At 43.8% G+C, this 288,358-nt stretch overlaps 1 protein-coding gene, 1 long non-coding RNA gene, 4 other non-coding genes and 1 pseudogene across 7 annotated transcripts; 2 read left to right on the plus strand and 5 right to left on the minus strand.

Annotated features, from left to right (window-relative positions):
- Nucleotides 1-22,375: 22,375 nt before the first annotated feature.
- On the minus strand, nt 22,376-25,549 carry LOC125996543 (uncharacterized). Its single transcript, XR_007491286.1, has 2 exons — nt 25,445-25,549; nt 22,376-22,666 (listed from the first exon to the last, which is right to left on the minus strand). It is a non-coding gene; the product is annotated as an uncharacterized LOC125996543 (long non-coding RNA).
- Nucleotides 25,550-61,295: 35,746 nt separating this feature from the next.
- SCAF8 (SR-related CTD associated factor 8) lies at nt 61,296-189,025 on the minus strand. Of its 2 annotated transcripts, XM_049765322.1 has the most exons (20): nt 188,982-189,025; nt 182,376-182,420; nt 174,499-174,660; nt 171,177-171,330; nt 169,765-169,895; nt 165,701-165,877; nt 163,037-163,116; nt 161,468-161,585; nt 154,372-154,503; nt 153,851-153,963; nt 150,603-150,796; nt 147,256-147,356; nt 145,490-145,603; nt 143,997-144,153; nt 142,743-142,876; nt 140,659-140,803; nt 136,916-136,984; nt 134,644-134,862; nt 131,704-133,178; nt 61,296-61,347 (listed from the first exon to the last, which is right to left on the minus strand). In XM_049765322.1, exons 1-19 carry the CDS (start codon nt 189,018-189,020, stop codon nt 131,734-131,736), a joined length of 3,729 nt encoding a protein of 1,242 aa, XP_049621279.1. In that variant the 5' UTR covers nt 189,021-189,025; the 3' UTR covers nt 61,296-61,347; nt 131,704-131,733. The 2 variants fall into 2 exon arrangements, with proteins under 2 accessions (XP_049621279.1, XP_049621278.1); XM_049765321.1 differs by lacking the exon at nt 61,296-61,347 and having other exon boundaries at nt 131,063-133,178.
- A 58,599-nt stretch (nt 189,026-247,624) lies between these two features.
- LOC125996507 (39S ribosomal protein L54, mitochondrial-like) lies at nt 247,625-248,021 on the plus strand (annotated as a pseudogene).
- Nucleotides 248,022-253,282: 5,261 nt separating this feature from the next.
- On the minus strand, nt 253,283-253,389 carry LOC125996655 (U6 spliceosomal RNA). The gene has a single exon (XR_007491336.1). It is a non-coding gene; the product is annotated as a U6 spliceosomal RNA (small nuclear RNA).
- A 2,866-nt stretch (nt 253,390-256,255) lies between these two features.
- On the plus strand, nt 256,256-256,419 carry LOC125996714 (U1 spliceosomal RNA). The gene has a single exon (XR_007491396.1). It is a non-coding gene; the product is annotated as a U1 spliceosomal RNA (small nuclear RNA).
- A 1,034-nt stretch (nt 256,420-257,453) lies between these two features.
- Nucleotides 257,454-257,560, minus strand: LOC125996713 (U6 spliceosomal RNA). The gene has a single exon (XR_007491395.1). It is a non-coding gene; the product is annotated as a U6 spliceosomal RNA (small nuclear RNA).
- A 13,220-nt stretch (nt 257,561-270,780) lies between these two features.
- LOC125996862 (small nucleolar RNA SNORA1) lies at nt 270,781-270,914 on the minus strand. Its single transcript, XR_007491525.1, has one exon. It is a non-coding gene; the product is annotated as a small nucleolar RNA SNORA1 (small nucleolar RNA).
- Between the last annotated feature and the right edge of the window lie 17,444 nt (nt 270,915-288,358).

Genomic DNA, 288,358 nt, shown 5'->3' on the forward strand with positions numbered 1-288,358 from the left:
GTGGCCCAAAAACCAAAAAAAAAAAAAAAAAAAAAAAAAAAAAAAAAAAAGAACATGAAGACAGCACAGTCTTGCCAAGCCAAGGGGGCAGGGAGACGACTTCCTGGGCCTGCTCACTTCCACACAGCACACAGCCCCCTCAAGTCCCTTCCTCACACTACATGTGGAAAACCCTGGTTTGTCTTTTGCACAAGTCAAGGTTGACATCTAGGAGCGGCCTCAGACTAGAAGGCTGGTTGTGTTGCTTCTAGCCACCACATTCCTCTGCAGCGTCTCTGAGCACCCAGTGCCCTTGGTAATTCCAAGAATATCGAGCTTGAGTTTGCATTCCCGCAGAAACATCTAAGACATGTCCTGCCTTTTTGGTGCAGGTCTCAGGAACAAGCCTTTAAATTTGTTGAAGCATTAGAGGGAAAACAGAGTGGAAAGATGCTCTGGTTCTAGGCAGTGCCAGTGGCAAGGAACTAGTTAGGATGAAGAGAAGCAATTCCCCAGAATACCAAGATTATCACTTGGGGGAAAAAACAAGGGTTGAGGGGCTGGAGCAATAACACAGCAGGGAGAGCAGGAGGGTATTTGCCTTGCACACAGCTGACCTGGGTTTGATCCCTAGCCCCGGCATCCCATATGGTCTGCCAGGAGTCTGCCAGGAGTGATTTTTGAACACAGAGTCAGAAGTAATCCCTGAGCACCACTGGGTGTGGCCCCAAAACCAACAAATAAAAAATACTTTTTATAAAAGAGTTGAATGAGGGTCCGGAGCGATAGCACAGCAATAGGTAGCCTTGCACTCGGCTACCTAGGATGGATCTGGGTTTGATCCCTGGAGTCCCTGAACCAGAGTGATTTCTGAGTGCATAGCTAGGAGTAACCCATGAGCATCACTGGGTGTGGCCCAAAAACCAAAAGCAAAGAAAAAGTTGAATGAAATGAGTCCTAGTACATTGGGCACAAGGAACATGGTGGCCAGATGTGAGAGCACAACCTCACAGATGACAGCAGTCAGGTGTGAAGTGACAACAGCCAGATGTAGTGCACACAGCTGCACAGGTGGGAGAGCAGCAGCAATGAAAGGGGAGGAGAGTCTAAGAAACAACAGAAACAGTGTTTGCTTTGTATGTGGGACCCAGCACTTCAAATATGCCTGTGAATCGAGTTTCCTTCCTTCCTTCCTTCCTTCCTTCCTTCCTTCCTTCCTTCCTTCCTTCCTTCCTTCCTTCCTTCCTTCCTTCCTTCCTTCCTTCCTTGCTTCCTGCCTGCCTCTCTCTCTCTCTCTCTCTCTCTCTTTCTTTCTTTCTTTCTTTCTTTCTTTCTTTCTTTCTTTCTTTCTTTCTTTCTTTCTTTCTTTCTTTCTTTCTTTCTTTCTCTTTTTTGGGGGGAGATTGGTCCACACCTCACAGCACTCAGGTGTTGTTCCTGGCTCTGTGCTCAAAAATCTCTCCTGGCAGACTAGGGAACCATATGGGATGCCCAGATAGAACCTGGGTCGGTCCCGAGTTGGCCATGTGCAAGGCAAATACTGTGCTATAGCTTGGGCCCCCTCATTTTTTTTTTGTAATGCAATTTCCAGTTCTGTTCATGATTGGATTTCATGCCTACAACAACAATCCAGCTCTATACCCTCCTCAGCTTTCCTCCACCAACCCCACCCCCAGACACCTTCACAGCCCAGTCCACTCGGCTCCATTCTCAAGTCCTGCTGTTACTGGCCATTGTTACGTTCTTATTCTGTTTTGTCATATCCACATTGAGATTGTCTTGTGTCTGTCCCTCACCTTCTGACTGGTTGCTCTCAGCCAAGAGAGTTTTCTCCAGAACCATCCACCCAGGGGTCCTCAAACTTTTTAAACAGGGGACCAGTTGACTGTCCCTCAGACCATTGGAGGGTCTGACTATAGTAAAAACAAAACTTATGAACGAATTCTTATGCACACTGCATATATCTTATTTTGAAATGAAGAAACAAAACAGATACAAATACAATATGTGGCTCGAGGGCCATAGTTTGAGGACCACTGATCCACACAGTGGCAAACCACATTGTTTCTTTTCCTTATAGCCAAGAAGTGTAAATATAAATCTTGAGGCCTTACTTAACAATTTCTTTTTCTTTTTTTAGTTTTGGCTCCACAAACAGCATGTTCAGGCTTGACTCCAGGCTCTGCACTCAGGAATCACTCCTAGTGAATGAGGTTCAGGGAGACCTTATAGGATGCCCGGGATCAAACCCAGGTTGGCCACATGCAAAGCAAACACTCTATCCACTGTTCTATTACTCTGGTCTTCAGTTACATATTTTAAGTGTATCAGATCTTCTAAAACACAGATACATAAAATATGCTCTATTGGAGGCTAGAGTGGTGGCACAAGCTGTAAGGCATCTGCCTTGAGCACGCTAGCCTAGGACAGACCATGGTTCGATTCCCCAGCGTCCCACATATGGTCCCCAAGCCAGGAGCGATTTGAGTGCATAGCCAGAAATAACCCCTGAGTATCACCAGGTGGCCCCCAAATGAACAAACAAAACAAACAATAACAACAAAAAAGTGGGGGACCAGAGAGATAGCATGGAGGTGGGGCATTTGCCTTACATGCAGAAGGATGGTGGTTCAAATCCTGGCATCTCATATGGTCCCCCAAGACTGCCAGGAGCGATTTCTGAGTGAAGAGCCAGAGTAAGCCCTGAGCACTGCTGGGTGTGACCCCAAAACCAAAAAAAAAATGCTCTATTATTCTCAAGCACACCGATATTACTCAAGAATCTTTAACATGCTTTATACATGCCTAAAGGTTTTCTTTTAGACAAAAGAACAATTAATGATGTTTCTCAATCTTGGCATAAAAGCATGTGCCAATCCATTTAGAGAACAAGCCATTTATTTGCTGAAACTGCCAAGTCAGTCCATGCCACTCAATTTTAGTGGTTTTCTGACTACCAAGAACTAGGCCTCCGCCACTCTGCACAGTAGAAGAATTTTCCAGAAGCCCACCCACACCATAACAGCCTCTTCTCAGCAGGCCCAGCTTACAGCACAGGCAAATAACCCACCTCTGGCCTCAATTTCTGCACACAGTCAGAGGTAGGGTGGGGTGGGGCTAAGGTTCTATGCCAGCCCTGATTCTTGAAGACGTGTCATTTGAAACTTCCAGTTATACAAAAAGCAGAAACAAATATCAGTACACACTGCCTATGGTGGAGATTCCTTTATTTAAACAGTGGCCTTTATCGGAAAGAAAGGGTCTTCTTCACTCAGATCACAAAATTGCCCTTTCTGTGTGGCCTGAGAGACAGTACAATGGGGAGAGCACTTGCCTCACATGTAATCAACTGGGTTTTCATCCTCGTCATCCCCTTCAGACCCTCTGTGCCCTGCCAGATTGATTCCTGAGTGATTCCTGAGTGTTTCCTGAGTGCAGAGCCAGGGTAGTAAGGCCTGAGCATTGCTAAGTATGGCATCCTCAAAAAAAAAAGAAGTGAAACCCCTTCTCTCCTCTTTCTCTCTCTCTCCCCCTGCCCATTGAAAGAATACCTAAAAATACCTTATTTAGCCCAACACAACCTGACCATCATTGACAAATTAAGAACTGTTAAGTCAACAAAGAATGAGTGAGTGCAGTTAGGACAGAGAAGGGACCACTGTGACAATAATAGTTGGAAATGATAACTGGAAATAAACTAGGCAATGAAAGAAAGGGAAGTGTTATGCATGATACACAGTCAGTAAAATACTGCAAACCACAGCATCTAAAAGGAGAAAATGAAAAAGGGGGGGATATTGGCCACAAAGTAGGCAAAGGGGAAGGCAAAAGGAAAATTGGAAACATTGGTGGCAGAAAACATGCACCGATGAAGGGATAGGTTAAATACTGCATAATTAAGACTCAATCATGAAAAACATAAATATGTAACTGTATTTCATGGTGACTCAATTAAAAATTTTGTTTTTATTTCAGAAGTTAAAAAATAAACAAGAATTACAAAGTCAGAGAAAGAGACTTTTTTTGTTCAAGATCACGCAGTTATTTTTGGCCAACAGAAAGAAAGAAAAGAAATCCAAACCCAAGATCCAATCTCTTCTTAGGCTGGCACAGGAGACACCTGGCATTCCCCAGAGCAGAACAAACCACAATCACATGGGACCCTGGCACAAACCATGGCTTCAAGGGCGAGGCCCTCACCGTCTATCAGGGTAGAAGAAGGAGGAGGCACTTTGGGAGCCAGGCTCTCGCACATACCCGAAGAGTTGCCTTGGGGGTGCAATGGTGACTGAGGGACCCACTCAGAGGGGAGACAGTGAGTGAGACACAGGCGCATAGTCAAGACTCACCTCTAGGAGCCCACAGGACCTTGGCACTTTCCCAGGACAAGGAGGATGCACAGGACCAGGAATTCAGCACTAATGAATGACAAGGCTCTGACAGAAGGGGACAGCATGAGCTATCTAGGTGCTGGTAGCTATTTCCATCGACGTGGATGTAGAGATCCCCACACAGCACAGCCCCTCATACAGACACACAGACCATTCACTGACCTCTGACCCAACCATGCCTTCCTCCTCTCTGTTCTTAGTTTCAGCATTACATAATTAAACTATAAAAATGACAGACATGCATTAACACCAAATTGAAGGGCTGGGCCAGGAGTGACAATACTGCAGGTGCGATGAACCTGAGTTCAATCCTTGGCATCTTATATGGTCCCCCAAGAACACATTCAGGGAGCAATTCCTGAACATAGAGACAGGAGTTAGCCTAAAACACTACTCAGTGTAAACCTAAAAGCAAATAATGAGGGACCAGAAAGAGCTCAAGTAGGGAAGGTACTTGCCTTGCCTACCACTGATACCCATTCAATCTCTGGCATCCCAGATGGTCTTCCCATACCCCACAGGCAGTGATACCTGAGCAGAGCCAGCAGTAAGCCCTGAGCACCACCAGGAGTGGCCTAGATAAATAAAACAAAGGGAGAGTTCCAGGGAGACTCCTGGCAGAGTGCTGGCTCAGCAGGCAAGAGGCCAAGAGCTCCATGTACTGTATCACCCCTCATACTGGGCGTGAGCCACACGTGCTGCCCACTTAGTATCCCCATCACCACAGCAGAGAGTGGCATCTCAGACACCCCAGAACTGTGGTGAGCACTCCTGGTCCTGCCATGTCTGCAACACAAGGAAAAGGACTCGGCCTTCATGCTACTGGGGGACCCAGTCCATGGACTCTGGCTGTTTCTTGAAGCCAGGAAAAAGGGAGTGGCTTTCTGCAGGGCCCTATTCCCCCACGTCATGGCAGCCCACTGGGTATTTTCACGGATGACCAAAACCCACATCCTGACTCTGGAGAGAAAGTACAGTGGTACGGCATTTGCTGTTCATGCAGACAACCCAGGACCGACGTTGGTTTGAATCCTGGCATCCTATATGGTCCCCTGAGCTTTGCCAGGAGCACAGAGCTGGGAGTACCCCCTGAGGGCCATAGGGTGTGACTCAAAAACAAACAAGCAAATCAAAAAACCACACACATACGCACACTTAGGGACAGTCCACTGCAAGCAGTTCTACTGGACAAGGTGCTGCTTTCTGACTCGGCCACTGCTCGTTGAGGCACCGTGTCTTTCTACTCCAACTCTCAGGGATCCAGCTTTAGGGAGCATGTAACTCATGATCACCTGTCCCTGCTGCATTGTCCTCAGACCCTGGTTAGAGGCATCAAAGGACAATAACTGCCCCTCTGGTTTTGGGAGTCACACCTGGCAGTGTTCAAGGCTTACTCCTGCTGGTAAGGGGATTGGGGGTATCGAAACAGGGTTGGCTGTGTACAAGGCAAATCCCTTCATTCCCAGACCCCAACTCCTCTTCTCTTTTCCAAGTTTTTTCCAGTGGGGAACTGGGACGATTATGAAGGCTTTGGCACAGATCTGGCCCCAGGGATGAAACTTAGGACCTCGTTTGCCCTGGGCACTCGTGCAACTACTGATTCATCATGGGGAGGGAGGCTTCCCTGGGCCTTGAACTGCAGGTAGAAGCTACTGAAGAAAATGGTTCATTGCTGTCTCATAATTTGGGCCCCAATATTGGCTTTTGAAAATAATAATGGGTCTGGGAAGATGACTCAAAAGCTAAAGCATAAATTTTGCAGGTGAAAGTCCCAGATATGATTTCTGGTCCCACATGGTTTCCCCCGCCAAACTCTGCTAGATATAGACATAATCCCCCAAAAAGGTAACAAAATTGGGAACTAGAGAAACAGCTCAAAAGGTTCAGCATGTGCTTTGCCTGCAGGAGGGTCCACCCCAGTATGACTCCCCCAAACCACCATCACCCACCAAGTAAAATAACAAAATGCTGCACACAAACCAGTTGTTCTTAGCAGGTTATTATTATTTGGGCACCACCAATGGCCTCAAGACCTGCAGTACTCCTCCAGGGACCCACACAATGTGAATCTCACTTAACCCCCAAATTCTGTGTCCTGCCATTTGAGCCACACACCCATCACCATGTCACTACATTCTTTTGGCTTTTGAGCCACACCCAGTGGTGCTCAGGGCTTACTCCTGACTCTATACTCAGGAATCATTTCTAGCAAAGTTCAGGGGACGGATGCCAGAGATCAACCCAGATTGGTCATGTAAAAGGCTAGCACTGAACCCCTTTGTCCTATTTCTCTGGTTCCCTGTGCTGTATTCTTGGGGTCCGAAGTGATAGATAGCATAGCAGGTACGGCATTTGCCTTGCACATAGCTGACCTGGGTTCAAGCCCAGACATCCCATATGGTCCCCAAGCCTGCCTGCCAGGAATGATTCTTGAGTGAAGAACCAAGAATAAGCCCTGAGTGCCACTGGGTGAAGTCCAAAAAAAAAAACAAAAACAAAATAAAATAAAGGCACTAGTAAACCTTTGTCTGTTTTGAAGATGTGTATGTTTAGTCCTTCACAAAATCGTTTCTCAAATGACAGAGGAGAGAATCTTGGCAAATTCTCATACACATTCTCTGTCCCAGACAAAGGACTCACTGAGTAATTGGAACTCGGGGCAAAACCATGTCCCAGACTGCCAGAAACCCACCAGAGCTTTTCAACGCAGCCATGTAACCCAACACCAGAAAAGCAGAAAGAGAGCAGTCTGCCAGATTTGGTTACTCACTCTCCAACCTCATCAATGGGAACCCCGCAGCCAACATACTCCTGGCTGCAAGCAGTGCATAGGCACTGGGCAAACACACAGAGGAAGCACATGACGTCCCTGGGAGGGGAGGAACTTTCTCAGGCACGACCTATTTCCAGCTTCACCAGCGGGAGGGTGGGGGGTTGGGGGGGTAGGGGGCAGGGATCAGACAGGGCCCCATTGGAACTGATAGGCACATAAATAAGTGTTCAGATGCTAGGCTGCTCACACGTAAGTCCTGACCTATGAAAGTGCAGATGCGGTAACAGCATCTAGCTAAGAGTTTACCTAGGAGCAGGGAAGTAGCAGCCTGGGCCAGACCTGGCCTATGTCCACCAGTCATTGTGTGACTGTGTCCAGTGTCCACAGCCTGGAGCCCTCAAGAGAAGGTCCTGGACTGGGTTCTCTGTGCCAGCCAGATTCTCTGCACCAGCCTCGTGTTTGAGTCTCCACACTACTCTGTGCACACTGCTGATGTCTCGAGTCCCGTTCCTGACTCATCATTGACCCTACAGCCACGTATATTGCCCTACAAGTAGCACTCATATCTCAGCCAACATAGGATCGTTGAGCATGCATACCGCAACCCCGACACCTACTCCAGGTCAGCTTTGATGTCACTTCCTGTTCTCTTTGAAGTCGATCCACTGAGATTCAGGGATGGAAAGTTTGTGCTACATTCACTCCCCAAGCTCACAAAATCCTGGCTCAAGACTGTGGAGGTCTTATTTAGGCTTTCCTTCCTTCCTTTTCTCCTTTCCTTTCTCCTTTCTTTTCTTCCTCTGTTCCTTCCCTTCTTCCCTCCTTCCTTCCCTCTCTCAATCCTTCTTTCCCCTTCCTCCCTCTCCTTCCTTCCTTCCTTCCTTCCTTCCTTCCTTCCTTCCTTCCTTCCTTCCTTCCTTCCTTCCTCCCTCCCTCCCTCCCTCCCTCCCTCCCTCCCTCCTTCCTTCCTTCCTTCCTTCCTTCCTTCCTTCCTTCCTTCCTTCCTTCCTTCCTTCCTTCCTTCCTTCCTTCCTTCCTTCTCCCTCTGCAGAACCTAGCACAGTGCTAGAGCCAAAGTCACTGTGTGAACTATCGAGAGCTCTAAAATGTGTGGAGAACTCACCTGCACAAGAACAGATTCGTGGTTTTAACAAATCTGAGCCTCACAAGGTTTCAAAGAGACATGGGGCTGTTGGAGTAGGAAGGCTATAAGATCAGAAAAACCCTCCAATTGCAAAGCCTGAACTGGTCTGTCTTTCTATCAGGGGCTTTGTTTTTGCTGTGCTGAGGATGGAATCAAGGTCTCCTGTGCAAGACATGCCCTGCATCACTGAGTCAAATGCCCAATCCTTGACTTCCTTTTTTGTTTGCTTGTTTGGTTTTGAAACCACATCTAGTGGTGCTTGGAGTTACTCCTCCAGGGTGGGAATAGAACACAAGACTCTTGCAAGCAAAGCATATGCATTTGAGTTCTCCCTTTGATCTGTCCCCCATGGCTTCTTTTCATAGAAAATAATTTCTCTGGAGGTATTTCATGAGCTAATTTGGAGTTCTGTTAGAAAGCTCTAATGATCAAAACTGTCTGGTGCTGGAGTAAAGATAGGCTCTCTGATCAATGGAACAAAATCGAACGCCCAAGGACAAAACAGTATAAGTTGGGACAATTAATTTTTGATAAAAAGGAATTGAGACTATGAAATGAAATAAAGTCAGCCTCTTCAGCAAATGGTGCTGGGACTTATAAGAAATTAAAGCTTGGGGCCGGAGAGATAGCACAGCAGTGCTTGCCTTGTAAACAGCCGACCCAGGACCTAAGGTGGTTGGTTCGAATCCCAGCGTCCCATATGGTCCCCCGTGCCTGCCAGGAGCCATTTCTGAGCAGATAACCAGGATTAACCCCTGACCAATGCCAAGTGTAGCCCAACCCCCCCCCAAAAGAAATTAAAGCTCAATCCATATCTCACACCTTACACAAAAGTCAAGTCAAAGTGCATTGAAGACCAAGAGATCCAAATGGAAACTATAAAGTACATTGAGGAAAACAGGCAGAACACTCCAAGATTTGGACCTCAAAGCATCTTCAATGATCAGATACCACTGGCAAAGACAATAAGATAAAAAAAGTAATAAACAAATGGACTACATTAAAGAGTTTCTGCATCGCAAAAGAAACACAGCTAAAACTAAAATTCAACTAACTGTATGGGAAAAAATACTTGCATTCAACATTTCAGATAAAGGGTTGATATCCAGATGTATAACGTACAAAAAAAAAAAAGAACAACAAAAACAAATTCAAAAACCCAATCAATGAATGTGAAGACGATCTGGCTGCAACATCTGTCACCCCATTGATCGCCAGGATTAATTTGCCTGATCTGGCTGGCTATGCGGGTGTCCACTTCCACTGCCCCATGTGCATCCCTTCTGAAGGAAGCTGTGCACTCAGTCAAAGAGGACGATAAATAGAGACAGACCATTCTTCAGTCGAGGGTATACCAGTAGCTGCGTTCCCCTACTAGGACCTCCAAACAAGCTCTCAAAAACTTAATCCAAAAATGAGGAGAAATGAACAAAGGAAGACAATAGGCATATAAAAATGCATGCAAAGTCACTTACTATTAGGGAAATCCAAATCAAGATAACAATGAGATAGTAACTCACATCAGTGAGAGTGAGAATGGCACATATCAAAGATAGTAGGAACAATCTGTGCTTGTGGGTTGTGCTGAAAAAGGAACTCTCACCCACTCCTGGTGAAAATTCATCTGATTCAACCCCTGTGGTGAGTAGTATGGACAGTCCTCAGTAAACTTGGAATTGAGCTGCCATATGACTCAAAATTCCACTTTCGTGTACCTACCCCAGCACTTAAAAACATCCATTCAAAAGGGCATATGCACACCATTATTAATTACTGCAATGAATACAATATCTAATGTATGGAATCAATGTAGGTGTCTGGGTGAATGGATTATGAAGACATACATATACACAATAGAATATGCAGCTGCAAGAAACAATTAAAGTATGCAATTTGTTGCAACCTGATAAGAAATGGAAGATAAAATATTGAGTGAAATAGAAGACAGAAAAACACAGGATGATTGTTCTCACTTATCTGTGATATGTAAAATAATTGTATTAAAAATGTAATGTAGTAAAGGGGGATGCCTGAATCACGCCAGAGCTTAAGGAAGAGAAGGACAGAGAGAAGAAAAAACATCAGGGCAGGAAAGAACAAGGTGAGAAGGGGAAGTAATCGGAGAAACAGGGGTTTGAGCTTTGGTTATATTGTTAATATGGAAGAGTGGTACAGCTCTACATGCAAAGCACAGACTCAACAACATTAAAAAATAGGAGATCTGGGACCAGAGAGATAGCATGGAGGCAAGGTATTTGCCTTGTGTGCAGAAGGATGGTGGTTCAAATTCCGGCATCCCATATGATCCCCAGAGCCTGCCAGGAGCGATTTCTGAGTGCAGAGCCAGGAGTAAACCTTGAGCGCTGCCGGGTGTGACCCCCCTAAAAACAAAACAAAACAAAACAAAAAAAGAAAACAGGAGAGCTAAGCTCCATCCACCATTTTTGATGTACCTGCCATGATGGTAGGCAGGGTGGAGTTGGGAGATGACAGAGTCTGGGAGAACTAGGGATGGGAGTAGACACTGTTAGTGGGTTAGTATTGAGATATTACATGCCTAAACTCAACTATCAAGAACTCTGTAAATCAGATTTAAGAAAAATAAAATATTTATGTGACTATTACATAACATGGATCCAATACATTTTTTTTGGAGGGAGGCATGTTTGCTGGGGATCAGATTGTGCTCAGGGGCTACTTCAGTCATCTACTGTGGGAGTTGCTCCAACAGTGCTCAGGAGACCATTTTTAGCTGGGAGACTCAAACATGCAAAGCATTTGCTTCCGCCTGCTGCATTCTCATAATCCAGCTTCTTTCAATACTTTTTTGGGGGGAAGGTTTTGGGCCACAGCCGGCGCTACTCAGGGGTTACTCCTGGCTCTGTGCTCAGAAATCGCTCCTAGCAGGGTTAGGGGATTATATGGAATGCCTGGAATGGAAGCCAGGTCTGTCCTGGATCAGCTGTATGCAAGGCAAACACCCTACAGCTGTGGTATCACTCTGGCCCCTCTTTCAATATTTTTTTACTGATTTTTAGCAACATAGTTTTTTTGGGGGGAGGGGAAGTATACCTAGTGGCGTTCAGGGCTCACTCCCAGCTCTGTTCTCAGTAATTACTCTTGGCAGGCTTGAGGGACCATATGGGATGCCAGGGATCAAAGTTGAGTGGGCCTTCCCCACTATACTACTATTCTGGCCCCGCAACATTGTGTGTGTGTGTGTGTGTGTGTGTGTGTGTGACACACCCTTGAGCACTCAGGGCTTACTCCTGACTCTGAGCTCAGTGCTCTGTAGACTCTATGGGATGCTGAGGATAAACCCAGGTTAGCCACATGCAAGGCAAGCGCCCTCTTCACTGTACTATCATTCTGGCCCCACTTTATTTAGAAAGGTGTGAGGAGAAATGGGGGAGGGAGACACATGTGTTCAATAAGAGTAAACACAAAATTTTGCAGGGTGGAAAAACGATAAGCAAAGGAACCCAGAGAGAGAGATAAGCAAGCAAGATCCATGTTCAAAAGAGAGCACCATCCAAAAAAAAAAAAAAAAACGGAGAGATAGCACAGCGGCGTTTGCCTTGCAAGCAGCTGATCCAGGACCAAAGGTGGTTGGTTCGAATCCCGGTGTCCCATATGGTCCCCCGTGCCTGCCAGGAGCTATTTCTGAGCAGACAGCCAGGAGTAACCCCTGAGCAACGCTGGGTGTGGCCCAAAAACCAAAAAAAAAAAAAAAAAAAGAGAGAGCACCAGATCCGATACCTTTTATTGCCCACAAAGAACTGAAATGCAGTCCAAATTCCACCCAACTGAATTCCAGAGGACTTTGGTTCATATCAAATGATTCCCTCCAATAAGTCAGCTATCAACGGGTTCATTCATTCAGCAAATATTTATGACGCGCCTCTACTGTGGACACAGCATTGTGTTGGCGGCCCTGCAATCTTCTCTCACCTGAGATAGTAGAAAGAGACTCTACCTTTAGGATTTTCCAACTGAAGTCAGTGATGGAAGAGATGGGAGCTATTCATAGAGGGACTTGAATAGAGAGAGAAATGATGCAGAAGTCGAATGGGCTGAGTAAGTGCCTGCTTCTGCCCCTGGGCTTTCAGACAAGTCCCTGGAAGGAAGTTTCCTGACCCATCAGATGGGTGTGGAGGGGCAGGAGGAGGAGAGAAGTCATGATCACTCAAGCAAATCAATGCTTTAAAATAATATATTCCAGGAGTCTCCAAAACCTAGTAAGTTCTTGTGACATTTGCAAGTCTGAGACAGTGATGTCTGCATTCTGTGAAGAAGCATAGCTCTCCAGAGATGCTGCCAAATTGTTTTGCAAATTGTCAAGATGGCCCAACTCCACACAGGCTGGGAATAGTCTGAGGATTCCTGCAGCCAACTGAGCTTGCAAATTGTCTTGACATGAAAACTGCCATTTGTCATACACAAATTATGTAGTGTTTTTTGTATATTTTTAAAATTTGGATCTTAAATGCTCATCAGATGCAGCAGCCTCAAACTCAAAGCTCCCCCCTTTCCTTCCTGAGTTTAATTCTATAACGTGCTATATTAGGATGCCTGAATTCTTGTCTATGAGATGTCATCTCTAGGTGCTAATAGAAGCAAAGATTTTTCTCCTCTTACTCTCAGGATCCTGGAATCCTGAGCTCTGCCAACCATGACTGTCACCTGTGTAAATTAGGGCAGTACACACTGGTGAACAGTGAAAATTTGCCTGAGTTTTTTTTTTTTTTTGGGGGGGGGGGAGCACACCCGGCAGAACTCAGGGGTTACTCATGGCTCTGCATTCAAAACTCACTTCTGGCAGACTCAGGGGACTATATAGGATACCAGGGATTAAACATGGGTTGGCCATGTGCAAGGCAAATCACCTACCTATTATGCTATACCCCAGCCCTGCCTGAGGTTTCTGGGGGGTTTTTTGTTTGTTTTTGTGTAAGTGAACCTTGTATTCCTAATGTTTAAAGGAATCTTAACTTAGTCCATGCGTTCACTCTTGGGCACTGAGCAGGTGCTGAGTAAATAGTGGGGATAGGCCCAAGAAAGATGAGCTCTGGGTGAACCCCAAAAGGTACCCCTGGCAGGGGCCAGTAGGACAGCTTAAAAGACTGGTGTACATCCTTTGCTAGTGGGAAGCTGGGATGTGTCCCCAGCCAGAGGTACTCCTAGGAGCAAATTCCTGGATTTGTCTCTACCCAGAGAAAACTTAACATTCGGAAAAGGAGCCTTTTCCAGCGGAAACAGGCCAATGGCCTTTGCCCACCTTTGAACACCACTTTTTGGCACCACTTAAAATGTTGCATCGACAGATTTATTTTTTTAATGGCCTGTAGAGGGTGCCGGAGCCTTGATACGGCAGGTTAAGTTGCTTGCCTTGTGTATGGCCCAACAAAGCAAGGCAAGGTTGGATCCCCAGCACCCCCAATACAGTTTCCCTAGTCTCACCAGTAGTGATCCTTGAGCACAGACCCAGGAGTAAGCCCTGATCACCACCAGGTGTGAACCAGAAGCAAAAATATAAAAAGTATATGTAATCAAAATTATCCTTCAAGGGACTGGAGCGATTGTACTGTGGAGAGGGCATTTGTCTTGCACATAGCTGACCCTGATTTGATCCATACCGATGGTTCCTCTGAGCACTGCCAGTAGTGATTCTGTATGCAGAACCAGTAGTAACCCCTAAACACTACCCAGATGTGACCCAAAAACAAACAAACAAAAAAAAAAAAAATCCTGAGAGGACCAGAGAGAGCAACAGAACAGCAGGTAAAGCACTTGACTCCACTTCAATCCCCCACAGCACCCTATAAACACACGAAAAAATAAACAACCACAATATGCCCTGCAGGAGCTGAAACAATAGTATAATACTTGCCTTGCACACAGCCTACCTATGTTCTATACCTGGAACCCAATATGATCCCCCAAACCAGGCCACGGGTGATCCCTGAGCAAAGAGACGGGGTAAGCCTTGAACAAAGAACTGGGCATGACCCCTGCTCAAAGAAAAACAATGAGCTCCAGAAAACATAAATGCTGGAAGAATTGATCTCCTAGTGATGAGGGAGAAGCCTCGGAGACTAGAAGGCATTGCAGAGGAATGGAGCCTGCCCGCTGATCAGCAGATGGATCAGAGGAAGGAGAAGAGCAGCAAAGCAGGCCTGGAGGCGGGGCTGCGGGCATCACACGTGCACGGCATGTGTGAGGGCATGTGTGAGGGCCTGGGTTCGGTTCCCGGACCAACAGCCCAGCCCGCCCACTCGCCCCGGTTCTGCAGGGGTAAGCACAATGTTGATTCATTCCAGACAGCGCAGTGGGAAGGCAGGACGGCTTGGAAGCGACCGACTGGCTCCCTATGCCAGCTGTGGGTCGTGCATGTGTGTGCTGCGGGGAGGGAGGACTCAAGGGCAGCACCCGGTGGAAAGTCTAGGGGATGCCAAGTCCCCTAGCGCTGGTGCCAAAGATGGAGAATAAACTCGAGTCTGGGCCCACGCTCGAGGCTTGTCTGCACTGCAGGGAGAGAATTCCTCAGTTAGGCTTTTCTGACTTGACTTCTCCAATCGCCAAGATCTCCCACAGCCTGGAGTCTCAAGTCGGACTTCAGAGGCCGAGGAGAGGCTGGAAAGTCCAGTGGGGAAAGCAGTATCTGCGTGTGTGACTGGGCCATGCAGAAATGTAGGAATCTTGAAGAAGCAGAGAATTTGCCTGGCATGGGTGAGGTCCTGGTCTCTCTCTCTCTCTCTCTCTCTCTCTCTCTCTCTCTCTCTCTCTCTCTCTCTCTCTCTCTCTCTCTCTCTCTCTCTCTCTCTGGCTCTCTCACACACATACCATCACTACCACCCACAACAACAACAACAACAATAAAAACAACAGCATACATACTCATACGTACATACATACATACATAAGCACACAAAAGACACACCTTCAAGAATACTGGCCAAGATTTTTAAGCGTGTAGACACACAGTGAGACACAACTCACTTTTTTTTTTTTTTTGAGTTTTTGGGCCACACCCCGGTTATGCTCAGGGCTTGCTCCTGGCTCTGCGCTCAGAAATCGCTCCTGGCAGGCTCTGTGTTGGGGGGACCAGATGGAATGTCGGGGGATCAAACTCGGGTCTTTAGCCTGCAAGGCAAACTGCCCTCCCCGCTATGCTACCTACTGCTCCAGGCCCAACTCACTTTTTAAGTCAAGGCTTAAACCCCACTTGCAGCATATGTTTCACACCTGTAAGAAACTCCCAACATGTACCCGGCCTTCCCCTGTACCCCAAAACGCTGCGAATCCCTCCAGCGCTCAGAGCCGGGTTTAACCCAGCAGAGGGTCTGGAATCTTGTGCGTGACTGTGCTCGCTGGTAAAGACACAGCAGGGCTGGGGTGTGGGGTCCCCGCACAGAAGCGCCCCTTCCTCGCCCGTCCTACGTGTGTTGGGGTGCAGGAAGCCTCCCCGGGGTGGGGCGTGCCCGGGCCCCGCTCCCTCCGCACCAAGCGCTCGAGTCGCACCGAGTTTCTCGATTGCTGTCTTTTTCTAAAAGTGGGGTGCGCGCGGGCTTGGGGGCGTCGCCTCGTTGGAGACTGGGGCGCGCGGCTCCGCAGGCCGTGGGGGTGCGGGGACCCGTCTGGGGCCGCCCAGGACCGGGGGGGGCCTCCGATCCCTTCCCGGGGCGCCGCGGAGCCAGGAGGTCGGAGAGGGGCGCGCGGGTGGGCGGGAGGTGCCCGACGCGCTGGCGCCGCGCGGGGGACCCGGGGCTGCGTCTCGGGAGGCCTGGGAGTCGGGGACGCCGGCGGACCGAGCCGCCCCCCAATCCGCCTCGGGCCCCCCCAAAAGGAGAAGCGCGATGCTGAACAAAGCGCGCAGAATCCGGCTCAGTCCCCGCGCCCGGCTTACCTCGTTCGGCCGCCGCCTCCCGGGGACCCGGCCCGGGAGAGTTGGCGAAGTTCGGGGCGTCCCTGGCCGGCGAGTCCCGAGCGGCACCGACGCCCCCGGCCCGAGCGCGGCGCTGTGGCTGCGGGAGCGGCCGCGCCTTCTCGGGGAGCGGGACCCGCCCCCGGCCTGCCTCCAGCTCCCCCCGCGCCCCTCGGCCAATCCCCCCGCTGCGCCCGCGCAGCCCGGCCTGGCTGCCACCGCCGCCGGCCCCCGGGCGCGTTCCGGCTCCCGACGCCCCAGTTCTGGACTCGGCTCCCCGGCGCCTTCGGAGCGCAGCGGGAGCTCAGGGAGCCCGCACCTCGGCCCCCGCCCGGAGAGGCGGGGTGACCCCCCCACGGGGCCCGCAGGACCCCCTCCGGAGCAGAAGCAGCGGGGACTGGGTCCCTGGAACGGTGCGCTCGCGAGCAGGAGCAGCGGGGACCCCGGGCGGACTCGCCTTGGCCCCGGTTTGGGAGGGCAGGAAAGTGGATCGGGGCTCTCTGAAAGAACTGGGTGCCAAGTGGGTGCCACAAGGAGAAGTGGCTGTGGAATTCAGGGCGAGGGGCCAGACGCACTGCCAAACTGGTTCCCCAAAAGCAGACATCCTGAAAGAGCGCTAAGACAGACAGACAGACAGACAGGCAGGCAGGCAGGCAGGCAGGCAGGCAGGCAGGCAGACAGACAGACAGACACACACACACACACACACACACACACACAAACACACACACACACACACCCCCACACGGCCTCGCTGGATCAGACTCAACTTCCCCCACACCCCCACACTCTGTCCTCACTGAGCAAGCGGGTGGCGGGTCTAAACAAGCACCCAGGAAAACGGCCCCCACCTCCACCTCGCCTTTCTTTTATTATTGGCGGAGAGAGGTTGTTTGGTTCAAAGCTTCTACTCCAGCATCAGTTTGGGAAGAGTGGTTCCCCTTTAGCCTGCGTGTTAGCCCCTAAATCCATCCCACTAGAGACACACCCAGAGACGCGCGGGGCTGTTCCTGGCTGTGCTGGGGAGTGATCTCTGGTGGTGCTCCGCAGGGCCGCCTGAAGTGCAGGGAATCGAATCTGAGTCCACCAAGGCCATAAGCCCTGAACTATCTCCCTGGCCATATGCTGGGACTTTTTTTTTTTCTTTTCCGGTTTCTGTGTTTTTTGTTTTGTTTTGTTTTGCTTTTTCCAGAGATGCTCAGGGTTTACACCTGGCTCTGTCTTGGAAATCACTCCTGGTGGAGCTTGGGGAAATCATATGGGATGATGGGGATTGAACCCGGGTTGCCCCATTGCAAGGTCAGTGCCTTACATGTTCTGGCCCCTTTTGGGACCTTCTTGTATGTTTGTCCTACATCTCCCCTTTGCTTCTTGTATTCTACACCCTCACCTACCTCTCCTTTACCTGCCAGGGATTGAACCCAGAACTTCCTCCATTGAAATCCCAGCACCAGACCTTGCAGATTCTTGACAGCTCGCATTTTATCACATTCAACTTTGTTTTCCTGGTGGCGCAATATAGTTATGGCAAGACCTGAGGAAACATACGCAACTAAAATGTCTTCAGCCCTTCCCCTGGGAGCCTGGCAATGAACACCCGAGGGTATTCCCGGGACCTATGAGCAGAGAGCAACCACAGGGCAATTAAAGAATGAAAGTTTAACAACTGCAACACAACTTGGAGTTACCAGGGACTGTCCAGGACAGAGGTAAACAACTCAAAACAAAGGAGGAATCTCAGATAAGTACTTAAGAAACAGCCCTGGCACCCAATCATGCATCCCTCACCTTAGGAAACTGAGCCCCAAACCCCCACCCAGCTGAGACCCAGAGTCTTGATTCAGCCTGCAATTCTCACTGCCATTATTACACTGTGCCTATGGAAGTTGCTGGAAACCCAACCTAGAAAACTGGCTAAGCCCACTTGCTAAACTACCATATTTGCTGGCGTATAAAATGATTGGGCGTATAAGACGATCCCCTAATTTTGCAGTTAAAACATAGGTTTAGGCCTATATTCGCTGTATCAGACAGAACGTTCCTGTGCTGCAACTGTATGTACCACAGTGAGCCAATCACAACAAGCAAAGGTTCAAAGGTTATACTGTCATCGACTTCCTCTCTGACTCTGGCCGATCTGAGCAGGCTTTTGACAGTGTAGATTCGGGTCCAGAACATTGTCTAATTTGCATGCATCAAAAGCCTGCTTGGATTGGCTGAGTCTGAGAGGCAGTCCGAGCAGCCTTGCAGTGATTGGTGCAGGATCGAGTTGGAAAATTCGTTTTGTGGCAATATTCGGACAGTTTTCGTTTAGCGGCATACTGAAACATTTTTCGGGATATACTCAGCGTGTAAGAAGACCCCCGATTTCGGTTGACTTTTTTTTTGTTTCAAAAGTCGTCTTATATGCCGGAAAATACGGTATTCTTGAGGACTAAAGGGACTAAAGGTTCCCCAGGAGATATCTGGTGGGAGCATTTCACTACCAAGCCACCAGGAAAAGGGGCACTGCGAGAAGACCCCAGTGGGTTCTGGCATGCAGGATATGGTGCATTCTTGAACATACATAGACCAATCTCTGAGGGTCTGCAGAGGCTCCCCTGCGCCCTCTTTCGGCAATGCTAAACAGAAAGCACTTGACAGAGAAAGTAATTTAAAGGGCCGAGATCTGTTTCCACAACGAAGGTGAGGCTGCATATTTGAGGTTTCCAGACTATGCTGGCTCATAGCCAGCATACTCTGGAACCCAGAAAATTTAGGCTTTGTCCAGTGCTCCCTTCCAGACATTTCTGTTCATTCCAGGTGAATGCTGCCAGCTTTGCCCACTGCTGACAACTATCCATTTGTTCTTGTTGGGTTAATTTTGTTTGCTTCTGTTTGGACCACACCCGGAGGCACTGAGGTTGTACATTCAGAAATTACTCTTGGCAGGCTCGGGGGACCATATGGGATGTCTGAATCAAACCTGGGTCAGCTGCATAAAAGGCAAGCATCCTACCAGCTGTACCAGTTATTGTAGGTAAGTACCATCTTACCAGCTATCACCCATTTTTTTTATTTTTTATTTTATTTTATTTTTGTTTTTTTGTTTTGTTTTGTATTTTGGGTTACACCCAAGCAGCGCTCAGTGGTTACTCCTGAATTTCCTGCTCAGAAATTGCTCCTGGCAGGCTCAGGGGGACCATATGGAATGCCGGGACTCGAACCACCGCCCTTCATGGACCACCCTACCTCCATGCTATCTCTTCGGCCCCATTTTTTTTTCAGATTCTTTTTTTTTGGGGGGGGGGCACACCCGGCAATCGCCCCTGGCAGGCACAGGGGACCATATGGGATACCGGGATTCAAACCACCGTCCTTCTGCATGAGAGGCAAACGCCTTACCTCCATTCTATCTCTCTAGCCCCTTTTTTCAGATTCTTAAGCTCTGCTTAGGAATCACTTTTGATGGTGTTCAGGGAACTATATTCAATGCCAGAAACTAAACCTGGGTCAGCTGTGTGCAAGGCAAGTGCCCATTCCCCTGTACTATATCTCTCTGATCCCTCCCTGTGCTCACTCTAAGCCCTGTCTGTGAAATAAGAAGTGCTCTGGAGGGGTCAGATAATAGCATAGAGGGCTGGGCGTTTGCCTTGCTTGCAGCCAACCCAGGTTTGATTCTCACATCCCATATAGTTTCCCCAAGCCACCAGAAGTGAGTGGAGTAACCAACCCCTGAGCACTGCCAGTTTTGGTGGCCCAGAAACCAAAAAGAAAAAAAAGTGCTCCAAAGAGATATGACTACAGAAAAGAGGTTCGTGTTATGTTTGGAAGAGAAATTGATATTCCCCCAGCTGCTGGCACAGTACTAGGCAGTGAAGGGTCAAGTCTGTGTGATTATTACAACTTGAGTGACAGAACAAGCTGTTTGAAAGAGTTTTTCTTCATCCCCCTGCTACAGATGTAGAACACAGAGCTAGAGAGATAGAGCAGGCTCTTGCCTTTCAATTGACCAACCTAGTTTTGATCCATGGGCCCACATATGGTCCCGTAAGTACCACTCTGGGCACAGAGCCAGGAGTAAATCTTGCTGGGTATAGTCCAACTCTCATCTTCCCAAAAATAAAAGGGAGGAAAAGGAAGCAAAACATATAATCCTGAACACTAGTCCAGCCCTAAAAATAAAAGGGGTCCCCTGGAGAAAGTCATGTCTGAACTAAGCAAAAGGGAAGAAAGCCAGAGGAGAGGAGAGGAAGGGGAGGAGAGAAAAAAGAAGAGAAGAGTGGAGAGGAGAGGGGGAGGTAGAAGAGGGGAAGAGAGGAAGAGAGAGAGGAAGTGAAGGGAGAGGAAAGGAGAGGAAGGAGAGAAGGGGGAGGAAGGGGAAAAAGAGGAGAGGAGCCAGAGACCCAGCTAAGAGTCAATGATGCATGTCCTATAGACACTGAGGGAACTTGGGGTTCATCCTTCCAACAACCATAAATGCCGGAAGCGGTAGGCTGGAGTGGCAGACTGGTGTTCAGAAGAGTGCCAGTGCAAATGGGAAATGAGGAAAGAGCCCACATGGAGAAGGCTGATAGCACAGGTGAGAAGAGCCTGAGAGCCTCTAGACCACGGACAGGGCAAGACTAATTGGGCATCTGGGCCAGGTGGGTCATCTTTATCATAGGCAGCCCAGACACCTTGGAGACAGCGGAGACCTAGAAAAAGCTCAGACACCAGGGCTGGAGTCACAGTGCAGCAGGGAGGTTCTTTTGCTTTGCACACCACCAACCTGGGTTTGATCCCCAGCATTTGATATGTTCTCTCCAACTCTCCCCAGGAGTGATCCCTGAGCTTGGAGCCAGGAGGAAGGCCTGAGCATCTCCAGGTATAGCCCCAAAATAAATAAAGCAGACTCCCAAAATGCTCCAGTTTCCTCATGGCACAGAGAAGAGCCTTGTGGAAGATTTCCAAAGGTAGTTTGGGGCCACAGAGATGGTTAAGGCTCAAAAGCTCATACCTGCTTGAGGTTGTCCTGGTTTAATCCCTGGCACCACCTGCTGTGGTTCTGAGGAACACTGAGCTGCCAGCCTGCATGGATGATGCTCTTGATGAGGAGCACTGAGCACTCCTTGGAAGTCTTTCTTCCAAAAGATAAAATAAACTAACCTGTATTCCTCACTTCCCACAACCTTCATCATCATCATCACCATTAAAGCTAGTGAACCCTATAAGGGCCACAAAGTTCAAAACAAAGCCAGGGAGGAGATGCGAGTGGTAGGTTAGAGCACACATGTTTGATTCTCAGTCCTGCATGTTCCTTTGATAGGAATTCCCCATAGCTTTCCAGATATAGCTACCACTAGTCCCTCAAAGATTAGAAACAGTAGCTAGAATCCTGCTCTCTAGGAAGAACCAAGTTCAAGTCTTTAGAGCAAGTTTTGAAGAACATACATGATGTCAGGATCTGTGTTCCCAGCTGGCTACTGCCTCATTCATCTATGCCTCAGGCCCTTCATCTCTCCTCCTGCTCCCTTCATCTACACTGTGGTGCCTTGCCATGTTGGCATACTTGAATCTTGTCTACCAGATTCTTCTGGGCATGTCATAGTTCGAAGAACCTTGTAGAGGCAGGTCACAGAGACAATAGTATCAATAAACAGTCTTTTTCCCCAAGCTCCACCCAAAAATGGTTGCCTTGGTGATCTCCAGCACCCCACGTGGTCCCTCTGAGCCCCACCAGGAACGATCCCTGAGTGCAGAGCCAGGAGCGAGCCCTGAGCACTGCCAGATGTGGCCCAGAAACAAAAACAAAAGCCAATGTCTTGAAATGCTTTTCTCATTTATGAGAGATTTTGGGGTTGGAGGGAAAGCTCCAAGAGTTGGAGACCGTGTTCTCAACACAACACTCCCTCCTATTCCATCCTGAGAGGCTCTGGGGGCACTCCCCTGCACAAGATTTATGCTTATGGGTTGACATTGCCCCATACCACATCATGTGGCTATTGCTCAGTTAACATATGGCAACATGAGCATTTTAAAGGCATGAACTTAGGTCTTTTTCCATTCTCAGCATCAATGGAATGTGTGTTAATTAAGCCACATTCTGTGTGAGCCACCAGTGGTACACACTGCCATCAATGTATCAAGCCCCTGCCTCTGCCTGCCCTGCTCCAAGACAAGATTCACAGAAACACAAACACAGCCCCAGGAAAGAGTGACTTTAATTCCCAGTGTGGCTTCATGGCCTGTCCAGGGCAGAAAAGGAAGCGCCAGCCAGGCATCTGCCCCAGAGGGCAACCCCCTGACTTCATGCCTCAGCAGTAACCCCCATTTGTCCCAGGACCCACTGGGTAGGTGGCAGTAGAGGTATCTGGAGGAAGGCAGGTCAGGGAAGGTCACAGCTTCTTTCGTTGGTGTTCTGGGTATACTGGTAACCCAGTTCAGCCCAGCCCAGCTCCGAGTTTCTGCCAGTCCATCACACCTTTTGCAAACTCCTAGAATGAAGAAACAAGGGTCTGGATAAGGGATCCCCAGAGCTGCAGATATTCTTTTTTGTCTTTTTTTGTTTTTTTGGGTCACACCCAGAGCCGCTCAGGGGTTACTCCTGGCTCTGCACTCAGAAATTGCTCCTGGCTGGCTTGGGGACCATATGGGATGCCGGGATTCCAACCATCGTCCGTCCGGAATCAGCTGCATTCAAGGCAAATACACTACAGCTTTGCTATCACTCTGGCCCCAGCATCAAAGATTCTTATCTTGCCTTCCAACCACCTGTGCAGAGGGCTGGAGCCATAGCACCATGGGAAAGGCATTGGCCTTGCACACAGCAGACCTGGGTTCAATCCCTAGCATCCCATATGGTCTCTCGAGCACTACCAGGAGTGATCCCTGAATGCAGAGACAGGCATAAGTTCTGAACACTGCCAAGTGTGGTCCAAAAACCAATGAAACAAACCATCAGCATAGGAGTATGACAGGCAGAGTTGTGGGAGGGATATGTGTGTGTGTGTGTATGTGTGTGTCAGTGTGAGTTTGTGTATATGTGTGAATGTATATGAGTCTATATATGTGAGTTTGAGAGTCTGTGACTGCATGTTTGCTTGTAAGTATCCTCTGTGTGTATGTGTGTATGGGAGTCTGAGTGTATTTGATGTGTGTGTATTTGTGATATATAGTTTGAGAAGCTAAGTTGTGAGTGTCTGTTGCCCATGCTTCTTTCTCACTGACAAGTTACTACAATTTAATCCAGAGGTTTCTGAATTTATTTAACCTTGGGTCCCCTTTTCAAAAAAAAAAAATCTTAGGGTCAGGAATTGATAGGTAGGACTTTTTCACTTTTGCACACAGCTGCCCCAGATTCAATCCCCAACATTCTGTGTGGTCCCCGGATCCTGAAGAGCAGAGTCAGGAGTATACTGCTGAGCAATGACTGATGGGACCTAACCACCCCTACTCAAACAACAACAAGAACAACAACAAATTATTCTAACCATTTTTGTTTGTTGTTTGTTGTTTTATTTGTTGGGCCATACCTGGCAGCACTCATGGTTACTCTTGGCTCTGTGTCAGAAATCGCTCCTGGCAGGCACGGGGGACCATATGGAATGTCAGGAATCAAACCAGGGTACATCGTGGGTTGGCCGCATGCAAGGCAAAAGCCCTATCGTTATCTCTCTGGCCCCTATTCCAGCCTTTTATGAAGGGAAAGTAAAAGAAGTGCAATTGTTCTTGATTCTCTAAGCCTCTAGAGCAGTGCTTCTCAAATAGGGAGGGGGCTCGAGGCTCCATAAAACGGGGTGCGTTTGACTTCGGCAAACACTGTCATAACATGCTAAGCCCCATGTTTATGTCTCTGTATGTCTCTGGAACTGAGAGTTCCTGTGTCCTGCTTCAAACCCGTTTCAAAAAACTATGCATTGCAAAACGTTATTGTAGCCATTAATCCAGACATCACCTCTGATTAAAAAAATCAGCTCAAATTATTTTATATATTTTTGTTTTGCAGGTTAAAGTTTTTTTTTAATAAAGATACTATTTACAGTCGTGCGGGGGGGGGGGAGGCACGAAAAATGTTTTCTTCTTCCTAGGGGGGCATGACAGAAAATAATTGAGAAGCACTTCGAGTAACCAACTTCCCACCCCACCTGACTGCCCAGCCCAAGAAGGGATGAGGAACTGTGCTTGCATATTCATTGATCCTCTGTCACTGAAATTAGATTGAAGCCTGCCCTAAGGGAAGCATCCAGAGTGCTTCAAATAAGCAACCACAGTAGGTGGAGCAAGGGGAGCTATGTGCAGTCAGGGCTGCTACTTTCTGCTCCCAACTTTCTTGCTGTCCTTTGGGGTTATAGAGGTGGTTGGGACATTCAGAGATAATCAGGATATTCCAATGGGGGCTTGGGGTATGGAATGCCAGAGCTCAAACCCAGGTCAGTCACATGCAAAGTCAACCCCTTGCCCTATCACTCACTATCACTATTACTCCAGCCCCAAGAACTTTATTATTTTTTGTTTATTTGTTTGTTTTAGTTTTGGGCCCCACCCAGGGGTGCTCAAGAATTACTCCTGACTCTGAGTTTAGAAATTACTCCTGGGGGGCCCAGAGAGATAGCACAGCGGCATTTGCCTTGCAAGCAGTCGATCCAGGACCAAAGGTGGTTGGTTCGAATCCCAGTGTCCCACATGGTCCCCCGTGCCTGCCAGGAGCTATTTCTGAGCAGATAGCCAGGAGTAACCCCTGAGCACCGCCGGGTGTGGCCCAAAAACCAAAAAAAAAAAAAAAAAAAAGAAATTACTCCTGGGGCTGGAGTGATAGCGCAGCAGTACGGCATTTGCGTTGCATGAGGCTGACCTAGGTTCGATCCCCAGTGTCCCATATGGTCCCCAAGTTAGAACTGATTTCTGAGCACATATCCAGGAGTGACCCCTGAGTGTCAACAGGTGTACACCCCCCCCCCCCAGAAAAAGAAATTACTTCTGGAAGGCTCATAGTACCATATGGGATGCTGGAAATCGAACCCAGGTTGGCTGTGTCAAGGCAAATGCCCTACCTACTATGATATCACTCCAAACAGCAGTCTTTTTTTTTTTAATAAAGAAATTCTTTAATTGCATCAATGTGAGATACACAGTTCCAGAATTGTCTTTATCCTTCATTTGTCCTGCCCTTTGAGCCCTGAGAAACCTATTTCACATCCTCAGCTAGCAACCACATTGGTCACAGGGTTTAGGAAACCTCTGTCCAAATATTAGTTCTGATGATGGGCAGTTACCCAATGGTGCAGTCTCTGGGATAAAAACGAGGAGCTGGATTCTGAATTCACAGTCCTCTGCAGAACTTCTGCTGTGCACAGCGGGAGACCTGGCATAGTAGGTTCCTGTTCTCTGTTCTTGGAAGATGCTAGAGGTGCTTCTGAGTTTTCCTCAAAAGGCGAGGAACTGGATGACTGTGGTCCTGCTGAAAATGAGAAGAAAAAAAAAGCTCACTAAGGCTGCAAGTTGGTCATGTGCCCCAACAGAATCCCATTTTCTTCTTCTTTTGTTTAATTTTGGACTACACCCAAAGGTGTTCAGCATACTCCTGGCTCTGTGCTCAGGGAACATTTCTAGCAGTGCTCAGGAGACCTAATATGATGCTGGCTGGGGATTGAACCAGAGCCAGTCACCTTGTGAGACATATCTCAAACTTCTATGCTTTCTTTCTGGACCCCCAACTAATTTCTTCCTAGTGGGGAAAGCCAAAATTAATCCATGAGTAAGACCTCCTCTACCTCCTCTTCCTCTTCTACTCCACTTCTTCCTCCTCTTCTACTTTCTACTCTTATTTCTCCTCCTCCTCTTCACCCTCTTCTTCCTCCTCCATTTCCTCCTCCTCTTCTCTTTTCTTCCTCCTCCTTTCCTTCTCTACCTCTTCTCTATCTTTTCCTTCTCCTCCTCCTTCTTTTAACCCATTGAGTTCTATCTCTGACCCAGGCAGGGTGTTCTTAAGAAGCAGAACTGGGGCCAGAAAGATAATACAATGCATAGAGCACTTGCCTTGCCTACAAGCCCACCGGGGTTTGATCCCTAACCTCCCATATGTTCCCCAAGCTTCAGTAGGAATGATCCCTGAGCTCAGACCCAGGAATAGTCCTAAGTACCTCCAGGTATGACCCAAAATGCAGGGTCAATCCTTTGTGGGCCCCAGTAGGGGCTGCTAAGTGTACCTGGCCCACCCCAGACTGCCCAAAGGAAATTTTTAGCCTCTGTAAACAGGGTTTCAGCTCCCAAGAGGCGCCTCCAGCCTGCCCTCCGGTTTTCAGCCTAGCTTTGGGCCTTGATTTTTAGGGACCTGAGAGGTTTGGGAGCAGCTCCCTCCACCCTCCACTGCAGACAGGAAACACTGGCCTTGAGAACCACCTCCACCTTGGCTCTTAGTCTAGCACCAGCGTCTTCAATTCTCTTCTCACTGGATGGGCACAGGGCCCCCCACCTCGGGATCTCCACACAGGCCTCTCCTCTCTAGTGCCGTCCATAGAGAGAAGACACAGACTGCACAGCATAGCACTTGACTTCCCATCCCTGGGCTCTACAAAAAGTGCTTATCCCCACTTCTGGGGGACAGCATATATGCTTGGGGAGACTGGGGGTTGTTCTCAGGATAACACACACATGCTTCTTCATTCTCCACTTCTCCTTAGAAACTTCACAGACAGAGGTTGAAGAGATAGTACAGCAAGTAAGGCACTTGTCTTGCACACAGCTGACCCAAATTCAATCCCAGGCATCCCATATGGTCCCCCGAATACCACCAGGAGTGATTTCTGAGTGCAGAGCCAAGAATAATCCCTGAACACTGCTGGGTGTGTTCCCTCAAATTAAAATATAAACAAACAAACATCTCAAATAGTCTTGCTCTTGAAATTATACTTTGAAGATTTCCTTTCATTAATTTTTATATTATTGTTATTATTATTTGGGATTTGGGCAACTCCCAGCAATGTTTAGGGCTTATCTCTGGGCTCAGAGATCTGAACTCAGGGATCACTTCTGATAGTACTCAGAGGATCATATGGGTGCCAGAGACTGAACTCAAGTTGACCATGTGCATTGCAAGCATGCAACCTGCTGAACTATTTCTTTGTTCCCCTTTCAGAGATATTTCTTTCAGATCAATAGTTCTGCTGCAGAAATCAAATATTAGACTCACACACTGATACTTTAGGGAAACACCTAAAGTCACCTAGACATAGGATCTGGCACTCAAATCCTTGAGGAAAGGAAAATTTGAAGAGGGGACTCCCCTCACCCAGCATCATTTCTCCCTTGAGGCATTGGCTAGTTCCTTAGCTGCTAAGACAGAGAAGATATTTGAGAAACATCCACAATACCAAGATAGTGTAAACACACGGCAAATCAATATTCTTTCATCATAGAATGAGAGCAGATCACTTAATAAAGACTAGCCATTGCCTTTTACTAACAGCAGTGGCAATAAGGGATGGACAGTTACATGCAAATGCTAGTATGCAAATTGTTAATAACCATCTGAAAAGATGTTCAAACTCAGACATCAAAACTAAGACCTATGGGGCCGGGCGGTGGCGCTGGAGGTAAGGTGCCTGCCTTGCCTGCGCTAGCCTAGGACGGACCGAGGTTCGATCCCCCGGCGTCCCATATGGTCCCCCAAGAAGCCAGAAGCAACTTCTGAGCACATAGCCAGGAGTAACCCCTGAGCGTCACAGGGTGTGGCCCAAAAACCACAAAAAAAAAAAAACAAAAAAAAAACAAAACTAAGACCTGGGTTCAGAGTGATGGTGCAAATGGTAGGATGTTTGTCTTGCATGTGGCTAACCTAGGACAGACCACAGTTTGATCCCCAGGCATCCCATATATGTCCCCAAGCTAGGAGCGATTTCTGAGCACATAGTCAGGAGTAACCCCTGAGCATCACCAGGTATGACCCAAAAACAAAAACGAAAACAAAAAAAATACCAAGACCTGAAAAGATCCCCTTCTGTCCTTGCCAGTGGCTAAAACTCAAAAGGCCATAATACCAAGTGTTGTCAAGGATGTGTGCCTCAGAAACTGTCAGTGGTCCCATGAATGCCTAACAGCTCTTTGGAAGAGCTCTCTGACTATAGCTGTTAAAATGGAATGGATGCATGGAGACACTGGGCCCCAGTCCCAGAGTAGAATGCAGGTAAGTGAGTGCAGTGTAGGTGTGAGAACGATTTTTTAGCAACATGACTCAGAGTAGTTCCAACAGGCATAGAGCCAAATGCGACTCTGCAACAGAACAGATGCATGCAATCAGGTACTTTCACTCCATGGAATGCTAGACCACAAATAAATTCACTCCTGGATGCATTTCACAGATACAATGTGGAAGAGCCAGTTGTAAGTGCATATGAGCTTCATGCTTCCCTAGTGTCAAGGTCAAAGGTAGTGGAATTGAATATTGTGCAGGAGTGAGAGGTAACTCGCTCTGGTTTTAATTTTTTGTTTTGGGGCCACACACAGTAGTGCTCAAAGGTTACTCCTGTCTCTGCACTCAGGAATCACTCCTGGAAGTGCTCAAAGGACCATGTGGGGTGCTGGGGATCAAACCAGGTCAGCCATATTTGCAAGGCAAAATGCCTACCCACTGTACTGTATTACTCCAGCTCCTCTGAGGAAATGTTCCTTCTGGATCAGTACCATCAGTACAATGCTGTGACTTATGATGAGTGCATATATCTATAGACCTATCATTTTATTTTTAATTCATTAAGTTTAAGGTTCTGAGACAGCCTTGACTGGCTTTACTCAAGGCTCACTCCTGATTTTGTGCTCAGGTATCAGTTCTGGCAATACCGAGAAAACCATATGGAGTGTTGGAGATTGAATATAGGTGTGTTTCATAAAAAGCAAGAGCCCTACCCACTGTACTATCGCTCCTATATCAGCTCCTATAAGTTTAAAATTATAATCAAACAGCCCAGAACAATAGTACAAGGGATAAGACACTTGTCTTAAAAATGTGTGACCCATGGGGCCGGAGAGATAGCATGGAGGTAGGGCATTTGCCTTGCATGCAGAAGGTCGGTGGTTCGAATGCCGGCATCCTATGTGTTTCCCCAAGCCTGCCAGGAGCGATTTCTGAGCATAGAGCCAGGAGTAACCCCTGACCACTGCTGGGTGTGACCCAAAAATAAACAAAAACAAAAACAAAGTGTGAACCAGGTTTAATTCCTGGTATATGGTGCCTGCTGGGTGAGACCCTAAAATAACAGCAGCAACAACAATACTATTTAAACAAACATTTCTTAACCAGAACCATGTATCAAAACCCAGAATTTGAGAGGCTGGAGTGATCATACAGCATGTAGGGAGTTTGTGTTGCATACAGCTGGCCTGGGTTCAATCCCCGGCATCTCATTCCTGAGTGCAGTTTCCCTAAGCACTGACAGGAGTAATTCCTGAGTGCAGATCCAGTAGCAACCCCTGAACACTGCCAGGTGTGGCCCAGAAACCAAAACCAAACCAACAAAAACCTTCAGAGTTTGACTGAGCCCGGTGCTTGCACAAAACAGGATGGAGCACCATCACTGGCCACAACATGCAGATGGGGATACTCCATTGTGAAGATTTAGACCCAAGACTGAGAATGGGGTCACAGGGATAGGTTCATTGCATGTGGTGGTGCTAGGAAACAGGCTTGCACCCCGGGCCTGCCAGCAGGGAGCCATCCCAACCAATCCAGGCCTCATTGCTCTGACCCTTATGTCCTTTGCTGTCCTGTTACCACTGAACCCCTCCTGGTGCTGTCTCATGTCTCAACACTGCACTCACTCACCTCAGGAGACTTTGAGGCACACGGCAGCTACTGAACTCACTTTCATTTTTATCTTTATCATTTTTGTGTTTTCTTTGGAGGACAGAGGCAAGTTTTCTTTTGTGAAAATTTTTTTTAATTTAAGCACCATAACTTACAGTAATGATATAATAGTAGGTTTTGTGCATCAACCATTTTCTGATACTACACACACCCACAGTGTCAACTTTCCCCCATGGCTGTACCAGTTCCGCCCCTTTCTTCCCCCCATTCAATCTCCTGTACCCTCTACACTGATGTGCTTCCTACTACAGACCAAATCCCACTTTCTGTTGCCTTTGAGTATTTGTTGTTTTCTTACTATCACTCACATATGAGGAATTTTGACCACACCCAATAGGGTTCAGGGCTTAATACTGGCTCGGTACTCAGGAATCATTCCTGGCAGTTCCCAGGGGACCTAATAAGATGCTGGGGACTGATTCAGTCACCTGTGAAAGAAATGCTGAATCTCTATACTCTCTATTCTCTCTCTCTCTCTCTCTCTCTCTCTCTCTCTCTCTCTCTCTCTCTCTCTCTCTCTCTCTCTCCCATTTTCTCTCTTTCTCTCTCTCTCTCTCTCTCTCTCTCTCTCTCTCTCTCTCTCCCTTTCTCTCTCCCATTTTCTCTCTCTCTCTCTCTCTCTCTCTCTCTCTCTCTCTCTCTCTCTCTCTCTCTCTCTCTCTCTCTCTCTGCAGCACCCAACTAATTTCTTCCTAGTGGAGAAAATAAAAAAATAAAAATTAATCTGAGAGTAATTCATCTCCTCTTCCTCCTCCTCCTCCTCTTCCTCTTTCTCTTCCTCTTCTAATGCCCAGGGAACCATATGTGGTGCTGGAGATCAAACTGAGGAGGGTTGTGTGTAAGACAACAGCACTATGTCTCCAGCACTCACACACCCTTTTATTTTATTTATTTATTTTCTTAAATTTTGGGTCACACCCAACAGTGCTCAGAAGTCACTCCTGATGTACACTCAGGAAACACTCCTGAAGGACCATAAAGGATGCCAGGGATTGAACTCAGGTCAGCTGCATATGAGGCCTGTACCCTCCCTGCTGTACTATCACTCTGGCCTGCCTACACGCCCTTTAATATGCCAGGACCTTGATATGAGCATTACTCATAAATATTTACTGTCAACAATTTTCCTTCCTCGCTTCCTGGAAGGGGATGCTGGAGGAGGGACAGCCTGGAAGGGGATGCTGGAGGAGGGACAGGAACAGGCGGAAGTCACAGTTCCGCCTTTTTCATTTACAAACCAGTCACACACAAGGTGCTGATGGAGTAAAATCTCACAGCAGGTCACCCTGGCTCTGTAATGTGGGAAAGGGCCTGGGTAGGTGACACAGTAGCAAAGCTGTCCTTGGCAGAGCAGACCTTGCAGAAAGGACTCGAACTTACAGAGGCCTCAGCAGAGCCTGGAAGGAGGCCTCAAAATTCCTCATCAGATAAGAGAGGAGCAAGGATCAAACTCTGGTTCAAACACTTCAGCTAGTAAGAACCTCTGTTTCTTATCAAGAATTCATGGGCATGTTAAGCATTTGCAGGCACAATCTCCACAAGATCGGAATTCTCTTGGGAAGAAACATTGACGAAGCCAGTATTTAAATCCGTATTTCCTAGAGCCAGAGAGATAATACAGCAGGGAGTGTGTGTGTATACCTTGTGTGCAGTCAACCCTAGTTTGATCCCCAGCATCCCACCTACATAGTCCCTTGAGCATAACAGAGTGAATCCTGAATGCAGCTGGGTATGACCCCTAAACAATACAAGAGTGGGACTAGAGCAATAGAACAGTAGGGAGGGCACTTGCTTTGTGGTCTACCCAGTTTCAATCTCTGGCATCCCATCTGATCTCCTAAGCTTGTCAGGAGTGATTCTTTAGTGCAGAGCCAGGAGTATGCCTTGACCATTAGATTTAGCAGAGGAACAGTGATAATTGGGCTAATTGTAATGGAATTACAATTAATGGAATTCTCCTGTTTTAGTAATACCCCACTCCCCAAAATTCTGGCAAATGGGAACTATTGACTGACTTACAAAATGTTAATGTTACTATGGTTCCAATAGGCAACAGGAGCGTAGAACATACTTTTATTTATTCCTTCTACCCCCAATTTTTTCTATGGAAAAGGGAGAAGATATAAGGAAACAGAGACACTAATGGACCCTGGTCAGTCACAAGAGTTTACTGTCACTTTGAAGATGAAGGCATCAGTTACCAGAAGCTCTCCCCTTGTAATTGCCCATAGGATGACAGTTGGCCCAGGAGTATAAAAAGCCCTTGGCTGAAGTGCTAGGTGGAGAGGGCGAGGAGACTCTGCCACTGCCAACTCAGCCAATTGCTGGATGGTCATTGCTGAATTGCTGGGGAAACTGTTTATCAGACGCCCAGCTCGCCCAGCTCCTGTTGCCTTTTGCTGAACCTCTCCTACTATTTGGGCCTAACAGCTGGGTGTGGCCCAAAACATAAACAAACAGGAAGGTCTGAGTCTTCTGCCTTTCAAAGCCCAGGGACTGGGCAAATACCTTCATCTAAATGTTCTTAGAGACACACACACAGCTTTCTCAGCAGATGGGTTGTGATGAGGCCACAGAAAGAGGCCACAGAAAGTGTTAGAATTTCTGGCCTCAAAGACTTAACAGGAGCACTGGGGGAGTGGGGAAATTTTATCTGCAGAGTTATTTATGAAAATCAGCAAGAATTTTCACATTTCCCCAGAGCTGGATGACAGCAGAGGCTTCTAGAATTCCTTCCTAAAGATTTGGACCTAGTTCTACCAGATTGGTTTTTTTTGTGTGTTTGTCTGTTTGTTTTTACTCAGTTGGGTAAGAGCTTTTACTCTGTGCTCTGTGGCTGCTTCTGGCTCTGTGCACAGGGGACTGAACTTGGGTCTCTTGCAGGAAGCTTGTGCTCCAGCCCTTTATGCTCTCTTTCTAGTCCAGTGGAATATAACCTGAAAGTTAAAAGTCTACTCGGGAAACTGCTGCTGGGCCAGAAGCCCCACCAGGCATTGCCCGTAAGACCTCAAAGAGAATAATGACAGAATAAGAAAGGTTGAGAGGGGGAACCTCTTCATGACTCAGGGGCTTGGGTTCTTTTTTATTGAGACACCAACAAAGCCAAATAATGTGCCAAGATCCTTTTCCAACACTGACCTGCTGGAAAGAAAGACACTATGGGAAAGAGGCTATTGATGGGTCAATGAGGAAATGTTATTATAATTTACAGGAAAATAAATTTTATTTGGGGGGAGGGTTGGGTGGGCTGTACTCAATTTTATTTGGGGGGAGGGTTGGGTAGGCTGTACTCAGGGCTCGCTCCTGGCTCTGTGCACAGGGATCACTGGTAGGACTTGGGATTAGATATGGTCGCAGCATATACAAAGCAGTGCCTTACTTGTATTATCTCTCTGGCTCCAAGTAACATTCTTCTTTTTGGTTTTTGGGCCACACCCGGTGACGCTCAGGGATTACTCCTGGCTATGCACTCAGAAGTCACTCCTGGCTTGGGGGACCATATGGAATGCCGGGGGATCGAACCAAGGTCCATCCAAGGCTAGCGCAGGCAAGGCAGGCACCTTACCTCTAGCGCCACTGCCCGGCCCCTCCACGTAACATTCTTTAAAAAAAAAAAAGGCTTCAATATACCTCTATAAAAGAGGTAAATAGCATTAAATGGATAAGGGAAAGTCATCCTGGGTATTGGGAAATCTGGTCAACAACATGAAAAAGAATGAATTGGATCCACTTTTAGAAACTGTGCATAAAAATCAACTCAAAGCAGAGGAAAAATTTACATGTGAGGGGGTCAGAGACATACCACAGCGATTTTACCATTTGCCTTTCCTTACATATGGCTTGAACCAGGCTTGATCTCTGGCAACCCATATGGTTCCCCAAGTCCCACCAGGAATGATCTATGAGCACAGAACCAGGAATAAGCCCTGAGTATAAACAGGCATGTGCCCTCCCTATCCCCAGAATAAAAAAAGATGGGTGCGTTAGATTCAAATCCACCAAAAACTCATTGAAAACATTGGTAAAACTTGCTACAATATTGGCTTTCATTAAATCTTCAGGGCTCCAGCCCCATCAATTGAGAAACAAAAGCCAAAACCAACAACTGAATGATAGCAACCCCAAAAGATTCTGCCTTAGAAAAATAAATCAGTAAACAAAGACATCTGACTGAATAGGAGAAAATGTACACCGTACAAAGCACTAATGCCTCAAATTCATATGAAATTAATAAAAATTTACCACAATAAAAAACAAACTGAGTAGTTCCATTAAAAAATGGGAAGAAGGACTAAACTATATGACAAGAAGATGTCAGAGAGCCAAGAGAGGCTTACGGAAAAGGCTGATCATCTGAGTCCCAGGGAAATGCCAATCAAAGCTACAGTGAAATACCCCACCCACACCAGTGAGAATGTTGTATATCAAAAAGTCCAGCCAGGAACACAGGCCAGAGAAATACTACAGCAGGGAGGGTGTTTGTTTGCACAAAGCCAACCTGAGCTCTATACCCAGCATTCCATATGGTCCCCTGGGCTTGCCAGGAGCGATTTCTAAGTGCAGAGCCAGGATTAGCCCCTGAGCACCACTGCGTGTGGCCCAAAGGAAAAAAAAAAAGTCCAGAAACGGGAATTGAAGTGATAGTACAGTAGGGAGGTCACTTGCATGTGTCTGACCCACCTTCAATCCCTGTCACCATATATGTTCCCAAGCCCCACCCCTGAGCACAGAGTCAGGAGTAAGCCCTGAGTAACACTGAGAATTAGTCTCCCAAAAGACAAAACAGAAATAATAAGTTGAGTCTGGGGAGATAGTCTAATAGACCAGATTCATGATTTGCAAGTATGAGCCCTGGATTTGATTCCCATTACCACATGATCCCCCAACACCCCAGGAATATCCTTTAAGCCCAGAGTCAGCAGTACTCCCTGAACATCACTGTGTGTGTGGCTCAAAATCAAGAGGAAAAAAAAAGAAAGAAAGAACAGAAAAGAAAATAAATAAAAAATAAAGATAAACCAAAAATGAATTGTTGTTTTGTTTTGTTTTGGGGCCACACCTGTCATTGCTCAGGCTCTGTGCTCAGGGGTCACTCCTGCAGGGCACAGGGGACCATATGGGATGCCAGCAGTAGAACCCCAGTCTGTTGCATGCAAGGTAAACACCCTTCCCACTGTGCTATCACTCCAGCTCCCCAAAAGTGAACTTTGTACTATAGACCACTTAGTGGTGACCAGAAGAGCCAAGTGAACATATGGGGGCCACAGGAACAATGATAACATAAAGGAGAAAAATGGGCCTTCATATATACCGTGGAGATACACAAGTGGTCAATCTACACCTGGTGGTCCCACTGATGCACACCTGCTCTACACAAGTAAGCACGAAGTTGTCTCAACTGAAAAAACAGTTTAGAAAAATAAAAAATGTTTGTAGTATCACTGCCACCATATTTACTGTCATAACCATTTCTTTTTGTGGCCCCAACAGTTTCAATACTCCTGTAGTTGGCATTTCTGTTTAGGTCCTGTCATTTCCCTGATTAGCACACATCTTGGTGTGTGTGTCTCTTTGGGGGACCCCAAAGTTTAGAGTTAAGGTGACAGATTTAGGAGCAGTTTCTGGCGCCAAGAATTTGGTGGCAGGAGAAAGCTGGCAAGGACTTCAGTGTCTGCAGCCTCTCTCATTGAAGAGTGCAGAGGAACAGTTGGGCCTGGGAAATATCCACAAATCTGCTGCTTCCAGGGAACCTTTGCTGAAAAGCCTGGCATGGAAAGCCTCTGAGCAGAAAGATTGTCTTTGTTTGGCCGGCTTGTGTGTGTGCATGCATGCGTGCTTGTATGTGTGTACTTGCGTGTTTTGTTTGGTTGATTGGTTGATTGAATGGTTTGTGGCCATACCTGGTGGCACTCGGGAATTACTCATTGCTCTGCACTTAGAAATCATTCCAAACAGGCTCAGAGTACCATGTAGGATGCCAGGGATAGAACCTGAGCAGCTTTGTGCAAGGCTTTGTGCTATCTCTCTGACACCCTCACTTCCACCTCCTGAGCAAAAATGTTCTTTTCTTGCAATGTTGGCACAAAATGATTGGCTCCAATAGCAATCATGGCTTCCTCTACTGAGTACTTCCTCCACTGAAAAGTATATTCCCTGAACTGGGTAAAACACTGGAAATCTAAATGTGGTACCTACCCACTTTATGGGAAGTTGCATTCTTGAGTATGATGAGGCATGAGTGGAACTGACCCCACATTCAGGTGTACTTCACCTCCAGTGGTATGTCCCTATCTGCAGAGCAGCTGAAGTGACCATGAAAAATGACCTGGGCATACTCCGGGGTTCCTCTAACTGGCCCCTCCTAGGGGTAATGGGGGAAGTGCATTGCTTTTCGGATTCTGAATTAATTCTGCAGCATCATTGCCACCATTCACATTCTCATATCCTCAGTCCTTGTTCTTCTGTTTGGTTTGAGGGTGGGGGAGCTGGTTCACATCCGGCTGTGCTTAGTTTTGCTCCTGGCTTAGTGCTCAGGGGTCACTCCTAGCAGGGATTGTGGGGGAGACCCCTTGTGTTTCTGGGATCACACTCTGGGTTGGCTGTGTGCAAGGCTACTGCCTCAACCCGATGTCCAGAGACATTCACAAAAAGTCAAGGTCATGTCACCTGATTAGGCAGATGGAAAGTTAAGGTGCAGATTTCCCCAGAGCAGCAGGGGGCCCTGAAGCTGCTGAGCTTACTCAGCTCCCACTTTCTGGCCTCACCATGGACTGAACAAACTTCCCCTGTAGTTAACGAGTGGCTGCAGCCAGGGTACATCCCCTGCGTCCACAGAACACAGTCCAGGTGTGAGTTTCGATAAGCACTTTTATGGGTCCCAGGCAACAAGGGCCGAGGTTCCCCTCAGTGAGGAGGGAGGAGCCAAAAGGAGGCAGTCTGTAAACTTTGTTTTGTTTGGGGACTTCACCTGGCTATGCTCAGGCCTTATTCCTGGCTTTGTTCTCAGGAATCACTTTTGACGGTGCTTTCATTAATCATATGTGATGCCAGGAATCAAACCCAGGTTGACCGCATGCAAGGCAAGTGCTTTCCCTCCTATGTCATCACAATGGCCCCTGTCTACAAGTTCTTGGAAAGCTTCTTTGCATCTAATTTCCTTGGTATTTCCACAACAGAATTGACCATGACCTTAGTCCTTTTTGTTCTGCTTTTAGAGGAGTCAGGAAACAGCCCTGTGAATTCAAAAGCAAAGTGGCATTGAGTGGGGGTGGGGTGCTGTCCTGGGGCTATAATGGGCCACTTTTCAGTATTACCCTGGATCACCATAGTTCCACATTGTAAGCAAAACAAAAATAAAAAATGACCAGAATAGTTGTACAGCAGGTAAGGTACTTGCCTTACACTTGGTTAACCCAGGTTCTATCCCCAGTATCCCATTTGGTATTCTGAGTCCCATTAGGAGTGATTTTAGAGCAGAGAGGCAGGAGTAAGCCCTGAGTAACTCCAGGTGTGAACCTAAACAAGCAACAGCAACAACAACATGGCCATTATTATGGTTTAGGTAGTAAGTGTTCCAAAATGACTGCATAACCTCTAATCTACCCTCTGTGCTGGACTATGTATGCAGTCTTCCCAGCAGGCTTTTGGAAAAGTTCATAGAGATCTGCAGAAACTCCAGAGCTTTTCTTCAAACCAGGTAAAATGAGCCCGACAGACACAACAAGGCTAAGGCATTTACCCTACACTCAGCAGACCCTGGTTGCATACCCTGGCCCTAAAAAGTTTCTCAAAACTGCCAGGATGAGAAACCCCAGTAATCCCCAGCACCACGGGACCTGAGCAGCCTTGCTTTCTCAGGCTGGCCATTGTTGGCCACGAATGGCTGAAAGTGATCACCTCCCGCTCCAGGACCTTTGCTCATCAGCTGGGTGGATAACCATTGTTAGACATTAAATTTTCAGAGTGGGTAGAGCTATCAATAATATAGCATGAGGGCATTTGCCTTGCATGTGGCTGATCCAGGATGAATTTCTGAAATCCATAAGGTCTCCCAAGTGCTGTCAGTAGTGATTCCTGAGTGCAGAGAAAGGGTTAACTCATGAGCAATGATAGGCATGACCCCAAAATGAAAATATAAATAATAAAATAAAATATCAGATGCAACTGAATCCTAAATATCAAGTTCAGGACTGTAGACATAGTTCAGGGCTTAAGGCACTTGCTTTGCACACAGACAATTGGGTTCAATCCCAGTACCACATAAAGTTCCTGAAGAACTGCCAAGAGCGATCCATGATCACAGAGCCAGGAGTCAGCCCTAAGCACTGCCAAGTATCTCCCAAAGATGACAGCAACAGCTACAAGTTATGAATGTCTCCCCACACCCCCAGGCTGGGGAATCTTTGGAAGTAACTGCTTGAGTGGTATGAAATGATCATTTCTATGAGGGTGAGGGGAGCTTTGGGGAGGGACCAGGAGAGAAGCTACTTAAGAACTTTGCAGAAAGGGCATGAGCAGGAAAGTGAGGGGCACTCCCAGTGTACCCTGTGAGGGGTCCAGGACCAGGGAGGCAGTGCCACACCTCTGATGTCTACTGATGTCTACTGATGTCATCAAGGGTCAAACCCAGGATCTCATACATGCCAGACGAGCTCTGCGCTATTGGGTCACAGCCCAGTCAACACCATACCTGGCTCCTACCATGGGACACCAGGCACCCAGGAATACCCCATGTTCCTGAAGAAGCAGTTCTAGTTCCTGCTTCCATAGACATGCTAGGTGAGATCCCTAAGCGCCCTCAAATAAACAAAACATAAATCAAGAAAGAAAATATACTGCACAAGTATGACTTTGGTTTGCTTATACAGGTGGAAAAGATGGATGCGGACAGGCCATATTTTGCACAAAGGAGGCTTAAATTGGAAACCTGGAAGCCCCATGGCTGCACAACCTAACTCTGCTAGGAGCAAAACAGGAGCTCTCAGCAGGTGTAGCCCCTGAGCACCATGAAAGGCAGCTTCATAATAAAGCAGAACTATAAGAATGATGTAGAACTGAGCAAGAATTTATCTCCCAAGATTTGGGTGTGCAGTGGCCAGAGTGATAGCACAGCAGTAGGGCGTTTGCCTTGCATGATGACAATTCGGGACCGACCCAGATTTGAACCCTGGCATCCTATATGGTCCCCTGAGCCTGACAGGTGCAATTTCTGAGTACAGAGCCAGAAGTAACTCCTGAGCACTGCCGGGTGTGACCCAAACAAACAAACAAAAAAGATTTGGGTGTACAGGAGAAGAAACCAGATGCTGTCAAAGCAAAGACCAAATCTGATCTTATTTCACTTAGTCTTCAGATACTTTGTTGATTTGTTCGATATTGATCTTCTTTATGTGGGGGCATGTCCGTTAGTGTGGGGGTGAGAGGCTAGACACAGATCCAAGCCTTGAAAAGGCATTTGCGATGCCAGCCCAGTGGGGCCTGACTGTGAAAACCTGTGAATGCTGCCCATGTGTGTTTGTCTCCTGTCCTGTCTCCTAAATCTCTTGGGAGTGGGCCAAAAAGGACCCAGAAAATTCGCTCTCCCAGAGGCTCATTCAAGGGGCCAAAACGCCAAGGAACTGCTTCCTAAAGTAAAAACTGGCTATAAGCAGTACTTCACAGAAGGCAGGTCCCCTGTTTGTGACGTCAGGCTGGGAAAATCTGTGCTGGCCCAGTGGGGCTAGACTGTGAGAACCTGTGAGTGCTGCCTGTGTGTGTTTGTCTCCTGTCCTGTCTCCTAAACCTCTTGGGAGTGGGCCGAAAAGGGTCCAGAAAATTTGCTCTCCCAGAGGCTCCAGAAGAGCAAAGCTTCACTTCGCTACATGGCTGTGCGCTCTTTCTAAGGAAAGAACGCCACTGCAACAAGAAGAAAAAAATCACACTGAGAACTGAGCTGGATCACTGAAGCCCAGCATTTCTCCCCGGACTGTCTTCTCTGCTGTGTGCTCGGGCCTAAGATTTGATCCTGCGTGAGGCTTCATCCACAGAGGGCTCCCCTTCCGTGGAGGCAAGTCGACCCACCCAGAAAGGGCGGAACCAGAGGAGCGTGGTCGCGTACATCATTTAGCAAATGACTACCACCACAACACGTAAAAAAAACGACAATACAAGTCTGACAATGGGAAAACAACGCAAACCAGCATCAGGCATAGAGAATGAAGATGACAACTCTGATGACCAGAAAACGGCCAACCAACTAATCAATCTCTCAGATAAGGAGTTAGACAAGGAAAAAGAACTCAAAGAAACCATGCATCGAGTTGAACTGAACACTAATAAGAACCAAGAAAATATGAAGACAGAAATCACAAAACTCCAAACTGAAAAAACAGGTCAAATAACAGACCTGAAAAACTCAGTAAACGAATTGAATGACAAAATGGATGAGCTCTCCAACAGGCTAACAGAAGCTAGAATAAGTGCTGTGGAAGATGAGATAAATAACAACTCCATACAGCGGGAGAGATTGGGAAAAAAAACTTAAAACAAATGAACAGACAATGGAAAAATTAGTCAAAGAATGGGAACAGATGGAAATAGAAGTCTATGATAAGCTCAACAGAAACAACTTAAGAATCATTGGAGTCTCAGACCCAGAAAGAAAATTTCCAGGAAGAATCAACAGTCTGACGTGGAGAGATAGCACAGCGGTGTTTGCCTTGCAAGCAGCTGATCCAGGACCTAAGGTGGTTGGTTCGAATCCCGGTGTCCCATATGGTCCCCCGTGCCTGCCAGGAGCTATTTCTGAGCAGACAGCCAGGAGTAACCCCTGAGCACTGCCGGGTGTGGCCCAAAAACCAAAAAAAAAAAAAAAAAAAAAAAAGACTTCTGGCAGAATCATATAAACCAAAAAAAAAAAAAAAAAAAAAGAATCAATGGTCAAGAACATCATTGAAGAGAAACTTCCAAAGCTAAAGAATATATGCGATCAAGCCCTGCATGCCTGAAGAGTACCAACCAAATGAGACCCCAGAAAAAATACCCCAAGACACATCCTAGTCACAATGACAAATTCCACAGATAGAGACAGAATTCTGAAAACAGCAAAATCAAAAAGAGAAATTACATTCAAGGGTACATCCTTGAGATTTACTGCAGACCTGTCACCAGAAACACTCAAGGCCAAAAAGCAGTGGTGGAACATAGTGACAAAACTCAATGAAATAAATGATTCACTTAGAATACTGTACCCAGCAAAACTCACTTTCAAGTTTGAAAGAAAAATACATGGTTTCACAAACAAACAACAGCTCAGAAACTTTACAGTCTCAAAACCAGTCTTAAGAGAAAAACTTAAAGACCTAATTTAAGACAAGACTGACCAAAAGACACACCAAATTTCAAAATAAAGATGGCATTAAATCCCAGTACAATTCTTTCTCTCAATGTCAATGGACTAAATGCACCAGTTAAGAGACACAGAGTGGCTAAATGGATCAAAAAGCTCAATGCAACCTTCTGCTGCCTACAAGAAATGCACATGAATAGTAGGAACAAACATCGACTCAAAATAAAAGTCTGGAGGAAAATCATCCAAGCAAACAACACCCATAAAAAGGCTGGAGTGGCAATACTAATATCAGATGATGCAAACATTATACTCAGGAAAGTTGTAAGGGACAAAGATGGACATTTTGTATTAATCAAGGGATATGTACAGCAGGAAGAAATCACTCTCCTAAACATATATGCACCGAATGAGGAGCCAGCAAAATATTTAATACAATTGTTGGCAAATCTGAAAAATAATATCAATAACAACACAATAATTGTGGGAGATCTCAACATGGCTTTGTCAACACTTGATAGGTCAACCAGACTGAAACCCAACAAGAATATACTAGTCCTGAAAAAAGAAATGGAAGAAAGAGGCCGAGTATATATATATATATATATATATATATATATATATATATGTATGTATATAGGACACTCCATCCCCAGAAACCTAGGGACACATTTTTCTCCGATGTACATGGGACATTCTCCAGGATAGACATCATGCTGCACATAAGACATACCTCAATAATACCAAAAAGATAGAAATTTTGCAGGCTACCTTCACTGACCACAAGGCTCTGAAATTATATGTGAATTCCAAAGGGACACAGAAGAAAAACTTTAATACCTGGAAGTTAAACAGCCTCATACTGAATAACCACTGGGTCCGAGATGAAATCAAAGAGGAAATCAAAACCTTTCTAGAAACAAATGATAATAAAGACACAAACTATCAGAACTTATGGGACACAGCAAAAGCAGTACAGAGAGGAAAATTTAGAGCTTTGCAAGTACACATCAGGAAGAAGAAGGGGCCTACCTGAATATCTTAATGACACAGCTCATAGAATTAGAAAGTGCTCAACAAAAGGAACCAAAAATAGGGAGACAGAAGGAAATAACAAAGCTGAGAGCAGAAATCAACGAAGTGGAAACCCGAAAAATAATCCGAAAGATCAACAAAAACAGAACTTGGTTCTTTGAAAAAATAAGCAAGATTGATAGACCACTGGAAAAACTAACAAAGAAAGAGAGAAACTTGATAACCCATATTAGGAATGAAAAAGGAGAGATCACTACTGATATGGCAGAGATTCAAAGGATAATCAAAAACTACTTTGAGAAACTCTATGCCACTAACAATGAGAACCTGGAAGAAATGGATAAATTCTTGGACTCTTATAATCTTCCATGGTTAAATGAAGAGGATGTAGCATATCTAAACATCCCCATCACTATTGATGAAATTAAAACGGTAATCAAATATCTGTCCAAGAATAAAAGCCCAGGCCCAGATGGATTCATTAATGAATTCTTTCAAACTTTCCAAGAGGAACTACTACCAATTCTGGCAAGACTCTTTCATGAGGGTTCGGAGAGATAGCAGGGCGGCGATTGCCTTGCAAGTAGCCGATCCAAAACCAAAGGTGATTGGTTCGAATCACGGTGTCCCATATGGTCCCCCGTGCCTGCCAGGAGCTATTTCTGAGCAGACCGCCAGGAGTAACCCCTGAGCACCGCCGGGTGTGGCCCAAAAACCAAAAATAAAGTAAAAAAAGACTTTCATGAAACTGAATAAATGGGAACAGTTCCAAATAGCTTTTATGAAGCCAACATCACCTTGATACCTAAACCAGACAGAGATGCTACAAAGAAAGAAAATTACAGACCAATATCGCTGATGAATGTAGATGCATAGATCCTCAACAAAATCCTGGCAAATAGGATTCAATGCCTCATTAAGAAGATCATCCACGGGCCGGGTAGGTGGCGCTGGAGGTAAGGTGTCTGCCTTGCAAACGCTAGCCAAGGAAGGACCGCGGTTCGATCCCCCGGCGTCCCATATGGTCCCCCCAAGCCAGGGGCGATTTCTGAGCACATAGCCAGGAGTAACCCCTGAGCATCAAACGGGTGTGGCCCAAAAACCAAAAAAAAAAAAAAAAAAGAAGATCATCCACTACGATCAAGTAGGTTTCATCCCAGGAATGCAAGGCTGGTTTAACATCCGTAAATCTATCAACATAATACACAACATCAACAAGAAAAATAAAAATCACATGATCATATCAATAGATGCAGAGAAAGCATTTGATAAGGTCCAACACCCATTCTTGATCAAAACTCTCAGCAAGATGAAAATGGAAGGAATCTTTCTCAAAATAGTTAAAGCCATCTACCACAAGCCAGTGGGAAATATTGTCCTCAATGGAGAAAAACTAAGAGCCTTCCCTCTAAATTCTGGCACAAGACAAGGCTGTCCTCTCTCACCACTCATATTCAACATAGCACAAGAAGTCCTTGCTATAGTGATTAGGCAAGAAAAAGATATCAAGGGAATCCAGACAGGAAAGGAAGAAGTCAAGCTCTCACTGTTTGTAGATGACATGATACTCTACTTAGAAAACCCTAAAGACTCTACCAAAAAGCTTCTAGAAACAATAAATTCATATAGCAAGGTGGCAGGCTACAAAATTAACACACAAAAACAATGGCCTTTCTTTTTTTTGGTTTTGGGCCACACCCGGCGGTGCTCAGGGGTTACTCCTGGCGGTCTGCTCAGAAATAGCTCCTGGCAGGCACGGGGGACCATATGGGACACCGGGATTCGAACCAACCACCTTTGGTCCTGGATCGGCTGCTTGCAAGGCAAACACCGCTGTGCTATCTCTCCGGGCCCAACAATGGCCTTTCTATACACCAATAATAATAGGGAAGAAATGGACATTAAGAAAACAACCCCATTCACAATGGTGCCACACAAACTCAAATATCTTGGAATCAACTTGACTAAAAATATGAAGGACCTATACAAAGAAAACTATAAAGCTCTGCTACAAGAAATAAGAGAGGACATGCGGAAATGGAAACACATACCCTACTCATGAATTGGCAGGATTAACATCATTCAAACGGCAAACTCCCCCAAAGCATTGTACAGGTTTATTGCGATTCCTCTAAAGATACCCATGACATTCTTCAACTAAGTGAATCAGGAACTTTTGAAATTCATTTGGAACAATAAACACCCTAGAATAGCTAAAGCAATCATTGGGAAAAAGAATATGGGAGGAATTACTTTTTCCAACTTTAAACTTTAGTACAAAGCAATAGTTATCAAAACAGCATGGTATTGGAATAAAGACAGGCCCTGAAATCAGTGGAATAGGCTTGAATACTCAGAGAATGTTCTCCAGACATACAATTACCTAATTTTTGATAAAGGAGCAAGAAATCCTAAATGGAACAAAGAAAGCCTCTTCAACAAGTGGTGTTGACACAACTGGCTAGCCACTTGCAAAAAATTGAACTTAGACCCCCAGTTAACATCATGTACGAAGGTAAAATCCAAATGGATTAAAAACCTCGATATCAGACCTGAAACCATAAGATATATAGAACAACACTCCAGGACATAGAGACTACAGGCATATTCAAGGAGGAAACTGCACTCTCCAAGCAAGTGAAAGCAGAGATTAACAGATGGGAATATATTAAGCTAAGAAGCATCTGCACCTCAAAGGAAATAGTGCCCAGGATACAAGAGCACCCCACTGAGTGGGAGAAACTATTCACCCAATACCCATCAGATAAGGGACTAATCTCCAAAATACACAAAGCACTGACAGAACTTTACAAGAAAAAATATCTAATCCCATCAAAAAATGGGGAGAAGAAACGGACAGACACTTTGACAAAGAAGAAATACAAATGCCCAAAAGACACATGAAAAAATGCTCCACATCACTAATCATCAGGGAGATGCAAATCAAAACAACTATGAGGTACCACCTCACACCACAGGGATTGACACACATCACAAAGAATGAGAACAGGCAGTGTTGGCGGGGATGTGGAGAGAAAGGAACTAGCTCCTGGCAGGCACGGGGGACCATATGGGACACCGGGATTCGAACCAACCACCTTTGGTCCTGGATCAGCTGCTTGCAAGGCAAATGCCGCTGTGCTATCTCTCCGGGCCCCGAGAAAGGAACCCCTATCCACTGCTGGTGGGAATGCTGTCTAGTTCAACCTTTATGGAAAGCGATATGGAGATTCCTCTGAAAACTGGAAATCGAGCTCCCATATGATCCAGCTATACCTTAGGAACACAAAAGTACAATACAAAAACCCCTTCTTTACACCTATATTCATTGCAGCAGTATTTATCATAGCAAGACTCTGGAAACAGCCAAGATCCCCTTCAACAGATGAATGGCTAAAGAAACTGTGGTACATATACACAATGGAATATTATGCAGCTGTCAGGAGAGATGAAGTCATGAAATTTTCCTATACATGGATATACATGGAATCTATTATGCTAAGTAAAATAAGTGAGAGAGAGAGAGAAAGTCGAAGAATGGTCTCACTATTTATGGGTTTTAAGAAAAATGAAAGACATTCTTGCAATAATAATTTTCAGACACAGAAGAGAGGAGGGCTGGAAGTTACAGCCCACCTCATGAAGCTCACCACAAAGAGGGATGTATTTAGTTAGAGAAATAACTACATTGTGAACTATCCTAACAATGAGAATGTATGAGGGAAATAGAAAGCATGTCTAGAGTACAGGTGGGGGTAGGGTGGGGAGGAGGGAGATTTGGGACACTGGTGATGGGAATGTTGCACTGGAGATGGGTGGTATTCTTTACATGACTGAAACCCAAATACAATCATGTATGTAATCAAGGTGTTTAAATAAAATATATTAAAAAGGAAAGAAAAGGCATTTGCTCGGGCCTGAGTGATAGCATAATGGAAAAGGGGTTTGCCGACACAGCCGATCTGGGTTCGATATTTGGCATCTCATATGGTTCCACGAGCCTGTCAGGAGTGATTCTTGAGTGCAGAGCCAGGAGTAACCCCTGAGCGCTGCCAACTGAGGAAAGAAAAGGAAAGGATATGAAATAGAAAAGGAAAAAGGAAAGAAAAAAGGAAAGGAAAGGATAAAGGGAAGGAAAGGAAAAGAAAAGGGAATAAAAAGGAAAGGAAAGGAAAGGAAAAGGAAAGAAAAGAAAGGAAAGGAAAAGAAAGAAAAGAAAAGAAAAAGAAAAAAGGCATTTACTCAATCCCTTGAGCCCATGCGCAGCCCTAGGTCTCTGTTTTCAAACTATTGTCTCCATCTTCTTAGAAACAAGAGGCTAGCTGGAAATTGCCAATGGGCCATTTGGGGAAAATGCTGCTTTTAGTAGAGGCAAAAATGTTTGGACCTTCGGGCACCCTTAACATGCAGAGCTGCGCTGAAGTCCCCCAGTCACTCCCCAGTGTGGTGCACAAATAACAAGAAGTGATGAGCTTGAACACAATGGACTCAATTGCTATGCAGCAAATGAAAGGAGAACATTGATTCAGGATCTGGTGTGAGACTAGCACAGCAGCTAGGCTCTACTAGTGGATGGGCTGCCCACGTCCAACCCAGGATTAAATCGCCAGCATCCCTGATGGTGCCTCTGCATCACTGGGAGTGATCCGTGAGTGTAGAGTCAGGCAAGGGTAAGGTCTGAGCGCTTTCACTGTGCCCATCCCTCTGCTACCAACACCAAAAGATGTGGGAGGAAGAAAATGAGAACTGGCATTTGCATCTGAAAGCAGCATTCTCTATAGACAGCTTCTCTCTGCCTTTGCTGTCCTGGTGACTGGCATCACGGATGCATGCATGTATGTGTGCGCACGTGTGTGTGTGTGTGTGTGTGTGTGTGTGTGTGTGTATGTGTGTGGTAGAGCATGGTGTGAACAGGAAAGGCGCACAATTCGAGTTCCCCTGCTCAACAGTCTGTTAATAGAAAAGTGTTTCGTGATGACGAAGTCTAACTCTCACTTTGCAGGTGAGGAAGTTGAGGAATCAAAGGTGTATGCTGAAGGGCCTTGGCACAATTCATGAACATGCTCCAAGCAATCATTATTATCACTGCGCAAGATGGGGTGTGTAAGGCCAAACACAACAGGCACAGGCCTGCTTACTACAAGCACCTCCACTTCCACCTGGTTCCAAACTCTGCCTTCGACTTGTTTGGTTTGACTAATTGCTTGCTTTTGCCCCAATTTTGGACAGAAAGTCTAAGTGTTTTTCCGTCCCCATAAAGCCCTGACGATAATTTTTAAATTTTTTGCTATACCTGACTTACTCTCAGCATGCTCAGGAGACATACAAGGTGCCGGAGATCAAATCCAGGTCAGCTGTGTGGAAGACAAACAGTACTATTGCTCTGACCCCTGCCAATAATATTCTTTTTGTTTGTTTGTTTGTTTGTTTTTGGGCCACACCTGGCAGTGCTCAGGGATTACTGCTGGTCTCTGCTCAGAAATCACTCCTGTTGGGCACAAGAGACCATATGGGATGCCGGGATTCGAACCACCGTCCATCCAGAGTCAGCGGCTTGCAAGGTAAACGCCCTACCACTATGCTATCTCTCCGCACCCCTCCCCCCTGCCAATAATATTCTTAAAGTTTACTTTGCACAAAAATGACCAAGGGGGAATAACCACATGAGTCTGAGTTTCTAATTCTGCATATTCAGGTTGAGGCTAAAGAATCTGAATTTTTCTCTAGGTATCTATCTCCCAACCACAAAAACATTCATTCAAAAGGATCTATATTCACCTATGTTGATGGCTGCACTTAGTGCCAAGATACAGAAACAACCCAAACGTCCAACTCCAGATGAATGGATCAAAAAGTAGTGGTTTATGGTATGTGTGCACCATGGAATACTTTGTAGCTTGAAGGAGGAACAGAACCCTGCAATTTCCCACCACATGGATAGAATTTGAGGCTCTCATACCAAGTGAAGTCATAGAAGCAAAGGGACAGACAGGGAATGATCTCAATCGTATGTGGGGCTCAAAGATACAAAGCAAGTTAACAATGAATGGCCAAAGGCAACAGCAGGAGGGAACTGAGCCACATACCAGAGTTAGGGAAAGTGAGTGAGATTGGAGTGAGATAGGGTGTCGAGGTCTTTGGGGTCAAATCTAGAGACTAAAGTGTCCTCCTCATCCAAGGGACTTGAACCTCCCCTGTGACACAGGCAGGAGGACTAGAGATTTGTAGAATATCCACACAGCTTTGACATGTGGCCATAAGCAGCACCCATGATGCTTTGCAGAATCTTGCCACACCCTCTTTACTGGAAATATCTGTGTAGCTATGCAGGAGGGTGTGCTGGTAACTGTCCTCCAGATCCTTCCTGTACCCCAACTTTGGCCCTTGGCAAGAATCAAATTCATTTCTCAAGATTATCCAAAATGTCAGGCACTTACGATGGGGCAGAAACCAAGAGGCACCCCAAAGTCTGAAGAAGTACTGAGAGCAAATGTGCCAGGAACGGCCAGGTTGGCAGAAAGGGCTTATAGTCCAGCTTACTACAGGGCTCTGGTGGAAAATATTATTTAGAGATGACCCCAAGTCCAGGGAGTAGGCTGTAGAATAAAAATGGCATTTTGTAAATGTAAACTATATGTGATATTAAAGTCAATATTTTTTTTTTGTTGTTGTTGTTTTTTGTGCTCAGGGGTTACTCCTGGCTATCTGCTCAGAAATAGCTCCTGGCAGGCACGGGGGATCATATGGAACACCGGGATTCGAACCAACCACTTTTGGTCCTGGATCGGCTGCTTGCAAGGCAAACGCTGCTGTGCTATCTTTCCGGGCCCTAAAGTCAATATTTTTTAATCGAACAAAGATTATTTGTGTTCAAGGACATGTAGGTGCTGAGGCAGGTAGGAGACAAGAAAGCCAGGGTTTGGGAGGAGATGGAACCTCCCTTGTAAGGTTCCATCGGCATCTCTGATTCCTGCATTTTCATTATTCAAAACCAAAGGCTGGTGTATGTTGGCTAAAAGCCCGTGAGAAACAAACACTCTAAACCCCCAAGGCTGTACCCTTCTCCTGAAAAATGGGCTTTATAGGAGGCAGTGAGCAGGCGACGAGGTCTAGCACAGTCTGCACCAGCTTCCCACAAAGAAGTCGGTGCAGGACCCTAAACTTGCTCTCCAGGTCAGCCCACACTGGCCTTAAGCAGCCTGATTCTTGCCTGGAAAGGCAACTCTTATCCAGTTGGCTCAGACTCTGGAGATGCTTAACTCGACAGACAGATAGACAGACAGCTGACACAGGAGTCCTTCCCTCCTATCCTCTCTCCCTCCCTCTGGCCTTCTTTCTTCCTTCCCTCCTGCCTTCCTTTTTTCCCTCCTTCCCTCCATCCATCCTCCCCTTTCTCCCTCCCTCCTTCCTTCCTTCCCTCCTTCCATTATCCTTCCCCTCCTCCATTTTTCATTCCTTCTATCCGTCATTCCTTTGTTTCTTCCTCCCATCTATTCTTTTCCCCATGTTTTGGTTTCTTTTTGGGGGAGCCACACCCATCAGTGTTCAGGGGATTCTCCTGGCTTTGCACTCAGAGATCACTTCCAGCTCTGGGATTGAACCCAGGTTGGCCATGTGCAAGAGAAGTTTCCTACCCACTATATTATCTCTCTGGCCCCTGTTTTGTTCTTTTAGCCATCCTTCCCTCCCCCTATCTTCTTTTCTTTCTCTCTTTCTCTGCTCCCCTTCTCTCTACCCTTTCCTCCTTTTTTGATCTTTCCCTCCATCTCTCCTCTCTTTTCCTCCACCTATCCTTTATTTTTCCTCTGGGTCTCTTGTTTCAATTCCTTTTTTCCTGTCCTTTCTCAAACTGAGGTTGAGAGCCTACTACAGCCATTTTCGGATTATTTGATTTTTACCCCACTTTATTGCTTTTCTTTTCTTCAAACAAAACCACATAATTTGAACTATCTAGTTCCATCTCTCAAATAGAGGGGGAAATAAGGGAGGGTACCAGGACCAAACAGACATATGATTACTATGTAGTAAGCTAGACACAGAGGGGACCACTTATTCTAGCAGCCCAGGGAGTCGGGGGGGGGGGGGGGAGATATGGGATGCAAGGTGAGAACAGGGGTGGATGGGAATTTCCCTGATTCAATGTTAATATGTACCTAAAATACTACTGTGAAAGATATGAAGCCAATATGGTCAAAATAAAAATTATATATAATAAAAAAATGGTCAGCCCTAAATACCCAAACCAATGTAAACAACAATTAAATAAAGAGACTCAAACTATGGCAATCTATACACAAAATAAACCTGTTACACTAGCAATCTAGGGGACTAAGAGTGGAGGTATGGAATGCATGCTGGGAACTATGGTGGAAGGAGGTCAATACTGGTGGTGAAAATGGCCTCAATTCACTGTTACTATGTTACTGAAATACAACTGTGAAAGACTTGTGAAAAATTTAAAAATTGGGGCCGGGTGGTGGCGCTGGAGGTAAGGTGCCTGCCTTACCTGCGCTAGCCTAGGAGACGGACCGCGGTTCGATCCCCCCGCATCCCATATGGTCCCCCAAGCCAGGAGCGACTTCTGAGCGCATATAGCCAGGAGTAACCCCTGAGCGTCACCGGGAGTGGCCCAAAAACCAAAAAAAAAAAAAAAAAAAAAAAAAAAGAAAAATTTAAAAATTAATAAAAAAGTAAAAATAATAAAAAGTAAAGGGATAAAGAAAATTTCAAAGAAGGGGGCCAGAAAGATAGTGCACTTGCCTGAACTCAGTTCAATTTGCTACACCACATATGACCCCCAAATTTCTGCCAGGAGTGATCCCTGGGTCACAGTGAGCACAGAGCCATGAATAAGCTCTGAGCACCAGCAAGTGTGACCTAAAATACAAAAATCAAACTAATCCAAAACCTAAAAAAAATTCATAAGTATTTAAAAAAAGTGGACTAACAAGAATCTCAACTACTCCAAGCAGAAGGTTCTTCAGACCACCTGGTCGTACATGTAACTCTGCCCATTTCAATGGTTTCTATGGGGAGAAAAACCACCACCACCAATAACAATAACAAGCAGAGAGAATCCAGTGACACTCATAGAGCTGCTACTTCATTTTTAAAATTTGGGGGTGCTTCCAAGCAGTGCTCAGAGGACCCATAGGTCACTCCTGGTGATGCTCAGCCATGAGAGAGAGCCAGAAGGTGCTGCTGAGACCCTGTGGTAGTGCAGGTCTTTGCGGTAACACCTGCCAGTGCTGGGGAACTGTGCAGTGTTGTGATCAAATTCAAGTCCCTATAGACACATAGCATGCACTCCAACACCTCCAGTGGTCATATTCTTCATCTCCCAACTCTTACACTTTAGCCTGAAAGAGCCATGTGGGGGAAACCCGGGAGATGAGGCCGTTGCACCCACAGTGTTGGGCAGTGACCCTGGACCTGGGCAAGACAACACCCGAAGGGGTTGGCAAGACAATCTGGGGTCAGGGCATTGCACCCTTTTATTGTGTCCCTTCATAAAGTGACTTTTGGACTCTGACCACAATAGGGTTTCACTCAGTATGGCCTGTGAACCTCAGAAAGAAGAAAAAAGTTTGAGTCACTGAATAAGTAAGCACCCTCATCTCCCATGACCTTGCCTCCATAGACAAGCTGCAGATGGCACCCCTTCACTTCATAGAAAAGAGAGAGTCTCACTTAAGGTGGAGCCATGGCAGGGTCTCTGGGAGCATGAGGACCTGTTGTCTTCATACCAGAGGGGGACCAGAGAGTTCAAGTCCAGGAATGAACTGATCTTTCCATGCAGGGTTTATTATTTGTTTATTTGTTTGGGGGGCCACACCTATGGTATTTAGGGGTTACTCCAGACTCTACACTTAGGAACCACTCCTGGCAGTGCTCGGAGGATCATATGGGCTGCTGGGTGGAACCCAGGTCCACCAAGTGCAAAGCAAGTACCCTACCCACTGTACTATCTCTCTCGCCCTGTGCTCGAGCTTTAAGGGGGGAATTTAAGATGATAGAGAAGCATCTCCAAGCTTATGGCTCCAGAGTTACCCTGTCAGGCTGGACAGATGCTCAGAGGACTGGAGCTTGACCTGGAGCCTTGGTTTTGACCCTGGCATCACATGATCCACCAAGCACCACTATGAGTAGCCCCCAAGCAATGCTGGATCTGTTCCCAAGACTAAAACCAAAAACAGAAAAGCAAAAACCCAAGGTGACTCTGTTCCTGAGTGCCCCTCACTGCAGACTGGGTGTCCCAGCTCTGCCTTCTAAGACAAGGCCACCCTGATTTGTGGAGTCAGTGCCAAGCACACAGTCCAGGAAACTATCTCCTGAGTGATTGATATGTGTGTCCTGAAACCCAGAGGAACAGCCTGTGAATATATCTTGGCACTGTCAATAAGCACTTAGGGTGATCCAAGCCGGCAGTGTAGAGCCTCGTCCTCAACAGAAGCCAAATGCAGATTGTTTGTTCACCAACTTCTGGGAAGGTTGTTTGCAAAGGTTGAGCTGAGGGGCTGAGACCAGACAGAAGAGGCTCCTGTCCCAAACAGACTCAGTCCTCGTGGCCATGTGGGGTTGGCAGATCAGATGCATCATTGGTCTGCATCATTGTCCCTGCCCTACCCAGCTTTCTGTCCCCTCCCTTCAGTGACAAAGGACACGGTCAAAGTCTTTGCACGAAGGCTATAGCATGATGAGAAACCTGGGCCTGGAGGCCTTAGAGTCACATCAGAGGGCCCTTCTGTGAGCACAGAAAATGCTGAGCACCAGCTGACCCAGAGTCAATAATGTGACAAAAGAGGGGGGGGGCATGCTGGCGAGCACAGAGAAAGTGGCACAGAAGAGAGCTTAAGTCCCAGGATATCTGGAGGGAAGTAAAGGGTTCCCTAGTGAGCTCTTAGGAAAACAAAGGCTTGGGGCAAAGGCCACATCAGATCAGGATTGTGTCCTTGAGGCAAAGCTCACTTTGGGTCATGGTGCATCCTTGTCCTGCCTGGACAGATGGGGGACTACATGGACCCTGAGAAATGTCCTACCACTGAGACAGAGAAGGAAGAAGGGAGGAAAGGAGGAAGAAAAAGAAAGGGAGGAGAAGAAGATGGGTATTCAGGGATTGGAGATCTTACGAATTTGTAAGAGGTTGGGCAAAGTCTTAAGGTAGAATGACCATGACCAAAGTTTGTTGGAATTCTCTGGGGTTTCAGAGAAGCCTTCATTATGGGGGATGAAGAGTAGCATGGGAAAGAAATGCAGGCAGCAGACCAAGGTCAGATTTCAGCTCTTAAAAAGTCAATGTCCCCTTCTGAAGCCACACCAGCTGCATCCACAGCCATAACTGCCACTTTGCCAATGGCACAACTTCATTACTGTGCAGAGATGCTAAACCAATCAAACCCCAAATTTGTTGGTATTTGGGCTGACATTCAGAGGACATTTGTGGTGTGTGTGAGAGCACCCCACCCCACCACACCCCCTGCCTTCTTGTGCTTCCCTAAGGCCTGGCAGCTGAAACCACACCCTCAAATGCAGTCACCATACCTGCGTTGGGCCAGCTCTATAGACTGAATCTAGTCTTCAAAGAGATGTAAACCAATCCAGGAACAATACATGGCTGCTCAGTTGAAAACAAAAATCTTGGGAGGTGAGAGTGAGCCAAGTTCCCCGCCCTGACGAAGACATGCAAGCTGCACCCACCACCCACAACCACAGCTTTGCCAAAGGCCTTACTTCCCCACTCAACCATGCAGCTCTATAGAGATGCCAAACCAAGCAGCAAAACTCCTGGTATGCTAGTATTTGGGCTGCCATTTCTGGGGCTTTTATGAAGTAAGAGTACACTCCCCACCACCCACCTCCACCTTCTTGTACTTCTAGAAGCTCTGGAAACCAAAGCCACAAAATATTGCTTCACAAAATCTTTAGTATTAGCCACAGACCTTGAAACTCCAAATTTTTTCAGTACTGTCAATCCAGTAGAAACACACCAATTTCAATATCTGCATGAATTCAAAGTCACTGAATGTTCAGAAATAAAACAACAGAAAATCAACTACTAACGAATTACTTAGCAAACTTGACAGTGATTTACTGACCTAACTGTAAGATACATTAATTTTTACAAGTTAAAAAAATGTCAATGTCCAGAGCTAAAGAGATGTACAGTGGATAGGTTGACTTAAATGCAACCAACCCAGGTTTGATCCCTAGTAACCCATAAGCACCTCCAGGAATGATCCCTGAATGCAGAGTCAGGGGTAAGCCCTGAGCACTACGGGATGTGGCACAAAAATGAAGGGTCAGTGTCATAGACAATGTGGAGGGAGCAGGGCAGAAAGGGGCCAGGGATTAATTTTTTTAGAATACCAGAGCATTCCAGAATGGCTCTTTAATGATACATTCAACTTCCAGATCAATCGATTCTAGGAGTTTGTGCATCGTATAAAAGAAACTCGAGCAAATCAGAATTCAAATTCTCACATCCCCTGTGCTGAAGAGGAGCCAAGAAAGACTCCATTTACCAGAGAGTCACATGTCAGAAGCTCTGATGGGAAATAGGTGGCAGGAGAAAGGTAGAAATTGCCAAGTGGGTGAGCGCTGGGGCCTCAGGCACCTCCCAGCCGGGCAAGGGCGAAGTCTCAGAGACACCAGTTCAGTATTTGGGTTTTGCTCAGGTGTAAAATTTTTACTGTCCATTTCACAAGTGTACAGGAATATTTACAGTTCTCTGTGAGAGCTCATTAATGCTTCCAAAATTCTTTGATATACACAGATGAAAGGGGCTACTTAAGTGCACAGTAATATCCTCTAATGACAAAGCTCCATCATTTCATTCTCCCAGAAAATAAACTACACCCTGGAAATAAATTCGGTAACTTTGGAAACTGCATTCAACATTTGACATGGAAATCAAAAAATTAAGACAACATTTGAAGTAAAAGCAAAGCAATTCTTGGTGAAAACTGGGCAAATTCTTCCCAGGCTAGTATTCTTGGAGGAGTTCACAGGCTTGGGTATTTGAAGACCTCAGAGAGACTATCAACCTTAGTTAAGTCAGATAATTATCCACTTCTTGGGCTCAATAGATCCTCTCTCAATGGCAGCTAGATCCTTTAGAATGTCTACACCCGTGTCTCCCAGTACTTGTATGATTCTTCCAGGCAGAAACCCACCATCCCTATTCTTGCATCTTGCAGACTGAGGCTCATTTTTGAGTCCTGCTGTCCTCAGTGTCTCTGTGCATTTATTCTTTGCCGGTCACCTTCTCTTTCTCCTTCTCTTCCTCCCTCTCCCCCAATATTTGACACAGCCTTTGACATCTAAGTCTTGATGGATCAAATTGTTTTGTTTTGTTTTGTTGGGTTTTGGGCCAACCCAGCAGTGCTCAGGGATTATTCCTGGCTCTGCACTCAGAAGTCATTCCTGATAGGCTCAGAGGTCCATATGGGATGCTGGGAATCAAACTAGACTCTGTCCAGGATTGGCTGCATACAAGGCAAACACCCTACTGCTGTACTATTGCTCCGGCCCCAAACTGGTTTTGTTTTGGTGTGGTTTGGTTTTGTAGTCACACCCCTTGGTGCTCAGGATTTATTCCTAGCTCTGTGTTTAGAGATGGATCACTCCTGGTGGGGGGGTCAGGTGATGATAGGGGTGCCAAGGATTGAACCACATGCAAGGCAAATACCCTATCAGTTGGACTATTGCTCTCACCCCGTTTTTTGTTTGTTTGCTTAGGGGCTGCACTTAGCTGTGCTCAGGCCTTACTACTGGCTTTGCATTCATGAATAAATCTCGGTGGAAATGGAGGGATCATATGGGAAGCCGGGGATCTATCACATGATATGCACATGCAGGGTAAGTGCCCTACCTCCTGTACTATCACTCTGGCCCCACTTAAGGACCAAGACTGGGACCAGGTGTTGGCTCAAGTAGTAGAGCACAAGTTTTTGCATGTTGAAGACCCTGTATTCTACCTCTGGTTCTTTGTGACCCCAAATCATCTTCAGGAATAGTCCTGGTGGCTCATGAGCATCAATGGGTGTGATCCAATGACAAAAACAGAAACAACAAAAAATTAAAGCCTGTGCAAATGTGTAGAGGCTCATGCAAGGGTTTGGTGAAATGGTTTGTCTAAAGTTAAAAACAAAGCCATGAGCCAGCGTGACAGTACAGTGTTGTGTAGGGTGTATTGTCTTTCACACAGCCAACCAGTGTTTGATCCCTGGCATCTCATATGGGCCCTGAGCCTGCCAGGAGTAATTTCTGAGCTCTGCCAGGTGTGGCCCAAAGCAAAGCCATGTGTGGCCTTTGGGCCAGGGAGCAGTTAACGGGCACCGAGTTTGGCTCTGAGAAGTAGCCCCTTTTTGAGCTGCAATAGCTGTGTCAGGCTCTGAGAGGGCCACATGCTGTGGCGGGCTCAATATCAGACCCTTTTTTTTTGCTCCTTGAAGGAAGCCAGCAGAGGGAAGACCATGTGCAAGAGCCCTGGGTTCACTCCCTGGCAACACATGGTCCACCGAGCACTACTGCGTATGCGAACAAAAAAAAAATCTTCAAATGTAAATAGAGAGGAAATGCAGAAGTGACTCCACTTGGTTTGTTTATTTTGTTTTGGGGGTTATTTTGCCACACCTAACTGGGTTAAGGAGTTACTACTGGTTCTGAGCTTAGAAATTACTCCTGTATGGCTCAGGGGACCACATGGGATGGCAGGCAGGGATTGAACCTGGGTTGGCTATATACAAGGTAAATGCCCGAATCTCTGTGCTATCACTCTAGTCCCATCCATGTGGGTTTTTTTTTTGGGGGGGGGTGGGGATCACACCCGGCAGAGCTCAGGGAACCATATGGGATGCTGGGATTTGAACCACCGTCCTTCTGCATGAAAGGCAAACGCCTTATCTCCATGCTATCTCTCTGGCCCCGGTTTTTGTTTTTGTTTTTTCTGCCTGATCTCTTCCCACATAGACAAGCGAGTGCTTGCACAGAGCCTTTCTTTTGACAACCCTTACACACATACAAATATCTGCATGGGTGGGAGGAGCTAATATATGTGTGCAACTGTTCACTCATCTCTGCATGTACCAGGGTGCAATTGTGTGCCCATGAACTTATATGTCTGTTTTAGTGTATGAATTCATTTGTGAGTGCATGTGTGTGCATGTGGCTGTATATGTGTGTATGCCTATATGAGTCCCTGAGTATGTCACTATGAGCTCATAAATGCATGTGTGTGTTCAAGTTTGTGAGTGCATGCTGTGTAGGTGCTGTGTGTGTGTGCATGGGACTGAAGGTGGGAGGCAGGGTGCCTGTCAGCAGGCTGTAGACACTTGTTCCCCTCAGTGGCTCAGATATTGAGGGGAAGCCAGTTGGCAGCGACTCTGGGTAAGGCCCTGTGCTTTCTGCACACAGCCATGTCCTGCTCTGAATCCAAAGAGGTAACAAAGGGTCTGTGTGTGCGCCAGGATGGGCTGGCATGTAGAAACACATGACTATTGTTTACCCTTCTGGCCTCTCTGGAGTATATCAAGAGGCTGGAGCTAATAGTAGGCTAATGAAACATCAGAGGCCAGGCTGCAGCTCCAGGCAGTCCTGGGAAAGAGGTTTCCCTGGGATCTGCACATGTGCAGCCCACGAGCAGCAGGGAGGGATGTCCGGGGGGATGCTCGAAGGACATAGCAATTTGTCTTCACAAACTCTGACCTCCGGGTGCAGCCCCCAGCCCGTGAGATAGGCCCCAAGTGGAAAGGGTGAGAGTGAGATAGTCCTGTTTGAGGGTGATGGAGGAGGTGGAGCTCTTGAGCTCAGAGCAAACCAAACTCATAACAGATTTCCCATCAGCAGAAATCAGTCCTTTGTTCATTTGTTTTTGAGCCACGCCTGGCGGTGCTCATGGGTTGCTCCTGGCTCTGTGCTCAAAAATGACTTCTGGGCCCGGAGAGATAGCACAGCAGCGTTTGCCTTGCAAGCAGCTGATCCAGGACCAAAGGTGGTTGGTTCAAATCCCGGTGTCCCATATGGTCCCCCGTGCCTGCCAGGAGCTATTTCTGGGCAGAGAGCCAGGAGTAACCCCTGAGCACTGCCGGGTTTGGCCCAAAAACCAAAAAAAAAAGACTTCTGGCAGAATCAGGGGACCATATAGGATGCCAGGATCAAACCTAGGTCTGTTGTGGGTCGGCCACATGCAAGGCAAATGCCCTACCAGAAGTTGAACCATTCAAACACCTTTTATTTTGTTGTTGCTGTTATTTGGGGGCCACACCTATAGATGCTCAGGGTTAACTCCTGGCCCTGCACTAAGGAATCACTCCTGGTGGTGCTCAGGGGACCATATGGAATGCTGGAAATCAAACCAGGTCAGCTGCATGCAATGCAAATGCCCTCACCAGTCCCAAGTACTTCTGACCATTTTTAATGAAGGACAACTCAGGTTCCCCAAAGACCTGTTCCTATCACCAGCCACTGACTAAACCTGGCCGGTCACATGAAAGTGAGAACAGAGCAGCGTGAGAAGTTTACAAGATCTTTCGAAAACATGACTTCCGGCAGAATACTCCCCCACCCCCAAAGAAGCTACACCCTTGTAACCTACTTCAAAACATCCTTCTCTGGGAGAAAGCCATAAAATTTTTGTCTACAAGAAAAGTTTTGAGGGCAGAGGGGCAGAGAGCAAGTTGAACAAACTGGAGTTCAGGCTCCACTGGCAGGAGGCAAAGCCCCAGCCTGGCCCAATGCCCAGGCAATGTTGAGAGAAACCTGCAGCACAAAGCCAGGAACAGCCACTGAGCATGGGCAGGTGTGGCTCCAAACTCAAACCGGAGATCTATTTTACTACCCTGATGTCTCTCTATACAGTGATCGGAATAGCTGCTGACAAGACTAAGAGTACAGTGCTCTGTTCATTCCAAGCTGGCAGGAGTGAGTGCCGAGCCCCTGGAAACCCCCCTCTGTCTTGCACAGTGACCCTACCATCACGAGTATGCTGGCAACATTCTCCCTACAGCCTGCCTGCTAGCTAGAAAGTTCCCAGGGTAGAGGGCTCCCCTGGAACCCAGGCCATGGCAGGGGACATCAGGGTGTTCCAGAAATTTGGGGACTGTGTGGGGATACAGGGGACTTGGGGCTCTGCAATCACAAGAATCTCAACAGAAAGTATGAGCTAACCATAAATCATGGTTGCTACCCACATGGCAGACGGGCCACAGGGAGCAAACACACCATCACTGAGTTCACTCTCCATGTAATGAGCACCTGGAGTAGAGACACCTCCAGCGCTCCTCCCCTTGGCCTGCCCTGCCCTGCCCCAATCCTGCTTATAAGTTAACTGAGGTAGGACAGGGACAAGGACAGACATTCCATCCCCAGCACTGTGTGCATGATCCCTAAGCACCATCAGGAGTTAGCCCTGAGCACAGAGCCAGGAGGAGTCTTCCAAGGTTTGATCCACAAACTCCAGGTTTGATCCACAAAACAAAACTAAACAAACCTGAACTCATTCCCATTTAAACTCACTAAATTGGATCCCTGGCAACCCACAAAAACAAAAACAAAGCTCTGAGGAACTCATTTAATAACCCCTAAAACTGATCTGACTTTTTTTGTTTTGTGTTTTGGGCCACATCTGGCAGATATGGGGTTACTCCTGGCCCTGAGCTTAGAAATCACTCCTGGTAGGCTTGGAGGATCCTAAGAAATACTAGGGACTGAACTTGAATTGGCCACATGCAAGGCAAACGCTCCAACTGTTGTGCATCTCTTCAGTCCTGACTGTTTTCATTGCAGTCAGTGCAAAGTGACACAGTTACTTAATGATGGAGCCAGGATCCGTGGAGACAGGGATCTTGGGTGATGAGCTTCAGGTACTCGGTATGCCCTCTGCTGCCACATGAGACCACCTTGGGGGATCGGGAGGTGCCCTGGATCTAGAAGCATGGTCAGGCTTGCAGCAGGAAGAGACAAGCTGAGTGATGAACATGAGACCGGGGCGGGGACCAGGGTGGGAGAGAGAGGCCTGTGTGGCCCCAGATAATGGCTCTTGGAAACTCAGCTCTGAGGGAGACAGCTAAGGGAGAAACGGTTGAGCAAAGAGCACGGAAGTGGACGAGAGAGAGAGAGAGAGAGAGAGAGAGAGAGAGAGAGAGAGAGAGAGAGAGAGAGAGAGAGAGAGAGAGAGAGAATGCAGGGGTGAAAGTGCCTGCCTGGTACTGCATGATCTCTCCTAGCATCAGCAAGAGTGACCCCCATCAGAGCTGGGAAGAGGCCATAAACCCCACACAGAGCCCTGGAGAGCCACAGGAGAAGGAATTCTGGAGCAGATGGCAGAGGAAGCTAGGACTCTATTCAAGGTGGAGAGTGCAGGGACCCGGGTGATAGTACAGCAGGCAGAGGGGTTGCCCTGCAAGCAGCCTACCAGGGCTCAATCCCAGGCATGCCAATAGGGGCTCCCATGAACCAACAGGCGCAATCCTTTAGCACAGAGCCAGAAGTAACCACTGAACATTACCAGGTATGGCCCCCAAATAAAAGAGAAAAAAAAAAAAAAGACAATAAATGGCAGGAGGGCAGAAATCAGAGCGGGGCCTGGAGACTTCTTCAGTGAGCAGCTGCAGCTGGGGGCTGAGTTTGTCCCTCTATGAGCCCTGGGGCCATGCAGAAACTGAAGCTGATCAGCTCCTCGGGGTCTGCTTCCCTTTCCACCAAATCTCTGCAGGGGCTATGCTGGGAAGGAGGGGAATTTGGGTGTCATGGAGGCCCTGGCAGAAACCAGCCCTGAGTTTCTCCACATCAGGTACCACATGTTGCCCAGACACCAGCCGAGGTAACTAGGGGTGCCATGCTGGGGGGACTTCCTGGCTGCTGCTTTCACCCAGCTTGTGCAGACCTGGTAGCAGCTTAGCACTTACCTCTCAATGGAAGCAGGTGCCAGATGAAGGAAAGTCTTCACGCTCCATCCTCTCTGGCTCCTTCTGTCCTGGAAGAAAATAGTAAGTGGGTTTATTAAATTACTCTTCAGAGTGCCTAAGTCATACCACATTAATGCACAGTTTGCCTTATGAGATACAGATAACAGACACCATGAGGCTTAGGCTCCCCCAGCAAGAAAGGCTTGGCCCGTGTTTCCTGGGGTGGAGCCAGAGTTCGGCAGGTAGAGTAGAGGTGTTTGCCTTGCTCACAGCTAACTGATTTCGGTCAGGCACTGCACAGCACCCACCATCACCAGCACCACCAGGAGTTATCCAAGAGCGCAGAGGCCTGAGCACATCTGGGCATGCCACACCAAGAAATGAAAGTTCCTGGCATTGGAGAGGACAATCGAGGGGTGCAGAGTATCTCTGTAACCTGGGAAGAACACAATGAAGCCACCAAGCCACCGGTTCTGAAGGCCAAAGAGCGGGCCTTCTGAAGGTTATGACAGAGAACTGTGGAACTCAGGACTTTAGGAGGTGACGTTAACTCAGGAACATGGGGCTTGGAGCTTCAGGAGGTGACCTCAGAATCATGGAACTCGAATTCACTCAAACCCACTTGGCTCACAGAAGTGGCTGGCATCCTAGAAATGGGTCTGCTTGAGAGAAATCTTCACCACCCACTAGTTCCCAGAGGTATCTGAATCACCATGGACCTGCCACTACAATGTCTGTCGTTTTAATATAAATGTCCGTGCATAGTCTTTGGTTTTGGTTTGGGGGCCACACCACACGATGCTCATCTCTCCTGTAGTACCTCCCCTGTACTGTAATCTCCTGTATTACCTCTCCTATACTCTCCTGTACATTTCCTGTACTACCTTACATCTCTCCTTACAACTCCTGTACTACCTCTCCTGTACTGAAATATCTTGTATTATCATTCCTGTACTCTCCTCCTGTTCCATCTCATCCTTCGTGTTCAAAATCAGGCAATCGCCATCTTTCTTGTACTCTCTGGTCTGCACTATCTCTCCTATACTATCTTTCCTTTACTCTCTCTCTAGCCCAAATCAGGTACTCTTAACAGTCTCTGATGAACATTCTAAACTGCAGAGAAAACACTGATGAGGGCCTTGTGCCTGTTTTCTTCCCACCTTCTGGGCTTTGTCTCTACAAAGTACAAAGGCTTCAAGAAGCTCCCTGGACTTAGGAACAGATGAAGAGAAAGCAGAGGCAGCTGTGGAAATCATACTCCATGGCCTTGCACATAGCCCACCCCCATTTGACCCCTTGTACCTACCATGCACAATCCAGAAGTGGGAACAAAACACAGGGAGTAGAATGGTGAAGGACTTCATGAACTGAAAGGTCTCTGCAATACTCCTTATTTTAGCTATTGTGATCTGATGCTAGTACATTATCAACTAAGAAAATGAACAGTATTTGTGAGCCAAGAAAATGACTCAAAGGGAGCCTCAGGTTCAAATCCAGCACTACCTACACCCCCCCAAGTGACTCACTTTCAGCCCTGGAGCACTAGTTGGTATGGCCTCCTAAAAACTAAACAAATGTAAAGGAATGAACCATATCTGCCCACCAGCAAATGAAAGTGCATGTGATGTTTTCTGAGAGGCTGCTTGGCACAGGGCTTTCTTTTGAGACAAAGGACTCAGGTCTAACCCACGATTTCGAGATCAATGTTGGTATGGTAGAGATTTGAATAATTGTTCTTCAGAACAGAAGACATACAAATGGACTTTTCTTCTGTTTTATGGTTCTGGGGCTCAAACTCAGATATCAACATGCAAAGGTTGTACTTGACTATCACTAGCACTAAGCCTGTCACCACCTTGGGAGATGTGAAGAACAAAGTGTTTCTGTGCTTGGCTGGTTTGTAGCCAACATCTGAACATCTCTCTCTCTCTCTCTCTCTCTCTCTCTCTCTCTCTCTCTCTCTCTCTCTCTCTCCTCTCTCTCTCCTCTCTCTCTCTCTCTCTCTCTCTCTCTCTCTCTCTCTCTCTCTCTCTCTCCTGGCTCCCTCCCTTTAATTCGACTTCTCACAGTTAACCTGAAATGGAAAACAATATTCCTCAAAATATAGAAATAGAAATTGAGCTTCCTTATGATCCAGCGATACCACTCTCAGGGTCCAAGGTTGGGGTGCACACACAGATGAGCTTTGTAACTTATTAAGCTGTGCCCCTGATTGTGTGGCCTGACTCAACCAATGGGACTTTAAAAGAAATGTGTCCTCAGTATCATTCATGTGCTGCAATATAAAACTATTAAGACAGCCATCAATCATAAGTTATTTCCAAGCATCACAGACAGAAAGAGTAGAAACCACTGAATCCATGGTTATATTCCTGTATGTTCCTTGCCTACCAGAACATATCGTTGGCTATGCCTAGATCAGCACCACTGGACAAAGTGTTCTAAAGAGATTGTTTTTTGTTTGTTTGTTTGTTTGTTTTTGGTTTTTGGGCCACACCTGGTGATGCTCAGAGGTTATTCCTGGCTATGTGCTCAGAAATTGCTCCTGACTTGGGAGACCACATGCGATCCTGAGGGATCAAACTGCGGTCCGTCCTAGGTCAGCCACTCACAAGGCAAATGCCCTACCACCGCGCCACTGCTCTGGCCCCTCTAAAGAGTTTGATGGCAAATAACCTCTGTGCTGGCAGCAGGAGGCTCTAATAGATTTGCCAGATGTGGTACATCATACAATAGAATACTACTGTAGGCTATCAGGAATGATGTAATCATGCCATTTGCTGCCACATGGATAGAACTGAAAGATATCAAGTTAAATGAAGTACATCAGAAGAAGATGGATAAATACAGGATGATATCACTTACATGTGGTATCTAGAATACCAAGGGAATACCATGGTTTAAATAGGGGTTGTTTAAAACAAGAGTATAGTGAGAAGGAAAGAAATTGAGTGGAGGAAAAGAAAGACAGATGTGAAATAACAGGGGACAGAGCCCAAGGGGGACTCAGGTGCATTGGTGGTGTGAAGGACAGACTAAATAGCCAAACCACGGAGTCAACAACACTGAAATCATGACTTTAATAACCAAACTCAAGGGCCCGGAGAGATAGCACAGCAGCGTTTGCCTTGCAAGCAGCCGATCCAGGACCAATGGTGGTTGGTTCGAATCCTGGTGTCCCATATGGTCCCCTGTAACTGCTAGGAGCTATTTCTGAGCAGATAGCCAGGAGTAATCCCTGAGCACCGCCAGGTGTGACCCAAAAACCAAAAAAAAAAAATCAAACTCAAAAATATGCCCATTAAGATGGCAGGCTAGAGTAGAGATATGAGGCTATGGGGGAGGTACAGGATGGATTCTGGGAACATTTGTGGAGGGAAGTTAACACTAGTGATAAGATGGATGCTGAAACACTGTATGTCTAAAACTCAGCAATGAATAACTGTAAATCATGGTGCTTTAAATAAATTTTAAGAAAAATTGAAAAGAAACTGCAGAACATAATATCTCGAACACACCAGCTCCCTGGTTTTGTTCCTGGTTGGTAAATTTTAATCAAGATCAGAGCAGCTCACAATTTCCTCTCTTGATAGGAGAGAGGTGAGAGAAAACACCCAGGAAAATCCAACTAGACAATAAGCCTATGGGGGAGGGAGCACACAGTTCTCTTTCTCTGCAGTCTACCAGGCTCTGGGCTCCTAGCCAGCTATGCAGACCTGCATGGCTGCCTGCTTTCATGCCCCTCTGGTCTCTCTTTGCTCTTTTTTTTTTTTTTTTCCAATTTGAGGGAGGGGGTAAAAGCGGAAAGAAATATTTCACCCTTCTCTGTTTATTTTCACAGAGGGTTGTTGAGCACAGACATGTAAGGAGCAGGCCAAAGCCACAAGCCTTTGGGCCAGAAAGGTTTCCAATCCCAATAAACACAACCCAAGAGGGTGAAAGATGGTAAGCGATCTGCTTCCTTTCTAACATTCTTTCATATGCATGTTTGGACCTGGAGGGCATTCTTGCACCCAGAAAGCCAGAGTGGAGAAACACAGATCTTTGTGTTCTCCCAGCCCCCTGTGCCAGGTCAGTGAATGAGTAGTCTGCATGGTCCAGAAATCAACAAGGTTCTTTTCTCTCTTCTGTGAGCCCCAGGATCCTGAATCCAGGAAGATGCTCCACGGCCTTCCACATTCTAGTATGGAGAAACAGGGATTTCCCAGGAACCTGAGCCATGGCAGGTGGCCACGAAGAACCACCCAAATCTAATTCTAGCTTGGAGCATTTCAAAGCTACTTCCCCCAGAGCACCTGGACAAAATGTACATGCATTTGAAAACAATATGGTGATCGAAAAGAATAGATGGAACTGGATTTTATTTTTCACCTGCTTCTATAAATTCAGTTCATATATCTGCCTGCCCTTCTTATTTGGCATCTTTATGGGCATCATACCTCAGGAAGACTAGAAAGGAAACTAATGAAAAAATGAGCTTTCCTATGAACCAGAACAATAGTACAGCGAAAGGGCCCTTGCCTTGCATGTGGCCAACCTGAGCTTGATCCCTGCCATCCAACAGGATCCCCAGAGCCTGCCAGGAGTGATTCCTAAATGCAGAGCCTGGAATAAGCTCTGAGCACTGCCAGGTGTTGCCAGACCTTTCCTGAAAAAGAATGAATAGTGTCTGGTGCCCATGAGTTAGTCTCTTTCCTTTTTAGTCTTTGGTATAATTGACCTGAAAGCAAGACTTAGTTTCCTTGAACTCAACAATGGTCATTGATTTTTTTCTCTCTTCCTCTTTCCATTAGTCATGGAAAGTTGGAGCGGAAAGCTAATTCAACAGTAAGCTTAAATCTTTTTCATTTTTCCACCTCCTCAGACCCACGGCAACAGTTAGAAAGTGTACTTAAAAATGGATCTGCCAGGCTCTCCACACTAGCCCATCGCCTCCTCAGAGGCAGGAGGATTTGCACAAGCAAAGGCTGAGCTCATTGCTCTGTCCTGGCACTGTAATAATGGTCCTAGCAAATGGTTACACCAGTTCATGGCCCATGCTGAGTCCAATCTGACAAGAAGTCTGGGCCTTCCACATCAGCCACCAACCATTTGTGTATCTGTTGGGCCCCGCCAAAGTACTGTGGGACTCATCAGTCGAGATATCAGTTGCAAACATTTTGGCAGATTTGGTCGTAAGAGTGATTCTGTGTCTCCCCCACTCTCCCAGCCTTGTACCCCCTCTTTTCTGGTCATCCTTCCCTTTCCAGTGACCCTGTTATGTCGTCTATTCTAATTTCCCACTGTATGCTGGGTTCTGTGAACCAAAGCCTCTTCACTCCATGCCTCATGTGCAACCCCCTGACCATCCAAGGGTTCAACCTCGAAGAAAAAAAAAATCAGTGACCATTGTTGGATTCAAGGAAACTAAGTCTTGTTTTCAGAGCTCCTGAAACTCCAAAGCATAAGATATCACTTTGCTGCCCACTCGGGGTCCAGACCTTGATTCATTGAAGCCAATTCTTTTATTTATTTATTTATTTATTTATTTATTTATTTATTTATTTATTTATTTATTTATGGTTTTTAGGCCACACCCGGTGATGCTCAGGGGTTACTCCTGGCTATGCGCTCAGAATTTGCTCCTGGATTGGGGGACCATATAGGATGTAGGGAAATCAAACCATAGTTCATCCTAGGCTAGAGTGGGCAAGGCACTGACCTCTTGCGCCACTGCTCTGGCCCCTGAGGCCAATTCTTACACTAGGTTGCCACTTCTGTTGCAATGTCTGTGCCTTCTGCCATAAGTTGTGCAGAGCCTAGGGGAACTGGGCCTTACTGGTAACTTCCCTTACCAGCGGTCTGAGTGCCAAATGAGTGCCTGGCAGTGTGTCAGCCAAATGTACCGACATGCACCCAATATATGCTAAATGTAAGCCAGGCGTGCATCCAGCCTATAACGAATATGTGCCACATATACATCAACTATGAGCCAAATGCACCCAAGGTGTGCCTGACTAAACAAGAGGGTAAGGCCAGTAAGGGAAACCAGTCACCAAGGTGAAGGTGCTGGGCCATGCCCACCTATAACAGCTCCCCACTCTGTGCTGCCCAAGTCCCCACCCTGAGCCTGGCTCCTTCCCAGCCCCTGGGACTTTGGCCTCTGGGTGGCCCAGCACAGTCCATGTCTCAATGCTGCTGCCTCCCAAGGACCAGAGCTGGGCCTGGGGGCACTGGGAATGCTCAAACACCTTTGTCTGAAATTCATTCCTTGGACTTGCTGACAGCAAAGATCCAGCATCTCTCACTTTTGAGTTTCTTAATTAATATTCAGGTTTCATGCAAGTAGGTTATAGAAGTAGTTAACCTGCCTAGGGTCAATCTTGGTAGGCAACTGGAGTAAAAGAAGAAAAGAGGAATCTATTCATTATGAAGCAAAAGTGAATTCCTTCCATCTTTCCTTCCTTTCTTCCTTCCTCCCTCCTCTTTCCTAAATTTGGAGAAACTAAGTGAAATTGTATGACTGGTAGATGGCATTTTTACAGATCGGAACATATTACCAAACAGCCCTTTAAAAATTTCATCCAACCCAAGGAGATTAATTTCGGAGTCATTGATTCCATCTTTAGCCCACAAAAGGGTGAGATGTGGCCACGTCTTCCAGAAATCAGTCATTGATGGCTCTGTAGCCAGTCACTTCCAGCCATACCAACAATCAGGCACTCAGCATGCAAGCACTGAGATTTTAATAATAATAATAAGAAGAAAAGAATATGAATGAATCTCTTTATTTAAGGGGGGGGGGTGGGTTTAAGCCACTCCCAGCAGTGCTCAGGGCCAAATTCTGGCTCTGTGCTCAAGCTCAATCCTGGCAGAGGTTAGGGATCAAACTGCAAGGCTGGGGATGACCTGGGGTTGACGGCTTGCAAGGCAAGCACTTTAACCCCATACTCGCACTCTAGCCCCTCTTTTCCTACATGCAAGCACTGCACAAACATATGAGAGCATTAGATTAAGACGTGAGTGCATGTGCAGCTGAAAGGGTAAGTTCTGGGACTGGAGTGATAGTAGATCAAGTAGGGAATGTGTCTGCCTTGTATATGGCTGATCCAGGTTTAATTCCTGGCTTCCCATACAGCCTCCCCTCTAAGCACTGTCAGGAGTAATTGCTGAGTGCCAGGCATGAGCAACCGGATGGGTGATGAAAACAACACCCCCCCCAAAAAAAAAATTCCTCTTATGGGCATCACAACCAGATGCACGTACGTGTGTGTGTGTGTGTGTGTGAGAGAGAGAGAGAGAGAGAGAGAGAGAGAGAGAGAGAGAGAGAGAGAGAGAGAGAGAGAGAGAGAGAGAGAGAGAGAGAGAGAGAGAGAGAGAGAGAGAGAGAGAGAGAGAGAGAGAGGAGGGAGAGAGAGGAAATCCTAGATCATGGCAACAACAACAAAAGGAAGGAAGGGAGGCTCTTAGCTCAAGATTCTCCTTTCCCCCACATCTCCATCCACAACTGTTACAACAAAGCCTTGGAAAAATGTATTAGTCCACCACCATACTGACATTCTCAAGACAAAATAGTGTCCCAACATCCAAAGAATAGAAACCTGGACTTGAGCGAGAATGTCTGCAGAGGAGTGTCTGCATCCTAGAAGTGTCCACACGTTCGTTCAGAGATGCAAAGAGAGGAGGGGAACCTGTGAACTTCAGTCCAGACCTAGGGAGAGTCAAGATGAGCTGTAGAACAGAGAGATATCATTGCTCCCTGCATAAAGGTGGGGGAATGGTGGTTTCCCTGACCTTGTGGTCCCCCAGCTCCTGTCCCTAGCTTTGTGTTCTAGAGCCTTCGGATCAAGACCACTCTGGGACAGTCTGGGGTGCATCTCAGCAACACAGACGAGAAAGCAGAAATTAGATGGAGTTTTACCCCCTTAACACCCAGACAGTACTAGAGACTCTGGTTAATCGGGAAGAGAATCCAGGTATGGCACATTCCAGAAAGGAGTTCCAGCTCTGCAGACTGGCCATTAAGCTTCAAGCTTCTCTCCCAGGAAGGAAACAACATCAATGCTACTGAATTCTCAGGGGTTACTCCTGGCTTTGTGCTCAGAAATTGCTCCTGGCTTGGGGGACTACATGGGACATTGGGAGATCAAACCTCGGTCCGTCCTTAGCACTTGTGCCACCGCTCCAGCCCCTTCTGAAATATTTGGATTTGGGCTTTGATTTGGTTCTGGTCAAACCCAGAACCACCAGCAGTGCACCAAGTTTACACTGTACTCAGGAACCACCTTTAGCTTTGTGCTCAGGGATCACTCCTGAAAGTGCTCAGAATTTGAGCTGGGATCAACTATGGGCAAGGCAAGTGCCCTCCAACCTAATCCCTTGTTCTGCATCCTTGGAGTAGAACACATATCAGAGAAACATGGCACAGGGTGAATGAGGCCTATGAAGAGAACAGGGACGCTGACAGTGGATAATGTTGGCCCAGGGAGCCCCTTGGGCTCAGGGCCCCTCAATGAGAATGTGAGCTCCAGGAGGTGCAAACATCAGCAGAAGTTTCCACTTCAAAAGAAGCATAATCACAGTGTCTCCCCACTCTCTCCCAGCAGATAAACAACTGGGCCCCTGGGGGAGGGGGAGATGAATCATGTCCTGTCTGTGGCCCCAGGGGTCCTGGGAACCACACCTCACTGGCCACTTCTCCCCAGGAGCTCACCACCCTCGCCAGGGCCGGCCTGAAAGGGGCTGTTGCTTCCCCTCATCCTGTTTCATTCCAGTGCGCCTTTCCAGCTCTCAGTCTGCCTGTAATTGGAGTCAGACCTCCGTGACTGACTGCTATGAGAGGTTTGGCCAAGTGTGGACGATTTACTAGCTGCAGGATTTGGCAGGTCTAGGGGCTCCATTAAGAGGGGCGTGTCGGGCTGATTTTGGAGAAGGACCTATGTGCTTTGGAACTGTTCTGTTTGTCTGCTTCCCCAAAGCCAGTGCATCAGTGCATGAGGGTTAACCCTTCCTCACCCCTAATCCACACACACACACACACACACACACACACACACACACACACACACAAATGTTCCCCCTGGTGCTGGCATTTCAACAAGGAGGTGTTTTCTGGGCTTTCACAAAGGCTAAGATGACAGTGTCCAAGTCTCCAGGATTTGGGGGACCAAGAACAGATTAAAGACAGAAGGTGCCTTCACTTCTATCTAAACCCTCAAGGAGCTTCTGGAAGCTTGAGGGGTAATCTTGAGACAGAAAGGGGAAGTCACATGATTCAGCCAAAATTCCAAATATGCGCCTTGGGTCCCTTGAGTGAGCAAATAGGAGAGCAGATGCCAGAAGAAGAAGGCCTAGTCGTGGAAACACAGCCTAGGGCTGGGTCCTTCTAGGCATTGGGACATGGGGCGGGCAACCCCATCTTTCCATCTACCCCATGTTCCAACACACACACACACACACACACACACACACACACACACCCCATGCAAACACGGAGGCATTTGTAGCAGGAAGAATTTGGATGTGGAGGGCACGCTGGCCTCTCAGGGGTCTCCACTCAGCCTCTGTGTAATTTGTAGCTCAATTTCTGCCACGTTGCCATTTGACTTGGAAATATTCTTCCGCCGCCATTTCAAATGAAGTTGAAGTCACTCATGATGGGACACATGAAGACACACATGCTTCTCCTTTGTGTCTCTAACATCCCTTTGGAAGTACTTGGGGGAGACAGACCCCGAAAAGAATAGTCGCCAGCAACTCAAGAGTCAGGAGGGTCCAAGCAGGAAACACTCCCCTCCATGGCTCACGGACATCAGTTAAAGTTTTCTCTAAAGTTTTACTCCACTCTGCAAGCCCGTGTTCTCTCTCTTCACCTCATTTGCTGGTTTCCTTGTTTGCATAATTCCACTTTGGTGAAGCCCATGTTCTCTCATATATGGCCTATCTCTCTCCTCTTACAGCTTTCTAAAAAAAATTTATTAAATGATAAATTATCTTGTGAGGCCGGAGAGATAACATGGAGGTGGGGTGTTTGCCTTGCATGCAGGAAGATTGTCCGAATCTTGGCATCCCATATGGTCCCCCGAGCCTGTCAGGAGCAATACAGAGCATAGAACCAAGAGTAACTCCTGAGCACTGCTGGAAGGTGTGTGTGTGTGTGTGTGTGTGTGTGTGTGTGTGGGAGAGAGAGAGAGAGAGAGAGAGAGAGAGAGAGAGAGAGAGAGAGAGAGAGAGAGAGAGAGAGAGAGAGAGAGGGCTGGGATGATAGTTCAGGAGGAAGGGCACTTGCCTTGCACGCAGCTAACTGGGTTTGACCCTGACATCCCATATGGACCCCTGAACTACCAGGAGTGATCCTTGTGCAGAGCTAGGAGTAAGCCCTGAGCACTGCCAGGTGTGGCTCCAAAACAATATCAACAACAGCAACAAAAGGACTTCCTTCTGGAGCCCCTCCCCTGCTCTCCCAAATGTCAGGGGACAGCTAAAGTAACCAAGCCCCTCCCACCCGTGAGGAGAATGCTGAGTCAGATTCCCAGCTCTGCCTCCAGCTCTGTCCCAATGTCACAGGTGGGCCATTCCCAATGCCAGGGCTGCAGGGCTGCTGCTGTGGGCATGTGTGAACAACACAGACACGACAACATGGTTGGCACAATTGTGACCAAAGTTGCAGAAAAACAAAGACAGATTCTCCCAAAACTGGAGCCAGCTGCCCAGATGGGAAAGGAAAGCAGAAGGATGTGGTACTTAGCCAGCAAGCATCTTCCAGTCAGAGCCTAAGAAGGGAAGCTTTATGGTTGATGTGGCTGTGGCCTGAATTCGAATCCCCAGCCCCACATAGGATCCCCTGAGCATTCTCAGATGTGACACAAAGGAAAAGTCTTGCATGCCTTCATCAGATAGGGTTCTCAAACTCAACTCAACGTTGACCTCACTGGGAGAGAGGATATTGAAGAACAGATGGTCACGTAAGCTTAAGGAGAAACCAAAGATCCACGGCCAGGAGGGAGAAGGTGACCCCAGGCAAGACACAAGGAACTGAGTGTCAGGAGAGACCCAAGGTCACAAAATGAATGGGACCCTGGGTGCTTCTCCATGACAATGCCACAATTTCTAACTCTTTAACCACCCTGCAAGAGAAAGCTTTTCCCCTGCTGAAAACATAGGATAAAGGGTAAGGCACTTGCCTGGCATGTAAGTTTGAATCCTTGCAATGCATCTGATCCCCAGAGGACCACCAGATGTGGCTCCTGAGCACTGCTGGGTGTGTTCCCAGAAAAAGAAAACGAGAACAAAGGGGTTGGCTAGGGAGGACATGAGTAAAGCACGTTCCTTGCATGCAGCTGACCCAGGTTTGATCCCTGGAACTATAAATGGTTCCCCGGAGTTCCAACAGGAATGATCCCTGAGCACAGAGCCAGGAGGAAGCCCTGAGCACTGCTGAGTGTGGCCCCAAACTAAAGACCAAAAACAACAAAAGCTTTCTCCTATTCCCCCTTTCTTCATGTTTTTAAGGAATCAACTACTCCAAATGCTTCCCTCTTTCTCTCTTTCTCCCTTTTTTCCGTCTAGGGAGGTGAGATTGTGTCACTTAGAAGAGAAGTGATGATTTAGTGATGTCCATGATTTAAAGAGTTAATTTTGAACTGATGGGGGGGGGGACTTCCCCCCTTCTTTATCAGAGCAGCAATAAAATTTGGGGGAAGTGGCATGGGAGATAGAATTTGGGAGGGAAAAGCTCTTCTTTCATTCTATTTCTTTCACTCAAACCAATATGAGAAAAAGCCTTGCTTCTGGGGACGGACCCCTGGGACCAAAGAGGACTTTGGAAGCTGCACAAAGGCTCTCTCTGGCTTTAGGTCGAATTACGGAGCTATCTGAGGAAGCCAGATGAGAAAAACAATGGATGCAAATGTCTGTACAGGAGAAACAAATAGTGCCCTTATCACCACCTTGATTCTGAAAATAAAAGCTTGAGCTCGGGAACCTGGCAGCACCCAGCAAGGAAGGGGGGTCGAGTCTCCAGTCTGTGTCCAGAGTCTTCTCTCTGGTCCAGGGATCAGTCCCAGAGTTTTGTCTGGCTGCTCTGGGCTTGATTTCTTAACCCTATAGGATGCTACTGGTCCACAGAGGAAATAATCCCAGTGAAAACCAGCTCCTCTCTGAGTCAACCCATTTTAGTCATTCCATCTTCTCCTTGCTCCTCCAGAATACTTTGAGCTTGGCTATTTCCTTCGAACAGCCAAAGATCCCATTTCTGAGATTTGGCATCCCTTCTTATGCTGGCCTTGTCCCAATATCTAAGAATGGGGCCATGTTGGCAGAGAGTGGATCCATCTTTGATCTCCTTTCAAATTAGGTGGGAAAGCTCATGCTGAACTCAGAAAACATGAATGTAGAAATAGGAATGACAGGAGCCGGAGTGATGGCACAGTGGGGAGGACTTTGCCTTGCCCATATGATCCACTAAGCTCACCAGGAGTGAATCCTGAGCATAGAGCCAGGAGTAATCCCTGAGCGCCACCAAGTGTGGCCCAAAAAGCAAAAAGAAAGAAAGGTGGGAAGGAAGAAAGAAAAAGAAAGAGAAAGAAGAAAGAAAGGAAGGAAAGAAAGAAAGAAAGAAAGAAAGAAAGAAAGAAAGAAAGAAAGAAAGAAAGAAAGAAAGAAAGAAAGAAAGAAAGAAAGAAAGAAAGAAAGAAAGAAAGAAAGACAGACAGACAGACAGACAGACCAGGGAGATAGCTCAACAGGCTGGAAGTAAGTTTCTCATGGTGGCATTTCCACATCACATTGTCCCCCATCACCACAATCAGTGACCCCAACCAACAGAAACCACCAAGTACCTGGGACCCAAACATCAAAAAAAGGATCACTTTGAGGTTCAAATGAGCTAGTGGCTCATTTGAACACAAAACCATGAAGATATTTTGCTAACTGAATTATCTAAATACCGTGACCACAATGTTCAAATTCTGTTTGTTCTATAGATGGGAAAGCTGCACTCCTGACATGCCCTCCCTCAGCTGGGCTGAGAGTTGGAGAGTGGCCAGGAAGAGGCTGGATATGGACCAGAGGGAGGGGCCTCTTTATGGGGCAGAGCTCAGGTCAGGTAGAACGGATCCCCCCGAGACTGCATCTCATTGCATCACTTGCAGTTAAAACTCTCAGCTCCATCCTATATCCATATATATCCACATCCACATCTCATAAGCCCCTACCACCACCACCACCACTGCTGAGTGCGGAGCCACGAGTAACCCCTGAGCATGCAGTTGCTGGGTGTGGCTCCAAAATAAAATAAACTCCCAGCTCTAGCTCATGGAAAGGAGCCCACAGTCCCAGCCTGGGGCTCCCACAGTTCCAGTCCCTCCTTGCAGAAGTGGCCGTGCCTGATATGGGTACAACCATTCACTCTGTTGGCCAGGAACAGCCTGTCTAGACTAAAGAGCTGAGGGTATGCTTGGGTGCAGGGAGGAAAGTCAAGCTCATTTGCAAAGACCAGGTGCTCCCACTCTTGCAGACCTGTCTCAAGGCCTCTGTTGGGGAGGTGGAGAGGCAGGTGGCTCAGAGGGCAGCCCGGGTGTCAGCTAGGGAGGAACAGCCCAGCATGTGTGATTGGTGACTCTCGGATCCCTGGCTGAGCAGCATGACTGTAAATTATCTGTTATTCCCTTATGTTCTGGTTTTTTGTTTATTTGTAGAGGACTGAGAGGAGTGGAGAATGAGGACCACACTTGGCAATGCTCAGGGCTTACAACTGATGCTGTGCTTAAGGATCACTCTTGATTAAAAAAAAAAAATAAAGATCACTCCTGATGATACTTGAGGGTTCATACAGGGTGTTGGGGGTCAGCACATAACCCCTCTGCTACTTTGATAATCCCTTCTCTTAAATTTTGTCCATATTGTCTTCCACTATTTATGTTTTGTTTGGGAAGCACACCTGGTGATGCTTAGAGTCTACTCTGGGCTTTGTGCTCAGGCTCATTTCCAGTGGTGCTTAGAAGACTAAGCAAGCAGTGCTAAGATGGAACCCAGACCTCCTGCATGCAAAGCACATGCTCTAGCCTGTTGAGTGTTGCGTGCTCTCTCTCTTCTCTCTCTTTCTTGTTCATTTATCAAGTATAAGCAGATCTACAGCTGCCAAGTACCCCCGGAGAGTCCCCTTAGCTTCTAAAGCAATACCATTCACTACTTGCCTGATGAGAATGGCCCCTCCAGCTCTCATGAGTGTCCGCACTCAACCTTTGACCTGCCTGGCTTTGTATTTTAGGCAACCAAACGTCCTTGAATCTTATTCCTACAATTGAGCAGGCACTACCTATAACAGAGGTGCTTAATGAATTTTCATTAATGTTAATTATTAATGTGCTTGGGGTTCAGTCTGCTATTTGATTGATTTCCTTTTTGCCCTGTCTGGGTTTATTTTTTATTTCATGTATTCTCCTTTTCTTACCCTTTCCTTGAAAAAAGCACTTTTAAGATCCAAATTTTAATCTGTGGGTATCAGAAAAATATTACATTAGGTAGGGCATTTGCCTTACATGAGACTGACCTAGGTTTGATCCTTGGCATCCCATCTCCAACACAGCCAGGAATGATTCCTGAGTGCAAAGCCAGGAGTAACCCCTGAGCACAGCAAGGCATGGCCCCCAACCAATCCAAAGAAATACATTTTTTTCTCGTGTCCATCTGTCTTTTGAGTGGGTTGTCTGCATTTTCCTGAGAAGTGCAGTGCTAACATGACACTTGATTAAAAATCCATGACCCTCCATTTCTGGAAACAGCAACCATTCATCCGTCTAGGTCAGGGGAAGAAAAGAAATTCTGGCCCCACTGTCCCATCCTGTGCCCAAATTCTTGACAATAGGGAAAGACGACTCTCCCTGTTTCCTTAGGATCCCACCTGACTCCAGATGCTACAAGTTATGTGAGTTTTTCTGATGTTGGAGCCATTTACATGGATCCTGAATTCCTGATCTTCACAGACTCCATCCTATGAATTCAGATTCCTTTACTTCTATCTTATTTCCTCAGGCTTCGTCTATGAACTCAACAAGATCATTTTGTTGAGGTAGAGGAGCCTCCGAAAACCAGCCTCAATGTTTAAGTTGACTCCTGATTTCAGGACTGAGCTCAGGCTTGCATGGAGCGCCCTCTTGAGGCAGCTTTCTTTAAAATACATATCTTTAAGCACCTTGATTAAACATGATTGTAGTTGGGTTTCAGTCATAAAAAGTGCACCCCCCTTCACCAGTGCAACATTCCCACCACCAATGCCCTCCATCTCCCTCCTCCCCGACCCCTTGCCTGCATTCAAGACAGACATTCTATTTCTCTCACTCACTACCATTCCAAATTGGTCTTAGCAGCAACTTAATCCACAGGATAGATCTGCTGGCTATACTATGGATATGAAGACTTTCACAGACAGGATCATACATAACTCTTAAATAACCCACTGGAGGGGCTGGAGAGGTAGTATAGGGGGGAGAGTGTTTGCCTTGCACGCAGCCAACCTAGGCTTCCCCAGCATCCCATATGGTCCAGTATCGCCCAGTGATCCCTGAACACAAAGGCAGGAGTAAGTCCTGGGCATGGCCCAAAACAAAACAAAACCAAAAAAAATTTGGAGAATAAAAATAAATCTAGTGTCTCCAATTTAGCCCATACATAGCAAATAATAAAAATCTGGAGGGACAGGCAGAAGCAGAAATTAATGTGATTCCTGAGAGCGGGATTATTCTTCATTTCAGAGGGTTTATCTTGAAGATAAGAAAGCTCCTTCTGGAGTAGTTGGGATGAGTGTAGCTTTGAAAAGGACACTCAGCAGACAAGAGAGAGAGAGGTCTAGGGCCTAAGGAGGTAGAGTAGTAAGTATGGCACTTGCCTTGCATGCAGATAATTGGGGTTTGAGCCCCAGGAATGTATATGATATTCTGCATCCTATCAGGAGTGCTCCCTAAGCACAGAGCCCAGAGTCAGCCCTGAGCATTGCTGGGTGTGGGCCTCCCTCTCCCCAAACCAGAGAAGAGACTTCTGCATTGGAGGTTCCTGGACCTGGACATCATGCCACGATTTGAGCAATGCTTCAAATTTCCCCTAAATCATCCTTAAGAGGGATAAAGGGGCTGGAGCGATAGCCCAGCAGGTCCCTTGTATGGGACCAGCCCAGGTTTGATCTCCAGCATCCCATGTGGTCCCCTGAGCCTGCCAGGAGTAATTTCTGAGAGCAGAGCCAGGAGGAACCTTTGAGCACCACTGGTATGGCCCCCAAACAAAGAATAAAATGGGGGTGAAAGGAGATCACACTTAGAGGGTGTGAAGAGGTTCTAGCAAAACACTGCATGAGGGGCCGGAGATATAGCATGGAGGTAGGGTGTTTGCCTTGCATGCAGAACGGTGGTTCGAATCCCGGCATCCCATATGGTCCCCCGAGCCTGCCAGGAGCGATTTCTGAGCATAGACCCAGGAGTAACTCCTGAGCACTGCCTGGTGTGACCACCCCCCCCCCAAAAAAAAAGAGTAAACACTGCATGAGCCCCAGTCCCAAGACCTGAGTATGGGATGCTCACGGCACCTCTCAACCTGTGTGTTGGATTCTCAAGAGTAAAGCTGATCTGGCACCCCAGTCACACACGAAATACTACACACAAACAGCAAGAGCTGTGGATGAGACTGACAGGACACACACACCCCCCAACTCAAACAATGCCCCCATGACCTCGATACTAAGTGCCACACATGAACTGTAAAGGACCATTGTGTGTGTCCAGGGACCTGGGTGACTTGCTTCATGGACAGCAGAACGTGAGCCCCTGGGATTTCTAGGCGGAGCATATATGACCCCCAGGGGCCTGCCTCACAGGATGTTTTCAAGTGACAAAGGAAATTGAGAATGTGGACTAGACTCAGACACTGGGTGGATGGGGTGGTGAAGGTGACAGTGATGATGGTCATTATGGTGGAGATGGTGATAATGAGATGGCTGTGGTGGTGAGTGACAGTGGCAGTAATGTGACAGTGATAATGAGGTGATGACAAGAGTAACAATGAGGACAGTGATGATGATGAATGATGATAAAGTTGGTGACAGGACTGTGATGATGGTGGTGACAGTGAATATGGTGGCGATACAGCAAAAAGAACTCAAATAAGTATAGGAGGAGAAAAAATAAACGTAAATCCATTGGTTTTTGTTTGTTTGTTTTTTGGGTCACACCTGGCAGTGCTCAGGGGTTACTCCTGGCTCTACACTCAGAAATCACTCCTGGCAGGCTCGGGGGACCATATGAGATGTTGGGATTCGAACCACAGTCCTTCTGCATGCAAGGCAATCACCCTATCTCCATACCCAATATACCTCCAGCCCCAATATAGACATTTTTTGGTTGTTTTTTTTTTTGGTTTTGGGGTCACAGCCGGCAGCACTCAAGAGTCACTCCTGGCTCCACGCTCAGAAATCGCTCCTGGCAGGCTCGGGGACCATATGGGATGCCGGGATTCGAACCACCGACCTTCTGCATGCAAGGCAAACGCCTTACCTCCATGCTATCTCTCCGGCCCAATATAGAAATTTCTTACAAAAATAAGGCTTGAGCTTCCTCACAAGCCAAAAATCACACTTCTCACATCTGTCTTCTCTGTGTACAGAAATCACCTTCCCAGTGGGCTCTGATTTGTGTTTATTTCTTCTGTTCTTCATTTGATCGCTTTTTGTTTGGGGGCCCACACCCAGCAGTGCTCAGGGCTTACTCCTGGCTCTGCAGACAGAAATTATCTCTGGTGGTGCCAGGGGACCATCGGGGATGCCCGGGATTGAACACAGGTTGGAAATATGTAAGGCAAGTGCCCTTCCCTCTGTGCTATTGCACCTGCTCCAATTTTTTTTTTTTTAGTGAACCTTGTTAAATAAATGCAAAACAGTGAAGACTGGAAGAGTATATGAGAAACTTACTAAATTAAAAAATAAGATCAGGAGGGTGGTCTGATGAGATAGTACAGGGGCTATCTGCCTTATACTTAGCCAACTGGTGTTCAATCCCAGCACTACGTAAAGTGCTCTGAACCCCACCAGCAGAAACCCCTAAGCACCCTAAGCACTGTGGGTGCACTCCCAGTCAACAAAATAAACAGAAAATACAATTTGGGGACCAGAGAGATAGTAGTACAGGGCTAAATGTTAGACACACATCATATGGTCCACTGAACCACCAGAGGTCAATCCTGAGCACAGTTAGTACTTGCCTCTGAGCACCACAGGGTATGGCTTGACAGAAGCCACCCCCCCCCCCAAAAAAAACAACCAACCACACAAGTAAATGTGGGGCCAGATAATACAGAGGTTAATGTATTTGCCTTGTACACAGCTGATCCAAGTTCTATCTCCTCTCCCCAGGCTCTGCCTAAAAGTAATCCCTGAGCACAGAGCCAAAAGTAAACCCTGAGCACTGCAGGTGGTCCTCAAACTATGGCCCGTGGGCCACATATTGTATTTGTATTTGTTTTGTTTCTTCATTGCAAATAAGATATATGCAGTGTGCATAAGAATTTGTTCATAAGTTTTGTTTTTACTATAGTCAGACCCTCCAATGGTCTGAGGGACAGTGAACTGGCACCCTGTTTAAAAAGTTTGAGGACACCTGCTCCAAATAAATCCTTTTTTAAAAAATAAAATCAGTGGCTGGAGAGATAGCACAGCGGTAGGAGTTTGCCTTGCAAGCAGCCGATCCAAGACCAATGGTGATTCGAATCCCGGCATCTCATATGGTCCCCTGAGCCTGCCAGGGGTGATTTCTAAGCACAGAGCAGGAGTAACCTCTGAGCGTCACCAGGTGTGACTCAAGACAGAAAATAAATAAATAAATAAATAAATAAATAAATAGCCCAAGTGATAATACAGCAGCCAACTTTGGTTTGATCCCTATCACCATATATGGTCCTATATGCATATAAGCACTAACAGGAGTGATCCCTGAACACAGAGTCAGGGGTAAGCCCTGAGCATCACTGAGTGTACACTGCACAAAAGAAACAAAAACAGACAAAATAAGAGTCAGTGGTCAGGCTGGAATTGCCCTGGCTGTAAGAGGAAACAGGCTGAATAGGAGTGCTCACAGGCCCACCCTCTTACCCCCATCACCAGCTCTAAAGACAGCCTGGACCCAGCCCCCTGTGTGGTCAGCACTGACAGCTCCTAAGGACAGGCTGACTTCCCAAAGGCAACACTCACTCCGTAGCTTCCCAGGATGGGTCTGCCTCAGATCTGTGGGGGGGGGGGGGGCGGGGGAGAGAGAGAGAGAGAGAGAGAGAGAGAGAGAGAGAGAGAGAGAGAGAGAGAGAGAGAGAGAGAGAGAGAGAGTGTGTGTGTACAATTAGGGCTCTCAGTCCACAGGCTGTGAGACCTCTGACCCTATGATTTTGTCTCATATCTTGTTTTATTTTGAGAAGGGCAACACCGGCGCCAATCAGGGGTCACTCTTTGCTCTGCGCTCAGAAATCACTCCTGGCAGGCACGGGGGACCATATGGGATGCTGGGGATCGAGCCCGAGTACATCCTGTGTCAGCTGCGTGCAAGACAAATATGCCCTTCTGCTGTGCTCTCTTTTAATCTTCGAGGTGTCTCTGCTTCAGGAACCTGGGGCTGGCCCCTGCCCAAACCTAGCGGCAAAAGCGAAAGAGCTGTGGAGACACACAGTGAATCAGTGTTACTTCTGACAGGCAGTGGGCGGAACAGAGCAGCATGGAGCCTCCCTTTGTGCTGGTTCTGTGGTGCGGTTTCCAGCCCAAGTGCTGGTGTTTGGAGACAACAGTGCGACATTCGACAAATAAAAGCTGCACTGCTGCTGAGTCAGATGGACTTTCTAGGAACCTGCTCCCCTAGCTCTGATGGCAGAAGCCCAGCTGGTTTCTGCTTCTCGGGGTCTCCAGGATACTCCCTGCACTCTTCTCTTTGAAGTCTCTCTGGGACTGGCTGGCATGCTCAGGTTTGGTGTCTTGTAATACGAAGCATGTGTGTGATTCTGCATCTATGCAGGCAGTGTGTCTCCGGACAGGGAGCTTGCAGTCCAAATAATTCCCTTTCCCATCAGCAATGAAAGGACAGGACTGGAGGATTGGAGGCATAGGAAAGGTGAGGAGGTGTGAAGAAGGGAGAGGATGGGTAAAGAGTGAGGAGGCATGAAGGGGGGATGAGGAGGTTTGGGGAGAGAGAGGGAAGGAGGTAAGAGAAGGGGAGTTAAGGGGTGGAGGGGTGAGGAGAAATGAGGAGAGGTGGCTCTGCCAGTTGTTTGCTGTAGTATGTCTTTTTGTTTACTTGCCACTGTGGCACGATTTTGTATAAAATTAGTTCCTGCCTCCATTCTTCCAGAAAGCCTTTTAAGTAGATGAAGATAAGAGCTTGCAGAGGAAGACTGACAGTAGAGTAGGTAAGGTTTGCTGTGCAGGTAGCTGGCCCTGGGTTTGACCCTGGCATGAAGACAAAAACGCCCTACCACCATGCTATCTCTCCAGCCCCATCATATGTGAATCTTAAATCCCGGTGGTGCTCAGGAGTGATCCCTGGGTAGAAAGCAAGGAATATAGACCTGAGCACCATTGGGTATTGCCCTCCCCCCAAATTGCTCCGCCCCCACCACTTTGTAAAGTATTTGCAAAGTGTGTGGAATCCTCGAGGTAAGACTCTCCTTGCCTGGACCCACCAGGCTCAATCCTCAGAGCTACCTGAGGATCCCTCCAGCCCTGCTGGATGGAGCCAGTTAGTTGGAAGCCACATACATAGATGGCGTCTGGCCCCTTCCGAGGGTTTAAGATTTTGTCTTCATGCAGATGATCTTCTTTTCAGAAAAGATGTTTCAGTACTTAAGCTTAAAGGAGACAGGACAGCAAGTAAGGCATCTGCCTAGCACATGGTTGACCCAGGTTCAATCCCCAGAATCCCATAGCACTGCTATAAGTGATTCTTGAGCACAGAGCCAGAGCATGGCTGGGTGGAACTCCAAAACAAAACAAAAATCGACTAAAAAAAATTAGAGCACACAAATTCCTTAGGTAACAAATATCTATGAACATGTTCTTTGTCTACCACCCTCTTTCCTAATCGTTCTATAAAAGCAACTTGACCAGTTTGCCCTCTTGGGGATTGAAACTCATTCCCCATAAACATAAAGTGGGTCCAAAGGAAATTCTTTGACTCCCTCCTAGCACAAAGTTAGAGTCTTTTTCTTTCTGATGTTTTTCTATATGATTCAAAGAAATTCTTTGGAAGAATGTGCATCTCTGAGGAAACAGGAAGTCAGCAGGACATTGGACTCAGATATTAAAAGATAAGGCAAGTGTACAGGGAATACCATGACCTGCTCCCCACCTGAGCCAAGGCCCTGCCTTAATGCTTCAGGAGTCCCTCAAGAGAGCCCAGCATGAACCTTGCCTGGGGTTCGACGAGCCCAGAGTGGTCAGGAAGATACCTGTTAATAAGTGTGAGCAGCAGTAGGGAATTGGGGGACGGCCCGTTAATGGAGGTATTTCCTCATAAAACATCAGACTTGACTTTTTGTTTCTATTTATTTGGAGGTGGCACTACCTGTGCTGGGGATCATCTGTGGGTACTTTCCCAATCTCTCTTATTTTCCTAGGGGGTAGGTAGGGATGGATGAAAGATTACCCCCTACCATTTTTAGACTATTCAAGAGGAAAATTTGGTATCATTCCCAGATCAAATCAATCAATCCGTCTGTCTTTCTTCCTTCCTTCCTTCCGTCTATCCTTTTCTCCCTCCCTCTTTTCCTTTCTTCCCTCCCATCATCCTTCTTTCTCTCCCCTTTCCCTTCATCCCTCCCTTACTTTTTTTTTCTCTTTTTTCTTTTTGAGTCACACACCTAGCACTGTTCAGAAGTTACTCCTCACTCTTCACTTAAGAATTATTCATAGCAGTGCTTGTGAGCCTATGGGGTGTGACAGGGATCGAACCCAAGCCAATTGTATGCCTAGTTACTGTATTATCTCTCTAGCCTTATTTTGCCCGCCCTCCCTCCCTCCCTCCCTCCCTCCCTCCCTCTCTCCCTCCCTCCCTCCCTCCCTCCTTCCTTCCTTCCTTCCTTCCTTCCCTCCCTCCCTCCCTCCCTCCCTCCCTCCCTCCCTCCCTCCCTCCCTCCCTCCCTATTTTTTGGGTTGACTAGATGGGGTGCCAGGGATCAAATCCAGGTAGGGCACATATCTGGACCCACAACTTCCAGTATTCTATGTAGATCAACATGCCTAGATTTCTCTCAACTTGTGTGTTGGTTTATTTTATTTTTTGGTGTTTGCAGGGGTAGTGGTGGTGTGGGTTTTTTGGTTTTTTTTAGGCCACACCCAGTGATGCTCGGGGGTTACTCCTTGCTATGCACTCAGAAATCGTTTCTGGGTTAGGGAACCCTATGGGACACCGAGGATGGAACCGAGGTTCGTCCTGGGTCAGCCATGTGCAATGCAAAAGCCCTACTGCTGGGCTACTGCTTTGGCCCCAAGTGGTGTATTTTTTTTTTTTTTTTAGTGAAAAGAAATTTTATTTGTGACATTTAGGCAAAGATTTTTCATGTAAAAATTTTTCCATGGCACTTTTTTTAGTGGGATGTATTTCTCTTTTTAAAGTTGTTTTTCTGTGGGTCTGAGAGATAGTATGGAGGTAGTGCGTTTGCCTTACATGCAGAAGGATGGTGGTTCGAATCCCGGCATCCCATATGGTCCCCGGAGCCTGCCAGGAGCGATTTCTGAGCATAGAGCCAGGAGTAACCCCTGAGCTGCTGGGTGTGATCCAAAACCCAAAAATAAATAAAGGTTTTTTTACTACCACACTGGCAAACACATAAACCATCAACAGCAGAGATGTGCTAGAATGTCCCATCATTACAGCTGTATTACCCAGGGAATGACAGAGCCAAGAGTTCCCACATTTCTCTCACTGAAGAAAAAATATGCTGCCATCAAAATATCATATTATCAACAACTTCATAGAAACCAGATTATCATGAGAAACACAAGAGGCTCAGGTCTAACCTGCAGTATGTCTCTTCAACATCTTTCAGGAAAGGCGTCGTCCCAATGGCCTGGGCAGCCAAGACTCCCCAGATCTGTCCACCACTAACAGAGGCTGGTTCAAAAACTGGAAACGGACATGACTCCGTGCAAGAGATGATACTGCATGACTACAAACATCTCTCTGTACAGATTAGGGGCAACACAGACAGTTTGGTTCAGAACCAAAAGACCACGGAAGGCACAGTAGGTGCCAAAGCCAAAGAAAACACTAGCCTCCCAACTTCATTTCCATTTTTATTATGAATGTCCAAAGTGACAGCATACTGTGATTAAATTTCAAGAGACCACGAATTACAGCATTCCAAGCACTTTAATTTGTGACAGAGTCCAAAACAAACCCAAACAATGAAAAGAATGATAAAAAAAATATTCTGAGGTGTAAAGAGTGCTCGGTTTTAAAATTTTCTCCTTTCTTTCTTCTTCCTTCCTTCCTTTATTTTTTTCTCCCCACAGGTATTGAGAACACTGATTTCTTCCCTCCCCCCAAAAAAAGACAAATCCCAAAACACTAATCCTGGTCTGGAGATCTAGAATACTTTTAGATTCAGCCTGAATAAGAAGCTAATAAGAAATGTACTTATAAAGTATGTGTGTGATATCATGTACTATGCCTGTTCCTTATCACTTCTTCCCTCTCCCTCACTTTCTCCCTCCTCATCAACCCTGGTGTGGAGAGAAAGATTGGGAAGACTCTACTGGATCCTGCTTTTCTCAATGCTCATGCTGGTTTGAAAGCGTCCCAGGTGATTCCTAACCCAAATGAACCTGAGGCCCCGTGGAGGGAGAGCTGCGGTCTACGGCATGTAGTGTTCAAGGCCAAAACAAACAAACAAAAACCAGTGAAACAAACAAATAAAAAAACACAACTAACCAATCACTTGGATGGACTAAAGCTATGGGTCGAGTTCTGCAGTTCCGACCCCACGGGTCTCTTGGGAGCCCCCTGAAGGGCGGTGCTTGTGCTCAGTCCTTGCCGTCACCTGGCGCTGGGAAGGTGCTATGGACGCAGTCTCTCGCCATTTACATTCCAATCAAGGCTGGTCCCGGTGGAAATGCCTTTCTCTCTTACGGATGCAATAGTGTTCAGCTGAGTGGATCCTCAAAAAGAACAAGTATGAACTAGAAACTCATAGAGTTTGTGTTTAAAATTTATAAAATTAAACCTGCTCCAACAGGTAATACAGGGAGGCATGCTTGCAACCTCTGGATTCAGCCCGAGAAAGGCCCGAGTGCCCAGAGCCTTCTCGCTAGGTAACGCTGGGGTCCTTTTAGCGCTTCCTTAAACAAGGTCCGATGTGATGCACATTTAGAGCTTTGAGGCACGTCTCACTTATTTCTACAAGGCCTGGGACACGGGAAGCTGCCAGGAGTTCATTCATCATCTTGCCTGTTGACAAAAGGAACAATAACTGGTCATCACTGATCAATGGAATAACTCCTCCTAGTGAGTTTTTTGTTCGCTTGTCTTTCCAGCCCCCAAGCTAAGAGATGGGGTCATGCTACACTACACAGCGCATGTTTCAATTTGATGAAGGTTTCTGCTCTAGATTCTGCCTACTTCCGGCAGAATTGGAAGGACCAATGGGAACAGCTCATGGCTTCCCCGAGGCTGGATTGGTTCAGGAGAACCAATCATGGTTCAGTATGCCCAAGGATTCAGGCACAATTCTTTTTTCTTTTTTTTTGGTTTTTGGGCCACACCTGGCGGTGCTCAGGGGTAACTCCTGGCTGTCTGCTCAGAAATAGCTCCTGGCAGTCACGGGGGACCATATGGGACATCGGGATTCGAACCAACCACCTTTGGTCCTGGATCGGCTGCTTGCAAGGCAAACGCCACTGTGCTATCTCTCCGGGCCCTCAGGCACAATTCTTGCAGAGTCCACTGGCTCCTAGTCTTGTTGGACCTGGATTTTTCACTCTATAGGCTCAGTGGTCAGTGCATCAGATCTAAAGGAAGGCCTGGGAATTGAATCCATGCTTCACTCACAGAACACAGATCTCTGGTATTTCTATCATTCATATTTTCTTTTGGTGGGTGGGGGAAAACTGCAGGGAAAGACACATAGCCAGTTGTGCTCAGGGGCTATTTCTGGCTCTGGAATCAGGAGCGATCCCTGGCAGTGTGCAAGTGATCATACCCAGTGGATCCGAGATTGGTGTAATGCAAAATGAGCCTTTAACCTCTAGGCTATCTCTCTACCATCTGTCTGGCCTGACTAATTTTCATTTATCTTTAAAAATATTTTATTTATATAAAGGTTATTTATATAAATATATTTAATTATCTGTATAAACTTTTTTTGTTTTATTTTTGGGCCACACCTGGTGACGCTCAGGGCTTACTCCTGGCTATGTGCCCAGAAATCATTCCTGGCTCGGGGGACCATATGGGGGATTGAACCAAGATCCATCCTGCATTGGCTGCGTGCAAGGCAAATGCCTTACTGCTGCACTATCACTCTGGCCCCTATATAAACATTTTTATTTGTTATAGTAGTTATTTGTTATAGTAGTGCTCCTGGGTCATGAACGGTGGTATAAGTGGAACTCTATGTGGTCCCAGGGACTGAATCAGGCTTAGCTGCATGCACAGCAAGCACCTTTCCCACTGTCTTCTCTCTCTGCACCCTGACCAGCTTATAATGGGGACCAGTGGTTCTGTCCTCAATGCTCCTTGCAGAGCAGCACAGGTATAACCGGTTCCATGGTAATGCTAAATTGATTTGCAAAATAGCTTGCCCCTGTACACCCGCAAGCCCCTAACCCACTGGGGGTGTGTGTGTCTTAAACCAGAAGGTGCTGAGAATAGACTGAGACAGCTCAAGCTGTCTGGAAGCCTCTGAAGGCAATAACAATCCTTTTTTGGGGGGAGGGGTTTGGGCCACACCCAAGGACGCTCAGGAGTTACTCCTGGCTATGTGGTCAGAAATTGCTTCTGGCTTGGGGGACCATATGGACGCCGGGGATCGAACCAGGTCCATCCTGAATTTGGCTGCGTGCAAGGCAAACGCCCTACCACCGTGCTATGGCTCTGGCCCCCGGCACTAACAATCTTAAAGGAAACCATGGCTAAGCGATGTGGGTATAAAAATCTGGAAATAAACATGTCTTGTAAGTGCTTGCAGGAGGGTCTGGCTTTGGGAGCACTTTGGGAGTACCTGCTGATTGAGCAATAATGACATAAAAGCTGAAAATGCATGGATAAGAATAACAACATAGACACATTCCATAAAAGCATACTACGTAGCCATGAAGTCCAACTGTTTGAACTAGCTTAAGTAACTATACCAAGTAATTTTATCCATATTATCATGAATTACTTAGTAACTTAAGAACAGACACAGGAAATTTGACCCTTATGCTCTCTCTTTCTCTCTTTTCTACTCTCTCTCCTTCTCTCCTCCCCTCTCCCCCACTGTGCTAATATATGCGTTTGACCCTGATAGAATGATAGTTAAGTGCTCCTTTTTACTCCATGTGGTCCTCCAAGGTGCTTTAAAATCATTCAGGAATGATTCCTGAATGCAGAGTCCGGAATAATCCCTAAGCACTGCGGTATGGTCCCAAAACAAAACAAAAAATGTATTTATTTTGGCTAGAGCTATGGTACAGCAGGTAGAGTGTTTGCATGGCACATTGTCAACCCAGGTTCCATCCCCATATGCTTCTCTGAGGCCCACCAGGAGCGATCCCTGGGCACAGAACCGGGAGTAAGCCCTGAGCATAGCCAGGTGTGACCCCCTCCACAATTATTTATTATTTTTGGGTTTTTTCCAGCAGTGCTTAGGGGGCCAGGGATCACTAACAGCAGTACTGGGTCTGGCTGTTTCGATTTGATGGTTGATTGGGTGCCTGGGGAAAACCAGGGATATTCCCTTGAGGTGCTGGTGTTAGCCCATTCCCAGCCCTCTGAGTCCATCTCCCCGGTCCTACATGGACAATTTAAACTCCTGACATGGAACTCTCTTGCTAAATAATAAGGAACTGGGGCTAAGAAGGTATTTTTACAGCTGCCAAAGGTGTAGCCAGGACTTAGGTGACTTTAAAATTGGTCTGTTCTTCCGTCCGTCCGTCCATCCATCCATCCATCCATCCATCCATCCATCCATCCATCCATCCATCCATCCATCCATCCATCCATCCTGATCAGCAGCAAAACGATAAACCTCAATAACTGAAAGCCTGTATTTAGCGATTTTGAGTGGATTTCTTCACTTTCCTTGGCTGGTTAAACTTAGATAATGTCAAAAGAACCAATGATTTTTGATGGTATTTATCATAACCCACTATCATTAATCCTATTACTTCATATCATTTAAAAAAATTGGGGGTCAAAACAATAGCACAGTGGGTTCAGTGCTTGCTTTGCATGTGGTGGTGAAGTCACACCCAGCAGTCCTCTGGGGCTAATCCCAGATCAGTGCTTGGAGGTCCCTCCCGATGGTGCTCCTCAGAAAGAGAAGGCACTTTGCAGGGAGACAGACAGACGGACATGCCAATCTCCAAGTGAATTTCAGCTGCCTTCTTTTCTCCACCAGGCCCCAGTCTTGGTGTGATCAGCCTATTCCTGTTCTAACTAACGATCAGGGGTTAGTCACCAGTAAAGGGTGAAGGGGAGAGACGGCTCAATACCAGGAAAAGGGGGCTCTTATAGACTCACGGCAGAAGCAAGCTTCTGCTATCAGGCTTCCTGATCAAAGGGAAGCACCAGAACTGCTCTGGACTACAGAGCACTTGGCCAGGAACAAGAAGGCTGTCTAGATCTGTGTACCCAAGAGCAGCACATTTGATTCTGATTTGCTCAGGGTGTCACTGCTCACAGAGCTACTCAGTACCATGAGGTGTGAAGCCTTAGTCAGTGAGAGAAGGTGACACTGGGTCTCCCCACATTCTGGGAGTAAGAATGAGGCCGAAGGTCAGCAGTTCTGCTAGGGATGAGAATGGCAGACATCCAGAGTCCCTCAAGGAAGCCCCATTTTATTTCCTGCCTCACATCGGAACTTCCTCTCTGGGGAAGAAGGATCCAGATAGCAGGACATGTGGGAAAGGAGGATTCCAGAGAGCAGAAATGAAGACTTTCAGGGCAGAGAAGTGTCGTTTGTAATGGTTAGAAAATTGAGGGGTGATAGTACAGCAGGGAAGACACTGTGCCTTGCACACAGCTGACTGGGTTCAAACTCCAGCACCCCATAGGGTCTTCCCGAGCACTACCAGGAATGATCCCTGAGCCCAGAGCCAGTAGTAAGCCTTGAGCACCCTGGGTGATCAAAATCAAAGAAACGATAACAAAACAAACAATTAAAAACAGAAAACTTCTGAAGCTTGGATGTTCTGCCCCTGGACTAGATGTGAAGGCCCAGAGCACCTGCCTTGGAAGCACTTGGTCTTGAGTCAAAATCTCCAGTATATCACATGTGCCCGTCCAGTCTGAAGTGCCTGGCAGCTCTGCCATCTGCTAGACCCAGTATCACATGAAACAATTTTCAGCGGCCCTAAAGTCGGATGTGTGAGAACACCACAAGGAATGCAACGCCTCATCCTCACCCTAGCATGCACCGCAGGTTGAAAAGATGGTGAGCACGGTCAGGCAGTGTGACGTCCAGAGAATGTGTGTGAGAACCCAGAAAGCCACAGGGAGGACCAGGTGCAGGCTCAGGGGGAGCAAAGCACAGGTGTGCTGAGATAGCCATGCCATGAAGTCACCCCAAACCAAATGCTGAACAGTACAAGTGAGATCGTGGAGACACCAGCCTCCCTGCTAACCCCTATCTCCACCACCTGCTTGGATAACGTTCTACTAGAGCATCTGTACAAGAGCAGTCCTGTGAGCACTGTGCCTTGGCAATGTTGCCCCAGAGATCTCAGACCAGCACTACCAGCACAGTCTCACAGAGTACACACAGGCTCCTGCCTGTAGCTGACTTAAGCTGACCATCAAAGCTATGAAAATGAATGCACCCCCCCCCCAAAAAAAAAGACATTTTAAAAAGGGGCTGAGAGCTGCTAGTACAGTGGTAGGGCATTTGCCTTGCATGCAGAAGGACGGTAGTTTGAATCCTGGCATTCCATATGGCCCCCTGAGCCTGCCCAGGGTAGTTTCTGAGTGTAAAGCCAGGAGTAGCCCCTGAGCGCTGCCAGGTGTGACCCAAAAACCAAAAACCAAAAACCAAAAAAAAAAAAAAGATGAACGCACCTCAGTTCATGGGATTTCTTGCCCCTTTTACTTTATTTCATTTCTTTTCTTTCTTTCTTTCTTTTTTTTTCTTTGTCTTAACCTGGCGGTGCTTGGGAGATCATATGGGATGCTGGGGGTCACATTTGGGTCAATCATGTGCAAAGCAAACACCTTAACCACTGTGCTATTGCTCCAGTCTCTCCCCTAATTTCATTTTATCATTATTTGGTTTGGGGGCCATACTGGGCTGTGCTCAGAAATCACTCCTGGCAGGGCTTGGGGGACCATCTGGGGTATCGGGGATTGAAGTACAGTCAGCAAAGGGTCTTGGACTATCTCTCTAGCCCTGGCCTCATTTTAAAATTCGCTGTGTTCTAACAAAGAGGGCAGGGTTGGAACAAAAATCAATTCGTGTTTGCAGAGTAAAACCGAGCCCATGGGATAAAAATAGTTAAATAATTCTGAAAGTTAACTTTCAAAAAGACTTTCAACACTCTTTCATTTTTTTTAATAGACATGCCAACTCGACGCATTCACATCTGCTCTAGAAACACGGCACAAGGATTAAACTATTTATAGACTACTGCAAGAAGTTCATATTTCAAGAAATCCTTTGTTAAGCTTATTGGAAAGCTAGAGGAGTCTTTGGAAAAGTGAACATCATCTTTTTTTTTTTAAAGCACCATTTCCATAGACCCAGTTTGCTTAAAAAGAAAATTCAATCTGAGCTCCTCAGCTGTCTCTCTGACTGAATTGGAAAGTGAAGACGAGGCACAGAACAAGCCTTTATTCCTTCAAAAGCTGCAGAAATTCATCTGTAATCTGAATCATGGCAGAATATCAACATGATTTAGTCAGAGAAATGACAAGCTCTTGGTTTTACAGGGAAGCCAGAAAGTACAAGAACAGGGAAGGTGGCCTTTGATGCTCTCAGTATACATAGCACCCACAGTCTGTGGGGACCAACCCCAAGCCCTGGGAAGAGAGGCTCCACACTGGAGGTGACAAGGACAGAAACAGTCTCCCAATCCTGGGCTCAGCTCACATGCTGCCCACAAGCGGCCGGGCCTGGATTGCCACAGGTAACCGAAGTGGCACCTAAACACTCAGGCAAATACAAACTGCGGAAGGGCTGGATAATTTCCCACTCAGGCTCTGCATTTGGGGAGTGTTTTTCCCTGCAGTGCAGTATAAACCTGCTGCTGGAGTTTGCTGGACTCCAGAGTGGCTCAGCCCATGTGGAAATCCAAGTTCTTCCACACCTAGTCACATGCCTGGAGCTTTCCCCCTCCAGGGCAGGATGCCGAGGGCAGTGTTTCTCTTCAGAACTGGGCTCTCTGCAGGCGGAGATTGTTTTCCTCTTGCAAGGGAAGAGGCACATCTCAGATGTGAAATAAAACTCATGATCTGCATTTGGAGGTACTTGGTCAACTGGATTCAACCACTGGAAACTGCTCAGGGTCTACCAGTTTTTTTTTTTTTTGGGGGGGGGGGGTCACATGATGCTGGGAATAGAAGTCTTGGCTAGATTCATATACCCAAATCCCAGTACTCCTGAACCAGGTGACTGATTTGAACCCTGGTTCCCAACCCACCCAAGACCCATCTGCAACCTGCTGAGAGGCCCTCATGGCCTTAAGGTTGGGTCAGTAACTATGGGTTTGAAATTATAATTCAGAAGGAATTCAACCATCCCACCATAGGAAAATTGGGTATATCCAGTACTTTTACCCCAGTGGGAGTATATATGTGTTATGTGAGATTGTACGCATGTGTATATGTATAAGAACATAAACATGTACATGTGTGTGAACATACATGAGTGTATGTATGGGCATGCATGAATATGAGAGTGTGTATATGAGTATAAATAAATGTGGGTATGTGAACATTGGGGCAACAGTGTGATGAAGTGTGTCTACACAGTTATCTGCCAAGCTGCAGAAAGAATTCAGGTTCCTTCTAGGAAACTAATCCTGTCAAGAGTGCAGGGCTATGCTATTCAGGGAGGGAAGGCCCAGGGGACAGGACAGGAGTAGGGCACTCGCCTTGCAGGCACCAGACCCAGGCTCGATCCCTAGTTCCACATATGATCCCTTGAGTTCTGCCAGGAGTGATCTCTTGGCACCAAGGGAGGTGTAAGCCCTGAGCATTTTCAATATCACCCTCAAACTATCCCCACAAAGAGACAACTTACCTCCAGCTTCTTAATCATTTACTGAACATGGCAGTCACAAAATAACCACATCAGAATCGATTTCTCGGGGCCAGGGAGAGATAGCATGGAGGTAGGGCATTTGCCTTGCATGCAGGACTGTAATTTGAGTCCCGGCATCCCATATGGTCTCCCGAGCCTGCCAGGAGCGATTTCTGAGCATAGAGGCAGGAGGAACTCCTGAGTGCTGCCGGGAGTGACCCAAAACCAAAACCAAACAAATAAACAAAAAAATCGATTTCTCTGCTTTCTTATCACTGTTTGATTTCTGTGCGGCTGTAACTCAGGACTGGGTCAGTGTGCAGGGTCATACATGGACAAATAATGCAGCCCAGGGTGGGGAGCTGGGGACTCCCAACTATGTGTGTAGCTGGCACCTAGAGTTCCAGGCCTCACTGCATGCCAAGATCCCCAAGCTATTCCCCAAATGCAGCGGAAGTGACCTATCAGGCCTGTCCCGAGGTTATTTCCAGATGGTTCCGGGGCTCAGAACATATGTTGGGGTCCACAGACCCCTTAGTGTCCTCTGAGGTTAGCTTTCCTGACATGTCTTTCCCTTCATATCTGCATCCATTGCTGCTAGACAGCCCCCTGAAGTCTGGAGAATGAGTCCATCATGACCTTAAGGGGGAAAAGGGGGCAGGCCAGGAGCATAACCCAATTCTGAAGTATAGTTTTGTTTTATTCTTTTTGGAGCCACACCCTGCAATGCTCAGATCTTACTTCAGGCTCTGCTGCATTCAAGGAATCATTCTGGCAATGCTTGGGGAATATGGAATGCCCCTCCCCACTGTATTATGCCATTTCCAAGGGGGTGATTCTGGGAACCAGGACCTGCTGTGCTTGTCGACACACCTACTTTAAGCCTTTGCCCCCAAGTTGGAGAGTTGGGGTGTCTCGGCTCCACACCTATAGCCCTGAGACTCTGTGCCCCCAACCCAGCACACATGGCACTGCAGTGAGCACTATATGCAACCCATCTTCCTTTCCAGCTTGTAAACATCAGCAGATGCTGACACTGAGTCCACAGCCCTCTCGGGCCAGCCACCCCTTGGAACTGTGCCTTGAATTCAACCCTGAAACCCCTGAAATCTTCTCTCCAGGAAGCATCACCGGAGTCGTGTGCACAGGCTATGTGCAGCGTGAAAGGCCGTTCATATTTGGCCAAGAGAACAGCAATCACTCGGACATGCACAAGACCTGGTTCCAGTCTGGGGGGCAACTGCCTGAGGTTGTGACAACGGTGCCCACTAGAGGAGAACAGAGCATCTACATGGAAGCCTGATACCTGAAGGTGACAAGAGCACTCACTGGAAAAGAGCTGTGCATGACAACAGCGCCCACTAGAGGAGAGCTGAGTTTCTACATGGGGGCCCAACTCAGTCATTGGGATTCACGGAGACACTGGAGGGCACAGCAAAGTAGGGAAAACACAGTATGTCTTCTGTTTGGTCTCACCTCCCTGGGAGACATTGTTCTTCCCGCTCACAGGGGACAAGGATGAAACACCATGGATGGCCCCCTCTTTGAGTCCGTCCATGGCTTCATGAATGTCACCTCTCCTAAGTCAGGGCAGAACTATGAACCCCAAAGCACAGTGAATTAACGCCTATCTGCCCATCTGCCCACCCACTCACCCAGGGCTTCAGCATGAGCTTCTGGCCATCAGCCTGCCCCATACCAAGACAGAGTCAGAGCTGTACGGCCCCATGATAGCGAGCCACGCTGTCTAAAGTCATAGGAAGTGGCAGGAACCACTCCATTTCCCCTGATATCTCTGTGCTGTTCTTATTAGAATCTGAGTCGGTTCAGCCTCAAAGGCCCAAACCTGGGGCTGGAGAGATAGCATGGAGGTAAGGCATTTGCCTTGCATGCAGAAGGTCGGTGGTTCGAATCCCAGGATCTCATATGTCCCCCTGAACCTACCAGGAGCGATTTCTGGGCATAGAGCCAAGAGTAACCCGAGTGCTGCCGGGTGTGACCCAAAAACCAAAAAAAGAAAAGAAAAGAAAAAGGCCCACACCTCCTGCCCAGACACCCAGCCCGCCTTATTTTAAACACAGCATTCAGAGGCAGAGCTATAGTTCAGCAGGTAGGTCATTTGCCTTGCATGCGATCAACCTAGTTTCAATTCCCGGCATCCCATATGGTCCCCTCAGCCTGCCAGGAATGATTCCCGAGTGCAGCCAGGAGAAACCCCTGAGAGCTGCTGGGTGTGGCCCAAAGCAAAAAAACAAAAACACAACAACATCTCTATACTTCAGTTTCAAGGAAAGCAGGCCCATTGTTGTCTGCACACTATTAAAACAAATTTTCTTTCCATTTGTGTGTGGTAAGAACTTCAGCATGTTTTCCAATGAAGAAGACAATCAAGCCGTGCAGGTCAGAAAGTCAATGAGTGCTGAGAGGAATAAAAAGAACAGGTGCTAAATGTATTATATGGACAAGAAAAAAACCTGGGATGGCCACAGCCCTCGGCTGAGTCAAGTGAAAACAGAACAAAAATAGGTCCCTTGAAAATAAACAACCAAGGGGCCGAAGTGATAGTACAGCAGTAGGGCATTTGTCTTGCACGCAGCCAACCCTGGATAGACCTGGGTTTAATCCCCAGCATCCCATATGATCCCCTAAGCCTGCCTGAAGTGATTTCTGAGCACAGAGCCAGGAGTAACCCTTGAGAACTGCTGGTGTGACCCAAAAACCAAAAAGAAAAGAAAACAAACAAACAAACAAACAGAAAAAGAAAATAATCTACCAGAGAAAATATCAACACGGACCCGTCTCCAATTCAGAAAATTCTGGTTGCATGTGGACAGGAAGCACTAACTTGAGGGGCTGGAGACAGAGTGCAGAGGGGCGGGTCTTGCATGGGACTGATGAGGCTCCATTTCCAGCACCCATATAGTGATCTCTGAGCACAGATTCAGTTGTAAGCCTGAGTGTGCCTTCCTAAAGCAAAACAAAACTCAACAAATAGCCCTAACTTGAAAGCGAGCAGATGATTTGAAGGTGATCCCCACTGCAATCTTGGCCCCCACATGCACAGAGGGCAGGTGGTTCCTCGGGATTGTGGCACCCCCTAGTTTCTGTCGAACCCCCAGTGGGCGAGGCCCACTTGCTCCTGCTCTTCCTTAGATGCTGCTGTCCCACCTCCTGCTATGAAGCTCCTGCCACTGGCACTCCATTCGGCGTGAATGGGCCGGATGAACTAGACAGGTATTTTCTGGCTCTCCCAGAATCCTTATAAAGTGGCCAACCCAGGACAGACCCGGATTTGATCCCCGGCATCCCACATGGTCCCGAGCCTGCCAGGAGGATTTCTGAGCGCAGAGCCAGGAGTAACCCCTGAGCGCCACCAGGTGTGGCCCAAAAAAGCAAAAATAAAGTAAACTCGTCTTTACTGAGGACAAGTTAAGCAAATGATGGCCATGTAGCTCGTGGCAGTGTCTGAGCCCACTCATACTGGTGCAGAGATGGTTTACGCACTGCTGGGCCTGCAGACTCCAGGCTTCAACCTAGCCCCAGATACATCCGTAAATACAACAGCTATCAGGTGGTCCAATGTCCTGATGCCAGGATCCTGGGGCACACACTCCTGGTCTTGTAGACTGACACCGCCTTGTTCTGATGTTCTGGGGGATCTGCACAACCCCTTGTGCTCACTCTCTAGTCTTCTAGAGACTGCAATGGGGCAAGGGGAGGACAAAGGGAAGACCTGGGGAAATAACTCTAACTGGGATGCCTCTGAAATCCCTGCTGGCTGGGCATTAGGGTGCTCTGTGCTCACATGACACAGGTGAACTCAGGAGGACATGCTGTGAGCCAGTGGGTGTCAGGTCCCGACCAAGCAGGCTGAGCTCAAGGACCTGCTTCTCCCAGCTGCTTGCTCCCTAACCCCATTGGCAGATCCATGCAGATTTCATGATCTAACATAGCTGCATGTTCAAGCAAGGTGGTGGGAGAGGACATCACCTTATCACAGGTGTTCCCATATCCTGGACTGTGAGTAGTGAGGAGACACTCCCTGGCTCTGACAGTCTCTGCAAGCACTTGGAGGACAGGCCAAAGGCCACACAGCCCCCTTCTCACTCCAGAGACCATGGCTTATAAGTCCAGAGACTTATTCTGTGGCATGAACCATCTCAAAGGCAACGGGAGCTGCCATTTGTCTAAGCCACATCAGACAGAGCTGGATGCAATTCCCAGCATTCTCCCAGTCAACCTGAGATGGCCTAAGAAGGTGCCCATTGGGTTCACTAAAGCAAGGTGGAATGACAGCACAATAGGAGGGCAGTTGCCTCGCATGCTCTATCCCCAGCATCCAATCTGGCTCCCAAAGTATTGCCAGGAGTGATTCCTAGTACAGAGCCAGAGTAACCCATGTCAATCCTGTCCCCAAACCAAAACAACAACAACATTCTACAACCAGTTCTATTATTATACATTTTTTAGGTTTTTGGGTCACACCTGGTGATTCTCCTGGCTATATGCTCAGAAATCACACCTGACTTGGGGACCATATGGGACACCAGGGGATGGATCAGATCGTACCTCAGTCGTCCTAGGCTAGTGCAGGCAAGGCAGACACCTTACCATTGCGCCACCACTCTGGTCCCACTATTAGTATTTCTGAAAATGTTACCAGGAGCAGGGAGTAGGGAGAGGATATGGAGCCTAAGGGATCACACAGCTGACCCCAGCATAACCCCTGGGAGCACATGGTTCCCCGAGCCTCACTGGGTGCAGCCCTGGGCTCCCATGAGCACTGCCTGGGTGTGAGTAACCCTACAGGACCACAGCCTCAGCCTCACATTACACCACTGGCCTGGTTCACCCAGAATCACCGGGAGGGATCCTCAGACCCCCGAGTCCATTTAGGAGCTCCCCTCTCCCTCAAAAACAAACAAAACTGTACATTGCTTGTCCACTGAAATGTTTTAGTACCTCAAATTCCATATCCCCATAATCCTTAACAATAATGGGGACTCTAAAAAGTGAAGTGAGGGGCTAGGGAGGTAACCCAGGAGTTGGGGCACTTTTCTAGCACACAGCTGGGCCCAGTGTGACTGCCGGTACCACATAACCTGAGCACTGCCAGAAGTCATCCCTAAACACAGAACCAGAGCATAACCCACATAACCTGAGCACCACCAGATGTGCCTCTCTCCAATAAGGTAGAATCAAGGATAGATATTGTCCTTTCTGATGAAGATGATAAACATGAATACTGCATACATACACCACTTAATTGCAATCCAACAAAGATTTGCTGGAATAAGCACAGCCAAGCATTTTAATAAATATCAGGGGGAAGTTGTGCATATCAGTATTCATTTAAAATTCGCTCATAGATTTCAATGATGAAGCTGAAAACCACTGGACCCCGAGTTTACCAAATAGACGATGATGTCTACATTAATGCAGGGACAGAAATGACCCAGTCAGCAGCCCTGATGGGGACAAACACAGATGATCACAGATGTACAAGGTTGGATGATCATTGTCACAGGACAAAGCCCATTCATTTTCCTGCAGTGCCACACCTTTTGACAGGGTTCTAGGGCAGTGTCATCTTGACTTGCCTTCATTTCAAACTTCAATGAGTTCCCATGTGTAGCTACTATTGTGGAGATGGTTTTCTTGGCTTGACTGCATAGAATTACATTTGAATATTTTCATGGCCTTCATCCAAAAGAGGCTGAACAAAATCAGCTCTTTCTGTTTGTCCTTTTCTAATCCTTGTTTAAGAGGAACTGAATGAATGCGATTGCACCTGGTTTTCTCACATATTTTAATCTGCTACTAAGACCTAACTACAGTTGTGCCAAGTGATTTCTCAAATATTACACAGGGCTGTTAAAGAGAGCCAGAGCACAGAATTGAGCCTTTTAAGGACACGGAGTATTCCATCCATCCTTTTAAGGGCACGGTAAGTGCTCAGGAGATTTTACCTGGACAGGGGAGACAAAAATGACAGGGAAAGAAGTGGGCCCTCCCAGGAGAGGGCAGGCAGGGTGCAAGTAAAAGTTAAATTTCTGTGACTAAAATTTCTTCACAAATTCAATGACACCAAACTTAAAGCCACCACCAGTAGAGAGGTAGAATATTTGCTAGAGAAAGTCACAAAGGGGGCTGGAGAAATAGCACAGCGTTAGACTGTTTGCCTTGCATGCAGCGGACCCAGGACTTACAGTGGTTCAAATTCCGGCATTTCAAATGGTCCCCCAAGCCTGCTAAGAGTGATTTCTGAGTACAGAGCCAGAAGTAAACCCTGAGCACGGCCAGGTGTGACTCAAAAACCAAAAACCACACCCCCCAAAAAAAGTGAAAGTCACAAGGGTAGTACTGACCATTATCAACCAGCAGAGCAGGGCAGACCCGAATTTTGTTAAATCGATGCAAGCCTGATTGTTTCACTTCTCAAACCCACTCGTGGTTCTTTTGATTTTTTTTTTTTTTTTGGTTTTTGGGTCACATCCGGCGATGCTCAGGGGTTACTCCTGGCTGTCTGCTCAGAAATAGCTCCTGGCAGGCACGGGGGACCATATGGGACGCCGGGATTTGAACCAACCACCTTTGGTCCTGGGGCTGCTCGCAAGGCAAACACCCTGTGCTATCTCTTCGGGCCCCAAGGGATCTCGCTGTTTGTTCATCTGTTGTTTTGTTTGTTTTGGGGGCCACACCCGTTTAATGCTCAGGGGTTACTCCTGGCTAAGCGCTCAGAATTCGCCCCAGGCTTGGGGGGACCCTATGGGACGCCGGGGGATCGAACCGCTGTCCTTCCTTTGCTAGCACTTGAAAGGCTGACACCTTACCTCTAGCGCCACCTCTCCGGCCCCCTTTGATTGTATTTTTAATCTGACACTCACCTTTCCACTTGTGTTGGGGGACATGCAGACCACTTCATGTTTTATGGTCCTTGTGCCCTGGACTCAAATAATATGCAAAGGCAGTGAAAATATTTTGGGATTAAAGTTTTTAATTAGCAAGAAATGCTAATTACACCAGAGAAGTAGAGACACGCTAAGTATGTGGCTGAGAAGATACATAATGAGCACAGAGGAAACAGTCACACGTCCTCCACCAAGGAGACTGAAAGTCCAGCATTTATTGTTCCGTGGCCTTATGCTACTTTTTAAAAGCAGTTTATCTAGTTATTTATTGGTTTTTGGGTCACACCTGGTAATGTTCAGAGGCTACTCCTGGCTCTGTGCTCTGGAAGTCACTCCTGACAAGCTCAGGGGATCATATGGAATGCCAGGAATAAAACCGGGTCTGTTCTGTGTTAGCCGCATGCAATGCAAATGCCTGACCACTGCACTATCTCTTTGGCCCTTGCCTTTGGTTACTTTTGAACACACCTTTTGCCAAGATGAACTGTGTGACTTGGGCCCCATAGCTTGGATTCTCAACTGTGAAGAGAATTAACAAAGGCTCTTCCAAGAGAGCGATTAGGAGGTTGGTACTCAGGTATTCAGGTCTAATAGTACCCACCAGTATCATGCTCCAGTATAATAGTATCAGCCCCATGGCCACCGAGATCCTCATCCAACACCACTTGCTCCTGCGAGCAAAGGCAAACCAAAACAAAAAAATTTATCAACCACGATTCATAGTAGAAAATTGTATTATAGTCATAAATTTAATTTTAAAAATCTGTTATAAACATACTACCTGTAACCAGAAGTCTAGGGCACAAACTATTTTTAGGTTCCAAAATATTAATGTACTGTTTCAGCATCATGTTTATCTTTTACAAGTCATAGATGTCACAGAATTAGACCTAACCACAACCTTACTTTTACGTTATTTTCTACAATAAATTAAATGTTCTCATTAAGAAATATAATGTCTGGGGCCGTAGTACAGTGGTAGGGCATTTGCCTTGCATGAGGCCAACCCAGGACAGACAGTGGTTTGAATCCCGGCATCCCATATGGTGGCCTGAGCCTACCGGGAGCGATTTTTGAGTGCAGAGGCAGGAGTAACCCCTGAGCACTGCTGGGTGTGACCCAAAAACCAAAAAAACAACAACAGGAAAAAAAATTATATATATATAAAATATCCAAGGAAAGTAGAGCCGGGAAGCCCAGGTTCTGGGACCTCAAAGTCTGGGATTCCAGTCAGGACACCCCAGATTGGGATCTCCAGGGAAGCTTGAGTTCAGGCACACAGACACTGAAACATTGGTGTGTCTAGGGGAAATGGTCTTCAAACTACGGCCCGCGGGCCACATATTGTATTTATTCCCATTTTGTTTCTTCACTTCTAAATAAGATATATGCAGTGTGCATAGAAGTTTGTTCATAATTTTTGTTTTTACTATAATCTGGCCCTCCAACAGTCTGAAGGACAGTGAACTGGCCCCGTTTAAAAAGTTTGAGGACCCCTGGTAGGGAATCCCAGTTTTGCAAAGCAACATGTGCACCTGTTTAACCAGCAGTGATACTGGCTGGCCCTTCTATTCTGTCTGTCTGTCTGTCTGTCTGTCTGTCTGTCTGTCTGTCTGTCTGTCTGTCTGTCTGGTGTCTCCTATCTACTGTCTCTGTTTCCTCTCTCTCCCTGTGTTTTATCTTTCTTGTTCTATCTCCTCTGTCCATCTCTTGTCTTTTCTTTCTCATTCTATGTCTCTGTCTGTCTGTCTGTCTCTCTCTCTCTCTCTCTCACACACACACACACACACACACACACACACACACACACACACACACACACACTCCTAGCAGTATGATGGTCACTTATATATTCCTGACCAGAGTCTAAGGTCCCTAGATGACACAGCAGGGAGCGAGGTTTCTGCCTCCCACACCCACACGCATGGGTCCTCCCATGGGTCCTTCAGGCACCAGCTTGCTCATGGCTGCCTCCATTCCTTTCCACATCACAACATGAAGCATGTCAATCCCACTGTGCAATCCCTCCTCTTCCCACAGTGTGGCACACCCCAAATCTCCTCATCTTTTATTCCTCCTCATCTTTATAGTGTCAAAGCTAATATCCAGCCCAGGGCATCATCCTAGCCAGGCACACAGTCCACGGTGAATGCAATCATCTTCTGCTCGCTTCTGCACTCACCTATGGGGCCCCAGAGTGGCTCAGTGCCAACGTTGTTGGAGCAAACCCTGCAAACTGACCATGTACACCAGGTTCAGCCACTCCAGGTGGTGCTCGCCGGACAAAGGATATGACAGTAGGCGTGTGGGGCCAGGGACACTGGCTGTGGGGCCAGGGACACTGGCTGAGTGTCCGACTACAACTGAGTCATTCCCACTTCCTCCCAGCCTGCAGGCCCCTGGCTCAGTTGCTCTGACAAAGCAGTCCTGCTGCTCCTCAGACAAGCCCACTTTTGCCAGCACAGTGTGAGATTGAGAAGAGAAGCAAGAAGGTTCTCATGGCCAGGACTGCTGGTCCCCACTGCCAACTCTTTACCCATTTGGCTTTGGGTAGGGCTCACTCTTGGTGCTTAAACTTGGGTGAGCTGCGTGCAAGTTTCCCCAGCTCATTTCTGTAAAAGCTTCCAGTTAGTTGTTCCCTCTACAACCAGGTATGTGCACAAGAGTGCTCTTGCTTGTTTTTGAATAAGTCAGACCAAAGGACAAGAGGGGCCACATTATCCAGCATGTTCTCAAACACAGCATGAAAGAATGGCACCTTTTCTAAGAGCTAAAGGCTGCAGAAAAAGCAACAGAGGTTTCCCTCTCTTGGGCTCACTCGGGCAGCAAATATAGTAAGATTGGGTGATACAAAGATTATTAACATGGTCCCTGTAAAAGGTTGATAATACATAAATATGTGAAGTCTTCCATATTTTTTAGGAGTAACTTGCCAGGGATCAAACCTGGGTCAGCTATGTGCAAGGCAACATCCTACCCACTGTGCAACCACTCTAGGCCCTCCACCTATTTTCTAAGACACTTAAACCTGTACTCAGGATTCACTCCTGCTGGACTCTGGGGATCATCTGAGGTTCAAGGGATTGAAATCTAGTTAGCCGAATGCAAGGAGCAAGCCCTACCCATTTTTCTTTCACTCTGGCCTCTTGAACAGATTGTTAACCAAATTCTACTTAATTTAGTTATGCAACTCCTAAGTGCAGAGCCAGGGGTGACCCCTGAGCACTGCCAGTTATGCCCCAAAATCAAAACAAAAATATCCACATAGGCCACAGCCATCGATCCTGAGGCTGTGGTGGATGGGGGTGTTCCAGGGTTATCGACCCTAGAGTTCACCAGCCTTGCCCACTGTGTTTGCTGTGGTGCTTGGTAACCCCCAGAATCACAGCACCTGATGCTGGAATCCATCACTCAAGCATACAGCAGCTCCTGAAATAGATCTCAGGATATTCCAGTAAAGTTCCCTCTGTCTCCCAGTGTTTAGGTCCTGGAAAAACCTAACAGGCTTGACTTTCACAAGTTGCCACACACCACACATGCACTCCTAGGCTGGGAGGCACCCAGGGGACCAAGAGCCTCCCTCTCTGACAGTGAAGGATCCACACAGGAAAATGCAGCTACTCAAGGAGCTAAGTGGAGCTGGAACCATTGCACAAGGACATATCACTTATTACAAATATCCTACTTTATATACTCATTCAATATTTTAATTTTCTGGGGTGGAGTGGTGGCACAAGTGGTAGGGTGTCTGCCTTGCAAGTGCTAACCTAGGACAGACTGCAGTTCTATCCCCTGGCGTCCCATAGGGCCCCCCAAACCAGGAGCAATTTCTGAGTGCATTTCTGAGCCAGGAGTAACCCCTGAGTGTCACTGGGTATGGCCAAAAAACTAAAAAAAAAAATTTAATTTTCTATTTTTCAATTTAAAAATGTCATGATTAAACAAACCAAAAAAAAAAAATGTATTCTTCTAGGGGCCGGCAAGGTGGCGCTAGAGGTAAGGTGTCTGCCTTGCAAGCACTAGCCAAGGAAGGACCACGGTTCGATCCCCCGGCGTCCCATATGGTCCCCCCAAGCCAGGGGCAATTTCTGAGCACTTAGCCAGGAGTAACCCCTGAGCATCAAATGGGTGTGGCCCGAAAAACAAAACAAAAAAAATGTCTTCTTCTAAAAATGTCATGATTTATAGTAATATTAATGTAGGAATGTTATTGTATCACACTACCACCAGAATGCTAATATCTCACTACTGTATGAAATACACACACACACACACACACACACACACACACACACACACACACTTTGTTTTGGAGCCACACCTGGTGGTACTTGGTAATTACTACTGGTTCTGAGCTTAGGAATCACTTCTGACTGGGCACAAGAGATATGGGTTGCTGGAGATAGAACTTGGGTTGGCTGTGTGAGTAAGACAAGAGTCCTATACACTATACTATCACTCTGGCCCCTGAAATAAATACTTTAGGGTCAATGAGATAAGTCAAAGGACTAGAGTGTATGCTGTGCATATATTAGGCCAGAGACCCTATTCCTGACACCCCTTGATCTTCTAAACACTGCTTTGGAGCAACCCCTGAAAACTAAGATAGGGCTAATTCTTAAGTACACTGTAGTATAAAAACAAAACTATTCATCTGTATAAACATATTCTGGGTCGGAGCCATAGTACAGTGGGTAGGGTGTTTGCCTCACACATGGCCAACTGGGGTTTGATCGCTGGCATCCCATATGATCCCCTGAGCCTGCCAGGACTGACTCCTGAGTGCAGTCTGGAGTTAGCCCTGAGCAATGCTAGGTGTGACTCCAAAACAAAAATAATATAAAATAAATAAATTAATTAAAAAGGAGTGAGAGTCAGGTCAGGCTGCCTATTTATTGTCTGGACTATTTGTTCTGTAAAAAGTTCCCTTGTGTGAGGCAGCCATAGGCTTGACTGGGTGAATACCAGGCATGCTACATGCTGCCTGGGCACTAACAAGGTGCATTCCCTCCCTCCAATGGAACGTGCTCAACTGTGCTTGCCAGAAGACATTCTGGCAATTGATTCATTCCAGCTCAGGAGCCTCTCTTGCTACGCCCAGAGAGAAATATCAAGCTCGATAGACAGTAGAACAGGTCGGATGTTTGCCTTGCATGTGGCTGACAGGCACCCTATATGGCTCCCTGAGACCCACCGAAAGTGTGAGCACAGAGCAAGGAGTCAGCCCTGAGCATTGCCTGGTGTGGCCGGAAACAAAACAAAGAAATGCCAAGTGCTGACTGATTATAGGCTTGAAAAATTGGCCCTGCCTCCCTCAAGGCAATTTATCTATTTGTAATAAATTGCAGAACGTTGGAATCAAAATGTCTCATTAGCATTGGTTTTGTCCCACCTACTAAGCGGCAAAAACTATGTGGATAATTGCTTAAGGGCATGGAATTTTAAATCAGTTTAAAAAATTGTAGGTACTTACTGGCTTTATCTTTCAAAAGCAAATCCATACCTATATATGTGTCTCTATAGTGCTGTGCCAGGTAGTGTTTTTTTCATCAGTATGAAAAATATTAATGAAATGTTGGAAAGTTCATAGGCTTTTTATATACAGGACCAGATTACTTGCATCAAAACTACAAATGCCTTATGCATGACAATAATGACTTGCTGGCATAAAACACTAAGAAATTTCAATGTTATTGAAAAATTATGTTTTTAAAGAAACTTGTGTTTTGTGATTTTGATTGAAACAAGGACATTTATATGCCCTACCCCCAATTCCAGACTGCCAATAGGACTCATTAAAAACAGCAGCAACTGGAATGGAATTATATATTTCCCAGGAAAAATTCCAGAGCCCAATATAGAACCAAAAACAGTGAATTCACTGAAGTAATGTGAGGACAATTTTAAAGAAAAAAAAGCAGACAACTTAAATCATTCAAACATATAGGCATTTTGGTTTCCTTGACACAGGGGTCCTTACTAGAAGGTTATTTGGAGAAAACACAGAATAAATTATGTCTGGGAGCTCACAAGAATGGGATATGAGCTTAGCTGTTCTAAATATCCAGCTACCGTCCTCACTGCAGCCTTGGTGCTAATAAGAAAAATGATTGAGGCTGGAAAGAAAAGACAGTGAGGATGGTGCTTGCCTTGAACACAGCTGATGCAGATTTGATTCAAGGCACCCCATATAATTCCTGAGGACTGTAGGGACTGATTTAAATGCAGAGCCAGGATTCACTCGTGAGCATCATTGGAATGGCCTCCAAACCAAAGCAAAATGAGGAAAAAGGAAAAAAGAATGGTGTTAATAAAAGTAGCGTGTATATAAATGTATACATTATGTGTATGCAAAAATACACACATATACATACTAAGTTCTTGGAACTATGGACTGTAAGAAAACTTCAGAACCAGTAAGTGGCAGAGTTGGGATTCGATTTCCCTGCCTGCCACGAGCCATCACAGGATGAAGTGATGTGACTGCTGAGAGACCAGACAGTGCCACTGGTCTGCACATGCTCTGCTGGCCCGTTGGCCACGTTCCTTATCCTCTCCAGCCACTCCTGTGTCCCTGAATCACTGCACAGGTCCGGCTTGAAGTCTACGGACTTTCTTGGCCATCCTAACAAAACCCAGGCTCATCGGCGCAGGTCGACGAGAAGCAGCGGAGTAGCTGATTAGAGCAAGATGCCTGAGAAATGTTCTTTCCTTTCCATATGCACAAGGAGTGAAAGACAAGGTGATAGAAAAACTGCAATGGTAACAAGATGGAAGCAATATCAGTTCAATTTAAGTCTCATTTTGCAGACAACTATGTCGAAAAGAACTACTGGAGAATATTGTACATTAGCAAGCTAGAAGGCAAAGGAACAAATGCTGAATTTGCCCTAACTCTGAGACTTTGGGGCCAGAGTAATAATACAGCAGGAACCAATTTTGACTCCGGTGTCCCCTGAGCACTACCTGAAGTGATCCGTGAGTGCAAAGCCAGGAGTAGCTCTGAGCATTGCCAGTTATAGCCCCGAAAAACAAACAAACCAGAAAGTGAAATAAAATGAAATAAAATAGTGTGTGTGTGTGTGTGTGTGTGTGTGTGTGTGTGTGTGTGTGCGCGCGCGTGCGTGCACGTGCTACACCAAGCATGTGGGGAAAAAAGTGCTTCTCTGCTGCTTCTCCAATACAAGAGACTTTGTCAAGTGCCAGGGAAAGATTCTGTCAAGTTCCCACAAACCCAATACCCTGCAAACCTTAGTAGTTGGGGACCCCACGGCTGTATTTTGCAGGATTACAGTGCCCTCTGCTGGTAGAGGTTGGAATCTCCAGGTGCAGTTTTCTGCACCAGCGAATCCTCAAAGGTGCACGAGAAATAAATATCGGCTCACTTGGAACCTCTAGAATTGTTTAATTAAATAAATTCCTTCACATTGGGCCAGAAACCAATTCCTTCATTGGTTTGGGGCTGGAGCACATGTCTCACAAGTATGAGGTTGTAGGTTAAATTTCCAGAACCACATGCTCCCCAAATTTTCTCCTTTAGCAGTGATAAACATGCTAATTAAAACAGACCACATATAATAGAAAAAACTAATGGTATTTTAATTAAAAAATTAATCCTGATGTGAGAGCAAAAATATCATGCCAAAGTTATTAACAATACCTACAAGTTGGAGCTGGAGAGAAAGTACAGCCAGAGAGTGCTTGCCTTCCACAGGTCTGACACAGGCTCCAGCTCCAGCATCCCACATGTTCCTCTGAGCCCCACCAGGAGTGATTCCTAAGCAGAGCCGTGAGTCAGACCTAAACAGCTTTGAAATTGGCCCCCAAAAAACAACCAAATAATAAGCAAATAAAAATGAAAAATTTCTAGAAGTTACCAAAGGTGTCAAAGAAACAGAAAAGATATATTTTCAATTCTCATTCTTGAAATTTATGCTTGACGATGGAGATTTATTTAATATTGTAATTTCAAACTTTCTGTTATCAAATATTAAGCAGCCCCTTTTCTCATGATATTTTGCTTTTATTCTTTAAAATAATACTTAAAGCTTTCATTTTTCACTTTTAAATTTCAAGGCTATCAGAAACATTAGAGGCAGAACTCATAATTTTTGTTATATAATAGTTCTTCCTTGTAAGTATGACTGAAATACTGTATTAGGAGTTCAATTTAAAAAATACCAATAGGACTATTTTAATTCTTGTAGCTGAGTCCTTTCCTTGAAACTTCATTTCCATAAGTTTCCACTGCCGAAAATGAAATAGAAAAGAATTCAAAATGGTATTTTTCAGTCTTGAATAAAATTCTATTTCAAAATTCTATTGTGGGGAAAACAGCACCTCTCATCTTGCTCATTCATGCTCTTTCTTTGAATCAAGCAAACAAAAATGTTGAGAGCCGAAGAGCTAGTTGAGTTTGCAATATACACAAAGATGAAGAGTAGTTTTCAAGAAGCATTACTGTGGAAATAAAAGTAACAGGAGCTAGAGTACCATATTTTCCGGCGTATAAGATGACCCCCTAATTTTACAGTTTGCTGTATAAGACAGAATGTTCCTGTGCTACAACTGTATCTTCCACAGTGAGCCAATCACAACAAGCAAAGGTCCAAAGGTTATACTGTAATAGTCGTCCTCTCTGACTCTGGCCAATATGAGCAGGCTTTTTTTTTTTTATTGTAACTGAAGTTCATTACACAGAATTATTTACGGTACATAGTGACAATGAATGAAGTGCATTCCCATCACCAATGATGTCCTCCCTCCACTCCTGTTCCCAGCATGTCTCCCACATATCCCTCCTTTACCCTCCAGAATCCTAGTGCAACTGGTCTCCACCTTACAGCTTGTTGTAGGTTGGGTATCTATTCTGTTTGGTGTTCCAGTCTGGTCATTTTTTATTTACACTACATGTTCATATGACTGGTCTTGGTATCATTCTTTTCCCCCCTCAATTTATGAGGCTGAATGATTCAAGTTATGCTATTCTGTTGGAGATAAAAAGGTTAAGGAAAGAGAAGAAAAAATTTGGTATCAACTACTAAAAAAAAAAATCACTGAATAATATCCACAAAAGTGAAAAAGAAAGAAAAAAGTGGAAGAAAAAAAGAGGAAAATAATATCAAAAACAAACAAAAATAAAATAAAACAAAACCAGAAAAAGTGCTGAAGTGGCAGGGTTTGGTGTTACCCCACCTTTTGAGCAGGCTTTTTACAGTGTAGATTTGTGTACAGAACACTGTATAATATGCATGCATAAAAAGCCTGCTTGGATTGGCTGAGTTAGAGAGGCAGTCCGAGCAGCCTTGCAGTGATTGGTGCAGAATCGAGTTGGAAATATGTTTTGTGGCAACATTCAGACAATTTTCGTTTAGTGGCATATTGAAACGTTTTTTCCGGATATACTTGGCGTATAAGACGACCCCCGATTTCGGTCGACTTTTTTTTGTTTCAAAAGTTGTCTTATATGCCGGAAAATACGATAACAGTTACAGCAGGTAGGGAGCTTACCTTCCACGAGGCCAACCCGAATTCTATCCTTATCACCACATATAAGGGATCCCTGAGTATTGCCAAGAGTGATCCCAGGGCGCAGAGCCAAGAGTAAAAGTCCTGAGAATCATAGGGTGTAACCCAAAAACAAACTCCCCCTCCCCCCCCAAAAAAAAAGAAAAAGAAAAAATTAGACAGTGGGCCAGAGATATGAGGGCTACTGCTTACGCTCATGATCCTCTAAATGGTCCCTGAGCACAAACCAGGACTATTCTCCAGCACTACCACATGCCCCCGCCCCAAAGATATACCCACTTCCAAAGAAGAGTACAAGTTTAGAAAAAATGAAGAGACTTCATTTAAATTTTGATAAACACATATGAAATATTTCTATGGGACTTTATTTTCATTTTTCTTGTTTATTAATATATCAACCATTACATAGAGGGCTTGGCTGAGAATAAAAAGGACAATAAAATGTGATTCTTGGGGCCAAAGAGATAGAAGAGTGTAAAAACATGTGCTTTCCATGTGGCTAACCTGGGTTCAATCTCCAACATCCCATATGGTCTTCCAAGCCTGCCAGGAATGATTCCTAAGCAAGCCAGGACTAGGCCCTGAGCACTGCTGGGTGTGCCTCACCCCTGAAAGAAAAAACTAATCAGTTTCTACACTAGTTTGCTGTTGAATCTGTGGTAGTATAGAGTCTTAAAACACTACCAAATATTTCTCTGTCTTAAAACAAAAAAACAATTTTACATCAATAAAAAGCAGTTACAATTTAAAAAATAAGTATTTACCCACAGGTAGAAAGAAACAAAGGAGAAACCAAAAACCAACCAATCTTTCACAGAAGATGCATTTTTCCTTAGGAAATAAGACAAGTGCTTGATGCATTGTACATGGATCACCAGCCCTCCTGAAATAGGGAGCACATTCCTATTGCTGAGGAAGTACATCAGTGAAGCACTATAGGAAACAAAGAAGTTTCAGTGTGTTTCCATTTTTACTGAATAAGAATTATACTCAGCAACCCCCACCCATCCCTAGATAGGTTCATTTTACTTACTCTTCTGAGTTTTTCAACTATTTTCTGACCATTTTTACTATATATAAACAAATATATTTACGTATCAATATATATACACAAACTAGAATCTGCAAATGTAAACAGTTCAGTGGCCATTTTAACATATCCTGGGCAACTGCCAGGAGTGATTCCTGAGTGTATTATTCTCCTGAGGAAGCCAAGTGTGGCCATAAACAAAATGGAACTGGAAAGACAGGCAAGGAAGTCATGGACTGGGATAACTCAGTGGCAATTTAACTGCCTGCAATGCTAATTACCCACCCAGGATGCATTTGAAAACTAGACACATTTCTCAGGAGCTTGGACTCTAAGGAGGGAGTGAAAAACAGTTCCTGGCACAGCAGGACTGAGGTGTGTGTGTGGGGAAAGAGGACCGAACACCCCCCCACCCCCATATGAGTGATCTGCCATTTCATGATGGGGGAAATTTAGGGCAGTTCTGTTTACAAAAATAATGTATAAGGACCAGATCAAGAAGCACAGCGTGGAGGGTACTTGCCTTGCACATGGTCAACCTGGGTTCGATACTTGTTATCTCAGATGGTCCCTGAGTCCCACCAGCAGAAAACACACCCAACTCACACAGTGTGAGTCACATGTGTAAAATGCCAATTCAGCCAATGGCTCTCAGTGAGAATGCGCTTCTTGGCTCACTCCTCACCTCTCACTTCTCGAGACTGGATCACCCATCACCCATCACCCATCACCTTTGAGCTGAATATCCTTTGGGGTGCTGCTCAACTGGCCTCTACCTGGCCTCAACCCTGTAGATCACTGGCCCTGTTGGGTGTGGCCCAGCCCACACCTAGTTTCCAGCCACTCTCACCACCCTTCAGTACATCCTGTCTGCACCCACTGTGAGATGAAGATCACACACAGCACAGGGTCTCACATGCCGGCATTTGCTACACCAAATGAAAGATCCCTGCTCTCTCCTAAAAAATAAAAGTAAAACCCTTCAGAGGGCAAGAATTTTGAGAGAATGTCTTCATACCACCATTCCCCACTCACAGCTATCCCATCAGAATGCTCATCGAGGCTGAAAACTCCAGGACTATTCTCAAAATGGGGTTGGGCCGAGCTGGAAAAAATGCCCACAGTGACCATCTTTTCCAGCAGAAAAATGGTCCCTCACCTCCACTAAGTTCCCAAAGAAAATAATGGTCACCAAACACTCACTCCCATGCCCTCCAACAAATAAGACCCAGCTCTGCGACTCAACCTTATCAAACTACCAAGTCACCAAATTTGTTTCAGATCTATAAATCCTGGACCTCAAAGTATCATAGTAGTGTAAGCCCAGTAGTGTCACAGGAAGTCTGATGGGGAAATTCCATAGTAATCTCCCAAGATCAGGGAGCCTAAAGAGGAACACAGAGGCTCAACTAGCACCAGCTACAGTCAAGTAAATCCTTAGACAATGACTTTAGGAACACTATGGAGAAATTTAACAGTTATTTCAAATTGGCCCTTGTCAGTGTAAGTTTTGATAATTCCATTTGCCTCTATGTTGTAGCAAATGCTATCAAGTATATTTGTTTGTGCCTACATGGAGGCTGGCTGTGGAGGTAGGTAAGAAATTGGGGACACTGGTGAAGGGAAAGTCACACTGGTGGTGGGATGGGTGTTAGGAACATTGAGTGCCTAAAATGTATGAATAACTTGGTAAATCACAGTGTTATAATTAGAAAAAAATGTAATGCTTATCTAAGTGGATTGAGAAACTATCCCAGTGATCTAATTATCTAATAAACGAGTATCAAAGCAACAGCCATCGTAATTCAACCACCAGAGAAATCCAAGCCATTTCATATTCACCTTTGTATCCATTCAACTCATGGTGACCAAGTCCTCCAAGCAAAAAAATACAAAACTTGCCTCCCCACCCCACTGCAATCAGCATTATAGAAAGTTACACGGCATCTCTTCATTATAGATTCTGCTGAGAAGCTGAGGGCTTTCTCCTCTGGAGGCCTGAGAGATAGTAGATTGGGTAGGGCTCTAGCTTTGCACATGGCTGACCCATGTTCAATTGTTTATGGTCCCCCAAACCCTGCCAGGAGTGATCCCTGAGCAGAGAGCCAACAGTAAACCCTGAGCACTGCTGGTGTGCCCCTCAAGTACCCCCACCATAAAAGAAAAAAGCTCTTAATCTTCTACTTGATGACACCATTTTGGAATAAGTTTAAGGTAAGGAATTTTTTCCGTACCTTTTTTGGTATATGCGAAACTGAGATGGTGGTGATTACTCATTTGGGTTCTAAGAGTTTTAAAATGAAAATCTGCCATCAGGGCGGTTCTCTATGTCTGAGATTACCTTTCAGAATGAATTAAAAGGCCTCAAAGTGTCACCAGAAAGACTCAAAGGACAGACTCATCAGACTCAGTTTCATTAGAATCTTTCAAATTGGGGCAAAATAGACACAACGGAAAATTAACTATTTTTTGTTTTGTTTTGGGGGCATACCCAGCAGAGCTCAGTGGTTACTCCTAGCTCTGTTCTCAGAAATCACTCCTGGCAGGTTCAGGGAATCATTTGGGATGCTGGGGATCAAACTCTAAGTAGTCTGTGTGCAAGGCAAATGCCCTCCCAGCTGTAGTATCACTCTGGCCCTAAAACTTAATTTTTTTGTGGGTGAGGTAGAGTCCTTTAACAGTGCTCAGGAGGCCTGGGGGCCCTTCCCAGGACTTCTTGGCAAACTGGACCAGCAGTTTGGTGCTAAGTAGGGCCTGAGGATGGGGGTGGGGGTGCTTGGGATGACCAGAACACCCTGCAGTGCTGGGGCTGACCCCTGGGCTGGCCCCATAGAAGGCAAGGACCTTAACTTCCCTCTATTCTCTCCAGCCCCCAAATCAAATATTTTAATGGTTTATATATTTTTTTACATCAAGAAAAAAGTTGAAATAATACTGTAATAGTAAGTCATAGAGCTTTCTTTAAAAAAAAAAACACAAAAATCCTCCTGCTACTACAATACTTAAAAATTAGTTATGGGGGGGGGGGGGGAATTAGTTATCCAGTCAGTCTTTTGCAAATGAACAAATAAAATATGCTCCAAATGGTTGTATCACTTGTGACTATTTCAGAACATTTCCTATCAATAAATAAACTCTGTGCAACCTTTTCCTACACTTCTCTAATGACATACCGTCTTAAAATTCAGTTATGCAGGAGTACATATTAGTGCCATGCATTATGCATGACTTGTTAAGACCTCACAGTAAGCACATGAACTAGACCCAATCCAAGACTCTGTTTAACATCAATTAAACAAAAGAGCTGTAATTTTCCCACTCTAATCTCAAATTTGTTCACTGAATTTTTATGACAATACATAAAGTACATACTAACCTACTATGTGGAACATAAATATAGAATTCCCTTTGGGGGAGGCTCATTCCTTAATTCCTGCACTGAGGAATGAGGACGAGCCATATGAGATGCTAGGGATCGAATCAAGGTCAGCCACGTGCCAAAAAAAAGCCCTCCCCGCTGTACTATTGCTCTGGTCCATGCAATTCTTTATTTGAAGACATGAAAGTTAAAATGATTGTTTTTATTGTATTTTTAACTGTATTGTATTTTATAACTGTACATCAAATGTCAAGACATTTGTCTATATCAACATTTTGTGTTCCGTCTCAGAAAAACAGAATTTCCTTCTTTCACCTGAAAGGTTGGCCAAAGGCACCAGGCACTCACTCCCTTAACTTTATCTTTACAACTTGTAAATCTCAGTGGTTTTGAGTCACCTCAGAGTTTCCAGAAAATGTCAAGGAGATTTACACACAATAGTCTAGGGAGTGACACTCCAACAAGTCAAGAGAGGCAATAGGAGTGATGACTGATCCTGGGTGACACTGGTGAAGCAATCTATAAATAAACTTTTGCAGCAAAACTCTCCCCAAACAGAACTAAGAGAATCCAGGGGTTAAGCACATGTTTAATCCCTGACACCACATGGCCCCAGAACAGAGCTAGGAACAGCCACTGAGCACTGTCAGATGTGGCTCAAGTCCCACATCCCATGTATCCTCAAAGCAGCTATTAAGCATTAAAGTTTACACACAAATAACTTTTTTTTTAACCTAGATCTATCAACCTGTAGAAGGAACTTCATATGCAGCCAACAAAACTATGTTCACAGTTTGCAGTATTTTCCTTGAGAGCACATGCCTCTCAGTACAAGATCTCTAGCATATCAAAATATGCAAGAACAAGGGGGGGAGGGAGGAGAGAGACAGACAGATAGATAGACCACAGTGTGGTGAGAGCTTGTCCTGGGCAGCCAACCTGGGATTCAATCCCTAGCACCACATATAGTCCCCTGAGCACTGCAAGGAGAGTTCCCTGAGCACAAAGCCAGGAGCTAGCCTTGAGTACTACCTGATGTGCTCTTAAAGCAAACCAATAGTCTATGTGAGAATCAGAAGGACTTTTTTGTGCTAGAGAGTAATAAGATTGGTTATCTCAACAAGGTTTTAGAGCCCTTGACTAAACAGGAGGCCCTTAGATGGCATAATTCTATGAAGTAGATCTCCATGGTGAATAAGCTCTTTGCTGCCAATTTAATTCCAAAGAAGCAACCTTCTAGCTGGATGCACTTTCAGATCTGCTGTATTGATTAAAAGAAAAAATTAAGTCTATATATTCCAAATGTCAAGGTGAACAGTGACATCGTTCACAAGTATCTCTAAATAAACTTGGCCTGTCATACTGTGTGTCTAAGATTTCTCAAAAAAAAAAAAAAAAAAAAAAGAGGGCCAGAGAGATAGCATGGAGGTAGGGCATTTGCCTTGCATGCAGAAGGGCAGTTGTTCGAATCTTGGCATCCCATATGGTCCCCAGAGCCTGCCAGGAGTGATTTCTGAGCATAGAGCAGTGCTTCTCAATTATTTTCTGTCATGCCCCCCTAAGAAGAAGAAAACATTTTTCATGCCCCCCCCCGCGCGACTGTAAATAGTATCTTTATTAAAATAGAAGTTTAACCTGCAAAACAAAAATATATAAAATAATTTGAGTTGATTTTAATCAGAGGTGATATCTGGATTAATGGCTACAATGAGCACGCTTTGCAATGTATAGCTTTTCAAAGCGGGGTTTGAAGCAGGACATAGCAACTCTCAGCTCCAGAGACAGAGACATAAACACAGGGCTTACCTTGTTATGACACTGTTTGCTGAGGTCAAACTTGTGCCCCCCCGGGGGGCGCGCCTCAATTGGAGAACCACTGGCATAGAGCTAGGAGTAACCCATGAATATTGCCGGGTGTGACCCAAAAACAAAAACAAACAAAAAAGAATGGGGCCGGAGCGGTGGTGCAGTGGTAGGGTGTTTGCCTAGCATGTGGCTGATCTAGAACAGATCACTGTTCAATTCCCCTGACATCCCTTATTGTCCCCAAGCCAGGAGCAATTTTTTAATGCATAACTGAGAGTAAACCCTGAGAGTCACAGGGTATGCCCTACCCCCAAAAAAGAACTAAAACTGCTTGTGATTGGGAGACACAGAGGTTTAAGAATTGAGAAATGAAATATAAACGTAAGTGTCTAGACACACATAATTCAATTATAATTAACAAATCTGAAGATCATTATCTGGCTCAGTTCTTAAGCTACCGATAGAACAACTCTGCCCACTTCTGATAGAAAGTTATTATATTAAATTCCATGACAGTCAAATTAAGCAAATCAGACACACCAGCGAATTCAAAATACTACGGTCAGCCAATTCCAATGTACACAAATTTTCTTTCCCTTAGTATAAATAAAAATGTTTGACTATATTAAAAAGTCAGCAGATATATGTGTAAATATATTTATTTCTATAATCATTCACACCAAGCCATTTTAAATCCACTTCAATGACATAACATCCAAAACTTCTACAGCTTTACTATTTTGCATTTCAGAAGAAAATGAAAGCAATTGGGAGCTAAATAATTGCTCATTGCCCTTTTCTTAAACAATTTGTGTATGAACCTTCCCTAGTTTTATTTTCTCTGGGGGGGAAAATACCAATATATAAGTCCTAATTCCATTGCCTTTGTCCTGAGTTCTTTCCAATTCTGTCTTCTTATATAATCCCCCCCCCATGTAATTAAATAAAAATAATTGGTTCCTGACTTGGAAAGCTTGATGGGTGTTTGACATACAATTCAATTCTGGATTCAATTCTAGGACCACTACCACAAAATAAAATCCCAGCTAGTTTGAAAATGGCAAGGTTAATTAAAGTCCTTCTAAAGCGTCAGGAATGGAATTAGCTGTAAGTGGACTTTGGTTCAATGTCTGACAACTAAATAGCAAAAGATCTAATTACTCCCTTGAATAGCCAAACTGCTGAAAATGTCACAATATTATGTCTTTACATCATTATAAAATGGAGCTAAGGAGTGGGAAAAATATTGCAGTGGGCAGAGCACTTGCCTTATATGTAGCTGGTACAATATGGTCCCTGAACCTGTTGATTACTGAGCAGAGAACCAGAAGTCATCTTGGGCACATCTAAGTATGTCCCAGAATTCAAAATAAATAATATCGATCTAAAAATTTTATTTTTTTGTTTAAAATACTCAAAAATGGCAGTTGTTGGATTATATCATAAAAGGTTGGAACTTGAGCATCCCGCAGAACAATGTCCCTGTGGCATTTACTCAGAGGAAAGTACCATCAGAGGACACCACCTTGAGAACTGAAAATCAAACAAAAAACAGTCCCATAGGGGCCGGTGAGATGGCGCTAGAGGTAAGGTGTCTGCCTTGCAAGTGCTAGCCAAGGAAGGACCTCGGTTCGATCCCCCAGCGTCCCATATGGTCCCCCAAGCCAGGGGCAATTTCTGAGTGCTTAGCCAGGAGTAACCCCTGAGCATCAAACGGGTGTGGCCCCCCAAAAAATACAAAAAAAACCAAAACAAAAAAAAACAGTCCCATAAGGGACTGGAGAGATAGCATGGAGGTAAGGCATTTGCCTCGCATGCAGAATGGTGGTTCGAATCCCAGCATCCCATATGGTCCCCCGAGACTGCTGGGGGTGATTTCTGAGCATAGAGCCAGAAGCGTAGGCCCTGAGTGCTGCCGGTTGTGAGCCAAAAACCAACCTCCCCCCAAAAAAATTCCCATAAATTGGGGAGGCCAGGATGCTCTTCAAGAAAAGAATCTCCTGGGGCCGGGCGGTGGCGCTAGAGGTAAGGTGCCTGCCTTGCCTGCGCTAGCCTAGGACGGACCGCGGTTCGATCCCCCGGCGTCCCATATGGTCCCCCAAGCCAGGAGCGACTTCTGAGCGCATAGCCAGGAGTAACCCCTGAGCGTCACCGGGTGTGGCCCAAAAACAAAAACAAAAAAACAAACAAACAAAAAAAAAAGAATCTCCAATGGAAAATATTCCCAGGATCAGGGTCAAGAACAGGTTTAAAATCTAAGGTGATCGAGTTTGCCTAGAAGTGGTGGTCCCTGAAATGTGAAAGACTTGAGACCTGGGAGGGAAGAAGCCCAGGATGGAGGAGGTCATGTGCCCCAGCTGAAGGATAAAGTTCCATCTCTTGGGAGCAGAAGGGACATTTTGGTACAATATTCCCCATTATTGAAGTGTGCTCTGATGGGAAACAAGATTGCTTTAGTATAGCAGAAAGCGCAACTTCTACTGGGTACAAATACAGCACTATTTCCAGGCATGGGTTCTACTACATAAAGCTTAAAGGGGAGAAGCTGAAAGAATAGTACAGTGGACTTGCCTTGCACAACTCAGGTTCAATCACCATACCCCATATAGTTCCAGAGCTCCACCTGGAGTGATGCCTGAATGCAGAGTCAGGAGTTACCCCTGAGTACCACTCGGTGTAATACTATCCCCCCAAATAAAATGTTCGAGGAAAAGGCCATCTTGATATCAAATCTTTTCCTGAAGGTATGGAGACTTGTCAATGAAGATGAGAGCCAAGGAGGAAGCCCCTAACAAGTACGCTAATCCCTACAAAATCCCTGATGCTATCATGCTGCAAGACCAGGAGAAAGAGGAGAATGCAGAGCCCAAAGGTGGTGAGCCTGCCAGTAGGCTCTGAAGGGATGCTGGGTGAGCTGCTGGTCCAGGCACACCATGTAGATGTGCCAGCACCTGTCTGGGGCTCAGGTCTGAAACCTGGTCCATGCCTGGGTTTGTTGTTTTGCTTTTCATCCTCAGGCCAAGAGGTCTCTTGGCACTTCAAATACAGCTATCTCATAGCAGACAGGTCAAACCTGCTCTGTGAACTTTGGTAGGTTGGAAAAATAGGGACTTCAGTTCCCATTATCCATTGTTGGTTTTATTATACCATTACCAGACCATGCTTGAGGAACATAGTTCAGCAGAGAAAACCAAAACCCTCTTGACTCCAGTTTGCAGAACACTAGCTCACCCCCTAAACTCTACCTCCTGCCCACAAGGTTTCTTCTGGCTTCAAAGTTCAAGGAGAAATAATCTAAGGCCAGCCAGTGTGTGGCTGCCCCCAGCCACACTCTCCCTGGTTCTGACTTCTCTTGCAGTTTATGCAGCATCAGTGAACTTGTGGTAGTGTTGGGTTCACTAGGGGCAGATTCTGAAGAAGGGCAAAGGCACTACACTTGCATACATGAAATCCGGGGTGTGGTTCCTAGTACTACAAAACTCTACCCCAGCACCCCTAGAGTGACCACCTCTCAAAAAAGCAGCAGCCAGAACAAATTCAGTGAACCATAGCACTGATGTCAATAATAATGAACAGTTCTTTTTGGCAATAAAAAGAAATCCAATCAAAATGATTTGGGGCCGGAGAGATAGCACAGTGGCGTTTGCCTTGCAAGCAGCCAACCTAGGACCTAAGGTGGTTGGTTCAAATCCCGGCGTCCCATATGGTCCCCCGTGCCTGCCAGGAGCTTTTTCTGAAAAGATAGCCAGGAGTAACCCCTGAGCGCCTCTGGGTGTGGCCCAAAAAAACAAACAAAGAAAAAGATTTAAGGTGATTTTTTTTTCTTAATTTAGCCAGCTATCAAGTATCACTGACCTAAAGTTATGGATTTAGTTTTTAACTCTCTTCATCTCTAAGATCACATTTTTACTGCGTACACAGTTAGTATTCATTTCTGGCTACCGAAGTGTTTCATAATTCTTTTCCCAATGATGACCAAATTCATCTAAGGTTATAAAATTTATCAAAGATAAAATTCTCTAATGAAGTCTTCTTTTTTTTTTTTTTTTTTTTTTTTGGTTTTTGGGCCATACTCGGTGATGCTTGGTTACTCCTGGCTATGAACTCAGAAATCGCTCCTGGCTTGGGGGACCAAACCTCCTAGGATAGCAAGTGCAAGGCAGACGCCTTATCGCTTGCACCACCACTCCTGTCCCTTTTTTCTAATGAGGTGGCCTTGATGAGAAAATATTAGGTTTTGAAGATCTAATGCCTATGGGACGTGTTGTCAATCTGAGATTAAAGGCAGTGAAAGACAGTGGTTTGAAGTTACCTAATTCCCAGCATAATATTCAAGTGTCATTTTAGATAGATAGATAGATAAGAGCCAGAGAGATAGCAGGACGCCAACCCAGGATAGACCCAATTTGATTCCCAGCATCCCATATGGTCCTTAGAGCCTGCCAGGAGCAACTTCTGAGTGCAGAGCCAGGAGTAGCCCAAGTGCCGCCAAGTGTGGTCCAAAGAACAAAACAAAACAAAACAAAACAAAATACATATATAGATAAAATCAAGCTACTGGGGCTCCATGAAGATTCTTTGAAGATAAGGTATCTCAAGCACAAGTGTGAAGGGGCAAGAAAGTAGACAGTCATATATTTCCTATTATGTGTGCATTTGATGACTAGAGACTATTTCTAAATGCTAAAATGACAAAGAACCAAGAAAGAAAACCAGGTCAGGTTATTCACTGAGAAACACCAAACGTTTACCATGAAAAAAATCCACCTGGCTCGGATACTCCCAGTCAACTGTGATGCCTGTATAAATGTTGAACAACAAACCCAATAAAAAGCAGCAAGTGCTTGGAAAATCATCCTCTCCCCCCCACCAGACCACTAGCTACCAGGACAAGCAGAGGGGACACAACCAAGCTCTGAAAGACTTAATGACTAATTTAATGATCTGGGCCCAAGTATCATTTATTTTCAAAACCAAGTTAGACTATTCCTACAAGTTCTTAAAATCATTTCATCTGAGGGCTTCGAGATGATTCACAGAATGCCTATGGCCTGTTAGTGAACCTTCCGTTGGAATCTTCCCTTTATGCCTGGATAATCTCATATTTCTGTGAAACTACATGGGAGCTGACTACATCGGCTACATGGGGAGACCCTGAAACAGACACTACTTGAGAAATGAACCTATGCATGCCATGGGGGCCTAAGATAGCATGACAGGGTGCTCACCTTATAAGCATATGGCACAATTTAACCTCAGCACCATGTAGGGCCACGATGTCGAATCTATGGCACTCGTGCCAGCAGTGGCACTCGAAGGCCTTGCAGCTGGAATGCAGGAAAGTCTGCAATTAAGATATGCGGCACGTGCTGCAGTTTTTAGACACTAAAACCTTGTTATTAAGGTTTAATTGATGTGCTGGCACTTTTGAGGAAATTTAGTTTCGTGCGGCAGTTTGGGCACGAGGGCTCAAAAAGGTTAGCCATCACTGATGTAGGGTCTCTCCCAGAATCCTACAAGGAGTGATCTCTGAATATAGAGCCAAGAGGAAACCCTGAGCATAGTCAGGTACGGCCCCCAAATCAAAAAAATTAAAATTTGCCATAGTTGATTGAAATATGGTCAAGAGTTAGAGACATGGCTTGGGCAGCATAGCTGTGTCTGAAGAGGCCCCAGATTTGATTCTTGGCATGGCCTTCCAAGCCTTGCCACATGTGGCCTCCACAACGAAAATGCTTCAAAATAGAAAGATGGGCTGCTAATTTTACTTGCTGAGCAGAGCATACATTTCATGTTATGAGGAAAACAAGGCTGTGTGACCTGTGTGTGATCTGGGAAGGTGATAACTTAGACCTTTGCATTTATCCAGTCCCTCCACAGCTTCAGTCCAACAAATAGATCTAAAATATGGACAGTGACACATATCAGAGTTGACACAGTTTGAGTTTGCCCACTCCAACTCTATTATCTGTATCATGGTTACTATTGCTTTCCTCTCCCTGCTGGAGCTCAACTGACATTGGAAAGTGCTGGATTGGATGAGAAGAGTCTGCGTGTCTTCATTAACTTATCTCTAGAAGTGACTAGATTTCATTAGCAGCACCAACCCCATATTTCTCCACAGAGTTGACTCTTTTGAACTCTCACTTTTTGACTTACTTTGAGGTCAAGTGCTTAGGTACAATATTCAAAAATCTAATAGAATTTTCCAAAATTCATTTTTATAAATGTGGTTTTGCACACAATGGACTGAGGCAGACACTTTTTTTTTAAAAAAGCAGTTTATTTCAGAGATAAACAATATAAATACCTTGGAGGGAAAACTATATATATATATATATTTCAATTTCAAATAAATCTGTTTTTGTCAATCTATGAGGGGGAAAAGTCAACTCTTAAAACTTAAGTTCCTATCTCATTAGATGATAAAATCGGGAAGATTTTTACCCCTGAAATGGTCACTTCTGAAACCTACTAAACATAAACAATTAACAACTGGAAATGTTCTTCTTGCAGCTACTGAACTCAGATCCCAGGCACTGCTCAATAATTGGCTTAAGTGAAAGACCGTGACCAGGAGCAGGCGGAGCTCAGCAAGATGCACTGAAAGGTGGGTTAGGTGGATTCTGGAGACCTAGATGCAAGTTTGGCTAGAAGGGCTGGCACTCCCGGCTGCAGTGCTGAAGTCCTAGAGGAGGCCCAGAGCCTGTGTAACACTCCCGAATGGGCTATGTGAAGCTGTGCTCTCATGTGCACATCATGTGCATCCATTAGTCCTTCCTGCCTCATCTGACAGCCCAGTGCCTGAAAGGGGACAGGAGGGGAAATTGGGGTGGGGGTGGGGGCGGCAGAAATGCTCTGGCACTTTGAGGAACCTCAAAGAAAAATGGGGCCCCTGTTATCTATTTAGTAAAATCTGTACTATCTTAAAGCTGACAGTTCAGTCAGGGCCAAAGCTGTATATTTAATCAAATATTTTGCTGGCTACTCATACAGAAAGAATGCAAAACCATAAAATAGGGCATGAACACAGCAGGAAGGGCATTTGCCTTGCACACGGCTGACCCAGGACCGACCCTGGTTCAATCCGCAGCATTCCAAATGCCTACCAGGAGCAATTTCTGAGTTCAGAGCCAGGAGTAACCCCTGAACACCGCCCGGTGTGGCCCCCACCCAACCAAAAAAAAAAAAAAAAAACCCCTCAATCAGTGATTTCTTTGCTATATTAATGGGCTGGAATGTTGATAGTCCAGGAGGTCAAGTATGCGTCTTGTGAGCAACCAGAGTCTGTCCGACACCCCAGCTGGGCAGAGTTGACTTAATGGTTGGTAATGTTAAAACCTGGGTCAGGGATTTCAAACTGGAATTCACCTCACAATGCTGGGCCTACTTTTCTAATGTGGTTTAAATATCTGAGTTGCAGGCTGTTATAAATGCGCTTACAAAAATAGGTCGTATTGTGGTACTCCCCAGTTCTCTGGGGAATGGGACTTTCCTGGAGGTAGGCTCATGTGGATACAATGGGCTATGATGAGGTCGCACCAGAGGGCAGGCCCCAAATCCAGTAAGAGAGGTTAGAGACATGTTGACTATAAAGATAACAGGAAGACCCTCCCAGGTGACATCAGGGGGTACCCTCACTATTAAAGAACACAGGATTGCTGAGAACTGGTGTGTAGTGTGGAAGAGGCAAGAGAGCCTAGCCTGGCCCAACCCACACCATCCATGATTTATACTTGTATCAGGAGTCACCAGAGAATCACTCGTGTTGTCCTAAGACGTCCACTTTTGCTGCAGTTGGGGTGTTCCAGGAGACCCTAAATTACCTTTCCCCAAAACTGGCTCTTAAAGCTGAGCACCACTGTGAAGAGAGAAAGCTGCATTCAAACAGTCCCACAATTAAAAGTGGTGCGTGGCCACAAACTTGAGGCTGTTTTCTTCTCTTGCAAAGGAAGAGGTGACAGAGCCCGCCACCCAGTGCAGCTTTGAGGATACATCACGCTGAATGTCCACAACACACAAGTTAAAGTGTTCAGTTTCGGGGCTGGAAAGCACAACGGTAGGGTGTTTGCCTTGCACAAGGCTGACCCAGGAAGGACCAGGTTCAATTCCCGGCATCCTGTATGGTCACCCAGCCTGCTAGGAGTAACTTCCAGGTGCTGCCGGGTGTGGCCCCAAAACAAACAACAAAAAAAGTGTTGTTTCTCAGGCTAGATAGAGCACACCCAGTACTTGACTTGTCTTGAATATGGCAGGTACTTTGTACTTGCCCAGATGGTTTAATCCCTGGCATTGCAAATGTTTCCAATTACAGCCTGAAGAGACCCAAGCCTTACCCCAGGCCCCATTTGATTCTCAAATCCGTCTTCCTGTGATGTTAATGCATTTTTAACTTGTGGCCAACTAGACCCTATATGAGTAAAAATTCAGAAAGGCTGGCAATTTTTAAACGTGGAGAGATGAGTAAAAATAAATCATTACGTAAAAAAAATTATTGAAAGCACACACGCCTAAAATGCAATTTGGACTGTGGGCTTAGGTTGGAGTGGAAGAGCACCACAAACACCACTCCTACACGTAGGTTAAGTTACACACTGTAGATCTGACACACTGAGAGAATGTTTTTCAGACCCTCAGAGATAAGCTCGCCCTCTAAAAAGTTCAAAGCCATTCTACTTCCAACTGAGTCACATATATCCCCATCCCCAGAGAGAGAAATTCTTTTCAAGATTACTATCTTTAATACATGTCTTCTGGCTTTATAGCTATTCTTGCTAACATGTGAACTGGCCTGAGCTCAATAATAAACATAAAACTTGGGCTAGAGAGACAGCACAGAAGAAAAGGCACTTGCCTTGCACTGCTGACACCTGAGTTCTATCCCAGGTATCAATGGTGGCCCACTAAGCAGAGTCAGGAATAATCCCTGGGTTCAGAGCCAGGTATAAGCCATGAACACAGCTGGATGTGGTTCAAAACATAAACAAAACATAACTAACAACAAACATAAGACATTATTTTAAAAATGACTTTTCAAATGCAAAACCTTTATATTTCGTGTAATAATTGTAACAGAAGGAAAATAATGACCATGGTCAAGATTTCGAGAAGCATAACTCACAGATATGATAAGCATGTCTCCTGAAATGTGGCTAATTTACATGAAACTAAATTTAGTGGCTCAGATGGAAGACTTGAAGAAAAAAAATAAGCCTAGAATTAGGTTTTATATACCAATAAAATAACTGCAGATTTCCTCTGGTGCTGAACACAAATGCTAGTAAAATTTTTTGAGTTCACAGGTAAATTAAGACTAATGCTGAACTACTTGTATTACATATAACGACAACTTTGACATATCCACTTATTCAAGCCAGAGAATATTCCTAAAATAGAAATTCCATACACAGAAAACAAATACTGCTTAGCTTTACGTAATGCACAAAAGGGCCACCCTATAATAAAGATTTGCAAAAAGTCACCCAGTTTTACATCTGAGAGCATTTGAAAAATAAAAATTTTTATCCTTTATAGTTGTGAAAAGGCTGTTCTCAACAAGAAATATTAAAAATTAGGGCCCGGAGAGATAGCACAGCGGTGTTTGCCTTGCAAGCAGCTGACCCAGGGCCAAAGGTGGTTGGTTCGAATCCCAGCGTCCCATATGGTCCCCATGCCTGCCAGGAGCTATTTCTGAGCAGAGAGCCAGGAGTAACCCCTGAGCAACGCTGGGTGTGCCCCAAAAACCAAAAAAAAAAAAAAAAAAAAAAAAAAAAAAAAATTAGTGCAACACAATCCTGCCTATTAAAACAGGGAGCTACTAAGAAAAGTAGGCTTACACCATGGGTTTTGGGCCACACCCGGCGGTGCTCAGGGTTACTCCTGGCTGTCTGCTCAGAAATAGCTCCTGGCAGGCATGGGGGACACCAGGATTCGAACCAACCACCTTTGGTCCTGGATCGGCTGCTTGCAAGGCAAACGCAGCTGTGCTATCTCTCCTGGCCCCACCATGGTTTAATCTTAAAATAAAACAAACTGCAGCCTTAATCACCATCCAGGATTATGAATGAAAGGCACTGGTTTAGCTAGACACAAAAGGACAGGCCCCTGTGCTCCTGTGACAATGAAAACACAGCTAAGCTCAGAGCCTGACCGCTACATTACCACAGGACCTGCTTGAGAGGCTCCAACCTGTGAGTTTGTAGAAAGAAGAAATAGAGTTCTCCCAGAACCTCCTGTCTGAAAGCTCTGCTCTAGATGGTGCGACACAGTAATTTCTGATTCCAACAGAGCTGGGTCTCGTCTTCATCTGGGTATTTCTGAGCTGCAAGATGCTGGGAATTACTTAAATCTGTGCTCAAGATGTATGGGGAGAGAGGCACGAAAATAAGCACATCCTACTAAGACTGTCACCTAGACTGTATGATACACATAAAACTAACCCAGTTCCTATCGCATAATACACGTTTTCCCCTCCAAAAAAGCTGAAAGGGCTTCACTCCTCTCTCTTCCTTCCTCCTTCCCTAATCCCTTCCCCAAGAGGGGAGGCTAAAATACTGAGATGAGTTTGGAAAATAAAACAAGCTGAGGAGACTGAGGGGAGGCTGGGGGACAGAGAGCATGATGGAGAGCTACATGGCAGTCATAGCTCTACAAAGATTACATATTCTCAGGTAACTTTCATTACATTCCAACCCAAGTCCCAAGATCATCTGAGCAGGCTACTGAGCCTGAGCACAGACACTCGCAGTTTCCAGCTCTACAGGGAAGTGAAGCGCCTGCTGTTTCTTAGAGTCCAGGGCAAATCAACTGCATAGCACTTGTTACTTGTAGCCTTCATAGAATAAGGCAGAAAATTAAGTGTACTCAGACGAGATAGGGATATCCAGAAGAGGAAAGACTTAAGGGAAGAAAATAACAAAGTTCAAGTCAAAATAAAGCACTAGAAAGACTTCCCAAAGGGATCCATTATGCAAAAATACTTGACACGATGACAAGTAAATTTTTACAGAACTCTCAAACAAAATTTAAAAACCCTGAATCTAAGACTTCCCACAATACCATCTGAAGTGCTTTTTGTTCTTTCTTGCGATTGCATCATTTTTTGATAAGAGCCTGAGTTTAAAACATCTAATAACAGACTTCTCATTTTTAAAATCCTACAACTGTCACAAACACATTCTTTAGTGAAAATAATTTTGTACCAGTACAATATTTTATTTTATTTTTGGTTTGTGGGTCACACTTGGTGGTGCTCAGGGGTTACTCCTAGCTCTGTGATCATAAATTGGTCCTGGCAAGCTCAGGGGACCATATGGTATACTGGGGATTGAACCAGCTTCATCCTGGGCTGGCCGCGTGCAAAGCAAACACCATACCACTCTGCTATCACTCTGGCCCCCATTACAATATTTTAATTTAGAAAAAATTTTAAAAAGGGGGCCAAAGCAATAGTACAGAGGATAGGGTGATTGCCTTGCATGTGGCCAACTGAAGCTCAATCCCTGACACCACTAGTTATCCCTGAGCAGAGTCAGGAGTATGCCCTGAATATTGCCAAAAACAAAGAAATAAAAATAAAGGGGAGGGAGAGAACCACAGTGGATATTAAAATTTCAATGTATTTAAAGCAGTCCACACCCCCCCACAAAAATAAATAAATAAATAAATAAATAAATAAATAAATAAATAAATAAAAACACCCCCAGGATGACAGGGCACCATGTGTGAATATGTTTCAGTTCAGGATATACTGTTAGTTTCTAAGTGTGGTCTTAGGTACCCTCTTTCCCCCAGCTCCCATCTGCATTCCTATTTAAAAGCATACAGTGCCAAAGAAGTCACCTGGGCCATTATTTTCGTACCTGAAGTTTTTGTTGGCTCTTTTGCTTTAAAATAACTCAGTAAAAAAAAAAAATTAAGTTTTGGGGCCAGAGAGGTGGTGCTAGAGGTAAGGTGTCTGCCTTGCAAGCGTTAGCCTAGGACAGATTGCGGTTCGATCTCCCAGAGTCCCATATGATCCCCACAAGCCAGGGGCAATTTCTGAGCGCATAGCCAGGGATAACCCCTGAGAGTCAAGTGGGTGTGGCCCAAAACAAACAAAAAAATTTAAGTTCTAATTAAAATGTTTGGTGGCCTGGCTCCCCCCCTCCCCATAGTGGCAGTTTAAAAAGAAACTTTATATCAAATCCCAGTATCATCAATTAAGGACCCATTTGGGGTCTGGAGGGACACAGTGCAGGTGGCTAACCTGGGTTCCATCTTTGGCATCTGATATAATGCACTCCCCCCTCCCCCAAGCCCTCGCAGGAGTAATCCCTGAGCAGAGAGACAGGATTAAATCCTGAGCACAGATGGGCATGGCCCAAAAACAAAAAGCAAGCAAAGACACATTTGTAATTCTCTATACCTGATTAACTGAACAATATCTAATAGCTGTACTTGACCTAATTTATTCTGCATAGACTTGCTTCCCTTTTCCACACTATGTAAGATATTAAAAAAAAAAACATTTTCTTTCTCTAAAAGATTTGAAAGACCTTAAGTCATTCTTATCATAGCACTCAATAAAGTAATCATGAAGGCACATAAAGTATACAACTTAGTTTTTTGGTTTTTGGGGCCACACCCATTTGATGCTCAGGGGTTACTCCTGGCTAAGTGCTCAGATTTTGCCCCTGGCTTGGGAGGACCATATGGGATGCTGGGGGGTCAAACCGTGGTCCTTCCTTGCTAGAGTTTGCTAGGCAGACACCTTACCTCTAGTGCCACCTCACCGGCCCCAATATAAAACTTATTTTTAATTGAATATTAAAATGTTTTATTCATTAAAGATAGTGTGCCAGGCTTTCCCCCTACCTCTCCCTACACTAAAGGGAATGCGTTTTGGGAGGAGGGCGGGCCGTTCTAGCACTGGTTTATGTTGGGACAGTCACTGGGAATTTTTTCTCCTTGGTCTCCTATTGATAGTATTGTATGCATATAGTTTATATATGCATAATATCCATCTTGTATTGTGACCTTGATACTGCCCTACAAAGCTCATTTCTAATCTTTTACTGCCTCAGTCCCAAACTCTTATTTCCCCCCATCTACCCATGTAGGTGCAGCTCATGACATGAAGCCCACCACATAGAGTGATGAGTGCAGTTAGAGAAATAACTACACTGAAAAATATCGTAACAATGTGAATGAATGAGGGAAATAGAAAGCCTGTCTCGAGTACAGGTGTAGGTGGGGTGGGGAGGAGGGAGATCTGGGAAATTGGTGGTGGGAATCTTGCACTGGTAAAGGGGGGTGTTCTTTACATGACTGTTAAAAAAAAGTACAATGAAGAAAAAAGCAAGCATTCTCTAAAATCACTAAATGATAATTAGTGGCTCAGGGACTAAAAAAGGCTCAAGGGACCATATGGGATGCTGAGACTGGAACCATTGTCCTTCTGCATGCAAGGCAAATGCCGTACCTCCATGCTATTTCTCCAGCCCCTTAAGTTTTCAATTTTTTTTAAAATAATTTAATAATATTCCATCTTTCAAAATAATTCGTCCATCCCATAAAACAAACTTTTCTAAGTAAAGTAAGTTTCTACTTATATGACTCATGATATTTAAAAATATGACGAAGTCGGGGCCGGAGAGATAGCACAGCGGCGTTTGCCTTGCAAGCAGCCGACCTAAGATCTAAGGTGGTTGGTTCGAATCCCGGAGTCCTGTATCGTTGCCCGTGCCTGCCAGGAGCGATTTCTGAGCAGAGAGCCAGGAGTAACCCTTGAGCACCGTCGGGTGTGGTCCAAAAAAAAAGACAAAGTCAATGTCTAGTTAACTATAAAGACAAGTAAGGTTTTTCACTAACTCTTTACTAATATTGAAGAATATTTGCAGTGAACTAACCTTTCTATAATGTATCACAAATAAAACCACAATGTGATTAGGTGTCTAATATAGCTAGCTACCTACCGCCTGCAGCATTTCAAACAGTTTTAAGCAAAGGGGTTAGGTTACTCTGGCATATTTCTAATTGCTATTATTCAAGTGTTAACATTATTTAAAAGCCTCAAAAGACAGGGTGAGTCCCAAGTTCAACTTCTCAAGACAATTCTCTCTTTACTGGTTAAAACTGAGGCGATCACAAACATCAATTTTGGAAATTTCTGTATGTGCATGAATAATACCTGTTTATGTAGATATTACACAATAAAATAAAGATAAGGTGAGAGAAGTATACCTAATTTCCCCCAGCTATTTGAATAGTCACATTTCCAAGATGGGTTTCTAGATAGAGCACTAAAATAGGTTAACTTTGACTGCAGAATCTGAAAACCAGTAACACACTTGGACTCCACTCTGCACATGAAGGCCCAGTAATGAAGAAATGCTTGGGATCAAAAAACTGTTTGAGTCCCACACTGAATGATACTTAGCACAAGATAATGTTACCTGATTTGTGTAATGGTAAACACAACTAAAGTAGCTTAATAGAAATGCACGTCAATATGATTTCCTTAAGAACAAGGTTAATATTTTCCAAACATAAAGTTTTGTACCAATCTCATGGCTTTCTGCTATTCTAAGATCTTAAATCAACTGCAATTCATGGATCAAAATGAATCAGCTTAGAAATACAAAACAAATTTCTACTCTAATCCACCTTTCAAAAAATAAAATAAATACTAATATTACACTATCTACTTAGAAGCTTTAGGAAGATTTTATTTTTAGGTAGGAGCCTTAGAGTCCTTACAGTATCTTACCTCGTCAAGAGATAAGCAAAAACCATCTAATTTTAATTACTGAGATGCTCTAACCATTTTTGGAGTCATGACATACACAGATAAATAGAGCAAGTCATGAAGTATTAGAAAAATAGAGGAAATGAAATGACTAGTCAAAGGACTGAGCACTAAACGCAAATCTTCATTAAAAACTAAAATTATAAATGTGTTGTATGTAAAACTCAATGTGAGAAACAAACAATAAATACATAAAAATTTAAAGTTCCAAAAACTTATTTTGAAAAATTAATTCCAGCAAACCAATCTCCCAAATTGTCTGCTATCCAGTTTATCTGGGAAGCTAATTTGAACAGTGTTACTCATACAAAACACTAGTGGATATTTTGTTTTTGAAGTACAATTAATGCTTTTTTAAATCCACCAACACTACTAAGCATTCTGGGGGATAAGGAAATTCGTTCCACACAAATGGCTAGTAAGCACTAGCACTATTGATGCAGCAGAGCAGATAGTGTGTGAAACAAAGCATGTGCAAACATTTCCAAGAAAGTTGGCTCCACACTAAATGTGAATTAAAACAAAAACTGCCGACCTGCCATTGTATTTCTTTATACCATTTCTTATTTAACTTTCATATAAACTGTTACAACTAGGAATCATAAGTAGTCAAATGGATCTAATGTTCTACTAGGATTTCAACTCCTCTGCATATATGTGAAGATAGAGAAGCAAAAGACTCTCCATGACTTGCACAGTAAATATACAGAGATATTATATACATAATGAGATTGCATGATCTGTTTGATTAAAAAAAAATAACAATGCTTTTTCCACTGCAAGGTTCTTCATTACTTAAGAGTGACAGAAAAAATTTTGCAACTAACCACATGCTGCTAATGATCCAGGGTTTTAAGAATTTTTTTATAGGTCAAAAAAATACAATTCCTAGAACACTGTTATCAAACAAGTAAGTTTTATTGGCATCTAAAAACAAAACTCACCCAACAATGAAACGCACTTTAATATTTTTATGTGGTTGTTTTCTTTTCTTTTCTTTTTCTTATATACTCACTGCAGCATGAGGAACAAATCACAAACACTTACTTTGGAGAAACAGAGACCAGAGTGTCGATTTTACAAAATCACTTTTTAAAATCTCTGTATTGTGCTCCTCCATTATCTAGAGCCAGTCATTGAATAAAATATCACAGCTTTGTCTATTACCTTAAATTTCTGCAGCAGCCTAAAGATATGGATAAAACATACCACCTTTTGCTAGTGTGAAATATATCTATTACCATATCCGACCTAATGGTAGTATCTAAAAAAATTCTTTCTTCCATAGGAAGTCTCCCGACAAGCTGTTATTCATTTCCTTGAAGTTAAAAGAATCTGGGGCAACACTTATATTTTGTCAAAAATTTAAAAAAAATTGTTTACCATGTTCATATTAAGAACAATATCTATACAAGTCAGTTGTACAATTATTTTAAGAGAAAGGTGAACATGAACATCAGATTAACTTAATTGTGGCAGACGAAAGTGAACAACTATGGTCCAGTCAGCCAAAAATCTATTACAGAGATGACAACTTTACAAAAGGTATCTTTTACCTACTGAGTGATGATTATGTCCCCTCAGTTTCTGTGCTTTCTACCACTGGTTCACTCTCTATCTCAGCGACTGTGTCACTCTTCTCCTTGTTAAGTTCAGTCGAAGGCGCCAATTTTTCATAGAGTTCAGGATCACTTTGTACAGGTAAAGGTGGCGGCTGCGTATGTCTCTCAGGATTTTCACCATTGACCTGAGGCACCGTGTCACCTTTCCGCTGAGCAGTGGGCCCTTCAAAGAACTCAAACACCCGAGCATGAGGTGGGGGCACCCAGGTGTTTGGGATTCTCTCTCGTCCCAGACGGTTGCCATTGATTTCTCTGCAGAAATCAAAATCTCTGTCATCCCTATCCCTCTGCCTCTCCCAGGGTCTTCTGCGGTCATCGAAATCTCTGTGGACTTCTGGTACAAAGCCTCTATTCCAAGGACCACTTCGAGGATCAAACCGATAGGCTCCCGCTCGAAATCGCCCTCTTTCCTCGTGTAAGCCTTTCGGACCCCCGAACACAGAGATGACTCGATGTTCCCTCTCATCAAAATCTCGGTGGCCCCAGGGTTTCTCGGGATTAAAGCCAAAGTGATCTCTCCGCCCAAGATGGTCGAGGCCGGGTCTAACGAGATTTTCTCGGAGATCCATGGGAGGCCTCCCGAAATGCTCCCTTGCGTCTAGCGGAAGCCTGACGGGACCCTCCCGGGGGTCGACAGGTCGTCCAACCACATCCCTGACGTCCATCGGGGGAGGCCTGAGGCTTTCCCGAGTTTCAATGGGAGGGAACCGATAATCTCGGTCTCCCTCCTGCTGCATGTTTTCATTTCCAACCGGTATCCTTTTATCAGGATTAGGTACACTGTCTATGCTTGGTCTTCCAGGAACGAGGAAAGGTCTTTCAGGCTGACTGAATAAGTCTCCAGGAGGAAAAGGACCCCGGGGCGGTGGGTGAAGAGCTGAATCAAGTACCCCTGGAGGAGGGAGCCCTCTCTGGGGGGGAATTCCAGGCTGAATGAGAGGAAACCTTGGTCCAGGGGCCTGTGGGATTAATCCCGGGCGAATGTCTAAAATCGGCATTACAGGCATCCTCTGGCCAGGAATATTCAAAGGGGGCAGGTTCTGAGGTCCAGCTGGTGGCTGTGTTCCCAAAAGTCCAGGATTTGGAACATTTGGTGGCTGTACTCCTATAAGTCCGGAATTGTTCGGGATATTAGGAGGTAAGACACCCATTAGTCCAGAACTGTTTGACACATTAGGTGGTTGTAATCCCAACATTCCAGAGTTATTTAAAATATTTGGTGGCTGGGCTCCAATAATTGCAGTACTGGAAACATTAGATGGACGAACTCCAAGAATTTCTGAATTACTTGATATAGTTGGTCTTTGGACTCCCATAATTCCAGAATTGCTTGTCACATTTGGTGGTTGTCCTCCTAAAATTGCAGAGCTACTTGAAATATCATTTGGAAGCACTAAAATGAAAAACAGAAAAATAATACACACAAAAAAATCATTCTGGTGCGAAAATATCACACTTCTAAAGACTGTTACTATAATTTCCTGAAGTTTTTTAATCAAAATTTTAATGCCATCATCAAACTGGTAGACATTACAGAAATGTCAAAGCTAAAATTATTAACAAGAAGCAAGATAAAACTTAAATATTAAATCTTAGGAGGGGCTTCTTTACCTTTTACATCCAACAAATTTTTGTCAGAGACTGGACAGGACAATAAGTAGGGTGCTTGCCTTGATTATAGCTAATCCAGGTTCAATCCAAGCAACAGCAGAGCCAGGAGTAAGCCCTGAGCACCATTATCATGGTCCAAAAACAGAAACATTTTTTTCCCCAGGTTTTATATTGGATTCCCTTGATAAATCTTTTGCGGTGTTTGGGCCACACCTGACAGTGCTCAGGGATTACTCCTGGCAGTGCTGGGGAAGTGGGGATTTGTGATGTTAGGAATCAAATCTGGAACAGCCACGTGCAAGGCAAACACACTACCAAATGTTCTATATATCATCTCAGTCTCAAAAGTCTTTATAAAGCAAATCTTTTTCCTTTTTTTGTTTTGTGGGTATACCTGGCTGTGCTCGGGGCTTACTCCTGGTAGGCTCAGGTTTCCAAATGGGCTGCCAGGGATTGAATCCAGGTCACGCATGTGCAAGGCGAATGCACTATCCACAGGACTATCTCTCTAATACTATAAATAATCCTTAATGTGTTATGAATGTCATAAAAATAAAATTATTTGCTTTGCTTTGAAATAACATGTATATTGTCTAGATTTAGTAATACCAGAAAATCTACACCTAATACATCTTCAACCTTAACATTCTAAAAGCATGCATATTTTATCAAATTGTGTTTTAATAATAATAAAGTTAATAGTTATGCACCAAAGACAACATAATCTTAATAAAAGGTGCCAAAATCCATATTACTCTCAATAAAATGTAAAACTTGTTTTTAATAAAAACTCTAGGAGGGAGTGATGCTTTTTGGGGGTCTGTTTTGGTTTGATGACCATACCCAGCTGAGTTGAGGGCTTACTCTGTGGTTAGGAAGCACTCCTGGTAGGGCTGGGGGACCACAACAGGTGATGGGAATTAAACCCAAATCTGTTACGTGTAAGGCAAGGACAGCCTCCCTAACCTCCAAGAAAGTGATGTCAATTTAAACACTGAAATACTGGGCTGGTGTGAGTTCAAAGGCTGGCGAGCATATCTGGAATGTAGAGGCCCTGGGTTTGAGTCCAGGCTCTGCAGGGTGGTCTGATGGCCCGGGCATATCTGGGTCCAGGTGGCTGCCTTTCACCCCTGCCCCTAGTCAATCTCCACATTTTAGTATGATAAGCAATTGCTCTCCGAGTCAACACTAATACGAAAAAGTACTAAAGACTTGACTATATATTCTAAGAAACTGCTGTCTTTTACCTGGTCTGGGGTTGTCACCAGAAGCAAGCTGGTGGTCTAGGAGATGAGGTACTTTTTCTTCAGGCTCTCCTTGTTTAGTTGGAGGATTAAAAACATTTCCAGATGGCAGAGCAGGAGCAGCAAGGCTGCTGGTAACAGAACTGCCTGGTAAGACAAGGCCACCAAATCCAACCTCTTTCACAGTCTCTGGAGTCATGGATAATGGCGGCTGTACTAAAGCTGTTTCAAGAAGGAGAAATACAGTTCAGCTTTCACAGGGTAATCAAAGCATATGCATACTTAACGTATTACAAGGAATAACATTAATTTGTTCAAGTCTTAAATATTGTCTTCCTATCCTATCCCAGTTGTTTTAGTAAGATTAATCTGTTAATAAAATCTGTACAGGAACTAGAGAGGACAGCAGAGGGGATAGGACACTTGCCTTGCACCCAGGTAACCCAACCCAGGATTGGCTCCTAGTACCTCATATGGTTCCCCGAGATCTGCCAGGAGTGATCCCTGAGCACAGAGGCAGGAATAATTCCTGAGCACAGATAGGTGTGACAGAACAAATAAAAGATGACACTATTAATTTTCTTCTGATTCCTCTCTTCATGTATAATTAATCTCTAGCAGTGTGTGTTTCGTTTAATGACATCTCTGGATAAAATAGCAATTTATGTACTAACAGTTGAACAAGTAACAAAAGTCCTCATGAAGAGGCTAACTTGTACTTACAAAGATACCTTTGAAAATCAGGAAAAATACAATTTTTTAGAAATATTGTCATTAAAAAATGACTGCTAGTCAAAGTACTTTCAAAACTCCTCATAACAGGACCAGGGAGATGGGCCTAAGGGATGGAAGGCAGGCTCTGCATCCAGAAGGCCAGGTTAGAGCCCCATACCACATGGTTCTCTTCCTACCTCCCCTCTCCCAACCCCAGAACAGCCTGGAACAAGCCCAAGCCTCAAGTATCAAGTAGCCTTTGAGTACCACCAGATGAGGCACCAAAACAAAAACAACTGGGGACTGAAGTGGGCAACTAAACTAAAATTTTCCAAGGATACTATAAATATGTAAATACAGTTAGTGCAAGAGAAGCCTCAAGGTCTAATAAAATGATTTCCTACTCAATAGGAGAAAATATCTGCATACAATACTTCTGCTAAATGGTTCATATCTAAGATCTATAAAGCACTTACTAGGAATGGCAAATATTAAAAAAAAGAATACAGAAAGAGCCAGAGTTGGCAGGGCTGTGTTGAGAAAGAAGCCTCAACCACGGAGGGGAGAGAGGGGATGATACACCCCTGGTAAAACCTTTAGGAAGCACTACGGAGATTTCTCAAAACAACAACTCCCATATAATACAACATCCATTTCTTGGCATCTATCTCCAAAACACAAAAGCATTAATTCAGAAGGATCTATGCTCATTGTTGTACAAGGTATAATAGCCAAGATAAATAAGGAAACAACCCAAATGCCCACCTACAGATGAACACATCAACAAGCTATGGTAACAAGACACAATGGAATACTGTACAGCTCTAAGAAAGGACAGAGTCATGTAATTCTGCAACATGTATGGAACTAGAGGATATTCTGTTGAGTGAAGTCAGAAGGAAAGGGACAGATATAGAATGATCTCTCTCACATGTGGTACTTAAATACACAGTAATATAGCAACAAAGAGTCACAGGCAACTGAAAGGGAAAACTAATTCACACAATGGGGGAGAGGGGTCAGTATAAATGGTTAAAGCAGACTGATGAATACGTTTGAGAATAAATATCCGCCTAATCACCTGACAACAGTTCCATCATTCACTGCTCTTTAGCAACAGAAGGTAAAATCTTCAGGTGAGAGATAATGAGAACTACAATAGAAAATCCATAAGCATTCTACTTTCATGAATGAAAAGTAGTTTGAAGCAATAGTATAAAGGTAATAGGTAAGGACATTTGCCTTGCACATGACTGGTTTGGATCTCATTCCTGTCACCCTTTGGTCCTCCAGCCTCACCAGGAGTAATCTCTGAGTGCAGAGCCAGGAATGGAGATTTCAGCACTGCTGGGTGTGGCCCAAATTTTAAAATAATAAACTAAAACTGAGGAAATTTGATTGGATATGGACGACCATATAATACCCTTAAGCTTTTAATAACGAAAAGATGCATTTGAAAGCACATTTTCATTTAAAAAAGTTATTAGTCATTAAAAAAAAATCACACAAGTGGGAATTTATCTACTATCATAAATACATTAAATTCAAATAGAAAACTCACATGTTGGAACGACTGGTGGAATAGCAGGTGGTGGAACAATAGGAGGAGGAACTGGGGGTGGCATGAAACCTACATGGAAAAGAGAAAGGAAAAAGAAAAAGGAGAAGAAAATAAAAGTCACTTGCTTTAAAGGCCTCAATGACTACACATGAAATGCTACATCTTTCCCCTTCAGACAGTGGATTAATGCCACGTCCTATATGTGAGTGAATTTTCTATTCTAGAAACTACCTTTTTGCCCACCGAGGGACACCCAAAAACCACAACATAAAAAAGCAATGATATTAACAGCTACCAACTCGGCAGAGATGGGGAGCTGAAGCGGTAACACAGCAGTAAGGTGTTTGCCTTGAATGCAGCCAACACAGGCAGGACCCCAGTTGGAATCCCCGTATCCCATATGATCCTGAGCCTGCCAGGAGTGACTTCTGAGAGCAGAACCAGGAGTAACCCCCGAGGGCAGCCAGGTGTGACCCAAAAACAAAAACAAAAAAATAAACAAAGACAAAAACAGCTGGGCAGAGAAATTCTTTATCCTGAGCATATAACAGCTAAATTTATTAGCCTTATCAATCTCCAGCCCATTCATTTAAGGTTCTAGGATTCTCTGATAATGTAAAACCAAAAATTACTACAAGTCACACAATTCCTTTATATATTAGTACAGTTACTGCCATTGGAGCCCAAGGCTGTATTTTTTATTCTTGTCAATTTTATATACAGCAGCAACTACAAGATACATGACTTTTGGAACCAGAGCAACAGTATATAAGCACTTCTTGGAGCTCCACCCCCCACCCATAGCATTTCTGCACTGGAGAGGTGAGCGCATGTGTGTGCATGCACGCATGTTTATTATTTCAGGCCACACCAACAACAATGTTCAGCAGTTACTCCTGGATCATTTCTGGCAACATGTGGGGACCATGTGTGGTGCTGGAGGAAACTGACTCTGGGTCAGTTGTGAAAGGGTCAAGGCTATTAACTGTTCCGTCTTTTTTTTTTTGATTTTTTGGGCCACACTCGTTTGATGCTCAGGGGTTACTCCTGGCTAAGCACTCAGATATTACCCCTGGCTTGGGGGGACGCCAGGGGATCAAACCGCGGTCCGTTTCTTGGCTAGCGCTCGCAAGGCAGACACCTTACCTCTAGCACCACCTCACCGCCCCTTAACTGTTCCTTCTAACCTTCTACTTCCTTGCATTTCTGTGGCTACCATAAATTGAATTAGAAAAAATTGTTAAGTAGGACCAAAGAGATAGCATGGAGGTAATGTGTTTGCCTTGCATGCAGAAGGTCGGTGGTTCAAATCCTGGCATCCCATATGGTCCCCGAGCCTGCCAGGAGTGATTTCTGAGCATAAAGCCAGCAGTAACCCCTGAGTGTTGCCGGGTGTGACGGGAGGGGGAGGGGGAGGGGGAGGGGGAGGGAGGGAGGAAGGGAGGGAGGGAGGGAGGGAGAGAGAAGAGAAGAGAGGGGAGGGGAGGGGAGAGAGGAGGGGAGGGGAGGGGAGGGGAGGGGAGGGGAGGGGAGAGGGGAGGGGAGGGGAGAGGGGAGGGGAGGGGAGGGGAGGGGAGGAGAGGAGAGGGGAGGGGAGGGGAGGGGAGGGGAGGAGAGGAGAGGGGAGGGGATGGGAGGGGAGAGGAGAGGAGAGGGGAGGGGAGGGGAGGGGAGGGGAGGGGAGAGGAGAGGAGAGGGGAGGGGAGGAGGGAGAGGGGAGAGAGAGAGAGATTATTAAGTAAAGGGATCGGAGAGATAGTACAGTGGGTAGGGTATTTGCCTGACATACAGCTGACCCAGGTTGGATTTTCAGCACCCCTTTATGGTTCCCCGAGCCCACCAGGTGTGATCCCTAAGTACAGAGCCAGAAGTAAGTCCTGAGCACTGCCAGGAGTGCCCTCTAGACCCCCCCCACAAAGTGAGTAAAAAAAAGAGAAACCATAAAACACATGGTTTTAATAAATACTATTTTCAGACAATAACTTCATAAAGACGAAGGTAGGTTTTTCACATCAATTATTTGGAAGAATCTCTTAAAAATAATTATTGTTTTCAAACAAATAATAGGAAATGAGCAGTAATTTAGCAAACTGGAAATAATACAAGATCAAGTTCTCTATAAAACACACATCAATTTCAAATTAAGTATTAAGGTCTCATCTTGAAATTTTATGCCACATGGAAATCATCCATTCTCAAAAAATCTACTATGTAATTTTGCTGACAGATTTTAAGTAATCTATTCAATGGTTTACCAATACTAAAATACTTTTCCTAAAGTAACCAAATGATTCAAGAAGGTCAAAGAAATTTTTAGTATTTGAAAAATGTTCTGGGGCCGGGCGGTGGCGCTAAAGGTAAGGTGCCTGCCTTGCCTGCGCTAGCCTTGGACGGACCGCGGTTCGATCCCCCGGTGTCCCATATGGTCCCCCAAGCCAGGAGCAACTTCTGAGCACATAGCCAGGAGTAACCCCTGAGCGTTACTGGGTGTGGCCCAAAAACCAAAAAAAAAAAAAAAAAAAAAAATGTTCTCATTGATTCCTTGTACATCTCCCAAACTAATCTACAAAGCTCTTTATCTCTGGGGAGGGAGGAGAAGCATCACCCTGCAGTGCTCAGGGGTTACTCCTAGTTCTATGTTCCTGTGGTGCTCGGGGGACCATATAGGATGCCTAAGATTGAACCCAGGTCAGCTACATGCAAGACAAATGCCCTACCCACTGTATAACCTCACTCTGGTTCCAAAAGCCTTATCTTGAAATCAAAGAAACAATGGATCTTTATGGCTGATGCTTTGTTTTGGAGCCATACCTGGAGATGGCTTAAGGATTACTGCTGTCTCTGTACTCAGTAATTGCTTGTGACCAGTGCACAAGAGACCATATGGGATGAAGGGGAACAAACCTGGATCAACTACATGCAAGACAAGCATTAATTCATCAGTGCAACAGTGGCTTTTACTGCAACATAATGTAAAAAAGGAAAAGCTGGAGATAGCACAGAGGCTAAAGTGCTTTGCATGCATCTGACAGGGTTTGATCCTTGGCATCCCATATGGTCCTCCAAGCAGCACCACCTGGAGATTCCTGAGTTCAGAGCCAGGAGTAATACCCCTGAGCACCATGGGGTGTGACCAAAAAACTAACATAAAAAAATATTAAAAAACATTGTGTAGGGGCCAGAGAGATAGCGTGGAGCTGGAGTATTTGCCTTGCATGCAGAAGGACTGTGGTTCGAATCCCGGCATCCCATATGGTCCCCATAGCCTGCCAGGAGCGATTTCTGAGCATAGAGCCAGGAGTAACCCCAAGTGCTGCCGGATGTGACCCCCCCAAAAAAAACAAAAGAAAGAAAATTTGTGTAAAAATGGAAACACATTTGTGTGTGTTTTAAGGAAAACCCATCTATGTATGTTATACATTTTTTTCTAATTGTGGAACATTTTTTATATAAAACATGAATTTTCGGTCATGATTAAGAGTAGCATAGTGATATAAAATCATGCCATTTCCTTTCTGTTGCATGGTCCTTGAACTCTGTATCACCTTGGAACTTATTAAAGCTACATCAAGGATCCTCCGCAGGCCTTATAAAGCCAAATACCTGGTCCAGCAATCTGCGCTTCAATGGCCCCGGGGGAGTTTGACATAGCTATGGCCACCCTACAGCAACAAAACTAGTAAAAACAGAGAATTAATATATGCTGAACTTCAAATTAACTGTAGAAGAGGACAATTCCTTACCAGGAGGAGGCTGTGAAGGGTTAAAACTTGCTCGAAGAAAAGGAGGTGGAGGAATTGGATTGTAGCCAGGAGGAGGAACCGGCATCGACACAGGAAATGCTGGTGGCACTAAACTAACTGCAGGCACAGCTGGTGCTACTGGGATCTTTTGTGGACAGAAAAGAAAAAGCCCATGAACTACTTCATACATTTGTAATGACAACAATTTGGGGCAGGTCGAGTTAAGTTGTTTCTAATTTCTTTATAAGGAAGGTTAGCAGCAACATGTTGCTTCTGCCTTCTGTGTAACTGTGTGTACTACCTGGGTTTTATAAAGGAGAATCAATACCAGTCAATAAATCAAAAACATGGGGACTGTGAACTCTCGTAGTCAAGTGATAGAAAGTAATGGTTCTACCTGAAGATGAAATTTCATACTCAACTGGGAACTGGCACCACCCACCAAGTACATGAAATTTAGTGTAACATCCTAACCACCATTAGAAAGCATGCCAAAATTAACTGGAGTTTCTCATTCACTGTACTGTCAACTACCTTTACTCACCACCCTAGGACTAGTAATCTCCAAATATCTATGCACTGGCTTGCACTCTCTCCTAAAGATCACAGTATGTTAGCAGCCTAGTCAACATTTCGACTTTATCTGAAAGATCTTCAAACTTCACCTGCTTTAGACAAAGTTGCAAATACCTTTCCCAAAACAACTCCTCCCACACCATCCCCATTCTCGGGCCCTAGGAACTGCTTTTCATAGCAAATCTAACAAAATTACGATGGTCACCGCATTGAAGCTACACCTTGAAGCTACACCTTGGAGGGTTCCCAGAAGATGGCTTAATGGTGTAAATCACTAGAACAAGGCTGCATATTGAGTCCCCATCACAGAGGCCAAAGAGTTTGCTCTGCTGTCAGGAGTCCCAGTGAGCAAGGCTGAAATGCTCTAGAGAATCTAGAGAGGGCAGTGGTTAGATTTGGCCTAACTCTTGCTACTGCTCATGTGCTAAGGGGACTCTCACTGCCCTTATGGTCTGGAATCCTTGATGAGGGAAAATCTGAAGGGATGGGGGGCACCCCCCCCCCAACACCTTCTATCTGATTCCCCCCTCTCCTACTGCTATCAGTCTAGTCTGAGTCACCATCATTCCTGACATGGATTGCTGTAATTGTCTCGAAATTGCTCTCCCTGCTTTCTTCAACGCCCACTAGTCCAATCTCAAAATAGCAGCTTTAACACTTTAACACCTCATTACAACAAATCACTCCTTAGAGAAAAATCCTCCAGTGATTCCATCCTATCTAAATGAAAAACCAAACTTCTTCTGGAAGCCTCCCTGGCATTGAGGGCTCTCAGTGCATTCTCCTAGGCCACTGGCAGCATGCCCAAGCCACACCCTGGCATAGGCCCTTCTAGGACTGAAGGTTCCATTCCTGAAGGCTCTTCCAGGAAGAGCCCACAGTGGAACCCCTCCCTCCTCAGCTTTAACTCCTTGCTCAAAAGTCTCAACGTCAATGAGGTTTGCCCTGACAGTTTTAAAAATCTGATACCAGATACCGGGACCTGAGTGGTGGTGCAAGGGGTAAGGTGTTTTGCCTTGTACGTGCTAACCTAAGACAGACCTCAGTTCCATCCCGGCATCCCATATGGTGCCCCAAGCCAAGAGATTTCTGAGCGCATAGTCAGGAGTAACCCCTGAGCATCACTGGGTGTGGCCCATAAACAAAAAGAATCCCAGATACTAGGCATTCTTGATCCTCCTCCTCACAGGGTCTCATAAACATATTCCAAGTCTCCCCTACTTGGGGGGTGGTGGTGGTGATAAAAGTTCCATAAGGGCAGGGATTGCTGGTTTTACCGATGAATGTACCGTTTCCCAGGGGCCTGGCATAATGATTATCAGGGACAAATTTATCAATAATTGTTCAATGAACATTAAAGAACAGTCATACATTTCAAGAACTTTTTTTTTAAAAAAACATACTGAACTTGCATTTATTCTGACCATCCTCTATGCATTCTAAATTAGTGAGTCAACACAGAACTGTAAGTACAACTCTGACCCAAGACAGAATCACCCAGCACTGACCTGAAGCATCGCTACAGGCGGAGGGAAAACCTCAGCCTGAGTGGTAGCCACGGGCTCCTTCTCTGGGGGTGCTGGGCTCGGCGCTGCGGGCACTGGCTCTTTAACAGGCTCTGAGCTTTTCACAGTTTCCCATTCTGAACAAGAGAGGTGGAGTTAATTTTCTTTGGCTAGGTGTAACTTTTCATTCTATTATAGGTCTATTTTATGCCTCAATCCTTTAGGTGGGTCTGCAAAATCCTAATTTATCTAGATTCAGTCTGATTAGGACACTAGGGGTCCAAGTAAGTATGACAAGAGATGCAAATAGCGAAACACTAAATCATTTCATCTAAGGAAAAAAACTAGAGAATATACATAATAAACACAACGGATATATTTCAAAGGCAGTTCTAATACAATAAATGATTTTGTCATGAGATACAAGAGAAGACCAAAAGAAAACATGGTCAAATAAAATCTTTCTGGAAAGTTAGGCAAAATGAGGACTCAGATACTCAAAAGTTTCTCTTAGAAGTTTTTCCATCTGCTTCATCAAAACTCTGACTGGTAAGACTTTATAACACTGACTGGTAAGACTTTATATATGTGACTTTCGTACCTATCTGGCTGAGTAGACTGCTCATCACAAACTTGGCTCCTGCTTGGGATCTATTCCTTAATAGCTATTAATCTGGCTATTCCTTCAGTGTTTAGGGATCATTTTAAAGCTGCTCGCTGGGGACAGAGCAGTGTTACAGACTAAACCTACATGCAAAGCATGTGCACCAACCCACTGAGCTGTCTCTTTGGCCCTGGACTTAAAATTCTTGAGTGGACTTGACACAAGATGTTCCCATGGGACAGAAAGCTCTTTCCAGGCCTGACTCCTTTTCACCTCCATCAAACCTCTTCTCGCTTCTCTTTTTCTAAGCTAAACAACACTGACTCAGAGATGCAGCTCAGCAGCAGAAATTCTGGCTTCAATTCTGTCAAAACAAATCACCGAAAAGCCATTTCAGCTTTTCATTCTATTCTTTTCCACTAAAACATGGACTGGCAACTTTCCCCTAATATCCCTCAGCAACTTCACTACTGGTTAATAGTATATAAGTTCACATCGTCACACTACACACAATCTTCATATGACCCAAGCCTAGCATTTCTGGATGCTTCTCAGAGTAGTAACCTTGGAAGAAATGCTGGAGTTGGGTCATGCCTGGGCTCACAACAAAAGCAATGAAATGATGGTGCATAGGATAGTTCTTGGAAACTTACCAGTATTCACAGTTTCCTGATCAATCATGCCTCCTTCTGCAAAACCCTCTAAGTCATCCACTTTAACTTTTTCCCATGGTATGTAAGTAACTCCAAGATCCACATCCCAGAACTGTTTGTATTCTGTTTTTACACCTTTGTTTAAGGCCCAAGCAATCTGTCAGGAACAAAGAAAATGTTTATAGTACTATGTGTAAGGTAAAATGATTAAAATCATGTGAATAAATTACAAACAAAATTTAATTAAAAAAATCAGTTTGGGGGCCTGAACAATATAGCACAGCAGTAGGGCGTTTGCCTTGCACACGGCAGACCTGGAATGAACCTGGGTTCGATTCCTGGCATCCCATATAGTCCCCTGAGCCTCTCAGGACTGATTTCTGAGGGCAGAGCCAGGAGTAACCCGAGCACTGCTGGGTATGGCCCAAATGCCAAAAAAATCAGTTGAACTGACCAAGTACCTGACAGGGGTCCTCAAACTTTTTAAACAGGGGGCTAGTTCACTGTCCCTCAGACCATTGGAGGGTCTGACTATAGTAAAAACAAAACTTATGAACAAATTCTTATGCACACTGCATATATCTTATTTTGCAATGAAGAAACAAAACAGATACAAATAAAATATGTGGCCCGCGGGCCATAGTTTGAGGACCACTGGCTGAAACTATCAAGAAAACTTGGAGTGTTCTGTTAATAAAACTTGTAAAAGCACTAGTGCTTATAACCAGCTTCCTTTCTAAGTCATTTAAAACTAATTTAAATGGGCTGGAGCAACAGAATGGGTTCAGGCGCTTGCCTAGCATGCAGCAGATCATGGCTCAATCCCTGGTACCACATAAGGACATCCCCGGAGGATAGTCAGAAGCAGCCCCTGAGCACGAACAGGAATGGTTCAGGAGCCTGGCTGCCTTTCACTAGGGCCTTGTGATTTCAAAGATCTGTTTAACTCCGTTGTTGGTTCCTGGATTTAATTTGCCTTTATCTAATTCTGAGTCCAACAATATGGAACATATTTCTTTGAGCTAAGTTCTAAGTTAGAAAACAAAATGAACTCAACACTTAACACTCTTTTTTTTTTTTTTTTTGTGGTTTTTGGGTCACACCCGGCAGTGCTCAGGGATTATTCCTGGCTCCAGGCTCAGAAATTGTTCCTGGCAGGCATGGGGGACCATATGGGACGCCGGGATTCGAACCGATGACCTCCTGCATAAAAGGCAAACGCCTTACCTCCATGCTATCTCTCCAGCCCCCACTTAACACTCTTAATAACACCATATAGACTGAGAATTGTGTTCCTTTCTCCACTTCTTTTTTTTTTGGGGCCACACCCAGCATTGCTCTGGGGTTACTCCTGGCAGGCACGGGGGACCATATGGGACACCGGGATTCGAACCAACCACCTTAGGTCCTGGACCGGCTGCTTGCAAGGCAAACGCCGCTGTGCTATCTCTCCGGGCCCCTTTCTCCACTTCTTGAAGTTCTATGAATCTTACCTTAATAACCTTAGATCCAATTTTATATGATCCAGAACTAAGTTTCTGAAGAGCCCGAAATGCATCTTGTCGATGAACCATACAGACATAAGCACAGCCCCTGGGAGGAATCATCTATTAAAAAAAAGGTTTTAGAAAAGGTAAAAAGAAAACAATGATTTCTAGCATTGTACAGCTTCAATGAAATAAAATACTGACTACTGTCTACTAATGAATTATTTTCTGTTTCCTTTACCCAAGTTTATGGTATAACTCACAAAGATTTGTTTTTAAAAAGTCTCCAAATTCAAAACCTAGCCAGATCAAATTTAAGTTAGAGATTTAGGAAGGTCACTTAGAAGATGAAGGAATAAGGCAATCTAATGCCAAATTGTAGTCTATGACTACAAATGTGACCAGCACCACCAAAACCCAAAATGCCAGTTAGAGCCGAGGTCTACCCCAACCAGGGATTTCCACTTTACATTAGAATTATCTATACTAATCCAGAATTCAATAAAAATCTAAAGATACTGACCATGAACAAGACTACTTTTCAATCTGTCAATATATTTTGAGTAGGCAACCACAGCTAAAGACCATTAGTTGAAAATTGGAAATTAAAATTTCAAAGCGGTTATTCATGGGCAAACAAGTCAAACCTGCAGTAACTACTTCTCATGAGATAGAGGGACTTTATTTTGTTTTATTTTGGTGGTTTTGGGCCACACCTGGCAGCGCTCAGGGGTTACTTCTGGCTGTGCTCAGAAATTGCTCTTGGCAGGCTCAGGGGATCCTATGGGAGGACCAGGGATTGAACCCAGCTCCGTCCTGGGTCGGCAACGTGCAAGGCAAACATGCTACTGCTGTGACATCGTATCACTCCAGCCCCAAAATAAAGGGACTTTAAATAACTAAATTAAAACATTCAACCAACCATCAGTGTAGTCATCAATGTCCTTTATCGGTGCAACTCAGATTTAGTTTCTATTGGTAATATGACATAGCTTAATTACTCGACCAGCACTGTGTTGAATATCTATTGAGAGCATACACAGAAGTGCTAAAAATGAAATGGCCACACAAATTAAATGAAATTGGCTCTGAACAAGAATACTGGTATAGAACACTAAAACCATCCAACTTCCTGATAAATACAATGAGGTCCAATCACTATCAGAAAGAAGTTTAAATTTAAGTTTTAAATTTAAGTTTCTTGAAACAAATTAGTGATTGTGAAATATTTCATTACTTAGTTTTACTCCAAGAAAAGCAACAAGCCTTCAGGAAGAAGAGAACACTCAAAGACAAATCACTGAATCAAGTTGAAAAGTTACAGAGTTTTGGCTCCAGTTACTGGGGAATCCCCAGCCACAACACATGTTTTCCAAAGACTTACTTGAAAGAAGAGACCAAAGAGTGGAGAAAAGGCTGGCAAAAGACTGACACAGATGTCAGCTATCAGCTATGTCTAAGTAGACAGCTACTTAGGTGTCTATGGCAGGTGATTACAATTCCCTGTGCCTTGGCTTATTCACTTAAAAATTTTAATCCAATTGAAGACTGGATGTGTTGGGAAAGATTCTCTACCATTACAAGAGAGAGTATGTTAAAATCTCATTAGGTGGGAAATATTAAGAAGGATGATAAACAGTAGGAGAATGACATATCAGTGATTCAAGTTATTCTTTGTGAAGATGTGACCTGCTGAAGACAGACTTTGCTGAGCTGTAGGAACTAAAATGTGTGTGAAGAAAGAAGTGCAATTATTTTGTTTGTTTACTTACATTAATAGACTCAATTTGCCCAAACTCTTCAAATAGGTTGGTTAGATCTTGCTGCGTAGCCTTCTTGTCCACCTGACCGACCCAGAGAGTCGTACTACATACTGCCAAGACATGAGAGATAAATGAGCACAATCAGGTCACGTCTTCTGACAGCTGAGGAAACAGTACAAATGAATTCAATATGGTGCCTTTGAAACTACTGGTCAATCAGGACTTGCGTGACTAAAATCACCGAACATCCTGGATAGGCCTTGACACCTTTGCCAAGCTGGTCTCTTACATGAATCTGCTTGTAAACTCAACTGCACTTTTAATGACTGGGGGATGCTTGGTATCACTTATGACGACTATGACAGATTGAAACATGAGAACTGAAGGCATGTAACGAAGTTGCAAAACCAATTTTGTACAATCCTCTCGGAACACCTTTAAAGATCTTCCTGTAATGGGGCCGGGCGGTGGCGCTGGAGGTAAGGTGCCTGCCTTACCTGCGCTAGCCTAGGAGACGGACCGCGGTTCGATCCCCCGGCGTCCCATATGGTCCCCCAAGCCAGGAGCGACTTCTGAGCGCATAGCCAGGAGTAACCCCTGAGCGTTACCGGGTGTGGCCCAAAAACCAAAAAAAAAAAAAAAAAAAAAAAAAAAAAAAAAAAAAAAAAAGATCTTCCTGTACTGAAACAAGACAGTTCTGCCCATAAGCAATCATTGTATCCTTAAGGAAATAATGTGCTGGTGTACTTTCACCCCAAAACACAAATGTTAATACATGATACATGTTGCCACTTTTCATGCCTATAATTAAACATCTTTTTCTGAAAACATTTTAGTAGCAAATACTAATAGACTTGCGATTTAATGGAATTTGAAATTTATGTAAAAACCATTAAAAAGTATGCAGCTCTTTCTTTCATAACCTTCCCTCTTTGTAAGAGGCCAGGCAGGTCCAGAGCAGGATGTACTATGGACAGTTACAGAACAAGTTCCCTAGAGAACAGGTATTTTCCAAGCAGGTCTCTCTGCTTAGAAATGAACTTTGAGACCTGATGATTGCGTGCTGCTTCAGGCAGTCTCACTATTTGCAAACGTAACTTACTATTAAACCAAATTCTCAAAGGGTAGTCTGAGTTCTTTATCAAACTTAGCAGTTTCAGAAGACACAAAAAATGAACTCTGGTCACAGCAGCACTAGTCTTTCTGAAGGCTCTGAGAGAACTGACTTCCTTCCTCCCTTACCCTTAGGACTACTGGAAGGATCCAAGGCAGCATAAAAGCCCCAAGCAGCAGAGAGGTACTTTGTGTCTGCCAAAGAAAGACTTCCAAGGGGGAGCTGGGTTTCAGTTGTTTTTCCTCACAAGGGGGCAGTAAGTCAGTTGAATCTGGGGAACCTCTGCCCTAGTAAAAACTCCAGTTCTATGGTCCCCCAAGCCAGGAGCAACTTCTGAGCACATAGCCAAGAGTAACCCCTGAGCGTTACCGGGTGTGGCCCAAAAACCAAAAAAAAAAAAAAAAAACTCCAGTTCTGCCTAAGGACCAGCAATAGGAAAACACTATGACCTGATCATTTGCTCCCCAATTGAACCGGATTCTGTTTTTTTAGGAAGGTCTGAGGTTAAAAAACAAAACATGCTTACTATATATCCTCAAGTATTCATTGCATTTTTAAAAAATTCTTTATCATGGCCAGAAAAAGAGAGCACCCTAGGAGTACATGGGAGCCAGCTGTAGCAGTGGAGCACAAACCTCCCATGTGCAAGGCCCAGAGTACAAGAACCAGAGCAGAACCAAGCTCTGACCAGGCACTGCAGGACTCACACTGGCCACTGCAGCTCTCAAAGAATGAAAGCCAGCAACGTCAACACTAATAAGGGCAGTTCTGTAACAACTGGGGTAGCAAAATGGTCACAATCGAGATCAAGAAGAGAGAAAACTTCAAGTCTTATCTTGGGGCCGGAGAAATAGCAAGGAGGTAAAGAAAGCATTTGCCTCGCATGCAGGAGGTTGGCGGTTCAAATCCCGGCATCCCATTTGGTCCCCTGAGCCTGCCAAGAGTAATTTCTGAGCATAGAGCCAGCAGTAATCTCTGAGCACTGCTGGTTGTGACCCAAAAATCAAAAAAAAAGTCCTATCTAAAAAAACTGGGGTGTGTGTATGTGTCTCCCCATCTCCTACCTGTTGCTTCTTCCTGTACTACTGTTCTGCCTGACTGTTGATATTCCGAAGGGAAGCTCAGGAGGAAGCATGATAAACATTTTATGACTCAACCCTAAACATCTGTTTGCTTATCCGAAGTTCTAAAGTTCTAAAGTATCCCGTTCACATACAACGGGATAAAGCATTTTACAAGAGTATTGCCAAACATCAGGAAAGTCTAGCTTGAAGAACTAGGATTCTGGATTCTGGGCCAGCTGGCCTCCTTTGCTCCGACTGCAACATTTGGTAAGGAAAGGTTCTCTTGCACATTTAGTTATATACCTGGACTTTCAATTCTCTAGTAGAACAAATTCTATCAACTCTCTGGTAGCAGAATGTATTTGAAAAGTAGGTATCCTGGTCAGTGTATCTATCTCAGTCTTCGTTTTGTAGATATTTGGTCACCTGAGAAGTGAAATTCCATGAAAATTTCTTCAGGCTGAACTGTTAAGAGCTTACTTTCCTGCGCTTCACATCCTGAACTAATATTTGCTGCCTAGGCCTCTCCTTAAACTCTCACTGCCAACAAATCATACGTTATCGAGAAACAGGAAAGTGCATTCAAGAGAAATCTTTCCTTCTGCAGTAATCCAGAATGTTTAAGTGGCTTTGATATTCTTATCATTTTTTTTGTTTATTAATATCTTTAAGCACCAAGGCTACAAACATGCTTGCTTTTGGGTTTCAATCATAAAAAGTTCATTCCCTTTACCAGTGCAACCTTCCCACCACCAGTCCCCCACCCCCATCGACATTCCTGTCCTCCATGTCATCATTACACTTACAAATTTGATGGTCCTACTCATTAGGACAGTTACTGACATCAATGTTCCTATAAAACAGGCACTAAGAGATCCGAACGGATCTCTAGTTCACTTGTATGTTTGCTCAAATTAAAAACATTATTTTTGGACTAGGAACAATAGACTGTGGCTGGATAGGGTTTGATTCCCAGCATCCCTTATGGTCATCCAAGCTCACCAGGAGTGAATGATCCTGAGGATTAAGCCCTGAACACAGCAAGAGTGGCCCAGATCCCCCTCCTCCCAATAATCTACTCAGGGACCTAGTACTTTAGTAACCCCTGGCCACTATTCAGTGTGAGATCAACATTGAGCGTGAGTGGCAGTGACAGTGTGGGTGCTAGCATCTCTTACCGCTGAGCGTTTTGGAGCGAATCGGGGGCAGGCCCTTCTTCTGCCGTTCTTTCTCTCGCTCTCTTGCTCGCCGCTCACTCGAGTAGGAACGGGACGACTTCCGCTTCCTTTCCCTCGAACGTGAACGTGAGCGCTTTCGGTGTTTGCGTTTCCGAGAACCAGAGCGGGATCGAGACCTTCGCTTTCTTGGTGACCTGAAAAAAATTCGTGACTTAACTTCTGAGAACAGTGTTGTTCTATCAAACTGCCCAATTATAGGTGAGAATGAAAAAAATTTACCTTGCATATAGCAATGTCTTACAATTTTTAAGTACATGAAAGCATCAAACATGCACATTCCAAATATAGTTGCTTCTCAAGAGTCACAATGTTCTTTTGCGGGCCGGCAAGGTGACGCTAGTGGTAAGGTGTCTGCCTTGCAAGCGCTAGCCAAGGAAGGACCGAGGTTCGATCCCCTGGTCTTCCCAGGCCAGGGGCAATTTCTGAGCGCTTAGCCAGGAGTAACCCCTGAGCATCAAACGGGTGTGGCCGAAAAACCAAAAAAAAAACAAAAAAAAAAAACCCACCAATGTTCTTTTGCAATGATTCTCAGTGGGTGATAGAGGAAGAGTTATGATTTTAGCAAATGCCACCCCTGTTCTCAGTATTTTCCAATCCATTTTTCAAACAAGATTCAGGAATAGTAAAAAAAAAAAAAAAAAAAAACCAACAACAAATTGATCTTTAGTCAGCACACACACATACACACACACACACACACAATTTTACAAGGGCTAAAAGGTGCCTACAGTGCAATTGGGGGGAGGGGTCCCGTGCACACAAATTTTATCTGTTTGATGAAAGAAAGCAGATTTACAAGGGAACACACTTAGGGATTCCATGCCCCTCACAGGGAGGGGTAGGCCAAAATAAAGCTTGAAAACAAAAGTTTAAAATAAAATTTTAATTCTTAAAAATTAAGAAACAATAGGGGTCGGTGAGATGGCACTAGAGGTAAGGTATCTGCCTTGCAAGCGCTAGCCAAGGAAGGACCATGGTTGGATCCCCCGGCGTCCCATATGGTCCCCCCAATCCAGGGGCAATTTCTGAGCGCTTAGCCAGGAGTAACCCTTGAGCATCCAACGGGTGTGGCCCCCCAAAAAAAAACAAAATTAAGAAACAGTGTTTTTTGTTTTTTTGTTTTGTTTTTTTTTTTTTGTTTTTGGTTTTTGGATCACACCCGGCAGTGCTCAGAGGTTCCTCCTGGCACTATGCTCAGAAATCGCTCTTGGCAGGCTCAGGGGACCATATGGGATGCTAGGATTTGAACCACCATTCTTCTGCATCTAAGGCAAATGCCCTACCACTGTGCTATCTCTCCGGTCTCAAGAAACAATGTTTTTAATTCTGCTTACAGATTTTCAATTTCTAAAATTTCATGGTGCTTGACTTTTCAATACAAATACTAAACACTATCTTTTCTTTCAATCAACCATATGCCACTGAGCTAATCAAAATGCTTTTGAGAAGGTATAGCTAAAAAAAAAGGACACTTCTAAAAGAAAGGAAATCTAGCACTAACTGCTGTTTGCTTTAAAAACAGTAAGTTTTAAAAAGTTCTCATTTGCAACATAAACATAATAACTTCTTAAGACAAACTATAATGGGGGGGGGGTCTAGGGGAGATCACCCAAAATATTGCCCTTCTTCCAGCACTTGCTATTCAGATTTTCAGGAAAGAAACAGTATGTAAAAGAACTTTGTTAAGAATAGGCTGGAGAGATAGCGCATCAGTAGGGCATTTGCCTTGCAAGTGGCCAACCCAGGACCAATGGTGGTTCAAATCCCAAGGTCGCGCCTCCTGCCAGGAGTGATTTCTGAGCAGAGAGCCAGGAATAAACCTCTGAGTGACATCGTGTATGACCCAAAAACCAAAAACCAAAAAAAAAAAAAAGAATAGGCTGAAGAAATAGTAGTGAGTAAGGCACCTGCCTAGCATGTAAGCAACCCCAGTTCAATTTTGGGCATCAGTCAGATCCCAAGCACAACCAAGAGAAAGCCCTGAGCACTGTCGATGTGTGTCGTCCCCCCCCCAAAAAAAGAGACAACAAACCAATAAACTAATGACTTCAAGTTTTTATGCCTATATGGCATAAAGATGTGTACAGTCTACACAAAAAAATTATTGGGTTAAGCTTTTTAAAAATTCTTTGACGGACCCAGAGAGATAGCACAATGACGTTTGTCTTGCAAGCAGCTGATCCAGGACCTAAGGTGGTTGGTTTGAATCCCGGTGTCCCATATGGTCCCCAGTGCCTGCCAGGAGTAACCCCTGAGCAATGCCAGGTATGGCCCAAACCCCACCCCCCAAAAAAAGAGTATTTCCTGAGCACAGACCTAGCAGGCACCCCCAAATCTGGCCCCAAAACAGTAGCAAGAACAAAAGCCAAAGCAAAAAAAAACAAAAAACAAAAACAAAAAAAAACACCAAAAATAAAACATCCCCCAGGGGCCAGAGCTATAGCATAGTGGTTTGGCGTTTGCTTGCATGCAGCCAACACAGAATGGACCCCATTCAATTCCCAGCATCCCATATGGTCTCCCGAATCTGCCAGGAGCAATTTTTGAGAACAGAGCCAAGAGTAACCCCTGAGCACAGCCGGTATGACCCTAAAACCAAAACCAAAACCAAAAAAAAAAAAAAAAGAACACCACCCCACTAACAATACCCTCCAAATCTAAACAGCTCTGACACATGAATATTACCAAAATATCCAAAAGCATATCCATAAAAACAGAAGTTTATAGTTTTGAAATGCTGGTTTACTTCTAAAATTCTATCATTCTAAGAAAAATGATTCCTTTAATCCCAAGGAAAAAATAAAGCCAATATTTTTTAAATGTTTCCATAAAGCTTACTGTTAAATTATTACTGTTATCACTCCCCTACTCCCCCCAAAAATAGCTAAAGCAATCCTTGGAGGAAAAGAAAATGAGAAGCATCACTTTCTCCAACTTCAAACTGTGCTACAAAGCAGTGGTTATATAATCAGAGGGAGAGAGTCCGACACAGAAGGATCTCTCTCATATGTGGGATATAAACAGAATGGGGAATGACAAATACCCCACTAAGGGTACTTAGGGTTAAGTGAATACTTGTGACAGAATAGGTGTTGAGCCATTGTATGCCTGAAACCTAATCACAAATAACTGTAATTTTTCAGTGACTATATATAAAAATAAAAAATGTTTAAACATAATTACTGAACCTTGACCGTGATCGTGAATGTGTTCGTGATCTTGAGCGAACAGCCACTTTCTTGGCTTCTTGGTCAAAGATCTCTTCTTCCACAGCATCTTGACCTTCATCTATATCCATATCCTTCAAAAGAACAAACAAAAAGCCTGACTGAGTTTAAGCATGAGTTGGTAATTCTCTCATTTAAAAAAAAGAATCACCAGATTAATGTCAGCACTAAAATCTAATGCAATGGTCTGTGTGTGGAATATAAAAGTGTTTGTCAGCGGCCAGAGCAGTAGCACAGTGGTAGGGTGTTTGCTTTGCACGTGGCTGAGTTCGATCCCTGGCATTCTTTATGGTCCCCCCAAGCCTGCCAGGAGTTAATTCTAAGTGCCGAACCAGGAGTAACCCTTGAGCATCACTGGGTGTGGCCCAAACCCCTCCAAATAAAGGTCGGGGGTATTCAGAACATGACAATGGTAGTATTTTATACATTTCTGTCAAATTCAATTTAGAAATGCATGACCCAGAGAAGCATTTACTTCTTACCTGTTGCTGAATATCTATGGAATCATCCAAATTTGCTTCAGGTTCAAGGAAATGCTGCTGACTACTGCCCTGTGAAGGTGACGCTGAATGCTCGGACCCGAATGTTCCCTCCTGACTGTCCTGAGGAGTTGCCTATTGAGAAGGCAAGCAAATACATGGACAGTAAAAAATAATATCATTGGAAATGAAAACTTAAGTACAGAAATAAATAGACATTTCACATAAAGATAATTTATAATCCAATTAATATCAATCTTTTGTAAAAAAAAAAAGAATTCAGCAAAATAGAATATTTGTAAAAAGAGAGGCAATGACTATCAAAAAGTAGGTTTGGCAAACTGTGTAGGACCATGTCTACTAATGCTCAGGAGCTACTCAATGCAATGCTTGGGTCCTTCCAGGCAGTGCTGGACTTCAAACCCCAGATCTGATGTAGGCATGTAGTCCAGCACTTAGGTTTTCACTAAGGAAAACAGGAACTATTAAGAATAAGAAAATGAGGGGCTGGAGCAGTGGTGCAAGCGGTACCTCTGCCTTGTGTGCCCTGTGATGCCTGGGAAAGACCATGGTTCGATCCCCTGGCATCCCATATGGTCCCCCAAGCCAGGAGTGAATACTATAGAATGGCATTTAATTAAGTCAAAATAGATTTATTTTATTTAAGTCTAACATGTCATTGATAAGGGACCTTGCTATTAAATGCTATAAAAAGTCTAAATAAAGCATTTTATATTAAAAAGTTAATATTCTCATACTGCATGTTCAGAAACATAAATAATGGGCCATATTCATTAATTCAATAGGTAAGGCTCTTGCCTGGCACCTCATATCGTCCCTGAAGCACTGCCAGTAGTGATTCCTGAGTGCAGAGCTAGAAGTCAGCTCTACACCGAAGGGTATGATCCAAAAGCCCCCCCCACATAAAAAAAATTAAGACCAAATTACAATATTAAAATCACTGACCTAGCATTTTTAATGCTCAACTTCCCTGACCTTTAACTCCAGGAATAAATCACAAAGTGTTTTCTTGTACAGTTAGATACGTAAAACATCCCAAAGGAAAGCCAGTATTAAAATGTAGATCTTGAGATCCATTTTCCCCACATCACTTATTATAAGTATGGTTATTTAAGAATGGGTTACTAGAATTCAGTCTACCGATCTATAAAGTATTTAGAAGCAGTGATCAAATAGGGATATTTGTAGGACTGAAGTGTTAACTCTAATGTTAAACTAAGTAACACTGAGATGTACAAATGTACATCTATAAAATATTCTATTTATTTCAAATTTATGATGCCATAACAACTTCATAAAGTATTACAAAGTATATTACTCCTACTCTAGTGACATTTAGCTGGTTAACAAGGCAGAAAAATTAAGAGCCAGAAGTCAATATTGAACAAACAATTCCAAGTTTCTTCATTGTTCCCAAAGAACAAATAGCATTTTCAAAATTTAGTGATAAATTCAGGTCAAGGTGGAATTAGAAAACACTTCCACTGTTTAATAAATCAAACATGGTTTTAGCACAGAATCCTGACCTAACCCTTGAAAACTGTATCAAGAGCAAGTTTTTAAACAATACAGCAAGATCCATTTCAATTTCACTGAGATGATTGTAAGCTAATTTAGTATTCACATGTTCTCACATGAATTACTTCTCCCACTCAGCTCATGAATCTTAGCCATATCTCCACCACTTCTCTTGATTAACCCTTGGTTATAACCATCAGAACGCATTACAATTGACTTTTAGTTTTAGAGTCTGATTTTCCTTGAGTTCAGGGGCTATTCCTGGCTTGGCTTCAGAAGTGACAATTGCTGGTACTTGGGGGAGGATAAATCATGTAGGTATGGGGGTTCATCAAAACAGGATTGGCTGGATGCAAGTCAAGCACCTTAACCCCTGTACTACCTTTATGGATCCCCAAATTTATGATTTTTTTCCTTTCTAGGGGCTTTATCAAGAACTGAAATAAACTTTAAAATTAAGTTTCAATTAAAATTGATTTTATTCATTATTTGGTCCTTTAACTAAGAGATACTAAGGTATCTTAGAGGGCTTATTTCTCTATTTTGAAACACTGACTGCTATTTCACCATCCTAGGAATTGTTTCATTATTACACATAAATAAATAAGCTTTAGAAAAAAGAAACTGTTGAGACAGGTGATTTAAAAAAGAAATCATCAAAACTGTTTTACTAAATTGTTAAAATTACAGAATTAAATCTCAAGAAGATATAAAGTTGGAGAATTTCCACACAAGAATCAACATTTAAATTTTTCATTTCTACATAAAAATGACAAAAAGTAAAAAGAAAACATTTGAGGGTATCATTTCAATTCTTAGTAAAGCAAAGATAAAAGCCAAGAAATAGGAGGATTGCAGACACTAAGGAAGAGGATAAAACTTAGCACAAAAGGAAATGTCAGAGTCTGAATAAGTATTCAGATGATTATATCTTGTATGAATTTCTCAAACTTAAGAATTGATAAGAAAAAAATCCCCCAAGGACAAAAACATCTATCTCCATTCAAAAGGAATTCATTCATTTTGCATTAATTTTGTCGCAGGAATCTGAATTGTTTCATTTTATCAAAAGAATGTTTGCCATTTATAAATTTTAGTTGACTTTAAAATATTTGCTCCATTTTAATTATTTCTAGTTTCTAAAGATGCTCTCTTCCCCACCCCCTTTGCTTTCACTTCTACTTCGCTTGTTTGGGAGCCACACCCAGTGGTGCTCAGGGATTACTTCAAGCTCTGTACTTGGGAACCACTTCGGCAGTCTCTGGGGATATGTACAGGTGGGGTGAGTGTAAGGTAAGCGCTCTACCCACTGTAATATCCCAACGGCTCTAAGTTACTTTTAAGATTAATTAAAAATGCACTTTTTAAAAACGATCTATTAGAACCAGGCCTAACTAAACTCCCCACATACTATTTCTATAGTATCTGCCCTTATTTTTATTATTCTAATAACCTTACAACTTCAGCAGCCTAAAATGTAATTTAGCTGAATCTATAGACATTGACTCATTTAAAAACAATTCAGGCCCCTTAATATTTTACTCAACTTAGGCATTGTGTTTAAGTATACTCCTGCTGTTTTACTATCCTATAAAAATATTACTGAAGCAAAACAACTAAATATTTCTGATATTCCACTGACAGCTCTACACTGAGGGGCTCAATATTTTGTTCTTAATATTCCTTAAAAATTTTTTTGGTTTTACAGATTGGAGGAAGGAGGCGGCACCCAATGATGCTCAGGGCTTACTCCTGGCTCTGTGCTCAGGGGTCACTCCTAGCAAACTGCTCAGGAGACCCTATGGCATGCTGGTGATAGAATCTGTTATTTGTGTTCAATACAAGCAGCCTGCCCACTGTACAATCACTCTAATCCCCTTAACTTTCTATTAAAGCCCCTTTAGAAATGTTGTCTATTTCAGCAGCAGCATTTCATTTGAGCTACAGCTCTCCTAAAAATCAAGAAATTATATAAATCAGAAACTATAACTTTCAAAACAGAAATCATTCTTTTTTTTTTTTTTTTTTTTGTTTTTTTGTTTTTTTGTTTTTGGGCCACACCCAGCGTTGCTCAGGGGTTACTCCTGGCTGTCTGCTCAGAAATAGCTCCTGGCAGGCACGGGGGACCATATGGGACACCGGGATTCGAACCAACCACCTTTGGTCCTGGATCGGCTGCTTGCAAGGCAAACGCCACTGTGCTATCTCTCCGGGCCCACAGAAATCATTCTTTTTTTTTTTTTGTGGTTTTTGGGTCACACCCGGCAGTGCTCAGGGGTTATTCCTGGCTCCAGGCTCAGAAATTGCTCCTGGCAGGCACGGGAGGACCATATATGGGACGCCGGGATTCGAACCGATGACCTCCTGCATGAGAGGCAAACGCCTTACCTCCATGCTATCTCTCCGGCCCCCAGAAATCATTCTTAAAGCATATAATCACTAGGTTTCTTACAATTTAACTATTCTCAAGATCCTCCCATTTTTTGTGTCTGTACTATCAAACATACCTTATATTTCAGATGTGATTTGAGGTACTATAATTACTAGCAATTCTAGTCTTTTCTCTTGGACACTCATGTAACTTCTATGCAGCCACACTGAGTGTATTGATAAAATATTTACCAATTTTTCTGCATATTTCACTATTTTAAATACAATAACGCAAATGTTAGAGCCAATAACATAATGTATTAAATTTACTGTTACTGGGGCCAGAGAATAGCACAGTAGTTATGACACTTGCGGGCATGAGGCCAAGCCAATTCAATCCTCAGCATCTCCCATACAGTCCTCCAAGCACTGCCAGAACTAATTTCTAAGTTCAGAGTCAGAAGAAACACTGAGTGTGGCCCAAAAACCAAAAATAATTATTATAAAAATAAATTTACTGTTATTCTGCTGCTGAGATCTTTCCGACTCTAAATGTTATAGTTTTTAATCACTACCCACCTTATGCTTTAGAAAAGTTGCCTTTTTTCTTCACTCCCTTTTCTTCATCACTCATTTTTGAACAACGAAGCTTTTAAGAACATCTACTCCTTTCAAGGGGATCTTATTACTGTATGCTCTAAAATTTTGGAGATAATGTATAGAGCAATTAACTAAGTGCAGATTTCTTTTTGGGTAGGTGAGATTCTTGAGAATCACTCTCAAGGTTCTATTTAACTTTTAATTTAATAACTTGGTTTTATGTATAAGTTAAGTTAGCTAGCCAAGAGCTCCACCTTGATTTTACTGTTTCTACTAAACCTTCTGAAATGAAACAAAAGTAAAACAAATAAAAATGTCACAGTCATAGCTAACCAAATCTGATGTTTAATCTCTTCCATCAGTATAGCCATTTATTTGCCTCTGATTATACAGCTCTGTAAATTTATATTATAACAGTAGCTATATATTCCTTTCCTTTTAGTTATAACTTAGTTTTATTTAAAGTGCATCTATATGTTTTCATTTTACTGAATCTTACAGCCTTAAATTCTTTTTTTAAACTCGATTGATTGATTGATTAGTTGGTTGTTCGGCTACACCCAGCAGTACTCAGAGTTACTCCTGGCTCTGCACTCAGAAATCCTCTGGCAGGCTAGGGGATCACCTGGGATGCCAGGAATCGAACCAGGTCCCTCCCTGGTCAGCTACATGCAAGGTAAATGCCCTTCCGCTGTACTATCTCTCTGGCTCCACAGCTTTGAATTCTTAAGTAAAGATATGCTTAATACAAAATTGACTCTATTAGAAGTACTTTAAATCCAGTCATGAAATTACCTCCCCATAATATCAAGTTCCAGTCCAGCATACATCATTAACATCCATATTATATTTACTATCTGTTTTTAAAAGGCAAAGTTCGGGCCAGAGTAGTGGCGCAAGCGGTAGAGCATTTGCTCTGCACATGCTAACCTAGGACGGACTGCAGTTCGATATCCCAGCGTCCCATATAGTCTCCCAAATCATTATCTCTTTTTCTTTTCTTTCTTTTTTTTTTTTTTTTTTTTTTTTTTGGTTTTTGGGCCACACCTGGTGACCCTCAGGGGTTACTCTTAGCTGTGTGCTCAGAAATTGCTCCTGGCTTGGAGGACCATATGGGATGCCGGGGTATTCAACCACAGTTCGTCCTAGACTAGCTCATGCAAAGCAGATGACTTACGACTTACGCCACCACTCCATCCCTCCAAGTCACGATTTCTGAGCACATAACCAGTGTAACTCCTCGGCGTCAACGGGTATGGCCCAAAAAGAAAAAAATAAATAAAAGGCCAAGTTCATACCCCAACAATGTCTAGACTTTGTTAACTCTCCAAAGTAATAGCTCCTTCTTCCTTCCTGTCCTTCACTTATGGCTCTCTTACAGAAACTAGAATTCGGTCTTATCTTTATTTAGAAGCACCTGGTCCACTAGAGAAGAGGTTAACTTAAAGCCAGATCATTTTCTTTATATCTGCCATTTGTTAAATGAAGTATTTGTGACATGGTCACAAAATTTACTAGAGCCCCAAAATTTGAGCAATAGAAAAAAGGTAAGAGGGAGGCATTTCCTAACACACATCTCCCAGTTTACCTCAATATCTGTTATATATATATATATATATATATATATATATATATATATATATATATATATATATATATACATATACATATACATATACATATATATAAAACAAAATAGGCTTTGCAATATTTTTACACTAGCCCTGCAACCTGACATATTTTATTTATTCAAAAATGTGGCTATGGAGGCCAGAGAGATAGCACAGCAGTAGGGCATTTGCCTTGCATGTGGTTGCCCCAGAAGGGACCCAGTTTGATTCCTGGCATCCCAAATGGTCCCACTGCCAGCCAGGGGCGATTTCTGAGTGCAGAGCCAGGAGTGACCCAAGTGCTGCTTGATGTGGCCTAAAAACCAATCCAATCAATCAATCAATCAATCAATCAATCAAGTTTTAAAAAAAAAAGTGTGGATATTTTTTCATCTTCTATATCTCCAAAAGTTAAATATTTTTATGACTTATTGAGATGTTATACTTAGTGTTTAAATTTTTAAGCATACTAATAAAATGATTATAGCCTATGTATTAATGTATTAATCTATGCATATTATATTTTTACATTTGCAGTTTAATTCCACTAAGTTTCTATTTGCTGTGATGTGCAATAGCAGCCAAATGCTTGTCTAACTTCTCACATATGACGATAAGTCTAGTTTAAGATAGAAATCTGTTATCACCATCCACACAGCAAATGCACCTTATTATTTGATAAGATAACTAAGAGAACAGCAAGTACAGGAAGAGCTGTGTTTTCTGCTCTCCACATGCAGCATATGAAGTTCATTTCTACAATGCTCTCCTAATGCATTTGTCCGATTATATAAAACAGCATAAAGGTCCTGAACAATCTTATCTACCTAGTGGTTCAAGGAAACTGTACTGCTTTGAAGAGGGACAAGAGAAACTAGACAGAGGAGAAAGCGCAGTTAATGGAAACAAAGCCTGTGACTTGTCCACTCCAGAGCAGTAACCCTGATGAGCAAAGGGGGGTGGTGGTGGGGTTTCAGGACCTTTTGAGGATGCTGCTGTTCCAGGAGTTGCTGCCGGAGCTGTTCAAGGTTCTGCTGCTGCAACTGTTCTGCTATTTGATGAAAGATGGAATTGTTCACAGATTCTGAAACATGAGAACTGGAAGAGAAACAAGCAGAAATACACTTTAAAGTGCAGTAAAGAGAACATTAATTAAACATATATTTATATATAACATATTATATATAATATATTTATATATATTTAAACATATATTAAAATATATTACAGCACTTAAAACTCAAACGCAATTACCTTCAAAACCATTGTTTATAGAAAACAGAATACTTCAGAACGATTTAATGGATAAAGATATAAAATCGCGGGGGAGGGGAAAAAAGATATAAAATCGCAGTTTCAATAGACAGAGAACATGCTAGAGAAACTCTGGTGAATACTGTGATCCTATCAAATATGTAAAAATTAGTGGTTTTTTTTTTAAAGGAAATTGCTATCAACTGTATAAAAGCAGTTGAAGCGTTCTTTTGTTTGTTTGTTTTTCCCCTTTTCCTAAAGGAAGGCAGACTGCCATGTGCAGTGCCTCATGTGGATGTGTCTAGAGTCTTGGAAGCTTGATTTCCCTCCTTTCTCCTATAAGTGGATCCGGAGAGCTTGTCTAGAGGTTCTAGCAGGAGAACACAGCCACTCGTCCACCCTGGACCGCAGCACAGCCCGTCTCTACTCTATTCTGGGAAGGCTGTCCTGTCTGGTCTGACTGAGCGCGGCTTCGGGAGGGACGCACAGGGAGCGTGAGGGAGAAAGGGGTCACCAACCTAGCCAGCCAGATCAGCAGAATCAACCCTGGTGATCAATAGGGTGACAGATGTCTCTGCCAGATGGCCCTCACATCTTAAAAGTATTTAAACATCACTTTTTATCTAACCAAAATGGGGGAGATGGTCTAGCAATCATTAGCTGTGTAATCTATACTGTAACTAACTCAGCCATTATAAAAGAATACACTTTCTTCAGAAAGCACAAGCATTATTAGCGATATTAACAGAAATGGTTTTAGGTAAAAGGAAATAATTAACTATACTCTGGAATCACAACTGGAACTCTAGGTCCACTAGGTAAGACATGACCCCCCAAAATAGGGCATCCCCAAAGGGGCAATCAGGATGGTGATTCCTTTTAGGAGAGAAAAACTATATTTATCCTAGCAAAAGGTTATCTACCAAAAGATAATTAAACTCCCTTCCATACTTCAAAAAGTCTAATTTGGATAAGAGGAAAGAAAGCAAAAGAGCAAGAAAATATTTAACAATTACTTCTCATCATAGCAAGCTTTTGTGAAACACTGGAATAAACCACTCATAGGATCCTTTGGTGGAGATAATAGGGATTATTCAGGATACTAACCTATATGACCTGAAATGCTGCTTCAAAATTACAATTTATAATCTAAAATACAACATTCTAATCACACTGAAAAATAATCCAACTAAGTCAATATATATTTAGTAGTTCAGTTGATAGCATCAACCTCAATGTGCCTAAAAGGAACAGGAAAAAATTATGGCTATAAAGAAAAGTATAGTAATTCTTACAGTTGTGGGGTCGGAATTTCCTTTTTCGGCTCTTCATTATGCTCAGAATCATCCCCAAAATCAAATCTATCCATCAATTTCTGAGAGGGGGAAGGGAGACACAGAAATAGGAATTTTTAAAAGCACATTATATAAATATAAATTACAGCTGTTATTAAGAAGACCAATAACACCGCGCTAATTATCCACTGCTTATCATTTGTGTCTTCTTTAGGTTTCAGGCCACTCCAGTAGTGCTCAAGGTCTATGCTGGAATATAGCTTGGAGAGCCATGCTGTACCAGTGATTCAATCTGAATCTCACACATGCAAAGCGTGTGCTCCAATACTTCAAGCTATCGCCATAGCTTATGTTTTTGTAATATAGTATATTAAGACATACTTTATATGTTTTATTATGATAAAGCATTTTATCTGAGTAGATCTTCACTTTTTTGGGAGTGGGAATCACACTGAGGTGCTCAAGACCTTTCCTTTCTTTTTTACTTTTTTACTTTTTTTTTTTTTTGGTTTTAGGGCCAAACATGGCTATGTGCTCAGAAATTGCTCCTGGCAGGCTCAAGGGACCATATGGGATACCAGGAATCTAACCCAGGTCCATCCAGGGCTGACTGCGTACAAGGCAAATGTCCTACTACTAAGTTATTCCTCAGGCCCTAGAGATGTTCAAGACTTAAGACTTTGCTAAGTGATCATTTTTGGCAGTGCTTAGGAACCTATGGAGTGCAGAGGAACAAACCCAGCTCAACTGTGTGCAAGGAAAGTGCCCTACCCACTATACTATTGCTCCAACCCTTTAAAGTACTGTGGCATACTTACATACATATGACTTACATAAAAAAGCAAACTAGGGTATGCAAAGGATAAATACTAATACTCATTTTTGTATTAATAATTTTATAATAATTAGCAATATTTATTATCAATAAAAATTTTAAATATTATTGATTTATAATAGTCAATATTAATAACTGTATAGTTAATATATAGCCATAATATAGCTATACTATACTGCATAGTATACACTATACACTATATATGTATATATACACATATATCTACATATAACTATATAGTTATGATTGCTTATATATTAACTATTAATACTAATAGTTGATAACAATAACTAATCATTATTAATAAGCAAATAGCTGCTATTTTATTACTCAATAATTTGATAGTAATTTTTATTGCTCAATAATTTTATGTCACAGAAATTAGGATTAAAATAGTAATATGTGGGGGATAGCATAATAGAGGGGGTTGGGCATTCGCCCTGCATGCAGCCAACCCAGGTTCAATCCCGAGTGCTACCACAAGCCCCTCATGAGTGATTCCAGAGTGCAGAGCCAGGTGTGACTATTGACCACCACTGGGTGTGGCCCTAACACCCCCCCCCCAAAGTAATTTGGCAATGATAATAAAGCTTGATTTAAGATAAAAGAGAGGGAGAGAGGCATTTGTGGTTTAAGTGCTTGCCTTGCAAGGAGGGGATCCTAGCTTGATTCCTAGTATCACAGATGGTTTCTCAAAGAACCACCAGAATTAGAATTAGGTCTTAAGCAAAGTCAGCCATTGCCAAAAAAAAAACAAACAAAAGACACCACCATCACTAAAAGAGGGCTGGAGTGATAGCACACTGGGTAGGGCATTTGCCTTGCAGTAGCTGATCTGGGTTCCATCCCCAGCATCCCAGGTCCCCTGAGCCTGCCAGGAATGATTTCTGAGTGCAGAGCCAAGAGTAAACTCAGAGCAATGTTGGGTGTGGCCCCAAAACAACAAAAATATTAAAACTAATTAAACTATTGCTTACACTAAATTTGACTTAAAAGCTACTGACTAAAAACATTCATTGAATTATCTGATATAATAGCATTTGTCTTCCAACAAAACAAAGAACAGAAATAAAATATAAATAACACTTTTAAGGTATTATAATGTTTTCAAAATTAAGAATACTAAGGCCAACACACAATAAATCATCAAGCAAAGACTGCAACTTCAAAAATAAGATCCTTTGTAGCTAGGCCTCAAATTACCATAATAAAAAGTATAAATTTTTATTGCCACTGAACTATGCATATAATAAACAGTTTTAATTTTAACAAATTAGAATTTCAAGAACACCGATTAATAGATTCATAATATTTGTAAAAGTAGAATGTTCAGAAAAATAACCATTTATAACTCGAGGCTAAACATGATTTCACTGACTAGTTCTTCATATTTATTACAATTCGTAATATATGTACTAATGTGTCCTAAACCATAATCATGCAAATACTCTAAATTGAAGAAAAAAAAAACCTGAGGGGGGGTTTGGGGGTCACACCCGGCAGTGCTCATGGGTTACACCTGGCTCTGCACTCAGAAATCACTCCTGGCAATCAGGATCAGGGGACCATACAGGGTGCGGGGAATCGAACCAGTGTCCATCTAGGGCTTGTCACATGCAAAGTGTCCAACTGTTGTGCAATTGCTCCGGCTCCCCCCCAATTTTTAATTATTTTGCATATAAACTTATCTACTTTCAGAATAGGACCTTATGCAAAAGTCTTACAGAGGCCCATGCATATGATAAACTGTCACTGAGAATATGATATCCCTGTCCTAGGTGCCATTTCCTACCAGAAACCACCTGAGATGGGTTTGCATTGAGGCCTACCTTGTGAAAAGACACGCCCTGCTCAAGGGGGTTGAGTGTGTTGGCTGCAGCAGCAGCTGCTGTGAGCTGCGCAGTGAGTGCCTGCAGCTGTACCACGAGGCCGGCGTCCAGGGCTTGCAGAATGGAGGGCTGCGGTTTCTGCTGCTGGATTTGCAGAGTCTGTATTAACTGCTGAAGCTAGAAGAGAAAGAGAAAGATGACTCCAGACAAGCACTGTTTTCTTCAGAATGACCATCTAAAACCTTAGGAAGCTAGAAAATTTATCTCCCTGTAATCTATGGGAAGCAGTAAGAAAACAAAAGCTAGTTTCTGAAAAGTGATGTTTTGATGTTCAGCACTTCAAACTGAATCAAGTGGCAAGAACATCCCCACTTCAATTACTCTTTAATTTCTTTTTTTTTTTTTTTTTGGTTTTTGGGCCACACCCGGTGACGCTCAGGGGTTACTCCTGGCTATGTGCTCAGAAGTCGCTCCTGGCTTGGGGGACCATATGGGACGCCGGGGGATCGAACCGCGGTTCGTCCAAGGCTAGCGCAGGCAAGGCAGGCACCTTACCTCTTGCGCCACCGCCCGGCCCCACTCTTTAATTTCTTGCAAAAAAGACTAAAGAGAACAATAGCTTTTGTAATCTTTCACATTTTTGAAAGCAGAAAAGCCAGCAAGAAATCAGTTCCTTGGTGCAGAGTCAAAGTAAGGAATTCAAGCAGGGAACAACACTGTATCCCTGTCAAGTGTCAACTTTCAACATTTACAAACAAGTCTGAATCCCAGAGCAATCAAACGTCTGGGGAGAGGCCAGGGCTGCTAAATCCTCGGAGATCCCTAAGGAATGACTGACTGCTGCAGGGGTCCCTGGCACCCCAAGGAAAGAATTGATCGACAACACAACCAAGTCCCTGCAAGCTAATGCCAAACTGGAAGCTCCATAACTGACTGTGGAGAAAGTGATGAAAAGTGCAGGAGAGGATGGAGGAACCATGCCTCGTAACAAGCTCCTCCAGCACCCCAGCTTTCTTTCCCAGAGCATTCTCACTGCACACTCCATTCACGAGATTCTTGATTCTAATTACCTTTGCTCCTAGAAAAATTTGGTCTCAAACCAAAAGCATCTGAAGGAGTCTTAAAATGAGAACTTTATGAAATATTTGAAATAGTAGTTTATGAAGGACAGCTAAATAATTCCATAACTGTACAATTTTCTAATTGTTTGCCCACTGTCCCCAAAATCTAAGAATATAAATGAATTGCTTTCTATATTTTCCTATATTGCTTTTCTATTTTCAAAAATCCAGGATGATCACATAGGTTTGGTGATGTTTTCTTTCTTTGGGGGGACAAAGGGACAGAGAAGCCCAAAGTAGCACTTGGGGAACACTCTACAAAAAGTTCGAACAAAGAATGATTCTAAGGTCTCTGAAGTCTCAACACTGCAAGGATAGAACCAACTGTGTTGTCAGTGACTGGGAAAGACGCAGGGTGAAGGGAAGAAGGTTCTGTTGAACAGCTGGCAATATTTCTTTCACTCTGCAGTCTGCCTAAAACCAATTTTAAAACCACCGCTGAGGGGCTGAAGAGACAGTAACAGGTCAAAGCCTGGCCACCTTGTATGCAGCCAACCCAGCTAAGTGTCACTACTGGGTGTGACCCAAAGATAAACTGTAAATAATCACAATAAGAACCACTATTGGAGGGGGGGGGGCAGAGCGGAAAGCACATCAGTAAGGCATTTGCCTTGCATGTGGCCAACACATGATAGACCCCGGTTCGAATCCCGGCATCCCATATGGTCCCCGAGCCTGCCAGGAGCAACTTCTGAGCGCAGAGCCAGGAGTAACCCCTGAATGCCGCTGGGTGTAGCCCCAAAATCAAAAAAGTAAAATAAATAAAATAAATAAAAATAAACCATTACTGGGCCAGGGAAATGGCACAATGAATGGGCTGGTGTACAGGCACTGCAAGGACCCCTGAGCACCAACCTGGCAGTAACTTTCAAATACTTTAGAATTCATTTATAGTCTTACATTTTGGGGACAGTGGGTAATATTCTTATTTAGTAACTTTAGAATAATAGTGTTGGTGTGGCCCAAACACCAACACTAAAGCAAAATAAAGACCCTCTAGGGGCTGGGAGATCATACAGCAGTTAAGGCACAGGTATACCTGATCCACATTTAATCTCCAACACCACATAAACCACACAATCCACCTGGCCCCTAAGCAACCATTAGAACATACTTCTAAATTGCAAACAAGCTTGTGTAAATTTAGTGTGAATCTAGAACAAAATTAAGTATAAAGCAAATGCCTTGAAAGAGTAAAAGTTTCTATTTGTTTATTTCCCACATATACACAGACAATTAAGGTCAATTTCATAGAGCAGGATGGAAAACAGTAGGAAATTATTGTACACTGTATTGCACTTTAAAGTAAAAAAAGATTCTTAATCCCACTGCATCAAAGGACTCTGAGCAATGCTGAAAGGAAGACACGAATGCTAGAGCCTTCCCACTACACTTCAACAAGAAAAGGCAAATGATAAGACTCCACTGAAAATTTTAAACCAAAACTCAACAAAACAGCATTAACTAAAAGAAATCAAATGTCTACAATAAAGAATATACCTCCAGACAAAAGTTAGTATCACAAAGGCATTTTTGCGGCTTCTTTTTTTAAAAAGAAAAAAACAGAGGGAGACGGGGGTGGGGTGGGGGGGGCGTGTAGAGCAATAGTGCAGTGGGTAGTGCACTTGCCTTGCATGTCTTGACCTGGGTCCAATCACTGGCACCCTATATGCTCCCAGTGTTAATTAAGGAATGAGCACTGAAGAAAGAGTGGAAAGAGTGGGGAGGGGAGCTCTCTCTTCTGCCACTTAAGAGCTAGTGCAGTAAGAAAAATACCCTATAAGTACCCCAATTGAGAAGATTAACTAGCTGTTAATCTTTTTGTTTGTTTGTTTTTTTGTTTTTGGGCCACACCTGGTGACCCTCAGGGATTACTCCTGGCTATGCCCTCAGAAGTCGCTCCTGGCTTGGGGGACCATATGGGACACCGGGGGATAGAACAGAGGTCCCTCCTAAGCTAGCGCTGGCAAGGCAGACACCTTACCTCTAGAGCCACCATGCAGGCCCCTAGCTGTTAATCTTAATTGAAAAAAAAACAATGGAAATTAGAAATTCGTCTGACTTAAAACTAAAACACAGAAATTACTGTGACATTACAAAAACCAACTTATTAAATATATTTAAGAAAGTGAGGAAAAAGTGACTTGAATAAAAATAAATATATGGCTATAGTAAAGCAAGTACTGAAAACACATCTTTCCTTTCCCATAAATTAATTCATGCATGCGGAGAGCTGCCTCTTATTCCAAGGTCCCAGACACAGAAGGTGATTTTCCATTTCCCCAGCACAGCACACTTCTTCCCATCTTTAGGACCTCAAGTTTTAGATTCATCCTCCTTTCTTCTCATAACTAGTTTCAATCCTTATGCCCCTTCTTAAAGATACCTCTATCAGCTCAACATATTTCACTCTAGAAATTCACCCTACTTTAACACATACCCATCACCACTACTGTATTCTGAGCTAAACTGTTACTATTGTTCTTTAAAACAGGAAAACATTTTCAAAATAAAGAATACCTTATTATTAGTGTAAGACAGAACTTAATATCGTTTGAAGCAATTTATGTAAACATAAAAATGCTCACAAAAAAAAGCAGACTACAAATTACTACAGATGACATGATCCCACTTTTTCTTTTTTTTTTTTTTTGTTTTGTTTTGTTTTTGGGCCACACCCGGTGACGCTCAGGGGTTACTCCTGGCTATGCGCTCAGAAGTCGCTCCTGGCTTGGGGGACCATATGGGACGCCGGGGGATCGAACCGCGGTCCGTCTCCTAGGCTAGCGCAGGTAAGGCAGGCACCTTACCTCGAGCGCCACCGCCCGGCCCCATGATCCCACTTTTTCAAGGTTTAAAAACAACATCCCTTGTGGGTATTATCTGATCACCTAATAAAAATAGTGAGTTCTAAATCACTGGCCACATACCAAGACCACTTACCTGTTGTCCTTGAGGACTCTGCAGGATCTGTGCAACAGCTGCAAGTGTGTCCGTGTTTGTGATCTGCGAAACCCAGGGGTCGGGCAAACCTTGGACGACATTGGCTGGAGTTGCCGGTGTCACAGGAGTCCCTTTTGAGAAAGCACAACCCACCCCAATAAATAAGACTGGAAATGAACAAGACAGCACACCTGTGCTGTCATCATCAGAAAGGAAGTAGAAATTCAAATGCTTTTAGCCATCAAGAAAACTCTTACACATAACGAGATTTAAACATGTATGAGGTGCGGATGTTTCAGTAATCAGTACTTGCCTTCGCATATGTGTGGCCCAGGGAGAAATTCCCAGCATTACTCAGTCCCCCTGCAAGTACCATCGGAGCAACCCCAGAGTACCAAATTGAATAGTCTTTGAATATAACCAGTGTGGATCCAAAGCCCTCCACTGCCCAAAAGCTGTCCACACATATGCTCAAATAGGATACTACTCTGCCGTATAAAGGAAAGGAAAAACCCAAAATTCTTAGCAGTCATTAAAAATGACACAGGAGAAAATCCAATGACAAAATATTCAATATGGGGCTGAAACACTATGGGTAGGGCATTTGCCTTGCACGCAGCTGACTTGGGTTCAATCCCTGGGATACCATATGGTCCCCCGTGCCTGCCAGGAGCAATTTCTGAGCGCAGAGCCAGGAGTAACCCCTGAGCACCACCGGGTATGACCCAAAAACCAAAAAATAAAATTAATTAATTAATTAAATAAATAAAAATAAAAACCGCTTTGCTCAAGTTTGCACGTATATATACATATATAAAATCAATTAACACTTATCAATATCTTAATGTAATTTCTGGGCTGTCATTTTCCCCCTTGGTTTTGGGGCCACACCTGGCAGTGCTCAGGGATTAGTCCTGGCTCTGTGCTCCAAAATCACTCATAGCAGGCTCAGGGGATCATATGGGATGCCAGGGATCAAACCACAGTGCAAGGCAAATGCCTAACTAGCTGTACTATCACTCCAGCACGGAGCTATACTTTTTTAAATAGTAACAATATTTAACAAACTACAATCAATAACAAAACAAAGCAAATAATCAACACTGAGACCAGCACTGAAGCATACTTGGTTCCATTAATTTTCCAGAATTTCCAGAATATAATGTGACTATTAAGCTGATTTTTATACATGTAAGATTATAGGCATCTAAATCAGGAGAAAAGATAACTCAAAATTCATTATTCCTATAGTTCTAGGAATTACAAAAATGTTTTCCAATTTTTATGAAGGAATCAGAATTTTCTTTCAAAATGACCTTTTTCTTTATACCTCAAACTATCATTTCCTACATGGGTGACCACATCAAGAACTGAGCAAGTATGCAGACCACAAATCCTGGAGAACAACGCACCTGGGGTGTTGCTCAGAGCAGCAGTCGTACTGGCCAGGACAGGGGTCACTACTGGAGGGGGGATACCTGCAGCCATGTCCAAAAGCGGCTGAATGATCTCACTTTTAAAGACATTATTCTTCTGCCATAGGTTTAATACTCTCACGATTTTACTCTAGAGAAAAAGAAAATGGCATGTTGACACCGAGTTTTACTTTCCAACACCTTAGCAGCTAGTCATTTTATACTGGCTATTTCAGCAGCAAGGGCAAAGAACGGATTGAAATTCTCATACTGAATTTTCCTAGCTTTACTATGATGTTCTATAAATTCTGCATTTGCTAGCCATCCTTAATTTATTTATAAAACAAATATTTGTTTCAATCGATGTGAAGATGAACAAAAGTTACCTTCCCAGAACTGTTTGTTTCTACGTGAAAGCGCACTTCTAGACTTCCTAAGCACCAAAGCTATACCTGACTTTTTTTTTTTTGTTTTGTTTTTGGTTTTGGTTTTTGGTTTTTGGATCACACCCGGCAGCACTCAAGAGGTGACTCCTCGCTCTACTATGCCCAGAAATCGATCCTGGCAGGCTCGGGAAACCATATAGGATGCCGGGATTTGAACCACTGTCCTTCTGCATGCAAGGCAAAACACCCTACCTCTATGCTATCTCCCAGGCCCCTGGCACTTATTTTACCTTCACCTAAGTTACTGACCTCAAGGCAAAGTCTGTATGTGATTTCTTATTTTTAAAATGGCCATTCCTTGCATGAGAATTTAACTATTTTATTTAGCTTACTTTCTAAGGATCATTTTTGTTGCTGTTTTTCTTTTCTGAGAGGTCATAGCAACCAGGCAGTGCTTAGAGGTCAATGGAATGCCAAATCAAACCCAGGACTTCTGCATGCAAAACATGAACTCAGTTGGACTGACTATCTGTTGACATCTTTCCAACTAGCATGTGAAGCCAGAGATGGCCAGAATTTCTGTTCTGACAGAGCTGACTTATGTCTATTTCTGCTCCCTGCTGTATCTTCTCATTATTTTTCCTCCATCTTCCCACTGAAATGTCAATATAACAGAGCATTATTTTCAACTACCAAACTGAAACCCATTCTTTAATCAATAAACCTCCACATTAGTATTTCACTTCTTATAATCTGGTCTCATTCTGTAAAGAAAACACAAACTTACTAGAGACCTGCTGTCTCTGAATTATTTCTTTTCACTCATTTTCTCCTTCAGGTTCTTCAGAGCATCACATGAAATTTATTCTCCTCAATGGTCTCAAAACTGCTCATCCACCAGCCTATTACCCTAAACATCATGCATATTTAGCATCAACTAATTTGCGGATAACTTGATATTCTGCCTACTTGGTAGTTTAGGAAAGACTCCAGTCAATCACATGATATTACTGCAGCTGCTATACAATACATAAACTATAGACTGTCTTAAATCCAGAGAGAGAATGCAGTGGGTAGAACACTTGCTCTGCACACAGTCAACTGGTTTTGATCCTGGCACCAGATATGTCCCCCCCCCCCCCCCCCCCCCAACACCATCAGCAATGTAGAGCCATGAACTCTGCTAGGGAGGGGAGGGGAGGGTGTGCCGGAAGGGAGGTGTGGTGTGGTGTGGTGTGGTGTGGTGTGGTGTGGTGGTGTGTGTGTGTGTGTGTGTGTGTGTGTGTGTGTGTGTGTCTGTCTGTCTGTCTGTCTGTCTGTCGGTCTGTCTGTTAATAAATAAACCTCAACTTCCTCATTGATACCATGGGACTTAAAGCAGGAAAGATTGAGACCAGGTGTCTTAGATTCCCTTTTTAGTCATAAGCAGCCTTGAAATGCTGAGACTGGCATAGTGGGTTTTGCTCTCTGTGGCAGTGGGGGTCCCAACAATCTTAACGCTCAGAAAGCCATGTCATAGCAGGGGCTAACCCCAGAGCCCTGTACTCCAGCCCCTTGAGCTCTCTTCCCCTGCCCCAGTACTCTGGGTGCTGCAGGCATTCCCAAAGTTGAGCCAGGGCAGAATTTACCCGCATTTCTCAGTTATGGTTCCTTATGCAAATAATGCTATATGGTATGTCTATTTAATAGCTAATTCCCTATGAGTTTGTCTCAATGGAGATTTCATAGAAAACTATTTAACTGTGAAATATCTACTTAATTTGATTACTGCCTCTTTTTCTGTGATGCCTTGCAGTTACATAAACTTGAATACTGGACACTGCTTTTATTCCTTTGGTAATTCTGAACTCTAACAATGTGACTTAGGAAATGCTTCATTACTGGTAAATTTTTATTTAAGAGTATATGACTCAGGCTCAATCCTTGGTCACATTATTTATTCAGCATTAGCTGGTAAAAAGGCTGATTTTTACACCTGAGACAAAGTACAAAGTACATTTATGCAAACTATAAATCTTTTTTTATTTGGGTTTTGGACCATAAGTGGACTGTATTCAGGGCTCAACAAATACTACTGGTGGTAAGCAGGGAATATATGGGTGCAGAGATTGAATCTGAATCTGTTACAAACAAGGCAAATAAATGTCTTGCTTACAGTATTATTTCTCCAGGCTCTCTAAAACTGTTTTTTAAAACATAGTGACTTTGGGAACTGGGGGTGGGGTCCTTACTTGGCAGAATTCAGACTTAATCCTGGTTGTGCTCAGGGATTAGTTCACAGGGTGCAAGGGGAATTACATGGTGTCTGGATTGAACCAGGTTGGTCATAGGCAAAGCAAGTGTCTTACTCACTGTACTAGCTCTCTAGCCCCAAACAGTGACATTTTGTAACCAGTACAAGTATCTTATTTACCAAGCCCATGAGAAAAGCAGACCTAAACCTTCAATCAGCAGCCCAAATAACTTTCAAGTCTGCAAAGCACATAAATTAAAACACATTTTTATATTTTCTTTTTAATACGTTAAAAGTACAGTTTGAGCAAACCATCTGTGTGCTACTTGAACCCTAGCACAACAAAAGACATGGTGTGATTTTTCAGACACTAAACATCAGTTCAATATAATCAGAATTGGTTGTGTAAAAAATAAAGATAAACTTTTGGTCTAGAGTGATGATAGTACAGTAGGTAAGGTACTTGGCCTTAAATATATTCTATTGTAATTCCAAAACTTTTAAAGCCAATGTCACATCAACTGCTTTATTAAACTAAAAAACATTAAAACAAGTAATAATTCTGGGTGATATGTATTAATAATAATCAAACTTGGGAAAACTCAGCATAAACAATAGCATAAAATCATGAACAGATCATTCAAAGAATCCATGGAGACCAAGAAGGTAACGCATCATGTTTTCAAATACAGCAGCATACCTTGTCATCCCCAGGGCAACGATATAAATTCTGAAAAGTGCTAATGATGTTATTGCTAAATCTGGGTGCAAAGACATCCTTTTCTTGGCCAAACTGATGTCGAGATTGTCGTACAATGGAGTCGATGACATAAAGTCCAGGTACCTTGTATTCTGGTTTACACTGATAAAAGAAAAATAAAAGAACAGGAAGAGAAGAAAACGAGAATGTAAAATTCTTGATACACAAAAACGCCGTAAACCCTATTAAGTTTCAAACCACTGCTCCTGTGGAAGCAGTACAGACTGACCCTAGTATCCTTCCATCATGAATGGCTTTTGGGGGGATTGGTGCAGCTTTCAAAGCAGAGTCAAAGTGTCAGGAGTTTCTCCTGGCAATTTTGTGCTAACTCATCAGCGCCACAAAGCAGTGAGCCCTCAGGGGCTGGGAATGACACTGTAAAGAATCAGCCTGGACATCATAGACTGAGTTCAACTGACATTCCCCAAAGTGGTACTACATATCCAGCTTGAGCTGAAAGAAAAAATGGTATGGTAGTGTAGGGTAAGGAGAGGAGGAGGAGACATGGGATGGTGGAGGGGAGGAGGAGGAGAGAGTTCTAGAAAATGCACAGCCACTGAGACAGTCAGGAGTGATTTCTGAGTTGCAGAGCCAGGTGTAACCCGAGCACTACCAGGTGGGAGGGGAGGAGGGGAGGGGAGGGGAGGGGAGGGGAGGGGAGGGGAGGGAGGGAGGGAGGGAGGGAGGGAGGGAGGGAGGGAGGAAGGAAGGAAGGAAGGAAGGAAGGAAGGAAGGAAGGAAGGAAGGAAGGAAGGAAGGAAGGAAGGAAGGAAGGAAGGAAGGAAGGAAGGAAGGAAGGAAGGAAGGAAGGAAGGAAGGAAGGAAGGAAGGACAAACAAAAGGGCCTCAGAAACAACTTAGGAATGCATTTCACAGTATAATATTCTAAACAGAATACTGCAGTTATAGGGAGGATAAGACGCAACCCATTCTAATTCTAGAAATCTCATCAAAGCAGTTTTCAGTATTCTGCTTCTTAAAACGCTTATCTGCTAAAAAAATAAACAAAAACAAAAACAAAAACTAAGGAATGTCAATCTCCTTGCCACAAGCATTTCGGCCTATCTATAGAATAAATGAACATCACTACAAACTTAGAATGCTTTATTTTCAGTTCATGTTCAGATAATGAGGAATCGGCTTCCCAAGCACAGTTGGATTAAAACAGAATTATAGGGGGCCAGAAAGATAGCACAGTAAGTAGAGCACTTCCATGCATGCAGACAACAGGGTTCAAACCCAGCATTCCATATGGTCAGCCACTGAGATGTGTACCCCTTAATGTACAAAACCTCCCAGTTCCCAGAAGAGATCATGCGAGGGGCAGTTTAAGGAAAATCCATGACACCTCTTGGTTACCTCAATTCCTAAGTAATTTTCCTCAGCAGGAGCCAAGAGACCAACAGGTTGTCAGTTACTGTGCTGTGGAACCTGAAAGGTATGTACTACCTACACGCTCAGCTCACTTCAAAGAAATATGTTATAGTTTATAGGGTTGCCTGTGTGGAAGGCATGTGCCTTGATCCCGGTTCTATTTTTCTGACCCTAACAATTCAAAAAATTTATTTTCTCCTTGATGACTGTTTTGGCACTGTCTTGGAATGCTCCTGTACTAGACAGTGGTGCTCATCTGGGTGTCACATTTATTTCATTTGGTGGGAGGGAGCACATTTGGTGTGTTACTCAGGACTAACTCCAGTCTCCTGACTGTACTCAGGAATCACTCCTGGTGGTGCTGGGGGACCCTATGTGGTGCTGCAGGTCATGCACAAGGCAAATGCCCTTCCCACCTTCACATTGCTTTCTGGTGCTTGAGCTTGGAATGCTTGTTGGGGTTGGCTGTGGTGCTCCCCACATGCTTTTCTGGGAGCACACTCTAAGGCCAGAGATGGTGAACCAATGGCACGCGTACGAGCTGTGGCACGCGAAGGCCTTGCAGCTGGCATGAGGGAAGATCTGCAATTAAGATTATGCAGCGCAGTGGGAGGCGAGTGTGCGGTGTCTGCTTTGCAGCTCACCTGGCAACAGGGCCAGACTGGCCATCGGGAGAACATGCTGGCACTTTGAGGAAATTCTTTGGTTTTGTGTAGCAGTTTGGGCACTTGGGCTCAAAATGATTAGCCATCACTGTTATAGGGTCTCCCAAGGAACCAGGCATCAGTGCAGTGCTCAGTTTGATTCCAGATTAAACAAGTCTGATACCTAAACCTGCCTGTTTTCTAGTTGCAATGAAAATCTGAGATTTTTCTTCTTTCAAACTATGTTTTTCTATATCCTATTCCAAATTCTGTATGTATCCCTGCTCTTGACTGGCTGGCAGTGGAGGCCTTGGAACCATATCTGATGGATTTCTCCTGGCTCTATACTCAGGGAACCATTTGCAGAAAATTGAACCCAGGTTGGCAGCAGAAGGGGAAGAACCTTGAACCCAGCACCCTGCACACTCTCTCCTGCCCCCAAATACTTTAACCCCTTTGTTAAAACTGAAGGTTTTTTTTTTTTTGAAAAAATAACTTTTACCCTTTGATTGAGAATTTTTAAACATTTTTTAATGTTCTGCGAGCAGTGTTGATGGTTTCCCAGGCACATTTGGAGATTAGTTTACAGAGCATACATGTGTGTCCAAGGCAGCAGGAAAGATTTTTAAAAAAGTAAACTTTGGGGCCAGAGAGACTGCATGGAGGTAGAGCGTTTGCCTTGCATGCAGAAGGACGGTGGTTCGAATCCCGGCATCCATATGGTCCCCCGAGCCTGCCAAGAGTGATTTCTGAGTGTAGAGCCAGGAGTAAACCCTGAGCGCTGCTGGGTATGACCCAAAACCAAGTCAACCAACCAAACAAACAAACAAAAAAACCCAAACAAAAAAAAAGTAAGCTTTGAGCCAGAGCCAATAGCACAACAGAAGGGAGGGACTTGGGTTCGCCATCCCATATGGTTCCAAGCCTGCCAAGAGTAATTTCTGAGCGCAGAGCCAGGAGTAACCCCTGCTCACCACAGGGTGTGGCACAAAAACAAAACAAAAAGTAAGCTTTCAATAGATTCCATCATTCAACTGGGAAAATACCAAAAGGTAAGATCCTAATCACACTTACATTAAGGTTATTCAGGCTCCTTTTGGAGGACAGGGCTAGGGGAAAGAACTGATCTGCTTATGTGCAGAAAACTGCCAGTTTCTAGAAAACGAAGATGATTCATTATGGTACCCCCCCAATTATGCTTTCTAGTTTTTTTTCATATTATTCTCCAAGTAAACATTTGTTGCACAAAAATGAATTATAAATAAGTCACAATGATTCTTTGATGTAAAAGATTCAAAACACAACAGAACGTCCAAAGGCAGATATCCAGAGTTTACAAATTACAGCCTATAAATTAAGTTCATCTACAGACCATGATTAGAGCCTAAAATAATCTTTGAATTTTATCATATTCAAGCATAGTCAACACAGTGCAAAGTCTTTTGTCTAAAATAGAAAAGCCAGATTGCATCTAAATAAATAGTTCAGCGTGATAATATTCAATCCTATTCTGAATCTATAATAGACATATTTGTTTTTGTGGTATTTAATGCCAAAAAAAATTTGAAAATTTCATATGGACAAAAGGTATTGACTAAACTAGATAATTTTAAGCAGACTTGAATTTAACCTTTACGATTCTATCTAGAAAATGAGAACGGGACTGTTGGCGATGGGTGGTTAAGAATGTCAATAAATCCTATGCTGTCTGATGCCAAGTAATGTTTCTTGATTTTATGATTTACAAAGTCAATATGAAAAAAAACAGTTCTACAACTTCACTTAGTGGAATAGCCAATTCTGTTTTCTTCTTTGTCTCTGCATCTGCTTCATAAATTTAAGATACCATCAAGCCATGATTGAGTTTTTGCAAAATCAGTGACAGAGTATTCTTTTAAGGACTTTACCTGGCCCACAGAACCTTATCTATATGGCTTTGGGGTAATGTTATCTATGTGTGCCTATGTTTTAGTCATAGAAGATTTTAAGACTAATAAATGATAAAGAGTAAAAAGAAAAGATAGCAATAAAGGTGATTTATTGATATTCTTAAACCTTTATTGCTATCTTATCTTTTTACTTTTCACCATTTATTAGTTTAAAAATCTTCTATGATTAAAACGCAGGTACAAATAAAATAACATTATCCCATGTTTTTCCCTTCCAGGCTGTCTGGGACATATATGGTAACAGGGATCCGGACATAAGCAATGTGGAGTGCCTTACCCACATTATTACCTCTCCAGTTCCTAGGCTGAGTAATCTGTAATATTCGAGAGGGGCATATTCCAAGTTACTACTTTACCATTGTCAATACTTCAAAATTGTGCTCTACTTCTGATCTAATGAACTTTCTTCTATTTGTCAAAAAACTCCCTGCTATAAAACAGTCCAGAGGCTCTATAAACTGAGTCCATGAAGACAATGCAGCAACTCAAGAACCTCCAGGACTTCCTGCCAGAAGAAAGGTAGTGTGGACTTTATGTCACCTTCAAGCCCAATACTGGAAAAATATATGCAACTTGGAACTACATCAAACTTAGAACATTTTTCTGTAAGAGACCTTTGCTAAAAGAAAAGACATATGAGAATATGAGAATTAATTTTGCAAACCAATTTCACAATGGGACCTACATCCCCAGTATATATTAAGAATTATCAAAAATTCTGAGCATGGGGCCACAGAGATAGTACAGTGGTAGGGCGTTTTGCTTTGCACACAGAAGGACTGTGGTTTGAATCCCAGCATCCCATATGGTCCCCTGAGCCTGCCAGGGGCAATTTCTGACTGCAGAGGCAGGAGTAGCCCCTGAGCACTCCCGGGTATGACCCAAAAAACAAAAACAAACAAAAAATTTGAGCATGGAGCCATGAATAAGCCCTGAGCACAGTCAGGTTGTGCCCCAACCCCACTCCCCACTCCATCATTAAAATGCACTTAAAAATTATATAACCAATTAGAAAATTGTTCAAAGACATGAAAAAATTTCACTAAAGATGGCAAATAAACACATAAAAATAAATTCACCATCATTAGGGAAGGGAGTGAAGGAAAAAATAAAGAGAAGATAAACCTATTTGACACATCTAGACAGATCTGAGATGATGCTGGGCAAAAACAAGTCAAATAAGGCCAGTATATGGTTACATTTGAATAAGAGATATTAAATGGGAAAATCATAAAGACAGAACAGGCTAGTGAGTGCCGGAAACTAGAGGTGAGAGAAGAAGAAAAGCTAAGTGTGGCTGTATTAAAAAAAAAAATCCCTTCTGGAATGAGCATCGCCCACACACACCTGAACAATGAACACCATCTATGGAAACAACCACAATTGTCTTTAACATTACCAGGATCCAAGCCTCTACCAGAGAAGACCTACCACTGCTTTAGCATTGACTTACTCCAAAGAGTGCTCCCAACACCCAGGCAACTCAGCAACAGTCTGCATGCAGGGCAGATCACTCCGCATTTAATGATATGCTAAAACTAGAGGATGCTCCACATCAGCCTGGACATTGATGAAAGAAATGTACATAATCCAGAGTCTTTAAATATAAGAGTCTGATACCAATAATAGCTAAAATGTGAAAAAGTTTCACTGGGACCACGGAGAATGACTGGAGTTGGATAGACTGGTATGCCTGGAACCCAGAGTCTGTCTTATGCCAATAAACTTCTGGGGTGAGGCCTTTTTGTAATCAGGTCAAGGATTTTTTTTTCCATTTTCTCCATTTTTCTGGACCTATGCAAACATTGGCGATTGGCACTACCAGACCTTTACTATATTTTTTTACTCTTATCCTTTAAGGAAAAAAATACAACTTACTGAACTTAAAAACAAATTACTGTAGTAGAATGCCTGTCTCGAATACAGGCAGGGGATGGGAAATGGGGAGGGGGTAATGTTGCACTGGTGAAGGGGGGTGTTCTGGTTATGACTGTAACCCAAATATGATCATGTTACTTAAATAAAAAAATATATTAAAAAATCTCTTCTAATAATGAAACTGCACCTTAATTATAGAGCTGACTTATATGCATCACATGTGACTTTATTACACTAAACAAAACATACAAAAATATGTGGGCTCAAATACGTATTTCACTGGTAATATAAAATAATATAATATTTACCTAGATATACCATCATCCCAGAGTGCAAAGCCAAAATTCTGCCACAGCCCATGACAGAGTTCCTAGAGAATCATTTTGGAAATTTTAAGCCTTATAAAAGGAAGCCTGGATCTGGTATGATAATACAGCGAGTAGGGCATTTGCTTTGCAAGTGTTTGACCTGGACTTGATCCTAGTTGGTCCCCGAGTCTGCCACAAAAGATTACTAAGGGCAGAGCCAGGCATACACCCTGAGCACCACCGAGAGTGGCCCAGCCACCACTACCACCACCACCAAAAAAAAAAAAAAGAAAAAAAAGTAAGCTTTGCTGGGCTTGGGCAATAGTCCAGTGGGTAAACCCTACTTTGATCCTTGACATTCCATATGGTTCCCCACCCCACCCCCAGCTCAGCCAGGAGTAATTTCAAAATGCAAACTAGGAGTAACCCCTAAGCACTGTTAGGTTGGCCCAAAAGAAAACAAACAAAAATTAAGCCTAAATTAAAAAAAAAAACAAAAACAAACACTACCCCAAATAGCGACACCAATTGGTGTCTAAAATTAGAGCAAATAACTTCAAGTAATGCTAATAATTATCAAATGTATATAAGATCGTTGTTTTCCATTTTATCTCCTCTGCTAATTCTGGGGAGAGAAACATTAATATGCCTCTATATCTATAACCTGCTTGTGGGTGAGACAGAATCAGCAGAAGAGAAGGTGTAGTGTGGCAATATTTGATCCCTCGCTTATCTAAAAGAACTTTTCTGTGGGGAGTTAGCTGAAAATGGCAAGTCTATAAAGGCTATAAAAAGCAATACATGTACAACTTCACTTAAAATCAGCCATATCAAAGAAACGTAATATATAATATAACGTAATATATACAGTGGCATTCATTACTGCTTTAGTAAATGATAAAATAAAATTGCAGAGGTAGTACCAGACGTAAAAAGTTTGATGCGGATACAACTTGGTTTGAGCCTGAGCACAACATATGGTCAGTCCATATGCAGAAATGACCCATAGACAGAATTGGGAGAGAGGCCAAAACAATGGCAGGTGTGACCAGGAACATCCCTCCCCGCACCCACCTCCTAAAGATACAAAAGAGGAAACCCTGAAAATTGCTGAAATTGGTAAGGAGCTAGAGAACAACATAATGAGCAAAGGAAGCCAGGGAAGGATAAATACCATATTAGCTCATTTATCTGTGGGACACATATCTGAGAGACACATAACAAAGGAAAGGACAGAACCAAATGGTGATAAGCTCTTGTCCTGGGATTCTAGAACTGAAAGCATCCTGCATGAGGGTATGGGGAGGATGAACGAATAGACCAGAGGGGGAAAAGGGACGGTCTTGGGCTCACTGGTGGCGATGAGGTGCAAGAACTCAATATCAAAAGCATCAATGTTAACCCTTTGTAACCACGTAAGCTAAATTTTAACAAAAGAGATTTTTTTAAATTATACTGGCAGCATTTTTCCCAAGGAACAGATGATCACTTTGGCAATGCAAACTAAGAAAAGCTCTTAATTCAATTATCCAAAATACATTTCATTGCTTAAATAAAACAAATATAATCGCTTTTAACAACAGACCAAAATAATAAAAGGAGAACTATCTGATTTAAAAGGCAAACTTACAAAAGCATAATTATATGGGAAAGTAAATACTTACTTTCTGAATGAATTTCTCCACACTCTGTACCACATGTTTATAAAACTGAAAGAGAAGAAAATGAAGTATAATTTTAGAATCCATTTAATTAGATTAAAACTTTTTTCTGCCCCAATAAGATTTAATGTTTCAAAGACTTAGCAGTTCTAATCACAAATGTTAAGACAAATATTCATATCATTCACCTTCATAAATATCCAGCTATGGTATTTAATAAGTAAATAGATTCTTGTTAAAAAGATTCTTGTTTTTGTTTTGTGGCCACATACACCAATTCCCAGGGTTTATTCCTGGCCCCGTGCTCAGGGATCACACCCAAGTCCTACAAATTCAAGGCAAGCACCAGGTCCAGTAAAGGGATTCTTGAAGATGTACAGTCAGTGTATATCCAAAGTATATATCTTAACATAGATATACAAAGATTTTATCTGCCCTAAGAAACATATTCAAAAATGTGTTATGATACAATAAAGCAAAGCACTTGTGATAATCCACTGGCATATAGCTGCATTTATTTTTATGGAATGAAAAGTAGATTCCAAACAGCATCATTTTATCAGTTAAAATAGAGTAATACAAAAACAGATGACTGGATACACATACACTACTCTGCCTTTTTTGTTTGTTTTTGTTTTGGGGCCTTAATTGACAGCATTCAGGGGTTATTCCTGACTATGCTCAAAAAAAAAATCACTTCTATCCAAAAAACAAAAGCAAAAAACCAAAAACAAAACCAACGAAGGCTGGAGCAATAGCACAGCAGTAGGGTGCTTGCCTTGCATGTGGCAGACCCAGGATGAACCCACAGGTTCAATTCCTGGCATCCCATAGGGTCCCCCAAGCCTGCCAGGGGCGATTTCTGAGCTAGGAGCCAGGAGTAACACCTGAGTGTTGCTGGGTCTGGCCCCCAAAAACAAACAAAACATAAATCAAAAAGAAATCACTCCTTAGGCTTAGGTGACCAGATAAAAGGCCAGAGAATGAACCCAGTTTGGCTGTGTGCAAGGCAAACGCCCTACCCATTTTGCTATTGCTCTGGCTTTTTAAGAAAAGATAAAGTCAGACAATATCACTATGAAACTAAAAAGTATTATGTTGAGTAAAGTCACCAGAAGAGGGACAGATCCAGAATTATTTTTTTCAGATTTCGATATAGGAAACACTTCACTAAAAATCAAAAAAAAAAAAAAAAAAAAAAGTAGTAGTAGTAGTAGTAGTAGTAGTAGAGGAAGAAGAATGATCAGAGTTGGAGTGACAGCATAGTGGTAGGGCGTTTGCCTTGCACATGGCCGACCTGGGATGATTAAGCAATATTTTTCTGAGAATCAGAGCTGTAACTGATCTACTTTAGAAATTTCTGGGCCCGGAGAGATAGCACAGCGGTGTTTGCCTTGCCTAAGGTGGTTGGTTCGAATCCCGGTGTCCCATATGGTCCCCCGTGCCTGCCAGGAGCTATTTCTGAGCAGACAGCCAGGAGTAACCCCTGAGCACCGCCGGGTGTGGCCCAAAAACCAAAAAGAAAAATTAAAATCAATATACAACATAATAATAAAGCACAACAGAGTTGAGTTTTAGTAAATAATCTTTTAGAAAACAACTTGATATACAGTACTTCTGATTATTAGATGTAAATCAGAGTAAAATCACAAAATTATAGCTCAAGGCTTTTTACTGTACTTAGCCTTCTTTCCTATGGGTTATCCAAGAGGTCAGTTGACAATGTTTAAGGATTAACAAGCACCCATCAAAGTAACTCTAAATACTGATAAAATACCAACTACTTGTTCTCAATATGAAAGCAAACCATTCAAATGTGAATTTAAAGGCAGTTAAAATATCAATTTGTACTACATATAGATTAAAACAGAGCAAAGCAACACTGCAGCACATTTGGTCTAACACTTTCAACATCAGCGATGAAAGCAAGTTTCATTGATATATTACTAAATAACACACAATAAAAATAAAAGGTGCCTGTCAAACCAAAAAAGAGTCAGAGGACAGCTACCCAAGTCAATACAAAGACAATAGGCAAGTAGAAAGGTTTCACTTTTAGATCATACCAAAATTTCATGCTTCTGACTGAAAATGAAAAGCACCTTTATTCTCCTTATAAGTTTCAAATCTAAGTATTGAGAGAGTGCTATGATGAACTATCATAAAACTCAATAGATTGGGCCTGGAGAGATAGCACAGCGGCGTTTGCCTTGCAAGCAGCCGATCCAGGACCAAAGGTGGTCGGTTCGAATTCCGGTGTCCCATATGGTCCCCTGTGCCAGGAGCTATTTCTGAGCAGCCAGCCAGGAGTCACCCCTGAGCACTGCTGGGTGTGGCCCAAAAACCAAAACCAAAACCAAAACAAAACAAACAAACCAACCTCAATAGATTGCAGAGAGGGGGGATTTGATTGCATAAAAATAAAGCAAATTCAGCAAAACGTTAATTTGGCAAAAGACTGGAACACAAAATATTTTGCAATATCTTTAAATTTTTTTCAAAATGAAAATATTAAAACAGGGCCCCTGAACAATATAGGTATAAATATACGGCATCTGAGTTGGGTCCCCATATGGCCCCTGGAGTAATCTCTGAGGGCAGAACCAGGAGTAAGCCCTGAACACAGCAGAGTTTGAGCCAAAAACAAAAAAGTTCAAACCGTAACAGGGGCTAAATGCAGCAAAATGGGGGTCTGATTCCTGGCACCTCCAGAAATGGCCTGAGCACAAAGCCAGTTAAGGTTGTCCCCCTAAATATGCCCACCCCAAAACAACACAAAAAACTAACAATTCATCAAAGCAGTCAAATATATCACAGATTACACTCTTCACTAAAAGAAATCTGAACTCAAACTCTAGCTTAGTTTATAATTGTAGATTTAGACTTTTGGGGGGGGGCCACATTTAGTGATGCTCAGATGTTACTCCTGACTATGAGCTCAGAAATCGCTCCTGGCTTGAGGGACCATATTGGATGCTGGGGGATAGAACTGAGATCCATCCTAGGTTAGCGCATGCAAGGTAAACACCGTACTGCTTGCATCACTGCTCCGGCCCCCAGTATGTTTTTTGCTTTTTGGGTCCCATCCGGTGATGATCAGGGGTTACTCCTGGCTATGCACTCAGAAATCGCTCCTGGCTTGGGGGAACATATGGGATGCCAGGGGATCAACCTGAGGTCCTTCCTAAGTTAGTGAGTGCAAGGCAAATGCCCTACTGCTTGTGCCACCGCTCCAACCCCTAAATTCATTTTCTTAAACCCACCTTTTGAAAAATGCAATGATCTTATTAGCACCTGCACCTCAGTCAGATTTCTAATTTTTTTTTTTGGTTTTTTTTTTGGGCCACACCCATTTGATGCTCAGGGGTTACTCCTGGCTAAGTGCTCAGAAACTGCCCCTGGCTTGAGGAGACCTTATGGGACGCCAGGGGATTGAAGGGGGATTGAACCACGGTCCTTTCTTAGCTAGCGCTTGCAAGGCAGACACCTTAACTCTAGCGCCACCTTGCCGGACCCAGACTTCTAATTTTTTAAGAAAAAGAAAAACCTGCTGTGGTCAAGAGATTGCTCTAAAGGAGGGTGCACGCCTCCCCTAGAGTCCTGGGTTCTAATGATCCCCAAGCATTGCTGGGACCATGTCTACCCCAGCATTAAACTAAAGAAGAGCTCACTCCACCTGCTCAACCCTGCCTGTGCAGTCCTGTGTGCACTCCTTCAACTGAGGATAAGGGGTGGTTCAGGCCACATCCACCTGGAACATTCAGGGATTTTTTTTTTTTTTTTTTTTTTTTTGGTTTTTGGTTTTTGGTTTTTGGGTCACACCCAGCATTTCTCCTGGCTCTACACTCAGAAATCGCTCCTGGCAGGCTCAGGGGACAATATGGGATGCCGGGATTCGAACCACCGTCCTTCTGCATGCAAGGCAAACGCCTTACCTCCATGCTATCTCTCTGGCTCCCCAAAGTGCATATTTTTGCACTTTTTTTGCCCACTGGATTTGTTATTTGATTGATTGATATTCCCCCTTTGAGATTTGTTTTATAAACAATACTGGTAGAAGAGTATCTCTGTATAGATTTCATGTTTGAACCAAGTTACGGAGAATGTTGGACTTTATTCGTGGGCCCCCAGATGCACCAACAATATCTTGTGGCATTGCTTCTCTTTTGCTTAGGCACATTAAAATGGGAAAATAATACATATGCAAACAAGTTCTTATCTAATAAAGATGGGAACACAAATTTGGTAATGTAATTAGGCCTTTTGCCCTGAACATTGGCATAATGATTTGGCTTAGGCCTCAGAAGAATGGGCATCTCCCACACACACCTGAACAATGGATACCATCTATGGAAACAACCACAATTGTCTATAACATTACCAGAATCCAAGCCTCTACCAGAGAAGACCTACCACTGCTTTGGCATTGACTTACTCCAAAGAGTGATTCCCAACACCCAGACGACTCAGCAACAGTCTGCATGCAGGGCAGATCACTCCGCATTTAATGGTATGCTGAAACTAGAGGATGCTCCACATCAGCCTGACATCGATGAAAGAAATGCACAGAATCCAGAGTCTTTAAATATAAGAATCTGATACCAACAATAGCTAAAGTGCGAAAAAGTTTCACCGGGACCACGGAGAATGACTCGGGTTGGACAGACTGGTATGCCTGGAACCCAGAGCCGGTCTTATGCCAATAAACTTCTGGGGTGAGGCCTTTTTGTAATCAGGTCAAGGATTTTTTTCCATTTTCCCCATCTTTCTGGACCTATGCAAACAACGGCGATTGCCACTATCATAACTTTACTATATTTTTTTACTCTTATCCTTTAAGGAAAAAAAAAATACAACTTACTGAACTTAAAAACAAATAACTGTCATAGAATGCCTGTCTCGAATACAGGCAGGGGATGGGAAAAGGGGAAGAGGGTAATGTTACACTGGTGAAAAGGGGGTATTCTTGTTATGACTGTAACCCAACTATGATCATGTTACTTAAATAAAAAATATATTTAAAAAAGAGAAAGAAAAATATGTCCATTTTGATAGAATTTAATAAACTTAATAAATTAATTTTGATGAAAATCAATCAAGATATTTTTAAGATAAGATGCTATGCCTGTTTAAACACTTCAGATCATTTAAAAAAATCAGATAAGAAAGATTAAGGCTAAACATTCTATAAAGTTAATCTGTAAAGTATTAAGCACAATCCTGAAAACAAATCTTTGACCTTTAAAACACTGCAAACTCATGGGACCTGAGCCATAGCACAGTGGGAGAGCATTTGCCTTGCACACGGCCGAACGGCCAACCCAGATTCAATCACCAGCATCCCATATGGTACCCTAAGCCTGCAAGGAGTGATTTCTGAGAACACAGACAGAAGTAATCCAAGTGCCACCAGCTGTGGCCCCAAAACCAAAACAAACAAAAAACTAAAAACAAACTAGTTAGCCAAATTTTCTCCAAAGAGGCAATTCTCTATAAATAGGAAAGTGTTCAATTTAATTGATGATTCAGATTGAAAGACAATCTATTTAAATAACTGTGTTACCAACCTTAACAATTATTTAAATTGATTTACATTCTCAAATTAGGAAACCATATTACCATATGTCAACATTTAAGTACCACTTGTACAAATAATTTTTAATTTCTTTTGCTTTGGGGTCACACCTAGCATGCTGTGTCACTGCACTCAGGGATCACTCCTGGTGGTGCAAGCGACTAAATGGGATGCCAAAGACTGAAACCAGGTCAGCTGCATGCAAAGCAAGTGCCCTATCTGCAATATTCTCCCTTTCTCTGGCCTCTTACTTGCATCAATATTCATTCTTGATCTAATAGGCCTATTCTAAGAAAATATCTTAGTTTTGGGGACAGGAACTTCTTGAAAATAACTAAGCATCAGAAAGGTTAAACTAAGTATTTTATGCAAAGTTTTGTGCTCCTGTGTATTTCTCTAGAGAGGATCCAACTTATCCCTTAGATTTCAGAAGTACTCCTGAGTACTGTATCAGTCAAGAGATAGCACAGGAGTGAATGTGCCAGCCTGGCACCCACCAACTCTGGTTTGAAGGCCCAGAACCACAAAGGTCCTCTGAACAGCATACAAATCCAGGAACATCCCCTGACCAACCTATGGGCCTAGAATACAAACCAAGCAAAACTACTTTATCAAGGTAATGGCTGTGTGTGTCTTCTTTCTACAGTTCAAATATTCTGCCCTATTTGCATGAGGCCAATAATTTTTCTACAATGTCCCATTTTCAAATTTGTAATGCAATAGGCAGAATTAAAATTTTAGCTATTCTATAAAATGTGGCAAATAAGTGGTAAACATTCTCCATAACTTGGATCTATCTAGAATCTCACCTGTAATACTTTATCGAGTTCATGGAATAGTACTAAATATTAAGTATTATTGTCTCCAGGTAGAGTCCACAGATAAAATGTTTCTTAGTTTTCGTTTCTGTGAACATATTAACTTCAATTAATTTTGATGAGAGGGAAAGTAAGACCTACAATCTTCAAATATTATCCCTTCTCCAAAATTTAGCATTTTCTTTTGAAAACATAGAAATAAAACTTATCACTTACCTTAATAGCTTTGATGGCTGCTTTAGTAATCTGGGTCATTTTAGCTTTAGAAATAGGTGGTTTATAGTCATTCAGCGAATATAACTGATGAAAAAAAAAAAAGGACAAATTTTAAGTATAGAAAACTAATCATCTTCAAGCAATTACATACCCCCCAATATTTTCCATTAATTAACAGTGCCACTTATCTTAAAAAATCAAACCAGAGACAGCTCAAATAGCTGGGCATACTGATCTGACAATGGGAGCCTAGGGTTCAATAACCAGCACTGCATGGTTCCCCAACTCACATCAATCCCAGCAATACCAGAACAGAACAGCCCAAGCCCTGAGGTAGGAGTAGTGCCCAGCATTACAAGGTTTGGCCCCCAAACAAAACAAAAGAGGCTTGTTGTTATTAGTATTTGGAAAACTCAACTCAAAAGCCTAGGAAGTTACAACGATACTACCTTACATATATGAGTGAAATTAGTAGAAATGTGGAGAAACTAGAAACCTTAATAGTGGGAATATAAAATAATGAAGCATCTTTGGGAAAGTCTGCCAGTTCCTCCAAAAATAAAACATAATACCACAAACCCAGAAACTCCATTTCCAGGGCCAAAGAGTTACAGTACAAGAGGTAGGGCTCTTGTCTTGCACAAGGCCAACCCAGATTCAATTCCCAGTAATACATATGCGAAGAGTGGCTGAACCTGCGCCAGAGGCAAAAAGGCTGCAGGAGGCAGACCCAGAGGCTTCTAGCCCCAGCAGTCACAAGACAGTGTACAGGTGAGAAACAGAATCCAAGTCAAAGATTAAGAGCCAGTGGAGCACAGGCCCTGTACTCTTCCTACTCAAGGAACACCTGCAAAGGACATAGAAAACATCACTATACAACCTGAACAATGGGGAAACAAATGCAGGGCCCCACCATATTTAGAGAACAAAAATGGTAGATAGCTTTGATGACCCCAAAAAATACCAACCACCTATTTACCCTCTCAGATAAAGACTTTAGAGAAGAAATATGGAAGATGTTCATAGAACTCAAAGAAAGCATGAATGAATGGAACATGCCACAAATAAAAATCAAGAGGACCTAAGAGCAGAAAAAGAAAACTTCAAACTAAAATAACAGGGGTGAAAAACTTGGTAGGTGAAATATAAACCTCACTAGAAAGCCTCTCCAACAGAGTAACAGCAGCTGAAAACAAAATCAGTGAGCTGGAAGCTGAGATGCATAACAACTCCATACAACAGAAAAGGCTGGAAAAGAGCCTCAAAACAAACGATCAGACAATGGGAAAAGTCCTCAAAAAAAGGGAACAGACGAAAAGAGAAGTCTGTGATAAACTCAACAGAAACAACCTAAGAATCATTAGAGTACCAGAATCGAGGACAACACAGAGAAACTCCTAGAGCTAGAGTGCATGCAACACACGCGCGCGCGCAAACACACACACACACACACACACACACACACACACACACACACACGAGATTTCCCATTACAGAATCAAGGACAACATGGATATTTCCTTCCTATCAGAAATTCTCGTAGATATTCCAATCCAAAAGCTGAGTATGTATGTTGACATAACAATCCATACATGAACAGATATTACAGCACTCAATAATTTCTAAAATAATACAAGGCACTCATCAGTCAACAGACAAATGGATAAACAAAATATTTATTCACTAATTTATCAGAGCCTGAGTGGCAGTTCAGCAAGAAGGGTGCTTTACTTGCATGTGGCCAGGTTCGATCCTCTGCATCTCATATGAGTCATTCCCGAGTGCAGACAGAAGCGATCTCTAAGCATTGGGGAAGGGCACACACGAAGGGACAAACATTCCCTAATATACTAACCATGAAAAACTTGAGGTAGAGCATTGTTTGCTAGGTTGCCCCTTTCGCCTCACAGACCTGCCAAGTTAGCACTGTGGGGTTTCCTCTCAGACTACCACCATCATGTCCAAGTCAGGGCCTCCCAAACAACTTGAGCAGCTCTTCATTGAAAGATTGAGCTTAGAGATGCTGGTAGAAGCCTGACAATCAAGCTTGTTCACATTCAGAGAGTAGGGATGAGAGATGCCGACACCAAGTGCTCCAGAAGCTCTGGGTTTGTCACATAGCCACAGAGAAAGTAGAGCAGCCATTTGTAAGAAACACATGTATGGGACAGCAGTGGACCAAAGACAGCTGTCTCCAGAAGACACTCAAAAACCTGGCACCCACCTAACTGTGAAGATATCTGCTGATGACATTAAAGAAGACATGGAAGAGCATGTAATAAAATATTATTCTAAACAATGCTGGAAAGCTGAAGTGACTGAATTAATGACTGACTGAGGAAATGCCAAGAAAGGAAGCTTTGGTTTTTGTGTCATTTGGTGACAATGATTCTAGGGACAGATTGTCGGTCAAAAGTGCCATCCTATGAATGGTCACAATTGTGAAGGAAGGAAAGCCCTGCTTAAGCAAGATGGCCAATGCTTCCTCCAGCCAAATAGCTCCGAGAGACTGGAAACTTTGGTGGTGGGCCTGGAAGTGGTTTTGATGGGAATGACAACTTTGCTCATGGAGGAAACTTCAGTGGGCAAGTGACTTTGGTGGCAGTTGAGGAGGCAGTGGACATAGTGGCTGTGGGGATGACTAGCACAGTGGTTACGGAGGTGGCGGCCCTGCTTACTCTGGAGGAAACAGAGGCCATGGAAGTGGTGATGGGGTTTGCAAACAAAGGCTATGGCAAGAGTGACATAAATGTGACAGCAATAACAATGAAGGAGGCTTTGGCTATGGTAGTGGAAGCAATTTTAGAGGTAATGAGTTATAAGGATTCTGGCCAACTATAACAATCTGTCTTCAAGTTTTGGACCCATGAAGGGAAGAAACTTTGAATCAGCTCAGGAACCATGGTAGTCAGGGCCAATTAGCATATATACTTGAGTATAAGCCGAAATTTTGTGCCGGAAAAACCCGAACTCAGCTTATACTTGGGTCAACAGGTCATTTGATTTGATGAGTGCACCGAATCCAATGTACTTAGTCTCCTGTTGTCTTCTGTCCTCTGCTGGAGGGGGCGGTGCTTCAGATCAGTCCACAGATCAGTGGCTGAGCTAAAGAGATAGGCAGCTGAGCAGAGCTGAACAGAACTGTATGCCACTGAACTATTTAACCCACAATATTCTATGCTTTGTATAAGACCAACAGCAGTGATGATGATACTACAAACTCAGTGATGATGACAATGTCTATGCTGATACCATCACATCAGATACAGCTAAAGCTCTGTTTGGACATACAGATGATGAGGAGGAGGAATCAGTTTTGAAGGATTTTAATCTTTGTGATTTAGCTTGCGTTAAGCTACGGTTTTCTGCACTTTATTTAAAGTTGTTGCTAGTTTAAGTTTTTCTTTAGCAATAAATATTGAAAAACATTTAACCTACTTATTCCTCAATTATTGTAATTGTTTTGGGTATGTATTTTTATTTTTGAAATTTACCAGAGGCTGCTGCCTTTTCCACCTCGGCTCATACTTGAATCACAAGTTTTCCCGGTTTTTAGAGTAAAATTAAGGGGGGATCGGCTTATACTTGAGTAAGTAAATACTTTCCCAAACTACAAAACCAAAGTAGCTCTGGTGCTTCCAGCAGTAAGCAGCGGCTATGGCTTTGGCAGAAGGTTTTGACTGCCAGGAAACAAAGCCGTGCAGGAGAGTATAGGAGAGAGAGCTAAAAAAAAAAAAAGTGATAGGAAAACCAAACACCGTGGTGGCAGGACTTTACTGCTACAAAAAAAGATATTTCAGACAATACTCACGTGTATGAGCAAAAAATGCTTGAGGGTTGTATTTGTGAGTAATTGTATAACAGGTTATTTTTGTTTCTGCTCCGTGAAAAGTGTCAAAGGGTTTTAATGTGGATTTTTTTGTCACCCTGCTATTTAAAAAATATAAAGAAAAACTGAATATAGTACTTTAATATTCCATTCTGTAGTGATAAAAATATTCTAAATCTGAAATATACATAAATTATAAAAGCATTAAACTTTTACTATGATATATGACATATTATCTCTTTAGGAATCAATAGAATATTCAGTAATAATTTTCTCCCCTAAATTAAGTTTCTAATTTATACAAATTAAGAACAACTGTACTAGCAAGAGCTAGTACAAGGGTTAAAGCTCTGGCTTTGCATGTGGCCATATCTGACACCAAATAGATCATATGGTTCCCCTAAGCACCACCAGGAGCAACCACCAAGCTCAGAGCCAGGAATCGCAGTACCTGAGTCCTACCAGGTGGTTTGGCCCCAAAACCAAACCAAAACTCCAAAAAACCAAGGTGAGGCAAACAGAGCACGAACAAATAATCACAATTACTTGTACACTAATTAAAATTCCAAGTCCAGTGCACTAAAGCAGTGCTTTTCAACTAACTAGTCTGCAGCTGAACAAGAAACTAGGACTTCTGTGAGCGTTCCGCATCTATGGACTCCAGCTTACATATCCATCAGGCTTCCCTCTAAAGTGACTGGCTGTCCCAGGTTTCCTCCTGTCTCCTCTTCCTTCTCCACCCACAATGAGATGGGTCTATCTTTCCAACTATAAAAGCTGTCCTGGTCACTAATATGCACTCCCTTGTTAAAAGGTCAATGATGGAACCCAACAGTGCCTAGTTCTGAGGTGTCCAAGGAACAATTTCTGGGCACCACTAAACTCCCCTACCTCCCAGCCCCTCTCAGAAACAATGACCGAGCATTCTTCGGATGAGCCTGTTTCTATAGAAGCCCTAGTGATTTCTTCTGTCCACTCCAGGTGCATCTCCTCCCAGGTTCTAGCATCCCCCATCCCAGCCCTTGGTTCAGTATCCCATCTGTCACCTGTCAGCACCTTGAAGCAGTGTACCATCGAACTGTAACTGTCAAGGATGGCCTCCTGGGCCGAAGCGGTGGTACAGGGAGTATAACATCTGCCTTGCCTGCGCTAGTCTAGGACAGACCACGGTTCGATCTCCCAGTGCCCCATATGGCCCTCCATGCCAGGAGTAATCCCTGAGCATCACAGGGTATGGCCTTTAAAAAAAAAAAAATGGCCTCCTGACCAGGAGAGGCACGTGCCTGCCTTTGGTGAAATGTTAACTCAGCCAGCACAACAGGGGTCCCATTATACAGCTATTTTCGGGACAAAAACTTTAATGACTTTACACAAAAACAAATGACTTTACACTGACCTTTTAAAAGGACCATGACAGAGAATGACTGTCTAATCCTGACAACAAGAGATAAAGGGTGGAAGTTCCTTTAGTGCAGTTTAAATTAAAAGAGGTTAAGGATATCTTCTCTTTGAAGTCCCCACATGGACACCCACATAGTGCAGCACACTGCCTGGCCAATCAGACCCAGCACACCCCTCTGTTACACTGGACACCTCCATGGCAATTGGACCTCAAGGCCATAAATGGGAACCTTCAGTCAGGCAATCAAAGCAGTGAACAGTGTGGCCTTAGTTCCTTCTGTCGGCTTTACAAAGTCTGTGTGTGCCCATCTATTTTCACCAGGTGCAAAATGATGTGAACCCCCTTCTGCAGTGTTTACAAGAAACCCTCAAGAGCGGAAATGGAATAGCCCTGACTTTACCAGGAGGCAGTCCATCTAAAACTGAAAAGTAGTAGTAAGTACAGAAACCCAGTCTTTTGGTTGAGTTTTTCCTTTTCTCCACCTGCATGCATGGCATCTGAGATAACTGTTAGTGAATTACGATGAACAAATATGGGGCTGGAGCAATAATACAGCAGGTATGGCCTTTGCCTTGCACATGACTGACCCAGGTATAATACCTGGTATCCTGTGTGGTCTCCAAGCCTGCCAAGAGTGATTTCTAAACAATCAGGAGTAATCCCTGAACAATGCCAGGTATGGCCCAAAAAACAGACAAACAAAAAAATAAACAAATATATACAAGGCATAGCACAGAGTGAATTTGAACTCCAACTATGGCATATTTTACAAGCTGCTACACTCAGACCCTGGCTTTTCTCATGCATCAAATAGTACCATATTAATTCACAGATATATACATTTCACCCAACAAGGTGAACCATTATTAAAATTAAAACGGCAGCGGAGTGCTAGCACAGCGGGTAGGTCATTTGCCTTGCACGCAGCCGACCCAGCTTCAATCCTCAACATCCCATATGGTCCCAAGTCTGCCAGGAGTAATTCCAGAGTGCAGAGCCAGAAGTAACCCCTGAGCGTCACCAAGTATGGTCCAAAAACTAGAAATAAATAAATAAATAAATAAATAAATAAATAAATAAATAAATAAATAAATAAATAAAAATGCACCTCTTTGGTTGGCAACTTTTTTGTTTGTTTTTCGGCCACACCGGTTTGATGCTCAGGGGTTACTCCTGGCTAAGCGCTCAGAAATTGCACCTGGCTTGGGGGGACCATATGGGACGCCAGGGGATCGAACCACGGTCCTTCCTTGGCTAGAGCTTGCAAGGCAGACACCTTACCTCTAGCGCCACCTCACCGGCCCTGGTTGGCAACTTCTATTTAAATTAATTCATTCTCTTCTCTCTCCTGTCCTCTTCTCTCTCCCCCCTCCCCTGTTCTCTCTCCCTTCCCTCCCCCCCCCACACACATGGTGGCTCAGGGGCTACTCTATGTTTGATGATTGGGTGGTGCCAGGACTCAAATACGCGTGCCTCCTGCATGCAAAGCAGGTCCTCCACCTCCACTACACAGTCTCTCTCCAACCAAATCATTATCCTCCTTTCTTTTTATCAAGTTCACTGTAGTTTAGGTAACATGACTATAATGGTGTTAAAGTTTAATGTACTAATGTACAAAGTTACTAAGGGACACCTCCCCCCAAGTATCCACTCGGCTACTTAAAGGTTCATTCGATAGTGATTTAACTACTAGGGCAACAGAGATGCATCAGGTTCTTCTACAGTTAAAATACACTGTTGGGGAGCTGGAGCTATAGTACAGTAACTAAGGGGCTTGCCTTGCACACAGCCAGCCCTGGTTTGATCCTCAGCATCTCATATGATCCTCTGAGCCCACCAAGTGGGATTCCTGAGTTTAGAGCCAGAAATAACCCCTGAACAACAACAGGCATGAACCAAAAGACCATTGCTAGGGCCAAGCCATAGTGCCAGGTAGGGCTCTGGCCTTGCACACGGCCAACTCCAGCTTTATTCCCAAAACGACATATGTTCCCACTAAACCATCAGAAGTAATTCCTGTGTGCAGGGACAGGAGTAACTCCTGAGCATCACCAGGTGTGGCCCAAAAACAAAAACAACAACAACAACAAAAAAAAAAACTAACAATCCTGCCCACAATCAAGTCCACAGTCCATTTTTTTTTGGCTTTTGGCTTTTGGCTTTTGGCTTTTGGGTCATACTCGGCAGCACTCGGGTTACTCCTGGCTCCATGCTCAGAAATTGCTCCTGGCAGGCTCGGGGGACCATATGGGATGCCAGGGTTCGAACCACTGATCTTCTACATGAAAGGCTAATGCCTTATCTCCATGCTATCTCTCCGGCCCCAACAGTCCATATGTTAGCAACTGTTTGCTCCCTTTTATGAAGGAGATAAACCATAGAGGGAAGTGGTGCTGGTAGGAAAAAAGGGGATTATAACTCTTCATTCCAAGTACTCCTAGCACTAACAAAGTTCACTACTGCACTTGAAGTGCACCTGTAGGTGGACTTACAACATACTGCACTCAAGCAGCATTTCAAATTCAGGGAACACAGGGTAAAAAATTAAAATAAACACTGGTTAATTTTGAAATGCTATAAATGTGCATATGTATATCCTACTGGGGTCTCAGGCTGGAATAATGGAGGGATGAGGGGCAATAGAAGGAATCAAATTCAAAAGGGAGCCAGTCAGAAAAAGTTAATAGCACTAACAACCAAAATACTGTGATTTGTCATTAAGTTTCACTTGATTCTAACTTTTCTCATTTCTAGTATCAGACTGATTTCAGAATTTGTTTCTTTGACTCACAAAATAGATTTTTTAAAACCAGATCATTCCCTATGGAGGAAAATGTAACTAAAACAAGTTTCAAACAGCTGTCACAACGAATTTAGTTTGGATACAAGGATTTTCAACAATTGCTTATGGTGGATCAAACTAAACTGCCGATGGATGATACCGACAGTATTACACCAGTGAAGAAAAAATACTATTTAGGGGTTAAAAATTAGCATGATTGTATATATACTTTGTACAAATTATATACAGAAAGTAAGAAAAATAAAAGTCAACTGAACAAGTCAATCAACAGGTCAAAGAGAAGGCTGCCTTAATGCAGCTGACCTGGTTTCACACCAGGCAGGCACCATAGAAGGTCCTCTGAGCACAGAACCAGCAATGGGTCCTGTGATGGTCCCAAAACCAAATTAATTAAAATTTAAAATATAATAAAGTCGAACTATGTTCAACTGAAAATATAGAAGACTAATAAGTATTTTACTATAATGAAACTTGGTACCTCCATACAGATTTAATGCCCTAATTATTTATCCTAAAAGTATTCTTACAAAAAAAACACAAATAATTTTTAATTTTGTAAATTCATATTTATAAACATATATATATTTATAAATTTTCACTGATAGCATTCACATTAAGATAAAGCAATATCTAATTGTCACTTTGTACCTTAAATATTACTGTGAAAGACTTGTAATTCACTTTGATCAGAATAAAATTTAAGAAAAAAAACATTTTCAACTATAAAAACTAACCTGTTATCTAAAAATAAAGTTTTTTGTTTGTTTGTTTGTTTTGGCTTTTGGGCCATACCTGGCAGCACTCAGGGGACCATATGGGATGCTGAGAATCGAACGGTTCTGTCCTGGGTCAGCTGCATGCAAGGCAAACGCCTTCCCACTGTGCTAACTCACAGGCCTCATCTAAAAATAAAACTTTTTAAAATGTATTCACTACAGAAACATAATCATTTTATCAGATAAATATTGAGTAAATACTTTTCAAAGGCAAATTAATGCACATTTCTTTTTTTATTTTTTTTCCTTTGGTTTTTGGGCCACACCTGGTGATGCTCAGGGGTTACTCCTGGCTGTCTGCTCAGAAATAGCTCCTGGCAGGCACGGGGGACCATATAGGACACCGGGATTTGAACCAACCACCTTAGGTCCTGGATTGGCTGCTTGCAAGGCAAACACCGCTGTGCTATCTCTCCGGGCCCAATGCACATTTCTAACTAAACATTTCTCTCGAACCTTTAAAATCTTATTACATTTGACCATCAGAAACAGGCATAATTGTGTCATCTAATTCACCAAATACCTTTACTAAATTTGCTATTATGATTTTACCTGATAAATACTGCTAATTTCCCCTAGAGCACTGCATTTATCAATGTTAAAGAAATATTCGCTGCTCTTGTATTTATATATTGATTTAGGGATCACACCCAGCTGTGCTCAATGATCACTGGGGGACCATATGTGGTGCCAAAGGTTGAATTCAGGTCAGCCAAGTACAAGGCAAGTGTCCTACCTGCTGAACTACTTCCTTCTCTGGACCACCACAGTTTTAGTGCAAGATTTCAGAGTTAACTGTCATTGGATTTCCAAAGAGGGTCATGAGTCAGCTGGTGTGTGTGTTTTCTATTGAAGTGCTCATTTAATTTTTTCTCCCTTTTGTACTGTATTTTCTGAAGAGAACTTCCTCTGATATTTATTTTACTTGTCTGAAAAGCATACATCTCCAACATCTAGTAACAGGTAGTTAAGCTACCACTTAACTATGTCTGCTACATACAAAAATATTTTCAGTCATGCTAAATGGTCAAAGTTCTTTCTGAAATGGCCAGAATCTGGGGGCTAAGGACAGCACAGCAGAGGGGGTGCTTGCTTGGCACACAGCCGAATCTGGTTTGACTACTAACATTCCATATGTTCCCCAAGCACTACCAGGAGTGATTCCTGAGAGCAGAGCCAGGATTAGGCCCTGAACATCACTGGATGTGGCCCAGAAACGGGGGGGTAGAGGTGCGGGGGGATAATTGAAATGGCTGGCATACAAGCTTCCATGCATACTGATCTAACATGAACCCAGCAGATGAATTCAGACAGCTTGTCATCATCCACATCCCCTCACACACTCAATATCCATCTCCAAACATGTTTCATCTATTGCAGTTGCTATCTTACACACCAAATACAGCTAAGACCTCCATCAGACACTAGATATTGCAAAGTTTATATAATTAGCATTATTTTAAAATAGAAAAAATAGCAATAAAATATCTTCCAACCTATTAGAAGCCCTACGTCTACAAATAATTCAACAGATATAGATTAATCTATGTTCTAGGTGTTTAGGTGCCGAGGCCACGCCTGTGATGCTCAAGGGTCCCTAGGGGCACTGAAGAGCTCTGGGACCTGCGGATCAAACCTTGGCCTTCTGCAGGGAAAGCATGCAGACTAGTCTCCTGAGCTATCACTCTGACCCTTACTTCATCTTTTTTTTTTCTTACTCTATCCTTAGAGCTACAAGATAGGATACACAATGTCTGACACAAAGAAAACATTTAATAATAAACTTTCAATTTTCAACGGAACATTTATTAATATTAAAAATAGCATTGCATCTGTTATTTCAACCTTCATTTGAATCAAGCCAAAATTTGGTAATGTAATTTTCTATATAATTTAAAAATAAATCTGCTTATTTCCATATTCTCAAAATTCACTCCGGAACAGAAAACATGATGGGTGTTTGGGCAACACTTGGCAAAAATTATGATTTTACAGGTTTGAAAATGTTGGGAGAATGCAAGTTGATTCTGAGATTTCTTTCTTCCTCTCCCTCAAGATTCTATTTCTAAGCCATAAACAGAAGACAAGCTGCCTGTTCAGTAGGCTGGACTCCGAGCTAGTTACAGCTAGTTTCTTGTGGATGGCTCTTTACCACACCAATCAAATGGAGGGGAAGGATGCTGATTCCGTTAGCACCTCCTATAGAACAAAATCCAAAGTAGCTGATCTAGTGCTGGTTTATTTCAGCAGAAGTTTCTCTTAGTTAAGACTACTTTCATCCTTCAAGAGTTCCCAATACCTGATGCTTCCCCCAAATCTAAATGTCTTCCCTTCTTAGGCTATGCTCAAACATTATCTAATCTCATTGACAATTCTTTAAACAGGCATGCATATCCATGTGTCTAAGTGATTAAAATAAAGTTCCAACTGATTAATTCTACTATCTTTAGGACCAAACCATTTCCACCTTGGAACAAGTCAGCTCCACAAAGAGAAGTACAAGTCCTTAGCAGTTACATGAGTGCCTGAAGCAGGAAGTGTGACGCCTGATGAGCATGTGTGAGCACCACCCCATGACATCACGCCTCCCCAGGAAGGGATACACCACACAGGTATATACATTACCCCCGCCCCATGCCTATGACATCAACATCAACAATGATGGAAACTGAGGCAAGTGAGGGAAACTGATGTCGAAATAACTATTCATAAACAGTTCTAGTCCTGACCAGACCTTTTCTTTGGCTACTTCAAATTTTTTTAAGCTGGGATTTTGGTCCAATTGTTTCCTCTCAAATATACTAAAGCGTGCACTTTGAACTTTTAACAGTTTTCATGTTTACTATCATTTTCAGGGTATATTGTAAATTTGCCTATGTTCTGATCTAAAAACACGTTCTTCAAATCAGTTTTAATTATCTTTAACAAAGGTTTGAGAAATGTTTTACTTAAGTTATCTTAGCAGCTACTAAGCTACTTCACCCAAAAAAATTTTATTTCCAGCAAAGATCTTGAAAGTTGTCACTAGATGCAGGGGAGGCTCGTGGGCTGGAGCACACTGGGAGGGACCCCAGATCACCAAGTTAGAAGTAGACCTGGACACCACCAGTCATGCCTCAAAACTCCTAAATCAATACAAAATTGTCAACTGGGCTCAGGATGAGAACAGTATGTATTTCAGGCTCTCTGTGACACTATTAAGGTCTTCCATTCACAGAAGTCACAGCATTCATAGTTAATGATATGGTCCAACAAAAAACACATACAAATGCAGGCAAGCCCCTGAATTTGAGTGGTATTTGTGAATCCAAATAGTGGGTTCTTCTTACTGTGAAGTGCCCTGAAGGAAGAGCACTTGCCGTACCTGTGTGAGGCCCCAAACAGGAGCAGTTACAGGTATGCAAGCACATGTGCACACGTGAGCACACAAACTAACTCTCCAACAAAGTCTGGCTTCCTTCACAGCCTGAATTGAATGTATTGAATGAGTTCTGCTTTAAAGTCCAAAAGAAAACTTCTGTGACATATCCTCAGAGAATTGAATTTGGATAAAATTGTGCTCAAATCTGACTAAACTTAACAGTATAATCTCAGGTTACAATGACAAATGATGAATCTACAAGTAGTAATGAGGCCAAAGAGGTACCTCCCTTGCCTAGCATAGAGCCTCCAACCCTCCCTGGAGTATCATCTATGGTTTCCCTAAGTACTACCCAGAATGATCCTTGGGTAGTCAGGAATTAGCGATGAAAAGTCAAATGTGGCCCCAAAACTAAAACTTAAAACAAAATAAAGTAATAGTAACAATCTCTCAACAATGGTCCCTTTAGGGCCTTATACTAAGTTAAGACTCGTCAAATCTCCAAAGATATTAGAAAACCATAAGTCACAAAAATTCCTGGAATCAATACTTAATAGTTTCAGGATAGCCTGATGACTTCCTGTTGATTTTGTTCTTGGGCCTCACCTAGCAGTGCTCAAGGACCACTCCTGGCAGTACTCAGGAGACAATATATGATGCTGGGGATCAAACCAGGATCAGTCAAGAACAACCAAGTGCCCTATCCACTGTACTATCGCTCTGGCCCTAGCTAGCCTGAAAATTTTCTCCTGAAAATTCAATAAAGAATTTTTTTTTTAATTCTAAAACTTCAAGCCAGAGTTATAGTACAGATAGGGAAAGGAAACCCAGCAAAGAGGATATCCCTAACTTCCAGAAAATGAAAATATGCTAACAGGACTGATAACTGAAACTACGAGGATACCACAAATCACCAAGATAGAGTGAAAGAGAAAACAATTTGTCCTGCATAATTCAAGACTCGGACCTTCAAAATCACAGCATTACAGGGGCAAGAACAGCACATGTGAACTAATGCCTCATTTACTGTGGCTGAATCAGGTGTCAATAACTCTAAAACTGAACACAGAGAAAACAGTGACACCAAATGATTGTTTATCAGAGGAACTGGGGTATTAACTGGGGTGTTAACACTGCTCTCTCTGGGGCCCCAACCAGGCAAAAAGTTTCCCTTAAGAACCACCAGTATTTTGTATTTTAAAAGTACTTACAAAATACTCCATGCATGTCATCTGAAAAATACAAAAATCTAACTAACTTCACCTGCTAACATTGACCTCCCATTGTCATCTCTCACCTCTGCAAATGATCTGTCTCAACTTCTGAGTGCAAGTACTTGACAAGTGAGTAAGGCTTTAATGAACACTCTCACTCTCCGACTGCAAGGGTACAAATGTGAGACTGCTGCACAGCTTCTAGAACCTCAAAGTGACCACTAGAAACTGAGCCAACAAATGGAAGAGACCTCAGACTTTCTAAAACACAGCCAACAACCAACACTCTTGGATGCATACCCCAAATCTCAAATGCTAGCACAACCCAAGTGACACCTTGACTCCATCCTGTGAGGACTCAACTGATGCCACAGACACCATAAAATAAATACAAGCTCCTTTATCTACAATGCTTGGGAGTTATGTTTTAAACAGTACCAGAAAACTAAGAAATACTGTAGAAAATGTCATGAATACTTTTTCTTCATTATTTCAACCTATTCAATCATGTCGCAATCACAATCACAAACAAAACAAAAAATCAGGGTAAGGGATGTGTGTATGTGGAAGGAGTGGTGAGTCCCCTGGTTTGCTCTGGAGCAAGCTCCCCCATCCACATGTCTATCCCCATCACCTCAGGGCTGTGGCCCTGAATAGTGTCCAGCATAGCCCCCACAATTATCAGTTAATTTTAGAGGCAGAAATGATTGTTCAACAGATAGGACACACATCCAACCCAGGTTCAATTCTCATATCCCATATGGTCCCATAAGCACCACAAGAGTGATCTCTGAGAGCAGACCAAGGAGTAAGGTTTATCTAAGCACAGCAGGTATGATCTAAGAACAAACCAAACCAAGAAAAATATTTTATCTCCTAAATTAAATAGTCTTAAGCATACAGACATGTGCATAGATACAAAGGTAAATTAAATACTTGTTTCAATGATAAGAATTGAAAGAGTGTATTTCTCAGAGACCCCACTTTAATTTCTAACATCTTCAAAGAATACTTTAATTCAACAAGCTACTCTAACCCAAAATTTCTCAGGTTCTATCCTATCTGTTTTCCTTTCCTATATATGTTTGTCCCTATTACTTCTGGTTTGAAATACAATGTGAAATATTAAATATAAACTGCAACAAAATCATAGGAGATGGACTTGAAAAAACCAAATGTGAGCAGTAACACTGAATTAATAATAAGCAGCACAGAAGCAGAGCAACTGAGGTTGGGAGTAGGCTAACATCAATTGTTAAAGAGCAAGCCTGAGGCCAATGAGCTCAATCCCCGTGCTCTGTGTGGCTGCTGTGCTGTCCAAACCCCTGGATTCCAGAACAGTGAGCTGTCCAGGGCAGCTGAAGGTCTGAGTGCGTGGCCAGAGAAAAAACACAGTAGGAAGGAGGCGGTGTTTGCAGGAGGCACACTGCTCACGTGGTCCTTGAGCACTGCAGGGAACAGCCTGCAAGCAAACAGCTGAGAGGACTCTGGATGTGCCACCCCCCAAAAAAATAAAACCATGCAAGATCTACAGCCTAGACTCTAGGTCCTAGAGTGTCCTCCAAGAAATGCATGTGGGGAGCACCACAGCCAACCCCAACAAGCATTCCAAGCTCAAGCACCAGAAAGCAATGTGAAGGTGGGAAGGGCATTTGCCTTGTGCATGACCTGCAGCACCACATAGGGTCCCCCAGCACCACCAGGAGTGATTCCTGAGTACAGTCAGGAGACTGGAGTTAGTCCTGAGTAACACACCAAATGTGCTCCCTCCCACCAAACGAAATAAATGTGACACCCAGATGAGCACCACTGTCTAGTACAGGAGCATCCCCAGACAATGCCAACAGTTGTCAAGGAGAAAATTAAATTTTTAAATTGTTAGGGTCAGAAAAATAGAACCGGGATCAAGGCACATGCCTTCCACGCTGGCAACCCCATAGAGCCTAAGGTTTTGCTGGGCACAGCCCTGGAGTGCAAGGTACCCTCAATCAGAGATCTGGGTAAGGCCCAGCACTACATCCTTGGTCCTTCACACTGAACTACTGTTCCAGGGGGGGTCAAGAGTCACAGAAAGAGGACCCAATCCAATTCATTTGAAAAGAGTTCTAGTTCTTGTTTTATAAGAAAATACATAAAAATTTTATTGCTTGAAAAATACAACATATGAAATCACATGAGTGTCAAAATGAAGTCACTGGGTTTTGAACATAAAATACAACAGATGCACTAAAATATTAATTATCCTGAAATCTGCATATGAAAAATATCTAAATTGTTTACTTATGAAAAGTTATAAGGATGTAAAGATGTTACAGTACAAATAAAAAAGCCAACACTTGGGGCCAGAGAGATAGCATGGAGGTAGGGTGTTTGCCTTTCATGCAGAAGGACAGTGGTTCGAATCCCGGCATCCCATATGGTCCCCCAAGCCTGCCAGGAGCGATTTCTGAGCATAGAGCCAGGAGGAACCCGAGCGCACCCAGGTGCAACCCAAAAATGAACAAACGAGAGAGAGAGAGAGAGAGAGAGAGAGAGAGAGAGAGAGAGAGAAAGAAAGAAAGAGAGAATGAAAGAGAGAGAGAAAGAAAGAAAGAAAGAAAGGAAGGAAGGAAGGAAGGAAGGAAGGAAGGAAGGAGGAGAGGAAGAATAAGAAAAGAAAACGAAGGAAGGAAGGAAGGAAGGAAGGAAGGAAGGAAGGAAGGAAGGAAGGAAGGAAGGAAGAAAGAAAGAAAGAAAGAAAGAAAGAAAGAAAGAAAGAAAGAAGAAAGAAAGAAAGAAAGAAAGAAAGAGAGAAAGAGAGAAAGAGAGAAAGAAAGAGAAAGAGAGAGAGAAAGAGAAAGAGAGAAAGAAAGAGAGAAAGAGAGAGAGAAGAGAGAAGAGAGAGAAAGAAAGAAAGAAGAAAGAAAGAAAGAAGAAAGAAAGAAAGAAAGAAAGAAAAAGAAAGAAAGAAAGAAAGAAAGAAAGAAAGAAAGAAAGAAAGAAAGAAAGAAAGAAAGAAAGAAAGAAAGAAAGAAAGAAAGAAAGAAAGGCCAACACTTATTCCTGTATTTGCTGGCGTATAAGATGACTGGGCGTATAAGACGACCCCCTAATTATGCAGTTAAAACATAGGTTTAGGCCTATATTCGCTTTATCAGACAGAACGTTCCTGTGCTGCATGTGTTCCTGTGCTCATGTACCACAGTGAGCCAATCACAACAAGCAAAGGTTCAAAGGTTATATATACTGTAATAGACTTCCTCTCTGACTCTGGCCAATCTGAGCAGACTTTGACAGTGTAGATTCGGGTCCAGAACATTGTCTCATTTGCATGCATAAAAAGCCTGCTTGGCTGAGTTAGAGAGGCTGTCCGAGCAGCCTTGCAGTGATTGGTGCAGGATTGAGCTGGAAAATTCGTTTTGTGCCAATATTCAGACGATTTTCGTTTAGCAGCATATTGAAACATTTTTCGGGATATACTCGGCGTATAAGACGACCCCCGATTTTCGGTTGACTTTTTTTGTTTCAAAAGTCGTCTTATACGCTGGAAAATACGGTAAATTATTATTTCTTAAATTAGACTACCTTGATACTTAAAAAAAAATCCCTTTTATCTTGTCCAAACTCACTGTATGAACATAGTATCAACTTCAACTTAAAATATTGTAATACAAATAATATATCAATACATTAGATACATATAAAAATACCATCAAACTTTTTATTGGAACCAAATTAAAACTTCTCCCTTTTAATAAAGAAGTTGAAACCATGTTTCATTTGAAGCTGATCAGTTATGACAAGCTTTGCTAAACAATACTAATAACTTTTATTATTATTTCTTTAATTTACTAATAACTTTTTAAAGCTATCAATTGAAAAGAGTAACCCCCGAGCATGGCCGATGTGACCCAGAAACAAAACAAAACAAAACAAAACAAAACAAAAAAAGCTGGCCAGAGAGGTGGCTCAAGTGGTAAGGCGTCTCCCTTGCGCGACTAGCCTAGGACAGACCGCAGTTCGATCCCCTGACATTCCCATATGGTCCCCCGAGCCTGCCAAGAGCGATTTCTGAGCGCATAGCCAGGAGTAACCCCTGAGCGTCACCAGGGGTGGTGCAAAATAACAAAACAAAACAAAACAAAAAAGAAATAAAACTATGTGACCACTATGAGTAGCAATATTTTCATACAAACGGTATTTTTATAATGTAAAAGTTCAAGGTTATGTTACATATATTCTTTTTTTTGGGGGGGAGCCACACCCGGCGGTGCTCAGGGGTTACTCCTGGCTGTCTGCTCAGAAATAGCTCCTGGCAGGCATGGGGGACCATATGGGACACCGGGATTCGAACCAACCACCTTTGGTCCTGGATCAGCTGCTTGCAAGGCAAACACCACTGTGCTATCTCTCCGGGCCATGTTACATATATTCTGCCAGGATTCCCCAATCAGCTGTTTATTAAAGGCATAATACTTTTTTGTTTTTGTTTGTTTTGGGGCCACACCTGACAGTGCACAGGGGTCAGAATCGCTCCTGGCAGACTAGGGGGACCATATGAGATGCCAGGGATTGAATTCAGGTCTGTCCTTGGTCGACTGTGTGCAATGCAAATGCCATACCGTTGTGCTATTACTCTGGCCCTAAACCAAATTAATAATAATAATAATAATAATAATAATAATAATTTAAGGGGAGATGGCTCACAGGGCACAGAGCATGTCTCACTGACAGGGGCTTCAAATGAAATTCCCAGCAGGAAGGCATGGCCTGAGTGACCCCAGCGAATCTTAGCACTGTGGCTGGGTCTAAATGCTCAGCATTGCTGGGCTGAGCATTGAAATGATAAACTGAGGCCACACACACTTTTTTTTTAACTGACAAGTGTAAGAATATCTAGAGCTCCATGCTTCAGCACAATGTACAAAAGGGTACATTGGCGAGACCATTATGGGAGATCTCTGACCTTGAGGAATCAATGAGCTGTGATGAGCTGATTTGAAGTCAAACAATATTCTTTGTTTTTTCGGGGGTTGTTTTGTTTTTTTTTTTTGGTTTCTGGGCCATACCCATCAACACTCAGGGGTTACTTTTGGTTCTGTGCTCAGGAAGCGATCCTGCATATGGAACCATATGCAGAGCTGAGAACAGAACCCCAGGTCTGTCTCAGTTGGGCCTTGTGAAAGGCAAAATGCCCTACAGCTGAATATCGTTCTGGCCCCATGGAGTCAGGCAATATTCTAATGAAGAAAGTCTGTGAGCTGTAGTTGAGCATGAAAATGAAGGTAATGAATAATGGTGTATGAATAAAGTAAGCAATGGCACGTGATAAAAAGGTAAAATAGGGCCCGGAGAGATAGCACAGGGGCATTTGCCTTGCAAGCAGCCGATCCAGGACCAAAGGTGGTTGGTTTGAATCCCGGTGTTCCATATGGTCCCCCGTGCCTGCCAGGAGTTATTTCTGAGCAGACAGCTAAGAGTAACCCCTGAGCAACGCCGGGTGTGGCCCAAAAACAAAAACAAAAACAAAAACAAAAAAAAAAAAGAAGGTAAAATAATATACCTTTCTTAGAACAAAATTATACACCTTTGTTTAGATCATAAAAGAAAATACCAGGGCCGGGCGGTGGCGCTAGAGGTAAGGTGCCTGCCTTGCCTGCGCTAGCCTTGGATGGACCGTGGTTCGATCCCCCGGTTTCCCATATGGTCCCCCAAGCCAGGAGCGACTTCTGAGCGCATAGCCAGGAGTAACCCCTGAGCATCACCGGGTGTGGCCCAAAAACCAAAAAAAAAAAAAAAAAAAAAGAAAATACCAGTTTGCTTAAAATGATCAACTTAAAGAATGAAACATCTGTCTAGATCAAATCTGTATATGAAGCTTTAAGGATAACACAAAAAATAACTATCCATTTTAAAAGCATGAGCGCTGATTCTTAGAGCAACAAATCTTCCCAGCCCAGTCAAAATAAAGACATTTAATTTATACTTTATAAAACTATCTTTTCCTTCAGGTTTCAACATTCTCAAATAACCTTTCACCACATTACACAAAATATTCCATCTCAAGCAAAGCAGGTATCTAAAATTAATACTGCTTTGAATACTATTAAGCAGGAAGTTCTTTAAAATTTTAAACCTTGGGGACAGAGCATGAATACAGTGGTGAACACAGCAACTGCCTTGCATATGGCTGACCCAGGATCAAATCTCCAATCACATGTGGTTTCCCACACCGATCAGGAGTGATTCCTGAGCAGAGTTAGGAGTAAACCCTGAACACCACATGATGTAGCTTACAAAATAAAATAATAAAATTCAAACTCTAGGGGCCGGAGCAGTGGTGCAAGCGGTAAGGCATCTGCCTTGCCAGCACTAGCCTAGGACAGACCACAGTTCGATTCCCCTGGTGTCCCATATGGTCCCCAATATTTATATATGTATAAATATTTAATGGGGGTAGGCCCAACTGAGATCTATAACCCTAAGGTGGTATTTGTGGAAATATAGAATTGTACCAATGCAGTAGCAAGAGGTGCTGATCTAATTACCAATGTGCTTATATTATGCACATACTCTTTTTATTTATGAAAGTCCAGCAATTCCAATTCCCTTAGATTGTTTTGTTATCAAGGTAAAATGAATAAAAAACTAAAATACTATGCTAAACACAACCAATCATCAAAGTTGATATATAAACTAACCTTAGATTGTTTTGTTATCAAGTTAAAATGAGTAAGAACTAAAATACTATGCTAAACACAACCAATCATCAAAGCTGATATATAAACTAAGCCAAATAGGATCCAGATCATTAGCTAGCTACTAGAGATAAGTACACACACTATTAAGGATATCAAAAAAAGAAAATAACATGAAAACCTCAAATACCAAGTAACTAAGAGGTCAGTGGAACATCACAGACATATCGTTTACAGAATCTTAGAGACCTGAAGTTGCCTAGTCGCATGAATTATACACTAAGAATATCAATAGTCAAGACCAGGTCAATAGTTCAGAGGTCCTTTTGCCTTCCATGCAACTAACCTGGGTTCAATAGCTGGCATCCCATATATTCCCCTGAGCCCACCAGAAGTGATTCCTGAATGCAAACAGTAGTTACCCCAACCCCACTTATAAAATATATATATATACATATATATATATAGTCTTTAAATGACCCTACCCCCAATTAAATATATATATAGTCTTTAAAATGACCTTTCTGGAGGCCAGAGTGATAGCACAGCAGTAGGGGATTTGCCTTGTATGTAGCTGACCCAGGACGGACCGAATTCAATTCCCGGCATCCCACATGGTTCCCCAAGCCTTCCAGGAGCGATTTCTGAGCCAGGAACAATCCCTGAGCACCACTGAGTGTGCCTAAAAACGAAAAACCAAAAAATAAAAAGGAAATGCCTTCAGCCAATAGTTAAGAAATCTGTACAGGAAATATGAAGTTTTTATGAGTACAAAGTGAATAAAAGCATTAGAGTTGTTTGAAGAGATTAATCTAGTAAAATTAATCTAGCAATCTCACTCTAAAGAGAAAACAGTAAATGAAAGGCAATTGAAAACTGGCTATAACAAACTAGGAAAAGTACAAAGATATTGCATGAAGAACTATTTCTAAGAAGGAAACTGGAAAATAAAGACATTTTTCAAAATGTTGGGACTTTGGGCCCGGAGAGAGAGCACAGCGGCGTTTTGCCTTGCAAGCAGCCGATCTAGGACCAAAGGTGGTTGGTTCGAATCCTGGTGTCCCATATGTTCCCCCGTGCCTGCCAGGAGCTATTTCTGAGCAGACAGCCAGGAGTAACCCCAGAGCAATGCTGGGTGTGGCCCAAAAAACAAAACAAAACAAAACAAAAAATTGGGACTTCTTAACAAAAAAAATGTATGGATGAGAGGTCCTGGAGAATTTCCAATGAGTGATTGGAGACATGATTTTACTGCTGACATATCAAGAAAAATCTACAAGAATACTGCAGCAGAAAAGTTTGGGAAGATGAGAGTACAGAGGGCAGAAATATTCCCTTGCTAGCAGAGGAAGACTAGAGTTCAATCCCAACAAACCTAAATGGGGCCCCCCCAATACCCACGAGGAGTGATCCCTGAGCACTGTCAAGACTAAGCCCTAAGTACAGCCAAATATAGCCCCCAAACAAAAAATTACTAAAAAAAAAAAAAATGATTAGTTCAGAGCTGGGATAACAGGCTGCTTCATATGCACATGCACATGCACACAAAGCACTGAGATTCAGATACCTGGTCCATTAGGACTAAAGCCCCAAGAAACAGAAGCCAACTTCATTCCTGAAGAGAAGCAGGAGAAAATAGCGCAGAGTTTCTCTTTTCCTGAGTCTCCAAGGAAAATCCTATAAATAGCCCACCCAGGAGGGCAATGGGAGCAACAGAAAGGAAACAAGGGCAGAATGGACCCAAGTGGGAAGGAGATTTAGAAACGGGTAGAAGAAAGAGTAGCTTCAATTCCCAGGGCTCCACATGAACCAAGATTGTCCTAAGGACTCTACCATGCCTGTGGTACATGCTGTGTTAAGTGTGCAGAGCCAGGCACACACGACTGATGATGGGACAACGTCCTGAGCAGGCAGTGGGCTGAACTAAGGGTTGTACCCCACAGTTATCACAAGGCAACCACCAGGAAGGGAAGGGAGAGGAGAGTTGGGGGCAAGTGTCAGAAATAAGAATGAATACAATGAATGTTAAAACCAAGTACCAGAGAGATGACAACCCCTGATAAAGCCCAGGCAGACTTAATGTAAAATAAGAATCACAAGAGCTAAAATGAGATGAGCAATTGCACCATACAGGAAAAATGTTTTTCTCAGGGAGGAGGGTGGAATCAGAGGAACTGAACTACATACAGCCAACAGGACTGGCTACTCCTGACTCGATGCTCAGGAGTGACCCCAGCAGTGTTCAGGAAATCAAACATGACACAGAGGATGGAATGGGGCCCAGGGGGATGCAAGTGCCTTCACCTCTGCACCATCTCTCCAACCCCAATACTGCTTTTCATTACTGTATTTTCCGGCGTATAAGACGACCCCCTAATTTTACAGTTAAAACATAGGTTTAGGCCTATATTTGCTGTATAAGACAGAATGTTCCTGTGCTGCAACTGTATCTTCCACAATGAGCCAATCACAACAAGCAAAGATTCAAAGGTTATACTGTAATATCTGAGTAGCCTTGCACTGATTGGTGAGGATCGAGTTGGAAAATTCGTTTTGTGGCAATATTCAGACGATTTTCGTTTAGCGGCATATTGAAACATTTTTCGAGATATACTCGGTGTATAAGATGACCCCCGATTTTCGGTTGACTTTTGTTTCAAAAGTCATCTTATATGCCGAAAAATACAGTATCTTCATTTTGTCCATTTTTAAGCATTATCACAATGCTCTCACTCCCTCGACATTCAGAAAGGCTAAAGGAGAAAAATAATTGCCAATCTTACTATATACACACATAAACATATTCAAGTTTATAAAGCTAACAACATTCAAAATGATGCTGTTAGAGAACCATGCCATAAACAGTTCTTCCCACCCAGCTTTAGTTAGTAAAGAAAAACGTGCCATCTACAAACAACAAAATACACAGCCGTAGACTATTCAGTAAAGGCACCCCCTTTCACAATCTCAGTCTAGTCACCAACAGACAAGGAAGCAAGGCACCTGCTGATAACACATTCTTGCTAGTTTGTGTTGAATCATGACTTTATGACTTTAAAGCAGGGGTCTCAAACTCAATTTACCTGGGGGCCGCAGGAGGCAAAGTCAGGGTGAGGCAGGGCTGCATAAGGGATTTCACATAAAAAAAAATGTCCTCAAACATCATTATTAACAGTTTTAATTATTTCTTCTGAACATGAATAGAACATTGAGTGAAGATAATGAAGAGTTCTTCTGAACATGGCATCTTTTGCCTATTCCTTGCTGCCAGAGACTTGACAGTGCTTCTTCTCACAAATCTGAATCACATTTGGCTTTAGAGAGGAAGCAGTATGGCTTGAAGATGATCATATTTAAGTCTAGACCTGTACTTTGACTTATTGAAGTTCAATGTGGAGAATAACTTTTCACACAAATATGTGCTCCCAAAAAGGCACATGGTGCACTTGAACATTCGGGAAATCTCAGGGAAGCTGGGGGGCAATTCTCTCAAAAATTGCCCATGCATGTCTGCTTTTCCACTAATCTCCCTGAACTTGGCTTTGAGATCAGAGTTGCATTGCAGGTCAATAAGCTCCATTTGAAGCACAGGAGGGGCATCTTGCACATCAAAGGAAAAGGGGTCCACAAAAATTTGGAAAGTGGCTCTGTGCTTTTTGAAGTCTGCAAATCTGTGATCAAATTTCTTCTCTAGCTTAAAAATAGCATCAACATATTTCTCACCACTGAATGGTATGCCTGCATCCACAAGTTCCTTGCATGCTGGGAAATGGCAAAGAGAGAGAGAGCTGAGATTTCCATAACACAAGTTTTGTGGAGAATGCTCTCATGTTGTCATGGGCAGCACTAATAAGCTGCCCTGGGCCTTGTAATATCTTGTTCAGTACATTCAGCTTATGTGTGATGTGAATAAAAAAAGCTAAGTCCATGAGCCATTTGTGATCACTCAACTCAGAAACAGCATTCCCAGGGGCCGGAGAGATAGCATGGAGGTAAGGCATTTGCCTTTCATGCAGAAGGAAGGTGCTTTGAATCCCGGCCTCCCATATGGTCCCCTGGGCCTGCCAGGAGCGATTTCTGAGCAGAGAGCCAGGAGCGCTGCCAGGTGTGACCAAAAAAAAAAAAAAAAAAAAAAAACAAACAAAAAAAAATCCCTTTAGGGCCCGGAGAGATAGCACAGCCACAGCGGTGTTTGCCTTGCAAGCAGCCAATCCAGGACCAAAGGTGGTTGGTTCGAATCCTGGTGTCCCATATGGTCCGTCCGTGTCCCCCCCCCCCCCCCCCCCCCCCCCCGTGCCTGTCAGGAGCTATTTCTGAGCAGACAGCCAGAAGTAACCCCTGAGCACCACTGGGTGTGGCCCAAAAACAAAACAAAACAAAAACAAACAAACAAAAAAAACAGCATTCCCATCCTTCTCCATGAAGGCTTTCACTTCTCTCAAGTCAGAAAATCTTTTCAGGACATTCCCCTGCTGAGTGAAATAGAGCACATCTCCATATTCTGACTCCATTTCCTCTAAAAAAGCACAGAAGCTCCTGTGCTTTAAGCCCCTGGATCTAATTTGGTTGATGCATTTCACAACAACAGACATCACATTGTCACACGGCAGGCATTTACTGCAAAGGGCCTGCTGATGGATAATGCAGTGAAGAGCAATGGCCTTCTCTACACCCTCCTCTTCAAGTTTTTTTTAACAAGTGCCACCAGTCCATTTTTCCTCCCTGTCATCGATGGCGCTCCATCGGTTATTATTCCAACAACACTCTTCCATGGCAAACCTGCATTCTCAATGGCATCACACAAATGCTGAAATATCTCATTAGCGGTGGTCTGGCCATGCATTGGAATTATTGTGAGCAGCTCCTCTGTCAATTCAAAATTGCAATCAATACCACGGACATTGTGAGCTAAGCAATGTCTGTTTTATCTGTGCCCTCGTCAAGAGCAACTGAGTACGCATCAAAACATTTGGCTTTCTCACACAGTTGATGATAAATGTCACTTGACATGTCAGAAATGCGCTCTGCCACAGTGTTGGCAGAAAGGCTGATTTTGCTAAACTGGCCTTTCTTTTCCAGACAGATAATACTTGCAGCCTGTAACATGCATTTTTTAACAAACTCTCCTTCTGTGAATGGTTTCCCTGCCTTAGAAATCATCTCACCATGTAACCATGTAACTAGATTCGACTGATGCAGCATTCTCTTTGGATGCTTTCTTGAAGAAATCTTGTTGCCTCATTAGACATGCTTTAAATCTGGCAACCCGCTTGGCTCTCTCATTTCCTTGATATTTTGCACATTCCTCAGCATGTTTAGTTGAATAATGGCATTTCAAGTTGTATTCCTTGTGCACTGCAACTTTCTCTGAGCAAATAAGACATGTGGGGATGCCCCTGTGCTCAACAGAGAAATACTGCATCTCCCACTTTTCCTGAAATTGTCTGTGCTCGTCGTCAATCTTTCTCTTCACTGCAGGCTTTGATGAAGTCATGATGAAGGTATGACAAAATCTAATTCTGTAATAGACTTTTCTCCCTTCTCTCCCTTCTCTCCCTTAGGCCTCTGATAATGCAAGGAACAGCGGGCAGGAGCAGCGGAAATGACGTCTGCGCTAGGTGCAAAGTATTCGCGATTATTCGCTTACCGAATATTCGCAATAAAAAATCACATTAGTAAGAAAAAAAAACGCAAAAAATCGCATTAAACATTTGCTTACCCCGAAAGGAACTGCTGGGGTATGCGAATGTTTAATGCGATTTTTTTTCTTACTATTGCGATTTTTATTGAGAGAAATAATCGCGAATACTGTGATATTTGAAGGCCGGCTGCGGGCCACAAAATGTTGTATGGAGGGCCGCAAATGTCCAGCGGGCTGCGAGTTTGAGACCCCACCCTAAGCTTTGCCTTGGGATCTGTGCAAAATCCAAGATCTCTGTATATACAGAAGACTGACTTTGACAAATGCGACTGAACAGAACTTTTCCTGGACCATACAGACAGACCTTGGAGTATGACAACTAACATGCCCAGAGCCGCTAGTCGGTCTCATGACAGTATACTTCAAGGGTAGACACCCCTTATCTCTTAGGCCAAGGGAATTTCCTTTCGTTTTTCCCCAACATTTACTGTGCCTATGCCAAAAAAAAAAAAAGCCACATCTGCCCCCCTTCCTTTTTCCTTACAGAACCATAGAACATGAATCACCTGATTCTGCCTCACATTTATATGTCTCCCTATGAACTGAAAAAGGGAGAAAAAAGAAAAGTGGATGGACTCAGGTGCAAAACAGTTCCAGGAACAAAGTGGAAATAAAAAATGATCAGCCCTAAATACCCATACCAATGTCAACAACAGTAGAATCAAGAGACCCAAACTATAAAAGCTATACACAAAATGGACTTATTACACTAGCAGTCTAGGGGGCTTAAGGGTAGAAGTATGGAATGCAAGCTGGGAACTATGATGGAGGGAGGTCAACACTGGTGGTGGAAACAAACCTAACTCACTGTCACTATGTAAATAAAATACAACTGTGAAAAGACTTGTAAAAACAAAATAAAATAAAATTTTAATTAAAAAAAAGGTTTAGAACCTAAACAGTAAACATCGATTAAGTATTGGCTAAGGGAATTAATTGATTAAACAAATGAAATCTCAAGTCTTTCAAGTCAACCTAAATAAAGCACAGGAAGATGCAAAATTACTTAAAAAAACATATATGGTATTCATTAATAGCCAAAAATGTCTATGAACAAATAATCTATAGCCCCCTCCATGTAAACACAATAATGTCAAAATTCCTAAGCTTTTTCAACCTAATAAAGATACCACAATACATTTACATTCTTCCCTAAGTTTTAAATAGTCAATACAAAAACTCATTAATTAACTCATTAATTACAAAAATGCAATGCATTAAAGAGAAAATGCATTGTTTTTATCATCAATTTGAGAGGAAATTAACTTGGATAAAAAATAAGGCTACAGAAACATTTCTCATCCACATTTCTCATAATAGCAGACCTTAGCATAATGCTCTTCTATAATTAGGAAACCAAGAATTTAATTTTTGTTCTTCCATTCTAGTAATTATCTGCCAATCTGTCATATAGTTTGAACTTCTTCAAAATATAAGATATATTTTAAGTCTAACCATCAAATTAAAGATGTTTACCATACACTTATATCAAAAAAATCATTTTGTTTTATAATATATGCAGTAAAAGTATGTGCAGCACAAAGTAAATGCAATGAGTATATTTTTACACATGTGATTTGCGCTCACGTAGTATTAAATAACAATAGCTATTTTCATTTTACCTAGCAAACAGTGAAGACATTCAACCATTTCGTATACATCCTCTTTAAGATTACTACAATTCTCTTCATTCTGTTTCCCAAGTACTGCTCAGAGAATCAAAACATCATTTCACTACTACTTCAATCCTAACATTTCCAAAGGGCCTGCCTTGGCTGGGCCATAATCGTCTTACTATGCTTCCTGTGTCCATGCTGCTGGGAAAGCAGTCTGTACACGCAGGAGTGGAGGCACAATCCTGAGGGAAAGGAGCAGAGAAGATGTTGAGAAAATAAAAGCAGACAAAAGGATCTCACATCAAAGTTCAGGGCTCAGCCTGAGTTCAAGGTTAAGGTTAACTACCCAGTCTTTCACGCCATCATTAATTACCAACTAATAAGAAAACTGGCCCTAAAAAGAGCTGAAATCCCCACATACAAGGAGTAACATAACTTATCACCACATTTAAGCCAATTATAATTGTTCTAGAAAAGAAGCAAATGATCCTAAATTATTATTACTCAGGAGAGAGTGGGAATTAAGACTTGCTTGTGGGCCGGAGAGACAGCACAGTGGCATTTGCCTTGCAAGCAGCTGACACAGGACCTAAGGTGGTTGGTTCGAATCCAGGCGTCCCATATGGTCCCCTGTGCCTGCCAGGAGCTATTTCTGAGCAGACAGCCAGGAGTAACCCCTGAGCACCGCCGGGTGTGGCCCAAAAACCAAAAAAAAAAAAAAAAAAAAGACTTGCTTGTAGGGCCTGAGTGATGACATAGTGGTAGGGTGTTTGCCTTGCACACTGCCAACCTCAGACAGACCCGGGTTCAATTCCCATATGGTCCCGCCTGAGCACAAAGCCAAGAGTTACCCCTGAGCATCACTGGGTGTGGCTCAAAAACAAACAAAAGACTTGTTCATAAATGTCAAACACGTAGTATTCAACACAGAAAAAATTTTTTCTACTAATTTTAAACAGGGAAACAACATTCTTTTAAAAAAATGTCAAAATTATCCATATATTTTCATTCTTTTAATGTTAAAAAACTTGTTTTAAACTGAATAATAATGAGAAAGTTTTAAGAAAAAAGACATACATAATTGCTAAATGATATAAAATGATACACATTCTTGAACCCATCCTCACAAGTAGTCCCCTTTCTCCCCTCATCTCCTCCTGTGTATAATAAATCATAAATGGATCACATTTTGGGGGGGGTTTAGGGCCACCCCTGGTGATGCTAGGGGTTACTTCTGGCTATGCACTCAGAAATCGCTCCTGGCTTGGGGGACCATATGGGACACCAGGGGATCGAACCTCGACCCATCCTAATGACTGCAGGGCTAACGCCCTACCACTTGTGCCACCACTCTGACCCAAATCACAGTTTTGATTTAGTATTTTCCATCTGTGTCAGTGATACAGCTCAGCAACAGAACATGTACCATCCATGTCTGAGACCCTGAGTTCTTTCAATTCCCTTCACCTACAAATAATATCTACTATCTTCCTAATGTACTTAAAAGTATCTTCAAATTAATGCTTACACATGAAATTAATTTTTATCTTTAATCAAATTATCTCTCAACAAAGAATCTACAGATAATTTTAAGTGAGATATCTAAAAGAGCAACAGTCCAGAAATGTTAACTTGGGACCTGAGCAACAGAACAGCAGGAAGGGTGCTTGGCCACACACTGCCACCCTGGGTTCAATTCCCAAAGCCGATATGGTCCCCTCAGAGCACCATTAGGACTAAGTTGAGCACTGCTGGTTGTGCCCCCACCACCACCACATAAACTTGCTCCAGATTCTTCAATGATCTAGTATACCAAATGCCCCACTCAGTGGCAGTCTTGTTTAGCATAAACCAGCTATGTAGTAGGACTCTGTGCCATATACAGGAGATAAGAAACAAAGACGCATGGTCACTACCCTTTTGGAATTCAAAGTCTCATTAGAAACACATTACTAATTACTCAACACCACAGAGATCACCAGAAGGAAATCTATAGGTGGGTGAGGACAGTTTAACAAGGGACCTAATCAGTGATTTTCAAGTAAGGTTAATTCTACCCACAAAGATATATTTAATGTCTAGAGACATTTCTGGTTGTCACAACAGTGGCATCCAGCAGGCAGAAGCAGAAATGCTACTAAACATCCTACAATGCACAGAGCAGTTCCCCAGAGTTGTAATCCACCCTTTAGTGATGCAAGGCTAAGAACTGGATTTAAGCCGCTTGATCAGGATGGCTTCCCTTTCTTATGTTTGGGTCTGTTTGCTATGGTTTTGGATCACACCTGGCAGATGCTCAATGATGATCCTGGTTCTATAACACCTGGCAGGGCTGGAGTGATAGCACAGCAGTAGACAAGCTGGGATGGACCCGGTTCAATCGCTGGCATCCCATAGGGTACCCCGAGCCTGCCAGGAGCGATTTCTAAGCGCAAAGCCAGGGGTAACCTCTGAGTGTGTAACCTCTGAGGGGTAACTGCTGGGTGTGGTCCAAAACAAACAAAAAAATTACTCCTGGCCATCTTTGAAGGACCATGTGGGATGCTTGGTACGGAATCCAGGTTAGTGGCATGTAAAGTGCCTTACCCATAATACTATGTATGTTTTGTTTTTAGGCCACACCAGCAGCTCTTAGAGTGGTGGGTGCATCACTCTTGGCAGGGCTGGGGGACTGTATGTGGTGCTGGATATCAAAACAGGACTGGTCACATGCAAGACATGTTTTCTCTTTTTTGTTTTGGGGCCACACCCAGCAGCTCTCAGGGGTTACTCAAAGCTCTGTGCTCAGAAATCACTGCTGGCAGGCTCAGGGGACCCTATAGGATGCCGAAGATCAAACTCGGGTCCGTGCTGGATCAGCCACGTGCAAGGCAAATGCCCTATCACTGTATTATCTATGGCTCTAGTCCCAAGTTTCCTTTCTTTACAATATTAAGGATACTACATCTTTGGTGAATTTTCACAATGTAGAAACAAAAACTATTGGCTAGTTAGTACAACCAAAATACCACTAAAAAGTTAAAATAGAGGGAAAAAAATGAGAGACATTCCTCGTTAGATCAAAGAAAAATGCAAAACAGCTGTTTCACATATTTTCTTTCCATGAAAAATAATGAGAAACTATACGAACTAAAAACAAACATCGAACTTTAAGCTGGCCAAAGGGGTAGTACAGCGGTAGGGTGTCTGCATTGCACAGGGCCAACCCAGGACGTTTTGGTGATGGCATCACCACCTGGTGTGACCCAAAAACCCAAAATTCCCCCAAAGAAAAACTTTAAGTAAACCACTTTATTTATGCTACCAATTTATGCATGAAAAGTAGATATTACTGGAATATTAGAAAATGTCCTGTAGTTAAGTAAATGCATACCCTGAATATAAAACTAGAATGTGAGTTAGAAATTCCATTTCTGAAGCAAAAGGGAAAGAAATAACAGGAAAATACAGCGGTAGAAAAATGATCTAGAGACTCGATGGCGAACCTATGGCATGCATGCCAGTTGTGGCACACCAAGGCCTTGCAGCTGGCACACTGGAAGGTCCGCTATTAAGATATGCGGCGCGGCGGGAGGCAAGTGTGCGGTGTCTGCTTTGCAGCTCACCTGGCAACAGGGCCGGACTGGCCATCGGAGGACCAGGCATTGTGCAGCAGTTTGAGCATTCGGGCTCAAAAAAAAGGTTAGTCATCACTGATCTAGAGTCAGCATCCTGAAGCAAAGTAAAGGGTAAACTTCCTCACTAACCAGATCTTAAGGGAAAATGGGAAAATACACTATCTAGTGAGAAAATAAAAAGCTGATAAGTGGGGTGGAAGGAAACTCAGTGGTACTGTGACTACATGCTTGCATGAGGCTCCAGACTCATTTCCTTGCACCACCACCCCTCTGAAAAAGGCAGTACTAATCTCAGATTTATAAGCCAGAGTTGAGCCCAAAAGTAAACTATAGTCTTTTTCCTGGCACAGCTGACCAATCTATATATTGGCTCTAAATCTTTCCAGTCTATTTATTCAAAGCAACAGGAAAAATAGACTGGGGATAGGGAAACTGACAAAATAACTATAGTAGCACAACTAGCTATGCAGTGGATCCTTAAACACACATCACCACCACCACCATTACACAAAGAATGTGTCAAAGATGTGTGAACTTTTATTTTTATTTTTGTATGAACTTTTAAAAGTTGACAGATTGGGCTATATTAGGGCTCCATTTAAATCTTTAAAAATTTAAGAGGGTCAGAGCAATAGTACAGCAGGTAAGGTGCCTGACTTGTAAGGATGTCCAGGTAGGATCCCTGGCATCTGGCATATGCGTTTCCTGGGCCCTGTTCGGAGTGATCCCTGAGCACTGTCAGGTGTGATCCAAAACCAAAACACAAGTACAAAGAATCTAATACATAAGTAAAACTCAACTCTTCAGTTATTCTTGTTTAGTCATAACTAATCAATTTTCCAAGGTTTTTTTTTCTTAGTTTGGGGGTCACACCAAGTGATGTTCAGGGGTTACTCCAGGTTTTGCACTCAAGAATCACTTTGGGGGCAGGAAAGGTTACAGGAGATAGCACAGCGGTAAGGCGTTTGCCTTGCACAGACGACCTGGGACAGACCAGGGTTCGATTTCCCCGTATCCCAAGTGGTCCCCCCAGCCTGCCAGGAGTGATTTCTGAGTGCAGAGCCAGAAGTAACCCCAGATCAACACTGGGTATGGCCCCAGAACAAAACAAACAAAAAGAACCACTCTGGGTGGTACTCAGAGAACCATATGAAATCCAGAGGATCAAAGGCTGGATGGGTAGAGTACGAGGCAGCTATACTATTTCTCTAGGCCCAACATTTTGCAAGTTAAAGAATTTTTATTTATCAAAATGAATTTAAGTTGTAATGATTATCAAAGTACCCTATCCATTTAAGTTGTAATCTTCTAAAAGTCATGCTTTGCTATTTCAAAAATAAAGAGGTGGGGGGTGGCAACAGTTCAAAGGTCTCACTGGTCCAGGCCTGTCTAAGCTCCAGAGCCACAGGGTCTGAAAAGCAGCAAGCACTTCCTGGTCACATACCATTAGGAGTGGTCCTGAGGCCCCTTTTACTGTTAGGAGTCCACTGAAAAAGAATCACTATAGTAAAGCCACATAATAGCATTATTTTTGTTTTGTCTGGGGTCACACCTGGTGGTGTTTAGGGGTTACTCCAGGCAGGCTCAGGAGTAATGCTGGGGTTCAAACCCTGACGACTACGTGCAAGGCAAACACCCTCCACTCTGTGCTATCTCTCGTGCTCCATATAGCATTTTTAAATGCTAAACTAGTAAGGGAAAACTCAAAAATCATCATGAATGTGTCACCAGAATAGGTAACAACGGCAATATCTTGTCATGGTGACGATTCTCCATGACCACTGCTTAGGGCAAGTATCAACTGTAAACCGAAAAGACTTTCACCATTTTAGAACTGACAATCATACTCAAAGGGTTAACACTTTCACCAAAACATTATCAACTAGGAGTGAGATAGCACAGCTGTAGGGCGCACAGTGGTGGGGCATTTGCCTTGAACATGGCAAACACAGGACAGGCCCATTCAATTCCCAGCATCCCATAAGGTCCCCCAAGCCTGCCAGGAGTGATTTCTGAGCACAGGGTGTGGACCCCCCCAAAAAAAACAAAAACAAACAAACAAAAACACCTTATCAACGAAAAGTGATAGCATTTGTGATGGGTTTTTTTGTTTTGTTTTTAGGGGGTGGAAGCAGTAGGCACTTAAAATTGTACTTCCTAAACATCATTCTCATTCAATTAATACTTTAAAGGTATCTAGGCCAGAAGTGACTTTGAGCAGAGGGGTGAGAAAAAACACAGAAGCCCTCTGAGAAGTTGGGAGTTGGGGGCCAGGGAAATCTACCAGTCCTCCTGCATAAGGCCAGGTATTTTAGACTGACAGTTTACTCAGTCTGCAGGTTTGAAAACCCATTTTCTTAACTGTAAAATCTGTCAGAAGCTGTTTGCAAGTCAATTTTTTTCAGGGGGTATGGGGTATCTTGAAAATCCTAAGAATCAGGGGGCCGGGCGGCGGCACTAAAGGTAAGGTGCCTGCCTTGCCTGCGCTAGCCTTGGACAGACCGCGGTTCGATCCCCCGGTGTCCCATATGGTCCCCCAAGCCAGGAGCAACTTCTGAGCGCATAGCCAGGAGTAACCCCTGAGCGTTACCGGGTGTGGCCCAAAAACAAACAAACAAACCAAAAAAAAAAAAAAAAAAGCCAAACAGAAAGCCAAACATTTCCTATTTAAAAAATTTTAAGTGAAGTATCAAAATACCATTTGACAAATATGAGTGGTGCTTATTATTAATTGCCGTTGCATTACGAAGGAAATTCACACTTTAATGCCTTTAAGATACCTTTAAATTGGGCCCAGAGAGATAGCACAGCGGTGTTTGCCTTGCAAGCAGCCGACACAGGACCTAAGGTGGTTGGTTCGAATCCAGGTGTCCCATATGGTCCCCCGTGCCTGCCAGGAGCTATTTCTGAGCAGACAGTAAGGAGTAACCCATGAGCACCACCGGGTGTGCCCCCCCCCCAAAAAAAGATACCTTTAAATTGAGCAGGCAAAATTCTGATACTCTCAGCCCAAGAAAGTTGTTAAAGGCCAAATCCAGCATATATAATCTAAAATACCCTTTCTCCTAATCCTATTAGGGATTCCTCTTTTACACTTTGCAACACATGACTTAATGGAAAATATTCATTCTTGAACTGAATTTCACTACATGCTTAAAAAAATGATTAAAATAAATTGCTTCAGGGACCAGAACGATAGCACAGCAAGTAAGGCATTTGTTTGCCTTGCATATGGCTGACCCAGGTTCAATCCAGGGCATCCCATCTGGTTCCCCATATACCCACCACCCCCAGCCTGCCAGGAGTAACACGAAAACTACCAGATGTGGCCAAAAAAAAAAAAAAAAACCAAAGAACAAACCCAAAGGAATTACTACAGCTGGTAGCACTATAGAATCTATAATCAAACTCAGAAAAACTCGAAGTTATATAGTCTATGGTTAAAAGAATTTGTAATGTCCATTACTCTCAATTACTTTCAAGTATATTTATTTCCTTCCTCAATTGACTATCAGTCTTTTTAAGATAACCTTTTTCAAGAATGGTGAACTGCGAGTTGAAATTTAAGTTCTTGAAACCCAGAGGGAAACAACCTTTTAATACATGCTAATATGGGAAGGAAGCCGACTACGAATCGCCAATTCCTATAAAGAGCATGTAAGGAAAAGAGGTAAAACTTCCAATCTAGTTGCACTGGTATAGGGTGGTGTTCTTTGCATGACTGAAACCCAACTACAATCATATTTGTAATCAAGCTGTTTAAATAAAGGTATAAAAAAAACTCAAGATATAACAAGTTATCTCCTGGGGTTAAGGAAAAATATAAAAAAACTTCCCATCTAGTTAACAGGGTAGACTTAATGCCAAAGGAAATGGCAACTGAGACGAACTGACAGGTCTACTGGTCTTTCTCTATTATTGGGAAGCTCAAGTCAGCTAGCAGGATGGACATAATGTGGAGGATCTGGGAAATGGAGAATATAGATTAGGGAGATGCTGCCCTTTTTTCCTCCACTCTTCCTCTAAGCTTCTAGGGACAGAACCCAGGACACACACAAAGCAAAATGTTCTACCAGTGTGCGACAGCCTTACCCAAAAATACACAATATGAACTCTGCAAACAGGAAAGATAGCCACCAAAATGTGGAAAGTGGGGGAAACATACCATTGCAATGAAAAGTGAGAAAGGATTTGGTATGTGTGATTTAAAAGAAAAAAAAATCACTGTATTTATTAGTCCTATAGCAAACCAGAAGAAAAAAATTTAAAAAATAATTAAAAAATAGGGGCCGGGCGGTGGCGCTAGAGGTAAGGTGCCTGCCTTGCCTGCGCTAGCCTAGGACGGACGGCGGTTCGCGTCCCATATGGTCCCCCAAGCCAGGAGCGACTTCTGAGCGCATAGCCAGGAGTAACCCCTGAGCGTCACTGGGTGTGGCCCAAAAACCCAAAAAAAAAAAAAAAAAAAATAGGGGCCGGAGAGATAGCATGGAAGTAAGGCGTTTGCCTTTCATGCAGAAGGTCATCGGTCCGAATCCCGGCGCCCCATATGGTCCCTGTGCCTGCCAGAAGCAATTTCTGAGCATGGAGCCAGGAATAACCCCTGAGCACTGCCGGGTGTGACCCAAAAACCACAAAAAAATAAAAATAAATAAAAATAAAAAAATAAAAAATATGGGCCCGGAGAGATAGCACAGCGGCGTTTGCCTTGCAAGCAGCCAATCCAGGACCAAAGGTGGTTGATTCGAATCCAGGTGACCCATATGGTCCCCTGAGCCTGCCAGGAGCAATTTCTGAGCAGACAGCCAGGAGTAACCCCTGAGCAATGCCGGGTGTGGCCCAAAAACCAAAAAAAATAAATAAATAAATAAATAAATAAAAAATAAAAAAAAGAAAAAAATTACAACAGAAGTGGGTTTCTTCCCAAAACGGTGGTTAAACAACAAACTGAGTATCATTACTTTTCATTACCCACTTGTAGCATTAGAGAACTCCAAGAAATAGAAACAAAATGTATCACTTGCTCCACATTCACATTCAAAGCTACCTTTACAAAGGAAGTGAAAATAATTCCAAGTCCACTGCGCTGCTTATTTATCAAAGCTTTTTTTGAAAAAAAAAAAAAATCCGAAAGAAAATCTTTTACTTTTAAAAAAAGTGATTGCTTTCATTAAACTGAGTCACTGCTATCTAACTCCTTATGCAGCATTGGATACCCTCTTGCTCTCTAAGCCTTTTTGCAAAACGTACCAGGAAATCTATTTTTAAAAATAAAAATGACAGGGGCCGGAGAGATAGCATGGAGGTAAGGCGTTTGCCTTTCATGCAGAAGGTCATCGGTTTGAATCCCGGCGTCCCATAGGGTGCCCCGTGCCTGCCAGGAGCAATTTTTGAGCCTGGAGCCAGGAATAACCCTTGAGCACTGCCGGGTGTGACCCACAATAAAATAAAAATGACAGGCTTTGCAAGTGAGACCCCCGAATTCAATCCCCAGCAATCGCAAATTTAAAGAAAAACAAAAACAAAAAAACAACTGTAGGACAGCTTTAAAAAAAAAAAAAGCGCTGTCATGTTTGGGTCAAACCTCGAACAGCAACAGGCCTGATCCATGGAGGATGGAGGATGCCAATCCTACTGAAGAGGATGTACTTGACTTGTATGTACATCCAAGTTGGAAAATTTCACGAAAACCGATTACTATCACGTCGATTTCTTTCCTAACATCCGGGCTGAAAATTATAATAAAAAAAGCTCATAATTTTGGAAGATTCAACATCTGCAGTCAGGTGAGCTGGAAACCAACCACAGTATAAATTTCATCAGATCTTATTTTTAATGCCAAAAATATGGAAAAAAAAAGTTTCGCTTTCCGATTTAAAAAAAAATACAAACTGGGGGGGGGGGGCTGCAGAGATAACGTGGAGGTAGGGCGTCTGTCTGTGTTGCATGCAGATGGACGGTGGTTCGAATCCCACCATATCCCATAGGGTCCCCCGAACCTGCCGGGGGCCAGGAGGAACCCCTGAACCCCCCCCCAAAAAAACAAAAATAAAAATAAAAATACAAACTCAACGGCGGAACCTGGCCAGAAAAAAAAGAACCGCGATGCAGCACTCGCAGCAAGCCCGGCCTACCCCACCCGGCCCGGCCTCCCGCAGCACCCAAGTCGCCCCCTGGGTCGCCCCCTGGGTGGGCGAGTGGTGCAGCGCGGCGCGGCGCGGCGCTCGCCCCCGACTCCCACGTGCAGTGCCGGGCGGCGGGCTCCCGGGTGGGGTGCAGTGGGGGAGAGGGGGGAGAGAGGGAGGGAGGGGAGGAAGGAAGGAAGGAGAGCGAGCGTCGGGGTGACCCTGGAGAGCCGGGGCCTTGGGCGACGCTCCACCGGGGGGGGGGGGGGGGGCGAGCGGCCTCCGGGATCCGCGGCCTCGAGAGGCCTGCCCTCGGGGACGGGAGGCCCGCAGAGACCCCGGGCGGGCGGGGGGCGGAGGGAGGAGCCTGCCCCGCCCCCACCAGCGCGAGGCCCCCGCGCCAGTCGCCCCGCCCCGGGGGGAGCGGGCTCGGGACCCCCAGGGCGGCCTCCGGGCCCGGGCGACACCCACCTCGCTGTTGAAGGTCTTCACGGCTTCCATCGCGGCGCGGCCCGGCCCGGAAGAGGCGGAAGAGGCGGCGGCCCGGAGGAGCGAGCGAGGGGGCGAAGGAGGAGGAGGAGGAGGAGGAGGAGGAGGAGGGCGGGCGCGCGGCGGGGCGGCCAAGCTCGGGCTGCGGCTTCAGGGCCGACGCGGGCCCGGCATGGCCGCGCACCGACTGGGGGAGGGGAGAGGAGGGGCGGGCTGGCTCCGAGTCCTCCTCCGGGCTTCGGCTCTTCTAGCCTCGCCTCGCCTCGCCTCGCCTCGCCTCCTCCGCGCTCGCGGCTCTCTGGCCCACCCGCCGGCTCCCGGGCTCGCCTCTCTTCTTCTCTCCTTCCCCGCCGCGAAGACGGACGAACGAGGAGGCTCTAGCGCTCGCGTCGGGGTCGGCGGCGGCGGCGGCGGCGGCTGCGGCATCCAATATGGCGGCCGCGCTCGGGCCGCGCAGCTCGCAGAGCCCCCGGCGGCGCCCGCCCGCCCGCCAGCGCGCCCCCTAGCGACGGCACCGCGCGGGGAGGCCTCGGCGGCGCGGAAACGCACGCGCACACGCGTACCAGCGAGCTCACGCGGCCCAGAGCGTCCCCGTGGCGCCGCCTCGCCTCCGGCGCTTCGTCTCGCCTCCTCCGGGACTCTTCCTCCACCCCCGCCCCTTCCGAGCAGGTCCCGCGGGAGGGAGCGCGGCTGGCAAATCCAGCCTAGCCCGGCCCGGGACTCTGGTGCACGGCCTGCGTGCACTTCTCCGACTCTCTCTTTGGAGAAGCTCCTTCCAGGGGCTGCCATGGGCGTGCTGGGTGGCTTGGCACCACTGGACCGACTGCACGGGCTGGCAGGGCTGGGCGGCCTCCACAGGGGAAAGTTAGTCCGGCTTGGTTTTGCAGCGTAGGCCCCCCAGCATGTGCATGCTCCTTCTGTCCTATTGCTGAGTGGGGGACAGGCACGCGTGCATGCAACCCCGTGCGGGAGCTACACGCTCTTTGGAACCCGGGTAGGCCGCGGTGCAGACAATGAGTGGCTCTAGGCCGCGGGAAGTGAGGCCCTGGAATGCCAGAGGGTGGGGGTGGTGGAAGAAGGAAAAAAAGCCCCTCTTTTGACATGAGGAAATGCTGATTTAATTTGGCTATTCCTAGGAAGAGGATAGGAGCGATATCCGTGCATGATATGGGAGATGCTACCAGCTAAAAGGCCTTTCTCTCCTTCGTGCCTTGCAGAAGAGCCTAGACCCAGAGGAGTGGACATTTATGGATAGTCAAAGTCCAGGCCCGCATATACCCGCAGGCCTTTTGGGGGAGAGCCATGTTTCTGCAGTCACTTCTTCCAAGTCCCTTCCAAAGGAAAGGAGGAAGAAAGGGCATTGCATTCCACGCGCGTTTTGCAAGGACACGAAACCCAAGCAGGCCCCCGTGGATTCTCAGGCTAACTGTTTTGTGGGAATCGGGTCTTCAGCACATGCTTGTCCTATAACTGGAAGTTTGTCCTTTGATTGGTTTCTTCACTTTACTCATTCTCTTCCCTGGGATTGCCTGCTCTCTTTGGTTACCATGACTTTAATTTCTTCTTTGTTTTTTTGTTTTGTCTTATTTCGTTTCTAATTCTGAAACATCTAGGTGGCAGAAAGCGTATTGGTTTCTACATATTTGACTTTCTAATTTATTTCGTTTAAAGTCCTCTCGTTTCATATATGTACATTTTGTTTTGTTTTGTTTTGTTTTTGACCATGCCCTGGCGATGCGTAGGGCTTACCCTTCTGCAATCAGAAATCACTCCTGGCAGTGCTCAGGAGGCCATTTTCGGTATCGGATAAAATTGTTGGCCCTTCAGTCATGCATGGAGTTTTAGAATGATTTCCTCTTTTTCCTCGAACTGCCCTATTCCAGATAATATATTTTAGGGTGCTGAAGCCATAGTACAGTGGGTAGGGCCTTGCACGTGGCTGGCCCAGGTTCAGTTTCTGGCATCACGTATGGTCCCTCAAGAACGGCCCAGAATGATCTCTCAGTGTAGCATCACAAGTAACCCCTGAGCACCACTGGGTGTGGCCCAAAACAGATAATTTTTTGTTTTATATGTGGAAATAAGTTGTTTAGATGTTGATATGCAAAATATATAAGCTGCATTGAATATATGTAATATATTCAATATATGTAGTATATATATCATGTTTTCTTTATTCATTAACCTGTGGATGGATATTTATTTTGTTTCTATATGAACATTATGAATAATGCTTTAGTTAATATGGGAATGGAAGGATCTCTTCAAAGCTGATTTTATTTACTTTAGGTACATAATCAGAAGTGGAATTACTGATAACATGGCAACTTAGGTTTTTTAAATTAGTGTAGTGTTTGTGTGTGTGTGTGTGTGTATGTATGTAGTTTTGGGTCACATTCTACAGTGCTCAGAGGTTACTCCCAAGTCTGTGCTCAGGGTCATTTTCATTTGTTCTTGAGTAACCATGTATGGTGACTAAACCCCAGCCTTCTACATGCTCCAGCCCTTTGAGCTCGCACTCTTTCTGGCCCTCTATTTTGCTTTTCTCTATAGTTTCCCCACATGGAGTGCTCCAGGGACCATGCAGTGTCTGGGAGCAAACTCAGAACCTTGCAAGAAATATGCTCTGTACACTACTGAAGGGTACAGAAGCTCAAGGTGGAGACCTGACTGGCATTGCCTCCTGGGTGCTCTGAGTTTGGCCCTGGTGGTCCCCAGCACCACTGAGCCGGAACTGGTCCAGACAGCTAGACCCAGACAAGCATTGCTGGAGGGCCACACCTGGCCCCATGCTCACAGATGACTCCGTGGGGTCAGAGCGGTAGTACAGTGGGTAGGACTCTTGCCTTGCATGTGACTGGCCCAGGTTCAATCCCCAGCATTCTATATGGTCTCCTGAGACTGCCAGGAGAAACCCCTGGGAGCCACTAGGTGTGACCCAAAAACCAAATACATACACACATGCATACAAATATATAAGCATACATACATTAAACTGTTACCAATAGTAGCCAAAATACTTCCATTTTTAAAAAGACCATGGCTGAATTGATATAAAAGAAAGGCAGCTTTCAGGCCCAAACAGGTCCATGCAGAGAACTCGGGAATTTTGGAATGGCAAGGATACTGAGCATTTGGCAACTCTAAGGCCACAAGTTTACAAGTTTAAGTTATGCACATGGGACAAAAGATGCCAAACCACAGGTTCCTCTAAGGGAATCTTGAATGGAGTTAAATGTCAAAGGGCCAAAGCTAATGCACTTGAAGTATTCAGGGAGCAATCCAAGATAAGAACAAATTTTTTCAAGGTCAGGGTGGAGTTGGGGAACAAGGAACAACATAGGGTTTGGTCAAGAAAAGCAGGGGGATTTGCATGAGCCAGGCAAAAGTAACGAATAATGAGCAACTTCTTTCTGGAGAGAAGCAACTTCAACCATAGCTTCAAAGAATACTGAAAAATAAAATTCTACTGAAAATAAGATTATTTACTAAACCGATAAAATTTGAGTGGCAAATAGGCACCAAAAGAGAAATCCAAGATTGCAGAATCAGACCAGCAAAATGTAAGAAGAGGAACTGAACTTTAGATGTAGGATACAAAAAAAAATGTTGAGGGGCCAGAGAGATAGCATGGAGGTAAGGTGTTTGCCTTGCATGCAGAAGGTCATTGGTTCAAATCCTGGCATCCCATATGGTCCCCGTGCTTGCCAGAAGCAATTTCTGAGCATGGAGCCACAAGTAACCCCTGCTGGGTAACACACTGCTGGGTGTGACCCAAAAACAAACAAAAAAGTGTTGACAGTTATTCACAAATATTTGAGCTAGATTATTCAGGCCAGCCCCACTCTGAAAACTCTAGGGTTACTCCTGGCTCTACACTCAGAAATTCCTCCTGGCAGGCTGGGTTGGCCACAAGCAAGGCAAAAGCTCTACCACCATGCTATCTCTCCGGCCTCATCCACCTGAAGTTTTCTGTGAGGGAAGATGACAGATGTGCAGAGCCTGGGTACATTTAGAGCTAACTTTCCTCTCTTGCCAAAAGCAAGACCTCACTCCAGCCTGAATTCTGTGGTTCCCTGAGAATTTGGTAGCTGGGATTATGTCCCCCACTGGGCAAAACAAGTGGAACCCAGGTGCAATTTGATGATCGCCTCATGGGGCTGGTGACACGAGGTCTATCTCATGCAGTGGCTCAGGTCAGACTTTCTTCAGCTTGAGGACTCTCTGGGTGCTTCCCTGAGTGACTGAGGTGGGCAAAGAGGGAAGCATGCCATTTCTCCTATCTGCAGTACAATGTTGTTACTTTCTGCCTGACAGAAAGTCTTTCTGGATCTCCATGCAGGGAGAAAGAACCCACATTGACTTCCTGGGTAGAAATGACAGAGTCGGGTGTTAGAAAGTTGGTTGGAGTAGCCACTTATAGGGCACTTGCCTTGCACACTGCCCACCCAGATTCTATCCCTGACACCTCATATGGTCCCTCAAGTTCTTCTATGAATGACCCTTAATTAAAGAGCCAGGAATTAGCCCTGGGCACAACCAGGTGTGGCTGAAACCAAAACAAAAATAAACAGGAAAAAAAGGAAAGAGAAAGTTGGCTAGAATCTTGCAAGACCAGGAATAAGCTCAGGGGAGAGGCCACCCAGAAATCAGCCTGAATCAGACCTTGAGTTTTAGCTAACTACAAAACGTATCTATATTTAAGCAAAGTGCCAGGAGGGTACAGAAAATTGCTCAGGAAAATGGAAAATTGAATTCCCAGAAATAGAAGATAATTGAATTCTCATCTGAGTAAGGATCCTTACTCCAGGTATTATGAGTACACATACATGCATACATATACACTTGCAGTACTCAGGCATGTACACACAGGTACTCAGGTGGTGGGAACTATCATTAAATGCATTGTAAATCACAGTGCCTCAAAAACAACACAATATTCAAAATAAAATAGGGGCAGGAGAGATAGTACTGCAGATAGGGCACTTGCCTTGCAAGTGGTCAACCTGGGTTCAGGTCCCAGATCCCATATGGTCCCCTAAGCACTGCAGGAGTGATTCCTAAGCAGAGCCAGGGATAAACCCAAGGAACACCAAATGTGCCCAACTTACCCCAAAAAGTTGTGGGTTTGTTTAATGAGATGGAGGTGAGAATAAGCCTGTATATCAGAAAGGGAACTTAAATATATATCCATATATAATCCATCTATAACCCACTTATAAAGCAGTATAAAAAGTGACCTGTATGGCAAAAATGTGCCTCAGTTCATGCAGCATATCATAAGCAAAAATGGACAGAAGGGCCATAAGATAGTAGCACTTGACTTGTATATAGCCATTTTAGACCTGGTTGAACCCCAGCACCACCTATGGTTCCTGAGAACTGCCAAGGATTGATTACTAGGGATCTCAGAGCCAAGAATAGTCCCAGAGCATTGCTGCAGGTACCTTCAAAACACACACACACACACACACACACACACACACACACACACACAGTGGAGGGAAGAAGTACAGGAAAGGAAGACGGGATTGAGGTCAGTGAGCTGATAATCGCGTGAAGATGTCAACCTCCGTTGTGTGAATGTGTTTTGAGTGTGAACAAGTGTGTGTTAGCCACACCCAACAGTGCTCAGAGGTTACTCTTGGTGCTATACTTGGGACATACTCTGGGCAGTATTTGAGGGTAACATATGTGATGCTGGGGACCAAACTCTGGTTGATCACATTAAGGCAAGTGTCTCCCCACTGTCCTAATGCTCTGGCCTGAGCATGGCTACTTCTGATTCCCTCTCCAGCTTCACTGTTCTACACACCATTTCAGTTCCTTGAATCTAATATTTGGGCACAGATGGGGGTGGGGAAGGGACAGGGATATAGTCATCCCATGGTGCTTGGGGATTCACTCTTAGTGGTTGTCAGGAGACTATGCAGTACCAGGGACTAAAGTGGGGCCAGCCACTGGCAAAGCAAAGACTGTATCCTCTCTATGATCTCTCCAGATTTTGAATGCCACAGTTTATGATGTTTTTCATTTTGGTGGTTATATTTTTACTGGTTTTTTTTTTTAATCCACATCTAGTGGTTCTCAGAGATACACCTGGCTCTGCACTCTGAAATTACACCTGGCAGGCATGTGGGAACCATATGGGATACCAGGAATTGAATCTGGGTTGATGCTGGGGATAAAACCCTGTTTGTCCCAGGTTGACTGTGTGCAAGGCAAACATCCTACCGCTGTGCTATTACTCCAGCTCCCTGGTTTAAGATTTAATCATTGGCATCTATTGTAAACTTTTCTCCATAATTACATTTCATCTTCATTTGGGCAAGTTTTATTCACTTTTCCTCTTAGTGCCCTTTTGATGAACAGGTAAAACAGTATTTATATTAAAGATAGAATTGAGGGGCTGGAGCAAAAGCACAGCAGTAGGTCGTTCGCCTTGCATGTGGCTGACCCGGGACAGAGCCAGCTTCTATTCCTGATCACAAGCATCCCATATAATCCCCTATACTGTCAGGAGCGATTTCTGAGCACAGAACCAGGAGTAACCCCAGAGCATCACCACCCAGTGTGGCCCCAAAACAAGCAAAAGAGATAGAATTGAGGTTTTCCTGTTCTTGTTTTATTTTGTTTGGGGGGATTATTTTGGTTTGCTTGTTTTGGCTTTTGGATCACATCTAGAGATGCTCAGGGCTTACTCCTGGCTTTGCGATCGGGAATTACTCCCGGTGGTGCTCAAGAAACCATAGGGATTCCGGGGATCAAATTAAGGCCAGCTGTTTGCAAGGCATTTAAATGCCCTACCCGCTGTCCTACCGCTCCAGCCTGAGGTAAGGATTTTCCAAGCACACATCTGAATAACCAACCCATTCTGAAAGGAATTCCTAGAACCACTCGTTGCAGTCTGCAAGCTAGGCAGAGTCCCAGCTTCAGAAAAAGGTCACGTTCACAGTGTGATTCATAACCACGAAAGAACACAGAGCCAAAGCAGCCGGGGAAATGCACAGGGCGAGCAGGTGCACACCCCAGGAATCCTCTCCTCTGGAGACCCAAGGATGCCTTTCATTGTTCCAGTGCGGAGGTATGACAACATGTGGGAAATGTGGGGAGCTCCTGGGACGCAGTGGCGGGGTTTTCACCAGGGCTGGACCAATAGGCTCCTTTGCCTGCCCTGTGCTAAAATTTGAGACTTCCTGGAAGAAAGCCCTGGTTTGGCCTAAACAACATTGTTTGGATAGATGGATTAGTCAGTGTTCTCGGGCCTGGCAGGACTCTTCCAAGAAATCCAAGCTCCTAGAGACCAGTTTAAATTAGAAGTCTTTCAGGGTGGGGGTGGGGAAGAGGGGAGCCACACCCTGTGGTATTCAAGCTTAGTACTTGGCTTTACTCTTGGCAGTGTTGGGGATTGGACCAGGGCCACCTCCTTGCAAAGCACTCGCTCAGGCTACTGAGCTACTCCTCCAGCCTGCGGATTTTTCAAAAGTCAGCAACTTCAGGCTGCTGAAAATCGATCCTAGAGTCCGCCTTGTCTATGCTCATCTTGAATTCTGTCACTTCACAACCACATTCTCCCGACATCCACCAGGTAGCCATTCTTTTAAATGTATATTTGCTATTCTGTGTTTTTCTTCTTCTACAATTACATATATATCCCTTTTACGTTTGGTTTTACAATTTTTTTGTTTGGTTTTTGTTTTTGTTTTGGAGTCACACCTGGCAGGGCTCAGGAGTTACTCCAAGCTCTAAGCTCAGAAATTGCTCCTGGCAGGCTCAGGGGACCACATGGGATGCCGGGATTTGAACCACCATCCTTCTGCATGCAAGGCAAATGTCTTACCTCCATGCTATCTCTCCGGCCCCTTTACAATGTTTTGAACCTTGTGTAAGTTCATTTTCCAATTTTGTGTTAATATAATGCTTAATGAGATTCATCCAAGTTGATATCTAAATATTTTGGTGTAGGGAGCCCAGACGAATAACACAGCAATAGGGTGTTTGCTTTTTTTTTTGTTTTTGTTTTTTGGTTTTTGGTTTTTGGGACACACCCAGTAACGCTCAGGGGTTACTCCTGGCTATGCGCTCAGAAGTTGCTCCTGGCTTGGGGGACCATATGGGACACCGGGGGATCGAACCGCGGTCTGTCCAAGGCTAGCGCAGGCAAGGCAGGCACCTTACCTTACCTTTAGCGCCACCGCCCGGCCCTAGGGTGTTTGCTTTGCACATGGCAAAACGGACCCGAGTTTGATTCCCAGCATCCCATATGGTTCCCCCAGCCTGCAGGGAACGATTTCTGAGTGCAGAGCCAGGAGTAACCCCTGAATACCACTGGCTGTGGCCCCAAAACCTAAATAAATAACTGGGGCCGGAGAGATAGCATGGAGGTAAGGCATTTGCCTTGCATGCAGAAGGACGGCAATTCGAATCCCGGCATCCCATATGGTCCCTCGAGCCTGCCAGGAGCAATTCCTGAGTGTAGAACCAGGAGTAACCCCTGAGTGCTGCTGGGTGTGACCCAAAAACCAAAAAAAAAAAAAAATTACTCTGGGGTGTGTGTGTCTGTGTCAGGAAACCATATGGGATACTGGGGATCAAACCTTGGTAAGCATATATTTATATCTTTCTTTGGAGGACAGAAACACAAAAGAGTGGACAGAGACAGAGGAGAGACAGACACAGCGGAGAAAACAGAGACAGAGGAGAAAACAGACAGAGGAGATCTAATCAAGCAAGGAGCACTCAGCAGAAAGAGGATAGAGGACTTAGTGAAGATATTTGGAAATGTTAAAAGTGAGTGGGGTCTCAGCTGGAGGGGGTGTTGGGAACCATGTTCTTTCTTCTTGAATGTCTCCTTAGGATTTAAAATTAAGAATACCAGAACTATCTTGTAAATTTTACTATCAAATTAATTCAATATAAACATTTCAAGGGTCCTGAGGAGTACTGCAGAGGTGAAGGTGTTTGCCTTGCACATGGCCAACCCACATTGGCCAATCTCCCCCAAAATTTTATTTAGATATCCTACTTTATATTAATTAATAATATTAATAATGTTTCAACAAATATATTATGATTGTGTCAACTCTGTGATGTATTTTCTTTAAATAAAAAATAAAATTTGAATTAAAAAGAAAAGTTTCAGGCACACAATATGCACCTACCACTAGATTGTTTGGAATTCTCTATCAGTGTTTAATGTGCTCCTCCCAGCAACACTCCACCCCATGGCAAACTCAGTTCTGCAGACTGACTGCCAGGGCCTGCAGCCACTGGCTATTAGTTGTTCCCTTACTGTGTTTCTTTATATTCCACATATGATCAAGGCCATTTTGTATTTGTCCCTCTCCTTCTGATTGACTCCACTCTAGTTCTATTCCTACACCTACAAAAGGGACAGATTTCATCTTTCTTATAGCCAAGGAGTGCTGCCTGGTGTGTAGTACCACCATTTCTTTATCTACTCATCAGTCCTTGGGTACTTGGGTCAAATTAGCTTTCCAGAAATGAACCATGGCAACTTAAAATATAAATCAGCAGGCAGCAGTAGTAGCGAGCAGTAAGGCGTCTGCCTTGCGTGTGCTAGCCTGGGATGGTTCCCAAATGGTCCCCCAAGCCAGGAGCAATTTCTGAATGCATAGCCAGGAGTAACCCCTGAGCATCACCGGGTGTGGCCCCCCAAAAAAATCAATCAATCAATCAATAAAATATATAAATCAGCAGAGAGGTAACTTATTTTAATTAGTGAAAAGAAATCTTTTTTTTTTTTTGGTGTTTGGGCCACACCCGGCAGTGCTCAGGGGTGACTCCTGACTGTCTGCTCAGAAATAGCTCCTGGCAGGCACGGGGGACCATATGGGACACTGGGATTCGGGATTCGAACCAACCACCTTTGGTCCTGGATCGGCTGCTTGCAAGGCAAACACCGCTGTGCTATCTCTCCGGGCCCGTGAAAAGAAATCTTGCTGGGCTGGAATCAGTACAGCAGGGAAGGCGCTTGCCTTGCATGAGGCTCACCTGGGTTCGATCCCTGGCATGTCATATAATCCCCTGAGAACTACCAGGAGTAATTTGTGAGTGCAGAGCTAGGAGTAATCCCTGAACATCACCTAGTACACCCCCCAAAATCCACAAAACTCTTGTACACCTGAACCCCAGAAATTGTCACACTACCAAGAAGTTGGAAATGGTTAAAGACTCACTTATAAAACCTTAATCATAAAAATGCTTCTGGGTCAGAATGATAGCACAGCAGGTAGTGTGTGCTGACCTTGGATGTAGCAGACTTGGGTTTGATCCCCAGCATCCCATATGGTCCTTCAAGCACCACCAAGAATGATTCATGAGTGTAGAGTCCACTACTCCTTTGACTTTTGTTTTTATTTTATTGATATATTTTTAGTTTTGGAGTCAAAACCAGAAATGCTCAGGGATTGTTCCTGGCTCTGCACTCAGGGTTCACTCCTGGCAGTGCTAGAGGTGACCATAAGTGGCACTAAAGATCAACCCCAGGTTGGTCATGTACAAGGCCAACCTGCTGTATTATCTATCCAGCTCTTATTTTTGTTTATGTTTTGGGGCTACACTTTGCGGTACTCAGAAATTACTCTTGGGCAGGCTAGAATCAAATTCTGGTCAGCCATGTATAAGGCGCTGTCTTGTCCAGCCCTGCCCCATGACTTTTACTCTTCTATGATCATCTCATCAGGTCTGCTACAGAGTACAGTCTTTTCCAGTGTCTTTCACAAAGGGAAAAACAGAGAGAAGATCCTGGTAAATTGAATCAGAAATGAAAGTGGAGGGGCCAGAGTAATGGCACAGCAGGTAGGGTGTTTGTCATGCATGTGACCAACCCAAATTCAATTCCCAGCATCCATATGATCTCTTGTGCCTGCCAGGAGCAATTTCCGAATGCAGAGTCAGGAGTAACTCCTAAACGCTGCTGTATGTGTATCCAAATCCCCCCAAAATGAAATAAAATAAATGAAAGGAGAAAAATTACAATAGAAACCTCGCGCGCACAAGATACATTAATAGTACTCACTATCATTGAATTATGTTTTTATGTATGCAGAATGCCCATTTTGTACTCTGCCCTTTCACACACCCCTACAAAAGATCATTTTCTCTTTAACTCTCTTACCCCCTATCATCATTACTCTACATTTACCCTTTTTAACTTAAGTACTGTAGAGTCCTAAGTCACAGACCAAAGTGGTGCCCTGGAGTTAATATCCACCCAACTATTCCAAAAGGCATAAAAAGGACACATATGTCTTTCCAACATTTTATGTGTGTTTCCTTTGACGGCTATAACTTTTTTTTTTTTTGGTATTTTTGGGGGGGGGGCACACCCGGCGGTGCTCAGGGGTTACTCTTAGCTGTCTGCTCAGAAATAGCTCCTGGCAGGCACGGGGGACCATATGGGACACCGGGATTCGAACCAACCATCTTTGGTCCTGGATCAGCTGCTTGCAAAGCAAACAAACTGTGCTATCTCTCTGGGCCCGACTGCTATAACTTTTGCTGAATATTTTCTTATACAGTGACAATTCCCCCCCCCCTTTTTTTATCTTTTCTTCTCTTTGTGAACTGTTCAATAGGGAATTTGGTGAAAGAGTCCCTCAGTTTAATGCTTATGTTTGAACCAAGTCATGGTTATTGTTGGACATGTTCTTATGCCTCCATATACTCTGATAACGCCACGTGGCTTTATTTCTTGTTTGCATAGGCACACTAAAACGGGAAAATACTATACATACAAATAAGTTTTTATCTAATAGAGATGGGAACACACAAATCTTGTAGTGTAATGGGACCTTACACCCTGAACATTGACATAAAGACCTGGCACAGGCCTCAGAAGAATGGGCATTCTCCATTCACCCCTGATCTAGGGAAGACATCTATGAAACATCCAAGGTTGTATATAACATCACCTGGAGGCAATCCTCTACCAGGAAGACCCTACCGCTGCTCTGACATCGACCTACTCAAAAGAGACTTCCCTTAACACTGAGAAGACTTAACAACAACAATGACCTGCTTACTGGACAGGGCTTTTTGTATTGCCCCTTAATTGTGAGGTGAAACTAGAGAATACTCCACACCAGCCTGACTTCAATGTAGGATGTGCAGAGTCCAGGATCTTTAATATAGAAACCTGATGCCAACAATAGAGACTGCGTGAAAAATGAAACTGTATTGGCACTACAGACAATGACTTGGGTTGAATAAATTAGTTTGCCTGGAGCCTAGAGTTGGTCTTATGCCAGGAAACTTCAGGGGTAGCATCTCCTTATATTTAGACCAAGGCTTTTCCTTTCCATGTCCCCCATATTTTGATGGGCCTATGCAAACAATATTTGCCACTCTAACACCGTTTTTACTGTGCTCTTTTGACTAACCCTTAAAAAAATACTCTTAAACTTTTGATGTTAACTTAAACTAATATGCATGTGCATGAAAATATAAAAAAAATACTATGCCTTCAATGTTTAAGAAGTCACAGAAAGGGCCCGGAGAGACAGCACAGCGGCATTTGCCTTGCAAGCAGCTGATCCAGGACCTAAGGTGGTTGGTTCAAATCCCGGTGTCCCATATGGTCCCCCCGTGCCTGCCAGGAGCTATTTCTGAGCAGACAGCCAGGAATAACCCCTGAGCACTGCCGGGTATGGCCCAAAAAACAAAAACAAAAAAAAAAAAAAAAAAAAAAAAGGTCATAAATCTCATGGCTTTAGATTGCTTTGTGTACTGCTAAGAAATGTTATAATGTATTACAATCTGGGGACTTGTGGACAAACTAATTGTACATGGGTTCTGCCTTATTTTTCTGAATGTTCTTTGACTGTAAGTTCAATATTTAGGCATCAGCAAGGGGATTTCTTCTGAGAACTCTGTTTATGGGCGATTGTCCTTTCACTGTAACTTTACTTTGTCCTCTTTGCATCATTGTTCTCATAATTAAAAATAAAAAATTAATTAAAAAAAGAAATACTAAAGATCACACAAAATTACATTGATCACCTTTATGCCACTAAATATGGAAGAAGTGGAAGAGTTTCTGGAGTCTCACAACCTTTCAAGACTAAATCAGGAGGAAGTATCAATTCCTGACTAGGAATTTCAGGCACTGATGAAAAACTGTCGCAAGAACAAAGCCTGGGGCCAGATGTTTTTTGTTTTTGGACAAAGAGTTAATCATTCTGAGACCTCAGTATCCATCCTTCTCAGGCTTTCTATTACTAGGAGACTCACTTGTTGACAGAGACATTACTGAAAAAAGAAAATTTCAGGGGCCAGAGCAATAGCATAGTGGGTAGGGTGCTTTCTTTGCATGTGTCTGACCCAGGTTTGATCCCCAAGGTTTGGTCCCCAAGCCTGCCAGGAGTGATTTCTGAGTGCAGAGCCAGGAGTAACCCCCCTGGGTGTGGCCCAAAACCAAACACAAAAATTTAGACTAATGTCTCTGATGAACAGAGATGCAAAGATCCTTAGTCAAGTCCTGGAAAAGCAAACACAATACATTGATATCATTATGTACCACAATCAAGTGGAGTTTATTCCAAAGATGCACAAATGGTTCAATATTTACAAATCATTTAATATGATGCCACATGTTAATGAAAGGAAAGGTAAAAGCTATTTGATCATCTCTATAGCAGCAGAGTCATAAACATTCAAATGTATTGGGGCCGGAGAGATAGCATGGAGGGTAAGGCATTTGCCTTTCATGCAGAAGGTCATCGGTTCGAATCCCGGCGTCCCATATGGTCCCCCGAGCCGGCCAGGAGCGATTTCTGAGCATGAAGCCAGGAGTAACCCCTGACTGCTGCTGGGTGTGACCCAAAAACCAAAAAAAAAAAAAAAAAACAAACATTCAAATGTATTAAATAAGATTCAGTATCCATTTATGATGAAACCCTCCACAAATGGGAGATGAAGAAACTGAACTCAGTATTGTAAAGTCCATAGACAACAAACACAAAGCTGCCATCATCTGTAAGGAATAGAAAAGCTGACAGTTTTTTTTTCTCTAAGATCCAGCCCAAGATAAGGATGTCCACTTTTTTTTTTTTTTTTTGGTTTTTGGGTCACACCCAGCAGTGCTCAGGGGTTTTTCCTGGCTCCATGCTCAGAAATTGCTCCTGGCAGGCACAGGAGATCATATGGGGCGCCGGGATTCGAACCGATGACCTCCTGCATGAAAGGCAAACGCCTTACCTCCATGCTATCTCTCCGGCCCCAGATGTCCACTTTCATCACTATTGTTCAACATAGCAATGAAGTCCTAGTCATTGCAATTAGACAAGAAAGAGAAATTAAAGAAACTCAAAACCGGTAAAGAAGTTAAACTATCACTGTTTACAAATGACATTATATCATAACTAGAAGAACTGAAAGGTTTCATTTAAAACAACAACAACAACAACAAAACCTCCTAGAAATGGTAAAGCTTTACCATAGAGTAGCAGGCTTCAAAACTGATACATAAAATGTGCTGCATTCTTATATATGAACAATAATTTAAAAGAGAAAGAAATATTAAAATAATCACCCCCACTTAGGGGAGCGAATTGGAGGGAAACTGGGACACTGGTGCTGGGAAATGTGCACTGGTGAGAGGTGTTGTACACTGTATGACTGAAACTCAATCATGAACAATTTTGTAACTGTGAAAAAAAAGTGCAACTGTATTATGAACAACCTTGTGAATCACAGTGTTTAAATAAAGTACTTTTAAAAAATAAAGAAAATCACTCCATATATAATTGCTTCTAAAATTCAAGTATTTAAAGTCAATCTAATAAAGAAGCAAAAGACCATTTAATGAAAATTATAGTTCACATCTGAGAGGAAATAAACACAAGAAAATGGAAACACAATACTTGTTCTTGAATTGGAATGATCAATTTTATTAAAATGACCATATTACTCAAAGTATTAACAGGTGCAACAAAATCCTCATTACAATTCTTATGGTATTCTTTTATTCTTGTTGTTGTTGTTTCCTACACCCAGCAGTGCTCAGGGATTACTCATTTCTCTGAGCTTAGAAATTACTTCTGGTAGTGCTTGATGGATAATATGGAATGCTGGGAATTGAACCTAGGTTGGCTGTGTGCAAAGCAAACACCTTAACCACTGTGCTATTGCTCTGGTCATGATCCTATGGTATTCTTTAAGGACATCAAACGAATACCAATTTAAAAGAAAAAAGGGACTAAATGAAATGAAGATATTCTCCAACAAATGGTGCTGGGAAAACAGTTCAGCCACATGCAAAAATCTAAATCTAGACTCCTGTTTCACACTACACAAATATCAATTTAAGGTGGTAAACTTGTCTCTATAAAAATATATTGAGGAAAAACACAGGCAGGACTCTCCAGGATCTTGACTTCCAAGGAGAATTCAATGACATTGGCAAAGGAAACAAAAGCAGATAAAAGCAAGAAGGACTATATCAAATACAAAATTCTTCTCTTCTGTGAAAAGAAATGAGGCCGAAAATAAAAAGTCACTCTACTGATTGGGAGACAATATTAATCATACACCAAAGGGTTAATATCATATCCAGTACTCTGAAAGCAAGTAATAAAAAATTTAAAGATCAAAATGGCAAGAGCAACAGTGATATTACAACAGGTAGGGCTTGAAGATGGCCACCAGGGTTTGCTCTCAGACAACCCATACAATCCCCTAAACCCCATGAAGAGTGATCTCTGAACACAGAGTCAGGAATATACCTTGAGCATCACTTAGTGTGGGCCACCCTTTACCCCAAAAGCAAACAAACAAAATGGGGAGAGGTAAATAGAAATTTCCTCAAAGAAGATATAAAAATATCTTGGATGCATTGGTAGGAAAATAAATAAGGGCAGAACTAAATATCCAAGCCAAAGGCAATGATAATAGAATCAAGGGTTCTAAACTTTAACAATCTAAACTTAAAGGGGCCTGTTATACTGGCAGGTCAGGGGGCAAAGGGTGGTGGCATAGTATGCACTCTAGGTTCATTGTTGGAGGAAGGTTGACACTGGTGGTGGGATGGCCCCTGACTCATAATGTCTGTAATTCAACTATGAAGGACTCTGTAGATCACAATTGTTTAAATAAAATAAAATTTTAAAAAGAAGATATAAAAATAGCCATTTGATGGGGCTAGAGAAATAGCATGGAGGTAGGGCATTTGCCTTACATGCAGAAGGATGGTGGTTGGAATCTCAGCATCCTGTATGGTCCCCTGAGCCTGACAGGAGCGATTTCTGAGCATAGAGCCAAGAGTAACCCCTGAACGCTGCCAGGTGTGGCTCATAAACTAATATATATATATATATATATATATATATATATATATTCTGATTATCAGAAAAGTGCAAAAAAAAAAAAGTGCAAGCCAGAAGCGACAATGAGATATCCCTTCACACAAGGGAAATTATCTATATGAAAAAGACCAAAAACTCATAGGGATATACCCTAGGAACACAAAAATACAATATAAAAATCCCTTCCTCGTGCCTCTATTCATTGCAGCACTATTTACAATAGCCAGACTCTGGAAACAACCAAGATGCCTTTCAACAGATGAGTGGCTAAAGAAACTGTGATACATATATATGCACAATGGAATATTATGCAGCCGTCAGGAAAGATGAAGTCATGAAATTTTCCTATACATGGATGTACATGGAATCTATTATGCTGAGTGAAATGAGTCAGAGGGAGAGAGAAGACACAGAATAGTATCTCATTTATGGGTTTTAAGAAAAATTAAAGACATTACTGTAATAAGGCCCAGAGACAATAGAGTTAAGCCCTAGGAGGGCCAGCAGGACTGGCTCACAATTTGAAGCTCACCACAAAGAGTGGTGAATGCTGTTAGGGAAATAACTACACTAACAACTAGCATGACAATGCTAAAGAATGAGAGAAGTAGAATGCCTGTTGTGATACAGGCGTGGGCGGTGGAGGAGGGGGGCACGGTGGTGGGAATGTTGCACTGGTGAAGGGGGGCTATTCTATTTATGACTGAAACCCAACTACGAATATGCTTGTAATCATGTTGCTTTAATAAAAATTTATATTTAAAAAGTAAGAAAAAGACCAAAGACATTCAATATTAGCAAGGAAGTGGTAAAAAAGGAAAGGAATTATCATTCATGACTGTGTGGAAAATGGTTTGGAGACTTCTCAAAACATTGTGAATAGTTTAAAGATATGATCCAATGATTTTAATTCTGGGCATCTCACTTACCCTAAGAATACAAAAACATTTTTCTAAAAATAAATGTGTACACTTGCATTCATCATAGCAATATTTACAATAATCAAGATTTGGGAACAACCCACATACCCAACAACAGATGAGTTTGTCAAGAAACTAGTATATTGACATACTAGAGTCCTCTTCAGCTATGAGAACAGAAACAGTCTTGCGGTTTACTAGAACTTGGATGGAGTTTAGGTTGTTGTGCTCAGTGAAGTAAACCAGAAAGTCAAAGAAAAATGCCAGGTAATCTTGCTCATCAGATTAGAAAATTTGGGTCCTTAGAAAGGTATGAAACCATCTCTAAATGTAGGAAACCCCAAGACATGATGGGAAAGAGGTAACTAAGGGAGGTGGGGCCAAGGAAGGATCTTGCACAGCAGTAAGGCGTTTGCCTTGCACGTGGCCAATGCAGGACGTGAAGAACCTAATTTGAATCCCGGCATCCCCTATTATCCCTTGAGCCTGCCAGGAACGACTTCCGGGCACAGAGCCAGGAATAAACCCTGAGCGCTGCAGGGTGTGTGTGACCCCTTCCCCCCCAAATGAATCTTGAAATACTGGTGGAGGGATTGGTATAGTAACTCTGCAACTATGAGTAGCATAGTTGCTGTTTTATTGTAACTACTTGTTGTTGTTTTTGAGTCACACCCAGCGCTCAGTGGTTACTCCTGCCTCTGCACTCAGAAGTGCTCCTGGCAGACTCAGGGGATCATATGGGATGCTGGGAATCAAACCATGGTCCAGCCTGCAGTTGGCCACTTTACTGCTTTGCTCTTGTTTCACCCTATTGTAACAATATTATAAACTAAGACACTCAAATAAAAACATTAAACAAGCAAGTAGCATCACTCAGTCTGAACATAATTCTACAAATAAGGAGAGACCAACTCAGATAAGCAGACCTATTAAAACAATCTATTATAATTCTATCCATATAACTTAAAATTCCACTTGCTAATTTTAGACCTACATCTATGACGTATGTATGTTTCTTTAATTTTTGGTTTTTAGTCAGCACTCAGACATTACTCCTAGGAGGCACAGGGATCAAGCCAGAGTTGGCCACATGCAAGGCAAACACCCTACCTACTGTGCTATTGTTCTGGCCCCACATTTGTTTCTTTTAAGCAGTTCTGGGGGGACCAGTTTCTCGGGTCAAATTGTAATAGTCATATTTTTTGTTTGTTTGTTTTTTTGGGTCACACCCGGTGGTGCTCAGGGGTTACTCCTGGTTCAGCACTCAGAAATCCCTCCTGGCAGGCATGGGGAACCATATGAGATGCTGGGATTCAAACCACCATCTGTTCTGGATCAGCTACGTGCCAGGCAAATAAATGCCCTAACACTGTACTATCTCTCTGGCCCTATACACTCAATTCTTGAAACTCGGTTCTCTATCTCATGATTCAAAGCTTGCACATTTTCTAACCTGCATTCTGTAAAATCTATTTGCTTTCTAGTTGTAGCTTATTTGAGGATTTAATCTTTCAGTGACAGTATGTCAATGACTACCAAAAAGGTCTAATTATTAAGACTGTCAAATGGCACAGTTCTGGCCTACTTTAAATACAAAGCCACCTAAATGAAATCATCTTATCTCCAGAACCATCATGCAATGCTGGAACATTCCCTGTACATGCTCTGGTGTTCTTTTCTGAATTAATCTTTACTACAAAGCTGCTATGGGTATTTAACTTACAGATTAGAGACCACTATTTCTGATTTAAATATAGCAACCCAAATTATTCTTGGGTTCTATATTATATTAAGCCATATTAAGTTATCGTAAGCCAGAGACTTCTGATAGGGCATTTGCCTTGTACATAGCCAACCTGGGTTTAATCCTCAGCATCCCATATGGTCAACCAGGAGCCTTGCCAGGAGAATTTATGATCACAAAGCTAGGAGTAAACCCTGAACACCTCTGGATGTGGCTCCAAAACAACAAAAAAAAAAAACAAACAAAAGGGGCCAGAGAGATAGCACAGCAGTAGGGCATTTGCCTTGCATGTAGCTGACCCAAGATGGGCCTGGGTTCGATTCTGGTACTCTGAGCCTACCAGAGCGATTTCTGAGCATGAAGGCAAGAGTAACCCCGATATGCCACCAGGTGTGGCCTAAAACCAAAACAACAACAACAACCAAAACAACAACAAAAACCTTTAAAGAGGAAAGAACAAAAGAGTATCCATAGATAAATTACAAATAAATTTTGGAAGACAGTGGGACCAAAGTATACTGATTAATTAGATAGAACTGTTAGTTTAAAGCCCCCCCAGGTAGGGCTCAAGGCTCCATAAAGGGGGGGGCATTTAACCTCGGCATACACTGTCATAACAAGTAATCCGGTGTTTATGTCTCTGTATGTCTCTGGAGCTGAGAGTTGCTGTGTCCTGCTTCAAACCCCACTTCGAAAAGCTATGCATTGCAAAACGTGCTCATTGGAGCCATTAATCCAGACATCACCTCTGATTAACAAATCAGCTCAAATTATTTTTTATATTTTTGTTTTGCAGGTTAAAGTTTTTTTTTTTAATGGGCCCGGAGAGATAGCACAGCAGCGTTTGCCTTGCAAGTGACTGATCCAGGACCAAAGGTGGTTGGTTCGAATCCCGGTGTCCCATATGGTCCCCCGTGCCTGCCAGGAGCAATTTCTGAGCAGACAGCCAGGAGTAACCCCTGAGCACTGCCGGGTGTGACCCAAAAAAGAAAAAAAAAAGTTTTTTTTAATGAAGATATTAATTACAGCTGCGCGGGGGGGGGGGGCACGAAAAATGTTTCCTTCTTCCTAGGGGGTCATGACAGAAAATAATTGAGAAGCACTGGTTTAAAGGGACAGTTTTAGGCTGTCATTTCATTTGATTTTCGGAGTTAAAGAGAATGGGAGTGCAAAGAACATCATATCCACCAGAAAATGCTGCATTATGAAACAGAAGGTCTAATTCCCATGGGAAATAAATAATTGGAAAAAATTAGTGTGTTGTAGACTTAAGTTTTCTGTGGGTTTGATTCCTGGAGTACTCGTGGTCAGGCACATCAATTCCTGGGCTAGGTTGATAATTCAATCAAGAAATCAATGGCAGAAGTACTTGTTTTGCAGGTACGAAGCCAGCGTTTGCTTCCAGATATGATATGAGTATTGTTCTAAGTACTAGTAGGTGTGGCACTGCCCCCTTCCCCTGAACAAACGTTGAAATAAGCACAGCAATGGACCAGAACAATAGTAGGGTGCTTGTGGCTGACCTGGGTTTCATCACCAGTACCCCCTTAGTCCCACTAGAAGTTACCCCTGAGTGAAGTGCCAAGAGTAAGATCTGAGCACTGGTAGGTGCAATCCCAAACCCAAGTAACAATGAAAATTAAAATAGGGTGCTATAGCACAGAGGTAGGGCGTATGCCTTACACACGACCTAACCGGGACAGATTCAGGTTCAATTCCCAGCATTCCATATGGCCCCCTGAGCCTGCCAGGAGTAATTTCTGAGCTCAGAGCCAGGAGTAATTCCTGAGTGCTGTTGGGTATGGACCCAAAACTAAAAAAAGTAAAGAAAGCACAGCATGTCAACATGTCCTTCTAATGTATAATTGTTTACTTTGCATTTTAGGAAAACTGACTTAGCAGGAGGTAGGCTTCTTACAGAAAGGAAGAGAAGAATCACATCTTTATTTTTAATAAGTCACAACTATCAAGGATCAACAGAATAAAAAAATTAAAAAGCGACATGAGAGAACTGTGTGCACTTGCAAGGAAGGTGTCAGCACACATCATGGCAGCTAGACGCCTCTTTGGAGCTGTCCGGCTCTGGGTCTGCTGCTGGCCCAGAGAACTACAGAGCCCGCTGATCAGAAGAGACTGGTCGCATGCAATTATGCCAAGAGACTGGTCATTAAAGGGGCCAACAGAGGCAAAGGCGGTGTCCCAAGCCAGGATCTGAAGGGCCCAGTTCTGCTGACCACACATGCCATGGTGTCAACATCTACAAGGGGGATGAGGACATGCCCCTAAAACCCAACTCCGAGTACCCCAAGTGGCTGTTCCATATGAACCTGTGCCCCCCAAAGATGCTGGAAAAGTTGGACCCTGAGTCATGGGAGTACTGGTGGCTGCTGTGGAAACAAAACTTCTGGAGAAACTACCGGCTGAGCAAGGGGCAGAAGTTCTAGTGGCTGCCCGGAGGCTGGCTTCTCATAGGATGCTCCCTGATCAGCTCCCTTCCTCCCACCAGGGTTTCCTCCAGCTGTCCTGATTCTTCAGGGGATTCCTTTCTGGAGATTCAAGGCCCAGATATCCCAAGCAGCAAAAAAATTTTATGAGCTTAAGGAACTAAATTCTTTAGGCTTCATTAGCTTCAGGCATGGCTGGATCCAGGTGCTTCAGTCGGTAGCCAAGTGACTCTCTTACCTCTGGATCCATATTACTGAGGTGCCAACGGGCCGAACCCAGAACCTCACACCCACGAGGCACATACTAGGCTGTGATCCACACGTCATGGCCCTCAGGTCCTCAATGCAGGAGGAGGGGCAGAAATCTTTACCTTATACGTGACCCACCTGTGTTCTATTTCCTGCATCCCATGTGGTCCCCTGAGCACTCCCAAGAGTAAGGCCTGAGTGCAAAGCCAGGAGTAATCCCAGAACACTTTTAGGTGTGCCCCCTCCAAAAAAACCCAAATAAAAATCCTTTGTGGTGTTTTTTGTTTATTTTGTTTTGTTTTTCTTTTTTGGTTTTTGGGTCACACCTGACAATGCTCAGGGGTTACTTCTGGCTCTACGTTTAGAAATTGCTCCTGACAGGCTTGGAGGACCATATGGGATGCTGGGATTCAAACCACTGTCCATCTGCATGCAAGGTAAACGCCCTACCTCCATGCTATCTCTCTGGCCCCTCAAATAAAAATTGTGTCCTTCACTGGGCATCAGGAGACTTATTAGGGGTCTCAAACTCGCGGCCCGCGAGTTGTTGCGGCCTCTGTACAACATTTTGTGGCCCGCGGCCAGTCTTCAAATATGCAGTATTCACGATTATTCGCTTACCGAATAAAAATTGCATATTTGGCTCTCTCTATCCTCTCTTGAGTTGGAGGCTAGCTCTAGCTGGCATGGGGTTTGGGGAGACCCCATGTGAAAGGCCTTCTCCCTAACTTGGGTGCGCTGGGAGCTGTGGTGTACCCCAAGACCCACCCATATCTGGGAGGAGTTTTGGGAACCGGATAATAGGTGTAACTACCTGCAAGACCTCCCATTTCTGCACTTTCTATTTCCTAAATAGAAATAACAGCAAATAACTATGCTCATAATAATAACGTTAGTCAACACAGAAATTCCACAAACTATGATGGCTAGAGACACTACACTTTTCATTTGAAATATAGACCACAACCATCCAACTGCAGTGATTGTCCTTAGATCAAAACCAATTAGTTTTAAACAAAATGGAATGATCCACTTGTATACTAGAGCACCAATGCGTAAGACTAAGGGTGGTAAAATCCACATGACTAACCACAGAAACCATTTGATGGTCAGCATAGGAAATTTCCAATGAAATATTTCACTTACAGTTCTGAGGGTCCAGGGTTCAGGTCCCTGTCTGGGCGTCATTATGTAGCAGGACAGCCCCTGAAGAGGTTGACTGATGGAGGGATGGAGAATGAGGCCCTTTTCTTCCAGCTCGGAGCACGTGTCTGCCACCCTGTCTAGCCCACGGTTCTGAGGTGAAACGGCGGGTAAACAGCTCGCAGACAATCAGGCTCGTGGAAATATTTGCTTTATTCGGATGGACAAAACTGAAGTCCAAAGACTCCGATTCAGTTCCAGCCAGCAAAAAGCCTCTCGCCTTCCACAGACCCTTGCTCTTATAGTCCAGAGTCAGGTCCCACCCAATGGTGGGATCAGATACCAACCAATGGTGGAAGCAGAATCAGGTCCTACCCTAGGGTGGGGGCAGAATGCCAGGTCACACCCTAGGGTAGGGCACAATCACCTAATCAGATTAGGGTGAGCAACATAGTAATCCCCCAAAATATTTACATACACAACAATTCCCCCTTTTGTTTTTAGTAAACAAACAATATTGTCTACAATTATTAAAAGAAAAATTAGTCGATAATAAAAGAGCGGCTGTTTGCATAAGCGCATCACAGGAAAATGTAAAGAAAAACTTCTAACCTAAGCACAGGGTGTCTAAAACCAGAAACATGTATCAAGGAATCAACTACAAGCTCCTGAGAAGATAAATCTAAGACGTACATAGATCTTTCGAAGAGACACCAGAAAGGTTGTGTAGCAGGCAAGAAGAAGCACCTTTTCTTTATTTGTTGTTGTTGTAGGTGGTGGTGGTGGTCGTTTTTGGGTCACACCTGGCAGTGCTCAGGAGTTACTCCTGACTCCACGTTCAGAAATCGCTCCTGGCAGATACCGGCATTTGAACCAATGACCTTCTGCATGAAAGGCCAACGCCTCGCCTCCATGCTATCTCTCCAGCTCCATTTTCATTCAAGTTCAGGTAGACCAGAAAGCCCATCTTTGAGGGCATTGAACTAGGCCTTTATTTCGGAAGAAGTGGCACATACACCCTCTGCACAGTGGGGAGCCACTGCAATGATGATCAATAGGTATCTGAACTTAGTCCAAGTTCTTAATCCAGTCTGAAGTCCATAAGATGTCTGAAATTGATGTCGACTATTTATAGATGGGAGCTTAAGTCACAAACCAAAACAAAATGTTTAAGGCAGAGACCCTCCCTGTGTAAATAAACAACTTGAGGGCCCATCCAAAATGGATGGAACCTTCTATAAACCTAGTATTTTGCCTATGATGCGCCCACGCAAAAAACCCTGAGAACAGACAAAAATATCATTTGGGAAATTATAGACAATAATATATAACTCACAAACCTAAAGTCAAGAAAGCAAAACCTTAATGTAATACAACATCGATTCCTAATATTAAAAACTAAAATAGAAAAACATTAATTACGATAGTCAAAAGAAGCGTAGTACCAAACATAACTTCAAAGGATTACAGTTATAGGAAAAACAACAGATGTAATTTCTACAGAGTTCAATACCAATCTGTAAATATGAGGGGTCTGGAACTCCAAAAAGACCGGCAGAAGACACTTGATGGGTCTGGAAAAGCCGGTTGAAGCCTTGTACAGGAGATAACATCAAGCTGAATGAAGAAGGAAGGCCAGTACAGTCATCCATGTGTTGGGGCATCCCCAAGCGTTACATCATTACATCATAAGTTGGTTGGGCTTCTGTATTTCCTTTGGGATCGGTGCAATCTTGGGGTAGCCATTGTAGAAACGGTCAACAATAGCATTTTGTATGTGGATGGAAAACCAGAAATTCAGATAGCACAGTTTAACTGGGATCCAGAGACTGTGGGTCTTGTCCATGGAAAAGAAAATATTAACTTTGAAAGACAACAAAACACATTTAAATCATAAAGAAAATGACTAAGACAAAGATGCAGGTGGTTAGAAATTAGATGTTAAAATGGGCTAATCTGTATTACCTCCCTTATATTTTTATTTTTTAACCACTAACTAATTAAAACTTATTCCATCACCAACTATGAGTAAAATATTACTACCCACTAATTTTCTACACCTAAAACCATAGTTTAGATTAATTTGTCCCACGCTGATCTCACCACGTGGCTTTTGTAAACTTTTAAAGTTCAGATGTTGGTTTGTCCCACGCTGATCTTACCACGTGGCTTTCTTCCGTAGTTCCAGGCTCCGCTGCCGGTTTGTGATCTGGAGCGAGGATTCCAGGTTTTTCGCTTTTCCGGGCCAAACTGAGCCCAGCCAAGCCGATTCCAGCCGAGATCCCAGCCGAGCCGAGCTGCTTGGAGCTTGCCGCTTGGAGCTTTTTGCCGCAGGGGCTTAACCGCTGCCTTTTTTCCCCTCTGGGAGCACTTTGGATGTTCAGAGTTCCAAGTGATTTAAACTAAAAGTTTAGTCCGAAATTTCCAAAGTCGAAATTCAAATTCAAGCCAAAGGTCATTCTCAGAAAATCAGTCCATTTTCAATACAGTCTTTTTTCTCCTCCGTTTCCAATTTAGACTTTTAATAAGTTTTTGAAGAGGCCGAGGTTTTTGGTTTTTGTAACAAAGTTTTAGTTCTGGGCCTTGGCCAGAGGTGGTGCAAGCTTTCACCTCTCTTGTTTTAATGGCCTTTGAACCCCCAGATGGGGTGTCGGCCATTTTTAAAAATGGTTGCACGTGGCCCAGGGTTTTGGGCTCAGTGCACCCGACAAGAGCCAAAATTAAACTGAAAAGCAGAAATGTTACCATTGTTGCTGGTTTCTTGGGTTCAGGATTCAGGTCAAAGTTCGGAGCACCAGATGTTGTGTTAAATAAATAACGATGGGTTGGATGGTGAAGGATGCCATCCAGCCCACGTGGCTCTGCAACCTCCATGCAGCCGGCGAGTTCCAGGCCCAGGTGAAATTACTCACTCACACGCAGCCATCAGGAAGAATCATCTTTAGTCATGCCCTTGCCACCACAGGTGTGTGGCCTATGTCAACCTTTTAAGCACAGCTATATTTTGCTAGCCCTGCATCTTATCTCCTGTTAGCCATCTTCCCTTTGGGCTCCATGCGGCCCAAAGATCCAAAAGCCAGGAAGCCAAGCCGGGCCAAAAGAGAAACGGCAAAAGGGCAAAAAGGCCCGAATCCCCTGGCTCAGAGGTTTATCTATCCTTTTCCAGACCCCTCCCAGAAATGGGAGGTCTTGCAGGTAGTTACACCTATTATCCGGTTCCCAAAACTCCTCCCAGATATGGGTGGGTCTTGGGGTACACCACAGGAGCCTTGATAAGCCCCCAGCTTTCCCCTCTTCTGCCCCCGGCCTCCAGGCCTTCTGGGGTGGCAGCCCAGGCGGCCAGACAAGGTGGGTGTCGGGGGGGGGGGCACAGGGTGTAGGGCGGGCAGATCCTGGCTTCCGGCTCTCTCTCGATCCTCTCTTGAGCTGGAGGCTAGCTCTAGCTGGCATGGGGTTTGGGGAGACCCCATGTGAAAGGCCTTCTCCCTAACTTGGGTGCGCTGGGAGCCTTGATAGGCTCGCAGCCTTCCCCTCTTCTGCCCCCGGCCTCCAGGCCTTCTGGGGTGGCAGCCCAGGCGGCCAGAAATGGTTGGTCCTAACTTGGGGTGTGCTGAGATTTGCTCGGTTGCGCTGTTTGTCACTGGCAATTTCTGACCATTCTGCATATGGAAAACCACCCGGGGGTTAGCGCCCCTGCGTGCACTGCATGTATTAAGAGTATTCCTTATCTTTATGATATGTTTTGCGTATCCAGAATGTCCATTTTGTATTCTGCTCTTTCCCACACCCCTACAAAGCTCATTTTTACTCCTTAACTCTCTCACCGCCCCCCCCAAACATCACTAACCCACATTACTCTTTTTTTTTTTTTAAATATGGAACGCTTCACGAATTTGCGTGTCATCCTTGCGCAGGGGCCATGCTAATCTTCTCTGTGTCGTTCCAATTTTAGTATATGTGCTGCCAAAGCGAGCACCACATTACCCTTTTTAACTTCAGCACTGCACAATCCTAATCACAGACCAAAGCCGTGCATTGTGTGTAACAACCCCAAACTGTTTAAAAAAGACATTAAAAGGACACGTATTTCTTTAGAATATTTTGTGTTTTTTCTCTGACAGCTAAAAGTCTTACTAAATATTCTCTTATACAATGACGATTCTAACCACTTTTTATCTTCTCTTTATGAGCTGTTCAACAAGGAATTTTGGTGAAAGAGTCCCCCAGGTTAATGCTTATGATTGAACCACGTCATGGGGATTGTTGGACTTGTTCTTACGGTCCCCATATGCACCAATAATGCCACGTGGCATTGCTCCTTTTTTGCATAGGCACATTAAAATGGGAAAATACTATACATACAAATAAGATCCTGTCTAATAGAGATTGGAATACACAAATCTTGTAGTGCAAAGGGACCTTACACCCTGAACATTGGCATAACGACCTGGCACAGGCCTCAGAAGAAAGGGCATTTTTCATTCACTCCTGAACCAGGGAAGCCTTCCACGAAACATCCAGGTTCATCACCTGGAAGCAATCCTCTACCACGGAAGACCCTACCACTGCTCAGACATCGACCTGCTCAAAAGAGACTTCCCTTAACACTGAGAAGACTTAACAACAACGACCTGCTTACAGGACAGGGCTTCCTGCATTGCCCTTTAATGGTGAGGTGAAACGAGAGGACGCTCCACATCCTGACTTCAATGTAGGAGATGCAGATTCCAGGATCTTTAATACAGAAACATGATACCAACAGAGACTGTGTGAAAAGTGTGTTGGTGATACGGACAATGTCTTGGATTGGACAATCTAACATGCCTGGAGCCTAGAGTTGGTCTTATGCCAGGAAGCTTCAGGGGTCGGGTCTCTTTGTATTTAGGCCAAGGTTATTCCTTTCCAGGCCCCTCATATTTTGGTGTGCCTATGCAAACAACAATTGCCACTCTAACACCGTTTTTACTGTGCTCCTTTGACTCTAATCCTTAAAAAAAAAAAACCACTTAAAATTTGAGGTTAAGCTAATATGCATGTACATGGAAATGTAAAAAATGCTATGCCTCTAATGTTTAAGGAGTTACGTAAGTTTTATGGCTTTAGATTGCCATGTGTGCTGTTAAGAAATATTATCATGTGTTACAATCTGGGGACTTGAGGGACAAAGTAATTGTACATGGATTCTGTTTTATTTATCTTAATGTTCTTTGGCTGAAAGTTCAAAGTTAAGATATCATCAAGGGGACTTCTGAGAATTATATTATGGGTGATTGTCCTTCCACTGTAACTTTACCTTGTCCTCTTTCTTTGCATCTTTGTTCTCATAATTAAAAATAAAAAAAATTTAAAAAATCGCATATTTGAAGGCCGGCCGCGAGCCACAAAATGTTGTACGGAGGCTGCAACAACTCTCTGGCAGCGAGTTTGAGACCCCTGGGTGGCCAGATGCTCCAGGAGGTTGGTGGCCCTGCACTGCCCTCATTGCTGTATTCCACCCCCTGCTGTGGTCATGCCCTCTGATTTTGACTATGCATCTCCCTGTGTGACCAGGGCCCCAATGATGTCCCTGTCCTGCCCCCATGGCCTTGCCCCCAATTATGACCACACCCTCCCAATGTGACCACGCCCTACATGGCCACGCCCACACGCTGTTTCCATGGCTTTTCAGAAGACTGGCTGCCCTGCTGTCCCAGGGTCAGTGCTCTGAGTCCAAGAGCTGTCTGGTGGGACTCTTCCCAGGTAGGTTGTTCTGGGTTCTAAACTGGGCCTTCTCAGAATGGGGGTGGGCAGGATCCTCTTTTTCTGCATGAAATCACGGCAGCCACAGCTCAGTGCCACCCCCTGATACCCTCCCACAGGGTATACAGCTCAACATCACAAGTGAACTTCATCAAATTGCCAAGCGGCCAGATGTGTTCCAGCTCTATATAGGTCCTGGGATCTTGTATAGTAGTGTCAGCCCAGTAGGATCTGGGACATCTGATGGGAATGTTTCTTAGGAATCTAGTAAGCTCAGTAAGCCAAACAATAGCACAGAAGCTCAACTAACACTGTTGTAAGAAACAAGTGAATTTGTGCCTATAAGATGGGGACAGGCTGGAGTGGTGAGTGGGAAATTGGGGACACTGAAGAAAGGCAACACTGGTGGTGGGTTGAGTGTTGGAAATTTTAATGCCTGAAACAACTATTATGAATAGCTTGGTAAGTTATAGGGTCGTAATAAAAACTATAGGAATTTAAAAAAAAAGCAACATGAAAGAATTAGACCAAGAGATCTAAGAAATTGTACAGTGGAGGGCATTGCCTTTCATGTGAGTGACTCTGGTTGATACTGGCACTCCCTGTGTTCCTCTGAGCTCACCAGGAAAGATCATCACTGTGTGTAGAGCTAGGAGTAAGACCAGAGGGCTGTAGTGATAGCATAGTGGTAGAGGGTTTGCCTTGCATGCTGTAGACCTGGGAAGGATAGTGGTTCGATTCCCAGCATTCCCATGGTCCCTCAAGCCTGCCAGGAGCTATTTCTGAGTGTGGAACCAGGAGTAACACCTGAGTGTTGCCAGGTGTAGCACAAAAACTAAAAACAAAGAAACAAAAGAAAAGGAAAAAGAAGGGGCTGGAGTGGTGGTGCATGTGGTAGGGCATTTGCCTGCACGTGCTAACCTAGGATGGACTGAGGTTTGATTCCCCGGCATCCTATATGGACCCCCCAAGCCAGGAGCAAGTTCTGAGCACATAGCCAGAAGTAACCCTTGGTGGGGGGGGGGGAGAAAAAAAGAAAGAGACCAAAATATGCAAGAAAAAGGATAGGGAAAATCACAAATAAAATATTCAATAGAAAAATCATACTTACCTGGCAGGGGAGATACCATGATCAAGAAGGTGGTTTCCCCATGGCGAGGCTCACCCATTGCACTCCGGGTGTGCTGACCCCTGCGATTTCCCCAAATGTGGGAAACTCAACTGCATAATTTGTGGTAGAGGGAGACTGCGTTCACGCTCTCCCTTAGAACAAAAACAAAAACAAAAAATCACAAATAAAATGTTCACTAGAAAAGAGCATCCCAGACTAATATCAAGAAACTAGTATGTACATAAGCAAAAACACTAAAAATAAATTAGTAAAAGATAGGATTTACTGGGACCGAAGTGCAGCGGTAGGGCATTTGCCTTGCAGCAGCTGACCCAGGACGGACCTTGGTTAGATCCCCCACATCCCATATGGTCCCCAAGAGAGGAACGATTTTTTTTTTTTTTTTTTTGGTTTTTGGGCCATACCCGGCGGTGCTCAGGGGTTACTCCTGGCTGTCTGCTCAGAAATAGCTCCTGGCAGGCACGGGGGACCATATGGGATGCCGGGATTCGAACCAACCACCTTTGGTCCTGGATCGGCTGCTTGCAAGGCAAACACCGCTGTGCTATCTCTCCGGACCCACAGGAACGATTTCTGATAAAAAAAAAAAAAAAAGGATTGCTAGGAACTAATGGTACAAATGCCACAACAAAGATAATTCATAAGCACAAAAAACTAAAGATAATTTTAAAAAATGCCTGCAGTACCTCTGGCAATTCAATGTGCCTAAGAATTACCTGGGAAGCTTGTTAAATAAATACTTTATTTTAATTCAGTAGCTTCCAGAGGACTAGAGTCTATTTCTAGGGGCTGGAGCTATAATCCAATGGGGAAGGCACTTGCCTTGCATGTGGCTGACCCAGGCACATTCAGGAATAAGCCCTGAGCACAGATGGGGGAGGCCCCAAAATCAAAGAAAAGTCCATTTCTAATCAGCTCCAAGATGAGATTGCTGCTGAACCAGGGACACACTTCTTTTTTTTTTCCTTAAAAAATATGGAACATGGGCCTGGAGAGATAGCACAGCGGCGCTTGCCTTGCAAGCAGCCCATCCAGGACCAAAGGTGGTGGTTCAAATCCTGGTGTCCCATATGGTCCCCTGTGCCTGCTAGGAGCTATTTCTGAGCAGACAGCCAGGAGTAACCCCTGAGCAACGCCGGGTGTGGCCCAAAATAAAAATAAAAATATATATATATATGGAACACGTCACAAATTTGTATGTCATCCTTGTGCAGGGGCCATGCTAATCTTCTCTGTATCATCCCAATTTTAGTATATGTGCTGCCAAAGCGAGCATGGGGGGGCACACTTCAACAAGAAAAACCCTTATTAATAGAAAGAAAAACAAATCATTAAGACTTAAATAAGAGGAGAAAGGCAATTCAGAAGAACCAACATAGTATAACAAGTTTCAAGAAGACCCAATGGAGAATAATATCAAAGAAACAACTAAGTTTATTTTTATTTTTCTTATACTTTTTATACACTTTATTTATTGATTGATTGGTTTTGGGGCCACATCCAGCGGTGCTCAGGGGTTACTCCTGGCTCTGTGCTCAGAAATCGCTCCTGGTAGGCTCAGGGGACCATATGGGATGCTGCGAATCGAATTGGGTCCCTCCCAGGTTGGCCGCAAGCAAAGCAAATACTCTACTGCTGTGCTATCTCTCCGGCCCTTATTTTAATTTTTCTTATAGACAAAACATTTATAATTTTTTTTTTGTGGCTTTTGGGTCACATCCGGCAGTGCTCAGGGGTTACTCCTGGCTCCATGCTCAGAAATTGCTCCTGGCAGGCACAGGGGACCATATGGGACGCCGGGATTCGAACCGATGACCTTCTGCATGAAAGGCAAACGCCTTACCTCCATGCTATCTCTCCGGCCCCAATTTTTTATTTCTATTTTAAAAAATTCTTCTTAAGGGAGCCCGGAGAGATAGAACAGAGGTAAGGCGTTTGCCTTGCATGAAGGTCGGTGGTTCGAATCTTGGCACCCCATATGGTTCCCTGTGCCTGCCAGGAGCAATTTCTGAGCGTAGAGCCAGAAGTAGTCCCTGAGTGCTGCCGGGTGTGAGCCCAAAAAAATTCTTAAGAACTGTGATTTATAAAGTTTTTACTAATTGACTTTTAGGCATATAATATTTTAACACCAATCTCATCACTAGTGACAACTTTCCTCTGTGGGTCAGTATAGTAGGGAGCAAAGAAAGTTGAAGAGTGTTTCACCTCTCTGCTTATACCACCTTGGCGGCCAGTGCTTAGAAAAATGCCTGGCCTGGATTAGGTCAGTCCTGACCCCAGCACAGGCTTTCTGGGTCTGTTGTCTTCCCCTCAAAGTAAAAAATTTCAAGAAGAGAAAGCAAGTAAGTTTTTTACTGAAACTTTAGAAACATGAGATGAGAAAAAAGCCTATATCTGAGAGAGAATAAATTCCTCCAGAGTGGAAACAGGCGGCATCGAAACATCAAAACAGGCCAGAGCCATAGCACAGCGAGAGTGGTGTTTGTCTTGCCCAGAGCTGGCCGTTTCAATCCCAGGCATCCGATATGGCCCCCCACCCCCAGCCAGTGAGAAGTGATCCCCGAGTTCAGAGCCAGGAGGCCAGGAGGCCAGGAGTAAGCTCTCAGCATCTCCAGATGTGGCCCCAAATAGAAAAGGAACATGGAGATAAGCAACATATGTATTCAAGGTGGAACATGGGCTTGAGGAACAAGCCTATTTTTATTTTGGGGAGTAATATCTGGAAGTGCTTAGGAACTGCTGCTCGCTCTGTGTTCAGGGGTCACTCATGGCAGGGCAATGGTAAGGGGACTATGTAGAGCCTTGGATTTGAACTAGGGTTGGCTGAATGCAAGGTGATCGCCTGGACTATCTTCCTGACCCCAACACCTTTTGCCACTTATTTAGCAAAGATGATCATGCTGATGAAATTTCTCATCATTTGGTGGAATCAGGTTCTCAGTTAAATTGATTTGAAGAAATTGGAGGCACTTGCTCCTTCTGACAGATTAGAATGTGTGATCAGCTCAACACAAACAATAGTTTAAAATTTGTGCTTTTTTTTGTTTGTTTGTTTGTTTTTGTTTTTGGGTCACACCCAGCTGCGCTCAGGGGTTACTCCTGGCTCTATGCTCAGAAGTGGCTCCTGGCAGGCTCGGGGGACCATATGGGATGCTGGGATTTGAACCAATGACCTTCTGCAAGCAAGGCAAATGCCTTGCCTCCATGCTATCTCTCCGGTCCCAATTTTAATTTTTGTTTGTTTGTTTGTTTTTTGGCCACACCTGATGACATTCAGGAGTTACTCCTGGCTCTGCACTTAGAAATCACTCCTGGCAGGCTCGGGAATCCATATGGGATGCTGGGGATCAAACCTGGGTCCATCCTGCATGGAAGGCAAACGTCCTACCACTGTGCTATTTCTCCGGCACAAATTGGTGCTCTTTTTACTAAGAATTCAAGACTTCTGTGGTGAAATATGACAAATTTTAAACCACTGCTCCAGAGACCAAACCTCCAATTAACCAAACTACTTCCAAACTAAAATCTTTCCCATATTTATTATTTTATGTGCAAATAGATTTCACTCTGCTCTGAGAGGTAACATTAAGTCAATCTCTTTCACTATTCGCTGTGCTTCATGATCCAGCTACCCATCAAAATGCCTTTCATCTTATTTCTCTCCCAGACATCTGAGTCCTTAAAATATATTTTGGAATGGAACACAATTGTTTTTCATCTCACTTAGGGTGCAGTTTTCTAACAACGACAGAGCATTCTAAATGCAAATGCAATAACTCCAAATAGCCAGGCAAATTAGAATAAATACAGACTGAAAGCTGTTAAGATAGGCCTAAATTAAGTCAGGCTGCAAAAAGAGATGGTAGCAAACAAAATCATTCAACACAGACAACTTACCCAGAATTGCTGTCGTAATTCTTCTGACCCTTTAAGCCTAGAGCTGGTCCTTCTTGTTCCCAGCCCAGGGCATATCAGATAAACTGCTCTTCCATATTTATACAAACTAAGAGACTAAATGAATAAGAGTATATGAGGCATCTTACCATTTCCTTGAAATTATGCCCAAAGTCTCAGTTGGATTAGAAAAAGCTGGTTGCATTATGCTGGTTGAATTATGCTCAAGAACTTTTCTACCACTACATAGTAAATGTTTCCTTGGCTTCAATCATATTGTATTACTGGGAAGTATTGTTAAGTCTTATTGCCCAGCACCATCCTAACGCATCATTTGATATGTTCCTGCATGCACAAACACTTCCCCTCTTCTGCCTCTCAACCAAAACTAAATTTGATTCATCCTATTAAGTTCAGTTGATGCCCATTCACTTAATGAAACCTTTTTGGACTCCATCTTCAGCTTTTGCTTTGATTTTTATTATTTTTAACATCTGGCTCTTGCCGATTCCTATTCTGCGCTTCTTCTGGAACCCAATCCTGGTTTTTGAGGCAGTATTGGGCAATCTCTGTGAGTCATCTTTGGTAGAGAAGTAAGTATTGAATGTGGACGTAACATATGCCTTTTGCTACCACTACGAACCTTTTATTGTTGCTCATTTTATCTATTTCTTCTAAGGAAGCTCATGTGCTTCCAAGGTTATCCTTGCTTCTAGTCTTTTCCCTCTGCCTAACATAATGCTAAGAATAGATGCTTTGAAAGTTTCTACTTCATAAACCTGGTAAAAATCTTGCCTAGGCAACCATTGTTTTCCTCCAAAAAATTCTGAATTGTGATAATAGAAGTATTCACGGAGATCAGACAACTTCCTTGCTTAAAGTGTTCCATTTTATTTGGTTAGGAAAGGAAAGGAGGGTCCGGAGAGATAGCATGGAGGTAAGGCATTTGCCTTGCATACATAAGGTCAGTGGTTTGAATCCTGGCATCCCATATGGTCCCCTGAGCCTGCCAGGAGCAATTTCTGAGCATAGAGCCAGCAGTAACTCCAAAAGATCTTAGGTAACTTCAGTGCAAAAGTGAGAAAGGGCACACAGGTGTGGATAGTGGTTTAGGAATAAACTGGTTAAGTGCCCACTCATCAGAGATTCTATTTTTAAACCCTGAGAATGAAAAACATTTAAGAATGAAAAAAAATCCTCTATAAATATTTAAGCAAGTCAAATGGGAAATGGAAAAGTGAGACGTGTAAGTCAAAGCCAGCATTTTGAATCCCATTATCAATTTTTTTTTTTAAAAAGGTTTTGAGATGGGGGCATTGAGGTAATACTCAGGTGTTACCTTCAATTTAGACTCCACCAGTGATTCATTTTATTTGCAAAGTCTTAGTCATTTTTGAGTGTCCTTTAGTGAATTTGTTAACCTTCAGAATCCATCTGGTCCTGATATAAGATAAAGTTAGAAACTACCTCTGGCTTCTTAAAATGTGAAAGGAATAAATCCTTCCTATTTACCTACTTGAAATCAAATAAATAAAATCATCTGTTCAACTACTCTATATTTCACTGATTGGGTCAAAATGATAAAAGTAAGTCTGTCTAGGTTTCATGGAAATAGCCAGGACTGGCACAGGACAGATTTATTGGAAGATTTTCCACTTTGACCTATTCCTGGGGGACAGAGAAAAACCTGCATTTCTTTCTAGAGGAACAAAAAAACTGAACAAAGTGGCTGGTTAGAAGCAGCTAGAAGAGAATCTAATGAGAGTCCAGAGCCATAGCATAGTGGGTAGGGCATTTGCCTTACAAGCAGCTTACCTGGGTTCAATCTCCGGCATCTCATATGGTCTCCCGAGCCAGGTGTGATTTCTGAGTGCTGGGCAAGGAGTAATTCCTAAGGGCTAATGGGCATGACCACTCCCAAAAAAAAAACCAGAATCTAATGAGTTTTTTTGTTTTGTTTTGTTTTGTTTTTGGTATTTGGGCCTTGCCCGGTGATGCTCAGGGATTACTCCTGGCTATGCGCTCAGGAATCGCTCCTGGCTTGGGGGACCATTTGGGACACCGGGGGATCAGACTGCGGTCCTTCCTAGGCTAGCGCGGGCAAGGCAGATGCCTTTCCCCTTGCGTTACTACTCCGGCTCCTGAATCTAGTGAGATTTTAAAGAAGCTGAAATTGGAGTTTGTCTCAGAAAAAAAATGCTAAAATTTCTGTACTATTTCAACATGCTTTTTTGTACTTGATAACTACATTCTGGATTTTACCTTACAACACAATCATATCCCAGCTCACATGTATTTGCATTTGCTCTAGGGGATAAGGAGATTACCTTGCATATGGCCAATCTGGGTTCGATCTGCTACATCCTTCACTGTCCCCCGAGCCCTGCCAGGAGTGATCCCTGAGCACAGCAGGAATAAGTCCTGAGCATCACTGAGTGTGCTTACTCCTTGCTCTACACTCAGAAATCATTACAAATTGGCATCCGTGGGTGGGCACGAGGCCTCACCCGGCAGCTGGGCACCCCGGACCCCTTTGAGCCGAGGGCACCTGCAGCATGCAGCCCTGCAGACCTGGCAGCCTTGGGCCCTTGCAAGCTGAGCAGCAGGTAGACTTGCAGCTTACTTCAATAGCCTGCAGAAGCATGGCAACTTTGTAGATAACCATAGTAATCCACCTGTGGAAAACTGAGGTAATAAATCTGCAATGAGCAGTATCTAAAGTTAGTACAGAGGTTAAGATGTTTGCCCTGCATGCAGCTAACTACATATGGTTCCTTAGGTACCACCAGAGTGATCTCTGAGCATGAGTTTATTTTGATTACCTTTTAACTTTATGTATCCTGCTGTTATATTTAGAACTAAGCCAAATAACATGAAGATGATTTCTCATGTACTCTTCTAGAAATCTTGTAACTTGTGTTTAGGTCTCATAGATAGATATGTTTTGGGTTCACACATGGTGCTGATTAGGTATCACTTTTGGTGGGACCATATGTGGGACTGGTGATCAAACCAGGTCAACTGTTGAGAGACCTTTTGTATAAAAATGATTTCCCATCCTGCAGTTCATGATCTTTTTCTATGTTATCTTCCCATGGCTTTATTGCTTTATAGTTAGATCTAAACTCCACCTGGAATGAACTTTTGTTCTTTGTATGGTGAATGGAAAAATCAAAATAAAATTTTTTCTTAAGGCTACCTGACTAAACTAGAACCATTTATCAAAAAGAATGAGATTTCATCACTCTCTTTGATTCTCTCTCTCTCTCTCTGCAAATCACATACTCATTTTGTATGTATGTTGTAAAATTACTCTTGGGAGTCAAAATGATAGCACAGTGGTAGGTAGGGCATTTGCCTTGCATGCAGATGACTTGGCAGGATCCAGGTTCAATCCCCTGCAATCCAGATGGTCCCTTGAATCTTCCAGGAGCAATTTCTGAGCACAGAGTCAGGAGTAACTCCTGAGTATGGCCAATGTGCCCCCCACCCCCAAAAAAAAAAGAGGAAAAAGAAAAAAAGAAAAATTACTCTTGGAAGTGGGAATACTTTTTTGGTAACATTGTACCTTGGTTATTATAAGTGCTCAGGAGTAGATACAAATTAAGTTGAAGTTAATCTGTGAAACAATGGAGTCATAGCTCCTAAAAAGATCAGAAAGCAGGGATTGGAGCTATAATACAGAAGGTAGGGCATTTGCCTTGCACACTGTGACCCTATTTTGATCCCTGGCTCCCTGGCATCCCATATGGGTCCCCAAGCCCAGTGCGATTTCTGAGCACATTCGGCAGGAGTCACCCCTGAGATTCACCAGGTGTGGTGCAGAAAAGACAGCTGGGGGCCAGGACATCAGAAGAGGCAAAAGGACACACATACAAGGACTTTTGGAAACTAAGTAGGAAGCAACAGAAAATGGAAAAGGCAACTCTAGTCTTGGGAAGGATCCATCTGAAGATGGATGAGGTCTAAAGCCCAAATTCATCCTCATTAATATTATTTTTTGTGAGGGGTTTATACTCAGCAGTGCTTGGCAGGGTTAGCGTGATACTCTGGGCTTAGTGCTTAAAGGCTCTGATTCCAGTGATGCTCAGGAAATCATCTTGTTCCAGGAATTCCTTTTTTGTTTGTTTATTTATTTATTTATTTATTTATTTATTTATTTTTATTTTATTACTGCTGTGCTATCGCTCTGACCCTAGAATTCTTTGTTTTTATTTTTTGTGGGGCCTCAGTGGCAACCCCTGGTTCTGCACTCAGGGATCACTTGTGGTGGTACTCAGGGGACCGTTGGGTATACTGGAGATTGAATTTGTGCTGGCCATGTGCAAGGCAAGTACCATATCACCTTGCTCTCTCCAGCCCCTGTGTTGGGGATTAAACTTGGTACTCTGGCGTGTAAAGCACACACATAACACTCCAAGCCATGCAGCTGCCTGCCTGCACATTTAACTGCAATCAAAATGCCAGAGAGCACAAAGAACTCGAAGATGCTCTCTCAATAAACTAGAGGTCTTCTCAGGCTGAAAGTTGCAGAAGGCAGTAAGGACAGCTCTGCCCTAGGGAAGCTGGGCCAGGTTTGGAGAAAGTCATTGCTGAGTACTCTCTGCACTTTCTCTGATGTTCCATCCCAGAATAATTAACGAGAAAGGGTGCCTTTCATAGACATCTTAATTCCAGAAGCTCACTGAGGTGGAAAACAGAAAAAAGACCTTGGCCAGGGAGCGTCTGCTGCTGGCTAGAGATGTTTCAGGGAAAATAAAGCAGTTTTCAAGAAGAAACTTGAAGGAAATGGCAGTAAGGAGAGAGAAGGGTCTGAGTTGAGAACAACTGAGCTTGGAGCTTTGATTGCAGGCACATAATTGACAGTTCTGGGGCAGGAGTGATAGCACTGCAGGTAGGGCATTTGCCTTGTACTTGGCTGACCCAAGTTCTATTCCCAGCATCCTATATTGTCCCCCAAGTCAAGTAATTACTGAGCACAGAGTCAGGAGTAGCTCCTAAGAGCTATTGGCAGTGTCCTCAAAACAAAACAAAACAAAACAAAACTAACCAACTAACAACAAGCAAGCAAACAAACAAACAAGCAAAACCCTATATTCAACAGTTCTACTTCACTTGATTAAAAAGAACCTTTTCCATGCATTGCAGATGGCTGTCAGCCTTACTGGTCACTGGGAGGGCATGTATGTGACCAGCGATGAGCTTTTAGTGGTCCTACTGAAAACATCCCCAGGCTTAAAAGAAATAACATTTGATTTAAGATACTGGGATGGACTTAGCCTTATGTCAAAGAAATGGCAGTTGAGCCAGAATTGCTCAAGAGGTCATTTCAGTGGCTCAAACTTGAAATTGATGGTACAATGATGGAATTTGATCCTGCAATGCTGGAAATCGTGGGTAAGGGGTGCAACACAATTTCTGTGCATCTGCCACTGGGATCTACCCATGTGATTGCTTTCTAAATGCTTTGAGTGCTGATGATCAAACCCAGAACCTTACAGAGGTGAGGCAACATTCTGTCATTGGGTTACTGCCCTGGTTTCAGCACATGCTTTTTTTTTTTATGGGTTACAAATATAACCCTTAGGGTCTGGAGAAGATAGCACAGCAAAAGGGCATTTGCCTTGCATGTGAATGATCCAGGACAAATCTGAGTTTTATCCCTGGCATCCCATATGGTCCCCCAAACCTGCCAGGAGCGACCAGGAGTAACCCTGAGCATCACCTGGTGTGGTCCAAAAACCAATCAATTAATAGTTAAAACAAAAAAAAATATAAACCTTAACAAACTTCTCTAATACTTGCAAAACTGGGTTATGTGGATAGTAAGACAAAATAACAAACAAGGCAATCTGGGAGGCACAGCTCAGGGAGTGAGGATCTTGCCTCCTGATGTTTGTGCAAGGATGTTTGTAACCCAGCAGCACTAGTTGTTTCCTGAACACAGGTAGAAGTCACTCCTGAATACAGAGCTGAGAGTAACTCCTGGACAGCACTAGGTATGATCCCTCAAACAAGACAAAATAAAACCAGAACTGTTGGGAGGGGCTGGAGTTGTCTTGCGTGCGATCAACCTGGATTCAACATTGCACCCCACATGTTCCCTGAGACCATTAAGATTAATTTCTGAATGTAGCAATCAGGAATGACCCCTGAACATTGCTGGGTATGCCCGCCAAACAAAACAATAAGCACACAGTTAGATTAAGTTAGGTTAGATTGAAGAGGGTTAGTTAAGGGAATATCTTGTATTCAGCCTCAGAAGAAATTATTCCTCAAGTGAGACCCCAAATCCAAAACAAAGCCAAGAAATCAAAGTGCTTTAAAATTGTTGTCTTCATTCTGGGTGCCATGATAATTCCAAATAGAGTTCTCTGGTCTCATAAAAATTTCTTAGCTATGGGGATCAGAGCAATAGCACAGTGGGGAGGACATTTGCTTTATATGTGGCATACCCGGGTTCGGTCCCCGGAATCCCATATGCTCCCCTGAGCAGTGCCAGCAGTGATTCCTGAATGCAGAGCCAGGAGAAACAGCGATGGAAGGTACTTGGGCGGCACGTGAATGTTGAGGCTCCTCCTTTGACAGCCCAATAGGCTTACAGTGAGAAAAGTCTGAGGATGATGATGCCCCCGGATTGAAAGGCTCAGAGAGGCGGCGGAGCCGAGATCCGTGGGGTTCGAGTGTCCTCTGCTGGATATAGCGGGTAGTAACCGTGATCTGCGTCCTGCTCCGCCTTCCTTAGCCTTCGCTTTGCCCAGAGTGGCCTCCAGCAGCCTCTAGTGGACAAGCCGTGCAAACCTCGTCTTTAATCAAGACGAGCAATGCTTAGAACAGATTCTATTCCAATTGCAGACGGTCCATGCAGAGATGTTCATTGGGCAGAGATATCTCTTAGAAGACCATTCGATTTGGAGGTGTACAGCCTGCAGTAGGGATTTTCTCATGTTGTGTTCTTGGGTTTTATTCTGAACAGCCATACAAGCCTGCAGTTTAGTGAAGAGATTCTGAATCCCGAAATGGAATTAAATCACAGATTTTTGTTTGTTATTTTTTGGACACATCCAGCGGCATTCAGGAATTACTCCTCCTTGCTTCGTGTTCCGAAATCACTCCTGGCAGGCTCTTGGGACCATATGAGATGCCTGGGATTGAACCTAGATTTAGCCGTGTGCAAGGCAAATGCCCTTACTCGCTGTGCTATTGCTCGGGACCCATAAATCACAGATTTATTTATTTGGTTTTGGACAACAACTGGCTGCCCTCAGGAGTTACTCCTGATTCTGTGCTCAGAAATCGCTCCTGGCAGACTTGGGGGACCATATGGGATACCGGGGATTGAACCACTCATGCAGTTGGCCGCATGTAAGACTACTACTGCTGTGCTATTGCTCAGGCCCTAACTCACAGGTTTAAATCACAAATGTTTTTAATTTATCAAAAATTTATTTTTGTCCTGGGAAGATTATGTAATTTTTGGTGACCCCCATTCTGTTGACTTAGATGTTAGAACAGCTTTGTGGAAAGTAAACAAAGGAAAAATGTCTTCCTTCCTTCCTTCCTTCCTTCCTTCCTTCCTTCCTTCCTTCCTTCCTTCCTTCCTTCCTTCCTTCCTTCCTTCCTTCCTTCCTTCCTTCCTTCCTTCCTTCCTTCCTTCCTTCCTTCCTTCCTTCCTTCCTTCTTTTTTTTTTCTTCCGGCCACACCCATTTGATGCGGAGGGATTACTCCTGGCTATGCGCTCAGAAGACACTCCTGGCTTGGGGAACCATATGGGACGCCGGGGGATCGAACCGTGGTCCGTCCTAGGCTATTGCTGGCAAGGCAGAAACCTTACCTCTAGCGCTACCGCACCAGCCCCTTCCTTCCTTCCTTCCTTCCTTCCTTCCTTCCTTCCTTCCTTCCTTCCTTCCTTCCTTCCTTCCTTCCTTCCTTCCTTCCTTCCTTCCTTCCTTCCTTCCTTCCTTCCTTCCTTCTTTCTTTCTTTCTTTCTTTCTTTCTTTCTTTCTTTCTTTCTTTCTTTCTTTCTTTCTTTCTTTCTTTCTTTCTTTCTTTCTTTTTCTTTCTTTCTTTCTCCTCTTTTCCTTCCTTTCTTTCTCTTTCTTTCTTTCTCTCCCAAAATATATGCTTGCTATCTTTTTATTAATGAAGTAAAATAATTTTATTGAGAGAGATACTAATTATCAGGAGGATGTAGGATGAGAAAGAGAAAAAAGGAGGGAGAAGGGAAGAGAGAGAGAGAGAGAGAGAGAGAGAGAGAAGGAAGCCCAACCCCCCCCCAAATATAAATAAAAGAGAAAGTCTGGAAGGTGGCCTACCTCAGAACAGAGTGTGTCATAATGTTTTTTATGCTTTCTCTTTAAAGATAACCATTTAAAAAAAGATAGTATAGTAATAGTATCCAGAGACAATAGAAACAAGGGCCAGGAGAACTTGCTCCATGGTAGGAGGCTTACCACAAAGAGCAAGAGAGTGCAGACAGGGCAGAGAAGGGACCACTGTGACAATGAGAGTTGGAAATGAGCACTCTAGACAAGAACTGAGTACTTGGGGCCGGAGTGATAGCACAGTGATAGGGCATTTGCCTTGCATGTGGCTGATCCAGGACGGACCTCGGTTTGATCCCATATGGTCCTCCAAGCCAGGAGCGATATCTGAGCGCATAGCCAGGAGTAACCCCTGAGTGTCATTGGGTGTGGCCCAAAAAGGAAAAAAAAATCAAAAACAAACCAAAAAAACACCAACAACCTGAGTGCTGAAAGGAGATAGTGATATGTATATAAAGTGATATGCATATGCATGGTACTCTGTCAGTAACAATATTGTAAACCACAGTGTTTAAAAAAAAAGCAAGTGAGAGAGAGAAAGAAAAGGGAGAGAGAGAGAACAAGTGTGTGTGTATGAGAGAGAGAGAGGAGAGAGAGAGAAGAGAGGGGACAGAGAGAGAAGAGAGAGAGGAGAGAGAGGAGAGAGAGGGGAGAGAGAGGGGAGAGAGAGGGGAGAGAGAGAGGAGAGAGAGGGGAGAGAGAGAGGGGAGAGAGAGGGGAGAGAGAGGGGAGAGAGAGAGGAGAGAGAGGAGAGAGAGGGGAGAGAGAAGGGAGAGAGAGGGGAGAGAGAGAGGGGAGAGAGGGGAGAGAGAGATGCTATAGAGGCAGGCAGGGGTGAAGGAGAGAAGGAAACTGGGGACATTGGTGGCAGGAAATGTGTACTGGTGAAGGATGTTGGACATTGGATGACTGCAACGCAGTCATGAACAACTTTATAACTGTATCTCATGGTGATTCAATTAAAATTTCACATCAAAATGATAACTATTTTGAGCTGGAGTAGGAAGGGCACTTTTCCTTGCATGTGGCTGATTCAGGTTTGATCTCTGGCACCCATATAGTTTTCTGAGTCCTGGCATGAGTGATCTCTGAGCACAGAGCAAGAGGTAAGCCCTGAGTACTGCTGGGTATGGCCCCCAAGCCAATCAATAAATAAAGATAACTGTTTTAAGTTAATTTAGTTCAATTTTTGTTTTGTTCAGTTTTTGTTTTGTTTTGTTTTTGGGCCACACTTGGTGATACGCAGAGTTTACTTCTGGCTATGTGCTAAGAAGTTGCTCCTTGCTTGGGGGACCATATGGGATGCCAGGGATCAAACCGCAGTCTGTCCTAGGTTAGCATGTGCAAGACAAACACCCTACCACTTGCACCACCACTCTGGCCCCTCATTTAGTTTTTTATTCTTTCAGCTATCTTCTCAGTGTTACTAACAGACTATATTCATTGTGTATAAGTATGTTCAAATTAAGGAAATTTCTCTGAAGACTGAAGAGATAGTTTAGAGTTAAAACACTTGACTTGCGTCCAGGTGACCCTGAGTTGATCCTCAGCACCACATATGGTCCCATGAGCACCAAATATAAAAATATAGGTTTCTCCAGATACTTCTGGAAAACTGCAGAAAATTTGAGGCTGTTTTTGCATCTTTTTTTTTTTTTTTTTTGGTTTTTGGGCCACACCCGGCGGTGCTCAGGGGTTACTCCTATCTGTCTGCTCAGAAATAGCTCCTGGCAGGCACGGGGGACCATATGGGACACCGGGATTCGAACCAACCACCTTTGGTCCTGGATAGGCTGCTTGCAAGCCAAACGCCGCTGTGCTATTTCTCCGGGCCCAGCATCCTTTTATAGAAAGTTGGCTGGAATGGAGTGACTGGATAGGTCATTGACATTTCGTCCTTCGGGTTTCTCACTCGGGGTTCTTCTCCTAGGCGCTGCTATTCTTTCTACTCTTTAGTCCTGAGTAGGAGGACAAGTGACTGTTGGTTACTGTCACATTCTCACTCTTTTTTTCTTTTTTGTTGGGCCACGCCCACAATGCTCAGGGATCTCTCCCTGTGGGCTTGGGGGACCATATGGATTGCTGGGGATTAAACCCCTGTGCAAACACCTGGCCCTGTGTAGCTTTCTCCCATCCTTTTATTGTCTCTTTCCCTCCCTTATAGCAATGAACCAACCTTTTCTTCATTGCATGGAGGCTGACATACCTAGTATAATTTTCATTCTTCTATCTTCTTCCATTTTCAGGCCTGTTATGCCATTCTTTTTTTTTTTTTTTTCATGTCACAGGTCCCATTGTCACCACAGCAACACGCCTACTGTGATGGAAGCATGACCTGTGGGTCAATGTGGCCACATTCACTTGTCTGGGCGGCAGTAGCAGCCGGGCCCACACCTACTGAGAATGAGGCATGTTATGCCATTCTTATCGGCCATCTGCCCTGATAGGCTTTGGCACTTTGTAAAATGATTTCATGTGCTGTATCCCCACGTGCAGTTTCTCTAGCCCCAGGTGAACAAGTGTGAATCAGGGTCGCACATGAAATAATCAAACCAGGATGAGGGTAAAACACATGTAGTCTGGCAGTCTTCTACCTCATATGGAGAGTGCGTGGCCTACCAGAACTGCCATTTTTATTGAGTACAAGGACCACCCCTGGGTGGGGCAGTAGGGATGGTGTAGGACAAATAGCTCAGTCTATCCTGAGCCAGTCCCACCCAAGTTTACAAGTAAGACAATCTCTATTTTGGGATAAATCCAAGTTGTAAACAAACATACAAAGGAACCAGGAAAGATCTTTGTTTTAGGTAAAATAAGGTGTAACCTAACAGCATTTGTGATCGTTGATTGGTCTCTTTGCTTGCTTCTTAACAGTCTGTATCACAGAGAGCAGGGGGTCAAAAGCCCACCACCAGCCTTCATTTTGATGGATGTGCCATGGAAGTAGAAATGAGAGTGGAAATGAATGGATGAAGTTTCACCCAGGAGGGGACCAAGAACTTGCTTCACAAAAGGTTCCTTTGTCCATCACAACCTCCATAATGTTGTGCGTTGGAAGCACAAGCAGGAGAATGTCTGGCCCGTGGAAGGTGTTTTGGAGAAGCCGCTGCTGCCCCACTCATCAACATGCCCACCAAGGATGTGGGTGGGTCTGTTTAGACCCTGGCGTCTAATGCTCCAACGACCGGCCTGGGAGTGGTTTTGGTGATGGCACCAGTGCCTGGAGGTCTCAGGAGTCCAGCTGGGAGTGTTGCAGGAGCTGCCGGGCCTGTACAAAAGAGCCAGATGGCACAGCCCTGTGCAAGGCCTGCTGGAGAGGATGAGCTGGGAGGCGGCGGGAGAAGGGGACCCGAATCCTTGCTCACAGATCTGCTGGGGAACTTGGGGGCATGAGAGACCCCAACAGTGTTTCGGGCTTCAACAAGGACTCCGTCACTGATCTTCTGCCAGGACCTAGCACATCCGTTGTTGTGCTGGTGGAGGGTGACTCACAAAGGCAGTTTTCCGGGAAGCTGACCGTCTGGTCCCCCAGCACCCCAAACCCACACAGGCATGAAGCTTGGCTTTGGGGGGAAGCCGAGCGGGAGAATCCTTACCCTACAGTGCATGGTAACGTTAGGTTCACAGGGCACTTGGAACCCACCTAACCCAGAAGACACCCAAGATGGCACAACCGTTGGTTGACCCCTGATCTCAGGGCTCAGAGAAGTCTCTGAGCCCTGCTGGGTGTGCCCCCCCCCCAAAGATGCACTCTGTTTTTCAGTGCTAAGTGTCTGGAAGGTACTTGGTGAATATAGAGAAGAATGAAATAAGGTGTAAACCGTGAAGTGAGAAACTAAATGGTAACTATGTGATCCTCTAAAATCAGAATTTGGGCTGGACATCCTTAGTTCTGATTGAAAAAATAATTTGGGTATTTTTTGTGGGCATACAGATCATTGCTTCAAAGATTTAACAATATATTTTTATTTTGTTTTTATAGCCCGACAGCGCTCAGGGACTACTCCTGGCTCTATGCTCAGAAATCACCCCTGGCAGGTTCGGGGACCATAGGGATGCTGGGATTGGAACCTCGGTCCTTCTGCATGCAAGACAAACACCATACTACTACTGTGCTATCTCTCTGGCCCCTTAACAATCTTTGAAGGATGCTGGACAGAAAAATATCTTGAGGGGGCCGGAACGATAGCATAACAGAATGTTTGCCTTGCATATAAACAACCCGGGTTCTATACCTGGCATCCCATATGGTCCCCCGAACTTGCCAGGAGTGATTTCTGAGTGCAGAACTAGGAATAACCCCTGAGAGCCACCGGGTGTGGCCCCAAAACAAAATCTTGAGGATTTAGAGAGATAGTTCATGGACCAAACATAACCTTTGCCAAAGGAGGCCTGGGTTCAGTCTTGGGTACACCATGGTCTCCTGACATGTCTCCTACTACTGGCAGTGACCCCCTGGTCAGGAATAACCCCTGAGCACTACTGATTTTGGCCCCAAAATGAGCAAGCAAAGAAATCTTGAATTTTATATGACATACAGCATTATTTTCAAAGTTTATTTTCTTTTTTGTGGTTCAAGTATATTGGCAATCTCCCTTCCCCTCTACCTTTCCTTCCATTGACTACCTCTTTCCTCTCCTCGCTACCCTTCTTTCTCACTTTCTTTCTTCCTCTCCATTTTTCTTTAGCTTTTGCTAATTATTTTACATCTACTCCTATCACAAAAGTTCTTTCAAGATATAAGAAAACTGGAAAGAAAAATCTATTTTTAAAATTGCTAAGAAAAGGGGCCGGGGCCCGGAGAGATAGCACAGCGGCATTTGCCTTGCAAGCAGCCGATCCAGGACCTAAGGTGGTTGGTTCGAATCCTGGTGTCCCATATGGTCCCCCGTGCCTGCCAGGAGCTATTTCTGAGCAGACAGCCAGGAGTAACCCCTGAGCACCGCCGGGTGTGGCCCAAAACCCCCCCCCCCCCAAAAAAAAAGGGGCCAGGGAGATAGCATGGAGGTAAGGCATTTGCCTTATCCCAGCATCCCATATGGTCCCCTGAGCTTGCCAGGAGCAATTTCTGGTTGTAGAGCCAGGAGTAAACCCTGAGCGCTGCCAAGTGTGACCCAAAATAACCTCCCAAAAAGTTGCTATGAAAAACTTTGATACATTAAAGAAAATTTTAGAACATACAACAATAATTTTATTGCATCCAGTTCATATATATTATTTTGTTTTGAATTTTGGGTCACACCTGGTGGTGCTCAGGGGTTACTTCTGGCTCTATACTCAGGAATCACTCCTGTGGGTTTAGGGGATCATATGAAATGCTGGGGATCAAACCTCCTCTGTCAGCTGCATGCGAGGCAAGCACCCTACTTATTGTGCTATCACCCCAGCCCCAAGCCCACATATCTTATGTTTTATATGTGTATGTGCCATAAATAATGATTAGTATTAATTATAGTTCAGTTATCGCTGTGATAAAAAAAAGCTGTTCAAAAATCACACCAGTGCTGTCTGTATTCAAAATTTGATTTCTCACTGCTCCAAGTCCAGTATTTCTCACAGGTTGGTGTGAGAAAACAGGTTTATTTACATATTAGCACTCTGAGAAAATGATAGACTTGACTCCAAACCATCTTATTCTCAGGCTGTGACTTAATGCTTATAAATGGATTATGGGGAAATATGGATATTCCTCAAAAAGCTGGAAATTGAACTCCCATATTATCCAGCAATACTACTCCTTACCCTAGGAACACAAAAATACAATACAAAAATGCCCTCTGCACCCATGTTTATTGCAGCACTATTTACAGTAGCCAGAATCTGATAATAACCCAGGTGCCTGGCAACAGATGAGTAGCTAAAGAAACTGTGGTACCTTTACACAATAGAATACTATGCAGCTATTAGGAAAATGAAGTCATAAAATTTGCCTACACATGGATGGAACTGGAGACTATTATGCAGAGTAAAATAGTCCAGAAGGAGAGAGGGTATACATAGAATAGTCTCACTCATCTGCAGGATATAAGGAAAAAAAAGACAGTATGGCAATAATATTCAGAGACAATAGAGCTGGACGTGTGAGGACCACCTCATTACATGAAGCTTGCCTCAAAGAGCAGTGAGTACAGCTAGAGCACTAACCACATTGACAACTATGTAACAATGATAGAGAGAAGCAGAATGTCTGTCTGAGAGATGGGCAGGGGTTTGGGGTGAAGGAGGGAAGTGGGGGACATTGGTGGTGGAAAGAATATACTGGTGAGGTGGTGTACATTCTATGACTAAAATCCCAGTATGAAAATTTTTGTAAACATGATGATTAAATAAATAAATAAATAAAACAACCCATTAATCCTAACCCTATTCTTTGCCCTAGGCCAAGCCCTAAGCCTAATTATAATCTAACACTAAACCTAATACTAACCATAACCCTAACATCCAAATCCTAAACCTAGCCCTAAACAAAACTATTTGTAACCCTAACCTTAACTGTAACCCTAACACTAACCATATCCATAACCCTAACATTAACACCCTAATTCTAAACCTAAACCTAACCCTAATCTCTAACTCTAATCCTAACCTAACCCTAAAAACAAAGGTTTGTGGTGGAAGCAGGCAAAAGCAGGTAAAATATGGAGAAGAGCTAAGCTTGTGTGGACAACTGATCTACCAGCAGTCCTTAGTCTGATAGAGTCTTGGGGGAGAAAGCACTCTTTTCTCTGCTCTAAGATTATGCACATTACTTACCAATTTTCTTTCTATGGCTGCAGTATTATGATTATTAGGGCTGCTGAAGTATAAGTACCATGCACGCTCTTATGGTGAATCCTGACCTTTGCATGACTATAGAAACCAAAAGTTGAATTGCAGTGTTACAGGGGCATGTTCCCTCTGACATCTGCAATGAAAAGCCTTCCATCAGACTTAGCATCTGAGAGCTGGTTCAATGGACTGAGTAGGTGCTTCGAATGGTGGAGATCCAGGATTCATTCCCTGACAGCACCACATGGTTGCTGAGCACTACCACCCATGAGAACCACCAGACGTGGCCCCAAACCATAGATTAAAAAGAATGTAAGTATGGGGCTGGAGAGATAGTACAGTGGGAAGGGCCCTTGCCTTGCACGCAGTCAACCCTGTTTCAATCCCTGGTATGGCCACCAAAATTTCATACTGCCAGGAGTGATCCGAGAGCAGCGCCAGGAGTGAGCTCTGACCAGTGTCATTTGTGGTCCAAAAGCCAGGAAAAAAGTGAGTAAATAAATATCCAAATAAGGAAAGTCACTACTTTAATCCTAACCTTTCCCTTTAAAATGTCAAGAGTAGGTCTGAAGAGATAGTAGCAAGTTTAAGGAATTTTCCTAGTTGCTACTCTGGTTTGAATCCCAGCACTGCACTTCCCCTGCATACAAGTAGGTATGGCCCCTGAGCACTACTGATCCTCCTTTCTATGGTAGATCTCATATGGTCTCTGAACCTGCCAGAAGGGGTTTCTGACTGCAGAGCCAGGAGTAACCTCTGAGCACTGCTGAGTGTGCCCTGCCCCCAAACAAATAAAAATAAAAAACTGTATAGAATTGAGAAGTCACACCTTTCTGTCTATGGCTACTTTCTTTGCATTCCCCCATTTTCCTGATATCTGAAGTTATTTGGTTTTTGGGCCACACCCAGTGACACTCAGGGTTACTCCTAGCTATGCACTCAGAAATTGTTCCTACCAGGCACGAGGGACCATTTGGAATTGTCGGGGATCGAATCCAGGTCCATCCTGGGTCGCCATGTGCAAGGCAAATGCCCTACTGCTGTGCCCACTAAAGTTATTTTTGAGGCTCTAAACCTTATTTTGCAATTAGACAAAAGGCAAATGCTCATGGGGGAGGGGAGGAAACAAATGATTTAAGCTTATTTCAGTTGTTAATGATGCATACAAGACCCTCTTCTGTGAAGAGTGTAGGCTGAGCCAGTAGTAAAAACCAGGTCAGAAATTCTCAAGTGAAAGGAAGTCAGAATAACCCTGTAAAATATAAAATTTTCCTGAGAAAAACTTTGTTTTGCTCCATTTCATTTACTCACTTAAAATTTTTTTCACATTGAAGATAGAATTCAAGTCTGGCTCTCTGGCCCAATATTACCAGATGATAGTGAAGATACATATGTAATATATAATACAAATAAAAGAACACATACAAGAATAGGTATACTCTGTGCATCTGTGTCTTGCTAGCATTTCTGCGTGTACCTAAACTTTGTGCATGCATTGATTTTCAAGCATTAATTCACATGAATAGAAAAGTATTTCAATTAATGGTAAATGATTTGGCCATGATCTCTGATATTACTCTAACTGAAATAGCTAAAAAAGCATAAAAGGTCACATCAGGCATTGCTGTGAAATGAATTGCATTGACATGGACGTCACAGGAAATCCTGTAATCCCACAATTTTCTCCTATATTCCAGACTCTCCTCTTTAGAAAAGATCATTGAGGCCAGGGAGCTAGTATAGAGGGTCGGGGATTTGGTCCTCAATTTGATCCTCAACATCCCAAATGGACAGTCCTCTATGCCCTCCAGGAGCAACAAAAACACAGTCTTAGCATTTGATAATATCATTATCTCCTTTTTTTAAATTTATGTTTTTGGGTCACACCTGGTGGCGCTCAGAGGTTACTCCTGGCTCTATGCTCAGAAATCACTCCTGGCAGGCTAAAGGGACCATATGAGATGCTGGGAATCGTCCCAGGTCTGTCCTGGGTCTGCAGTGTGCAAGGCAAATGTCCTACAGCTGTGCTATTGTTCCAGTCCCTAATATCTCCTTTATCCAGAGCTCTCTGTGAGGAAGGAGGGACAGCTCAAAGTTAAGCCCAATTAGGAATCTCTAATGGGATGGTGGTACCCCTCTTTGTGCTATCCATCCCCATCTCTGGTGTGGTGGTGTCTCTGAAGCTTTCAGTTTTAAGAATTCCCATAGGAGTTGCTGAAAAGGACTTCTGTTTGTTCGTTTGTTTTTGGTTTTTTTGGGCCACACCCCGCAACACGCAGGGGCTACTCCTGGCTATGCGCTCAGAAGTTGCTCCTGGCTTAGGGGACCATATGGGATGCCGGGGGATCGAACCACAGTCCGTCCAAGGCTAGCGCAGGCAAGGCAGGCACCTTACCTCTAGCGCCACCGCCCGGCCCCTGAAAAGGACTTCTGGTACAAATAGCTCAACAGGGGTTCCATCTGTCAGGCAGTTCAGGAACAGCATCATAGAGGGCATTCAACAATTTCTATTTTTTGGCTACACATGATAGTCCTAGGGATTATTCCTGGCTCTGTGCTCAGGGAGCTTACTCCTGGAGTGGTTCAGGGGGACATTTGTAGTGCCAGGTTTTGAATCTGGTTGACTGCCTGCAAGGCAAGTGTCTTATCCACTAAACTACGTCTCTAGCTCCAGAAACAAACATTGAAATAGTAGAAAACTGTAGTCAGAGTTGATTCTTTTCTTTTCTCTTTTTTTTTGGTGGGGGGGGGGCACACAAATGGAGCTCAGGAGCTCAGAAATTATTCTGGCAAGTTTGGGGACCATATGGGATGCTGGGGATCAAACCCAGGTTGGCCACATACAAGGCAAAGAACTTACCTGCTGTGCTATCCCTCTGCTTCCTACCCTGTGATTGAACCCAGGTAAGCTGTGTGCAAGGCCAGTGCCTTACCCACCGTACTATTTCTCTGGCCCTTCTTTTCATTAATTTTTTTTTTTTTTACTTTTGGGGCCACAGTCGGATGTTCAAGGGTTACTCCTGGCTCTGCACTCAGGAATCACTCCTGGTAGTACTTGGGGGACCATATAGGATGGCAGGGACTGAACTGAGGTTGGCTATGTGCAAGACAAAAAGTCCTCCCCACTGTGCTATCACTCCAGCTCTAAATTGATTTTTTTTTTGTTTTTGGGCCACATCCAGCAGAGCTCAGGAATTACTCTTGGCTCTGTGCTCGGAAATCACTTCTGGCATATGGGATAACAGGGATCAAACCTGGGTCCATCCTGGGTTGGCCATCTGCAAGGCAAATGCCCTACTACTGTGCTATCTCACTGCCCCCCCCCCAGTTGATTCTTATTCAATAGCTATGGATTGCAGGGTCCAGAAGCCCCCCAGGGGGGCCCGGCCAGCAGGAATTAGCTGGGAAGGCTTCTCAGACGACCGCACTTCTATTTTGCTGAGTAGAAGCACAACCACACTGTAAGAAATTTAAGAGAGGTTAATAATAAATGGCCTAAGACAATATTTCACTGTTCAAAGGCGTTTATTGAAATACAACTCCTTCTTTTATAGTGAAGGAGAAGGGGGCAGTACAAAGGTGCTGTCAATCATACTTTTGGCGCGAAGTGGACAGTGGGCTAGGGGGCTGGATGACCTTCAAGCTATGCTGAACGTGCTGTTTCAATGGAAACTTTTAGTGTCCTTCTAGCTGCATTCCTAATTGCTTGACTATCAGGAAATGGTGCAAGATGTGCTTGCCTCAGTGATCTTGAACAGACAATGTAGCATATACTTATTGATAACAGCCTAATTCACTCCGGAATGTGGTCTTAAGGAATGGGGCCTAGTTTCTGATAACTGTACCAGGCAGTTTTTTCTCTCCTCCGGGCTTAGAGCTAAATTATGTCCTGCAGCTGCACATTCTTTTCTCTTAGCTCAAAAATTTGCAGCAAGACTGCATATTGCTTTTAGGTGAAAAGCTGGGCTATGGCAGAAAGAACCGCAAAATGTCCTCAAACAAGTCAGTTCCCAACATCTCCCCCTTTCTCTTCTAATAAAAGAAGGAAAGTCGTGAGCGGGTGGAAGAACCGTGTCTTAGGCATACAAGGTTTGACCAGGTCGGACACGGCCAAAGCCGCATTTAAAAGGTGGCTACAAACGCCGTGGGTGTGCGCAGAGATCCGAATTATGCGTTGTAGCCTTTTTGGGCCGTGCCCTAACTGGGACCTTGCTAATCCCGTCGTAGGTATCTCCACAGCCGAGAGCACAAGTGACGGAGTGAACTCCGTTTGTTAGCTATGCGCTCTATCTCCTGGAAACTTAGTGGCTGGAAAGGCGGCTTGGTGACTAAAGCCAAGTTTTCACAGGAGTCACGCGGGGTTAGACGCTGGTAGTTAACCTGAATAGAGGTTTTTGCTGTTTCATTTACCTGATTCTTAATAAAGGCAGTGATTTTGCGGAAAATCCATGGGCCAAGAGAAAAGAGCAGCATGAGGCTAATAAGAGGGCCCACAACGGTGGACAAGATTGTGTGGAACCAAGGGGAAGAGAAAAACCAATCCTGGTACCAACTTTGTTCTTGATTAAAATGGCTCAGAAATTCTTTCATACCATCACCAATGTGTTGAACACTGTACAACATTGTTCCTTAAGGGCTACACAGATTCCCCCTTCCTAAAAAAAAAAGAAAAAATACCAAAGTAAACCACAGTGGTTAGCTGCACTATGTTTGCTAGGGATACAATAGTGTGCTTTAAGTATTGTAAACTTATTGTAAGTTTGAAACATTTGTAACAACAGTTATATTTAAGGCAGTAACAGATTTTTAAGTATGAACCAATGAATAAATTATTGTGCTTACAGCGGTAGCACCCAGGCCTATGATTAAGGCTAGGGTGAGAGCAGGTTTGACAGGTAAGTTAGGCATTAAAACAATGAAAACACAGTAGTTTTAGGACTGAAAAAACAAATGTGAAACAATGTGGGGAGATAAACCAGTAAAACAGGCAAGAAACGTTAAATTGGGGGCAATTATGAACTAAAAGGAGGAATTAATGACAAGAATTTGATTACAATTTTCAATAGGGGGAATCATATTGGGTACCAAAAGGCAAAGTATAAGTTTCACCATCTGTTCCAAGGTGATGCTGAAGTGAGGCTTGGGGCTGGATCGCAGAGCGAAGGGGTTAGAGACAGGCAGGAGGTTGCCAAAGCAGGCAGGGTCGGTGATGGTGGAGACGTTGACCAGCTGTAGGATGAGGTTTGAGGTGGGTGAATAGCAGGTACCGAAGGCGTTTGCATCTGGGCGGAGGGCGGAAGCGTTGATCATGACAAGGATGAGCTGAGAAGAGGAGGGGGGTCCGGAAGACCGCGTGGGCTGGAAGGGTGGGGAAGCAGGCAGAGTCCTGAAGAGCTCAGGGCATGGGAGAGGTTGAGCTGACATAGCCAGTGTGTTCTGGGGAATGGGTGAATGGGCCAGGTTGTGGCAAAAATTGATTGGGGGTGGCTCACTTTTCCTCAGCACCCATGGCGAGGGCACAAAGGGCTACTTCCAGGATGGGTCAGGGGATGAGTGGGAGGGGGTTGGCTATGTATCCGGCACCATAAAAGGGGAAGGGAAGGAACCAGAGGTGTTGTCATCGTCTTGCAAGGGAGAGTCAAGTAGAGCAAACAAATTAATGAAGCCTTGGTGCGAAGGGGGTGGTTGGAGGCAGCCAGGCAGAGTACCAAATTCAGCATTGTCAAAGGTGGAGTCAGTCAGAAACAGGTTCGCAGTAATGGCAGCTAGCAGGTGGGGTGGCAGGCTTTTTTGAAGTGAATGAGGACAGGACTGCAGGAAGCTGTAGGAGGTCTATAAGAAAACAACTTGGCAGGAGGTAAAATGATTATTTTTGAATGCCACAGGAATGCCTTCTGACTTTTGCCAGACTTTAGCACTTTAAAAAAAATTTTATAATTGATGATAGCCAATTGTTCAAAAACCTTTAAACTGAACTTAAATGATTTCCTTTAAACTTCTTAGTTATTATTTTAAAGCTAGATGCTTCTTTCTCTAGCCAAATTTGGCCTTATTCTATTGGCCTTAACTACACATAGCAGAAAAACTGGGGATTGCAAAGTCCAGAAATTCTCCAGGAAAAAGTTATTCCTGATGGCCATTTGAGAAATTTTTGGGGTTTACCATCCCCTACCTTTTTTGCCATGCTGATAGAACAAAGCTAGCTGAGCACAGGATTTTTGGCAGGATTTCACAGTTTATAGATGACGAGACTAAGCCAGGTAAAAAAATTAATTGAAATTTTAAAAATGGATAAGGCTATAAAAATTGTATTTATTATGAAATGCAAAAATAACAAAGAAACAGACAGAACAAACAACACGAAACAGAACATTGTGGCCACTTTCACGCATAACACACACACATGAACAGACAAGAGGATTTATTTAAAAAATGCATTGGAAAAATTGACAAGCGCTTTTAAATATTTAGCCGGCATGTTTGTAAAAAAAAATTTTGTTAATGTAGCTGGAGTGGAACTGCTGAAAATAAATTTTAAGGTTTAGCTTTAACACAAAACATTTTTAAAACAATTTTAATTTGAAGTTTCAAACATGAAGTAAGATGTTAGCAGTTAAAATTTTTGTTAAGTAAAATGTTTAGTGAGTGCTGTAGCAGGAGTTTTCACTGTGAAGTATATTATTTGCTGTAAAGGAACAGGTTTGTTATAAATTGGTTTTACAGTAGAATAGTAAGACAGCTGTAATAAAGTGTTAAAATTTTTATGATTAAACATGAGAGCATGAAGTATGATTATTAAAGGTATAAAAAACTGACTTAAAAAACAAACAACTGTTTTTACTATGAAGACTTAAAGTGAATAATTTGTAAAAAATATTAGATACCAAATTAACAAGATGTTTAGACATTATAAAATATAGTTAAAGGCATTTGATGTATTTTTACACTTAGAGCTGAAGACCAAATTATTTGTAACACTTGTTAATTTGCTTATAAAATTTAGGTACCTTTATAATGCTAATTAACAATATTATTTTAAAAAAGGCTAACCACAACATGAACAGAGACAATTTAAGATTAAACTTGGAAAATGCAAAATTATGTTTACTTACCTTTGAGTTTAAAATTAGGCTTGAAATTAAGAAAAAGGACAAAGCTACTTAAGGTTTAATTTTATGAACATTAATTTATGAACAAATTTATTTAGTTAGTTATTACACTGTTTTTGTTTTTAAAATGGCTTTTATGCCACTGTTTGAACTATTTAATTGCCTTTAAGGTTTAGACTATTTGGTTTAAGTTTTTTTTTTTTTTTTTTTTTTTATGTTTTGCACTTAGGTACAGAGAAACTTACAGTTTTAAAAACAGGTACAAAGTATTGCCACACATACGTGACCTTTGCATAGGTTAAAGAACTTTTTATGACATTTTGTAACACATTTAAGACTTTTTAATTTTACCAACTGTGGCCTTTATATTTAGAAAAACATTTGAACTTAGGCATCCCAACTCAGGAAAAAGGAACATTTGTAGCACCAGAGAGACAATTATAAAAGCCTGAGGGAAGATAGGCATTTGTATAGTAAGGGATGGGAGGTTTTCGCCCTGCTCGCTGAATTTTGCTGAAGCTGCCGCATGGCCAAGAGGGGGGGGGGAGTAGCAAAAGTTTGTTGCCACGTGTGGAACCGGGTTTAAGCTGGGATTTGGAAAATGGGCGCTGTCCCTTTAAGGTGAAGCCAGCGATGAGCTCAGAGATTAGAATCTGTGCTTGCTTGCTGGAAGGAAAGATTTTACTGCGGAGAAAAAGTTAACTTTGCAAGAGTTCAGCTTTTCAGCGGGGGAGACAGCGCCGCCCCCAATAGATTTCAAGCAGGAGAGCGTGTAAGGGGCTGGGGTTACACGGCTTGAAACAACTGTGAGGCTTTTTTTTTTAATTAAAGACTTTGCTTTGTAGTAATTGCCGGCTAAGGAGGGGAGTAAAAACTTTGACGGAGCAAGGACGGAGCTGAGGCAGGCTATGGCAGGGTAGGAGAAACGCCAGGGAGATTTTTAAAGGCAGCTTTTAGTTTTGCAGCGACAGAAAAGCTGGAGGCAAGGTTAGGGAAGTGGCTGACTGTTAGCGGCAGAAGTGAAGATGAAGGATCAGAGGAGGAAGGAAACAGATGAGAGGGAGCCCAGAACAGTAGATTTTTGGCAAACATTATGATTAAAACATTAAGAAATTACAAATATCTTTTTTGGTAACCTCTATATGTCTGGCTTTCAACTCAGACTGTATATATTTAATGAATTTAAGTTCAGTACTCAACGAAAACACCCATGGTAGCGTATCCTATGGGTGAAGCCCCAAAAGCCAATCAGGGGCGGCGATCAGAACGACTGAAAAAACTGCAGTTTAAATTTTTGATTAAGGCTAACTCGTTTCAACGCTTACCCTGATGAGGTATTTCCTGCGATTTATGAAACAGCTCCGGACTCGCCGACCTATAGTCGTTCGGAGTGTGGCGGTGATCTTCGAGCCCAGCGTTGGGCGCCAAAATGCAGGGTCCAGAAGCCCCCCAGGGGGGCCCGGCCAGCAGGAATTAGCTGGGAAGGCTTCTCAGACGACCGCACTTCTATTTTGCTGAGTAGAAGCACAACCACACTGTAAGAAATTTAAGAGAGGTTAATAATAAATGGCCTAAGACAATATTTCACTGTTCAAAGGCGTTTATTGAAATACAACTCCTTCTTTTATAGTGAAGGAGAAGGGGGCAGTACAAAGGTGCTGTCAATCATACTTTTGGCGCGAAGTGGACAGTGGGCTAGGGGGCTGGATGACCTTCAAGCTATGCTGAACGTGCTGTTTCAATGGAAACTTTTAGTGTCCTTCTAGCTGCATTCCTAATTGCTTGACTATCAGGAAATGGTGCAAGATGTGCTTGCCTCAGTGATCTTGAACAGACAATGTAGCATATACTTATTGATAACAGCCTAATTCACTCCGGAATGTGGTCTTAAGGAATGGGGCCTAGTTTCTGATAACTGTACCAGGCAGTTTTTTCTCTCCTCCGGGCTTAGAGCTAAATTATGTCCTGCAGCTGCACATTCTTTTCTCTTAGCTCAAAAATTTGCAGCAAGACTGCATATTGCTTTTAGGTGAAAAGCTGGGCTATGGCAGAAAGAACCGCAAAATGTCCTCAAACAAGTCAGTTCCCAACAATGGATGGTCCTTCTATAAACTACACTTCACTGGGTTAGTGTGTTTAGATGCAATGACACTTGAGATAGGAACCAGCTTCCTAGTGGGGCAAGATGGTGATGATTGACAAATCACCATGAAAAACCAGGCTGATAATGGATAAGAGACTGGAATGGGCCCAAGGTGACTCAGTGACTGAGCTGTGACTTGTATGCAAAAGGTCGGGTTCTAATGATACTTCAGAAGCTGGGCAGGCAGATTTCATGTCTATGAAAGTCTGGGGTAGCCTTTTCTCTCCTGTTTTTCAGAGGTGAGCACTTAGCACGACAAAAGTTCGAGAGTGCACTAGCCTACAATCCCTTGTGAAATATCTCTAGATGTTTCCAAAGGAGATGGTGCAGCAGTCATTTGTCTTTCACCTCAGAGGGAATTGAAGAAAAGTAGGAAGAATAACTGGTTCTACAGACCTGACCTCTCAGGAGGAGAGGAGAGATATGTTGACATGTCCAGGTCAGGTCAAGTGAGAAAGCTTCCTGCTTTTGCCCTCTGAGCCCACCACATTGACAATCTACAATCCAATAAAATATCCTTTAGACTTGTGAAATCTGAAATTTCCCTTCTGAAACTACAATAAATAGACCACCTTGAGAAGCTTTTTTATATTAATTATATTTCTTGAGGGTTTTTTTGAGGGGGCCACATCCAATGATGCTCAGGAGTTACTCCTGGTTCTGCACTCAAGTAGTGCTTGAGGAGCCATATGAGCTGCTGGGGAATCAAACCTGGGATGATTGTGTGTAAAGTAAACACCCTACCCTCTGTTCTATCACTCAAACCTTTCCTTGAGTTTTTATATTAATGCTGGATATCTTGTAATAGATAATTTATCCTTTGGATTTTGGGGGCTGGAGAGATAGTAGAGGGTTGAAAGCTCTTACCCTGTATGGAGCTGACCTCAATTCAACTCTCTGAGTATGTATGATCCCCAAGGACTGCCAAAAATGATACTGCCCAATACCAACTTCTAACAAATGATCCTTCAAAACCAACAACAAAACCCACACTTTTTTTGTCCGAGAAGGCCACACCTTCTATTCAGGAGTTATTTCTGGCTTTGTACTAGGGGATCACTTCTGGCAGTGCTCTGGGGACTATATGTGGTGCCAAGGATTTAATAACTAAGATTGGCAATGTGAAAGTCAAGTGTCTTATCCATTGTAATATCATTTTGCCAAGACCTAAAGCTTTGAGTTATGTCTTGAATAGAAAATCAAATTTTTGGGGTAAGATCAAATCATGCTCTGATAACTAGTCCCCACATCTCAGCCACTTAACAGCTATCTTAGTAAGTTGCTCCAGAAACTTTGCTTCCAGGTACCTTTAGATATTCTGTCTTGAGGTTAGAGTAATAGTACAGTGATTTGCGTATGAATTTGCATGTGGCAAACCTGGGTTCAATATCTGGCAAAATTTGGTCCTCAAAACCCTACGAGGACCTTATGCCTGAGCTCAGACCCAGGAGTAAGTCCTGAGTCCTGCTGTTGTGACCCCAAAATAAATAAATAAAAGAATTGCTATAAGGAGTGATCAGATATCCTGGTTCATGGAGAACTGGGGACCAGACTAGAGTAGGAGAAAGGAGAACCATGGGAAATGCTACATCAGTGCTTTAGAGTAAAGGACACTTTGCTCTTAATCCAAGGGCCACTTTAGTCATACTTACTCTTTATAAAAACAGGAAGTACCTATGCTCAGAAGCCCAAGACCTTAGAAAATAAAGTCTTCAAAGAGATGTTTACCCAGTGATGTTGAATCTATACATCTAAAACATGAAATAGTCCAAGCTCCCTGTTTATAGCTTACTGACCCTAAATAAAAAGGATATTTGAGAGAAGAATCAGAATTTTAACTTTCTTCAATAGCATAGGCAGGCAGGAAGAAAATGCTTCTCCTTTGTCTAGGAAGCAAAATAGGAAATCAAAGTTTGCTAGTTTTTCAGTGAAAGATGCAGTAATAGGTGGGGTATTTTAGGTGTTATATATAACAGTTGCATTATGTATAACAAATGCATAGCTCATGACTTCTTAAGCAAGAGGCTTCCAAACTTCTTTCACTTCTATTGGTGCAATAGTGTTTTAATTTCATCTCTCTTCATAGGCAAGTATTTAATCATAAATTATTACTATGGGGATGCAATGCATACATCAAAAATCATTTGCAAGGATAGAAATTGGAAGCAGGCTGCTTGGCTTTTTCTCCCTCTCACACAAAGAACTATCTTCTCTGCCTGCTTGGAGCACTTGCTAAACTGGATTTTCAAGCTGAATCAAGACTCAGTTCTTGGGAGCAAAGTCTACTTCTGGGTTAAGAGTTCCAGATGGCTGGCTTCTCTGACTAGAGGAAGAGTTTGCTCATAAGGGTTGGCCAGTCAGTCACCATTTTTTGCTTTACTCCTATTGTCACAAAGATGCCACACCTACACCTCCAGATTATTAGGTCATGGGAAGTTACACCTCTGACAACTCTCCAACAGACTCTTTCTGGCTTTCTTTTCTTTCTTTCTTTCTTTCTTTCTTTCTTTCTTTCTTTCTTTCTTTCTTTCTTTCTTTCTTTCTTTCTTTCTTTCTTTCTTTCTTTCTTTCTTTCTTTCTTTCTTTCTTTCTTTCTTTCTTTCTTTCTTTCTTTCTTTCTTTCTTTCTTTCTTTCTTTCTTTCTTTCTTTCTTTCTTTCTTTCTTCCTTCCTTCCTTCCTTCCTTCCTTCCTTCCTTCCTTCCTTCCTTCCTTCCTTCCTTCCTTCCTTCCTTCCTTCCTTCCTTCCTTCCTTCCTTCCTTCCTTCCTTCCTTCCTTCCTTCCTTCCTTCCTTCCTTCCTTCCTTCCTTCCTTCCTTCCTTCCTTCCTTCCTTCCATCCTTCCTTCCTTCCTTCCTTCCTTTCTTTCTTTCTTTCTTTCTTTCTTTCTTTCTTTCTTTCTTTCTTTCTTTCTTTCTTTCTTTCTTTCTTTCTTTTTTTCTTTCTTTCTTTCTTTCTTTCTTTCTTTCTTTCTTTCTTTCTTTCTTTTTTTTAAATAAGAATTTTTATTGTGGGCCCAGAGAGATAGCACAGTGGCATTTGCCTTGCAAGCAGCCTATCCAGGATCAAAGGTGGTTGGTTCGAATCCCGGTGTCCCATATGGTCCCCTGTGCCTGCCAGGACCTATTTCTGAGCAGACAGCCAGGAGTAACCCCTGAGCACTGGTGGGTGTAGCCCAAAAACAAACAAAACAACAACAACAACAACAACAAAGAATTTTTATTGTGACCAAAGAGTGAATAACAAATCTTTCACAGTAGTATTTATGGTACATAGTGACAATGAATCAGGGCCATTCCCACCAACAGGGTTGTCCTCCCTCTACCCCATATCCCAGTGTGTGTCCCATATCTCCCCTTTATCTCCTGGAGTGCTAGTGAAAATATTCCCCTCTGTGTATAGCTTGTTGTAGATATTCTCCAACAGACACTTTCATCTGGCTTCTTCCTGAACTGAAAGAAGGGGGCAGTTTGAGTAATGAAATGAATGTGCATCTGGAGGTTTCCAACTGGAAACCCTGACATCTAGCAAGTCAGATAGAGAAACCACTGGGACCTAAATTAGGAAAGGTTTCCTAGGGTCTGCGTGGGTACTATGGAAGTTGCTCTCCCTCCCCAGTTATTGATTTTTTAAAAATTTTTTTATTTTTAATTATGAGAACAATGATGCAAAGAGGACAAGGTAAAGTTACAGTGAAAGAACAATCGCCCATAAACAGAGTTCTCAGAAGAAATCCCCTTGCTGACGCCTAAATATTGAACTTACAGTCAAAAAAACATTAAGAAAAATAAGGCAGAACCCATGTACAATTACTTTGTCCACAAGTCCCCAGATTGT

Source organism: Suncus etruscus, chromosome 18 (assembly GCF_024139225.1).
Source record: "Suncus etruscus isolate mSunEtr1 chromosome 18, mSunEtr1.pri.cur, whole genome shotgun sequence".
In the NCBI taxonomy this organism is placed as follows: domain Eukaryota; kingdom Metazoa; phylum Chordata; class Mammalia; order Eulipotyphla; family Soricidae; genus Suncus; species Suncus etruscus.

Bases quoted from the DNA above. Each gene is read 5' to 3' on its own strand.
- SCAF8 (XM_049765322.1), bottom strand. From the start codon at position 189,020: ATGACCCAGATTACTAAAGCAGCCATCAAAGCTATTAAG. The intron at 161,586-163,036 runs GTAAGAATTACT...TTTCTCTTCCAG, and splicing joins GAAATTCCGACCCCACAACT to TTCTCATGTTTCAGAATCTG. The intron at 142,877-143,996 runs GTAAGTTTCCAA...TCTCTTGTTCAG, and splicing joins TCAGGAAACTGTGAATACTG to AATGGGAAACTGTGAAAAGC.